The sequence below is a fragment of the Phascolarctos cinereus genome, unplaced genomic scaffold (genome assembly GCF_003287225.1).
Source record: "Phascolarctos cinereus isolate Bilbo 61053 unplaced genomic scaffold, phaCin_HiC Scaffold_9;HRSCAF=440, whole genome shotgun sequence".
NCBI classification, from domain to species: domain Eukaryota; kingdom Metazoa; phylum Chordata; class Mammalia; order Diprotodontia; family Phascolarctidae; genus Phascolarctos; species Phascolarctos cinereus.
This window is the reverse complement of record NW_027556402.1, coordinates 6,593,905-6,882,262: the sequence shown is the minus strand read 5'-3', so window position 1 is coordinate 6,882,262 and position 288,358 is coordinate 6,593,905. Positions and strand designations below refer to the sequence as shown.

The window sequence follows — 288,358 nt, the reverse complement described above, 5'->3', positions numbered from 1 at the left end:
GCATACAAAAGTCCTCTTCTCTTTCACTCTCACCAATTCTGCTTCCCCACCGCAGGGAACACAGGGCATGCATTTCAACCAGTGAGAAAGAAGTCCCACACCAATGGGACTGGGGCCTAAACACCTTTGTTAACAAGCCTTTAGTCCCTCTCCCTCCCACTTATTACCCCCAATTAGACAAAAAGAAGGAAAAACCTCAACAGATGTGCACAGGCAGGTGTAACAAATTCCCTATTTGGCCATGATCAAAAATGTGATCCTCATCCTACAGTCTGAGCTCCCCGCCTCTATTTTTTCTCTTCAGCTGAGACATCTCACAATGAGGAATCTTCAAGTGATTGTTTCTTCAATGATTTTATAAACAGCAAGGGCGCTTTCCCCCGAAAATTAGCAATCTTATTTTACTTGCTTCCAAGCAAATTTGGGCCTTATCCTGACTCTTAATTTTTGACAGTTGTCCCATGAGCGTTAGTTTTTCTCAGAGCCAAGTGGTAATTACCCTTTTGAAGGTATTCAATATGTATATATAACCAGGTAACCTATAGATATGATAAACAATAGTTCTAGCTGTGTTCACGGTCCAAAAAATGTCCATCTCCAGATGCATTTCCATTTCTCCAAGTCAGCTTTTTTAGAATGTAGCTTCTCATATACCAAAACTGCATTCTTTTTTCCCATTATTTACATCATTTTTATGCCCATCTAAATCACAGTTTTAACAATTTATGCTCAAGTCAAGACAGCATCCTTGTTGTGTCATTGGTCCTCTTCAAGAATGAAGGATGAACAACAATCTGAGAGGAGTAGGAGCCGCCCTCGGGAGCCAACCTGCCTGTTCACGTTGGGCAATGCTGCTTGTTGTTGTTTTTTCTTTCTTCTTTCTTCTTCTTCTTCTTCTTCTTCTTCTTCTTCTTCTTCTTCTTCTTCTTCATCACATGTAGTCCCTCTATCCATGTAGGGAGTCATACCCTTACATATGGGTGCTGTATCCAAAGAAATATAATTTTAGGTCATTTATATTTTGTAAGCTATCTTACGGTTTGGGGGTTATATTGTTTTTAATTTCCTATTTATTTATTTTATAATTTTTTTTAAAAAAAACTAGGACAGTTAACTCTTTGTCATGTGCAATTTTCATTTATGATTTCTTGAAATATAACTGAAAAAAACAGGCTTTGAAAAAGCCCTTTGAGATTCAAATGGAGCTACTTGACTAAGCCTTTAAACTTGAATCATTCTGGCTTTCATTGAATGGACAATAATCGATCTCAACCCAAGCCTTTCTTGCTCACTATTTGGGTTTTGATGGCTCAAAGTGAATGCAAATAGAAACTGGTTTCTGTCCTGGCCAGAAACGCTGAGGGTCTTCTCTTCCCAGATTGATTCTTTTGTGATAGCAAATCAGGCATCTTTTATATCAATTTTTACCTAGCCCTTAATTAGTAAATGGTCATTGCCTCAGAGACATTGAGAACTGGAAAAGACCTTAGTTTAAAAAGGCCAAGGTCACCCACTGCATCCTGGGCCACTGCCAGTAGTCTTAACTTCTGTTTTTTCCACTGGACTCTGGTGACTCTGGAGGAAAGAGTGAGGCTGATGATGACTTTCGGCAGCTCTGCCTCACTTACATCTGACTCATGAACAATTCAGGACATCAGGTATCATTGCTCCTCCTTCAAAATGAAGGGTTGGCAACAACAATAACAACACCAAACAGGTAGAACAGGCTATAGCTTTCAAACTATGAGACTAAGACGCTCACTTTGCTTTCTCAAGGCCTCCAGAAAGGGGGAAGATCTTGTTCACCCAGAGCATGGGTGCTATTAACTGATCTGATGAGGGGGGAAGGACTACCTCCTTTTGATAGTCCCTTTTTCCCTGTGGCCCCCAAAAATGTGCTGGGGGTGGGGGTTGTTTTGATCTGTTCCATTTTCCTTTCCATTTCTAGGCCAGGTAGTGGATTACCCACTGGACTCAAAATTAAGCCTTGGCAAACTTGGAGCCAGGATTCCTGGATGGATGTACAACTATCCCAACAAGGAAGCCCTGAGAAACCAGGTGCTGGGACTTGAGCCCAACATGGGCTTTGGACTTGGAATTTAGCCATTCATTAAGTGAAATGTCAAGCAGAACGGCCCACTTTTATTTAAATTTTTCTTACCTCTGTCTCTCTGTGCCTTTCTGCCTCTATCACTCTCTCTGTCTCTCTTAGCAGAGACTTTTTTTTTTCTGGCCTTTGCAGCATCTGTTCTTTGTCTGGTTCATAGCAATTAGTGGGTGCTTGATAAATGCTTGATGAAATAAATTCTAGTTCCTAAAGAACACTCACCACTCTCTCGGGGTTGTTGTGAGTATAGTATAAAATACTAATTTTCAGTGCTTAGCAGTGCCTGATACATGTAAGTGCTATATAAATGTTAGCTATTGTTGTCGTTATAATGATTGCCAATTTGCTGCTGTGCCCCTCTCTCTCTGAGCCAGGCCATTCCTCAGAGGACAGAAATATCATTAATCACTTGGCTTCGTATCAAAGCCTTGCTAGGCCCTGCCAGCACTGTCCTGAGGATTATTTTTAGCTATTCAGAAATATCCTTGAGGAAAGGTTGTCACCTTTAAGGGAGAAAAGGCAAGTAAAATACCTTTGAGAATGAGACAGGATGAATTTCTGTCCCTTTGGGTTTTCCCTCTCTCGCCAAGTAAAGATGTTATCTCTGGAAGACTTGTGCCAATTTTAAGAATTCCTCCCCACACTACAGTGAGTTATCAGAGGAGAACTTTAGGGGAGAAGCAAAGTCCTCCTGAAGCTAGCAGGGGCACAAGTAGGTAGCATGAGGATGTAAAGTACAACAGGTGTGACAGGTGTGTCTGAATCCTTCACTTCCTCCCTCTGCTGCTGTGTAGCTTCTTTCGTGTCTCTTAGGGTTTCTTTTCTCACTTGTAAAATTGGCAAGAATAAAAAGTTTGCTTTCTGTGATCCATGTTAAGGGAGGGAAGCTACTATGCATTAACTCAACTTGTTGAATGATGGTGAGGATAAGTTATTATTAATTAAATGACACTTCTTGAATATATGGTAATCAATGATGGAATGTGTGGTAGGGAAGCCAATAATCCAGTCCTATGATGAGTGGCATTGCCCATGTATTAATTGAACACCAATGAACAAATTTGTCTTCTTCATCCTACCAGACAGGGTTTTAATTTAAAAAAAAAAGGTTGTAAAAGGGAATAGTGAATCATTAATTAGAGGAGAAATTTGTGAAAAATAGAAGGGGAAACATGATGCAATGGATAGAGGGATAGCCTTAGAATTGAGGAAGATCTAGGTTACAATTCTTCCTCTAATGTAATGGTTTCTACAAATATGGTCCAGGGATTCCCTAGAGATTCTCAAGACCCTTACATCAAAACAATTTTTTGCAATAATACTAAGACATTTTGATATTATAATAGTAGTAATAATAGCTAACTTTTCTATATCACTTACTATGTTTCAGGCACTGTGCTAACTACCTTAAAATTATCTCTTTTGATTCTTGAAACAACCCTGGAAGTTAGGTATCATCATCATCCTTATTTTACAGATGAGGAACCTGAGACAAATGGGTTAAATGACTTACCCAGGGTCACACAGCTAGTAATTATCTAAGAGTGTAAAAAGGTGAACGGTAGTGTCAAAATGGCATTGTGACAGGAAACATTTTTGCTTAGCTTTGCATGTCTCTTCCATGACAACCTAGAAAATGCATCAGACTGAATTCTGTTTGCAAAATCCAAGAATGCATTGTAGTAAGTGAAAGTTCCAGCCCATGGAAGCTTAGGGAAACAACTTCCTTGGGAAATGGATCAAAGGGAAATAATTTAAGAATCACTGGACTATCTGAAAGCCATGAACAACAAAAAAGAGCCTAGATATCATTCAAAAGAAAGTAGTCCAGATATCTTTGAATCAGGGCAAAGTAGAAATTAAAAGAATTCACCATATTGATAGACTTAACCCTTCTCAACAAGGCAAGGATCTAAGACATCTCCAAAGGCCTCATGATGGAAAATGCTATCTACATCCAAAGAAAGAACTATGGAGTTTGAATGCAAATCAAAGCATACTATTTGCTATTTTTTTCTTATGTTGTTTTTTTTTCCTTTTTCTGGTAGTTCCTCCTATTGGTTATAATTCTTACTTACATCACTAATGTGAAAATATGTTTAATAGGAAAGTATATATATAGCCTATATCAGATTGCACACCATTTTGGGGAGGGAGCTGGGGAGGGAGGGGGAGAAAAATTTAAAACTCAAAAGCTTATGGAGGTGATTGTTGATAAATCAAAATAAATTAATAAAGTTAAAAAAATTCACCAGTCACCTTCTGAAAGAAACCCTAATATGAAAACTACCAGGAATATTATAGCCAAAGTCTAGAGCACCTCTGTCAATGAGAAAATACTAAAAGCAGCCAGAAAGAAACCAATCAAATACCAAAGAGCCATAGTGAGGAAAAAATAAAAACCACAAGATTTAGCACCTACCACCATAAAGAAAAAGAGGGCTTTGGATATTATATTCCAGAAGGCAACCAAGAATAATCTAACTCAGAAAAAAAAATAAGTATAATCTTAGAAGAGGGAAAATGGATATTTAATTAAATAGACAACTTTCAAACATTCTTGATGAAAAGACCAAAGGTGAATATAAAATTTGACATGCAATTTGTCATTCAAATGCAGGACTCAAGAGAAGCATGAAAAGGTGACCATGAGTCAGAAGTCATAAGGAACTAAACAAAAATAAACTGTTTACGTTCGTATATGGGAAAGATGATGTATGTAACCCCTCCAAATGCTAACATCGCCAGGAGTCTTAGAGAAACTTTAATTGGACAGAGAGTCTCAGTTTGACTCCATTATGTTCAGCTGTTATGTTCTATTATGTTCTCAAAAGAATAGTGGACGAGTAGGGGGGAGGAATGCATTTGGAGAAGGACAAAGGGAGAGGAAGAATGAGAAAACTTATCACGTATAAATGGGGCACACAGGGAAGAGTTGACACAATTTGTTTCGGACTGCGGAACAACACTTGAACCTTACTCTCATCTGAACTGGTTCAAAAGAGGAAGCCGACACATACAAATGCAGTTGGGTACAGAAATTCATCTTATCCACCAAGGAAGTAAGAGGAAAAGGGGTTAAGACAAAGGTGGGATGATAAAAGGAGAGTAATTGAAGAGAAACAGAAGCAAAACATACTCTTAAAGAGAGGACAATGTTGAGAGAGGGAGGGAGAGAGAGAAAGAGACAGAGAGAGGCCAAGAGAGAAGGATAAGTATAAGAGAATAAGATGCCCATCAATTGGGGAATGACCAAATAAATAAATAGCCAAATATGAATGTATACCAGCACTTAGCACAGTGCCACATAGTAGGCCATTTAATAAACATTTACTGACTGACTAAATTAATAGAATGCTATTGTGCTCTAAGAAATGACAAAAGGAATGGGTCTCAAAAAACCTGGGAAAATCTGTTTAAATTGATGCAAAGTGAAGTGATTAAAACCAAGAAAACAAGTTATACAATAGCAATAATATTGTAAAGACAAACAACTTTGAAAAATTTAAGAATTCTGATCAATGCAATGATCAGTCACAATCCCAAAGGACTCATGATGAAAACATCCTATCCATCTCCATAGAGAGAACTGATGGACTCAGAGTGCATACTGAAGTATATTTTCTACTCTTTTGTTCTCTCTGTCTCTGTCTCTGTTTCTCTCTTTCTCTTTCCTTTCCATTTCTTTTTTTTTTTTTGCAATATGGCTAATGCAGGAATTTATTTTGCAAGACTGTATTTGTAATGGGTTTTGTTTTTCTTGCCTTCTCAATGAATGAGGAGGAAAAGAAAGGAAGAAGTTAATTCAGAAATGAAAATAAAATTAAATATAAATTTTTTAAAAGAAGGTAAAAGGGTCTTGAAACCAAAACTTTTCAGAATCATTGCTCTAACAAACACTGGATATGTAGCCATAGGCAAATTATCTTATTTAGCAGGTCTTTTTTTTCACATTTAATTTTTATTTTGTTCCATATTTTCTCTCTCCCTCCATCCTTTTCCCCACTCATTGAGAAGGCAAGAAATATGATGCCTTGTGTGTGTGTTTACATACATGTATACACACATATATAATGAAAAACTTTTCCACATTAACCATGTTCCCCTCCTCCCCTCTCCCCCCTCCAAAAATAAACCCAAGAAAAATAAAGAAAAGGAAAAAATATATGCTTCAGTCTGCACTCTGAGTCCATCAGTTCCCTTATCTGGAGGTGGATAGCATTTTAAATCATGAATCTTTTGATTTATAGTGGATCATTGTATTGATGACTAAGTCCTTCACGGTTGATTTTCCTTACAATATTGCCATTACTGTATAAATTGTTGTCCTGGTTCTGATCACTTCTTTGCATCAGTTATATAAATCTCAGGTTTTTCTGAAATCACTACCTTCGTAATTTCTTACAGCACAATAGAATTCCATCACATTCATATACCACAATTTGTTCAACTATTCCACAATTGATGGGCATCCCCTCAATTTCCAATTCTTTGCTACCATAAAAAGAGCTGCCATAAATATTTTTTACATATGGGGCCCCTTCCTTTTTCTTTGATCTCCTTAATAACTTAATAACAGCATTGCTGGATCAAAGAGCATGCACAGTTTTATAGCCCTTTGGGTATAGTTCCAAGTGGTGTTCCAAAATGGTTGGACTAGTTCACAACTCCACCAACAGAAAATTAGTATATGTATCTGTTTTTCCACATTCTCGCTAACATTTGTCATTTTCTTTTTCTGTCATCTTAATCAATTTGATGGGTGTAAGGCAGTACCTCAGAGTTGTTTTAATTTGCATTTCTCTAAGTATTATTGATTTAGAGCATTATTTCATATGGTTATTGATGGCTTTGATTTCTTCCTCTGAAAACTGGCTGTTCATGTACTTTGACCATTTAGTAATTGGAGAATGACTCCTAATTTTATAAATTTAGTGTAGATCTCTATATCTTTGAAAAATGAGTCTTTTGTCAGAGAAGCTTGCTGCAAAATATTCCCATTTCCTACTTTTCTTCTAATTTTGATGCATTGGTTGTTTGTGCAAAAACTTAATTTGTGCAAAAATTTAATGTGATTAAAATTATCAGTTTTACCTCCTGTGAACCTCTCTAACTATCCATAGATCTGAGAGTTTTAGGCAGGTCTTAAGATCATCAGTTACAGAGTCACCAAACTGCTCCTATGGAGGGATTCTTTTCATTGGGAATTCTCCATATTGATGACCTTGTAGGTCTGGACCTCTCCTCCCACCCCAATCCACTCTCTCACTCCTAATTTTTTTTAAACATACAGAGTAATATTTAAATAGGCATTGGACCTGTTATTTATAGAGAATTCCCAGAATAGAGAACTCCCTTTACTGATGCAAGTTAGTTGTTTTCCTTTGTGCTCCAAGGGGACCAAAATGATGTCACTATGTTGGGGTCAAGGTACATTGTGTCTGACTGCGGTTGATCAGAACAATGCAAGCTCATAAGACTCTTCCACAGGCGGGGCACAAATAGTCCATATGAACATTCGGAATATAGATTTTTGCATCTCACATTTCTTTTGTGTTACTGCAACCAATGAAGGTAGGCACCTTCTCTGTGACTTGTAAAATACACACACACAAATAAGGAAAGTAAAAAATGGTACCCTTTGATCTGCATTCAGACTCCATTAGTTCTTTCTCTTCAGGTGGATAGCATTTTTCATCGAAAGTCTTTTAGAATTGTCTTGGATCTTTGTATTGCTCAGGATAGCCAAGTCATTCACAACTAATCACCATATAATACTATTTTTACTGCATATGGTGTTCTCCTGGTTCTGCTCTCTTCACTTTGCATCATTCATGTAAGTCTTTCCAGGTTTTTCTGAAAGCATCTTGTTCACCACTTCTTCTAATAGCACCATAGTATTCCATCACAATTATGTACCGCAGCTTGTTCAGCCATTCTCCAATTGATGGGCATCCCTTCAATTTCTGAATCTTTGTTACCACAAAAAGAACTGCTATAAATATTTTTGTACATATAGATCCTTTTCCTTTATGCACAAAGGCCTTTGGGCATAGTTCCAAGAGGATATTTGGACATAGGTTGTCTGAATTCAAATCCAGTCCTCTTGGAACTTCATCACACTGCCACCTGTCTTCCCTGATGTTTGACAAGAAACAGGTCATTGTTCTCTGTTGTTACAGGACTATGTGAGAGCCCTGTCAGGTGGCATTTTGCCCATTCTGTGACTAGAGAACTTCTTCCCTGGTACATCTGTCTTCTGAAATGAAATCACTTCTTCACTGCAATCACTCTATGACCTCCCAAACCTATCTTCCTGAGACCTATCTCTCTCTAACACCTCTGCCCTCTTTTTCTGCTTTGGAACCCCTGTTCTGCTGTCAGTATGGTTCCCTTCATGCTAGATCACTTCCTCTTATACCAATTGTGTCTTTGTCCTGGTGTCCTCCACGAGACACTGCATTCCTGATCAGCCTTGCCAATACCAGATGCCCCTTCTCTCACACCCTCAGTTTACTGACTTTGGGTGGGGTCCCCACATTCCTTGCTCCTCATTACCAAATTTTCAATTTCCCCCGAAGTTCCACTCCCTCCTTATCTCCCTGTACTCCCAATCCTTTCTTTTTGTTCTGGGCCCACTTCCCTCCCCTCATAGTCTTCACTCTACCGTTGACCCTTTCAACTATGGTATTCTTTAGCCTTGAATCCCTTGCTGTTGTATCCCACCAAGACTCATGTCTTTTTTTTTTACTTAGGTGATCGGGGTTGTTTAATTGACTTGCCCAGGGTCACACAGCTAGAAAGTGTCAAGTGTCTGAGACTAGATTTGAACTCAGGTCCTCCTGACTCCAAGGCTGGAACTCTATCCACTGTGCCACCTAGCTGCCCCTAAGGCTCATGTCTTGCTAAATCTCCACCATCCTCTTTCTCCAGTCCTGCTCCTTGTCATTAGATAAAGTCACACAAACACACCAACTGGGTCCACTACAAATTTATGTCATCTGATCTCAGTTGTCTCTAACTGCCATGTGAGCACCTTGTATGAAATGCTTTGATTCTTCTGTGATTGGCTCTGTCATCTGTTTCCTTCAAATTGTTTCAGATCTACTTTCTCCTCAATCTCTTGTAGTACCATGTATATCTCTCTACCACTCTCCCCTTCCCCCCAACTTTGACACATGCTAATGTGGACAAGTTGTTTAACCTTTTAGCATCCTAGGCTATCCACCTCCAGACAAAGAACTGATGGAATCTGAATGCAGATCAAAGAATATTATTTTTACTTTCTTTATTTTTATGTATTTTTTGGTTGGTGTTTTCTTTTACAACATGACTAATGTGGAAATATGTTTTGCATTACTGCACATGTATAACCTATGTCAAATTGCCTGCTTTCTCCATGAAGGGGGGAAGGGAGGAGAAGAATTTGGAACTTAAAATTTTAAAAAGATAAAATGTTAAAAATTGTTTTTACTTGTAATTGGAAAAAAATTATTACTAATTTTTAAAAATTCTCTCTCAGTATTTGTGTGATCTCAGGCAAGTACAACCTCTTTGGACCTCACTGCTCCACTGTAAAATGAGAGGTTTGACCAGATGGCCTCTGGGGTTCCATCTGTCTCCAGATCTATGTATGACCCTTGTAATCCTATGCTTTGAAGAGGTTGGTTCAACATAGCAATCGGGTTAGGCATCTGAGTAAGTGAATACCTGGTGTTTAGGCCAATTTTTTTTCTTTATTCCAATATGGTAAAGGATGACACACACCTAGAAGGTACCTTGTTTGTGGCCCCTGAACACAAATCCTGCCATGCTCCTGGTAACTGAAACCATGTTTCTGGAAGTCTTGGTAGAGAGGGACCTGCTATCTGAGGCCCTGGTCCTAGACCGAGTCTAGTGTTAAGAGGCATGGTACTGGATGGTTATCCTTCATTTCTCATTCAAAATTCAGTCTTTGAAGAGTGACCAAATCATTTTCACTACAGTTTTCATCAAAGAGAAGCATTGAAAAAACTCCAAGAGCTACAAAAATGGATGGGATTCAGTAACAAGAGTAACTTTGACCCAAGTGCTACCCTTGAAGGCTTCCCTTGATGCCCTGCCAGTTGCTCACTTTCAGACCCTCTACCTCTCCCATACCCAACAATCCTTTTTCTGTCATGCGGGAGGTGTTATGTGGAAGTATATAATTGTAATTCACCCAGCCTCTCCAACTTACCTTCCCAACTTGGTACTCACGGTTTTGTAGGTTGGCTGTCTAGTGGGCGACTGTTCTCACAGGCTTCAAGGGAAGTCTGTGCTTCAGAGCTCTTACCACTCTATGTTACGAGCCTGAGTGGTGAGCTTCCCATTAAAAGCAGCCAGTAGACAAAAGTGTTGTCATGCAGCCGTGCAGTTGTGGCTAACTCTTCATGACCTCATGGACCTCTGTCCATGAGATTTTCTTGGCAAAGATACTGAATTGGTTTGGCATTTCCTTCTCCAGTGAATCACCTTTTGTCAGAACTCTCCACTATGACCTGTCCATCTTGGATAACCCTACATGACATAAGTCATAGTTTCATTGAGCTATGCAAACACCTCTGCCATGACAAGGAAGTTATCCAGGAGGGGAGTAGACACAATTAGGTCATAACAAAAACATGTACACAGATGGAATGATAACAATAGTAGTCATGAAGCATTACCCCCTAGAAACCTGGGGCATATTATCCTACAAATACACAGAGAAGAGTTGAGATAGAGTGCAATAATAATTTATATAACTAGAAAAAAATAATGAAATTCATCTGGGGGAATGAAAATTCAGAAATCTCAAGAAATATTAGGAAATAAAATAGGGAGAAAGAGGGCCTAGCAGTATAATCTCAAATTATACTACAAAGCAGTAATCCTCAAAACTATCGAGTACCATTTAAAAAATTTAGAAAGTTGATCAGTGGAGCAAATTACGTACACAACATGCAGAAGCAAGCAAACATAGTAATATAGAGTTTAAATATTGGGGAAAGGACTCACTATCCAACCAAAACTACTGGGAAAACTATAAAATAGCTTGGTAGAAATTAGTTAGAGACTAAGACTTTACACCATATAATAAGTTACAAATAGACACCTGATTTAGAGATAAAAGGTTACATCATAAATAAATTGGAGAATCAAAGCATGAAATGCCTTTTAAAATGATGGGTAAGGGAAGAGTTCAAGATGAAATAAAAGGTAGACAGGATCACAGTAGAAAAATGGACAATTTTATCTACGTGAAAGTACAGAATTTTTGCACAAAGAAAATCAATGCAGTTAAAATTAGAAGGTTAATAGTTAAGGGTATCTTTACAGCAAGTTTCTCTGCTTTCTAAGATATATAAGGAACTGATTAAAATATAAAAGAACAAAAGCTAATCCCCAGCAGATAAATGGTCAAAGGATACGAACAGACAGTTCTAGAAAGAAGATAAGCTATGAATAGTCATATGAGAAAATGTTCCAAATCACTAACTAAAGAAATATAAATTATGACTTTGAGGTTCCAACTCACACCCATCATGTGATCATAGGATCATAAATTCAGGGCTAGAAAGGACCTTAAAGTCCTCATTTGCAGATTATGAAACTGAAACAAAGATATGACTTAGCCAGAATCACACAGAGAATAAACATCTGAGGTAGGATTTGCAATCTGGATTCCCTGACTTAAAATCAATTCCCTATCCACCCTACCTTGCTGCAGACTGGCAAGAGAATGAAATGGAAGACTGGCCAATGGGAGGCAAGACTTTATGAGCATGTTCAGTGAGCAACGACTCATCCTGCCACTTGCAAGTATGTGCAGGTATTCTGTGACTGTTTCCAGTCTGCTTAACGCACATTGAAGAAAGCCTTTCCAGTTGGTTTCTAAGCTTGAACTGAAGCAAGACCACAATAACTTGACCTTGCTGCCTTTCCTGCCTGGCTGTGTTCAACTGAGGAGGCAAGAATACTGTAAGTCTGAAGGTGGAGACAGAGGGAAAGCAAGCTACTGCCAGCTACCTACCCTCTCCGTTCAGGTTGACATGAAGTCATGAATGCTTGGCTCTGATGTTGCTTCTGTCCAAGTTCTGGCTATTTTTATTTCCTTTGGGTGAAGGAATATTGGAAATAGAATGGACCAGGTTACAACTTCATGAGCTTTCTAAGGTCAAAACAATGAGTTTTCAAAGGTCCTTTATCAGGAGTCCATGACAGGGTTTTCGGCCAAAAGTAATAACTTGTTTATCAGCTGTACCACATTTAGAAATGAACTTGGTGGAAATGAATGTTTTGTAGCAACTTTTCATTTTGAGCCCATTTCCCCAAAAACTACAGTTGTAGAGGAGAGTGCCCCTAGGTGTTGGGGAAAATATTATATGTATGTTCTCTCTACTGCTACTCAGGAAATATCCCTTGATAAAAACTATTTTATGTTAATTGTTTAAACGACATTAACACACTAATTATTGATGAGATATTGGACCAAAACACAGGGGAATGGAGACTGGAGCTGATATTATTAGAAAGATACTCCCACTGGTAGATGCTCTCTGGGGACCCAACTCATCAGTTTGAATGAGAGTGAGGATAAGGAACTCCAGGGTGTAAGTGGACTCTGGTGGCAATAAAGGGAAAGGGGTTATGACAAAACAGGCACTCTAATGTCCTATTGAAAAAACATCAATACAATGACCAGCTACCATTCCAAAGGACCAGTGATATGCCATTGACTCACCTCCTGACAAAGAGACGATGGATTCATGGTGCAGAATAAGACATATACTTTTGAACCTGAGCAATTTGATAATTTGTTTTTCTTGACTATGTATGTGTGTTTTGATTTTCAATTAGGAGGGCTCAAGGAGGGAAAGTGGAGATAGAAATAATGTTGTGCCCCTCCCCCCTAAAAAAAGGAAGAGAAGGACAAAAGGAAACAGAGACAAGAATGATAACTTTGAAAGTTACATTTAGAGTTTATTATATATTTGAAAACAAAAGCAAGCAATATGTATTAGAGATTCACAAATTCATATACAGCCCTCTTTTATGTTCTACTTTGTACATGGAAATCCTCACTTTCTCTCCTGTGTATTAAGTTCAGAATAAAAGATATATAGGTATAAACCAGAAATTTGAATTGTTATTCCTAGAGGAGAAAAAAAGCAGCCTGACCTTTTCTTCCTAGTAATTGGGTCTCCTTAAGATGATCTGTTTTCATTTCTGCTCTACCACCAATATGCTATGTCATCTTTCCTGCACTCACATCAGGCAAGTCTATGTTTATTTATGTTCATGAATTTTAATCTGTGCACTGTCCTTCCCCTGAATTGCAGGCTCTTCATGTGCAGAAATAAGATCATCTCCAGCTTTCATTTTGCACTGGACTCAGCAAAAGGCAAGTTATTTACTTGAGAATTTCTATGTTTCTTTTGGTCCCAGTCAAGGAGAATGGCTGGATTTGGCATCAGAGAATTTGGGTTCAAATCCTGGACCTCTTATTTCCTATTGACTGTGTGATCTTCAGCAACATCCTTACGTCCTCTAGCCCTTGCTGTTTTCCTGGACTAGTTGACCTTTTAAGGGGCCTTCTATCTCTAAAAGCTGTGATCTCATTTGAGCTTCATAATAGCCCATTGAGATAAGGTTCTATTATTATACCCATTTTACAAAGAGGAAAGCAAGAGCTCAGAAAAATTAAGTGACCAGATCGAACAGCTATTACATGCCTGAGATAGCATGTGAACCCAGGGCCTTCTGACTACAACTCTAGCATTCTAGCCAACATACCATGAGGGAGAGTAACTTTAGGTCAGCGTGCATACAAATGGTCACAAATTTCAAAGAATGAGCTAAATTATCAGAGAATTATGGCAAATCACTTCCCTTCACAATTTCTAATTACTTACTGGCATTTTTCCTCTGCATAAGGCAATTCCAGACACTAGCTCATAAGCATTTTCAATTGGTTAAAAACCCAGGCAGCCCAGACTCACATCCACTCAAAAAGGAGCAGATATTAAGTAACACGCATCAAATGCAATTTTTTCCAGGGTTGGGATTCAGAACTTCCCAGAATCTCTTTTCTATTCCCAAGTGGAATAAGAATTTATCCTTCAACCATAAAAACAAGAAGAGACAGGAAGAGACAGTTTTGGGCATTTAGTGACCAAGGATTTAAGGTCTGAGGAATCAGTAACCTGCCTTCCTTGCTGCCTCTTTTCTGGTATGACGCAGTCTTTTTGTCTTCCCTCTTGGGTCCTCGGACTGTATGACTCAACTGTTATCTTCCAAAGCCTATAGAAAAGCGGCGTCACTGTGAAAATTATCTGGTGGGTTGCTCACCAGATGGCGCTCTACTGAAGTCACCAGCCCAGTGGCCTTGTCCATTCTCTCTGGTGCATGTATGGAATAGCCTTCCTAAAAGACATTAAATGAACCACAAGGAAGTCTCCAGCTGTTTAGTTGTATACTCTATATTGGACCTCAGGAAGGAAAAGAAAGACATTTGCACAGAAAGAGAATAATGATAGGATTTCGATCTGCTCTGATGGAAAAAAACCACTCACTTTGATCTCATGATCACCAATCCATCTAAGTAGATAAATGGATAAGTAGGCTTTTTACTGGCCTAAAATGGACACTTTTCCAGGTAGTACATGTAATCTGTAAAAATGAGTTGAAACATTTTATAGATTTTAAAGTATCAATAAATGTTGATTATAATTATTATCTCATTTTCATCTTTTTTTAATGACATTCAGATAGAAACATACCTGGACAAGTCACTATCCTTCAATTATTTTAGTGTATTTTGTGTTCCACGGACACGAATGGATAAATAACTTTTTGTGATTAAATAAATGCATGAGAATGTAACATCCTATGTAGGGTCACTGAAAGAGTCCTCGATACATCTCCAGTACCACATCCAGTCCTGGATGGGAACCTCTTCCTGTTCCTGCATGGGCTTGATTTTCTCTCCTAGGTCTCCATATTTTGAAGCCATTTTTTTCCATATAGATTGGAGATTATAAGTATTTGAATGGCAGCAGCTATTAGAAGCATCGTTCCCAAGTTGGATAAGTCAATGTGCATGCCAGATGACAGTTCAGTCTGTGATAATGTCTAGCTGGCATATTGTTGGCTGAGCTCACACAGATGTTGACCATGGGAAGGCTTTTGATTCCACTCTTGGACCTCAGCCATTTCATGGGCTCCATCCAGAGGTAAATTACTTCTGGTTACATTTGACAATCCAAGATTATGTGATTGTGATCAGCCTTGAATATCACTTGGTGCAGTGATGTCTGCTTGTTCTAAAAGTATTTCTTTAGGTGTTTTTTTTAACCCAGCTATTAAATAGACACAATAAAAATATATGATATAATGAAATATTTATTTTACTATTATTGTTATCAAGATTTCCCTGGTACTGTTTGGTGTGGAGGAGGAGATGGAAGGATTTAAATAAATGGTACAAAGAGCTGAAATGTCCTTTAGGGTACACGTGGGGAACTTGTGGCCATGAAGCCACATGTGACTTTCTATGTCCTTGGATGTGGCCTTTGACTGAATCCAAGTTTTACGCAACAAATTATTTTATTAAGGTTATTCTGTGAAGTTTGGATTCAGTCAAAGAGCCACACGTGGGGACCTGGAGGGCCACACATGACCTCAAGGCCACAGGTTCCCCAACTCTGCTTTGGGGGCTTAAAACTTTTCAGGGTTAGAAAAGCCATAATTCTATATATATGAGGAATCCCCAGGGTAACAATTCCCTTCCCCAGTGGCTGATTGGTAGATCTATAATTTCTACAGCTTTCCAGAGTTGCTGTGGGCACTGAAGGATTGTTCACTCTTCCCCAGTTGATAGAAGCCAGAAGTGGGATTGAATTAAGGTCTTCCTCTCTTTCCTCTATTGACTACTAATGCTGCTACCCAGGGGAAAACTAATGCTGCTACCCAGGGGAAATAAACTGCATACAATAAGATATTTTCTACCGGTGTTTTAGAAGCATCATTTACTTTTAAAAATGTGTATTTTCTAATTACACAGCATTCTTATTCTTTATTAAACCAACTCTGCTAAGGGCCTTTTCTAGAAAATATTTCATTAGTTCATTTCAACAAATATATATTAAGGGTTTACTAGGTGAAACGTTTGTGCCTTAGCCTGCAGATAAAAATAGGAACAGTGGTGCAGTCCCTGGCCTCAGGGAGGTAATGGTAAATCCAAAAAAGTATAATCCAAGTTAGGTATAATGAGGCCAAGGAGACAGTTAGACCAAGTAGAAGAGGGAAATAACTTTTATCCAAGGGAATCAGAAAAGGTTTCATGGAAGAGGAGGAAACCACCAAAACTGAGGCGTTGAAGGAAGAGAATTTCGATGGATGTGAGTGAAGAGGAATTTTATTTCAATCATAAAGAATAGTGTATGCATGCGGGGTGTCCCAGCTCTGTGGATGGAATACTGGACTTGGAATAAGGCGATGCCAATTTAAATCCTGATTCAGATGCTTCCTAGGTTTGTGATCACGGACAAGTCATTTAATCTCATGGTACCTCTGTTTTTGCATCTGTGTAATGGGATTAATCATCTTTGTGCCACCTACCTTCCAGAGTTACTCCACTACTTGGCAGCTCCTCTGCCAAGTCATTGAAGAAGATTCCCAGCTCTCCATTTTATCAAGTCAGGTCAACAGGCTGATAACTATTTATTCAGCACCAACTGAAAAAAAGCAGGAAGAGTCCCTGCTCTCAAGAAGCTCACCATCTAATAGGGGAGACAATTTGTGGGCAGCTCCGCACAAACAAGATCTGTGCCAGATAAAATGGAAGTAATCTCAGAGGGGAGGCCCTCACAATGAGGGGGCCTGGGAAAGGCTTTTTGCGGAAGGTGGAATTTTAGCTGACATTTGAAGGAAGCCAGGGAAGCCAGGAGGAGGAGATAAGGAGGGAGAGCATTCCAGGCCTGGGGACAGCCAGTGAAAATACCCAGAGCTGAGAGATGGACAGTCTTGTTCGAGGAACAGCAAGGAGGACAGTATCCCTAGATCGTAAACTACATGGAAGAGAGTAAGATATAAAAAGATTGAGAATGTAGGAAAGGGCTCTTCAAAGACCCTTCAAAGGACTCTAAAAGCCAAACAGAAGATTTTATAGTTGAGATGGGGGGGGACTATCGGAGTTTGTTGAGTAGGGGGGAGGGGCATTGACATGGTCAGAATTTCACAAGATCAGTTTGACAACTGAGAGGAGGAAGGACTGGAGTGGGGAGAAACTTGAGGCACAGAGATAAAGCAACCACCTATGGCAATAGTCCAGGTAGGAAGTGATGAGGACCTGAACCATGGTGGTGGCAGTGTCAGGAGAAGAGATGGGGCACGTGCAATCACTTTTTTTAAGGTAGAAGCAACAGGACTTAGCAGCATATTGGATATGGGAGTGGATGAGAGAGAGTGAGGATGACACCTCAGGCTTGAGTTCAGGTGACAGATAAGATAGTGATGCTCTCTAAAGAATAGGGAATTTAGCAATAAGGGAAGTTTGATGGGGGTGGGGTGGGATAAAGAGATAAGTTTTGCACATGTTAAGATGTCTATGAGACATCCAGTTCAAGATGTCTAGTAGACAGTTAGAGACGTAAGACTGGTCAGGAGGTCAGAAGAATGATTTGGGCTGAATTGATCTGAGAATCATCAGCATAGAGATGATAACTGGATCCAAAAGAACTATTGAGATGACCAAGTGAAATAATATAAAGGAAAAGTAGAGGCCAGGACAATGCCTTGGGGGACAACCACGTTATTGGGCACAACCTGGAAAAGGATATAGCAAAGGAGACTGAGAAATAACTGTAGGGTGGAAGGAGAGATAGCATGAAAACCTAAAAAAGGGGAGAGTGGCAAGATTAGCAACAGTTGCAAAGGCTGCAGAGAAGTCAAGAGGGAGGATTGGGATCATTAAGTTTGTCAATTAAGAGATCACTGATAATTTTGGAGAGACCAAGTCTGGTTAAATGATGAGTGGTGTGTGTGTGTGTGTGTGTGTATGTGTGTGTGTGTGTGTGTGTGTGTGTGTATGTGTGTGCGTGTGTGTGTATGTGTGTGCGTGTGTGTGTGTGTGTGTGTGTGTGTGAGAGAGAGAGAGAGAGAGAGAGAGAGAGAGAGAGAGAGAGAGAGAAAAGAGGAAGTGGGGGCAGCTAGGTGGCGCAGTGGGTAGAACACTGGCCCTGGATTCAGAAGGACCTGAGTTCAAATCTGGCCTCAGACACATAACACTTACTAGCTGTGTGACCCTTACCCCCATTGCCTAGCCAAAAAGTAAATGAATAAATAAATAAATAAAAAGAAGAGGAAGTGAAAGTTCCTATTGTAGCTCGCCTTCTCAAGGAGGTTAGCCACAAAAGGAAGGACAGATATGGGATGATATCTACTGGGATGGATGGATCAAGGGAGCCCATTTTGAGGATGGGAGAGACAAAGGCATGCTTATAGACAGTAGGGAAGCAGCCAGTAGGCAGGGAGAAATTGAAGCTAAGTGAGAGAGTACAGATGATAGAAGGAGCAGTCTGCTGAAGTAAGTAGGATGGAGTGGGATCACCTGTGCATGCAGGGGGATTTTTCTTGGCCAGAAGAAGAGCAATCTCATTATGTTAGACAGAGATGAAGGTGGAGTAGTTGTAAAAGGCATGTAAGTCATGGGAAATGAGGAGGAGAGGGAACTGTCTGAAAATGACCTCTGTTTTGTTCAGTGCAATGCAAGGCAATGTTCTCAGCTGAGAAAGTGGGAGGGGGAGCCCTGGGAGGTTTTTAAGAAAGATGAAAAGTTCTGGAAAAATTGCTATGGTAAGTGGACACCAAAGGACAGAAGTGGACAGAAAGAGGATTGCCCTTGCCACAGTGAAGGCCCAGGTGAGATTACATAAAAAAATGTAGGGTGAACGCAGTCACCATGGATTCGTGGTTTTCTTTAGCTTCATTCAGCAGCATATGAAAAGGAGAAAAAGCAGTGGATGATGGGAGTAATCCAAGGATAGGGTTTGGCAGGGCAAGATGTGATAGGATAAGCGGGCAAGAAACTCAAGAGAAGTGTAGAGCTGAGCTGGTTACTCAATGGGGCAAGATGGGGAAGTGAGGAGAAAGCCAGTGCAAAGTGATAGCCTGGAAAAGAACTGAAAGGTAGAGAGATTGGAGGTCATGGTGAAGATGGAGAACAGGGAAAGGGGTTACAAAGCAGAGATAGAGGTGAAATGAAAACATTAGGATCAGATAAAGGAATTTCATAGTTCGTGAACATGGAAGTGGAAAACTTGTGAGTGGCTCCACTCCATTCCTGACTCTCTGGACTTCACCATTGTGTCCCAGCAAACTTTTCACCCTCCAGTATCCCTATGACTCTGTGGCTCCCTCCTCCCATTGGTGAGATCTTCCCAGAACTTCCAGTTTGGCAAGGGTCTGATCATCTCTGGGTGCAGCCAAGGCTGAACTAAATAGCTTGAGAGTCTGTGCTCTGCCTGCACAGGTGGTTAGTTAGGCGTGGTGTTTGGTGACCTATCACGGGAATTCAGATTTGAGAGCAGCATCTGAGGCCAACTACTCCTAACCCTACCTAGTGCAATGTCCTTTTCCTTTAAGCCTTGTTGCTGAGTCAAGGCTGCTCCAAGTTCTAAGAGAAACAGCCAATCTAAGAGACTGTTGCTGGGGCTGAGGCTGACTCAGAGTTCTGAGACAAGGAGCTGCTGAATGTTTAATGTGATAGAATGTTCTCTACTAGAGAGATACGGATATCAGAACTGTGGTCTGGTGGTGGCACAAGTATAATTTATCTAATTATTGTCAGAACACTGATAGGGAAAGAAAGAGGGGAGCGGGGCACAAGGACAGACTTCAGAACTTCAGCAGCTTAGTTTAACAGTGGAATTGATACAATCTACCTACCACTGCTATTGAAAAGTAAATCCAAGTGATCAGAGGATCTGCTTGGAAATTAAAAAAACAGAGAAATCAGTCACTTAATCACCTAGATTGGATGAAATGGAGTGTCCAGTGAGGTGTTAGCCAAATGCAATATAAATGAACTCAGCTTAGCAGCAGAAATATTGATTCAACATGGAGGTTATGTGCCTTTAGCAACCTTTATGGACAGTTCCTGAGACACACAGAGGATGGTGAGATGGAGAGTTTCAGAGTTGCAGGGTGCCCTGAACACGTGGATTTTACTCCCTCATCTATCTCCTTGGCAGTTTCCTGTGCTTCCTCTCTCCCCCACAAGATAGAGTGCATTGGTAGGATCATGTGATCTAGATTTACGTGTGAATTGTGAAGTATTTTATTATTCATGTACTTGCTTTAATATGTAAGGACTAGTGATATTTTTATTATTTCTTTTGCATTACTGCTAAGTAAATGTTTATGTTTAAAATCTGAAAGTGTCGTTGTAAACAGCTGATTGTGTAAAAAGAAATACGTCAATGGTGGCTTCAGAACTGAGGTGGTGAATTGGCAGACTATATTCCCCTCAACAGGGTTACCCCAATGATTCTCAGAGAATGTGTGTAATTAAGGTGGTGACCCTTCTCTGGGAAACTAGACCTGCCACCATGAGAGCAGATTGGAGCCAGCCAGCCACCCTAGGGAGTAAATAGGTGTCCATGTGGCCGGGTGAAAGATGTGAAGCAAGCTTCCAATCCATCGAACTACTGTCACAGACTTAGAGTGAGAAGGGCGTTCAGCCCACCTCCTAATCTTCCATGTCAGGGAGTGGTTGGAGAATAAGATGCGTGCCATTTATCTGACTTGGATGACAGCTCCACAGGTAATACAAAGAAAAGATAAGAAGGGGAAAACATCTGATGAGATCCTGAATGAGCACAGTGAGCAGGGCCAGCTTTACTTGGAGGTAGAAGAGCGATGACGGTCTTAGATCACCTCAAATCAGTTAAGATGTTCTTAATTCAGGAGGCCCAGGATTTACTCCATAAACACCATAAGATTTAGAGGTAGAAGGGACTGCAAAGACCACCTCATGCACTTGTCTCATTTTACAGATGATGAAACTGAGGCCCAGAGAAAGGTGAAGTCATTTATCCGAGGTCATAGGATTAGTAAATAGCAGGGCCAGCTGAGAGGCAGGCAATATAGTAGCCTAGGGGTGTCAGAAGACCTGGGTTCAAATCCCATCTTTGTCAGCTGTGTGATCTTGGATAAATCAGTTCTCTCTGTGCCTCAACTTCTTCAAATAACCCAAACCCCAACTCTACCCCTAATATGTATTCCAATGGCCATCATACTTAATCTTGAGGGAGCTAGTTAAAATTGAGTTGTGTTGTCTTGAAAGGTTTTAAATTGGGAGTTCATTCAATTCTGGAGGATAGTCCCATTTGTTTTACTCTGTACAATTAGACATCCCTTTTGTATTGAATTCATCTATAAAATAAAGATGTGTGATTATATTATCTCCATTATTCATTGTAACTGTAATTACTATGAATCTCCTGGAGCACATCCCTACCCTTCCCCCAATACACATACACAGTATCATGATCTGATCAATTAATAAACATTTATCAAGTGCCTACTGTATGCCAGGCACTGTGCTAAGCACTGGGTCACAGAACCATTGTGAGGGATTCCCTGGAATATAAAAGATAACAGGAGAGGTTGCAGAAGATGAAACAGACAAACATCCTGATCCTTTTTGAAAATGGAAAATAATGAGTTTGGGAAATAATGAGTTTCTGGAAACTAAATAGGAATGCACTTGATGTGGGGCCTGGGCAAAATTCTCGCCTGAATTTTTAAATCATTGGTTTGTAAGGGACATGGCACTCACTGGACCCGCTGTGGGATCGCCAAGATAAACTGGACCAAACTCACAGGAAATGTCGCCATCCTCTAAAGAAATGTTTTAAACGGATTCCTGAGAATTGGCCCAAACTCAGACCTTCCTCGTGTCTTCATTTCTTCACTCCTTCACAATTATTTCATCCTGCCTATGAGACGGCCTGATGGGCCCAGCCTCTAGACATGGAATTCCTAAATACCACATCAATTGGGGCTAATGATGCATATATAACTTGGAAGTTACCGATTTCCAAAGAGAATTTGATTTTCTTGGGCTCACTTTAGGAACCTTTCTCCACCCAAGAAGTTTTATAGCTGTCCTGCCCTTCCTATTTGACGACACATATGTGTTTTTATATAATTTTTATTTTTCAGAAAGAAAATGGAGAGGCAGTGGTGAATAATGGATAGAAAACTGGCCTCAAACCCTGGGTTCAAGTGCCGCCTCTGAACCTCGGTGGCTGTGTGACCTTGGGAAAGTCACCTAACTTCCTTAGGACCCTAAGTTGCAGAGAACTGACTTGTCTTGGTGGAGGGAATATTCTCACTTGGGAGTTCCCTATGCCAGTGAAATCAGACATCGAGTCTTTACCTCTGACAACCCATGATAGAAAAGGAAATGTTTGCTTATTGAAAACAAATAAATGAGCTGACGCAGCTAATAGATAGAGTACTGGACCTAGAGTCAGGAGGACCTGAATTTAAGTCTGACTTCAGACCCTGACTAGGTGTGTGACCCTGGACAAGTCACTGCATCTCTGTTTATCTTAGTTTATCAACTGTAAAAGGAGAGATAATATCAGCAGTTACCTCCTGGGGTTGTCATGAGGATCAAATGAGAGATTGGCAAAGCACTTAGTAGGGTGCCTAGCACATAGTAGATGCCATATAAATGTTTATTACTCTGCCCCTCCCTTGTTTCATTTGAATTCAGTCAAAAAAAGTATGAAAATATTGCATGAAAGCTGTCCACTCTATCCTCAGTGCCTGGAATTATTTTCTTCCCTGCCAGAAATCCTCTTGTAAAGTAATTTCAGGGACAGCTAGGTGGTGCAGTGGATAGAGTATCGGCCCTGAAGTCAGGAAGGACCTGAGTTCAAATCCAACGTCAGACCAAACACTTGATACTTCCCAGCTGTGTGACCTGGGCAAGTCACTTAACCCCAATGGCCAAAAAAAAAAAAGTAATTTTAGTAGAAAGCTTAAAGGGATATCAGTCAATTACCTCATTGTAAAATAAGGATAGAGCTTGGACCTGTGATTTCACAGGTATACAGTACTCTTAGATGAGAAAACTCTGTCAATGAAGATTGTCATCTTCTCAACAGCTTTGAGTCATAAGTAACGGCCCAAGACATTGAGAAGTCTGGTGAGGGACTTGCACAGAGTCTATGTGAGAGGCAGGACTTTAATCCAGGTCTTCCTGGCTCCCAGATGGGCTGGCTATCCATTACTCTGTGCTGCCTCTAACTCAGCATTAATTTGCTTCATCAGATTGACTTCCTCCAAACACCCTTGACAGAATGTGTCAGAGATGGGGAAGGATGAATTCTTTTGGCTAGTGGAGGAGATGAGATCATCTGAAGGGGGAGCCAGGTATTGGGTGAATCCCTAGGGACAGGTATGGCAGAATCAGCTGGGGCTGCTGGGAGATATCTGACTTGACATCCCCAAGGGTCACCTGGGAGAAACGGGAGGCAAGAAGCCAAAGTTTGAGATTGGCAGGAAGACTGAAACGTGAAATGCTCACACATGGCATCGCAGATGTAGAACTGGAAGTGATCATGAAACTCAACTCTCATCTTACAGAGGAGGAAACAGATGAAATGCCTCTCCCAGGATCATCCCACAGCTAGTAAGTATTTGAACTCAGGCAGGATTTGAACTGGGGTTTTCTTGACTCCAAGACCAGCCCCTTGGCCACGTACCACGTGTCTGCCTCAGCTGTCACTGAGAAAGGGGGGATCCAAGTAAACTGTCATCAGAAAAGCCAAGCCAAACCTAATACTGGCTGGGCAGTGTGGATACGTGAAGCAGGACTCAGGTAATACTTGACAATGTCAGTTCCTGTTCACCATTATTCAAACACAGCCAAGTCCTTGTAGAGGGAGCTATCTTTAAAGTGAGGTGAGACTCTGATGCCATCCCTTCAGAAGTCTCCCAGCATCACTCAGGGAGAAGACTTGCTGAGGTATTGACAATGGGATTTTCCAGGGAATTCCTCACAATGGTTCTGTGGTCCAGTGCTCCTTGAGGGTTAAATGACTTGCCCAGTGTCATACAGCTAAGTAAGTGTCAGAGGCCAGAGTTGAACTCAGGTCTTCCTGACTCCAGGCCCTGCCCTCTGTCCACTGTAGCACCTAGCTGCCCCTGTGGCACCTAGGGGAATTTATGAAACAGGGAAACCGTAGTCAGGATCCAAGTGCAATAGAGGACCAGTGAGAGTCATTAATGAGAAGGGGAAAATGTGAATCCAAAGGCATCTCTGAGCTCACAGCCTAGCTGATGAGGAAGGAACTGATCCAATGGGCTTCTCGTGTCCAAGACAACTGGTTAAAGCCAGTGAGAATGGCCATTTATTACGTTCTAACCTTCTATCAAGCGGGAATAGAAAAAAGACAGATTCTCTGCCCTCAGGGCGCTTCCATTCTAATGGAGGAGACAAACATGTGTATAAAGTGGTTCCTACCAGATACAGCAGATGGAAGGCAAGCTTAGCAAGGGGCAGCTAGGTGGCGCCATAGTGCATAGAGTGCTGGGCCTGGAGTCAAGCCTGACCTCAGATACTTCCTAGCTGTGTGACCCTGGCCAAGTCACTTATCCCTGTTTGCCTCAGTTTCCTCATCTGTCAAATGAGCTGGAGAAGGAAATGGCAAACCACTGTAGTATCTCTGCCAAGAAAACCCCAATGGGCCCACAGAGAGTGGGATACAACTGAAATGAAAGGCTCTGTTTCCCCCTTCCCCTGCCCTCCCCCCAACATATGGTAATTGAGTAGAATCTTGAAGGAAGTCAGAAAGAAAAAGCAGAGGTAAAGAGGGAGAGTGCTCTGATCACGGGGAATAGCCAGTTCAAAGGGGTGGAATGCTTGGGGGGGGTGGAGAGGTGACCAGTGTAACTGGGTTATCAAGTATATAATGGGGTACAGACGGTCAAAATATTAGAAAAGATAGCAAGGGCCAGGTTGTGGAAAAGTTTAAATGCCAAGCAGAGAGGTCTTGAATTTGGTCTTAAGAGTAATAGGGAGCCACAGAAGATTTCTGAGAGAGGGAATGATGTGGTCAAATCTGTGCTTCACCTTGACAGATGACTGGAAGGTGGATCAGCAAAGGGAGAGACATGAAGCAGGGAGGTCAGTTAGAAGGCCATTGCCACCAGGCGCCATGATGAGTGCTTTTGGTAGAGAAGAGAAGGGGACACACGGCAGAGATGTCATGAAGATAATGGCTAGACCGTGAGTTCTGATTGGCTGCTGAATGAGATCATGGCACTCTTACAGATGGTAGCTTACAGGAGAGGGAAAAGGAAGGGAGATCTCTTGGGGGAGTATGTAAGGGACAGAAAGGAAAGATTGGGGGGCAGGGAGGCTTCCATAGAGGAGAGTTTGGAGTAGCCTGGGGGTGTTGAGTAGGGAGAGGGTGGAGAAAGACTGAAGGAACAGGAGAGTATTTAACAGTTGGCATACATAGAAAAAGGATTGGACTTGCCCTGCTTGATCTCGGAAGGCAGGAACAATGGATGGAAGTGAGAGAGAAGCAGATTTAGGTTTGCTGTCAGGCAAAATCTGCCAAGATTTAATGCTGTTCCAGAGGGCAGTGTGTTGACCCGGGACTCCCCCGCCCTGAAAGTTTTCGGGCAGAGGATGGATGACCACTTGCTGCCAATATTCTAAGGGAGATTTGTGGCCAGGAATTCACTGGACTAAATGGACTGTCTAAGAGAGGCAGTGTCAAAGCCAGGAAGACCAGGGTTCAAGTCCCTCTTCCAATGGATACTGGCTGCGAGACCCTGGGCAAATCACAACCTCTGCCTCTGTTTCCTCAAATGTAAAATGGGGATGATAATAGCATCTACCTCCCTGAGCTGTTGTGAGGATCAAATGAGACAGCATGTATAAAGCATTTTACAAAGCTTAAAGTGCTATACAGATATTATTATTATTATTATTATCCATATTACTTGTGATTCACATGATGTTAGATTGTGCCTCTGAGCATTACGTAAAATATCGTAAAAACTTCAACAGGATTTGAACATTAAGTTTCTAGAGATTCTTTGATGACAAAGATAACTGGTAATCCTCTAATTGTTATTATTTTGTTGTCACTGTTGTTGTTCAGTTGTTCAGTCATGTCTGACTTTTCATGACCACATTTGGGGTTTTCTTGGCAAAGATACTGGAGTGATTTTACCATTTCCTTCTCCAGATCATTTTACAGATGAAGAAACTGATGCAAATAGGGTGAAGTGACTTGCCCAAGATCACACAGCTAATAAATATCTGAGGCTAGATTTGAACTCAGGTCTTCTTGACTCCAGGCCCAGCACTCTGTGTGCTATGGTGCCACCTAACTGATTATTATAATCAAGTACAAAAGGTACAGGAAGACCTACCCTCCCTAGAGGTGTTCATCATTATTATGGAGAGTCTTTCTCATGGTATCCAAATGGAAGAGTGACTCCCAAGAGATGTGTCATCTTTCAGATGCTTCCTCTTATGGATGATGCTATGCAGACTACATCTTGCTCCTGAACATGTCAGACCCTGCTGACTGAGAAGAGATCAACTTAAGGGGCCACATCTAGATGGATGGATGACAAATACTTAGTTTGTCATGAAATTCGCTTGGATGCATGAGCCCTTGGCCTGGCCCAACAGTGTACATATCTTGGACAGACATTCTAGTAGATGATGATCTAGGCCTAGAACTGATTAGAATGAAGATGATGAACTGGAATACATTTCCTAGATTGTGGAGCGATTTCAATGACCTCAACCTTCTCCTTGAAAGAAAGTCTCATCATTTTAATCCCCACATTCTTCCAGGAATTCTATTTGGCTGTGAATCACAGAATGCCATGGAGTAAAAATGGACTAAATCCCAAGGAAGGGCAGAGATGGATGATGCCTATAAATAGGCCCACCATATTATGCATAATGAGTCTTGAATATGAAAGGGTCTGAAAGTCATCTTCCAAAAGATTTATGACTGGAAGAAGAGAAGGACTGGTCGTGTGGTGAGAGCGAGGGATTCCAGATGGACAGCCTGGGTGATGCACAGTTCCCACACACTGAGCCAAGAGATCTAGAGGAAGGTGCCAAGCATATTGGGTGGAGCTCAATTTTCACCAGACACCAACTTTACAATTCAACCCACCAGTGGTGACCAGGGGAACTAATGTGGTTAACAAGGAGCAAGGACTTTCATTTAGAATCAAGAGACAGACAGTCATTGTAGGATTTCATTGTGGATTTAGGGGAGAACATGGATGAGACTGGAAGGCATGGGGGGGATGTAGGGGCTTTTCAAATATGGAAGGACCATCCGTATTGATAAGGTCATGACTACATTGAAGTACCAGACCCCCCCCCCACTTCACAATTGTGAGGAGGAATGTAGCTTGGCAGCTTGAAATAATCTAAGAAATGAAGGTGGCCTTCCTGTGATGCGTATGATGCGAGATTGTGGACATGATATGAATGTGTAAAATAACCTTGTAAAGATGGCACAGACTGAAAACAGTCAGGGTTAGAACTGTGGGGCGGTGTGGTAATGATAACAATGAAAGGATAAACAATTCCAGATATGCCACTCTAGGCATCTAATAGGAATGTTGCTGTGCCTGCTGAAGCCATGTGATCAAAAGCCTTGCAATCCAAGCGGGAAAGGCACAAACTCAGTTCTAATAGTAGGTAGCATTTGTACAGTGATCTGAAAATTTACAAAATGCTTTACATATTTTAACTCATTTCAGCCTTACAACTCAATGAGGTCAGTGCTAAAATTAACCCCACTTTGCAGATGAGGAAACTGAGACACAGAGAGATTAAATGACTTGTCTAGGGTCTCACAATTAGTAAGTATTCCAGGCAGGATTTGAACTCAGGTCTTCCTGACTGAGTCTCATGTGAACCACTTAGCTGCCTATGTGACTCTAAGACATAAAAAAGAATGAGAGATTTTTGTGATAACTAAGTAAATAAGCATCTGTGGTTGTGTTAGCTATTTCTAAGCATAAATGTGAGTTCAAATCTGTTCTACTGTTTCCCCAATTTCAGTTCATCTTGCTATATACCACTGTCAGATTAGGGACAGGGAAAAGACCTATGATTTCTTTGGCACAGGGAACTCCCCAGCCATGACAATCAGCATCTTCTCTGAAAGCTATAGTCTTACTGAGAGGTAAAGTGACTGAACCAAGGTAACACCTCCAGTACATGTCAGAAGCAGGATTTAAATTTAATTCTTTCTGGATCAAAGGCCATTCCATCCACTAGACTATTTTGCCTCTCTGTGTGTCATATTAATCTCAAAACATCATAACATCCCCAAACATCTTGATGTCCTGATCAAAAACATGAAATGCCTCCTATTGTCTGCAGCACGAAATCTAAACCTAGAGCACTAGAAGTGAGTAGACCCAGATTCTCATGGACTAGGTCCAATTGTGTTACCTAGATCAACTCTGGGCCTCGATTTCCTCACCTGTAAAATAAAGAATTAAATTAGATCAGGAATTGTTAACCTGGGGTTCATGGATTTGTTTTTTTAACATTTTGATAGCTATATATTTTTTGGTAGTTGTATTTCAATATAATTGGATTCCTTTGTAATTTCATGCATTATATTTTATATATTTAAAAACATGATTCAGGGAAGGAGTCTATAACTCCAGACCAGACTGCCAAAGAGGTCTGCAACACTCATAAAAGGTAAAAACGCCTGGATTATGTGATCTCTAGAGTCCTTCCCAAATCTAAAATTCTAAAAACTCTAACAACTTCTACTGGCTCCTGTCTATCTCTCTTCCCTCGTAAGAGACAATGTGGAAAGAGGCCCTAAATGGGGTTCAAATCCCACTTCCAACATGTATTGCCTGAGTTACCTTGGCTAGCTCACTTAACCTCTTTAGACCCTAATGAGAAGGTTGAATTAGATGTCCTTGGAAATGATTAAATCATGTCCAGAAACTCATTCCTTCAAGCTGTTAAACCATGATGTTAAAATGAGAACAAAAACATTTATTGACAATCCTCTAGGAATGCAAAGACAAAAAATGAAATCGTCCAGGGGCTTATATTCTACTTGGAAATACAAATGTAAATAAAACTCGAGATACTTTGATATAGGAGAGAGCTCTCACTGTAGTGTTGAAAAAGAACTTCACAGAAGATGTGAAACCCGAAGGCAGACAATAAGATGAGGATTCTGAAAGGGGGATAGAAAGAGGGAGTGCATGCCAGGCATAGGAGACAACTTCTGCTCATGCTAGGAGGTGGGGGATGTGGTAAGTTCAAGAAAGGAGTAAATAGGTTGATTTGGCTGGAAAATAGGGTGCAAGATTGGGCAGAATGTAGGGATAAAGGCTGGAAAATCAGATGATACTCATTTGGGGAGAAAAGTGTCTTAGGAGAGGCTGAGGGATTTGTAATTTGTTCTAGAGGAAATAGAAAGCCACTGGAAATTCCATTCCTTAGGAAAGTGATTTTGGCAGCTGTGTGGAGGATGTGTGAGAGGGGAGAGAGTGAAGGCAGCAGGCCAATCAGAAGGCATTTAAAATAGTCCAGGTGAGAAGTGATGAGGTGACCTAAGTTTGAGAGGAAATAAGGTAACAGATGTGAGAGATGTACTGTGGAATTATAATCAACAAAAATTTGGCACCCAATTTGATATGGAGGATGTGGAAGAAGAAAAAGTGTAAGTGGACTACAATCATATTAATATGTGACTTGGAGAAAAGTGATGCTTCCAATAGAAATAGGGAATTTTAGCACAATGAATTGTTTTATCAGAAAGATGGTGATGAGTTCCATTTTGGATTTCATGAGTTTGAGATCCTAAAGAAGACATTCAAGTGAAATGCCCAGTAGACATTTGTGGATTTGGTTTGTGTGATCTAGCATTCAGGAGAAAAATAAAAGCTGGATGGATACATTCGGTGTCATCTGGGTAGAAATTAGCATTGAACCCATGAGAGTATGTAAGCTCAGCAAGGGACAGAGTAGAGAGGAAGAGAGTATGTGGATGGAAACGTGGAGAATGTCCAAAGGTAGAGGGTCAAAGATGGAAGACAATCCAATAAAGGAAACTAAGAAAAAGTAGTCAGACAGACACAAGAACCCAGAGAAAACATCATCACAAACATAGCGACCCAAAGAAGAGGGATGATGAACTGTGTCAAAAGCTTCAGCAGTCAAGGAAGGGGGAACATGCTGTCCAATTTGGCAATTAAGACATCCCCATTCATTCTTAACCAAACAAGGTCTACAGGTTATCACAAAGGATAAAAGGAATAATTTTTAGTACAGAAAATGTTTCAAGGTTTTATTTTTCTGCATGAACAAAAGCAGCTAGGAGAAGAAGGAAAATCATCATTTGAGAGAGAAAAAAAGCTTCACATCCAATATCTGTGGCAAGGGTCTGATATCCAAGATACCTAGAGAATTAACACAAATATAGGAGTTCATGAGTCTTTCTCCAGTGGCTAAGTGGTCAGATGGGTATGAACAAATGATTTTCTAAAGCAGAATTACAAACTGTTAATATTAAAGTGATGCGTGTATTCTATACAAACCAAAATGACTGCCCTTGAAGACAGGATGCACAAAAGGAACTTAAGGATCAGTAATCTCCCAAAATAATGACCAATCATTGTCTAAATTGTTCTCTTCTGCTAATTTTTCCTCCTTTTCATATTTTTGTGACTATGTTCCAAATTTGTTCATCTCTTTTGCTTCTTTAGAGTGATTCTTTATTATGGATTTAGACTTTCCAAATCTGCTAATTGTGTTTTTATAAGTCTACACAGAAAATGCTGATTTCTGATTCATTCCTAATTTCTCCTTTCACAGACTTAATTTTTCTTTTGAATCACTCCAGAGTTTCTTGTTATTGCCCCATACTTTCTGGGAAATCTTTATGATTCTGTCTTTTACCAGACACTGTTGATTCACTTTATGCTGTATTATAATATTTGTGAAGGAGACTCTGCCAGGTGTCTGTTGCCTCAGTCCTTCTAACAGCTTAGCTCACAGTTGGATTTCTTTACTCCTAGAGTCCAGGGAGAGTCAATGCTACAAGGGGGAGAGGCATTGAGGCCTTCTCCCCATTGAGGTCATATGGCCCAAGAAATGTGCCTCAGTCCTCGACCTCTGCACATGATCTTTTCCATTCTTTTTTTTTAAATTTTATTAATTTATTTTGATTTATCAACAATCACTTCCATATACTTTGAGTTGAAAATTTTTCTCCCCTTTCTTTACCCCCCACCCTCCCCAAGACGGTGCATAATCTGATATAGACTTTACATTTACATACCCATTAAACATATTTTCACATTAGTGAACTTGTAAGTAAAAATTAAAACCAATAGGAGGAACCATCAGAAAGATGAAACAAAACTCAACAGAAGGTAAAAATAAGTGATAGCTATTCGACTTCCATAGTTCTTTCTTTGAATGTGAACAGCATTATCCATCCCGAGGCCTCTGGAAATGTCTTAGATCCTCATAATGCCGAGAAAGGTTCAGTTTAACAATCTTAGTCATTGCATAACATGGCTGTTATTGTGTACAAAGTCCTCTTGGTTCGGCTCATTTCACTCAGCATCAGACCGTATAAGTCTTTCCAGGTTTTTCTGAAGTCAGCCTGTTCATCATTTCTTATAGCACAATAGTATTCCATTACATTCATATACCACAGCTTGCTGAGCCATTCCCCCAATTGATGGGCATCCTCTCAATTTCCAATTCTCTGCCACCACAAAAAGAGCTGCTATGAATATTTTTGTACATGTGCGTTCTTTTCCCATTTGTTTGATCTCTTTGGGATATAGCCCTAGAAGTGCTATTGCTGGATCAAAGGGTATGTACATTTTTGTAGCCCTTTGGGCATAGTTCCAAATTGTTCTCCAAAATGGTTGGATCATCTCAGAACTCCACCAACAATGCATTAGTGTTCCAATTTTCCCACATCTTCTCCAACATTTATCATTTTCCTCTTTTGTCATTTTGGCCAATCTGATAGGTGTGATGTGGTACCTCAGAGTTGTTTTGATTTGCATTTCTCTAATCAACAACGATTTGTAGCATTTTTTCATATGACTATAGATGGCTTTAATTTCTTCATCTGAGAACTGTTTGTTCATATACTTTGACCATTTATCAATTGGGGAATGGCTTGTGTTCTTATAAATTTGTCTTAATTCTCTATATATTTTAGAAATGAGTCCTTTATCAGAGAGACTGGTTGTAAAAAGTCTTTCCCAATTTTCTACCTTCCCTCTAATCTTAGTTTCATTGGCTTTGTGCAAAAACTTTTCAATTTAAAACAATCAAAATGATCCATTTTGCTTTTCATAATGTTCTCTATCTCCTGTTTGGTCATGAATTCTTCTGTTCTCCATAGATCTGATAGGTAAACTATTCCTTGTTCTCCCAGTTTACTTATAATATCAGCCTTTGTATCTAAGTCATGAAACCATTTTGACTTTATTTTGGTATATGGTGTGATATTTGGGTCTATGCCTAGTTTCTGCCATACTCTTTTCCAGTTTTCCCAGCAGTTTTTTTCAAAGAGTGGGTTCTTATCCCAGAAGCTGGGGTCTTTGGGTTTATCAAATAATAGATTATTATAGTCATTGACTATGGTGTCTTTCAGATTTAACCTATTCCACTGATCCACCTCCCTATTTCTTAGTCAGTACCAAACAGTTTTGATGATTGCTGCTCTGTAATACAATTTAAGATCTGGAATTGCTAGGCCACCTTCCCCTGCATTTCTTTTCATTAGTTCCTTTGATATTCTGGACCTTTTGTTTTTCCAAACGAATCTTGTTATTATTTTTTCTAACTCTATAAAATAATTTCTTGGTAGGTTGATTGGTATGGCACTGAATAAGTAAATTAACTTAGGGTCAACTTCCGCTTCCAGGAGCCAAGATGGTGGAATGAAAAGGTAGTTGCTCTCACTCTCCCCTATCAACCTCTGAAAACCCAGAAAATATCACCCCAGAAAAAAAAAACCTGGAACACCTGAACTAGAAGAAAGACGGGGAGCAGCAGTGCAGCAGCCCAGCAAATGGGTCTCCCAGTGCCTCAGCAAAAATGATGGAGGCAGAACTGCAAGGGCCCCAGGTGGATAAGTACCCTGCAGCATTCATCTGAAAGGAGGTGAAGAAAACAACCTAAAGGCTTCCTAAAGCCCCAGCCTTGCTGATTCCAACCCAACACCAGGTGAGCTGTCAGAGCCCTGAAGCCTCCAATTGTGAAGAAATCCTAAAGCCCAGGTGGTAGAGCAGGCAAACACCAACACCTGGACCTTTGAGTGCCTGTGGGGGGGGGAAGAGGGGAGGAACTGGTGGAAACCAGCTCAGAAAACCACCAGGTGCCTCGGCACTCGATATCTCCTAGTGCATTAGCAGAAACGAGGGAGACAACCCCAGGCAGATGAACACCCTGCAGCACCCATCTGAAAGGAGCTGAAGAAAGCTGAAGGAAAGGAAAAGCAGGCAACCTAGAATTGCCTGAAAGTTCCAGCCTTGCTGATTCCAGCCCAACACAAGGTAAGCTGCCAGAAACCTACAGCCTCCAATTGCCAGCATAAGAGGCCCCAGCACACAAAGCCAGTGACCAAGACCTAGGCTCCCAACACAAGAAGCTTGGGTCAGTACCCTCTGTTCCCCAGCAGGAGAGCTCAATCTCTTTAAAGGCCAGGGAATAAAGAAACACCATGAGTAAAAAGAAACGTACCATGGATTCATATTATGAGAAGAGTGAAGATCAAGACAGAAATTCTGAAGAGGACAACATTGTCAACAAACCCACATCTGCAACAACAAAAGGGAATATGAACTGGTCTGAAGCCCAAAAAGCCTTCTTAGAAGAGCTCAAGAAGGATTTTAATAGTCAAATGAGAGAGGTAGAAGAGTCCTTCAAAAATACAATTGGCCAATTGGAAAAAAAATACACTGAAGAAAACAAGTCCCTAAAAAACACAATTGGCCAATTGAAGAAGGAAGCACAAAAACTAACAGAAGAAAACAATCTGTTAAAAACTAGAATTGGACAAATGGAAACTAATGTCTCTATGAGAGAGCAAGAATCAGTCAAACAGAAACAAAAAATGAAAAAATAGATAAAATGTAAAATACCTCATCGGTAAAACAACCGACCTGGAAAATCGACTCAGGAGAGACAATTTAAAAATTATTGGACTACCTGAAAATCATGATGAAAAAAAGAGCCTGGACAGTATCTTTCAGGAAATCATAAAGGAAAACTCCCCAGAAGTCCTAGAACCAGAAGGGAAAATAACCATAGAAAGAATCCACGATCACCACCTGAAAGAGATCCCAAATTGACAACGCCAAGGAATATAATAGCAAAATTCCAAAATTACCAGATGAAAGAGAAGGTGCTGCAAGCAGCCAGAAAGAAACAATTTAAATATCATGGAACCACAGTCAGGATTACACAGGACCTTGCAGCTTCTACAAAAAGACGCAGGGCATGGAACATGATATTCCATAAGGCAAAGGAGCTTGGAATGCAGCCAAGGATCAATTACCCAGCAAAAATGAGCATCATTTTTCAAGGGAGGAGATGGATATTCAAAAATAGGAGACTTCCAAACTTTCCTGATAAAAAGACCAGAGCTCAACAAAAAATTTGATCTTCAAGTACAGGACTCAAGAAGGATAAAAAGGTAAATGGGACAGAAGATACAATATGTTGTTAATGGGGGGGCTGTTTAAACCCCTACAAGGGAATATGACTTGCAACCCTTGAGAACTGTATTGTTATTACACCTTGTTAAAGGAGTATACATAAAGAGGGTGGATATTAGTTGACTTTGATGTAATGATAAAAAAAATCTAATCAAGTGGGTTAAATGGATCCAAATAAGTGGATCAATCTGATCTTAGAAAATGTACTGAGAAAGGAGGAGGCAGACAAGGGTAAATTACATTACAGGAAAAGACACAAAATCCTATTACAGCAGAGGGAAAGAAGGGAGGGGGGAGCATTGTTTGAACCTTACTCTCATCAGATTTGGCTCAAGAAGGGCATAATATAATCAGTTAGGTATAGAAATCTAACTTGCCCTATAGGCAGTAGGAGGGAAAAGGGGAAAGAAAAGGGAGGGGGGAAAGAAGGGAGGGAAGAAGCAGTAAGACTAAAGGGGAAGAAAAGGGAAAGGGATAATAAAAGGGGGAAGGGACTGAAGGAGGGTGGTCAAAAGCAAAACGCTAGTGAAGGGGGAAAGGAAAAAGGAGAAAGAAAAGCATAAATGGGGGGGAAAAGGATGGAGAAAAAGACACAGATAGTAATCATAACTGTGAATGTGAATGGGATGAACTCTCCCATAAAACGGAAACGGATTGCAGAATGGATTAAAAACCATAATCCTACAATGTTGTTTACAGGAACACATTTGAAAAGAGTGCACATACAGGGTAAAGGAAAAGGCTGGAGCAGAATATATTATGCTCAGCTGAAGTAAAAAAAGCAGGGGTAGCAATCCTGATCTCAGACAAAGCAAAAGCAAAAATAGATCTAATCAAAAGAGATAAGGAAGGAAACTACATCCTGCTAAAAGGCACCATAGACAATGAAGTAATATCATTACTAAACATATATGCACCAAATGGTATAGCATCCAAATTCTTACAGGAGAAGTTCAGGGAGTTACAGGAAGAAATAGACAGCAAAACTATACTAGTGGGGGACCTGAACCTCCCCCTCTCTGCACTAGATAAGTCTAACCACAAAATAAACAAGAAAGAAGTTAAGGAGGTGAATAGAACATTAGAAAAGTTAGGTATGATAGACCTCTGGAGAAAACTGAATGGGGATAGAAAGGAATATACTTTTTTCTGCAGTACATGGCACATACACAAAAATTGACCATGTACTAGGGCATAAAAACCTCACAATCCAATGCAGAAAGGCAGAAATATTAAATGCATCCTTTTCAGATCATGATGCAATAAAAATTATATGTAATAAAGGGCCATGGAAAGATAGACTAAAAAATAATTGGAAACTAAATAATCTAATCCTAAAAAATGATTGGGTCAAACAACAAATCATAGAAACAATCAATAATTTCATTTAAGAGAATGACGATAATGAGACAACATACCAAAACTTATGGGATGCAGTGAAAGTAGTTCTTAGGGGAAGTTTTATATCTCTAAATGCTTACATAAATAAAATAGAAAAAGAGGAGATTAATGAATTGGGCATACAACTAAAAAAACTAGAAAAAGAACAAATTAAAAATCCTCAACTAAACACCAAATTAGAAATATTGAAAACCAAAGGAAAAATTAATAAAATTGAAATTAAGAAAACTATTGAACTAATAAATAAAACTAAGAGCTGGTTTTATGAAAAAACCAATAAAATAGATAAACCTTTGGTTAATTTAATTAAAAAAAAGAAAGAAGAAAACCAAATTACTAGTATCAAGAATGAAAAGGGAAGCTACCACCAAGGAAGAGGAAATTAAAACAATAATTAGGAATTATTTTGCCCAACTATATGCCAACAAATTTGACAATCTTAGTGAAATGGATACATATTTACAAAAATATAAATTGCCCAGATTAACGAAGAGGAAGTAAAATACTTAAATAACCCCATCTCAGAAAAAGAAATTGAACAAGCCATTGATGAACTCCCTAGGAAAAAATCTCCAGGGCCAGATGGATTTACATGCAATTCTATCAAACATTTAAAGAACAATTAATTCCAATACTATATAGACTATTTGGGAAAATAGGTGAAGAAGGAGTCTTACCAAATTCTTTTTATGATACAAATATGGTGTTGATACCTAAACCAGGAAGAGTCAAAATAGAGAAAGAAAATTATAGACCAATTTCTCTAATGAATATAGATGCAAAAATTTTAAACAAAATACTAGCAAGTAGATTGCAGCAACTTATCACAAGAATAATACACTATGACCAGGTAGGATTTATACCAGGAATGCAGGGTTGGTTCAATATTAGGAAAACTATCAGCATCATTGAGCATATCAACACAAAACCAACAGAAACCACATGATCATCTCAATAGATGCAGAAAAAGCTTTTGATAAAATACAACACCCATTCCTATTAAAAACACTAGAAAGCATAGGTATAAATGGAGTCTTCCTTAAAATAATAAATAGCATTATCTAAAACCTTCAGCAAGCATTATATGTAATGGGGACAGGCTAGAAGCATTTCCAATAAGATCGGGGTGAAACAAGGATGTCCATTATCACCACTGTTATTCAATATTGTACTGGAAACCTTAGCTTTAGCAATAAGAGAAGAAAAAGAAATTGAAGGCATTAGAATAGGCAAAGAAGAAACAAACCTATCACTCTTTGCAGATAACATGATGATATACTTAGAGAATCCCAGAGAATCAAGTGAAAAGCTACTTGAAATAATAAACAACTTTAGCAAAGTTGCAGGCTATAAAATAAACCCACATAAATCATCCGCATTTCTGTATATTACCAACAAAGTCCAACAGCGAGAGATAGAAAGAGAAATCCCGTTTAAACTTACTGTAGACATTATAAAATATTTAGGAGTCTACCTCCCGAAACAAACCCAGGAACTCTATGAACACAATTACAAAACACTTTTCACACAAATAAAATCAGATCTAAATAATTGGAAAAACATCAGTGGCTCATGGGTAGGCCGAGCTAATGTGATAAAAATGACAATCCTGCCTACGATCTTTTCCATTCTAAGTGAAGGGAATGGACCTTTTAAGTTTCAAAAGATTGGAAGAGCAAACCACAGGAATCCCAAACTTGGAACGTAGGCCAGGTTTTCTAGCCAGTCCAACTCTGATAGAAGGAACAGTGGTCTTCAGGAGGAATCTTCTCTGGCCCAGAGTGACAGAGGCTGGGATGAGAATTAATTGGGCAGTTGTGCCACGAATGGATGGGAATGTGGAGGGCCCAGGGCTATGTAGGAACTAAGCTAAGTTTTGAGCCCACTTTCCCCAAAGGCAGGTAGTGCAAAGAAGAGTACGTGCCCAGATGCTGAAGAGGAATGTTTTTACATTTGTTCTTGCTGTGGTTTTGAAGTCAATATCCCTTTATAAAATCCGATTGACATTGAATGGTTAAATGGAGCAAGACACCAGTAACTGGCCCCTCACAAAGAGGAAGAACACAGCCAATGGGGGCTCTATGTGATGGGAGTAGAAGAAAAACGCCCTAAAACTTCTCAGAGTACGGTAGGGCCCCGAGGGGCAGAGGTCACCGGCCAAAGCACCCTTGCTACTGGGACGACACTCACTACAGTAACTACGATAACAGTGTTAAGTGGAAAGAACAAACAAACGCAAATCCTAAGCACTCTTTTTCTCCAGGGCAAGAGATGAGTACAGAAGTTGATCGACTATGGGTCGATCTGACTTTGTTGAGCTACTTCTTGGGGTGTTTCTTTGTTAGTCTTTCTTTCCAGCTATGGCTTGCTGAGTAGAGAAGGGGGAGAGATGTATTCAAAGATGAATATAATGTAAAAACGAAAGATAGCAAAAACATTTTGATCAAATTTTTTATTCATTTTAAACTTAAAGACAAAACAAGGAGAGAAAAAAAAAACATTTCCCATACACAGCAGAACATAAGAGAGGATTCAATATAAAACAAAAAATTCCCATTTCACAAAAACCTATATACCCTACACATTGTTTTCATAGCATCCCAAATTTTCTGTGCTTCCTTCTAGGTTTTCTTTTTCTCTCTGCTGTGCACTTTTTTCTTCCTCTCCCACCCTCCACCCCATATCTACACACACACACACACACACACACACATACATATACACATATACATATATATTAGACCATACTATGTATATTTCTATTTGTCATTTCTTTCTCTGGAAGTGGGTAGCATCTTCCTTCATAAGTCCAAGTCTTTCCATGTTTTTTTCTAAATCAACCAACTCATCATTTCTTCTGTCACAGCAGTATTCCATCATAATAATATACCATGGCTTGTTGAGCCATTCTTCAATTGAAGCACATTTATCATTTAGCTAATCTGAAAGATATAAGATATCTCAAAGTTATTTTAATTTGCATTTCTCTAATCAATAATAATTTAGAGCATTTTCTCATATGATTATATATAGTCTTGATTTCTTCATCAAAAACATGCCTGTTCATATCCTTTGACCATTCACCAATTAAAGTATGACTTGTATTCTTATAAATTTGACAAAATTCTCCATACATTCAATTTTTACCAAATAAAGAATTCTTATACCTAAAACTTAAATCTTTGCATTTGTCAAACACTAAGTTACTATAGTCCTTTACTACTGTGCATTGTTTCTCTACTCTGTTCCACTAATCTACCTCTCCATTTCTTAGCCAGTACCAGATAGTTTTGATATTTACTGCCTTATAATATAATCAATATTTTTTTTAGTCAATGAAAACCCATCTTCTTTCCCTCCTGATCCCTTTCAGTCCTATAATGAGAAAGAAAAAAAAATAAAACCTCTATTACAAATACGTATGGCCAAGTAAGAGAAATTCCTTTATTGGCCTTATCCAAAAGAATATGTCTCAATCTGCACTCTGAGCCCTTCGCCACTCTTAAAGGAGGTAGGTAGCATGTTTCAACATGAGTTCTCTGGAATCACGGGTGGTCATTGCATTGATTGCATTGCATTGAATTATTAAGTCTTTCAAATTTCCAAAGTCTCTGCAATATTGCTGTTACTGCATGAACTGTTCTCTTGGTTATGCTCACTTCACTCTGCAACTCTTTCCATGACCCTTTGAAATCATCTCTTTCCTTTTTTCTTATAGCACAATTGTATTCCACCATATTCAAAGACCATAACTTGTTGAGACATTCCGTACTGGAAAGGCAAGACATATTTTAAAGACCATTTTTTTTGGAAAGAGCAGTGGATTTGAAGGATAAGGATCTGGATTCATATCTCACTTCTGACACCTACTATGTGCAACTCAGATACTAAAAATTGGAAGAGAGATCGTCTTGTCCATTCTCTTATTTTACAGATGAGGAAACTGAGGCTCATGTAGATTAAGTAACTTGCCTCTGCTCACACAAGCAGCAGAGGCAGCCTTTAAGCCTAAGCCCCCTGATTTCCACTATTCCTCAATGAGTGACCTTGAGCATGTCCCCTCCCACTTTGGGCCTCAGTTCTGTCCTAAATAAAAGGAAGAGCTTAAGCAAGATAACCCAGCTATAGGTCACATGATGATGTTTTAACATAGGCCTTGTACTTGAAGACATGTTTTGTTTGCTCTCCTAAAACTCTGTTTACTTCTGTTGGACCAGAATGACTAATATCCCTGAGACACAGTATTTGGAAATGAATGAGTAGTTCCAAAGCATCAATAATGAAGAAAACACACCCATGTTCAGGAAGTTGAGGAAAGCCATATCGATGCATGGAGTTGTCAGCAAGAGGGATGTGAGGATCTGGTTTTCCTGCTTTCTTTTGCAGTGAATCCTATCCCCCCTGAACTTTGTTGTCTTTGGATGGGAGAAGGTTAGAGCAAATATCCCTATTGATTGCTTCCTGTTTGATGTCAGGCTAGTCAGCTAGTCCAAAATACCTTCCAGCTGTATGAAAGGCTGTTTTCTGAAGGTCGCCAGTACAAATGCATTCAGAGGACTTGGTCAAACACTGACTTCCTTTCCTACCCAAACTCTGCGAACGGGGTTTTATGCTCTTAAGAGAAGCAGTGTGCTGTGTGGCTTGTGCACTGGGCTTGGAGTCAGAAGGACCTGCATTCAAATCCCATCTCCAACACTTCCAAGCTGTGGGTCTCTGCAAGCACCTCTCTGAGGCACCTCTCTGAATCTCAGTCGGTCATTCAGAAATGGGAAGAAGAATACTTGTAGTGCTGACTTCTCAAAGGAGCTGATGTGTGTGTATATATATATATACACACATATATACACATTATATGTAATAAGATTTAATATTATATATAAATGCAAGGCAGCTAGGTGACAGCGGATAGAGTGCAGGGCTAACTGGCTTCAGACACTAGCTGTGACCCTGGGCAAGTCACTTAACCCTGTTTGCCTCAGTTTCCTCATCTGTAAAATGAGCTGGGGAGGGAAATAGCAAACCACTCCAGTAAGTTTGCCATGAAAATTCCAAATGGGGTCTGACAACTAATATATATGTATATATTTGTGAGTTTTTTATATTTATATCCAAAACAGACTGACTGCTTTATGAAGAACTAGAAAATGGCAAGGCTACTTCCAGAAGTTTGGGATAAATACATATTTCATTACTTCATGGAGACAATTAAGTCAGTCAGTAAACAAACATTTATTAAACATTTACTGTGTACTGTATACTGTATGTATATGTATACTGTCCTAAGCCCTGGGAAAACAAATATAAGCGGAAAGTAAAATAGCCCCTGCCCTCAAAGATCTTAAAATCTTTTTCTTTATTATTTTTTATTTTTGAAATTATTTTTATTTATTATTTGTTGATTTCCCAATTACATGTAAAAATTTTAACAATCATTTTTTTAAAATTTTAGTTCCAAATTATTTCCTTCTTTTCTGCCCCTCCTCCCTCTTTAAGAAGGCAAGTGCTTTGACTTTGATTATACATGTAAGAACATTCTATACATATGTCTGTATTAGCCATGTTGCAAAATAAAACAACAAAAATGAAGCTTTAAAAAGTATGATTCAATCTGCATTCAGACTTCATCAGTTCTCTCTCTGGAGGTGCATAGCATTGGTTATCATGGGTCCTTTGGAATTGTCTTGGATCATTGTCCTGATTGGAGTAGCTAAATCTTTCACAGCAGATCATTGTTACAACCTTGCTGTTACTGTGTACAGTGTTCTCCTAGTTCTGCTCCCTTCACTTTGCATCAGTTCTTACAAGTCTTCACAGGTTTCAAGGATTTCAAGGTTCATACTAGTCTTCCCAGGTTACATTTTAATGGGGGGGGGGAAGACAACACAAAAGGGGTGAAAGAGGCAATCAACTAGAGGACATGGTACAGAAGGTCCAGAGGGCAGGCAGGAAAGGAAGGAGACATGGCTGGCTTGGATGACCTTCTTAAAGTGGAGTCTCTGGGTGGGGCGGCCAATTAGAGGAGGAGGCCAAAGACAGAACTTTCAATGTGTGAATTCCAGGTCACACCTTCCACTAGAACTCAGGGCCATGTGTGAAACTCTCCTAGAAACATTTTGTTTGGAGTACCTAATATTACCCCTAATATTACCTCTATTACCTCAAAATATAGCTAGTTAAGAGACATATTAAACAACTTGGATCAAGTTGGTCTATTTACAACAGAGATCACTGATTTCCTCATTGCTACTTAGCTTACTACCATAGTAATACTAGGACCCGGCTGCTAAGCATCTTGTATTCTGGCTACTTGCATCCAAGCAACATGAAAAGGACCTCTCTCTATACAATATCAGGTTCTAACTGTGTGAACTCTTCACAAATTAAAGAAACAACAAGCCACTCTTTCAAGGGAAAATCCTTGATATTTGTTTTATGACCACAATGAGACTCAAACAGCCTCCCCCTTGACTATATTACACAACACATTAGTGTGAAAAATTGCTCAATCCTTCAGTGAATGACTTAAGCAGACCCTGTTAAAAACCACTTCAATTTCCACACAAAGACACTGTTAATTCTAAATAATGCCTTGTCCCAAGTGACTCAAGAGGCTACAAACTTAGGAAATGTCATTCAAATCAAGATAGATTCCACACTGCCTACAATTTTCTTCTCTATAACTATTTCATTCAGAAAAGAATATCAAATAATGGAAGAAGTTTTTGACCCAAAGAAAAGCTGTCCCATGGATTTTCCCTCTTGGTCTATGAACAAAAGGAGTCTCTAAAGAAGTATCGTCAAAGAGGTGGACGTAAGCTAGAACAGCAATTTCGTGTTATGAGACTACTCTATCATATTCACTCCCCCAATTCTTAGAGAATCACTATTTTTTCTAATTCTAGAATGAAGATAAAAATAGTATCCCTCTTTGGAAAGTTGTCATAAGAAGTAATTAGTAAACATATGTGATATTTTTGCTTTGCTGTTGTTCAGTCATGTCTGAAAAGAAATGGGAAGAGCATCTAAGTCACTAGGGCAAGTCATTCCTTTCTTGGGCTCAGTTGTCCCATCTGTAAAATGAGAATAATTATTCTTGTCTGACCTAGGTTCCATGGTTTTGGGTGGAAAATGCTTATAAACCTTGAAATATGATGGAAGGAAGGAAGGAAGGAAGGAAGGAAGGAAGGAAGGAAGGAAGGAAGGAAGGAAGGAAGGAAGGAAAGAAGGAAGGAAGGAAGGAAGGAAGGAAAGAGGGAGGGAGAGAAGGAAGGAAGGAAGGAAGGAAGGAAGGAAGGAAGGAAGGAAGGAAGGAAGGAAGGAAGGAAGGAAGGAAGGAAGGAAGGAAGGAAGGAAGGAAGGAAGGAAGGAAGGAAGGAAGGAAGGAAGGAAGGAAGGAAGGAAGGAAGGAAGGAAGGAAGGAAGGAAGGAAAGAAAGAGGGAGGGAGAGAAGGAAGAAGGGAGAGAAGAAGGGAGAGAGAAAAGTCTGTTTGTCTCTATTTCCTGTAGCACTTACCTCCCAGGGTTATTGTGAGGATCAAATAATATTTGCAAAGCATTTCACACAGTGCCTGGCACATAATAGGCAGTTTGTAAACGCTCACTATCATCACTATTGTTATTACTCTAAAAAACCCACTTGACCACTCCCCCTGTCCATATATTGTAATTAGGGAGGCTGTCTTTTGTTCCTTAACTGTTCCAATTTGTATTTCCCAAGGCAGATGCTATCTATAATCATGTTTATGAGTCTCATACATACAATACCATTAGTTTTAAATGCCCCAAGTGGTTTGTCTGAGGCTCTTATTCGCCAGTACTTCAACAGCTACCTCTGCAGCATCGCTGGAAAGTGTATCAAGTACATTTCTCCTGGCCAATAATAAATTCAATTCAATTCAATAAATAGAAACTACATTTTTCTTATGTGCAAGGCACTACTGAGGGATTCCTGACTCATCCAGTCATAGCAGTGGTGATCCAGTGTGACAAGAACACTGGGTTTGGCCTGGAACGACTTACATGAAATGAGCAGGACCAGGAAAACGTTGTACACAGTATCAGCAACACTGTGTGATGATCAACTATGAACAACTCAGCTCTTCTCAGCAACACAAGTACAAATCTAAGACAAGTACAAAGGACTCGGGAAGGAAAATGCTACCCACATCCAGATAAAGAACTGATGGACACTGAATGCGGATCGAAGCGTATTTTTTTCACTTACTTTATTTTTTCATATTTTTTTTTCTTTTGATCTTTTCTTCTTTCACAAGTATGACTTAAAATATAGAAATGTGTTTTACATGATAACACATGTATAACCTAAATCAAGTTGCCTACCATTTTTTGAAGAGGGGAGGGAGGGAAGGAGAAAAAGTTGGAACTCAAAATCTTATAAAAATGAATGCTAAAAATTGTCTTGTCATGTAATTGGGGAAAAATAAAATACTATTTAAAACATCCCCCCAAAAAAAAGAACACTGGGCTTGGGAATCAGAATGCCTAGGTTCTAGTGCCCATTTCCAAATCCCTTCATAACTCGATCTCAGCTCCCTTCTCTACAAAAGAGAAAGAAAGAAGAATCCTATGCTGCCTCCCTCACCCAGTTGATGTTAAGGACCAAATAAGATTGTGTGTGTGTAGATCATGTATATATAGATTATATTTGTGTAGATTACCTAATACACAGATATATGGCACGCTAAACTATTCATTTTCAGAGAAGAATGTGCTTTATAAACCTCCAAGCATTATGTAAGTGTGCGATGTTACTGTTATTTTTAGAAATAGCAGCATCCCACTGTAATTAGCATCATCTTAACATTAGATGAGGCAGCAGGGTGCGGGGGATAGAGCAGGCTCAAGGCCAGCCAGACCTTGTTTCTGACACATACAGGCCTGAGGCTTAGCCTACCACTACTTGAGTCAACTGGGTGCTGAGTTGTACTGATGGAGGGACTTTCTTCCCCTGGGAGTTTCCTATTTCAGTGAATCGCAGCTCCTGTTCCTCTCCCTGTCTTAATGTTAATAGATATTTCGCAGGTTGCCCAGGTCATCTAAGTAGTATGCTTAAGCTGTGGCTTATGAAACCCATGATGCATGAGTTTCACACCCTAGATGTGAGGTTTATAACAGGCCCAAATTTTGTAACACTACAGAACGTTAGACTAATTAGAGAGTCCCCCCAAAATTTCATAGGCTCTGTATGTATATGAGTCCCAGCTCTCACTCTTACTACCTGTTGCAGGTCCAGCATGAGTGTAGGTAACTCACTTTATTTCCCTGAGGCTGTTGCCTTTTCAGAAGGAGGGCATTGGATTAGGGAGCTCAGAGGTCCTTTCCGGCTCAAGATCTAGGACCCCAGGATTTTATGATAGTCTGTTGACGTCCATTGATGGGGACAGGAGGACAAAAAGCTACTTTGAATTAGCAGCTTTTTAAAACTTATAGTATTGTTATTGTTGTGTCATTTCAGTTGTGTCTGACCCTTCGTGACCCCATTTGGGGTTTTCTTGGCAGAGACAGTGGAGTGGTTTGCCATTCCTTCTCCAATTCATTTTACAGATAAAGAAACTGAGGCAAATGGGGTTAAGTGACAAGTCACAGAGCTAGTAAATGTCTGAGGCCAGATTTAAACTCAGGTCGTCCTGACTCCAGGCCAGGGGTTCTATCCACTGTACCACCCAGCTGCTTCTATTTTACTGTACTCATCGTAATTAACAGTGATCACCTTGGCACCCATTTCCTGAAGGCCAGGAATGTTACCATTCACCCCTCCTCCAGGGTTCTCCAGTACCCTTGAAGGAGCCCAGGGAGTCCTGTGCCAAAAGCTCCAGCCCCCACTGACTGTGTTCTCCCAATTTCAGGGGCCCTGAGCTCCTCTTCCATTTAGGCACTAGTGGTTGCATTAGCTTTTACTAAGAAACATCTACTTCAAAGGCATAATAACAACTATGCAAATAACTTGGCTCAATTCCTATAAAGCCCAATCGTATGTTCCAAGTCCAAAACCTCCTTCAGGCTCCAGTCCCAGGCACCCTGGCTTTTTAGGGCTTCCCTGCCAGGCTGACCAGCTGCACAGTCCTGCCTGGAAGCCTGTCTCCTAGATTACCATGGTTCCAACTTCCAGTCTGGTGGGTGGGGATCATTCCTTCACCTGCAACTCAGAGAGGCAAATGAAAGCCAACAAGACAAATATCCAAGGCATGGGGTAAAAAGGAGACCTGGGAGAGAGAAGGAATCTGACTGGCTTCACAGGGGGTCATGGCCCATAAGTTAGGAACCAACTTGTAAGTGATAATTAAAATAGTTTTCTGCTAACATAGTCAGAGACACGCTGGAAGCAGGAAGGCCGCAGCAGCTGCCACTAGCCCTAATAAGGGTGTCCCCCCTCCCCCTCTGAGGCTGCCTGCAGGAAGGAGATAGAACTAGAGACACTCAAAACTATTGGACTGGTCTGATGGGCTGTTAAACAGTGGTTGCAGGGTTAACTGTGGAGACAAGAAGAACAACAGTTATGGATAACCACTTCTTGGCAAAATTGGGCAGTGCCCCAGGACGGTTCCCCTGTGTGTTGGGCATCACGTCCCCCTGTGCTATTCTCATCCCTGGGGAGTCTTCAATACTTCACAGTGCCACAGGTTCCCTAAGGTTTCAGAAGCCTCACAGAGAGCACCAGAAGGGGCATTAAATGAAATTCAGTTGCCAGGAGAATTCACCACCATTGGAGGCCTTCTACAAAGAGGGGGACAATCATGTGATCTCCAGCTGGGCCTTAGAGATCATCTGGAAATTCATTCATTTTAAAGAGGAGGAAAATATGGACACCAAGGCAGAGAATGGACTCAGTTAAGGTCACAGAGCTAGTAAACAGCAGAAGTAACATTTGAACACATGGCCTCGGACTCCAGATCTCCTGTACCTCTCCTAATCTGGTTGGGGATTCTTGTTCAGGTTAGATAAGATGACTTTTGAGGGCCCATGTAACTTTGAGAATCTGATTTTGAGCCATGGAAAAGACCCAACAGAAAGAGTAGGGAGAGAATTAAGACCGTGCAAGTAGGTCTTCCAAACTTTTTCATCCCTCCTCAAACCTTCCATGGCTCCCCTTTTCTCCACTCCCTTGTCTGGGAACCTTGCCCCATATTTTACTGAAAAAATTGAAGTCATTTGCCAAGGGCTCCCTGCCACCATGTCAACCTTTACCTCTGTCTCACATGAAAAAGTAGTCTTTCTCCTTGCCAAGGCAAACCTCTCTACATGAACAAGTGGTTCCATTCCATCCTATAAGCTTCAGCAGATTGCCCCCTCTATCACCCCCACCCTCTCACCTATCTTCAATTTTTCTTAGTCTACAGGCTGCTTCCTTACTGCCTATGAACATGCCCATGTCTGCCCCATCATCAAAAACCTTCATTTGATCTGTCCATCCTACCCAGTTATCACCCCACATCTCTTCTCCCTCAACTCTGAGAAAGCCATCTACAATAGACGTCTCCACTTTCTTTCCTCTCTTTTTAAGTCTGTATTCTGACTTCTGATCTCATCATTCAACTGAAATTGCTTTATCCAAAGTTACCAGTGATCTCTTAATTAGTAAATCTAATGGCCTTTTCTTCATCCTCATCCTTCATGACCTTTCTGCAGCCCTTGATACCCTTGATCATCTTCTCCTGGACATCTTCTTCTCTCTAGGTTTCCATGAAACTAATCCATTCTGGTTCTCCTCCTGCCTATCTGACCACTCCTTCTCAGTCTCCTTTGCTGAACCTTCATCCAGGTCCTACCGATTCAAGGTCATCCATGGCTCTGCCCTGAGTCCTCATCTCTTCTCCCTCTGTACTAGTTCACTTCATGATCTCATCAGTCCCCATGTTTTCAATTATCATCTCTATACTGATGGTTCTCAGGTCTATTTATCCAACCCTAAGCTCTTTTTCTAACATCCAGACTCACATCTCTAATTGCCTGTTAAGTACTTTAACCTGTATGTCCCAAAGACATCTTAAGCTCAACATTTCTAAAACTGAACTCATCTTTCCCCCTAAATATTCCACTTCTGCAAACTTCCCTGTTGATATCAAGGGCATTACCATCATCCTAGTTCCCCCGGCTAACAACCTAGGGGTCAACCCCTGCCCATCACTATCTCTCATCCCCCTTACCTAATGTGTAGTCAAGTCAGGACGTTTCTAGCATAGACAACAACCTAAGCAAAGACATGGAGGTAGAAAAGAAAGCACGGGGCCTATTCAGAAGATGGAAAATCACCTAGTTTGGCTAGCTTGTACAGTAGATGAGTAGGAGATAAGGAGTCAGAAGAAGAAGAAGGAATATGGAGAAAAAAATCAGTTTTGACATGAAAATTGTGAGATGCCAATGGAGCATCTCAGTAGGAAGTTGGAGATGCAGGTATGAAGAAGCTCAAAAAGAGAGGTCGGCTTCCTGAACCAGATTAAAATGTAATAGAGAAGTCCTGGCCAGGACTGGAGGCATCTCTGTAAGAGGTCATATTTGAAGCCCTGGAAGTTCATGAGACTGCCAAGAAAGAGAGATCACAGAGAGTAGAGAGCCAAGGGCAGAAGCTTGAGCAGGACCAGCTTGTGGGACCAGAGAGGAGGAGGAGCTGGCAGAGCATTACCAGCCTCTAGCTGGGAATGGGCCTTCTCTATGTGCCTCTGCCTTTGAAGACAGCCTCAGTCATAATAATTCTGCAGCATTCAATTTCAATTGTTTTGTTGGGGCTATTCTTACCAAGCATCTATTAAGTACCCACTATGGCCAAGAGCAATGGGTAGAAAGCTGACCTCAGACACTTGCTAACTGTGTGACCTCAGGCAAGTCACTTAACCTCTTACCCTCAGTTCCCTTATCAGAAAAATGGGAGTAATAAAAGCACATCCCTTTCACGGTTGTTGCAAGGATTAAATAAATGAATATTTGTAAAGAGCTTTGCAACCTTAAAGTGCTGCATAAATGTTAGTTATTAATAGTGCAAAGATCTGTGCTTAAAGGCAAAATTTTAAACAAAATAGTCCCTGCCCATTCTGTTTGGGAAGTAGATATGACACATACTCAGAAAAGCAAGCATGAAATAATTTGCAGAGGGAGAGAGTACTGACCCTATGAGTATCTTGTAGGGGCTGGCCCTTAAGCCCAAAGGGAAGAAAGATAAGGATTCTAAGAGGTAAGGGAGGAGAGCATCCCAGGCACAAAGGCGAGTGCCCGGAAAGATGAGAAGGCAAGAGATGGCATGTGCAGCCCATCGGCACTTCATCAAATGGACCGAGCACTATCTTTCCTGTTGCTAATTTGAGCTACTGTTTCATAAGAAGGAGAAAGGTGAGATTGGCCCTGGATTTAAAACACTCCACTGAGCTATGAATACAATTCCTTTTCTCTATTGATATACAGGTCCCTCTAGTCCAAGCACTGCTATTTAAAGGTCACCAGTGCTGGGAAATGCAGCAACAAATTCACAGGGTGGCAAAGGAGTGAGGAAGCCATTCATTCACCCTCCAACCGAGCCTCATTTGGCCCCTTATGCCTGTGTCCCCACAATGTTTCTGGAGCATTTGAGTTCACCTGTATCTCTTGCTGGATTTTTCAAGTGCACTATGTTCCCTCGAAAATCAGTGCATCTTGAGCCTTATCTGCTGAGGAAGTCAGATGAGCTGGAATCCTCTTTGTTAATGTAAGGTTACTTTTTTAAGTGCTCACAAAACTCAGAGTGAATCTGCAAAAAGCAAACAAACTTATTCAAACGACGACCCTCCTCAAAAAAATAACCCAAAGGACAAAAAATGAAGAGCTTTCAACTCAATTCAATGAAACCAATCAAAAGTGAGGTCCAGTGCAAGGACTTAGATTTAGTCACCTGTGTGACTAGGCAAGTCACTCAACCTGCCAGAGACTCAGTTTCCTCTTCTGTCAGGTGAGAAGGCTGGACTAGAGGGCCCTGAGGTCTCTTCCAGACGGTTTGTGATCCCATGTCTTTTACCTAGGCATTTACCAAGGAGATGCTGAAAGAGAAATGTACCCTCTGAATAAATCTACATAAACCAGACTCTCGATTTTTAAAGGTGAAGTTTATGGTTCTACTATTTTCCCCAATTTTAAGATAATTCTATTTAAAATGACCTAATTTTAAACTAGAACTTTCAGTTAAGTGTGTCACACCTTGATGCCATTATCTGGAAAATGATTATCTTTGATTTTTCTCCTTGTAATTTCTTCCCCAACTAATTAGTTTATTTTTGGTCATTGTGAGCTGCGCTCATTATTTGCTCTAGAGACTGAGAAAGAGGAGGTACTTCATTTTAGAACTGGGGACAATGAGTAGCTTTCTCTTCCTCTCTCTCTTCCTGTGTGTGTGTGTGTGTGTGTGTGTGTGTGTGTGTCTGTCTGTCTGTCTGTATCTATCTGTCTCTCTCTCTCTCTGACTCTGTCTCTCTCCATGTCCTTGCCATCTCTGTCTCTCTCTCTCTCCATCTCTTTCTCTCCTCCCACTCTCTCCCCTCCCTTTCTCCCTATCTCTCGCTGTTTTTTTTTTTTAGTTAACAACAATCTATTTTCTTTCACTCCTACCTCCCCTTCCCCATTGGTGAAGGAAAAAGAAAACCCTTGTCACAAATATGCACAGATGGGGAGGGAAACAAACACCCTCCCTGGCCACATTTTACACACATCAAGAGCATCATTCACCAAGTCCTCAGGAATTGTAGTGGGTCATTGTGTTGATCAGAGTTCTCAAGTCTTTCCAAGTTCTTTTTTTTTTGTCTTTACAATGTGGTGGTTACTGTCGGGATCAGAGGTATCAACCACACGGCTAAAGCTGCAGAGAGGCTGCAGCTCTCCAGAGTGCTTCCTGAACCAGATTAAAATGTAAGGGAGAAGTATTTAACAAAATAAATAAAAATGCAATAAAACAGATGATACTAATATGCCATTTTGTAAGTCAATATGTTGCCAAAGGGATTCTCGTGTATGGTTTGTGGGCCCATTTCCATTTAAGTTTGACACCAGCAGTACTGATTGCTCCCCTGGCTCTGCTCGCTTTTCTCTGTAACAGCCTCTTTGATCCTAGTGTTGCTGGTGTCTTACAGAGTTTTAGGTTTCTGTGGGCAGTGGTTATTTAATGATGAAAAATCACACTACTTAACCTTCTCTTCCATCCAATTTCCATCACAGGAGAAAGGGCACAATGTGACTGGGAAAGGTCATTTGGTTGGATCATCATCAGCTAGTTCAGTGTTTAAAGTATGCCAAAGAGAAGGTTGTTTACTCTCTTCTTAGGGTTGTAGGAAGAATCCACACTAGTTCCCACTAACTATTCCATCCTTTTCAGTCAAGTTTTCATTGTCTCCTCCCAAGCTCCCTCCTATTTCAACGTAAATTCATTTCCTCTTGTTTTGACCTTGGGTGGGAAGTCACTTAACCATCCTGGGCCTTGGTTTCTTCATCTCTAAAATGTTACAGTTTTGTATCTATCATCACAATGAAGAAGAGCTATCCCCTATCTTTTATAGGAAATATCTTCCAGTTGTTCAGTTTCTGTTAACTTAAATTCTTGATCAAGTCCTCTGGGGAATTTCCTTAGCTGGGAAGATCCATTTATCATTTTGGAAAGATAGCAATTATCTTCAGATCAGCAAGCGTTTATTAAATGTTTACTGTGTGCCAGACACTGTGCCAAGCAATGGGGATACTAAGACCAAAATAAAATAGTCCTTGCCCCTTAGGGAGTTTTTGTTCTACTGAGCCATGCACATACTAATAAATCTGTGATTTCATCAATGTGGGCATCTCTCCCATAAAGCAAATGGAAGCCCATCCATACCTGCCCATTCTATTCAATCCATGTCCATATCCCTCACATAATCTGTCCAAGGGCCTAGAAGGCTTCCATGCTTTCTCTTGACATTTCAAAGACACCAGTGAAGCACATAGGTCACCCTTAGTTATCTCTTGCTTTTTTTTTGTATGTCCAGCCCTTCTTTTTCATTCACCTGTTCCTTTGATGACATCTTTTACTCAACTTCATAATTCTTCATCTGCAATACAGTGCAGTCTGTTCTCACTGATGAGGTGTTTCTCTCTTGCCCTTAAGGTGATATTCATTTTCAATTCTTCAGATCTTGCACATAAGATTATTATAAAAGTTTAAAAATTAAATTGTGTCCTGATGAGCCACCATCTTACTCTCTAATACTCTCATGGATCTGTGGTTTTATTGATTAAATGTATGCAGATTGCAATCTACCCAGGACCGCGCATCCTACGCAACTGTTGTTCGTGTCCATCTCATAAGGGGTCCACACAATATAGTGGATGCTTTTAAAATTTTCTCCTAATATCTTTAGGATACCAATGGAGCACTCAGGTTGATGTCCATCACCCTTGTGGCATATTCAGACTGTTCTCTCTTCCTATCATACACTTTTAATAATATAGTGCTTGTAGAGCTTATTAGCAGGCAGAGAAGCTTTCAGTTAATGACACATGACCCACTTTTGCGGGACCAGGCTATTCCCTTTTGGTTATGACTTCTTTGTCAGCCCATTCCTTTGTCTTGTCAATTTTTGGGACTCGTCTTTCCTAGCAAACCAGGACCACAAAAAATGAGGGCAAATAGTGGCTGCCCACTTCAATGATAGCTCAGGCAGTTAACTAATCACAGTCACCACTTTCAACCCGTTTGCCTAGAAAAAGTCTAGTAAAAATATTCTGTTTGCCTTGGGAAATTGTACAAATAAATGAATAAGCCCTTTTATAGCTCTGAGCCCCCAGCTAGAAATTGTGCTTTGGCAAAGTACTACAAATCTTTTTTCTCCCCTATCCCAGTTACCTTCTCTCAAAAACTTTATTTTAACAATAAAACATAATGTAGCCAGTAATGACCTTATCACATTTTGCTGATTTTGCAGAGATTTAAATACTAAAGGGTAAACAAACTTTTTAAGGAACAAATGTTAACTTTCCCCAACCACCAAAGCATTAGCTTTAAGTCCTCTAGGATGAGAGAGGAGAGGAGAAAGGTGAAAAATTAAAGATACACACACACACACACACACACACACCCCAGGTATAATTTGCAGTGGTATCTCTTCTTCATTCCATCTGTGTTTACTTTATGAGACTCCTACACACCCTGCCTTTCCTGCTCTCCTCTGTAGTGTCTGTGCAGCATCCTCCCTTGTGGATTCTGTTTCTCTTTTTCCTATAATCCCTTAGAATTTTAGAAATTAGCTCATGAGTCACATCAACATCTTCCCACAATTGCAAGAAGGTAAAAATGCCTGAGGAAATTAAGAGAACTCGGAGGTACCACATCCCACCTCTCAGATTGGCCAATGTGACAAAACAGGAAAATAATGAATGTTGGAGAAGATGTGGGAAAATTGGGGCATTAATGCATTGTTGGTGGAGTTGTGAACTGATCTCCATTCAGGAGAGCAATTTGGAACTATGCCCAAAAGGCTAAAAATTGTGCATACCCTTCAATCCGGCAATACCACTATTAGGTTTGTATTACAAAGAGATCATAAGAAAAGAAATAGGACCCACATGTACAAAAATATTTATAGCAGCTCTTTTTGTGGTGGCAAAGAATTGGAAATTGAGGGAATGTTCATCAGTTGAAGAATGGCCTAACAAGTTGTGGTATATGAATGCAATGGGATGCTATCGTCCTATAATAAATGATAAGCAGGCAGACTTCAGAAAAACCTGGAAAGACTTACATGAACTGATGTAAAAAACTGATGGAACTGATGTTAAAAGAGCAGAACTTGAAGAACATTGTACAAGCAATGACTGACTTTGATAGAGTTAGCTCTTCTTAGCAATGCAAGGATCTAAGACAATTCCAAAAGATTGATGATGGAAAATGGTAGCCACATCCAGACAAAGAACTATGGAATCTGAATGCATATCAACGCATAGTATTTTCACTTTGTTGTTGTTTTTGTTTGTTTGTTTTTGTTTTCCTTTCTTGTGGTTTTTCCCTTTTGCTTTGATTCCTCTTTCACAACATGACTAATGTGGAAATATGTTTATCATGTTGTACATGTATAACCTATATCAGATTGCTTGCTGCTGTCAGCAGTGCTCTTCAAACCCAAGAATATAAGATGTGACATTGGTTCCATTTCTTCTCCATTTACCAGGAAGTGATGGGACCAGTTACTATGATCTTAAGTTGTTGTTGTTGTTGTTGTTGTTTTGGGGGGTTATGTTAAGCTTCAGGCCAGCTTTTATACTTTCCTCTTTCACCCTCATCAAAAGGGTTCTTGATTCTTCTTCACCTTCTGCCATCAGAGTGGTATCATTTGTATATCTAAGATGGTTGATATTTCTCCTAGCAACCTTAATTCCAGCTTTTGATTCATCCAGCCTGGCATTTTGCATGATGTACTCTGTGTATGTTAAGTTAATAAGGTGACAATATACAGACTTGTCATACTCCTTTCCCAATCTTAAACCATTCAGTTATTCCGTGTTCATTTCTCACTGTTGCTTCTTGATCCACATACAGGTTCCTCAGGAGACAAGTAAGATGATCTGGTCCTCCTGTCTCTTTGAGGACTTGCCACATTTTGTTGTGATCCACACAGTGAAAGGCTTTAGTGTAGTCAATGAAGCAGAAGTAGATGTTTTGGTTTTTGTTGTTTTTTTCTGGATCTCCCTTGATTTCTCCATAATCCAGAGGATGTTAATAATTTGTTCTCCAGTTCTTCTGCTTCTTCAAAAACCAGCCTCCTGGTAAGTCTGAATTCACATATTGCTGAGGCCTAGCCTGCAGAATCTTAAGAATAATCTTGCTGGCATGTAAAATGAGCACAAATGTTCATAACTTGAACATTCCTTGGCATTACCCTTCTTTAGGATTGGGATGTAAACTGATCTTTTCTAATCCAGTGGTTACTATTAAGTTTTCCAAATTTGCTAGCACATTGAGTGCATCATCTTTTAGGATCTTAAATAGCTCAGCTGGAATTCCAATGCCTTCACTAGCCTTATTGTTATTAGTGTTTCCTAAGGTCCACTCAACTTCATTCTCTAGGGCGTCTGGCTCTAGATCAGTATCCATATCATAGTGGTTATCAGTGATGTTAACATCTTTCTTGCTTATTTCTTCTATATACTCTTGCAGCCTTTCCTTAATTGCTTCTACTTCTATTAAGTCTCTACCATTTTTGTCTTTTATTATGCCCATTTTTGCATAAACATTCTTTAGATATCTCTAATTTTCTTTAAGAGATTTCCTGTCTTTTCCATCCTATTGTTTTCTTGTATTTCTTTGCATTGCTCATTTAAGAAAACCTTATCTCTTCTTGCTATTCTCTGGAATTCTGCATTCAGTTGTGTATATCTTTTACTTTCTCCTTTGCCTTTTACTTTCCTTCTTTCCTCAGACCACCATTTTGCTTTCTTGTTCTTTTTCTTTGGGATGTTTTCTGTTCCTGACTCCTGTACAGTATTTTGAACCTCTGTCCATAGTTCTTCAGTCACTCTACCACATCTAATCCTTTAAATATATTCATCACTTCTACTTTGCATTCATAAGGGATGATATTTGGGTTATACTGATATAGTCTGATGGTTTTCCCTACTTTCTCCAATTTAAGTCTGAATTTTTCAATAAGAGGCTCATGATCTGAGCCACAGTCAGCTCCAGGTCTTGTTCTAACTGACTGTATAGAGTTTCTCCACCTTTGGCTGCAAAGTATATAATCAGCCTAACAATCTGGTACTGGATGAGAAATGAAGTAGTTGATCAATGGAATAGATTAGGTACACAATACTCAGAAGTAAATGATCACAGTAACCTTGTGTTCAAGAAACCCAAATATTAAGCAAGAACTCAGTATTTGACAAAAACTAACTGGGAAAACTAGAAATCAATATGGCAGAAACCAGTCATAGATAAACATCTCACACCATATGCCAAGATAAGCTCAGAATGAATGCATAAGTTAGACCTAAAGGATGACATCATAAGCAAATTAGGGGAGCATGGACAAAAATACTTACCAGATCTGTGGACATGGGAAGAGTTCATGACCGAACAAATGGTGGAGAGAATCACAAGAGATAGAGATAATTTTAATTATATTAAACTTTTTAAAATTTTGCACAAACAAAAACAATGCATCCAAAATTAAAAGAAAAACAGGAAACTGGCAGAAGGGGAATTTTACAGCAAGTTTCTCAAATAAAGTTCTCATTTCCCAAATATATAGGGAACTGAGTCAAATTTATAAAAATAAGAGCCATCTTCCAACTGAGAAATCATCCAAGTATTTGAACAGACCATTTTCAGAGGAAGAAATCAAAGCTATCAATAGTCATAGGGAAAAGCTCTAAATCCTTAATAATTAAACAAATGCAAATTTAAACAACTCTGAGGTACCATCTCACATGCATCAGATTGACTGGGGTAGCAGAAAAGAAATTGGCAAATGCTAGGGGAGAGAGAAAGGGGGAAGTAGATAACACTAATACACCATTGATGCTGCTGTGAACTGGTCCAACGATTCTGGAGAACAATTTGGAACTATGCCAAAAGGGCTATAAACTGTATACTCTTTGACCCAGGTCTGTAGCCCGAAGATATGAAAGCAAAAAGAAAGCAACTCTTTTTTGTGGTGGCAAAGAATTGGAAACTGAGGGGATCAGTTGGGGAATGGCTGAACAAGTTGAGGAATCTAGGTGGTACAGTGGTTAGGGTCACAGGCCTAGAGTCAGGAAGACCAGAGTTCAAATCTGACTTCAGATGCTCATTAGCTGTGTAATCCTGGGCAAATCGCTTAACCACTCTCAGCCTCAGTTTCCTCATGTGTAAAATAAGGATAATAATTGCACCTACCTCCCAGAGTTATTGTAAAGATCAAATGAGATAATGTCAAAAAGTATTTAGCACAATGGTCATTATGTAGTAGGTACTGTACAAATATTTTTATCATTATTATTATATGATTGTGATAAAATAATATTTGCTGTAAGAAATAGTGATGGGAATAGTTTCAGAGACAATAGGAAAGACATATAAACTAATGCAAAGTGAAGTGAGTAGAACCAGGAGAATGATAACCAACTGTGAGAGATTTAGCTGTTCTGATTGACACAATAATCCAAGATAATTCCAAAGGTCCCATGATGAAAAATGCTATCCATCTCTAGGGAGAGAACTGATGGACTCAGAATGCAAATTGAAATATAACTTTCTAGGTGGTGCACTAGATAGAGCACTGGCCCTGGAATCAGGAGGACCTGAGTTCAGATCTGACCTTAGACACATGACACTTACTAGCTCTGTGACTCTGGGCAAGTCACTTAACCCCAACTTCCTCATGCCCTCCCCACCTCAAAAAATATAGCTTTTTCTTTTTTCTTTTTGCTTTTCTTGCTTTCTGTCCCATGACATGGCTAATGTTCTATGTGGTTGGGGTTGATTGTTATCCTGGATTCTAGAAGAGGACCAAAACGACGTCATTATGTTGGAGTGCAGGTAGAGTGTGTCCAGCTGCGGCTGATCAGGCCAATGCGAGCTCAGAGTGCTCTCCCACAGCCTGGCACACGTAGTCCCTATGAACATTTGGAGTGGAGATGCCTCTAAATTTGTGCATCTCATGTCTCTTTGGAGCTACCGTAATTCTGTTTCACTCCTAGAGCACAGTGCCTTCCTTGATGCAGTCACACCATGCTGGACAGCCCTTTGCCAGCATCTCCCACATCATACAGTGGATTCCAAAGTTCTTCAGAGACACCTTGAAAGTGTCCTTGTATCACTTCTTCTGACCACCATATGAGCACCTTCCTTACGTGAGTTCTGTGTAAAATAGTCTTCTAGGCAAACATAGCTTTGGCACTCCAACAATGTGGCTAGCCCATTGGAGTTGCTCTCTCTGCAGCAGAATTTGAATCATTGGCAATTTAGCTGGAAAAAGGACCTCAGTGTCCAGTACCTTATCTTGCCAGGTGATCTTCAGAATCTTCCTAAGACTCTTCAGGACGAGATTCAGTTTCCCAGCATGGTGCTGGTGGACTGTCCAGGTTTCACAGGCATACAACAATGAGGTCAGCACAATGACTCTGTATGAACAATGGGTATCATATTTCTTGCCTTCTCATTGAGTGGGGGAGGGACTACATGGAAGGAGAGAATTTGGAACTGAAAATTAAAAAAAAGTTAAAGGTATATATTTTAAAATTAAAACTTAATACAAGCCTGTTCTAAAATATTGAGGGAGGACTCTCGGAGCTTATTCAAGTAAAACTTAGAGGCTGAGCATGACATTTTATCAACAAATTTTGTTTTAGCCAAGTGCTATAATGGAAATAACACTGAGCTTGGAGGAAAGAGCTGAATGACTGTGGGCTTAAGTAATTTTACTTATCCTCTCTGAGCTGTTTTCTAATTTTGTAAAATCGGGGCAGCTAGGTGGTGCAGTAGAGTGCCAGGACTGAAGTCAGGAAGACTCATTTTGCAAAGTTCAAATCTGGCCTCAGATACTTACTAGCTGTGTGACCCTGGACAGGTCACTTAACCCTGTTTGTCTCAGTTTCCTCATCTGTCAAATGAGTTGGAGAAGGAAAGTCAAACCACTCCAAAGTCTTTACCAATAAAACCCCAAATGGGACCATGAAGAGTTAGACGCGACTGAAAATGACTGAACAACAACAACAAAATTGGGATAATAGTACCAGTAGAACCTACTTCATAGGACTCAATGGATGCAAAAGCATTTATTAAATACCTCCTATGTGCCACACACAGGGCTCAGCTCTGAGTATAGAAACACAAAAGTGAAGATTAAACTCTGCCTTGCAGACTGCACTTTAATAGTGGGGGATGACACTTATAGGGGAATGAGAGCCGGTGAGCGGCATTTTGGTTTGGAAGGTTACCAGAATGGTGAGTGGAGCCATGAGGGATCTGAATGATATTCCCTTTCTACTGTGGCAGTATTGATTTGAATGTGGTTCCAGAAATGGAAGGTGGGCAGGGTACCATGGAAGGCACACATCCACAGCATGGTGGCCAGTGAAAAGATAGCAGAGAGCAATCATGGCTGGAGAGCCGAGACCAGACAGAGCTGGCCACCTGAGGAAGCTGACAGTCAGGATGCAATGACTCCAGGTGGGAGTTATGTGATCCAAAATGGTCAAGTCCTCCAGGGCTTGTCATCTGACCCAGGCGGCAAGGTGGCTGGCTAGAAGGTGGTAGAGGAGTAAAGAATAACAAAAAAATGGCTGAAAAACATTTTGCAAACCTTAAATTAGTAAATGAATATCATAGGATCATAGATTACAACTGGAAAATAAAGGTCATCAAATCCAACCTCTTCATTTTATAGCTAAGGAAACTGAGGCACATGGTCATCCAGGTGGACTCTTAGATTGGACTTGAACCCCACTCTTCCTGACTCCAGGCTCAAAACTCAATGGAGCTCATTCTGCTGCCTCTGCCATAAGCACCATCATTTTGGGGATAGATACTGTCTACACACACAGTCTATACATTTGTATAGACCTTTTTTTACAATACACACCCACAACAGGATTCATGAAACACTGGGGAAGGTTAAACTTACTATAAAACAGAAACATATAATTAGAATATACTCTGAAACTCCCAACATGTAGGCTTCCTTTCAGAAAATGCATAAGACATACAAGTTGTGGGAGCAGATGATAGCAACCTCTTAGCCATACCCCAGGTTGTTGATGTGATGAGTAGTGCTGGGATTTATTGCAAAGTCATGGCTTTTTCTTGCTAAGCTTCTTGGTTTTTCTCTCCCTTCATACAACTGGACTAAAACTGAGTATTCCTTTGTGCCAAAGAAGGTATAATTAACACACATTTCCTATCACTTCAGTGAAGGAATCAGGGCACAGCCTTAAGAAGTTGTGCTAGTGTGTAACCTTCAGTGGGCCAACCATGAGCAAGTGTGGTAGGGGACGTAACAGAGAAACTCAGTGTCTGGCACTGTGCTAGGTACCTTGGATAAAAAGATGAAAGAAGAAAACAACACTCCAAGTCTTCTTTTATTCTGTAGTGTTTTCTTTTTCTCAAACACAAGACACATTACCTCTTGTGTTCCTCACAACTGTGTGCTGTTACTGTTGTTCATCCTTCATTTTGGAAGGAGATCAATGGCACCTTGCTATTGAAGTGGTGGATAAAGGAGTGGATTGTAAGTGGTGTGTTGACTTGCATGTAAGTTGGATTTAAGTGAGGCAGAGCTTCACAAGGTCATCAGCCTCACTCCTTCCAGAGGCATCGAAGTCCAGTGGCAAGATAAAAGTCAGGATGACTATCGATGGCCCAGGATGAAGTGGATGACTGGCATCTTTGAGGTCTTGCCAAGCTCTATCACAGTGCCAGCTTCATGGCCATTGGAATAAAGTGTTCTCATCTGCCCTTTCCACCAGAGCAATTTTTTACATGCTTGGGGTTGACATCCCCCCACAACTCACCAATAGGTTCAAAGAATGTCAGCTATTCTCAGTCTGATTCAGCCCATCTGCTGAGATGATTTATCAGGGTATGGCCTCCATGCATGCTGTAGCTTCTTGGAGCCACAGATGAGAGTTGCACTGTGATATAGCTGCTATTAATGTCCCTCTTAACAGGTGTGAAAACTAAGGCTTAAGGAGGTTGAGTGACTTGCCCCACGGTCACATAGCTAGTCAGTTTTAAGGTAAGATTTGAACCTCAAGTTGTCTCGATCCCATGTCCAGCTCTCTGTGCCCCAGTGAATTTACTTCCACTTGTACACAGATAAAAATAAATACAATCTCATCTGAAATGTTCTAAAATCTTGAGAGCTTTCATATTGACAGAGGGCTTGCAGAGCCTCTTCAAGGAAGACTTGGAGACTGAGCACAATATTTTATCAACAGATTTTGTACTAACTAGCATCATTCTGGAACTGCCATATGGAGGAATCACAGAAACTTGCATTGAATTGAGCACAGAAGGAACATAATGATTCTAGAAAGAGACAGTGAAGAAAGAGTCATGGGGTTGATAAGGAGAGAGTCATGGGGTTCACAGGATTCTAACTCTAGATCCAGATGGGACCTTTGAGGCCATCTATTCCAATCCCTTCATTTAACAGATGATAAAAACTAAGAGACCAAAGGTGAAGTGACTTGGCCCTGGTCACATAAGTAGTGTCAGAGGTTGGATTTGAATCCATGTACTTTGACTCCAAAGCTATGTACTTTCTTTTGCACTGCATGCCTCAAAGAACACTCAGGTGGAGCAATTCAGTGGGTGATGGGTAATGCCCACCTGGAGTTCAAGGAAGAGATGAAGGCTCCCTGTGTAGACTTGGAAGTCTTCTTTGATGAAGTCATGACCTCACTTCTGGGAGCTGGTGAGACCTTCAAGAGTGAATATATAGAAGGAAGAAAAGAGGACCCAGGACAGAGCCTTAGGATATATGCACAGTAAGGGCATGATGTGGCTGATGAGCCAGCAAAATGCCAGAGGAGAAGCGTTCAGAGAGGTGGGAGCAGAACCAGAGAAGAGCAGACTCACAGAAGTCAAGGGAGGACAGAGTGTGGTGAGGATGGCTCTCAGTGTCAAAAGCTCCAGACGCCAAGAAGGGCAAAATCCCAAGCAGTGGCCTGCCGTCAGCCAAATGTTAGGAGGGCCAAGGAAGGCCTCCTGCCCATTGGACAGTCCTCTTAGAGGATATATGGGAGGACTCGGAGAAGAATTGCAAGGGATAAGAACCAACTAACCAAGCAATCACAAAGTAGTCATTAAGTACAGGGCCCAACTTAGGTTAGTTTACTTTTATATACATATATACATACATACATATATATATACACACACACACACACACACATGCATGTGTATCATACGCATGTATATATACATGCATGATGTATATGCTCCATGAATATACATGTAAGTATATATACATATACCTGCATATATACATATATACGTGCATGTATAAGTACATACACACACAGTCAGTTAGTTACTCGATATAGTTAGGTAGTTTATGTTTGGTACTGGAATGAAAAGAGACACTTGTAGGTCATTCATCAGCTAACCAAAGATTTACTTAGACATAGCAGGGGAAGGATGTTCCACAAAGATGTGCCCTGAGCTCACCAGGAGTTGATTCAGCCAAGTAAAGCCCCTGCTTCTGCTCTCTCTGCTCCACTGCCAGGAAGCACCTGGAGCTGTTTGTGGCTGTTTTGTATGGCTGTGGCCCAGAAGTGATGCCAGTGACCCAAATCTTTAGTCTCTGAGCCAATCAAGTCTTGATCGGGTTGAGAAATTTGGGAATGGTTTCAATGCCTTTCATGTACAAACTAGTCAACCTTGCATAGAGGCTGTGGGTTAGGATACTGCTCCTACCACAGCACTGAAATACATTGGTAGGCCCAAGATATTAGAGAGAATAGATGGGAGGTAATCTCAGAGGGGAAGGCCTTTATAACTGGGAGTACTCAGAAGGCCTCTGCAGAAAGTAGGCTTGACTGGTAGAGAGAATACCCAAACCGATGAGATCAAATAGGCAACAAATTATTAAACTGTAGAAATTGTATTCTCTGAAGCTCAATGTATATGTTGGGGGTATATTACTACAAAGCTAAAATGTGAGGATTAGAAATTTGCAATTTATCCTATCAATTATAATCACTTTGAGGAGGCTAATAGCCTGATCAAAGTGGTATTATAAGAAAAGTATTCTGTAGAGTGAAAGATTTTTTCTGATTTGCCATTTATTTATTTAAAATGTATTTCTTGATCATATTTCTAAAAGCATAAATTTGTAGGGAATTGGTACATTGAGTGAATAAATTAAATTACCTTGCAAAAAAAATGTATCTTCTCCAGTTCTTAGTTGTAACAAATTTCATGAGCTCTACAATATTGTCCTTTGTCCAAACTGCTCCCTGGTCATCCCTTACCTCAGGACAGGAGAGACAAACAGTAGGGCACATGGCACAAAATGAAGATTAGGAATCTAATTCATTTAACCAGTGGAGACAACCAAGCCAAGAGGAAAAATGCTTCTCTCCACACTCAACGTGGCACCACCTGATACCTTCTTGGCATGACAGACTCCATGTGCCAGCCTGTCAGGGACTCCTTCGCAGGACATAGCTGTTGGATCCTGAGAAGCCCTTTCTTTACAATTGCCTCACTGGTAAAGAATCAAGAAGACTTATTGGGAAGAATCAGAGGATCCCAGATATAGAGTTAAGGGCAGCTAGGTGGCACAGCAAACAGGGTGTTGGGCCTGGAGTCAAGAAGACCTAAGTTCAAATATGGCCTTAGACATTACTAGCTGTGTAACCCTGAGTGAGTCACTTAACCCTGTTTACCTCAGTTTCCCCATCTGTCAAATTAGCTGGAGAAGGAAATGACCAACTACTGCATTATCTTTGCCAAGAAAACTCCAAATGGGGTCACAAAGAGTCCAACATGACTAAAATGAATGACCAAAGATGTAGACTTGGAAGGGTCCTCAGAGGCCATCTAGCCCAACCCCTTTACTTTTTGCAGTTGAGGAAACTAAGCCCCAGAAAAGTGAAGTCCCAACACCACAGAGCCTAAACATCAGAAGTGGGTTTTGAATCCAGGTCCCCTGTCTGAGAACTAGGGCTCTTTTCACCATTCTACACTAGCTCCAACTTATTATTTCACTCAGATTAATTACTTTAATTTCTTTCCACCATATAAAACAAAAATCAAATGGAAAAGGATTAGGGTAAATTCTTTTAATATAATTCATGAAAATTTTTGGTTACTGAAGAGGAAGAAGACTAGAAAAGATTGTACCTATTTCAGGGGCAGGGAACATTGAGCATGATGTAAATAGAAGACACCCTTAAAATGCCTGAAGGGATTTCTCCGAGGGCTGGGTTCCTAAGTGAGCTGCTCAGGCCACTGGAGGTAGGTCAAGTGAATTATTGATCTCTTGAATCATCTGGAGTATGCTCAAACAGAGGCAGCTGGTGAAATCACACTAAGTGTGTCACAACCAATACTGTCAGACACCTTTTGGAGCATACAACTTCCAGACTTAACGAGCCAGAAAAAAAAAATGAATTGCTGAAAAATGCGGTTGGAGTGGATGTGCCCAGGCATGCTTTGGAGCAGCCGGCTAAGGCCAGCTGCCTTACTGTGTTTCTTGGAAAATGCATAAATTCAGGGCAGCTTGGTGGCTCAGTGGATAGAGCACTGGCCTGGAGTCGGGAGGACCTGAGTTCAAATCCAATCTCAGACTAGAGACTCAACACTTACTAGCTATGTGACCCGGGGCAAGCCACTTAACACCAATTGCCTCTAGCAAAAAAAAAAAATGCATAAATTCTTCAACCAGGCTCAGTCCTAGTCATCCTGGCTGCTGAAGCAACAGAAGTCTCTGGGTTAAGTGTAGTTCCCTCATTTGAATTGGCCTTTTGCCTTGGGAACACATCTACAAACCTAAGCTTGGTAACATCAGTTAGCCTTAATGGTTTCAATCAAAACTTTCAAAATAGTTTTAAAACATTAAGATTGGGAAAATAGAGAGTAAGGTCTATCCACAAAACTCAAGTTCCTTGGAATCAGGGAATCACCAATACTGAGGGGATAACCCCTGATAGAAGCAAAGATTGATGGGAAACCAGAGACCAAGCACAGGCTAAGATCTGGAGGGAGACCAGTGTGGCACCTCCCCCTCTCAAGGAAAAGAGAAACCAGCACCTGATGGAGACAGAGAAACACAAAGGAAGAGAAGACAGATAGGAAGGAGACAGGAATACAAAGGAGAAAGAGGGATGGCCCGGTAGAGAGCTGCGAGGGAGAAGAGCGACTCCTGCCTGTTTCTTGAGTCATGAGAACTGTGTAAATCCTAGTGGAAGATGGTGTGAGTTCACAATCCCAGCTCCTCGTGAAGGCCCTCCTCCAAGGAGTATTAGAAATCTCAGGGCCTGTCTGTAGAAGCTTTGTTCCTGCATTTTTATAAAGAAGAGGAGGGAAACTATAAAGGGCCCTGAGAAAGGCAGGGATCAGCATTAGGATGCAGTGGAATCCTAGCTGCTTAATGTTCTCAGGCACCAATCCTTTGCTTTTCTATCAGATTGAAAAACACATTCTATATTATGTATTTCATTGGCCTAATTAATCAATCAGTGAATACTTATTGAGGGTCTACTTTATGCTAGGTGCTAGTTGTGCAAATTTAAAAAAAAAAAGTCCTACCTTCAAGGAGCTTACATTCTGATAGGAAGAGACAACCCACATAGGGCAGTAGTGTCCAGGGAAGGGATTGAGTCTGGGAAGTCACTGGGATGAGAAGTGGAGCAATGTTACAATCCATTGAAATGCCCTTTCTGAAGCAATGATAGGTGGATTTGAGTGTAATTCTCAGACCAAAATGGAGAAGGTAATGGAGTACAAAAAAAGTCAGCTGGGTAGAAAATGGTTGAGACCACAAGGCTACATCATTGTGAGGAGTCCAGAGCTGAGTAACTCAGCTCCTTCTGGGCATGGACTGTGGAGGTCTAGTATAAAGGGCAGAAAAGCAACATCTGGCATGACCATGGGAAAGATGAGAAAGCAAAGTCCCAGGAATTCCAGGTGAATTCATTTAGCTAGTCTCAGATATGGTCTGTAGAAACAGCTGGAGTTTCTCTTAGAATCCAAGGAGAGTCACTGTAGCATCTAGAATATGGTCAGATTGGATTTAGAATATCAGTTTGGCAGCCATGTGGAGAATGAGATTGGAGTGAGGAGAAACTGGAGGTCAGGGGACCAATTAGGAGGGTGTCACAAGAATCCAACTGAAAGGAGATGAGGGCCTGAACCAGAGTGGCAACTATGGGAGTGAAGAGGACAGAAGTGGAGACCGAATTTGGCAAAACTAAGTAACTGATTGGACGAGAGTAGTGAGGAAGAGGGAAGATTTCAGGTTGATGGGATTCAAACCCAGGTAGCTAGAATGATGGTGCCCTCAGCAGAAATAGAGAAGTTAAAAACAGAGGCTTAAGGGGAAAACAAATTAGTTCTGTTTTGAACATGTTGAGTTTGAGACACCTATGAGGTGTCCAGTTGTATATGCCCAATATGTAGCTGATAATGCAGGGCTGGAGTTTAAGAGACAGAATAGGGTTGGATATATAATACCTAGAAGGCACCTGAGAAGAGGTGACAGCTGAATCCACGGGAGCTAGTTAGACCAATAGAGACCTGGGGCTCACCAACACATAGATGATCCAGCCAAGAAGACCGGAAAGCAGTCAGAGAGGTTGGGGGGTGGGGGAGAAGCAAGAGAAGAGCAGTACCGTGAAAACCCGGGGAAGAGGAGGTGGTTACCCCCTCTAGGAGGAGGGGGTGGTTACCAGTGTCACATACTTCAGAGGTGAAGAAGGATGAGGATTAACAAATGGCATCAGATTAAGCTTTTCAGAGATCTCACCTCAGAAAAAGCAGCTACAGTTGAGTGGCGAGTCAGATTGCAAGAGGCAAAGTAGGGTAAAGAAGGAGAGTGGAGACAGAGACAAGTAGATTTCCTTATTTACTCCAGCGTTAGGTTGAAACCATCAGCGTAACTTATAACCAGTCACACTTTGAGAGACTGGAAGAGATGAAAAAGACTTGAGGCCCATAGAGGGAAATTCATTTGTCCGAGGTTTTGCGAGTAGTATATAGCAGAGCAATTAATGAATATTCATTAACTAGGCAAAATAAGAAAACGTGTGATCCTTAGGTACAGATAGAAACTAGGAGGTTATGAGACATTCCTAAGTAATGAATTTAGTGCTGTAAAGGAACTTGGTTCTCAAATTTGGGGATGAGAAGAGAAAAAAAAATGTCTTGTCCTCAGTGGTCATCAGGAGAAATAGACGCAGGTCCCAGAATAGTTAATAGTCAGTAAACATTTATTGCGAGCACACTATGTGACAAGCGCCGAGCTAATAATGGACTGCGCGCGATCGCTGCATTCTGCCGGGCTGCTGCGGCGGACAGATCCCTGGCCCTCAGGGGCGGTCACAGTTCTGGAGTAAGGAGAGTCTTATTGTTCTTCCCAGTCCACCAAGGGAAAGTGGCCCAGGATCCTCTAGTTCTTTCTCCCCCGCCAGGTGTGAAGCCTAGCAAATCCCACCCTCCCTTCTAGGGTTGGTCGCGAACGGCCCCCAGTCAGCAGACTTTGCCACTTTCTCCGATTCCACCAAGGCACAGAAACCTGCCCCCTCCCCCCGCCCCCGCAACCCCAACAGCCCCGCGCTCTGTCCTCTCCTGGTTCCACTTGGCTCGCAGCGCACCCCGGTGGCCAAGCCTGCCCGCGTCTGAGCACCCACGCCCCGGGGACACAGGGCAGAGAGGGAGGCACCCCTCCCCAAAGTGCCCTGTGCCTCAGCCTCCGTGTCAGTTTCAGTCTAGCGCAGCTTCTGCCGGAGCCTGCCACACCTGGAGAGCCGGTGGGGCGCCTGGGGAGGGGCGGGGGAGGCCAGCGCTGCGCTCCCGCCTTCCGTCCCTCTGCCCGGCGGAGCCGGGGAGGAGGGTCTGGAGCGCTCCGGCTCCAGATTCCGCAAGGGCGGGCCCCCGTGGGGGGGAAGGGAGGAGGGCCCCGAGCGCCTCCGGCGAGTAGCGGCCCCTGGGCGGGGGCAGCACCGCGGGACCATGGAGCCCGGCTGCCCGAGTCCGAGCCCACGGGGGCGGCGCCGGCGCCGGCGGCAGCGGCAGCGGCAACAGCAGCAGCAGCAGCAGCAGCAGCAGCAGCAGCAGCAGCGGCAGCCCGGGCAGCCCGGGGAGCCCCGGGACACCGCCTGGGTGGAAGCGTGGCTGGACGACCACTGGGACTTTACTTCCTCCTACTTTGTTCGGAAAGCCACAAGGTAAGCAGAGTGCCCGCAAGCCTCGCACTGGGGAGCCTGGGGAGTGGGGGGGCCGCCGCTCTTTTCCTCCCCTTTCCCCCACTCTTGCCCCTGCTTCTGGCCCAGGAGTCACCCCAGCACCGCTCCTAGGGCTTGGAGAACAAAAGCCCACAAAACAGGGGGCTGGACCAGATGACCTGTAAGATCCCTTCCCACCTCTAACTCTCCGAGCCTTGGATCGCAGGAGGGAGTGGGGTCTTGGAGATCTCTGGTAGCCCTTCCCGAGCTCCGGCCCCGCCAGAAGCACAGTCCGGCTGCCGATCCAGTCGGGGCGCAGACACTAAGTCTGCAGCCGGGCCGGGGCTTCACCGGAGCAAAGATTTTTTTTTTCTGCTTTCCGGGTCCACGCTGCAGCCTCGCTTCTGCCCTCCTGCTTTGCCCTCAACCCCAGAACGAACCCCAACAGTTTTTCCTCCTTGGAGCCCGGAAGAAAGGGCCGGTTTAGTCCGAGTTCTTTCCACAGGGGAAACCGGAGGAATAGGCGTGTGTGTGTTTTTGTGTGTGCTTGGAATTGGATAGGGGGCTGGAGCCTGGAATCTTCCTGGGCGCAGTCTCACCCTGGCCCTCTGACCAGGACCCCACTGCTACCCACTTTATTGATCTTCTAGCTTTTTTACTCCTTTGGGAGTTTTTAGGAGATGCACAGAAAGGCCGCTGAGCCTTGCCCCGGGGTTCCGGCCTGGCCTGGGTCAGCGCTGGGCTCTCTAGGAGGCCCCCGCCGCCTGGCACACCAGAGGGACAGAGGAGAGGGAGAAGAACGGCGGGGGCGGGGCCGGGGGCAGAGGCGGAGCTGGGCTGGGCTGGGAGGAGACCCCGAGCAAATGGCGGGTCTGGAGCTGCCCTGGCTAACTGAGCGCTCCAGGCCCAGTCCGGTCCGGCTGTCCTGGACGGGAGGCAGCCAGCCAGGCCTGGGAGCACCAGCCGCAGTCTGGGAAGGGAGGAGAAAGAGACCACGAAGAAAGAGCAAGGCTGGGCGTGCTGTCCATCTTCACTAGTCTTGTTCAGCTTTGCCCAGCCTAGCCCAGCAGGGGTGGAGCTTGAGCGTGAGTGAGTGTATATGTGTGTGTGTGTGTGTGTGTGTGTGTGTGTGTGTCTGTGTCTGTGTCTGTGTGTGTGCGCCGTCTAACTGAGAGGAATAGCCACAGCTGCAGGAGGAGGGGACGCGGTGGGGGGGGGGCGGCGCTGTTTCCCCAAGGGCCCCTACAGTTAGTTGTTCCTGCCTGTCCGGGGTGGGACGGAGGAAGGCTTAGGCAGCAGCAGCAGCAGCAGCATCTAGGGCACCGGGGCTTTGAGCCTCGCTCTTCGTCGCAGGAGCGTGCAGTCCAGACTCCTGGATAAGGTTGGCCGTCGGTTGGCCTGCCGTCTAAAGCACTGAAGGCCGCAGCACAAGGGGCTAGGAGAGGCAGGAAACAGTGGGCCGGGTCAGAGACGCCTGAGTTTGCCAGGACTCGGAGCCGGCCACGGACTTGGGGAGCAGTGGGGGAGATCGACAGCCTTCCCAGTGGGGTGCTGCTGTGCCAAGCGCTCCCTGCTAGGGGGCAGCGTCCTACCTGCGCGGTGTGGGAGCTTCAGGAGTTCAAGGGCGTGTCCCAGCATCATCACCTGGCGGGGCAGCCGCTCCGCGTCTCACCTTGTCTCACCTCGCCCGGCAGCCCTGTCAGGGACCGGCTCAGGTTCAGGAGGGAGCTCCAGGCTGTTGGAACGAGGCTGCATGGTCTCCCCTCCGAGCCTCGGCTATGTTGCCTTTCGGAGACAAAACGAGGTATTGTCATCCTTCCGGCTCGGTGGCCCCAACCAGAGGGGGAGGGGGGGTGGAGAGCACAGGCACCCGCGTCAGACTGGGAAAGCGGCGGGAGGCAACTGACCTGCTGAAGTCCAGATGAAGCAGGGCATGACTTTTATTGTGTTTATGTGCCGGTCTTATGAAAGAGCCTAGACTCAGCGTTAGAGACTGTCCCCGGAGCAAGGGAGCAAGAGATGTGAGCAGGAGCGCTCCCAGTTACGGGTTTGAAGATCACGATGGGGGTGGTTCCCGTCCCGGGATGAATGTTTGCAGACCCCGATGTGCGAGAAGGGGCTTGTTCCAGAGAAGGAGATTTAGGCTTGATGTAAGGAAGAACTTTCTATCATTAAGAGATGTCCAAATTATAATGGCTTCTCGGAGACGTAGCGAGCTCCCCATCACTAGACAGGTCTTCAAATACGGGATAGGTCAATGTCTTGCTGGGGATGTTGTTGAGAGGTTTCTTTTGGTCTTGTAAGGGTCGGACAGAATCAGAGGTTTGCCCTTTCAGGTCTATGAATTTGATTTTTCAGTATTTTGATAAATATACATCAATACATTGCTTTCTTCTGTAATCCTGTATATTTTATTTTATTAATTTAACAACATTATTCCGAGACAGGGGTCCATATGCTTTACCAGACTGCCCGAGGGGTCTGTCACTCACGTTAAGAAGTCCTAGAATAGATGTGGTCCCCAAGGTGTCTTCCAATTTTTAAATTTGGGAGAACTTCAGTAATATCTTTTTGTTCATTTGTTTTCCCAAATTTCTATCCTGTTGCTCCCACATCTCACTGCCTACAAACCAGAGACCTGAGAACCGCTACTCCATTGGCTCCCAAGCAGGGAGGGCATTTTAAAGAGAGGGGGCTTTGCAGCTCTAAAGGGGCGGTGGCATTGGCAGGGTTAAGTCTTCACATGCTGCCTTTTGCCAAGTCTGTGTGGCTCTGCCACCCTCCCCCCTCCCCATACACCTTGTTCTAATACAAGGATTGTATTAGAAGGATGCTCATTTCCTGTAACATTAGATTTCTCACTTTGTCAAATAGTTTCCCTGGTAGTGTTTTTGTTTGTTTGTTTGTTTTCTGGCAGCCCCCGTAAACGAAGCTCTTGCTGCGCTTGAAAACCCAAATACCTCGGCTTGCTGTAATAATGGGAATATCTCATTAGCCCCCTGGGTTCTGCTGCTGGTAGTTTGGCGCCCCCTCCCTTCACAGACTCTCCATCCCGGGAAGTGATTTAGGGGTCATTTTGACTAGACATTTCACTTTCAGAGCTCACCAGGAATCTTCTGAAACCCAGTAACTGTAGCAAAACATGGGAAACGATGGAGTCCTAATCCTCTTCGCAATGTCATTTTCTAATTTTCTCTGGCTCTTGTCAGGATTCTCAGGGTTTGTGCTGTGCTCAGCCCCCCCCCCAAATTAGAGGGGAGTCAGAGCCCAAAGAATCTCTTTCCTCGAAGACAACCTTAACATAATTCCTGACTCCAAGGGGATGACAGAGCCTAGTTATCTCACTTTTCAGAAGGATGTGAATTTCTGCCTTATGAGAACCGGAAATTGGTCCCATGTTTAGTCAGAGGATAGCAGGCCTTTAATCTCTGAAGTGGCCAAGAAATACAAGCTCTCCCATTTGGGATTGTACATTGTCCAGCTGGTTGGGAGCGGCCTGCAAAGGCTTCCAAACCGGTTTGGATAGGAAGTTGAGTCTTTTCACTTGGTGGGAGGGTGAGTGGGAGGCAATGTAAAAAGCGATTACAACTGGGTGATTCCAGATGGGACCTCAGACACCAACTGGGAAATCTCAGAAACACCCGAAATCAAAATCTAGGCCACAGAAATCACTGCAGCAAAGTTCTTGATACTTTGATTATGATTTTAGCTTACCTGCTGTCTAAATCTTGGATCACCTTCTCTTGGAAATGTTATTCTTTCCCCTTCCATGTTTTCTTCAAATAGAAAAAGATGGTATGAATGAACATGCTTTAGCTTGGAAATTAAAAAAACAAAGTACAAGTTATTCAGGTAGTGAATCTGCCCCAGGAATCAAACCTGTTGATGGATCTAGCTTCTTACGGATTTCATTGTGCTGGATACTCCCTCTACTAATACAGCTCAGCATCTCTCTGCTAAGTTTCTTTCTAATTTTGTTTTAGAGATTCACCTGAGGCTTTGAAGTTAAGCCTCTTTAGGTCTTCCTGACTCCCAGACCTGGTCTTCTATCAGCTAAACCACATGACTCTCATTGTTTTATCTTAAGTTACTGGTTCTAGGTTTGGGAAGAACCTTAAAGTTCATCTAGGCAGCTCAACTCCTTCATTTTACATATAAGGAAACCAAGGTTTGTTTAGTCGTGAGCTGCTCTGACCCTCCAAAAGGGGGGAGATTGTGGCAAAGATACTAGAATGGTTTAGCTATCTCTTTCTCATTTTACAGATGAGGAAATTGAGGCAAACAGAGTCAAGTGACTTGTCCAGGGGTCAGCTGGTAAGTGTCTAAGGTGGGATTTACACCTATGAAGATGAGTGTTCCGACTCCAAGCCCAGCGCTCTATCCACTGCACCACTTAGCTGCTCCAAAATCAACCCTTAAAAAGGTGAATTGACATTCCTGGAGGTGCATGGAGTGCTAAGTAATAGAGTCAGGATTTGAACTCAGGTTCTACACATCTGAGTTCAGCCCTCTTTCCTCCATACTGTAGCGCTTCTCAGTCTTTAACTGTTGAGTTTCAACAAGTGTTTTGGTATCTCATTCTGCTGGACAGCCTGAGACTTGGTTTAAATTCAGCCACATGCAGTGGACAATTATTAGTAGTGAATGAGGCAATAGTCCTCCTCCTAAAGATGGATGGCAAGCTGTCAGTATTCTTTGTGACTCATTGAAAGGTAGCATTTGATTGAAGAGGTACTGGCTCTTAGCTTCCCTAGGACCTAACTTTAATTAAGAAGAAAACAATGCCAGCGCCTCTTCAGCATTGAAAAGAGATTGGGGGTGGGGAGGTGGGTCAGGAAAGGATTGGTGGCAGCCAGTCCTTAGCCACCTTATTGTGCATTTGATTGCATCAGTTAAGTTAATAATGTGAATGACCAGTATTTTGGCAATTAATTTTCAACAAATCAACTGGATTATGTGGAGAGCTATTTTGATGCCCTCTGCACCATCCCAGGAATCAGACTGCCCAGATCCTTTGAAGGAGAAGGGTCATTTTTTCCAATGTGTGTTTGCATTCTCAATGAAACCTTCTTGATTCTAAGACCTAGGAAATGTGTCTGTTGTGTTCAGCACATGTTAAAATAATGTTAATGTTTGACCTTTGAGGTTAAGTACATCTGGGATGCAAATGTCATGTTTTTTCTAGTTTTCTAACAATTGCAGGTTGTCTCTCTGATCCTTAAAAGTTGCTTTGTTTTGTACCAGGCCAAAAGCCCAAATGCCTCTTTGCATAGAGTCAAATCGACTGACGTGAAGTTTTTGTGGTGGCTTGGATCAAAGTCTGGGAACAACAGGCCCTTTGTTGCTCCCAAGTAGCTTTCCATAATTAACTTTACACTGAGCATCATGGGAGCATAGATGGGAAGCTGGAAGGGCCCTTTGAGACCAGCTAACCCAAGCCCCTCATTTTACAAATGAGGAAACTTGCACCCTGAGAAATGAAGTGACCCGCCCAAAGTTGTACAGGCAATAGGGTGTGTTTCCCCCACTCCCCAGGACCTGGGCTCCCCAGGTTCTCTGTGATTTTGCCACTGAACAATATGGTGTCTATTTAACATCACAGAGACAGCCTGAATTAGTTGGATAAAAGCAGAAGGGGAGGGAGGTCTTAGGTCCCACATGTACTTTGAAAAAATTTTCTTTTCGTCACTTTTCTCCCTTCTATTATCTCTTATTATTGTCATTGTTGAGTTGTTTCAGGCATGTCTGATTCTTCATGACCCCACTGGGGGTTTTCTTGACAAAGATATTGGAGTGGTTTACCATTTCCTTCTCCAACTCATTTGGCAGATGAGGAAATTGAGGCACAGTCAAGAGACTTGCCCAAAGTCACACAGCTAATACGCCTCTGAGGCTGGATTTGTGCTCATGAAGATGGGTCTTTCTGACTCCAGGCCGAGCACTCTATCCACTGAACCACCTCACTGCCCCCAAGATAGTACTTTAGAAACCAGTTGATATGGATATAAAACAGGTGGCAAGTGCTATTCACTCTGAATTTTTGTTAGTTTCCTATAAATTGAAGAGACCACTTCATAAAAGTAATTTCCCTATGAATTATTTGTAAAGTACATTTTACTAATGCATTTACTAGAGAGCCCTAAATTTGAAGTCCCAAGACCTGGATTCAAAATTCAGCTGTGCTACTTACCCTCTTGGTTCCCTTAATTCTCCTCTTAATTTCCTCCTTTGTAAACTGAGGAGATTGAACCTAATAATCTCGAAGGTCCCTTCACACTCTAAATCCTGTGGGTCATAGAAAACAAAATCCACTGGCCATGGACCAAGCACTACCGTTTCTGTTCCAGTTTCACATTGTTTCTCAGTTTATTGCCATTCTGAAATAATGGCTATCTTATTCAAGGGTGTGTGTGTGTGTGTGTGTGTGTGTGTGTGTGTGTGTGTGTGTGTGTGTGTGATGTTTACCTGTATATAACTGGACAGTATCTACCTGCCCTTCTGTACTTTTGAATCAAAGAACTTGGAGCCAATTCCCTCTCCCTGGACTTTTGTACCTATAGCAGCTGCTATAAATTAGCTCCAATTTATTCTATCTGTGGCCTATTTGGAAGGCATTGTTGGCATGTTGTCTTTCCGGTTAGACCATGAGATCCTTGAGAACGGGGCTATTTTTTTCTTTTCTTTTAACCTTTAGCACTTAGCATAGTGCCCAGCATACAGTAGGTATTTAGTAAATGCGTGTTGACTTGATCGACTAAGAATTTGTTTTTGTTTTTGTTTTTTTCTCTTTGAGAGGCAATGTGGTACAGTGGGAAAATTCTGAGGTTAGAGTCAGGAGAACCTAACTTTGAATCCACTGTCTGATATTTGTTAGCTACGTGATCCTGAGCCAGTCGCTTAACCTCTCTGATCCTCAGTATACTTATCTGTAAAATGAGAATTAATAATAACACCCACCTCACAGAGTTTTTGTAATGATTAAATGAGACAACATAATTAAAATGCTTCCCAGACCTTAAAGTGCTATATAACTATCAGCTATGAGGTGTTTTTTTTTAATTAGTAGTGGTAGCAGCCCATTGGCAACTTAAATATTTAGTGTTTCAACTTGAGATTAGTTTTAGATTGATTTTCTATATGAGTATGTCTGAAAAACATTCTTATAATAACAGAAATCTTTATAGCACTCTCAGGTTTGCAAAGTACTTTATATAACAGCCCTCACAACAACAGTGTAAGGTAGGTACTATATCTCTTATTAACCTTATCTTACAAACAAGAAAAATGAGCCCCGGGGTGAGGGGGGAGATCGAGCCACCTGTCCACAGTTACACAGCTAGTAAATAGCAGAAGTGGGATTTGACCCCTGGTTTCCCAGTTTCCAAACTCAGCACCCTATCCATTCAGTCATACTAACTCCAGTTAGACTGGCAAATGCCTCACTGAATCAAAACAATGCCCACCAAATCCAGATAGAAGATACTTTATTATTATGCAACCACCTAAATAATTATCTGACATAAAGGGTTACCTAAAGGATAATAGTGACCTGGACTGAAAATTTGTGGGACTGCAATTATGTTCATAAGGTCCTCCAGCTAATGTTTGGCAGAAAAGTTCTTTGGGGGTGATGGAGACAGATATTTGTATTTTTCCCTTAGGTACTCCCAAGTAATTGACTAGATTGTCTCTACTCTTTCCCAGAACTGGATATAGTTCTTTGTGAGATGGCACTTCCTGCCTCCTCGGGCCCTCGTTGCTGCAGTCTGCCCAATGGTCAATCTTTGAAGCTGGTCTTCATTACAGAAAGGCTGACCTCCTCTCTAATGGAGTGACCACTTCCTCCAGTTTGTACAGCTATTCCTTTGCTCTATTTCCCCCAGGACCTTTCTTTAACTATCTGGTATTTTTTTTGGTGATAATGTGGGAAAAATGTTTTGTGATTGGTATTTTGTAACCGAGTTCAAGGCAATGTATAATCATGATGTGGCTGTTGTCCTTCGTGTCTGAAGGGTACCCAATGAACATATGGAGTGGAGATGTCCATCAATTTACACATCCCACTTTTCTTTTGAGCTACTGCAATTCTGCTTTGCTCACAGAGCCTTCTTTGATGCAGGCATGCCATGCTGGGCACTCCTGTGCCATGTTTCCCTTGTCTCACTATTGATCATGATGTTTTATAGGCACCCGTAGGCATCAGAAGGATCTCTGGGTCTTGCCGTCTACCCTGCAGCTTAACCATCCTACATGGGTTGTCTTCTCTTAGACTGTGAGAGCAGGGACTGTTTTTTTTTTCTAAGTGTATCCACAGCAGTTGCTTAGCATAAGCCTTGGCATATAGTAGGTAGGGCTTAAAATATGCTTTTTCATTTATTCATCTGGTATACAGCTGGTCAGGGCACTCCTACTTTAAGATCTTCAGTGATCTCCTCTTACACACTCAATAAAGTTCAGTTGCTTTTGTTTGGAAACCAATATGATTTAGAAGTTGATGTCTCTCGTCCCCTACTTCCACCATCCTAGAACCCACTCCTGAGGGCACCCTTCCCTGTCCCCCTGGCAGGGACCACCTACAGCCCTTTGGGCCTACTTGACTGTTCACATAGTTTATAGAGATGGAAGTCACCAACTCCATTCCTTGCGGTGAAATCGAGGACTACTCTGCCTTACCATCTGCCCTGCTTTTATGTTCTTCAGACCTCTAGAACTGTCATCTAATCTACCGATGAATTTAGAGGGGCCCTTGGGCCTTTCCTTTGGCACCAGTGATATGCGCAGAGGACTATGGGTTTTCCATTCCAGCCTTGTAGCTATGATTCCTTTATGTCTTATTCCCCTTCCCACCCCTACCCTTTAATTAGGGTGTGAGTTCCTTGAGAGCTTTCTGTTTCTAACTCTCACACTCAGAATGGTCCTTGGCAAATGGTTAATACTTAATAAATGTATATTCATTCCTTCATTCTCAGTAAGAGCCAGAGCCGTAACTAACATGAGGTACCTGGAGCTTTGACCTAAGGCACTGACGTTCCTTCCTCCCTGTAGCAGTTTCAGAACCTACATTTGGCCTTATAACTTTTCCCTGGGCCGTGCCATCCTGCAGTGCAGCCATACTCGGGATAACATCTCCAGGCTGTCATTGCAATGACCCTCTTCCTGGTGCCTACCTCTTAAGTACTCTTGAGGAGCATAGACCAGATGCCTTCGCAGTAAGATTGACCCAGGGCCATGGATCATAGATCTGGAGCTGGCAGGGCCTCAGAGACCATCTGGTCCAACCTGCTTCATTTTACACATGAAAAATAGATATTAACTAATCTGGCCAAGGTCACACAGATAGTAAGCATCAGAGGAAGCATTTGAATCCAGGTCCTTTGACTCGAAAGCCAGAGCTTCTTGCATCAGGTTTCCAATCTCCCCTTTCTCCCAAGGTACAAGAATTCCTCATTTTGACTCTTCCCACTGGGATCTTTGCCCCTAACATTCCCTGGGTTCTCTAGTTCTTTGGTTCAGCCTATGACATTCTCTACAGCTGTAATTGGCCATCCTCCCCACACCACCCCTTTTGCTCCTGAATACCCATCAGCTTTTAGCATCCTAAATTGAAAGCTGTGAAGGAACTTTGAAAGATCAGCTCACCTGCCACCTTTTTCAGGAAGCCCCCAGACTCTCTGTGTGGTCACTAACATCCTCCCCAACTAAGTATGTTATAAGTTCATAGACTGGGAGCGGAGAGGGTAGTGGGGGAATAGAGCAACCCATCCAGGGTCCTACAGATAGTAGCAGGCAACATTTGAACCCAGGGATTTTTGACACAAGTCCTGTGTTCTGGTCTCTTATGCCCTGGATTTTATTCGCTTGTAATGTTGTGTCTCCTCCTCCCTAAAAGTGAGGGCTGGGATTAAGGCATGTAAATGTTGGATCTCTTCCAGGACCTAGCACAGTGCTTGGCCCACCCAAAGCATTGAGCTTTAGGTTCTTGACCCTCATCTTCCCCTCACTTACCTTCTGATGTTGGGCAAGGAAGGCATTTAACCTCTCAGGGCCTATTTACTCTTGTGTGACTGAGGTTCTCTCATGTTCCTGAGGTCTCTTTCAGCTCTATGCCCTGTGATCTTTATGGTAGTGGTGATGGTGGTGTTTAGTCATTTTTCAGTCATGTCTGACTCTCCCTGACCCCATTTTTGGTTTTCTTGGCAAAGATACTGGCGTGGTTTGTTGTTTCCTTCTATAGCTCATTTTACAGATGAGGAAACTGAGGCAAACAGGGTGAAGTGACTTGCCCAGGGTCACACAGGTGGTAAGAATAGAAATAGGGAGCCATTAAACTATATATAAGAATCCCAGTAGGCTTCATTTGACTTAGAAAACCACATATTAATACTGTCTATATTTTAGTGCATCTTTATTTTATTAAATATTTCCCAATTATGTTTTCATCTGGTTCCAGCTGTGTAGTTGTTCAGTCATGTCCAACTTTTCATGACCCCATGGACCATAGCACACCAGACCCTTCTGTCCTCCACTATCTCCTGAAGTCTGTCCAGGTTCACATTTGTTAATTCCATGACACCATCCACCCATCTCACCCTCTGCCCTCCCCTTCTCCTTTTGCCTTCAGTCTTTCCCAACATCAGGCTCTTTTCCACCAAATCTCATCTTCTCATTAGGTGGCCAAAGTACTTAAGCCTCCCCTTCAGCATTTGGCCTTCAAGGGCTCTGGCTGTACTCAGCAGTATTGAGGGCCATGTTGGACACCTCTGCTCTAGGCAAATGTCTAAGACTATACATTGAAAAGAAGGTGCTAGCCTGTATTACTAGAGGAAATCTTTCACTGGGAGCTCCCCAAATCAATGAAATCCTGGGTTCAGTCTCTATTATATCTTGTTTACTTAATACATTTATTAAGTAAATTATTACATATGATATAATTATGTTATAATTATTATTAGTAATTTACTTATATGTTGTTTATTAACATGTTATTTACTTTAAACCCTACTAATTGTAGTGGTGAAAATCATTCCTTGGATGTGGTCATTAGGGGCTTATTAACATGGCAGATACAGAATCATCAAAGCTGGATTGCTAGATCTAGAATCAAATATATATATATATATATGTGTGGCTAGACAACAATTCATATGAAAAATATCTGGGGAATTTTGCAACAGTATGGTGTGTGTCAGGGGTGACCCAAACCACCCAAATCCAGTGTAATCTGAGGACTAGAGAAGAGTTGGTGGGAGTCCCCTGTCACTGCTCTGTTCTAGCAGCTTCCTCCTGTTTCTAGGCTAAAATACAAACGTTTCCTTGGGGACCTTTCAAAGCCAACCCAGTCTCTCCTTTATGTACTCTGCATTCCTGCCAGACTGATAGCTTACTCTCCCCTCCACGTAATAATCCATCTCCAACACTGTGCGTTCACGCACGATGCTCAGACTGTCTTCTCTCCTCACTCCTACCTCAAAGAATCCTTTGCTTCCTTTAAAGCTCAGCCCTCCTGCAGAGAGCTCATCCACATCCCCCTAGCTGCTCATAACCTTCCCCCAGAAAATGTTCTGCATTTCATTTTCTGTGCACGCATTGTTTGCTCCTAAGCTCCTTGAGGGCAGAGAGCGGCTTCATTTTTGTCTTTGTGGTCCTACTGCCTATTCTCAGCGCCTGGCACGTAGTAGGCCCTTAATGAATTCTTGTTGAATGAGTAGGTGGGTGCCTGGTCAGGCCACATAACAAGTATTGTGTTCGTGTCTAAGTGCCATATTTTGGGAAGGAGGAGAATATCTACAGGAAGGTAACCAGGAATTTCAGGGTTCTTGAAACCATTTGCTGAAGGAATTGCAGGTATCTCTTAACCTCCCTGACCCTCAGTTTCTTTATCTTTAAAATGAGGAAGCTTGGATGAGGTGACCTGAGGCCTCTTCTTGCTTTAGATCTCGCTAATAGTTGGCATATCAGAATGGGGGGAGGGCAGGAAATAGATTCTTCTATTGATCCCAGAGGGTGGGAGCCAGGATCAACTAGTGGAAATCAAAGGGTCGTCTTAACTTGGGTGTAAAGAAAGACTTCTTCACAGTCAGAACCATTCCCAAAGTGGAAGGAGCAGAGGAGCAGCAGATTCTTCCTTACTGGAGGGCTTTCAGCGGATGCTGCATGATCACATGACTGTATACACACATGCACGCACACGTATCCATACATGTATGTGTATACACATGTGTGCTTATAACAAACACATATATGCATGCATGTTATAAACCTGGATCTCGTCCAAGGATGGGATAGAACTGAGGGCTTCTGATCTCCTTTCCAACTCTGAGCTTCTACAGGGAAAAATTGTTCGAGTCAGTGGCTGTTGATATGATCTGGCTGTCGATTTTGTTCAGCGTTGCATGGAGTAGCCTAGAAGCAGAGGCACCACCGATGTGTTTTGTAGTTCACCATCACTACAGCAGAGAGATGCAGCTTCGAGCACGTCAGCTGTCAGCTTCAACGTCCTAATCGAAAAGGAGGCTCAGAGGTGGACTTAGGGTGGGAGAAACAGGCTTCCATCCCCTACTGCACTGGATAGTGAGCTTTGCCCAAATGATCTCCTGGCCAGCCTTTTCCGTTCCTTTTGGCTGGATTGCTCTGTGTGATCCACGGGCCGCCATCCTTTCTTCTTTTGCTGGAACGTCTCTTTGGTGTCTCAGCTGTTATGGCAGTCGAAACAAGCTGAATTTCAGGCATGCATGTCGAAGAAATCCTGTGCTAAACGTCCTGGCATACTTTGCATGTAGCAGTGACCTTGAAAGGATACCAGCACTTAAAACCCCACCAAATTTCCTTTTTTGCTTTGTGTTTGTGAAGTGATCAAGTTCTTCGAAAGTCCCTGTTTGTTACTCTTGGTGTTCCTCAAAAACTTAAAATTCTTCCCTCGACTTCGTGAGCTGAAATGACGTGTTCACTGTGTCTCTGTGCAGTTTAACTTTTGTCTGCTCCTCTTTGAAACCTGCTTCAGACACTTAATAGCTCTGTGAACTTGGACAGTGAAGTCACTTCCCACTCTGTGCCTCAGTTTCCTCATCTCTAAAATGGAAATTATAGCACCTGTGAGGGAAAAATGTGGTAATATACGTAAAGTGCTTGGCAAACCTTAGAGACCTACGTACGTTAGCTGTTATCATTGTAATGATGAAGCATGTCAGAAACAGTGTGGCAGTTGTGTGTAGGGAGCTGGCCTCGAAGCCAGGAAGACCTGAGTTCAATCTCCCATCTGCTCTGCAGTCCCCATATGCTAAATGGTTTGTAACCCTGGGCACAGTGGTTAAGAGTGCTGGGCCTGGAATCTGGAAGGCACAAGTTCAAATCCAGCCTCAGACCCTTCTTGGCTGTGTGACCCTGGGCTGGTTGCTTAACCTCCACCTGCCTCACTGTCCTCAGCTGTAAAATAGGAATAAGAAGAGAGCCAGGATTGTTGTGAAGATCAATGAGCTGATGTATGTACAGTGCTATTCAAACATCCAAGAGTCTTGTAAATGCTAGCCAGGCTTCTTCCAGGCACCTTTTTAAGACTCAGAAGTGAAGAGCTGCCTTGGTAGAAGGGCCTTCCTCACTTGGGAGTTGTCCAGACCAAATTCAGTTGTCACTCTGTTTAAGCAGGCACCTAATGCAGTGAATCTTACCTGGAGGTCAGCGCAGTTCATTCTTTATTTCTCAATATTATAGTAACTAGTTGGAAACAACTGTTTTTCTTTGTAATCTTTTCACTTTATTTAATGTATTTATAGCCTTTATTTTGAGGAGTCCATGGATTTTACCAGACTGCCAGAGGGGTCCATCACACACACACACACACACACACACACACACACACACACACACACACACACACACACACGAGTTAGGACTCCTTTCCCTAATCACTGGGATGAGGTAAATAGAAATAAGACAGAGGTCCTGCCTAACAGGATTGATTTCCATGGGAACTGGTGAAATATGTGTGGTTATATAACTACTACTTTACTATTGAGATGTTATCACCTGGTGCTTTTCTTTATTTTTTTTAGGCAATTGAGGTTAAGTGACTTGCCCAGGGTCACACAGCCAGTAAGTGTCAAGTGTTTGGTCTGAGGCCAGATTTGAACTCAGGTACTCCTGACTTTGGGGCCGGTGCTCTATCCACTGCGCCACCTAGCTGCCCCCTGGTGCTTTTCTTTAAAGAACCCCTTGTTCTGTGCTGCAGGATACACGGGCCACTCTGCCCTCCTGACTAGTCTTATTTTAGACACAAGACAGGGGTCACCTTTTCTAATGAAAAGAACAATGGATTTGGAAGTAGAAAACCTGCTTACTACCTGTGAGACCTTAGGTAAGTCACTTTCTGACTCTGATCCTCAGTTTCTTCACCTGCCAAATGAAGATTAGGTTGGTCTAAGTAATTCAATTCAGTTCAATTCAATAAATGTGTATTAAGAACCTACTATGTGCCAGGCACTGTGCTAAAGAAACTTCTAAGGTTTTTTTTTTTAGTTCTGAAGTAATAATAGCTATTATTTAAATACTTCTTTAAGGTTTGCAAAGTCAATAATCTATATTCTTCATGCAAATCACCTTCTCAGTTGTCATAAATTTGATGTTTTTTCCAATTGGAAGGCTTGGAAATACTGGCTAAATATAGTCTGAATAGCTGAATTCTTGTTCTGGGTCAGACCCAGTGTGCCTCTGACAGTGGGACAGGGGGCCTGTGAAGGAACGCTTGAAAGTGCCAGCTAAATATAGGCGGACTAGCGAGTGTCTGTTCTGGGTCAGGCCCACTGTGCTGCCCAACAGTGGTACTGAGGGGCCTGTGAAGGAAGGCTGTTACTAACCTTGGCATCTAGTTCCTGAGCATCCTAGTTTCTTCCCTCCGGAGATAATTACAGAGCTGGACTCAATGGACTCATCCAGACCTGTGTGAAGCTATTTCTGTTTTCAGCCTCTAGCTACCCCCACCCCTTTACAATAATGAATTCTGTAGTTTGCTTCTTCATTCTCAGATATATAGGTTTGCTTTGTGGTGCCCAAGCCTTCCCTTTTAAGTTTCCATGAGTGCTCCCTGGTTTTGTTCTAGGATGTGATGAGCAACTCTCTGTCCACACCTGTTGAATCTGTGGAGTTCTAGATCTTGTGCTGGGTGTTGGGGGTGACCAAAATGATATGTGGCAAAGCTCTCCTCCCTAACAGAGCTTACTGGGAAGACAGGATCTGGACACAGACGAGCCAACACAAGGCAATTTGAGAAGGGACAGAACACGAACATCTGGGGGAATCAGGAAAGGATTTCTATCGAAGGTGTCCTGAAGCTGAGCTTTGTTGGAAGATTAGGATATTGAGAGGTGGAGAGAGCAAAAAGAGTATCTTCAGGCATGTGGAAATAATTTATGGAAGCTTAGAGAAAGGGATAAGAAAGGACAAGTTTGGGGAACAGCTGATCATCCAGTTTGGCTGGAAATTTCAGTGGGTAAAAAGAAATACTATGAATTGAACTTGGGAAGGTAAGTTGGAGTTAGATTTTGGAGGACCTTAAACGCCAGGTGCAGGAGTGAGTTTTTAATTCCATAGGCAGTAGGAAGCCCTGATGATTTTTTTTTTTAGCAAGGGATTCACATGGTTACTTTTTTTCCTTGGGAAAATTTTTTTGGCAGCTATGGTAAGTATAGATTCAAACAAGAAGAGACTGAAGGGGACCAGATGAGAGTTTATTGCCAAATTCTAGGTGAGAGGAAATACGGGGAACTAGATTCCACTGGATTGAAAGAGAAGGATGTGGTGTCAAAAACCACATACTAATCAATTAGCCTTTCACAACTCATTGGATCTGCTGAGGTTTTTAACTTGGAAGAGTCAAGTCTGATTCTGAGGCTTTAAACCTGGGTGAGTAGGAGAATAAAAATGGGAATGTTTATATGGGTAGCAGATTAGGACGGGTTGGGGAGATGATGGGGTCCATTTCAGACATACTATGTTTGAAATGCTGGTGTCATAGGTTTATAGCTACATTTGGAATTGGGAAGATGGCCTTAAATCTCATTTCAGACACTGGAGTAATTCATTTATTTCTCTGGGTCTCTCTTTCTTCATCTGTAAAATGATATTGGTCTCAATGGCTTCTAAGGTTCTTTTCAGCTCTAATTCTGTGAAAAGGTAGAGAAGTCTAGCAAGTATTGGAATATGAGACTGGGGCTCCAGAGAGAGTCTGGGGCTAGATATATCCATTCACATGTTATCTGCTTAGAGGTGATAAATGAACCCATGGGAGTAAGAGAAATCACTGAGAGAGCATGGAGAGAAAATGGGCCCAGGAGAGAGCCTTGGAGGAATACTCATGCTCCCAGGGGCAAGATCAGACAGAGGGGAGCAGAACTTGGGGAATGTAAAGTCAGGGAAACCAAAGAAGGAAGCATTATCCATTTTCATATCCTTGATCGGCTGGTTGGGTCATTCCATCGAATTTAACAAAGGTCTTTTTGGAATCCCAATCTAAGTATGTCAACCTCTTTTTCAACATCATTTGAGGCTTTTAATGCTGTTTGAGGCATCTGTATCTTTGATCGAATTTCTGGGAGTTTACATTGAATGAAGACTTCCTATGAATTTAGGTCCAGTGTTTTCCTCTTCACATTTTATTAGCTTCACAATTTCACAGTATTTCATATCATCTCACCTTAGGGGTAGGTTGTTTTTGTTTTTGTTTTTTTTTGTTTTTGTTTGTTTTAATAAGTAAGTTGACTACCCTGCACTGGTCAGTAATGTGTATAGTGTGACTTAACAGCTAAGAGTACCATTGAAAAAGCATTGTGAAGTCCTTGACTAAAGTAATAACAGCTTTGGTGCTGTTGTAATCATTGCTATTATCTCATTCTTTTCATTCTTCTTGATGGCAATCAGATAGAAATAGTCCTAGGACAAGTCACTGTCATTTTGTGCTTCCTATATAGTTAATGTTCTGCCTACTGCTCTGCAGGTGGATGAATTAACTGCCTTCCATAGTTGAAGCAAAGTATTAGGGTGTAAATTCATCTTTTATAGGCTAACAGCAGTCTATAGCAATCACCTTGTACAAGATCGACTCCAGGAACAGAAAGCAGGACAACTGGGATGGCATGCATCTCATACTGTTCCCACATGATTTTTTTTTTTAGCTAAATCTTCATATTTTGAAAGTTTTCATTCCAGGCATCTCAGACACACTATGAATATTTGGTAAGGTGAAATCTATTGAAAATGTTTTTCTTAAGTTTTTTTATGGATCAGTGTTATGCCCTATGCCTGGGCAATTGTGGGCAACAGTTCAGGCTGTGATTGTATTTCCATCCCAGTACGGTTTATTACTTGAGTTCTCCAGGATCCTAGGACACTCAAATGTCAGGAGTTCTATGTTCTGAGGACTGTATGTATGGTACAGAGATTTGTTACCTGTCAGTCTGTGAAAGAAATAGTGAATTTGTGACATATAATTTTACCTACCACCAAGTTTTGACTTGCTTAGTGTTTGGTGTGGGCTAAATGTTTATAGGTTGTAGTGATTTGTTACAGTTTCTATCTTATACTGCCTTTTTATATTCTGCATTGATCACTAAATGTGGGCTGTTTGAATATAAACTTTTTTATAATTTGTGTTGGTCACGACCCGGCCCTGAATTACCATCCCAAAATTCCTTTGTTTCCATTAAAAAATCCATGACTCAGACATTAGTTTGATACTTCTTTAAACATTTTTGTTGTTATTGACGTAGTTGGCCGAATTCATGTGGCTGTCACCCATGGAGCGCCTTTTGATTCCACTATTGATAGTAGCTGCTTTCTAGACTGTATCCAGAGACAACCTGGTTTTGGTTACATTTGACAAATCCAATGATGTGTGCCTGTTTTCAGATTTCACTCTTGTTCGTTCCAAAAGTATTTCCCTAGGTTTTTAACTTGTTTATTCTACCAATCCTTTTCTTCCTTTTAGGGGACAGGTGTTAATTTTTCTATTACTGATTGTGAGTGATTATCCCTATGCTTCATTAATATTTTTGTTGCAATACTTTGTAAAATTAATGTTATTATTTTAATTAACTGTCTTTCCCCCCTAGAGATGAGTGGTAAATTCAAATCAAATCCCACTAATGATGTCAGTCACCCCAGCTTATCTACCATGCTTCTTGGAGTCAAGATTACTGCCTCATGGCTATGTTCATGCAGAGTACCTAATTCTGGAACCTCCCCCCCCCATTAAAAACCATTTCCTTTTTCTTTATAAATGATCCTCTTCTCCTTTTTCAGAAAAGGCAATTTGGTGTCAGGTCTGGTCTGGGGTTAATTATTAAGTCACATGACTGATGAACAAGAACAATAGATTAAATAAAAGCAAAATAACATTTTGCAGAGTTGGAAACATAGGAGATGTGATTATGTCTTTGGCTGATTCAATGCCTGTATCTTTTCATTATCCCTCCCACAATATTAGTAGTTTGTGTCTACCTAGGGATTAAAGTTTACAAAGTACTTTCCACCCATTATCTCATTTAGCCTTCACAGCAGCTGATGAGATGAGTACTCTGGATATTATCATCCCCATTTTATAGACAGGACATTGAGACTCAGGTTCAATGACTTGCTCATGATCTCTCAACTGGTGACAGGCAGGATTTGAATCCAGGGTTCTCTGACTCCAAGCCTGATGATTCCTCTTCTACTTCAGGCAGCCAGACAAAAGTGAAGTTCCCTAATGTAGGGGTTCTTAGTTTGGGTCCTGCAACCTGTGGGGAGATTTCAGGGGGTCTATAGACTTTGATAGAAATTTTATTTTCAGTAATCTCTAACTGAAGTCTATTGTTGCCTTTGATTATTTAAATGCACTCTTCTGAGAAGGGGCCCATAGGCTTCACCAGACTTCCAAAAGGGTCCATTACTCAAAAGAGGTAAAAAGAACCCTTCTTAATAGAGCTTCTGAGTCTTGGGGCATGCTCTCTTCTTCCTCCCTGCTCCCTTTCCTTCCCCCTTTCCATCACTCTTTCCTTCACGTCTTCCTTCCTTCCATCATCTTTCCTTCTCATTTCTAGATATACTTCTCCTTTTCCATCTCCCTTACCCAGTGAACCTGCCCTCCCACACCCACTGTCCATCTGCTTATCCAGTGAAAGGCGGCGGAGGGGGGGGGGCATTGAGACAGCTAGGTGGGTCACTGCATTGGGGGATGAACCTGGATCCACTAATCACACAGACCCTGGACAAGTCACTTAACTGGTCTCAGCCTCAGTTTCCCCACCTGTAAGCTAGAGATAATAATAGCACCCACTTCACAGAGTTGTTGTGAGAATCCAATGAGACAATGTGTGTAAAGCATCATATACATACTAATTACTATTGTATTATTATTGTTGTTGTTATTGTTTCTTCTCTTGTCTAAAGCCAGGATTGGTCATTACCTTACACGGCTTTCAGTTGAATTTTCTTGTTCTTTTCATATACATTGAAGGGTGATGTAATGGGTAGAGAGTTAGCCTTGTCACCAGGAAGATCTGGGTTCAGGTCCTACCCCTGACACATGCAGGTTGTATGACCCTGAGCAAGTCACTTAACTTCTAAGTACTCTCAGCAGTTCCTTAAAGCAGCCTCATAGTATAAGGTGCCAGCCTCATTGATGGAGGGAGTTTCCTTATCCAGGCATTCTCTATCCCAAGGAAATCCCAGGACCTATAATAATCCCTTCAATTTACATCATTGTGCTTATGGTTTTATACTGTATCAGTCTATGTACATTTCCCCATGTTTCTCTGTATTACAATTAAAGTTTGTTCAGCTCTCCACAACCAATGGACAAATATTTTTTAGAGTTCATTTCTATCACAAAAATATTCTTGTACATATGGGACCTTCGCTGGTTTTCATTTTTAACCTGAGATATACGCCAGTAATAAAATCTCCGAATCAAAGAGTATGGACAGTTCAGTGACTTTTTATACACTCATGTTTCTTAATGCTTCAGTCCAACATTGCTTAGATGTTTATTATGTATCAGGCACTGTGTTAGCTACTGTATAGATATAATGGTAAATGCATGAGGTGCTTACAACCAAGACGTCAGCCTCTGAACAACTGCAATTACCTCCCAAACAATACCTCCTCTCCTCTCTTCTCTTACCACTTCAATGCATCGTGCACACTACTGCCATAATCATTTGTTTTACCCACTGACCAGGTCAGTTTACTCTGCTAAAAAACCTTTGGCAGATCCCTATCACCTCCCAAGTAAAGATGATAAAGCATTTGGAAAATTGGGGATGAAAGGCATTCTGGAAGGACCAAAGCTAAGTGCTTAAATTTCATTGAAAAGTTCTATTGCTAGATTGAATTTCGTTTGTATGATTTAATACTTGTTGACATAATTAAATCCATTTCAGGTAGTTTCAAGGGTGTCCTTCCCATTTCATTTTAAGAACAAAAACATGCACACGCTCTCTATAATTGTGTGTGTGTGTTTGTGTAAGGTACTACTCCTTTTGTATATGAACAGTTTGGTGCTGAGAGGGGCAGACAAAGAACATTTGTGAAAGGAGAACTGAACAAAAATCCACCTGTAAATATATAGCCCTTCAGATCAAATGTTGAGCGGAAGTACCCAGACTTGTTCTGAGGACTAGAGGGAGAACCATCTCTCCCTCAGATGAACGCAATGTGAGCTCTGAGAGTAGCCCCAGGGCATTGTGGTCCAGCCACTCAAGTGCTTGTTTTTAGAGTTCTGAAATTTATAATTGGCAATCATGAATCAAATAACTGCAGAGTTTGTATAAATACTGTTGGGTACATACATAACAGGAACATGGATTTCTGGAGGTAAAGATGTATCACTGAGGCTCCTATTTGAGACATTCGAAGCTTTGTTCAGAACTGCTATTGCTTTTTGGTGCATCTAAGGCCTGAGAAAGGGCAAACATCTCAGGGTTGCCTCTTTTGCCCTCTACTGACCTCTCTGACTTAATAAGGAGAAACAGAGCAGGAAGATAAGCTTTGCATTTGTTTTGCTGTGAGAAGAGGCTTGGAGCTAATTGGACAAAGCAGGATCCCTTGCTGTTTGTGCATATGAAGAGCTTGGAATTTCTTTGCCTCATGGGAACTAGTCATCATGGAAAGAGCAAACCACTTTTTCTTCAAAACACTCTGTTGAGGGTGGCCGTGAATGAAGAGAGCTTGACCGGAGAGCAGTGCAGGTGAGGCTTTGGCCAGTAGAAGAGCAGGAAAGAGCAGGTAGCAGACGAGCAGCTTTAAGTAGTACGGATCATTTGTAAATGGATCAAGGATATCAAGGCCCGAAGCCCAGAGTTTTGAGTTGCCCCAAGCACAAAGATTCGCCATTCATGCGCTTCTCTGATAGATTTCTCTAAGTGTGTATCCACTCTTTCCAATAGACACCGCATACACTGATGGGCCACTGTGACCCAAGTTTATAGGTTAGCTGTGATGCTTGATTATTCCTGCTTTTTCCTTCTGTTGAGCAAATGTTATGATTAATCCTGCTTTTGTCATTGGATGAGTAGGTTTTAAGATTATTCCTACTTTTGCAATAAATGTTAAGAAAATGTTTTATGTTTAAGAGTTGGCAGTGTTATGGCAGTTGATTTCATATAAATAGGAAGCACACTGGTAGGGGCTCACGAGCTATAGTAGTGAGTAGTAATAACGATAACTTCCACACAAGCGTTATTCCTAGGACCATGAGAGAGACAGAGAATATTGAGTTGTAGTAACATGCTGATGGCTCCTCTCTGGGAACCCCAGACCTGCTAGCTTGCAAACCAAGAGTCTATGTCACACACAGGCTATATCTTCAAAATATAGAAGCTGCTCATTTCTTGAGTGCATGACTTTTTTAAGTGTACGGCTATCGAAAGTGGCTGCTACTTGTTTAGTGAGTGATTTTTCTGTGAGGATTCCATTGCTTCATTCTGCTTCACTTACTCACAAATTTTACGCTCATTTTCCTACTGTTAAAGGCCTGAAGGGTTCCTGATACTGCAAATGTTGCTGCTTACTCAGTCGTGGGTTTGGCCAGCTTCATGTTCCTCCCAGCTCATGAAGCCTCTTCTTTGTGGCATGTGCTGCCGATGGTCTAACATTATCCCAGGGGCTCAGCCTCTGGAGGGCTGTCAAGATGTCTTGTGGAATCAGAGTAGGCTAAATATTACTCCTAACGATGCTGTTGTCATTGGCTTTGCTACTCAAGCCATAACATCTGGAATCCCATCCAGTGTTGGATAAAAGACAATAAATATGCTTCTCATGGAATTCGCTGTTAAATTTAAATCTTGCTTACAGTAAGGCATTTTGTTGTTTGTGTTTGGTTACGTCTGACTTTTTGCGACCCCATTTTGGGGATTTTCTTGGCAAAGATAATGGAGTTGTTTACCATTTTATTCTCCCCATTTTGGAGGTTTTCTTGGCAAGGATACAGGAGTAGTTTACCATTTTCTTCTCCAGCTCATTTGGTAGATGAGGAAGTAAGGCAAACAAGGTTAAGTGACTTGTCCAGGCTCACACAGCTAGTATGACTTAGAGGAAGGACACAATCCAAAGTCTTCCTGACTCCAAGGCCAACGTTCTGTCTGTCTCTTGCCTTTCATTACCAATCATAGAATCAGAGATTTGGAGCTGGGAGGGGCTTCAGAGGACAGGAAGGCCAGCTGCCACATTTTACAGATGAGGAAACTGAATCTCAGAGATGTCATGTGACTTGTCCAGCGTTACACAGCTAGTAAGTGTCTCAGGCAGGATTTGAACCCAGGTCTTCTTGACTCCTGCATCCAGAAGGGGATGGGAGGTGGGAAATCCATGCCGCAGTGGATATATGACTGAATTCAGACTCAGAATTTAGAATCAAGCCCAGGATCCAACATTTCTTAGCTGTAGAATGGTAGACAAATCAAACTCTCAGAACCTTAGTTTTCCTACCTAAAAAATAGGTACCACATTTTTTAGTTTATCAGTCAGTTCCATAAAAAGTGCCTGTAGACATTCAAAAGCCTGTAAAGATGTGAGCTCTTATATCTGGTTTTCAAGAAGACTTGCTGTGCCTTCTAAGTGCCCAAGCCATTAAAGTCTTTAGATTAAAATGGAAGTTTTCTAATTGACTGTTGGTGGAGGAGATGGCCAAGCTTCCCTGTGTGTCGCTAGTTTCCATCCTGGTTTAGTTTTGTTCAGACAGATGCTTTTCATGAAACTCACGACAGAAACAAACTCTTGAACAGAAAGCATTGGGAACTAAAGACTTTGTGACTTGGAAGGGCTTTGAGGCCAGAGTGCGACCCTAAACTTGCCTTTGCCCTTCAGCCTCTCTCTGCCCATGGCCTGGCTCCACTGGAATGGAACAATAAGGTTGCTTCTAGCTGGCTTATGAATCTATTCTTTGTTCCATTTGTCAGCACTGTACCCTGGGAGATGCGCATTCCCATCAAAGAGCAGTAGGGATAAAGAATGAAATGGGAAGGAGAGAAAGATGGGCCCTTTTTATCAGCCTCGTTCAACCTGATACCATGAATTGCTCATTGGATATGGCTGTTCAACAAAGTTCTTGAGCCATGGATTCAATGAAGTAGTAATCTAGAAGTCACAGGATTTTAGGCCTGGAAGGAACCACTGAGCTCATTTAACAGGGTTGGACTGCTCTGATATGATAAACAAGGAACCCTGAGTGACTTATACTGAAAGTCATACAACTAATTAAGGACACTGTTATATTTTCTCATTTTCATTTTCTTCATTTTGTGCATTTTTTTTTTTGCCATTGAGAGACTGTAGAAGCCCTGTGAGGTCAGTGGATGGTGGCATACCCATTTTACAGAAGTGGCAGGTGAGGCTCAGAGGCACTCTGATTTAACATCCTTTATGTGGCTAGCTATTAAGAAAACTGGTTGGAGAACCCTGACACCTAACTCCTAAACCTTGCTGTTTTCTCTTTCTTCTCTTGTGTAATAAAGAAATGAGATTCTTGGAGTAGGTCAATCGGTCCCTACCCTATGTGATCATAAGACTCCTCTGTTACTTTGTATACTTTACAATCTTTGCCTTAGCAGGAGGTGTAAATGTCACTGAGTCCTACCCTTACCTGAACTATAGGATGATGACTCCTGTCTATGAAAACTGCCGCATGCTTGTTTAGACTGCTTGAATACTGGTAGTGAAGAAGAGGTTAGGTGTGGGAAGAAAAATAAAATATTATTAACTGAAAAAATATTTTTTAAAAGGAAGCAACCCATTGTTTTTGACCACTTCCAGTTAGAGAGGTAGCCTTGTAAAGTGGATAGGGAGCTGGCCCCAAATCAGGAAGACCTGGGTTCAAGTCTGGCCTCTGACACATATTAGCTGTGTGATCCTGGCCCAGTCACTTAACCTTTCAGTGTTCTAGGCCACTCTCTGAGATATAAAACAGAAGAGAAGATGTTGAAGATATGCATTGGTAAAGGAAGTTTCCTCCCTCTACTAATAAAATCCCAGGCTCTATCCCCTGTCCCTATCTAGTTCTTAGGAAGTTCTTACATTTATTCTTAGGACATTGACACCCCCCTCCCCAACCCCCAGCTTCCATTCTCCTTCTGTCTTCCTTGGGAGAAGGTTGTAGGTAAAGGACCAAGAGAAGGATGAGATTAAAAGAAGGGAAAGGAGAAGAAGATTGAGAGGGGGATTTGTGTGGAAGACCCAGCAATGAATTTGTGGAAGGGAAGTATATTTCCTTGAATACAGAAAGTTTGAATTTGATTTAATGAAGGACTGATGGTAATAATGGTTTAGAAAATCAAGTAAATTCTGTCACTAAAATGGCATTAAGAATTCCCAGGCCATCCAGAGGGTCTTGCAAGGTAGTCCTATATGAGAATTTACATACACTGAAATTTAGATTAACAAAAATCGAAGCAGGAATATTGCTAAATACCGGGGGCACAGTGGCCAAATGCCAACAATGCTTGCCCCCAGAAAGATTACATTGTACTGGGGAGAAACAGCATGTACTCAGACAAATGAGTACTAATTGGTGATTTTGAGCACTGGAAGAAATTATCTGGTCAGGGGAGGTCTTACATAGTAGAAAGAGTGATGGACTTAGAGTCCAGAGATTTGAATTTGATTTTAGGCCTTTGTATGTATCAGCTGTAGTCATGGGTAAGGTTTTTGGAGCCTCAGTTTTCCTAGTCTCTAAAATGGGAATAATAATAAAACTAATACCCAGAGTCATAATGAACTAGCATGAGACAAAGTGCCATCATTGAGGGGTTCTGGGTGTCATTTCTGCCACAACTGCTGTCCCTGGGCTTCACCTCAAGGTCTTGCTGAAATATGGCTTTCCCTCCAGGACTGTCTTGGGTAAAGGCCACCCTCAGTGGGATTATCTTCCCATACCAATGCCACTTCACCCCCAGATGAATGTGCCTCAGGTGCCGCTCTGGCTTGCTTGGGCTCTTAAGAATACCTGTACGGTCAGCCTCACAAGTTGTCTTGAGAAAAGGGCTTTGGAATGAGACCTCCAATAAGTGAACATTTCCTCCATTGTTGGTCAACGGTGAATGGGAGAGGTAAGAGAAGCAGGGTGAGCCATTGGAAAGAGCACTGGACTGGAGGGCATCAGAAAAACACCTTCTGAAACTTACTAGCTGTATGAACTGGACAAGTGCCTTAATGGCTTCATCTATAAAATCAGATGGAAGGACCACGGTTTGATAAATGGTCACCAAGATCCTTACCATCTCAAGATCTATGAGCCCGTGAATAAATGGCTCATACCTAGTCTGTGTTACTTTCATTACAGTATTCTGAACTTTTTGTAAAAGTAGATGACTGCAGGTAAGGCTTCAGACAGGATGGGAGGGATAGCGCATAAGTAGCTGCCAAAGCTTCTTGGTTTCTGTGACCCTCTTTCTGGTTGTTTTCTTTTTCAGAATATACTTTCTAATACAAAGTGAATTTTTGGACCCTCAGAACTGGCTTCTCCTACATGCTCCATGTTGTGGTTGAAAGGAATTCAAATTAGAGACCTACCATATGGAGTGGGCATATTTGTGGAGGGCGAGGGATTTGGGTCGACCTTGTTGTTCATTCCGCGGGCTGGATGCTGGGCTGCGTGGATGTGGTTTCAAGTCCAATTTCTCAAGTTTGCCGTTTTCATTTGGTAACCTCTCTCTTAGCCATCACCCCCATAATGATGACAGGAATGTTTTATGGTCAGTGCTTTCTTTTCTGTCTTTGGAAATATTTTTGGTCTTCACGGGAAAATAGTAGCATAGGTTTAGACTTGGAAGGGATTTTAGAGGTCATCTGCTCTAGTACCCTCATTTTATAGATAGGGCAGATGAGGCCTGGAGTATCTGTCTCAGTAATTAACTATAGGACACCGTACAAAGGAATGGACTGTCTACTCAAAATGGCTTATGAATGTGAAGCATATTTTGGTGGACTCATTATCATTTTCCTTCCTCTGTTTTGCCTAATTCTGTTACTTAGCTATATCTAAGGCTCCTGGAGGCTCAATTATCATTTCTACAAAGATGACTCTCAAATCTAGACATCTAGCTCTTGTTTCTCTTGCAAGATAAATTCCAGCATTAGCCCTGTCCAAAAAAGGAAGGAAGAAGGAAAGAAGGAAGGAAGAAGGAAGGAAGGGAGAAAGAAAGAAAGAAAGAAAGAAAAAAAGAAAGAAAGAAAAAAGAAAGAAAGAAAGAAAGAAAGAAAGAAAGAAAGAAAGAAAGAAAGAAGAAAGAAAGAAAAGAAAACAAGCATCAGTCTTCCTGGAGGCGGATAGCATGTTTCATTATGAGTCCTCTGGAATTGTGTGGATCATTGTGTTGATCAGAGTTGCTAATTCTCTCAAAGTTTATCATTACAATTTTGCTGTTACTATATACATGATTCTGCTTCCACCCTCTTCATTTGTATATATTTCAAATATTTATTTATTTGTGTGATTATTTTTCTTGTGTTAGAATGCAAGTTTCATGAGGTCAGGCACTTTCATATTTTTTATTTATGTTTCTTTTTTAATTATTAATTTATTTTAGTTTTCAACATTCACTTCCAGAAGATTTTGAGTTCCAAATTTTCTCCTCATCTCATTCCTCCCTCTACCCCAAGATGGCATACATTTTGAATACCCCTTCCCCTACTCTGCCCTCCCTTCTATCTCCCCGCCTCTTCTCTTATCCCTTTCCCCTTTTATTTTCTTGTAGGGCAAGATAGATTTCTATACCCCATTGCCTGTATATCTTATTTCCCAGTTGCATGTGAAAACAATTTTAACATTTGTTTTTAAAATTTTGGGTTCCAAATTTTCTCCCTTCCTCCCTCTCCACCCACCCTTATTGAGAAGGCAAGCAACTCAATACAGGTTATACACATGTAGTCATGCAAAACACTTCCATAATAGTCATGTTGCGGTAAACTAACTATATTTCTCTTCATCCTATCCTGCTCCCCATTTCTTCTATTCTTTCTTTTGACCCTGTCCCTCCTCAGTGTTTGCTTCTGATTACCCCCTTCCCCAATCTGACCCCTCCTCTATCATCCCCCTGCTCTCTTATTCCCTTCCCCCTCTATTTTCCTATTGGATAAGATAGCTTTCCATGCCCAATTGATTGTGTGTATTATTCCTTCCTTAAGCCAAATCTAATGAAAATAAGATTCACTCATTTCCTCTCACCTTCCCCCACTTCCCCTCTGATGTAAAAGCCGTTAATTTTATTCTTCAGATATCACCCATTCATCTTCAACTCACCCTGTGCCCTCTGTCTGTCTATCTATCTATCTATCTATCTATCTATCTATCTATCTGTCTGTCTGTCTGTCTATCTATCTATCTATCTATCTACACATATCATTTTTTTCCCTCCAACTACCTTAATACTGACAAAGGTCTTGTGAGTTACAAATATCATCTTTCCATGTAGGAATGTAAACAGTTCAACCTTAGTAAGTCCCTTATGATTTCTCTTTTCCCTTTACCTCTCCATGCTTCTCTTGAGTCTTGTATTTGAAAGTCAAATTTTCTATTCAGCTCTGTTCTTTTCATAAAAAATGCTTGAAAGTCCTCTATTTCACTGAATGTCCATTTTTCCCCTGAAGGCTTACACTCAGTTTTGCTGGGTGGGTGATTTTGGGCTGTAATCCTATCTCCTTTGCCCACCAGAATATCATATTCCAAGCCCTCTGGTCCCTTAATATAGAAGCTGCTAAATCTTGTGTTATCCTGATTGTGTTTCCATAATACTTGAATTGTTTCTTTCTGACAGCTTGCAATATTTTCTCCTTGACCTGAGAACTCTGGAATTTGGCTGAAATATTCCTAGGAATATTTTCCTTTAGGGATCTCTTTCAGGAGGTGATCAGTGGATTCTTTCAATTTCTATTTTATCCTCCGGTTCTAGAATATCAGGTGAATTTTCCTTGATAATTTCTTGAAAGATGATGTCTAGGCTCTTTTCTTGATCATGGTTTTCAGGTAGTGCAATAATTTTTAAATTTATTCTTCTGGATCAATTTTCCAGGTCAGTTGTTTTTCCAATGAGATATTTCACATTATCTTCTATTTTTTTCATTCTTTTGGTTTTGCTTTACAATGTCTTGATTTCTCATAAAGTCACTAGCTTCCAATTGCTCCATTCTAATTTTTAAGGAAGTATTTTCTTCAGTGAGCTTTTGGACTTCCTTTTCCATTTGGCCAATTCTGCTTTTTAAGGCATTTTTCTCCTCAGTGGCTTTTTGGACCTCTTTTGCCATTTGGGTTAGGCTATTTTTTTAAGGTGTTATTTTCTTCAGTATTTTTTTGGGTCTCCTTTAGCATATTGTTGACTTATTTTTCACATGATTTTCTTGCATCACTCTCATTTCTCTTCCCAGTTTTTCCTCTGCTTTTCTTACTTGCTTCTCAAAATCCTTTTTCAGCTCTTCCATGGCCTGGGACTGATTCATATTTTTCTTGGACGCTTTGGATGTAGAAGCTTTGACTTTGTTGTCTTCTTCTCATTGTATATTTTGATCTTCTTTTTCACCAAAGAAAGATTCTATGGTCTGACTTTTTAGCCAATTACTTGAGTTTTAAATGCTTTGATAAGGTAGGGGTCTGCTTCCAGTGTGGAGAATGTACTAACTCAAGATTTGGGGGTTTTGTGCAGCTGTTTTCAGAGATACTTCTAGGGACCTATAACTTTTCAGTTCTTCCAAGGTGGTACAATCAAGGGCAAGGTGTTTACTCCTTTCCTGGCTTGTGCTCTGGTCTATGAGTGACCACAAGCATTCTTTTCTGCCTTTGAACTGTGAGGAGGATTTTCTCTTCATGATCACTACAAGCTCCACCATGCCAGTGCTTCTCATCCCACGATTGCCACCTAGAACTGCGACCCAGTTTCAAGCATGGGCAAAACAAGAGAATCCTGCCTCAGTTCCAGCAAAGAGATCCCTGCAATCCCCTCTGATCAGCCACTCAATTCCCCCTTAGTCAGTGAGCCAAGAGCTCCAGAAACAGCTGCTGCCTCAGGGCCATGCCATGAGTGGAGCTGGGACTGAGTTTCTCTTTCACCATAGTCACAGACCTTTCCTACTGACCTAAGTTGTCTTTGGCATTTGTGGGTTGAGAAGACTGGAAACTGCCACAGCTGCCCATGATTCAGTCCCCTGAGGCCTACTCCACGTTCTCTGAGGCCTCGTCTTTGCGTGCATGCCCATGCTGAACTGCATTCCTCTCCCAGCGTGGCGTGATAGACCTTTCCAATCAACCATTCAGGTTGTCTTGGGCTAGAAATTTCTTTTACTCTGTCTTTTGTGGATTCTGCTGCTCCAGAATTTATTTAGAGCCATTTTTTACAGGTATTTGGAAGGGTTTGGGGGAAAGCTCAAGCAAGTCTCTGCTTTTACTCCACCATCTTGTTTCTGCCCCCATATATTTTTTTCAATCTTTATCTTCTAACACCATCTGGAACAAATTAGCCATGGCATTAGAAATGCTTTGTTGTTGTTCAGTTGTTTCACTCATGTTTGACTCTTTATGACCCCATTTAGGGTTTTGGCAGAGATACTGCAATGGTTTGCCATTTCCTTCTCCAGCTCATTTGATAGATGAGGAAATTAAGGCAAACAGGGTTAAATGCTTTGCCCAGACTCACAAAAGCTAGTAAGTGTCTGAGGCCACATTTAAACTCAGAAAGAAGAGTCTTCCTGACCCCATAACCAACACTCTATCCATTGCCCCACCATGCTAGTTGATTAATTGACTGGTCCTTATTCTGCCCTCTGGTGCTATAAAATGTAGATAATCTTTCTTCTACATGACAAGCATCCCAGTTAGTGATTATGCCTGCTCCACCTCTTGCCCTTGATTAACATCCTCCATTCTGTCAACCTTTCATTATGTGGAATGGCTTTGCATTCCTTTGCCATCCTCTGTTGCCTGCTCCTGCATGCATGGCTCTAATGTGGGTCCCACTTTGCCAAGACTCCTTTGAAATACGGTTTCCACAAGTTATCTCAGTGCTGCAGGTGCTATCTGACCTAAGCACAGTGCCCTGGGGCTCTTCTTTTCTGTCTCCTGTAGGCCCTCCTATTAATACAGCCTAGGACTGGGCATGGTAGCCTTGGCATATTGTTGATTCATGTTAGGGGTGTAGTTGTCTCAAATCCCTAAGTCATCTTCTCAGCAACTGCAATTTTGCCTGTTCTATATCTGTACTTAAGTAAAAGGCTTTATTCTTTCTTGCTTTAAAAAATTAAATCTTTGTATTCATTTAAAAAACTTTAGTTCCAAATTCTTTCCCTCCCTCCAGCCCTTCCACTGCCCATTGGAAAGCAAGCAGTATAATATCTATTATGCATATTAAGACATGCAAATATTTTTGATGTTATTCAGGCATTTCAGTTGTATCTGACTCTTCCTGACCCCATTTGGGATTTTCTTGACAAAAATACTGGATTGGTTTGCCATTTCCTTCTCTAACTTGTTTGACAGGTGAAGAAACTGAGGCAAACAGAGTTTTTTTCCCTTTCCTTCCTTTTTTCCCTTCCTTCCTTTTTTCTTTTTTCCCTTCCTTCCTTTTTTCTTTTTTTTCTTCCTTCCTTCCTTCCTTCCTTCTTTCCTCCTGGCCTTCCTCCCTCCGTTCCTCAAATTTTCACATATCCTTGCATCATCCCTCTCCTTTTCTAAGTTCTGAACTGATAAACAATGATGAAATCAGCTCTGTCATTGCTCCTTGTAAAGGTATATCAGTCCACTTCCCTCAGGCTTCACTTACCATCCCTGTAACTTGCCAAACCAAAATACTTTCCTAAGCCATCACTCTACTTCCCTAAAAATGATATTTCCCCCATTACATTATAGCTCCTTGAGGGCAGGCACAGTTTTACTTTTGTATTCATATCCCCAGGGCTTAGCACAATGCTTGCCAGATACTAAGACATTCTTGGAAAAATACATTAATTCATTCATTTCCATGTACACGAGTCTTTTCTTGATGCACTGTATTCCACCACCCTTCAATTAAATTTCTTTCAGATGTTCTAGCTCAAGCTCTTTTCATGGGGGCAAAAAGTTGGAAACTGTCGAGAAGCCCCTCAATTATGGAATGGCTGAACAAGTTGTGGTGTATGAATGTAATGGAATACTATTGTACTGTAAGATAGGATGAAGTTGATGGTTTCAAAAACACCTGGGAAGAGCTGTATGATCTGATGCAAAGTGAAGCGATCAAAAGCAGGAGAACAATTTATACAATAATGGCAATATTGTAAAGATAAGCAGTTGTGAAAGACTTAGTAACTCTCATCAACACAGTGGTATCAACCACAATTCCAGCAGACTCGGGATGCAACATGCTAGCCACTTCCAGATAAAGAGCTGATGAATTTAGTGTCGATTGAAGCATGTGTGTTTAAACAAACATACATACATGTATATACAGACATGGCTAGTGCAGGAAATTGTGTTGACCATACGTATTTGTGATGGGCTTTGTCTTGCTTTCTCAATGGATAAGGTAGGGGGAGGTAGAAAGAGAATTTGGAACTAAAAATAAAATTGAATTTTTTAAAAAATCTGACACATTCCCTGGAATATCTCTGGTGGGGGCATTCCCCTTTGCTCTTTTGAGGCAAGATTTGATTTTTGGAAAAGAACAAAAGGCATTCTCAGCAGAGGTGGATGATCGAGCCAGGTGAAAAATGAGCTGTGACTATTCACTAATAAAAATGTTCTTTTATGTCTTATAAATTGGGTCTGATGGAAGCAAGAAAACAGGAGGGGGGAGGGGCTGAGCAATGGCAGTTTTAGTGGGATATGTGTCCATAGCTACTTGGAGGGGTCGCAACTGACAAGGTCTAGTTAGTTAAGAAATCGACCTTGATTCATATCCACACTTATTATGTCTGATTGTTTGACAGAAGGGTATATTAGAAACATGTGTAGTTATTGCATGTGCATTTTTCCTCATTTGCAGTTTAAGGGTGTTCTGTTTCCTTACAATGGTCTTACCTTCCCCGACCCCACATTATATGCCCAAACAGATAATTTAAAACAGCAGACATCTTTTAGAAAAGTCATTGAAATTTCATTTTGGAATAAATCCTTAGGCTTAACCCAACTGGATTTGCTTGTTAATCAAATTCTCCTTAGGTTAATATTAAAATTCCATCTTTACTCTGTGAGCAAAAACCAAATGATTGTAGAAGAGGCAGCTGAGATGCATTCGAAGTTATAATTAAATAATCTTTGTATGGGTAATTGAGAGTTAATATCACTGAAATGTTAATTGAAGCAAATATACACTCCTTTCTGCATTTGAGAAATCCCCTGAGTTATACTGTGGCTCTGTTTCCCTTTCTTTATAGCCCTGGCTCTCTGCTTGGTGCCTGGCATATAGTCAGTATTTAATAAATGCTTGTGGATTGATTGGATATTTCCTGGTAAATCAAACACTTAATTGTCTGTTCTCTGATCAGTTTTCCTAGATGTGACCTAAGTTCTCCCTCCTCTCTTTGAACTATTGAATTATTATTTTTTTTCTACTATTTCATTCTGCAGAGAAATGGTCAATGCATGGTTTGCTGAGAGAATTCATCCTATCCCAGTCTGTAAGGAAGGAGTCAGAGGTCACACAGAGTCCTGCTCTTGTCCTACTCAACAGAGTCCCCGTTCTGAGACCACTGCCCCTGGGACCCCCACCAGGAAGATCTCAGCCTCGGAGTTTGACAGGCCACTCCGGCCCATTGTGGTCAAGGACGCTGAAGGAACTGTGAGCTTCCTCTGTGACTCGGAGAAGAAGGAACAGATGCCTCTGCAGCCCCCCAGGTTTGGTACTGACACAGGAGATCAGTGCTCAGGGCTCTTGGAGCTTGTGAAAGATATTTCTAGTCATTTGGACGTCACAGCGCTTTGTCACAAAATCTTCTTACACATCCATGGGCTGATCTCTGCCGATCGCTATTCCCTTTTCCTGGTTTGTGAGGACAGCTCCAATGATAAATTCCTCATCAGTCGCCTGTTTGATGTCGCAGAAGGCTCCACTCTGGAAGAAGCTTCCAATAGCTGTATTCGCTTAGAATGGAACAAGGGAATTGTGGGTCATGTGGCGGCTCTGGGGCAGCCCTTGAACATCAAAGATGCTTATGAGGTAATGAGGGTCTGCCCAGGATGGGGGAGGGGAAATGGGGACATTGTCCTGGATTCCATTTCATTCAACACATATTATTCAGTACCTACTCTGTGGAAGGCTGTCCTGGCATCAGCATGACAAAGACACCAACTTTGCATCACACTAGGGGGGCATGATATGTGTGCAAATAAACACAGTGCATGAAAAATTGAGGAGGGAGGAAGTCCTAAGGACTGGGGTAATCAGGGAAGGCTTTGTGAGGAGTTGGCACTTGGATTGAGCTTTGAAGGAAGACAAGGACTCTGAGAGGCAGCACGTTCCAAGCTTGGGGAATGGCTTCTGCAAATGCACACAGGTGGGAAATTGAGGATTGAGCTCATGAAACAGCTAGGCTGATAGGACCATTTAAAGATGAAAAGGAAGAATAAGCAGCTCAGATCCAATAATGAGAGTATTCTTACTTCAGATCTTGCTTGATTTCCACCATATACTTCCTTCTTCACTAGGGTTAATGATCAATGAACAAAAGCCTTCATTTTTTTCATAGGATTTTATCCTCTAACTCAGCTTGACACCAAGGGGTGGGGCTTGTGATCAACCAATCAGAAGGTAGGAAGATGAGTCACATCCCACTCTACCTCAGAATGGCCAGTTGAAGAGTTTGTCTTCAGCACAACCACACCTCCCCTTAACACCTATAGCCCCCAGGTCACTTCACTGCAGGAAGACCAGTTCTGTGCCCCGGTACAGTGAACAACTGAGTAATAGTCTCACTCCCTTCATGCATTATGAGAGAGAGAGAGAGAGAGAGAGAGAGAGAGAGAGAGAGAGAGAGAGAGAGAGAGAGAGAGAGAGAGAGAGAGAGTCAGAGTCACTCATAATGAATAAGTACAGATGGCTTGTGATTTACAGGGCTGATCTCATTACATATTATCTTGTTCCCCAAACACTGTCCTATTCCAAATCTGTTTATTACTGTTAGTACCTCTTCACTTCAGGCAACCCAGGTTCCTATCCCTTCCTCTTCTAGATATCCAGTGCCAAATCTTAGTATTTCAAGACCTCCCCAGTATCTCTCACTTCTGTCCCCTTCTCTCTACTCACCCAGCCCTCACCCTAGTTCAGGTCCTTGTGAGCTATTACCTAGAATATTTAAGTAGCCTCCTAATAGGGCTCCTTGCCACCAGTCTCCTCCATCTCAGATCCATCCTACACATAATTGCCAAAGTGATTTTTCCAAAGCACGGGTCTGACACTGCCACTCCCCTACTCAATAAACTCTCATGGCTTCTTGTTGACTGTTTCATCTTTTTTTGTTTGTTTGTTTTCTGGTGAGGCAGTTGGAGGTAAGTGACCTGCCCAGGGTCACACAACTAGTAAGTGTTAAGTGTGAGGCTGGATTTGAATTCAGGTCCTCCTGACTCCAGGGCCAGAGCTCTATTTACTGAGCCACCTAGCTGCCCCCTTGACTGTTTCATCTTTATCTCATCTTTTTAAATTTCCATTTTTGTCTAACTTTTATGATATATGCAATTATTAGCATAACAGTCAATGCATATAATTGCAAGTAAGTCAATATACACATATTGAGTTGTATCCTCATTTTTTTTTTAAATGATAGGGGTGTGCTATTGGAAGAAGTTTGGAGAGCACTGGTGTGGCGATCATTCAATTAAGTGTTAGTGTCTGTGGGACATGGAACAGCCATGCTGGTGGTCACGATATTCTTAATTAGGAAAGACGCAGAGAGAGAACTAGAAGCATTTCAAGAGCAGTTTGTTGGGAAGGGAGCCATGATGGTGGACCCCGAATTGTCCTTCATTGGCCTCATGGGTTCTTGTCTGCTCTCTGGTGCCTCAGCTCCCATCACCTTGCTTTGTAGCAAAGACCTTGGGCTGGAGTTGTGATGAGGCTTTAAGGAATTGGGGTAAGAACCCTGACTTTGGAGTCAAAAGACCTGGGTTTGAATCTTGGCCCTGTCACTTAACCACCTCTTTCACCTTGGCCAAGTCTCTTCAGTGACCCAGGCCTCAGTTTCTTCACCAGTAAAATCATGAGGTTGGCAAAAAGTTACTAAATTGTGCATACCTAACCCAGATGTGCACATTCTGATCCAGGGATACAACTACTAGATACATACCCCAAAATGTACCAAATAAAGAGGAAAATGGCCCACATGTAAAAAATATACGTGTGTATGGAGACATACATGCAAATAATATAATATATACGTATACATGTGCATACACACAGAAATATTGTGTGTATGCCTATATACACACACATATGTATATATATGCATATATGTGTCTGTGTGTATACGCACACATACACACCCACTCTTTTCATAGCAGCTAAAAGTGAGAAACTAAGGAACTGTCTTCCTATTGGGTAATTGCTAAGCAGATTGCAGTGTATGAATGTAATGAAATATTGTTGTGTGGTAAGAAGTGATGAAGGGGATGGTTCCAGAGAAACCTGGCAAGACTTGCGTGAACTGATGCAAAGTGAAGTGAACAGAACTTGGGGAACAGTGTATACAGTAACAGCAATGTTGTAACAGCAATCAGCTGGGAAAGACTTAAGAACCCTGATCATGCAATGATGAACCATGAGTCCAAAAGACTGAGGAAAAAGCGTGTCCCTCATCTCCTGCGGAGCAGGAATGAACTCATGATGCAGAGAGAAACCAACCTTTTTGCTCCTGGCCACCATGGGTTTTGTTTTGCTGGACTCCAAATGTTTATGATAAGTACTTTCTTTTTCTTTTTCTTTCTTTTTTGGTTCAATGGGAGAGGTTACAGATTACAAGTGAATGCATAAACCAATGCAAGTTTAAACATAACAAGGTTGGCTTGCATGATTTCTGTGGTCCTCCCAGCTCTAAATTCTATGATTCTCTGATTTGCTTTTCACATAAGTCCAGCCTAACAGAGACAGATGGCAGCAAGCAGAGGATCAGGGCCAGAGGATCAAGGGGCCAAAAGATCATAGATCTATAACTGGAAGGGACGTTAGATGCCATCAAGGCCAACCTCCTTCATTTTACAGATGAAGATACCGAAGCCCAGAGATGTGAATCCACTTGCCAGGTGTCACAGTAAATGTCTGAGGCAGGATTTGAATCCAGGTCTTCCTGACTTTAGGCCCAGGGCTCTATCAACTACACCAGGGGTTCTGGACATCTTTGGTGGTCTGATAAAGCCCGTGGTCCCCTTTCCAGAATGTCTTCAAATAATAGCTTTATTTTATTTACATAGCACTTTAAGTTTTGCAAGGTGTTTTACAAATATTATCTCATTTAATCCCCACAACAACCCTGAGTGGTATCTGCTGTTATGATCCACATTTTACAGATGAGGAAACTGAGGGAGAGATTAAGTCACACAGCTATGTGTGCCTCAGGTATGCCTGACTACAAGTTCAGTACTCTACTCACTGAGCCACTTCACTTCCTTTAAATTTTAAAATGTGTGAAATAAAATACATAAGACTACCCCCCCAAAATGGCTTCCCCCATTAGAATATAAGCTCCTTGTTGGCAAAAACTGTCTACTCATAATTGCATTACTACCAGTGGCTAGCACAGTACCTGGCACATAGTAAACACAAGAAATCCTTGTTGATTAACTAAGGAAAGGAATTATATTGAAATACAGGTTTAGATATATTGAGGAAGAAAAAGAAGTTCATGGAAGCCCAGTTAAGAACCCCTGTGGCCATGACAATTGTATCAGTGAGACCATTCATCATGGGACCTTGAACACAGTGAGCTTGCATTCGTGACATTATGGATACATTATGGGATGTGAGATGGGCCTTCCTACCAGGGCATCATCTGGAAGTGCTTTTTGCTCTGTGGATGCCTGCACGCCACTGACGTTGTGATTTGCCGACTAGACTTGGCAAAGGGGTTCTGGCTTTGTTATCCTCATTCTTTATCTGTTTGCATGTAATCAGTATATTGTTTACATTATAGAATTAGATAATGGCTTTTTACTCTGCCTTCAGAGGAAAATATTCAGCTGCACAAAGGGCTTCTAGCCTTGACATAGGTTTCTGAATACGTCTAATTACCTTGGAATTGGTCGTTTGTAAGAGTAATTTTCAAGTTTCTGAAGCATGACCACTTCACACCTCCCAGCCAAGATTGTTAGCGTCAACTTTAAAAATGTCATAATAGAAAGTATGCCCCTTCCTCATGTAGGAATAATAATAGCAACGATAGCAATTAATAATGATAACAGTGAGAGCTAGCATTTATGTAGCACTTGGAGGTTTGCTAGGCACTAAGGAAGCACTTTACAAATACTGCCTCATTTGAGCTTCACAACAGCCCTGGAAGGTAAATCTGTCCTATATTTATCCTCATTTTACAACCGAGGAAAATGAGTCTCAGAGATGTTATATGACTTGCCCAGGGTCACCCAGTTAGTGTCTGAGGCTGGATTTGAACACACATCCATCTGAATCCAAGTCCAGTGTTCTATGCACCGAACCAATGAGCTCGAACACTGATGGGATACAATAGCGGGAGGTCCTTTGGACCATGCAGGAACCACTCACGATACAATGCCCATGGCTGTGGTGTTTCTCTCTTTGGGAAGATGATGAGAACACTGTATATTGAGTACACGCTATGTGTAAAGCACTGGGCTCCGAGAACAATACCAAGATTTATGTGACATGGGCCCTACCCTCAAAGAGCTTACAGTCTAGTAGTGGAAAATAAGATAGGGATTAGACTTCAGAGTTTTGGAAGCTCAGTCTCCCAAGATAAGTCAGCATGCCTGCATCTTGTCTTCTTGTAGAGTAGCTTAGGGAACAAGGAGGTTAAGTGACTTGTCCAGGGTCACCTAGCCAGGATATGCTGGAGATGGAACTCAAACTCAGGTCTTCCCGCTTTCAAGGCTGGCTCACTATAGTATTCACCATACTACCTCCCCAAGATATCCATACAAATAAACATAATGCACACTTGGCTAAGAGATGCCAGATGCTCCAACAGCTCACAGGCTTGAGAGGGCACTTCTGGTTGGCTCCAGGAAGAAGGGCTGTTTGATCTGGGTTTTAAGGGTGGGTAGAATTTACAGTAGTTGAAGTGGAGAAGGGAAAGGATAGTCAAGGCAGAGGCTACACAAATGACGTGGAGGATGGTTGCAATAACGGAGAATTAAGGAGACCCGTCTTTCTGGAACAAAATGGAGTAGTATTGGGTGAGTCTGGAAACCTAAGCTGGGACCAAGGTGTTGCATGTCAGCCTTAGGAGTTGGGTTTTTTCAGTTGGTTTTCTAAGGTTTTTGAGTTGGTCAGAGGATGTAACCAGCCTGCTCTGGTTAGGAAAGTCAATGTGTCAGCCATGTGAAGGATGATTTAGGGATGGGGAAACCAGCTAAGAGACTATGACAATAGTCTAAGTGAGAAGTAATGAAGATTGGAAGGAGGGTGAGGGCTAAGGGAATGCGGATGGAGGGAGTAAACTTTGGAGGCAGAAGAGAAAGTACTAAGACATTAATGAAATGAAGGAATAAAGGTGACCTTTGAAAGCCACAGAATGGGTCCAGCTCAGATTGAATGTGGTGAGCTCTCTGTCAGGAGTGCAGGGTCTGAGGCTGGAGCGCGGTATTGTGGCATTGAGGCGGTTTTTTGTAAGACACAGAACATGAATGAGTAAAAAAAATTACTAAATGTTTATTGTGTGCTGAGTCTGTGGCATTAAGCTCTAAGGATATGAATACAAGAATAAGGCCAGTCCCTGACCTCAAGGATCTTACATTCTCACGGGGGAAACAGCACATATAAGGCATTGGTAGCCATGAAGAGGCACTTTGGTCTGGTCAGTGAGGCAATAAAGATTTACTTAGTACCTACTGTGTGCCAAGTGCCACGCTAAGCACTGGGTATACCAAAGGAGGCCAAGGACAGGCCCTGCCCTCAGGGAGCTCACCATCTAATTGGGGATACAACAAGCAAACAGATCTGTGCAAATAAGCTATATACACACCATGAACAGGAAATATTAAGAGAGTGAGGGCGCTAGAATTAAGAGGGCTTGGGAAGACTTTTGGTAGAAGGTGGGATTTTAGTTGAGACTTGAAAGAAGCCAGGGAAGATAGGTGGGAGTAGAATCAGGAGAGAAGGGTGGCTGTCCTAAAAAGCAAGGGAGAAGAGAGTCTCAAAGAGGAGAGAGCGATCACCAGTGTCAAAGGCAGCAGAGAGATCAAGGAGACCCAAGGCTTGAGAAAGGGCTGTTGGATTTGGCGATGAAGAAGTTGCTGGTAACTTTGGAGAGAGGCGTTTGGGTGGAAGCATGAGGTGGGGAGCCAGATCCTAAGAGCCTGAGAAGAGAGGGAGAGGAAAGTCACGGGATGGTGAGGTTATAGGAATAGTGAGGAGAGCCGTCAAAAGGCAGATTTACACGCTCCATCCAGGAACAGTGGCAGGGTTCATTTGGTCCCTGGTGCAGAAGTGAGGGAGGAGAGGTGAAGGAGAGACGCAGAAAGGAAAGCACAGGAGAAGGGGGCAAGGAGAGCTGTTGGGAGTGCAGGGAGTGAGGTGAAGCATGGTGGGGCCTTTCCTGAAACTGTCATTGGGGTGGGAAGGCACCAAGCAGGACAGCAGGTAGCCCAGAGCTGAAGTTTCCCCAAAGGTAGCACGACAGTGGGTAAAGACATGATCAGAAAGTAGGGGGTGATGGAGAGCTTCGATTTCGGTAGGCCTTTAAGGTTTGCCTTTTACCTGCTCTAGTGCTCACAGCAACCTTGTGAGGTAGCTATTATTATCATTAGTATTATTAGTAGTAGTGGTAGTAGTATCAGTATCATTATTAGCATTATTGTTCTGGTCCTTATATCATCATTGTCATTATTAGTATTATGTCTCCTTTTGTTTGGAGAGGGAGTATGAGTACATAATGCTGCAGATGCTTTCAATGGCCCCCCTTGAACCGACAGCTACTTTTTTTGTTACAGGAGAGGGTTCATTTGGTGGGTGGTGGGACAGAGGGAGTTACATCTTAAAAAATGATGTCAATTAAAGCTTTGAAAGTTTTTAAGCTAGCTTAAAAACCATATTAAGACTTTTGGGAGAGTGTGTGTGTGTGTGCATGCACGTGTGTCTGTGTGTGTTTTGTGTGTGGTGTGTGTGTGGTGTGTGTGTGTGTCTGGGTGGATGTGGGTATGTATACAGCCAATAAACATTTGTTAAACACCTACTGTGTATCAGCCATTATACCAAGTGCTGGGGATACAAGTGAGAAAAAGAAACATAGCCCCTGCCCTTGAGGAGCTTACAATCTAATAGGGGAAGAGAGGTCAGGCTATGTTGTTGTTTAGCCATGTCTGAGTCTTTGTGACCCCATCTGGGGTTTTCTTGGCAGAGATATTGGAAGGGTTGGCCATTTCCTTTTCCAGCTCATTTGACAGATGAGGAAACTGAGGCAAACAGGGTTAAATGACTTGCCCAGGGTCACAGAGCTACTAAGTGTCATAGGCCAGATTTGAACTCAGCAGGAGTCTGGTCTGGCACTCTTATCCACTGGGCCACCCAGCTGCTGCCAGGGAAAGACAAGACACAAACAAAAGCTGAAGAGAGATAAGGGGAGAAAGCTACCTGTCACTGAGGGGCGTGGTGGAGTCCAGTCCAAGGAGTGCAGCAGCTCATGTGAAATGAACAGTTTGTTGGCCTGGGAGCCCTCTTTAACATAGGCTTTGAGTGCACACACACACACACCACACCATGCGCGCACACACACACACACACACACACACACACACACACACACACACACACACACAGACTGTGAGCTCTTTGAGATTAGGGACTTTTTGCCCGTTTGTTTTCCTGTGCATTTTGCTGTTGTTTATCTCCAGCACTTAGCACAGCCTTGTTCAATGATCCCTCTATATGTACACTTACATATCTATACATACGTACATACATACATATCTATGTGAATACACATACACATGCTTGAACATAAAATAAATATCCAAGCTTGGAGGAAAACACACAGACTCCTAGCTCAGTAGAGGACGGCTGATACTATACCGCGGACACATTGCACAGCCTGGCAATGATTGGAAACCCAGCTGGATGGCTTCCATCCACTTGCAGTGTTAAGAAGGAATGTGGAAATGATTCATTAGTGTTGTTTTGAGTAGTTTATATGAACAGCTTCTAAGCAAATCCTGAGTTGACCTAAACAGTGCCTGTCCTCAAGCAAAGAGAAACACAGTCATAAACAGCCTCTCCACCCTGCCCCAACCCCTCCTAGAATTTCAAACTAGAAATCCCGGCCGGTTCCTCATTACCAATTTGACCTTGAGAGAGACACCACCTCCCTGGGCCTCTGCTGGCTCTTGGGTAAAGTGGGGGGGTTGGATAACCCGACATCGGAGTTCCTTTCCAGCTCTGAAAAAGTTTTGATCTCATGATCCTACAAACATTTATCTTTTGTGCTTGGAACTTAAACACAAATACATGTCTTTGGGGGTTTGGGAACCAGGAAGTGGCAGACACCATAAATTGTCTGATGGGAAAATCTAAATGATTAACATAACAAACCCTTGAATGTTGAGGTCTAGCTCTTGGCCTTAAAAAGCCAAATCTGGTAAAAACTGGAAGGTAGTTGTTCACATGATAGATTGAAAAATACCCATAATAATGTTAATTAGTGACTTTCTCGAACACTGTGGCTTGAGGTTGAGCTGAATTGGAACAAAAATTCAGATATCTTTACTTGAGAATTTTATTCAAAAGGTATCTTAAAAAAATTGGGATGTGCTGGTGCCTGGAACAGCTTGAGTCCATGGAGCTAGTATAAGGTTTAGAATTTTTTCCTGAAAAAGTCACCCCTCCAGATTCACACCTTCTATGAGATTTGACAATTATCATTCCAGGGAGGGTATATAGGTGTGAATCATGGGAAAGCATGGACAGAGGAATGTGTGGTTTGGTATGCAGGGACAGTGCTCAAGTGGACTCTCTTTATTAAGAATTCTCTCTTACTCTGCAAATGTGTTCATACCTATAGATCTGGAAGGGACCTTAGAGGTCATTGTATCCAGCCCCTTCATTATACAGATGAGGAAACTGAGAGACAGAAAGGTGAAGTCAGTCAGTCAACAAACATTTTATTAAGTGCCAGGGTCATCCAGTTAGTAAGTGTCTGAGGTGGAATTTGAATCCACAGTCTGGTACCTTATCCATGGTACCATGCTTTCTCTTCCAAGGACTCTTGAAAATCTCATCTATTTAAATAAAGCCTTTCTAGATGTCTAGAGGTGACATGTCGTAGTAAATAGAGTGCTGGCCAGAGGAAGCTGGGTTCAAATCGTGATTCTGTTACTTACAAGCTACGAGACCCTCTGCAAGGTGCTTCCTCCCAGCTTCAGGTCCCTCATCTGTGAAACGAGGCTAAAGAGAACCTACCTCCTGGCTGCTGTTAGGCTAAGAGGAGGCATGTGAGTGTTATGGAAATGTCAGCCATTGCTAGCATTATTATCAAATTTGCCCCCATTTCCCCCCGAATTTGCAGTATGAGAATCATTTAATACTGGGTCAGAAACCTCAGTCTGATGTTCACCCTTACTGCATTTCCATCCTTAAAGAGCTCTTGAGTTTTGAGTATGGTCCTTCCCTGCTCAAAGGGCCTTCACCCCATGTAGGGAATGCTCCTTTTGTCAATGAAGATCCCTGTCCTTCTAGGACGTAGTAACTAGTGAACGGTTCACCACCTAGCAACCACCTGGGGATGGCCCTTCCAGATTAGCTCTTATGATTCTGGGGTGAAAGATAGTCCATCGCTGGGCTCTTCAATGGCCTCTGACAGCCTAGGGAGGACCCACTGAATTTATGAAGGGGGAGACAGTGACTTTGATTATCTGTTCATATGTTGTATCTTCCTAGTTTAGGAGTTCTTAATCTTTTCTATGTCCTGGATCCCTTGAGCAGGCTGGTGAAGCCTGTGGACTCCTCAGAATCATGTTTGTAAGTATATAAAATGCAATTCATAGGATTCCAAAGGAAACTAGTTATTATAATGAAATTGCTTGGAAAATATTAAACAACTGCACAGACCCCAGCTTTAAATCTCCTGTCCTTCTGAACATTAGTTCCTTGGGGAAAGGGAGTGTTTCTCTTTTGACTTGGTATCTCCATATCTTACCCTTAATAGGCACTTAGTGAATACCTGTTGAATGAATGAATGAATGAATTCTCACTTGATCTTAGTACAGACCTGCCTTCTCTGCTCTGGTCCATTCTGTCAGCAGTCTCACAAGAATTCACCATGTTCTTTGCGTCTTCCAAAGCTCTTTGGGAAAGGAGGACAGGAATTAGGAGACAAAATCTCTGCCCTCAGTTAGTTCCTAGTCATGTGTGAAGAGAAAGGCTTAAATGTTTAGTGAGCCAAACTGAAGCTACAAAGAGATGTATGCACATGTGCTTAATTGTGGAGAGCTCTGAAAGGGTCCTCAGAGACCATCCAGTCCAAGCCCTTTATTTTCTTGATGAGGAAACTGAGATCCACAGAGAGGAAGTGGCATGTACAAAGTCCCTATATATAGTCTACAGGCAATGAGAAGCAGAAGTGGAATTTGAATCCAGGTCCTCAGACTTTCTAGTGCTTTCTAGTACCCCATGCTGCCTCTCTCCTGAGTGTTCACCAAAGCATTAAAGGTGGGGAAGGATAATTGAAGATGGGGATTGGGAAGGCTAGCAGCTGGGAACTGCCAGATTTTGAATGAAACTCAAAGCAGTCCTTGTGCCTGGGGCCAGCTGGGTGAGTGGATTCAGGCTTTTCCAAACCATATTCATCAGCATTTGTTTCTGTGACTGCTTATATTTCCCAAAACTTTGACAAATAAATTCTTAAGTTTCTTCCTGTCAAAGAGATCAATGATTGATTTTGATGCATTTTTCCAGTGCCAGAGTCATTCCTTATGTTAATGAGATAAGGAGGAGGTTAGATTCTTCTAATCTTGTAAACCCCAGAAGACGAAATCCATCTTTGTACCAGCAGGTTATTTAATTCAATTCATTTCTTCTTCATAGGATCCAAGGTTCAATGCGGAAGTGGACCAAATCACAGGCTACAGGACCCAGAGCATTCTCTGCATGCCAATCAAGAACCACAGGGATGAGGTGAGCTGGTGTGCTGCCCGGCACCGTCGGCTTTCCAGCTTTGCTCTGCTTCCTGAAGCACAGGATATGTTTTCTTACTTTGTCAAAATACACGAAAGTAACCATAAGAAATTAATGAAGCAGGGACATTGTGAGTCTTCTTTCGAATTAGGCCGAGTGTCATTTTGTGTCTTTATTCTTGGTATTGTTATCACCTTGGCTCAGTAAATGATTTGAGGCTGTTATTTCCCCCAGCCAACCTGATTTCAACCACACCCATCTAACTGTAGTGACTTAGAAGAGAATCCTTTCATATTCTATAGATCCTTAGTAAAGTCTGTTCTGTGGACATCCCTCTGACTTCTCAGCTGGTTTCAATGGATTTTAAATGAAAAGGAAAATAGACCAGATAGGCCTTTTTTTTTCCCCAAAGGTTGAAATTGTTGCTAAGTTTAGGCATACAGTTGTGGCATGTTGGGAATAGGGTGGGTGAGTGTGCGTCCATATGGGTGTGTGAGACAGAAAAAGAGAGACAGAGAATGTAGCTAGGTTGATCCAGCATAGTTATCCATGGCCACCCAACAAGCATTAATTAAGGGCCTATTGTGTATAAGAAGCTGTGAGGTAGGTGTTGGTAATGCGATGTGATCCTGGAATGAATGAATGAATGAATGAAAAAGCATTTATTAAGTTATTTCTTTGTGCCACGCTTTGTGCTAAGTGCTTGGTGTATAAATAGGAAGTCTATACCATCAAGGAGTTCATACTCTAGTCAAGACAAAATGAAATAAAGCTTCTGCCCTCAAGGAGCTTACCTTCTAAGGGGAGAAACAAATCCCCAAAGGGGAGAGGTAGCCAGGGAGGGGCACTTTGGCTCAGAAAGATCAGACTGTTAGTAGGACCATAAGGGAGTAGAGGGATGCACCCTAATAAGGGATTTTATTATGTTTTGTAGTAGGGAGGGAAGAAGGGTGGTGAAGGATATTTGATCAAGGGGTAAATACTTCTACATGACAGACATGTAGCCATCACTGGATCAGTACCTGAAAGCTTCCTACATTGGTCAGCTTAGTATAGATGGGGAAACTGAGGTCCCAAGAGGTTAAATGACTTCCATGAAGTCATACAATTCATATGTGGCAGAGCCACAATTTTAACCAGGTTCTCTGACTCTAAAATTAATGTCCTTTCCACTATCCCACAACTCAAGGCATATGTCACTTTTTTAAACTATTAATTGTGATGATGACGAAGTGATTTCAGAGATGCGGATAGCAAGGCCAGTTACTACCTTGAAATCAGTACTTGTTTTCTGCTGTTCAGTACGTAAATCCTTCTATGTTTTCTTGGTAATGGATCACAATAAAAGAAAGAAGATTCTTTCCCTCACCCTCTCTCAAAAAGAGGGAGAACCAATTGCATAGGTTGAGAGGTTGTTTGACTTAATCCATCTTCAACCACTCTGTCATCATAGCAGGGTGGCAGAGGAGGCAGAACTTTGAATTTGATGTCAGAGTTTCCATCATCCCAATCACCATCTGTATGACCTTTACAAGTCACTTTCCTTCCCTGGGCTCCAATGTCTTCATCTGTGAAATGAGGGGGTTGGACCAGATAACTTGTAAGGTGCCATCCTGCGCCAACATTCGACAGTCCTTGGTTATAACATGGGATGAGGACAGAATCAGTCAACTTAGCCTGCACCGACTTGTCATCTGTGGTAGAAACAGGTTTTCCATCCCTCTAGGGGTCTTCAAGTTAGATTACTGTTGTGGAAATTGTGTTGGATTTAAAGTCAGAGGACAGGGTTCAAATCCCACTTTTACCCACTACCTATGATGTTCAGTCATTTTCAGTTGTGTCTGACTCTTTGTATCCCTATTTGGAGATTTCTTGGCAAAGACACTCAAGTGGTTTGTCATTTCCTTCTCCAGCTCATTTTACAGATAAGGAAACTGAGGCAGGCAGTGTGAAGTGACCTGCCCAAGGTCATATAGCTAATGTGTCTGAGGCCAGATTTGAACTCAGGAAGATGAGTCTTGCTGACTCCAGACCTGTCACTCTATCCATTGCAGCTCCACCTAGCTGCCTGTGGTCTCATGTAACTCATCTGTAAAATGAGAGGCTTGGATTAGATGACTTCTGAGATCCCTTGCAATCTATGAGACTCTGATCCTAAATGTCTTAATGCCAGCTATGTCCGCTTCAGAGCAGAGCCAGCTATCACAGCACGCAGTTATTTAATAAAGTTTTTCCATTGTTTGTGAAGCTAAGCAGTCCAAGCCATATCTCAGAGGGACCTAAAAATTCAGAGAAACATAGATTTTTGTGGATGTAACATTAAAGGAAGTTGCAAACTTCAAAATTACCAATAGATGCATTCTCTTTGCTCTATTTTTATGAAAAAAAATTACTTTTTAATAAACAACAATTTATTTTCTCTCCTGCCTTCTTCTCCCTAGTGTGTGTGTGTGTCTGTGTGTGTATGGAGAGAGAGAGAAAAGAGAGAGAGAGAGAGAGAGAGAGAGAGAGAGAGAGAGAGAGACAGAGACAGAGAGAGAGAGAGACAGAGAGAGAGACAGAGAGAGAGACAGACAGAGAGAGAGAGAGAGAGAGAGAGAGAGAGAGAGAGAGAGAGAGAGAGAACCTCTTTGTGTAGTCAAGCAAAAGAAATTCTTGCATTGGCCACGTCCCAAAATATCTGTGTCTCATTCTGCCTCCTGAATCCATCACCTCTCTGTCTGGAGGTAGGTAGTATGCTTCATCACTGGGGCCCCTGAAATAATGGTTATTCATTGTATTGATCAGAGTACTTAAGTCTTTCAAAGTTGTTTGTCTTTACAATGTGTTTGTTATTGTGTAAATCGTTCTCCTGGTTCTGCTCATTCACTTTGCATCAGTTCATACAAGTCTTCCCAAGTTTCTCTGAAAACCATCCCTTCATCATTTCTTACAGCACACTAGTATTCCATTACATTAACATGCCATTACTTGCTCTGACATGCTTCAGCTAATGGGCAGGCACCCCCCAGTTTCCAGATCTTTGTCACCGCAGAAGGAGCTGCCACTTTTGTACATATGGATCCTTTTTTTTGTTCTTTGATCTTTTTGGATATGGGCCAAACTGTAGTGTTATTGCTGACTCAGAGGGTATGCACAGTGAGCGGCTTGGGTGGCCCCTAGTTCCAAATTGTTGCTCTGAGGAATCTTTTCTACTTAGTTGTGAGAATGCCTGCTGTTCCTGTGATGAATGTTGTGACCCAATGTCTGCTGGACAGCAGAGATTTTCCAGGACCAAGGGGATTCACCTCTGCCTAATCTTCCATTTAAAATAGCAACAACAACAGTAATCATAATGATCAGCGTTAAGAAGTCCTCAGCTGCTCTAGGTTTCTTCTCTCTCTAGCATATTGTGACTTTCTTTGATTTTTTAAAGATTTGCTTTAACGTCAAATCTTCTTCCTGGTGTTATTCTTCCGTAGGAGGATTCCACTGAGTATTTATGAGGAAGGAAGGAAGGAAGGAAGGAAGGAAGGAAGGAAGGAAGGAAGGAAGGAAGGAAGGAAGGAAGGAAGGAAGGAAGAAGGAAGGAAGGAAAGAAGGAAGGAAGGAAGAAAGGAAAAGGAAGGAAGGAAGAAAGGAAGGAAAGAAAGAAGGATGGAAGGAAGGAAAGAAAGAAGGAAGGAAGGAGGGAAGGAAAGAAGAAAGGAAGCAAAGAAAGAAGGATGGAAGGAAGGAAAGAAAGAAGGAAGGAAGGAGGGAAGGAAGGAAGAAAGAAAAAGGAAGGAAGGAGGGAAGGAAGGAAGAAAGGAAGGAAAGAAAGAAGGATGGAAGGAAAGAAGGAAGGAAGGAAGAGAAGGAAAGGAAGGAAGGAAGGAAGGAAGGAAGGAGGGAAAGAAGGAAGGAAATATTTACTACCGCACTTACCATGTGCTAGGTACATATATGCAGGTGACATGTACTATGTGCTAGATAGAGCTAAGAGCTGGAGACACAAAGAAGATGGCCCCTGCCAGCAGGGAGCTTATGTTCTAATGGGGAAGGCTACATATATAGGGAAGGGGTGGTCATGGAGAGGAGGTTTGGTATCATAAGGGACTGGGAAGGAGATTAGAGCTTCCGTGGAAGTGCCTAAGATGTCTTTTCTGGGTATAGCAGTGATAATTTGATTCTTGCTCTCAGAGTAAGAGGGGGAATGTATTGACAAGGGCTGGGTAAGGGAGGGAGATTTGGTACAAAGATGCCCAGAAAATAGGGTGGTGGAGATCTGGGTACCATTGCATATCTGGTGATGTGGGTCACTCAGAACCCAAGGGTTCAAACAAACAGACCATTCTCTCAAAACATATTCAAATACCCCCCAAAATGGTTCCCAAGATAACAAAAAGGATAAAAAGAAGGGAAAAGCAGATAAATGCTGCTCTCAAGGAGGGGGTCCTAGGAGTTCCCCACCAAAATCAAAAATACTATTTTCGTATTTTTCCTGACCAAAGGGCCCACAGCTGGATCCCAGACCAATCCACTTGGGGGTGAACTTAACAGCAACTGCCCCAGGTGAACACTATGGCTTCCTTGTTCCCAAGAATCCCAACTGGTGGGGTAAGAGTGTTTCCCCAGTCTACCAACTCACAAAAGATGGGGGTGGGTACAGACAGTTCAGGTTAGGAATGGTGAGCTGTCACCACTCAGGTGTGTGGGCCCTGAGGCCGGAGCTACATGCAGTTGCAGGTCAGAGACCAGAACAATGATACGGCATGAAGGTAACAGAATGAATATTAAGTACTTCTTATGTGCTAAGCTCCATGCCCATTTCTGGGAATACAGTTACCTCCCCCTATAGAGCTCACATTCTAATTAAGAAATTGACATCCAGAGGGCAGTGGTACTCAGGAAGGGGCACTTGGTTCAGGGGCATAGAGCAAGCCCCCACCGCCATTCAGAAACACTGGCAAAGTTGGTTGGACCATGTCATGGTTCGAGAACTGTTTAAAAAATGCAGGAGGCCCAGGTGATGAAGGGAAATTCTTCGGGGATGGGTTTTCTTCATCCTGGCTTTTGTTTGCTACCCACATGGAAACGTTTAAAGCAAGACCGTGATGGTTTCCTTGGCCCACTGTTCAAGAGCAGAACTCAGACAAGTGGGCAGATGGCGTGGGTAGCCAGGTGGACATTAAAAAAGAATCCCAACAATTAGAACTTTCCCAGCAGGAAATGGGCTTCCTCAAATCCTCACCCCCCCCCCCGAGACCTTTCAGTTCAGGCTGAATAAATGACTGCTTGTTCTGGGGAGGCATACAAGGGGATTCCTGTTCATGAACTGGTTGGACCAGATGGCCCCCCAATTCTGAGATTCCGTAACTGCCTCATTTTGAATTAAACCAAGCGATTGATTCCTTCTAGAACTTGGGCGGAGGGGCGATTTCTTCTTTTCAAAGCTGGGCTATTTTTCTTGACAGATTAGATTCATATTTTGGGAAGGAAATGCCTGGATTTTCAGTTCTCTCCCTGTGGGTTCAGGTGACCTATTTCTGAAATGCTGGCTTCCCCTAACATAGAGCTTAATTTGTGAAAATGTCAGAGATGAATGCTTGGATGTTTTGGTTTTTTCTTTAATAATTATTCTTCACGGAGACTCTTCGGCAGTGACCCTGAAAACATTCATTCTTGTTCAGGGCCCTTCATTGTCCCTCCAAGAGAGGCAATCTTGTGATAGTCCTTTTTGGAGAAGGAGGAGGGAGGGCTTGGAGAAACAATGAGGTCTCTGTGCACATTCCCCACCACGCAGAGCTGGGACACCCGGCCGGAGGCTAGGATGACTGAAAACACCTGTTTTCTGTTGGCTGGATGTAAATTACAGTTATTACGGAGAAGCTCAGCTTGGAACTGTGGCACACATAGGAAAGCAATGGTACGCTTTCACACACTGTTGGCTTTGGGTGGGGGCTGGGAGGGAGGCAGAAGGGAGAACAGGCTTTTAACACTTCTACTCTTGTGGATCCCGTGACCTCCCCTGGTGTAGCTGCCCCTCCCCCCCAGAGAGGCAAATCGCCACCCATCCATACCTGTCCATAGAGTGCCACCCTTGTTTGTGTTTTTCCCATAGGAGCATAGATTTCCAACTGGAAGGGACTTTCAAGGTCATCACGTTAAATCCCCTCATTTTACAGATGAGGAAACTGAGGCCTACAGAGGCTGAGTGACTCAGCTCAATCAGTTCAGTTTGGAGGTGTCTAAGACAAGATTTGACTCCAGGTCTTCCTGACTCCAAGTTAAACATTCTATCCACTCTGGCCACACTGACACTTACTAGCTGTATGTCCCTGGGCAAGTCACTTCAAAGCTGTCTGCCTCAGTTTCCTCAATTGTAAAATGAGGATTATAATGGAGTCTAACTCTCAGGGTTGTTATGAAGATCAGATGAGATGATATCTGTAAAGCGCTTAGCACAGTAGCCGGCACGCAGTAGGTGCTTAATAAATGCTTGCTCCCTTTCTTTCTCCCTTCCCCCTCTACCCAACATCTTGATATCTGGAGGCTTTTTTCCTTGGTGTGTTCACTTTTGGAGGACACTGCTGCAGCAGTCTCACCTCCTGGCCAGCCCACCAACCCACCTTCTTTATTATCATACAAGTCCTGGTTGTTGTTGCTGATGATGAAGATGATGACGATGAGTCGTTTCTGTCTTATCTCACTCCTCATGACCCCACTTGGGGTTTTCTTGGTGGAAGATCCTGGAGCAGTTTGCCATTTCCTTCTCCAGATCGTTTAACAAATGAGGAAACTGAGGCAAACATGTTTAAGTGACTTGCCCAGGGTCACATAGCTAGTCTGAGGCCAGATTTGAACTCAGGAAGATGAGTCTTCCTGACTGCAGGCCCAGCATTCTATCCACTGTACTCAGAGATAGTTTTTAAGGCTTAGCCCATGTGGAACGTCAGCCTCCCAAGAACAGAGATAGGGGCAGGTGTTACTAGCTGGCAGTTCACTGAAGAAGGAGGATTTAGTGGACCCCCAATTCAAGACGAGTGAGCAATGTGATGTTAAACAAGGTCAGGAGAAGCAGCATGGTCAGGACCAGAGAGAAAAGAGTCCTACTTAATTCTGTTGTTTAGGAAAGGACTTTAATAAGCTGAGAGAAATGTAATCAGAATGGAAACCTATGCTGTAGATTTAAATCAGAGAGTTTGAACTAGAAGAGACCACAGAAGCCACCTCTTCTAACCCCTCTACTGTATTGCTGAGAACTGAGTCTCCTCGGCAACTGGGTGGCATGGCTGATAGAGCCCTGGACTTGGGACTCAGAAAGACCTGCATTCAAATCCTGCTTCAGATTTGTATGTGACTGTGGATGAGTCACTTCATTTGACCCCCAACTGTGTCCTCATCTATAAAGTGGAGAATTAGTAGTAGCTACCTGAGTTGTTATGAGGATCTGTTGACCTTAAATTATTATATACATGCTAGGCATCATCATCATCATCATCATCATCATCATTATTATTATTATTATTATTATTATTATTATTATTATTATTATTATAGTGACTTGCCTAGACTGAATTGCAAAGCCAAGATTCAAACCCAGGTCTTCTGACTCCAAATTAAGCCCATTTCTCCCTGACTATCTCAGAGTTTGAAGGAACCTCAGAGATCATTTAGTTGAGTCAAAACTAGCCCTCTATGAGGCTTGGTTGAAGGAAAGGGAGATTTAGGGGCAACTATGATGGCTGTCCCCAAATATTTGAAGGACTCTGGTGGGGAAGAGGAATCACCATTGTTCCAATGGGTCCCCAAATTGGGATTAGCAGTAATACCAATAATTAGTAGTACTCCTGATAACCATAACTAACCTTTGTATGTCTAATATTTGAAGATTAGTGAAGAAGGACTTTGGATATATTATTTTACTTAATCTTCATAAGAACCCCTGAAGTAGGCTGTTATCCCCATTTTACAGATGAGGAATCTGAGGTTCAGAGGGTTTTAGTGATTTGCCCAAGGAGGAGAAAGGAATAGCATTTATTAAGCACCTACAATGTGCGAGGCACTGTGCTCAGCACTTTACAAACACCTCATCTGAACCTCACCACAACCCTGTGAGGCAGGTTATGATATAGTTTGGGGAAACTGAGGCAGACAGAGGTAGAGTGACTTGCCCTGGGGTCATACAGCTGGTGAGTGTCTCCAAGACCAGCAGTTCTACTCAGATGTCCTACTTCCTTTCATTATTACAGTCCTGAGACACTTCACTGTGGGATGTGACCCCATCTATCTCAAGTCTGCTGCTGGCCAGGCTTGGAGAGATAGCAGGATTTCTGAGACTGGAGCAGGGCTAGCTGATGGCTCCCTTGGTGAGGAACCCACCTTCTGTGTTACAATCGGAACTTGTGGCCCAGTTTATAGCAAGTCTCGGCACGAAAACAGACCAGCATGTGTGAAAATGGACTTTACGCCCCTGAGAAGTTGGCCATGTGCATGCAGTGTGAATGGCCTGGGATGAGGGTCAGAGGGTACAGGGGCTGGCTTTGAGTCCTGGCTCTGCCCCTGACTCTCAAGTGACCTCTCTGTGTCTGGGGAGGGCTCTTCCAAAGCCCAGGCTGTTATCTGACTTGCAGCTGAAACCTCTTCTTCAGGTTGCCTCCTCCTCTTACAATGAAGGAAGGAGGGGAATAAACATTTATTAAGCACCTACTGTGAGCCAGGCACAGTGCTGAACACTTTACAAATATTATCCCATTTGATCTTCACAGAGGTTTGTGCTATTATCCTGTTTTACAAATGAGAACACTGAGGCCTGTAGAGATTATGTGACTTGCCCAGGGTCACAAAGCTAGCAAGCTTCTGAAGCTGGATTAGAATTCAAATCTTCCTGACTCCAGGCCCAGGGATCTATCCACTGCAGTACCTTAAAAAAAAATGTCTTAATGATTCTCTTTTTTCCCTAGCTACCCTATCGCTGTCCCCTCTCACCTTCCAGCTCCTTGCTCCACTGTGGGGAGGGGGGAGTCAAAGTCTGTGTAACAAACACAGGTAGTCAAGCCAAACAAACTCCCCTGCTGATTGTTTCTGAACAGGTGTCTTCCTTCCTCCACCTGGCGGTCAAGAAATAGGCAATGCCCACGCTCCCCCATCGCTACTTTGGAATGAGAGTTGGACGTAGTCATGCTTCTTTTTAGAGACTGGCGGCCCAGCTCCGATTTTCCTTCTAACGGCTCATTTTAGACTGAGCTGGTGACACACCGAATTTTTTAAAAGGCCAAATTACAGTAAAAAATGCTCCATGGCCTAAAGACCATAATAAACCTTTTGTCATCCCCTTGTGTTAGTCTCCTAACAGGCATCATTTTGCAGCCATTTCATATGACAATGTTTTAAGCAAACACTTATTTATTTTGAAGGGGGATTGGATAGCAAACCTGGCCTGCTGTAAATCCCTCGGGGAAGGTGATTTCAGGGAAATGTATTGTTATTTTTTAAAACCTGAAAAGTCGAAGTCCAAGTTACCAGTGTGTGCCATCGAATCAGAAGGCGCTCTCTCCCTACCCTCACTATTTCTTCTTTGGTTCCCACATTCTCTTCATTCCCACAGATGACATTTTCTCTCAGGACAGCCTGCTTCCCCATTTGAAGAGCACCATCTCTGGGCCCCAGGATATGGATACCAGCCGATTGTCCACCAGTGGGCAAATCCCACATGGCAGGGTCCTCCAAGCCTTCCCTTCCCTAAGTGTTCTGCTCCTAAGACGGCAGGAACGTGGGAGAGAAAGTTAGTCATTACACATTGATTAAGCATTTACTATGTTCTAGGCATTGTTCTAAGCACTAGGGTTAAAAAGACAGGGAAAAGACAGCCCCTTCTCTCAAGAACAGTCTGACAGGAGAGACAGCCTGTAAATGACTCTGTGCAGATGAGTTACATCCAGGAAAAATTGAAAATAACCAGCAGAAGGAAGCCACTAGAATTAAGAGGGCTTGGGAAAGGCAGCCTGGAGACAGTGACATTTTAGTTGGGACTTAAAGGAAGGCAAGAGGCAGAAAGGAGGGAGAATGTTCTGGTGTGAGGGGACAGCCAGGGAAAATACCCAGTCAGTAGTTGGAGCATCTTGTGTGAGGAGACACAAAGAGGCCAGTGTCATGGGATTGCAGAGAACAGGAAGGAGAAGGGTGTAAGATGAAAGAAGACTGGAAAGGTAGAAAGGGGAAAGAATTGGTGAACAATGGCCCAAAGAAAAGAGGAAGCATGAGATCTCAGAATGTTAGCTTTGGAAAGAATCTTTGAGAACCTCTAATCCAACTTACACATGGCCCTTCCCCATCCTGGTTACCTTCATCTTTCTCAAAGACCAGTCACATGGGTGAAGACATTATCCTTGGAAAGGGAGAAGAGGCCATTTCTTCTGAGACCAAAGGCCAGGGGGAGATAGATGATGGTGAAAATACAAAGACAACCTGGGTTTGTGTCTTTGGAGATGTTTCCCACCTCACCCATTAAGTAGGAAGTAAAGTCAGCTACTGAGAATGAGGGGTTAGGGGAAGGATTCGGGGGAAAGGGAAACAGGCAAATAAAAGAATCATGCAACCAGAGTTATGGCACCAATAAAGAGCCTGAATTTGCAGTGGGTCCAGTCACTGAGGATTCCATCCAACAGGCTTTGGGGAGTTGATGTAGAAATTATCCAACCTAGCCACCTCATTTTACAGATGAGGAAACTGAGACCTAGACAGCAGAAGTGACTTGCCCAAAATCACAAACATACATAGCAAGGCCAGGATATGAATCCATATTCTCTCATGCTGTTCCCTCTTCTCTGCAGTATGCTGGTGGGGGAAGAGGGGGAAGGGAAATTGTCAAAATTCTAAGCTAAAAATAAGTAGGAAATATAACTCTTTAACAAAATATGTGGAATGCATTTCAAAGGTACATATAAGTGATTTCAGGTTATTTACTATTGAGATTATTTCCTTTTGTCTTAATTTAAATTTTAGATTAACAAGCATTTATTTTCTCTCCCTCCCACTCCTCTCCCATTTGAAAAAGAACAAAAACCCTTTAACAAATATGTATTATTAAAAACGTTGTGTTGACCATGCCAAAGACTTAATATCTCTTTCTTCATCTTAAGTCCATCTCCCCTCTGTCGGGAGCCAGTTTCTTCATGGCTCCTCTGGAATGGCGGATCCTCATTGTGCTCATCCCAATTCCAAAGTCTTTCAAAGTTGTTTTTCTTGTCAATGTTGTGCAGAGGTCTTTGAAGGTGTGTTGACCTAGAACTGTTGTCCCGGAGCCCTTAAGCACATTGGGATGTTCCTATTCCTAGTAAATAAACTATTCAGATCTAGGTTAGTCATGTGGCCAGTGTGGGATTTCTTTGGTAGCATTTGCATATTACAGGGCATGCTCTGACTCCCTTCCTAGATGGTGAGAACCCCATCCAATAAGCAATTATTGAAAGCCTATAGTGTAGAAGGAGCTTGGGGTAGAAAGACAAAAGGAAAAGATAGCTTTCCTTTCAAAGAACTTGCATTGTACTGGAAAAGAAAAGCATGTCGGATGGAAGGAAGGAAGGAAGGAAGGAAGGAAGGAAGGAAGGAAGGAAGGAAGGAAGGAAGGAAGGAAGGAAGGAAAGGATTTATTAGGCAAAGTTAAGAGCTTTACATATATGATCTCCTTTGAACCTGACAAACAAACCTAGGAGGTAGGTGCCATTATCATCTCCATTTTATAGTTGAGAACACTGAAGCAAACAGTGACTGGTCCCAGCTGGTCAATGCCTGAGGTTACAGATAAGTATTTCCACAGTAATCTGAAGAGAGAGTCCATAAACAATTAGAGAGATGAGGAAAAGTCTTTCCTTGGCATTGGCCCCTGAGTGGAGCTAAGCTGTGAGAGGATGCGTCACACAGTGGGTGAATTGTTGAGCTTGAAGTCAGGAAGAAGGCCTCAAATTCTGCTTCCAGCACTTACTAGGTAACCATGTGCCCTGTATAAGCCCCATAGATTGTCTGATTCAGTTTTCTCACCTGTAAAATGGAATGATCATACCTCCTTGAGACCAGGGACTGTGTTTTTTCCTTTCTTTGCATCCCCAGGACAATGCCTGGCATATATACACACACACACACATATATATATACACACATAAATATATAGATATAGATAGATATATACATATACAGATATATAGATATAGGTATAGATATAGATACATAGATATACAGTAAGTGCTTAATAAATGCTTGTTGACTAAGTGAGGTTATTACTTGTATCCTCTTCATAAGGCTTTTGTGAAGTCACAATGAGATTATGTATGTAAAGTGCTTGGCAACTTTCGAAGCAGTGTAAGTATAAGCTAAAGGCAGTGTGGTATAGTGGATAGAGACGCACAGCCTTGGAAACAGGGATGGCCAGGATTTAAGTCCCTTGTCTGTCATGTGCTCAGCCTGTGGGGCCCTGGGCTAATCACTGGACTATCCAGGGCCTCTTGAAGAACAGAGGTTGCAGAGATGGTACCAAAGCACATTGGCAGAGGGAGTTTCTTCATTTAGGAATTCTGGATACCGATGACAACACAGGCCTACTCCCTGACAGCTCTCGTAACTATTCTCATCCCTGGCAGCAGTTAAGGAGGAAGTGAAGAAGGGCGCCATCGCAGACAAGGGAAAGGCTGGTGCAAAACCTCATGCATTTGGCAATAGAAAATTAGCTGTTAAGAGCGACAAGTGGAACAGATGGAGGGGAAGGATGCAAAATCATTTGGGAGAGGTAGGTTGGAGACAGACGGAAGGCTTCTAAGTGCCATGGAGAGGCATTTGTATTGTAACCTGGAGGCAATAGGGAGTTACTGAAGATGTTTGAGTGTGCAGTGACATGGTCAGGCCTGTGCTTTAGGAAGATAAATTTGGCAGCTGCTGGTGGATAGAAGAGGGGGAGGGAGGGAAGGACAGGGCAGGGGAGATAGAGAGAGACAGAGAGAAGGAGAGAGCAAGGGACAGAGACAGAAAGAAAGAGAGGCAGGGAGAGGGGATAGACAGAAGGAGAAAGAGAGAGAACAAGACAGAGACAGGAAGACAGACAGAAATAGAGGGGAGATAGACTGAGACAGAGAGAGAGGCAGAGAGAGGGGGAGACAGAGATAGGGATATAGATAGAGACAGAAAGGAAAGGAGACAGAGACAGAAAGAGAGATAGAGAAAGTCTAGAGGCAGTAGGACCAGTGAGGAAGTCATTACTGGTCCAGCTAAGAAGCATTAAGGCTTGTACTAGGATGTTGGTTTGGCTTTGTGAGTGGAAAGAAGGGGCTGAATCCCCAGGGACTTGTTCTGGAAGTAGGATCATTCAGATGTGGTAACCAATTGGCTGTGGTGGCTGATGGAGATTGAAGAGTCCACAATGACTTGGATAACAAGATGCATTGTGATGCCCTCAACAGAGATAGGGAAGTGTGGAGGAGCTTAAGGTGGGGTGGTTTAGAGGAGGAAGGGAGTGATTTCATAATGACCATGATGACTTCCATTGAAGCACCTTCAAAGCATCCAGGTGGAAATCCAGGGGTGTGCTGGAAAGCTGATTGTTAAATTTTCAGTAAGCCTTTCACACCTCAGAAATCAGCAAATGCTACAGACCAAGGCCTGATTTATGTTTTGTTGATTGTGTAGACTTAAGAAAGTGGCAGAGAAAAGGTTAAAAATGCAGGTTAGATTTAAAAATATGTCAAGTATTTGTGTGTTTGCATTTTCAGAGTCGCTGTTCAGTCATTTCCGTTGTATCCAATTCTCCAGATCCCATTTGGGGTTTTCTTGTCAGAAATACTGGAATGGTTTGCCAGTTCATTCTCCAGCTTATTTTTCAGATGAGGAAACTGAGGTGAATAGAGGTTAAGTGACTTGGTCAGGGTCATACAGTAAGTCTCTGAGGTTGGATCTGAACACAGGTCTTCATGACTCCAGGCCCGCTACTCTATCTACTGTGCCACCTAGCTGTCCCTTTTTTCCAGAGAGCTGATTGTTAACACATTTGCCAGCATGCCCCTGTGAATCTCATATTTGTTTTCCCGGCTACAACTTCACCCAGGATCTTTGTCAAACAGCTCTCTGGCCTGGGTGAGGAGGGCTTGACCTTGGACAGCGTCCAGTGATTCTAGATAGAGGGACACACATGAGCCATGTTGTTGAGCACAGTGTATATAGACAATCAAGTCCTTCTGTCCTCGTATCTGTGCCCTCGTTCCGGGTGTGGAGAATCTAGCACTGATGTGAGATATCTTTAGGTATCTGGGGCAGCTGTGGAGATGGGGGGTGGGGTGAGGATAACTCACTGCAGCCAGCTGTGATGAGGACCAGCTGCAGTATCCTGTACCCATCAGCAAGTAACCTGGCATGCGAATGGCTCCTGTGCCTGCCTAAAAATGCCACACCCCTATGGGGAAGTGAGTCATGTGGGTTGGAGAAGAAGAGGGCAGAACCCACTTTATCTGTGTCACACGTACACATGTGCATTCAGTTGTTTGCTTTTTGTCTAGCAGGGAGGGGAGGACAACACCTCCTGCCACGTATGCCAGCAGACAGCTTGGCCAAAGAGAAATGGGTTTTGGTGTGACTGGTGTGGTGGAGCGTAACATCACATTGATGGAACTTTACTTTCTGAGTGTCAAGGATGGCTTATCCCTTTTTCTAAAAGTGTAAATACCTGAAAAATGGACATTTTAGACTCTTAGAGTCAGTGTGGTGAAGAGAATAAAGGATGAGCCTCAGAGCCTAGGAGATCTGGGTTCAAGTCCTCTCTGGTATTTTCTGGCTAACTTGTGGACTCTCTAGGCAGCTCTCTGAGGTTGTAAAAGTTACAGAAAAGGTGCCAGCCAGCCTGCACTGATAGAGTTTCCTCATCTGGAAGATCTCTGTACCAATGAAATCACAAGTCAAGTTCCTATTTCTGTCCCTACTGTTACTCTACTAACAGTAGTTTGCAAAACACTTTATAGATATTATCTCATTTTATCTTCACAACACTGTGCAGTAATATTATTATCCCCATTTTACTGATGAGGAAATTGAGGCTGAGATGATATGACTTGCCCAGGGTCACACAGCTAGTAAGTGTTGGAGGCAAGATTTGAACTCAAGTCCTCCTGACCCCAGGTCCAGTGCTTTATGCACTGTGCCACCTAGCTGCCTCTATTATTATGGGCCAGAGCAAGAATGATAGACCTACACAGGGAAGAACTTGGTATCTTTTCCAGTTGAGATCATGAGTAGTTTATTTCTGTCTGGAACACACACTATACAAAGTCCCTACATTCTAGCATCCCAAGGCAGAGTCCTCCAGCCACTTAGTGGGTGCTTCAGAAATATGATTTGATTCATTGATCAGACTTCCCAAGACCTGAGGCAATGAGATAGTGGCATGTGGAAGTCTGTGTCCTCAAACAGCCCCAATGTGAGGGCAGCAAAGGAATGAAGGGAGAAGAAAGGAAGAAGAGAGAAGTCAATTCAGCAAAATTGGGAAACCCATTGGAAAATATCTGACTATGTGTAGTGTTCTACTCCTGTCCTTTCTCTGGGACCAAGCATATTCTTTCTTATTTCAAAATATTCATTTTCAATTATTTTGTCATTGTTCTTTCCTTTCCCGTTGTTGTAATCACTGTGTATATTGTTTTGTTGGCTCAGCTCACATTATTTTGCATCAGTTCATGTACGTCTTTCCATGTTTCTCTGTGTTCATCATAGTCACCAGTAATACTCCATTACGTTCCTATACCACAATATCTTAAGCTATCTACTTTGCTTCTAGTTCTTAGCTACTATAAAAAAAAAAGGAACTATGAATACTGATGTATATGGAGCCTTTCTTTTTGTCAATGATCTCCTTGGGATATGTGCCTGGTGGTAGAACTTCTGTGTCAAAGGGTATAGACATTTTAGTTACTTTTTTTGCATAACTCCAAATTGTTTTCCCGAATGGGAAGGAACCAGTTCACAGCTTTGCCAATGACACGTTCATTAGTGTATCTGTCTTTCCCCAACCCTTCCAACGTTGGCTCTTTTCATCTTTATCTGTTTGGTACAAAGAGAAACCTTGGGGTTGTTTTTGCTTACATTTCTTTTCTTTGGTAATGTCAGGCAGAACAGTGTATATTAGATTCTAAAGATAATAACAGCCACTGGAGTGGATTGAATGGGATGAGGGTTGGTATTGGCATGGTCAGTCCTGGATTTTAGGAAAATCACTTTGGCAGCCATGTGAAGGACAGATTGTAAGGGCAAGAATTGAGGCAAAAGATTAAATGGGGGGCAGCTAGGTGGCACAATAGATAGAGTACCGGCCCTGAAGTCAGGAAGACCTGAGTTCAAATCTGACTTCAGACCAAACACTTTACACTTACTAGCTGTGTGACCCTGGGCAAGTCACTTAACTCCAATTGCCTAAGAAGAAAAGAAAAAGAATAAAAGATTAAATAGGGGACTCTTATGATAATATAGGCAAGAGATGATAAAAGCCTGAACTGCTATTAAGAATCAATGTGAGCACAGAGATGTTGTGGACACAGAAATGGCAAGATTTGGCAACTGATTATATAGATAGAGATGATGTATAAAATATAATATAATATATATATATATATATATAATGTATGTGTGTATATACATGTTTATATACAGATGATAGCTAGCTAGATAGCTGGATGGATGGATGGATAGACAGATAGCTAGATAGATGATGTATGGATGTATGGTTAGATAGATAGATATTTCAGGTAAATGAGAGTGAGAAGTCAAGGATGGCACCAAGGTGTCAAACTTAGGTGACTATGAGGATAATAGTGCCCTTAATGGTAAGAGGTAAGTTCTGAAGAGGTTGACTTTGGTGATGGAAGATGGGTAATGAGTCTGCTTTGAATGTGTCGAGTTTGAGATGGCTCTGGGACATCCAGTTTGAACTGTCCAATAGGCAGTTGGCAATTTGGGACTGAAGCTCAGGAGGTCTGGGGATAGATAGATCTAGAAATCATTGGTAAAATTATCAAAACTGAACTCATGGGAACTGATGAGAGAGAGGAGTGCCTAGAACAGAACCTTGTAGGATACCCACGGAGGTGCTGAGCCTAGAGAGTGTAGCCAGAGTGGCAGCAGTGATGGTCTGGAAAAATATTGGGGCAAAAGAATAGGAAGTCATCATCAGGTTGAATAATAGGTGTAAGGAGGGGTAGAATATAGGAAGAGATGGAATGATAGGAAAGGATGAACAGGCAAAAGCACAGTCACCCAGTGCTCCTAATCCCTGGGTTATTTTGTGCCCCATTGCACAGCATCAGCAAAGGGCCTGGTGCTTTCACTTTGCCCATGGATGATTCAGTAACAGCCTAAGTACACCTTAGTATCAGGTAGCCATCCATTCTGTGGAGGGCTTGGGGGAAAATGTGGACAAGAATGGCACTGGGTTAGAAGGCAAGAAACAGAAGTGGGAGAGATAAGAAAAGATGGGAAGAATGCACAGAAGAAATATACAAGAAAAATCTTAATATCACCAATAGCCATGATGGTGTGGTTACTGATCTAGAGCCAGACATCCTGAAGAATGAAGTCAAGCCTTAGGAAGGAAGCATTGATAACAATAGGCTAGTGGAGGTGATGGAATTCCAACTGAGCTATTTAAAACCCTAAAATACAGTGCCATGAAAAGTGCTGCACACAATATGCCTGCAAATTTGGAAAACCCAACAGTGGCCCCTGGATTGGAAAACATCAGTTTATGTCCTGATCCTAAAGAAGGGCAGTGCCAAGGAATGTTCAAATTACTGAACAATTGTGCTCATTTCACACTCCAGCAAGGTTATGCTTAAGATTCTGCAAGCTAGATTTCAGCAATCTGTGAACCAAGAATTACCAGAAGTGCAGTCTGGTTTTCAAAGAGGCAGAGGAACTAGAGGCCAAATTATCAATGTTCACTAGAATACGGAGAAAGCAACAGAGTTCCAGAAAAAACATCTGCTTCTGCTTCATTGACTACACCAAAGCCTTTGACTGTGTGGGTCACAACAAAATGTGGCAAGTGCTCAAAGAAATGGGAGGACCAGATCATCTTACTTGTCTCCCAAGGAACCTGTATGTGGGTCAAGAAGCAACAGTTAGAAATGAACATGGAATAACTGAATGGTTTAAGATTGGGAAAGGAGTATGACAAGGCTATATATTGTCACCTTATTTAACTTAATGCAGAATAGATCATGTGAAATACCAGCCAAGACAAATACAAAGCCTGAATTAAAGTTGCCAGTACAAATATGAACAATCTCCAATATGCAGAAGATACCACTCTGATGGCAAGAAAGTGAAGAAGAATTATAAAGCTTTTTAATGAGGGTGAAAGAGGAGAGTGTAAAAGCTGGCTTGAAGCTTAACATAAAAAAACAAGATCTTGGCAACTGGTCCCATCACTTTGTGTCAAATAGGAGAAAAAAGGAAAGCAGTGTCAGATTTTATGTTCTTGGGTCTAAGATCACTGCAGACAGTGACTACAGCCATGAAATTAAAAGATGCTTGGAAGGAAAGCTATAGCAAACCTGGACAGCATGCTAAAAAACCGAGACATCACCTTGCTGACAAAAGATCTGTGTAGTCAGAGCTAAGGCTTTTACGGTAGGAATGTATGGCTGAGAGGCGGACTATAAGGAAAACTGAGCATTGCAGAATCAATGCTTTTAAATTGTGGTGCTGGAGAAGACTTTGAAGAGTCCTTTGGATAGCAAGGAGATCAAATCAGCCAATACTTAGAGAAATTAATTTTGGCTATTCACTGGAAGGTCCAATACTGCAGCTGAAGCTTAAATCCTTTGGCCACATAATGAGAAGACAAGGACTCATTGGGAAAAAAAAGACCCTAATGCCGGAAAAGTTTAAAGGCAAAAGGAGAAGGGGATGGCAGAGGATGAAATGGATATAGAGTGTTATGTAATTGGACAAACTTCAGGAGACAGTGAAGGAAAGAAGGGCCTGGCATGCTGTGGTCCATGGGGTCACAAAGAGTCAGACACAAAGGAACAAGTGAATAATAATAATAACAGAAGGCAGGAGGAGTTCCCATGTGCATTAGTGGAAAGAATCCATATGGCTCTTTCACAATCTCCAAGTATCAGATCTCAGGTCCATTTAGGAGGAAGTCACAGCTAATTTTCTTCTCTTGCAAATGACGTGGAGATGGGGGCAGTAGGAATCAGAGATCACAAAAGAGGGACAATAGGAATCAATGTGGGAAGCAGATTAGCAAAGTTGCTACATAAACCCACATAAATCATTGGCATTTCCATGTATTACTAATAAAGCTCAACATCAAGAGATAGAAAGTCTATTTAAAGTTACTGTAAACATTATAGAATATTTGGGAGTCTACCTGTCAAAACAACTCAGGAACTATAGGAACACAATTATAAAACACTTTTCACACAAATGAAGTCAGATCTAAATAATTGGAAAAACATGTCAGTCACACTCATGGGTAGGCCAAGCTAATATAATAAAAATGACAACTCTACCTAAATTAGTTTGCTTATTCAGTGCCATACCAATCAAACTACCAAAAATTATTTTATAGAGCTAGGAAAAACAATAACAAAATTCATTTGGAAGAACAAAAAGTCCAGAACATCAAGAGAACTCATGAAAAGTAATGCAGGGGAAGGTGGCCCAGCTGTACTAGATCTTAAATTGTATTATAAAGCAGCAATGATCAAAATTACATGGTACTGGCTAAGAAGCAGAGTGGTGGATCAGTGGAATAGCTCAGGTATGTAAGACACAGCAGTCAATGACTACAGTAACCTACTATTTGATCAATCCAAAGACCCCAGCTTCTGGGATAAGAACCTACTATCTGACAAAACTGCTGGGAAAACTGGAAAAGAGTATGGCAGAAACTAGACATAGACCAACATCTTATACCTTATACCAAGATAAAGTCAAAATGGGTACATGATGTAGATATAAAGATTGGTACTATAAGCAAACTGTGAAAGCAAGGAAAAGTTTACCTGTAAGATCTATGGAGAAGGGAAGAATTTTTTTGACCAAACAGGAGATAGAGAACATTATGAAAAGCAAAATGGGTAACTTTGATTATGTTAAATTGAAAAGTTTTTGCACAAGACAAGCCAATGCAACTAAGATTAGAAGGAAGGTAGAAAATTGGGAAAGAATTTTTACAACCAGTGTTTCTGTTAAGGGCCTCATTTCTAAAATATATAGAGAATTAAGTCAAATCTATAAGAATACAAGTCATTCCCCAATTGATAAATGGCCAAAGGATATGAACAGAGTTCTCAGATAAAGAAATTAAAGCCATCTAGTCAAATGAAAAAATGCTTAAAATCACTATTGATTAGAGAAATGCAAATCAAAACAACTCTGAGGTACCACATCACACCTATCAGATTGGCCAACACGACGAAACAGGAAAATGATAAATGTTGGAGAAGATGTGGGAAAATTGGAACACTAATGCATTGTTGGTGGAGTTGTGAAATGATCCAACCATTTTGGAGAGCAATTTGGAAGTATGCCCAAAGGGATATAAAAATGTGCATACCCTTTGACCCACAATAGCACTTCTAGGGCTATATCCCAAAGAGATCACTCAAATGGGAAACGGACCCACATGTACACAAATATTCATAGCAGCTCTTTTTGTGTTGGCAAAGAATTGGAAAATGAGGGGATGCCCATCAATTGTGGAATGGCTGAGCAAGTGGTATATGAATGTAATGGAATACTATTGTGCCATAAGAAATGATGAACAGGCTGACTTCAGAAAAACCTGGAAAGACTTGTATGGTCTGATGCTGAGTGAAGTGAACAGAACCAAGAGAATGTTGTACACGATAACAGCCACGTTGTGCGATGACTAATATTGATAAACTTAATCCTTCCCAGCAATACAAGGATCTAAGACATCTCTAGAGGCCTCATGATGGAAAATGCTATCCACATCCAAAGAACTATGGAAGTTGAATTGCTATTTTTTTCTCCTCTGTTGAGTTTTGTTTCCTCTTTCTGATGGTTCTTCCTATTGGTTCTAATTTTTACTTACCATATCACTAATGTGAAAATATGTTTAATAGGAATGCACATGTATAGCCTATATCAGATTGTGTGCCATCTTGGGGAGGGTGGTGGGGAGGAAGGGGGAGAAAAATTTTAAACTCAAAAGTATATGGAAGTGATTGTTGATAAGTCAAAATAAATTAATAAAAAAATATAAAAAAGAAAGTTCTGCTTTCTCAATAATGGGGATGAAAATACTGCTACTATCTAATTGATATAGGGATCAAAGGAAATGATAGATGTAAAATGCTTCCTGTAAAGTTTTCTGGGAATAAGAGGAGGAGGAGGAGGAGGAGGAGGAGATGCAATACAAAATAAAAACAGCCACATTTCTAAAGCACTTTCAGGTTTGCCAAGTGCTTTATATTTCATTTGATCCTCACGGCTACTCTCGGACATAGGTGCTGCTATTATCCCCATTTTACAGATGAGGAAACTGATTCTGAGAGAGAATGACTTTCCTAGGTTCACACAGTGCTAAGTGCTTGGGGCGTAATTTGAACTCAGGTCTTGGTGGTGAAATGGATAGAGCAGTGGGCTTGGAATCAGGAAGATTCATTCTTGTGAGTTCCAATTGGGCCTCAGGCACTTATTAGCTGTGTGACCCTGAGCAAGCCACTTATCCCTGTTTGCCTCAGTATCTTTATCTGTAAAATGAGCTGGAGAAGGAAATGGCAAGCCACTCCCATACCCTTGCCAAGAAAACCCCAAATGGGATCGAACACAGCTCAACAACAACGACGACTGACTCCCAATACAGTGCTCTATGCTCTGCTAATGATGATCCTAGTCATTAAAATATGGCTTAGAGATAGCGGTAGTGAGGGTTCCTCGTTTGCTGACCCCCCACCCTCCTTTCTATAGACGTTAAGACAGTTTTGCATGACTTCACATGTGTACTGAGTATCTCGTATTTCTTGCCTTCTCAGTGGGAGAGAGAAGGAGGGAGATAATTTGGAACCAAACATAAACATTTTAAAAACTAAAACCAATTTTTAAAAAAGACAATAAGAAATGTCTGTTGTCCAGTCTAGACTGAACTTCTCCCCAGTGTAGTAACTGAGAAGCAGCTGGTAGCTTTTGCTTGATTTTCAGTTCAGGACAGTTTACCTCTTTTTGAGTGCTATCTTTAAAATCCAACGTGAAATGTCTATTTTATGTCTTGTGTAGTTTCACTTTTTAATATAAGAGAAAAATCATCCATTCGTCCTTTTGAGTCATTGTTAAGAAAAGCCCTTTCAGTTAGCATCAGATTGCTTGGCATCTCCTCCTTGCCCTCTACTCTAGGTCACTTGTCATGTTGTGGAGGGGCCTTAAGGCTCTGGAAGACCATGCCAGCAATATAAACCAATGCAAACTAAGGCTGATCCTGCCAAATTAGTCATTGCAGCCAAGACAACCAAGGATGAATGTAGCTGAGTCAGAAAGACTCAGTACGTGGAGGCTAACTCCTGGGGAATTCCTTGTGGAGCAGACAGAAGTTGGTTTTAGCATCTCAAAATGACCAGCCGGTAGTCTAGTAATAGGTAAAAGGGCTGCGTTATGTGTTGGTCATGGGCGTGCAATACAGATGACATCACAGACTTTTGATGTCATTGAAGTCAACAGATTTGTAATCATGGTAAAGGAAATGCATTCTATCTGGACCTCAAGGCTTCGGATCAAAATTTAGATGGACAGTTCTGAATTTAAATGTTGCAAAAAGTCCTAAGAAATTAATTCAAAAGTTATTTTAAAAAGAAGAGCCAGTAAAGCTCTCATCACTGATTCCTCTGGCTAAGGTTTGAAAGATAAGATGAAATCACTGAGAAAAGTGGCCATTATATCTTTCCTTTTCTCCCATCAGGTTGTTGGTGTGGCCCAGGCCATCAACAAGAAATCTGAAAATGGCAGCACATTCACAGAAAAAGATGAAAAGGTATGAACATGGGCATGTGTTTTCAAGCCATTTATGGATGAGTTTTCTTTTCATTGGAGGCAATCAGATGCTAGAGACAGTGCTAGACTTGGAATTGATGGGGCTAGAGGGAGGGGGGGTTAAAGTTGATGGATGGTTTGCCTTTCTTTGGGTTGTGGACATTAGAAGACCTGAATGGACAGGATCTGTGTTATTGCTTGGGCACTGGTACACCATTAGGATTACAAAAAGTTCCTTATTTGAGGTCACATTAGGTCACACTTTCAAGACTATCAAAATGGTGGCCCCTATAAGTGCTAAGACTACACAAAGGACTGCTTATGGTCTTTTAACGATGTTATTTAGCTTTCATCACTGGTGAAAAGAAATTAGGCCTCTGAATAAAAATCCCTGTAAGATCCACTCCAAATTTAGGACTCTGGGAAGAAAGTTTGGAATTGCCTCAATGGTGAAGCAACTTTAAGACTGTTTTATAAACTTTTTCCACAGACATTGGGGCGCCAAGGTGGGAATTCAGGCTCAGTATTTGGAAGGTCTGGTGGAAAGAACAGCAGTCAAGTTCTTTCTTATGGCTCATTTCCTCCAAATGTAGAATCAGCTCAGAACACCCTTTCTGCCTATCTGAGAAGACACACACCCAAGAACCATTCTGAGTCACAGGAATGGCTCAGCTAGCCCTAAACTTTGTCTAACAATGATCTTCAGGGCATTTTAGCAAAGCACGTTTTGACTGCTATCCATGATGACACCCTCAGAAGATTCAAGAAGCCCAGAATATGAGCTAATCTTCCCTGAATCTAATAGTTTATCTGTGGACAGGGATGGAGATGGGGTTTGTGATTTCAGTGATACTAGGAACTCCTGGAAGAGGAAGCTTCTTCTATGCTGAGTAGCACCTTCTCTGCAGCTTAGAATATTGCCTGGGGGCCCTCAGAAGTAACATAACTTGGCTAGGGTCCTACTACAAATTTGTGTTGGAGATGGGACTCCAATCCAGGTCTTTCTGGACTCGAGACCAGCTCACTCTCCACTATGCCATGACTACCTCTCCATATATCTGATATTCTCAAGCCTATGCATATATTTTTTTTGCCTACAACAGCTCTGGTAATGAGTTCATGCTCCCTTATGTAAAATTCTATATCCCTTTTCACTTAATCAGTGATAAAATGGAATAATGAAGATGGTATCTTCACCATGGTATCCAATGACATTAGTAAAGTCATGTAAGTACTTAGGTCTTCAAATGAGTCTTTTGTATATGACTGTGGATTCTATGTTGAAGAAGTCCATAGGCTCAAACAATCGTGGGGATATCCTGTGCATCTTTAAGTTCTTAATGGTACTGTTAGATTCTACTAGTGCTGCTGTTTTATTTTGCATGTGTTTCTGACAGGAAGTGATTGAAAGCGAACTCCTCTCCGTAATGGCTCCCTAATGTACTCAAGAGTGATGAAAGAACTCAGTAGCTATTTCAGTACCCTTGCGTTATTGTCTTCTGTCTCTCCAGGATTTTGCTGCTTACCTGGCATTCTGTGGGATTGTTCTCCACAATGCCCAACTGTATGAGACTTCACTCTTGGAGAACAAACGGAACCAGGTAAGCCCAGCATGTATAATTAAAAGGTTGGAGGCATTTAGATGTGGTTATGGAATGTGATGTTTTGGCTAATTCAGCCAAATATGTGCACTGGCACACCGTATGCCAATATATTGGTATGTGCTGGTATACACAGTATGCCGATAGGGCATAGAACTAGACAGGAACTTAGAGATGTGGTGTCGCTGGATAAATCACCAGACTCAGGGTCAAGAAGACCTGGGTTCAAATCCTGCCTCTGATCTCTCTGAGCCTCTTTTTCCTCAACTATAGAATGAAGAGTTTGGAATAGATGGCCAATGAGGTCTCTTCTAGCTGTAAATTTATAATACAACCAGTAATATCCAGCACAGCTGAAAGTACTTCCATTTTTCCACAGCCCTTCTGACCTTATGTTGGAGCCAGGTTGAGTAGGACTTTTGAAACCAAACAGAAGAGTTTGTATTTTATCCCAGAGGAGATGGGAAGTAGGGGGAGTTGGTTCAGAAGAGCGACATAGTTCTAAGCCTATGGAAAATCTCTTCGGCAGCTGCATGGAAAGGATGGTCTGAAGTGGTGAAAGAAGACACACGGAGGCTAATTAGGGGTGACAAGGTCTTGAAATAAGATGACAGCTATGTGAATGCAGAGAAGGGATTGGAGGTGAGAGGTGCAATGAATTAGAAACTGCAAAATTTGCCAGCTTACTGAATATATGGGGTGAGGGAGCAGGAAAGTGAAGAGTTAAGAATAATGCCAAGGTTACAAACCCAGGAGATTAGAAGGATGGTTGTGCCTTCAACAGAAGTAGGGAAGTTTGGAAGACAGAAGGATTTAGAGGGGGGGAAGATAATGACTTCCGTTTCGGACATGTTGGGTTTAAGACGTCTCTAGGAGATCCACTTTGAAATGTCCCAATAGGCCATTGGTTATGTAGGACTGATGCTGCTCAGGGAAGCAACTGAGGAGAGGGAGGGAAGGAGGGAGTGAGGGAGAGAGAGAGAGAGAGAGAGAGAGAGAGAGAGAGAGAGAGAGAGAGAGAGAGAGAGAGATGATATAGACAGACAGAAGAGTTAGATAAATGATATATACAGCCACATAGACAGACAGACAGACAGACAGAAAGAGATAGACCTGTGAGTCATCTAAATACACAGCATCTAATGAGATTAGAAAGAGGGGAAAGAGAAGAAAGCCTAGGAGAGAACCTTGGAGAACACCCACAGTTAGGAAGCATGACAAGTGATGATCTAGCAAAGGAGACTGAGAAGGCATGGTCAGATAGGTAGGAGGAGAACCAAGAGAGAGCCATGTCATGAAAACCAAAAAGTGAGACTATTCAGAGTGGTCCAGAGTATCAAATGCAGTTCAAGAAGGATGAGCCCTTTCTTTGGATGATTGATCTGCTGGCATATTTCTTTTAGAGGGATCTCTGGGATATGGACATTTTGGTTGCTTTGCTTTCTAGAATGAGTTGACCCACCCACAATTTCTACAGTGCATTAGTGTGCCTATCTTTCCACAATCCTTCCAATATTTTGTTACCAATGATCTTGTAATGGCTAAATCCATTGACCTTTAAAAGTCCTTGAATTCTCTGGTGCTTTTGGACACTGTTGCCTACCCCCTCCTCCCTGAGAGTCTCTTTTCCCTCAATAAAGACCTCTTTCCTAGTTTCAAACTCTCAGTTTTATTCCTCCTCCTGTTCCTTTGCTGAATACTAATTACCCCCTTCCCAATAATATGGAACCCCCAAGACTCTGTCCTGGTCTCAGTAATTCCCTGACTCTTCCTTTACCCAACTTCACCTCCCTCTCTGTCTCTTTGTCTATTTCTCTGTCTCTCTCTGTCTCTTTCTGTCTGTCTGTCTCTCTCTCTCTGTCTCTTTGTCTATTTCTCTGTCTCTCTCTGTCTCTTTCTGTCTGTCTCTCTCTCTCTGTCTCTTTGTCTATTTCTCTGTCTCTCTCTGTCTCTGTCTCTGTCTCTGTCTCTCTCTCTCTCTCACACACTCTGTCTCTCTCTCTCTCTGTCTCTTTGTCTATTTCTCTGCCTCTCTCTGTCTCTGTCTCTGTCTCTCTCTCTCTCTCTCTCACTCTCACACTCTCTCTCTCTCTCTCTCTCTCTCTCTCTCTCTCTCTCACTCTCTCTCTCACACTCTGTCTCTCTCTCTCTGTCTCTCTCTCCCTCTCCCTCTCTCCATTCCCCTTCCTCTTTGTGATCCATTCCTATGGTTTCAATTACCCTGTCCATGCACATGACTCCCAAATGCAATAATCTTCTCTCTCTTGAACTCCAGTCCTTCATCATATACTCCCTGATAGTCATTTCCTGCCAGATGCCCTTTCTACATCTCAAACTCAGAATGTTCAATATTTTGTATGTTCCTAAACCCATCCCTCCTTTGAACTTTCGTATTTCTGTATATTTTATATTTCTGAATTTTTATGTTCCTTTTTAACTTGGATATTTCTGTTGAAGGCAGTACCACAGCTAAAAAGGCATCCTCCTTTTCTTAACTGTCCATTGTGCATCTTACTGCTCTTGGTTTTCTGGGGTATAGTCCCTCCCCTATCCCTTACCCAACCTGATCCCCATTAGATTATAAGCTCCATGAGGGCAGGGACTGTCTTTCTATCACCAGTGCTTAGAACAGTTCCTGACACGTAGTAGGAGCCTAACAAATGTTTATCGAATGAATGAGTCAATGCATGATCCCCTGAAAATCCAACTACACCCTAAGCCAGGAGCTCTCCCTCCCTATTAAGAGAACATTTATATACAATCAGATTCTAGGCTACAATAAATATTAACACCCACTTGATGTTTTATCCTTAATGTAACCAGAAGAATTGAAAGAGAATCAATGGATAAATTTTATAAAGAAACAGGTTGCTATACTACACATTTAGTGTTGGGAACAAATGATGGGTTTTTGTATTCATGGAAACACAGCCTGGCATGGCAAATGAAGCCAGCCCTGGAGTAAGGAAGACATGGATTCAAATCCCACCTCCAGCACTTACTAATTGTGTCACCCTGGGTCAGTCGCTTAATCTCCCTAGGTCTCACTTTCTTTATCTGTAAAATGGAGATTGGAATTTCTGTGGCACGTAACTCATATAGTTGCTGGGAAGATCAAGTGAGTCAGTACATCTGAAACACTTTGCCAAATTAAAGAAGTAGAAAGAAGCAAGTGAATGATGACGCTCTCGTCTAGGGTTTCTGAAGATGATGACTGAACAGCCATCTTTTATGAGACAGGGTGATTCATTTGAGATATTTTTTTCATTTCCTCTCATGAGTATAAGAGAGAAGGAGTCCTTGGAGATTCTGGAGCAGGAGAGACTTTTAATCAGATCTATACTTTGGAAGTATCAAACCATAGTCAGCAGAACCATGAACGCAGTAGACACAGTGTGACTGCAGCTGTGGAAAGAGAAAAGAAAACCACATGAAAACAATCAGAACTGAGTGTGGCCAAATGATAATGGCTGAGCCTGGCCCCAGAAAAGGCAGATGGGACAACTCTCCTTGCTCCTTTGCAGAAGTGGGGGCCTCCAGATGTGGAACACTGTATATAATAATGTCAAGCTTGGTCAATCTTTTAGTTTTGCAGAAGTTTTTTTTTCTCTTTTTTGTTCTTTATTATAAAGGATGACTCATTTGGAAAGAGGAAGAATGTAGGGGACATGCAGGTGCTGTAAAAAAAAGATAACAATAAAAAAAAGTATACTGAGAATACCAGGTTGGCAGCAAATGTGTTATAGAGGCAGGGAGGTCAATCAGGAGGCACTTGTCTCCATGCAAGAAGTGACGATGAAAAGCTTTAGTATCTGAAGAGAAGATAGATGCAAAATATGTCATGGAGGTGCCATTGACCACATGACAACTGATTAGTGTGAGGAATGAAGGAGAATGAAGTCTTGGCTTCTGGGTTTTGAAGTTGAGTAACTGGAAGCATAGTGAGATGGCAAAAATAGAGAAGTGTAGAAGAAGAGTAGGTTTTGTGAAAAAGATAATGAGTTCATTTTAGACGTAGTGAATGTGGAACATCTATAAGTCGCCCGATTTGAAATAGCCAAAAGGTAGTTGCTTGGAGCCCTGGCTCCAAGCAAGATGAGGCCAAAACTCACTTAGTAGAACTGGACAACCCAAGGGCAGTGGGTCTGGAGCTCAAGAAAGAGAGACTAAGGTTGATTACATGGATGTTAGATTCTTCTGCATGGAGATGATAATTGAACCCATGAGAGGTGATGAGATAAGACATATTCTAGAGAAAGAAGAGAAGAAGATCCCAGAAAGGCCATGGAGGCTATACCCACCCTTTGGTGGGTAGATAAATGAAGTATTTCTTATACACTTAACTATATGCCAGGTGCTGTGCTAAACTTGGGTCATACAAGTGTAAGCAAGCAAGATAGAGCCTGCCCTGAAAGGCTGAAGATAACATATAAAGGGAAACCGGTAAGGGGGAGAGGCACATGCTGTGCTGTGGTGTGGATGAGAAATAACATGGAGCCCTGGCTCCAAGCAAGATGAGGCCAAAACTCACTTAGTAGAACTGGACAACCCAAGGGCAGAGTACTTCCACTGGGGGCAGGGGGTGGGGAATGAAGGTGATGGCTGGAGTATAAACAGCATGGTGGCCAGGAAGTCACATGGATGTCTGATTCTGGGCAGTATAAAAGCTCACCAACAGAAACTAGGAGACCCAAGGGCAGACCCAATAGCCATAGTATAGGTAACATATTGAGAAAATGACTGTGCAAGTTAAGTATAATGATGATAATCCTGCAAAGGAGACCAAGAAAGAATGACCAGACAAATAGGAGGAAAAACAGAAAATAACAGTGTCAAAAACCAAGGGAGGAGAAGCTCTCTAAGAAGAAGGGAGATAGCCAATAGTATCACATAATACGCAGAGTTAAAGGGATGGATGAATGGATGGATGGGCATATAGATGTGTGGATGGATGGATGGATGGATGAATGAATGGATGGATGGGTAGATAGATGAATGGATAGATGGATGGATGGATGAATGGATTTAAAGTTTACCATGTGCCAAGTACTATGCTAAACCCTGCAGATACAAATATAAGCAATCAAGAGAATTCTGGCTCTCAAAGAGCTTACATTCTAGTAAAGGAAAACAACATACAGGGGAATGGTAGCCAAGGAGGAGTGTTGATTGATGGCCATAGCTTTTCCAATTTCTTCCAGCTCTAAATCTACAATCCTGTAATCTTCTGATTGACAGCTAGGTGACACAGTGGGTAGAGCACTGGGTTTGGAATAAGAAAGACTTATCTTCATGAGTTCAAATCTGGCCTCAGATATTTACTAGCTATGTGACCCTGTTTACCCCAGTTCCTCATCTATATGGGCTGGAGAAATAAATGGCAAACCACTATAGTATCTTTGCCAAGAAAACCCCAAATGGAGTCATGAAGAGGCAGATACAATTGAAATGACTCAATAACAAAAAAAAATCTTCTGATAGACCAATAGACTAACTGGTCTCTCTTGGGTCAAGACTTTGAAGGAAGAAAAATCAGATAAGAGTAGAAGTAATGGTCTAGGAAAACAAAGAGGGAGGGAGTGACTGGAGCTCCTGCTGACAGTGGAGACTAAGTCTTAGAAGGGTGAGACAAAGGGAGAGAGATGAAAGAAAGGAAGTTATGGTCAGATAGAAGAAATATCATACTATATGTATCCTGTTTTATTGCCAAAAAAGCTCTGTAATTAAGTAAATTAAGTAAAAAAGTAAAAAAAAAAGCCTTGAAGGCTTTCCCCTGACAAGAAGTCTTTAATACACATTGTAAGATATAACAAATGTCATTATAAATACAACCATAGAGCAAATTTTCTTGACTACTTTTTGATTATTGAAGTCAATTGAAAAAGAAAATAAGAGATACATACTCAGCAAGAGATTGGCCATAGTCACGTAGGATGTCCTATACAGGGTAAAGAGGTAAAAAGAATTTCCTCCAAATGGAGAGGTCTTGGAGATGCTTCTGTTGACATATGGCATGTTGGTAATTTCATGAAGTTCCAGAACATTTTAAGTCTTCCTTGGTGAGATCTGGAATTACTCAAAAGAGATTGGCTATCCATACAAGAAAAACCAAATGGATGCTGCATCCATTTGACATGCAGTTAGATGGCCAATCTACATTGGTTAGTGTAAGAGTGCATGATTCATTTAGTAGATGGTAAGCTATATCCAGAATCAAATAGGAAAAGGGATTAGGCTGGATTGCATTTTGGAAATATCTTAGTGCTTTCAGTAATCCCAACCTGATTCCTGAAACAAAACCCCATTTTTTAATACCAATGTCTTCCTAGTGATGCTGTCTGATTATACACTTTGGAAAACCATGGTGTCTCTAAAGTCGCAAGTGACCCAAAGGGCAAAGGAGAGAATATTTGCAGGTATGAGTAGCTCACAGTATATTTCCAATGATGACCTACATATAAAAATGCTATAAAGGTTACCAGCCATGAAATATGTATTTGGAAAAGGAGACGTACTGCTAATGGTGCAAGTGAGGAAGTATAAGATGCACACCATGATGTTATCCACAAAATGGAAGAAAACCTAAAGGTTGGACTCCAGAGCATTGGCAAACCCTCTGGGATGACATGGACAGGCATTGCCCAGCATGTGGAGATGGGGATGGGTGTTGCTCTTTACAAAATCCCAACAATGAGTTCATGCCGCTGAAGTGGCATACCCTGATCTAGAATCATAAACAATATTTTTTGCACTTAATAGCATTTTTTCCAGTTACATGTAAAGATAGTTTTCAACATTCATTCTTGTAAGATTTTGAGTTCCAAATTTTGCTCCCTCCTTCCCTTCTCTCCCTCCCTCCACAAGATAGCAAGCAATCTGATTTAGGTTATACATGTACAATCATGTTAAACATATTTCCACATTAGTCATGTTGTGAAAGAAGAGTCAGAACAGAAAGGAAAAACCATGAGAAAGAAGAAACACAAAGTGAAAACAGTCTGCTTTGATCTGCATTCAGACTCCATAGTTCTTTCTCTGGAAGTGGATAGCATTTTCCATCATGAGACCTTTGGAGATGTCTTAGGTCATTGTATTGCTGAGAAGAGCTAAGTTTATCAGAGTTGATCATCATACAATGTTGCTGTTAATGTTTACAATGTTCTCCTGATTCTGCTCACTTCACTCAGCATCAGTTCATGTAAGTCTTTCCAGCTTTTTCTGAAATCTGCCTGCTCATTACATAAACAGTATTTAAAAGGGGAATGTTTAAAAGATAATTGCTTCTGCCTTTGTGCATTTCAGATGAATGTCTTTGTTTTATGAGAAACTTGTTAAACACCTTTCTTTGACTTCCACCTGGAAATAAGTTCTCCCTTCTCTACATTCCTAGGGTGCTCTGATTTAGACTTAACCCTGATCTACTTTTGCTTTCTATCTTAGTTTGCAGTTATGCATATGCATGCATGCATGTGTGTATGTATGTATGTACACATGCATATATGCATGCAAGCATGTATGTTTTCTCTCCCCTACTATACTGAAAGTGCTCCATGGAAGTAGGATCTTTGTCTAGTGCTTCTTTGTTCTTTCCTGCAGAGAGTAGGGCCCATTAAATATTTGTTGACTTAATACAGGAATATGGATTCTAGAAACATTCTGTTGTTTCCTAGCTTGTCTCTCCTAATATTCCTAAGCAGATATCTTGAGCATGTCCTTATTGAGTTACCTTGAAAGGAATGAATAGCTTCTTTGGCCTTGCTTGTCCTTTTATGACTAGAAACCTTGAGCTTTCTTGACCTATCACAATTAGGTTTATATTAACTAGATTCTTGAATTGGCAAAGAAAACACAAAAGGACCCTTTGAAAGTCATTGGCTGGTGAGCAATCTCCAGTAAAGTTATAGACTGTAGAACTGTAAGTCCCTTTAGCACCACCTAATACAAACCCCTCATCCCCCAGTGGGGGAAACTAAGACTTAGAGAAGGGTAAGATCTTGTCCAAGGCCATGTAGCTTGTAAATATTACAACTGGAATTCTGAAGTAGGTTTCCTGGCTTGAAATCCTGTGCTCGACCCATAGTAAGTACTTAACAACTGCTACTTAACTGACTTCTTGCTTCACCACATTGAGTAGCGGTGAAATCATTTTATTTGCATGATGATTCCCCACATTTCCAAATATCCAACAATGTCTCTACCATTTGGCAAACATGCACTACTGCCATTGTCTTTTGGGGATAAGAATAGAGACCAAAGCTGGGATTTCATTGGTATTGGGAGCTTCCAGGAAGGTTCTACAAATGCAGGATGGCACCTTTCTGCAATTTATAATCTGAAAGATTTGCCCTGAGTGCAAACAGGTTAAGTGACTTGTCTAGGGTCACAGAGTAATTATATATCAGAGACAGGACTTGAACTCAGATCTTCCCAGCTCCAAGTGCAGCTGTTTATCCACTATGCCATGCTGTCTCTTTCCCACTCTCCACCCCCTGCATTTCAAATATCTCTACAGCAGTTGCAGACACAACTCTTATTGAGGGTTGTGGTGTAAACAAATGGTCATCCTCAGTATAGGATGCAGTGCTCATACCTACCTGTGGGGATGCTGGGGTCATCCTCTGATCCCAGGTCTGTGCCTGATCTCTGCCCAGGTGCTGCTCGATCTTGCCAGCTTGATCTTTGAAGAGCAGCAGTCCTTGGAAGTGATTCTAAAGAAGATCGCAGCTACCATCATTGCCTTCATGCAGGTGCAGAAATGCACAATCTTTATAGTGGATGAAGACTGCTCAGTAAGTACCAGCCTAGGTTTTGTTTTTGTTCTTCCTCTCTACCTTTCCCACCTCCAAGTCACCCCTTGCAATAGGCCCTAATGTGGAATCCATATGGAAAGCATGGTGGACTGGAGCAGAATCAAAGATTTGACTATCTTGGTAAGTAAAAGTGGACTTTTTAATGTAAATTTGGGGGGGGGAAGGAGAGAGAAAGAAAGAGAGAGAAGGAAGGAGAGAGGAGAAGAAAGAAAGAAGAGAGGAGAGAGAGAAGGAAAGAGAGATGGAAAGAAAGAAGGAGGGAGAGAGGAGAAGAGAAAGAAGAGAGAGAGAGAGAGAGAAAGAGAGAGAGAGAGAGAGAGAGAGAGAGAGAGAGAGAGAGAGAGAGAGAGAGAGAGAGAGAGAGAGAGAGAGAGAGGTCATAGAGAGGAAACCTTCAAAAATCATGGGCAGGTCGTGTGCCCCCAAAAAATGGTTTGGGATCTTAGTTATCTTGTAAGTCAGTTGTCTGGAACTAAAATAAACATTTTCCTATAGAAACAATGATAATGGTGATTCAATTACCAAACCAGTCCATAAAAGCCTATTTAACTAGTGATGGATGGTGTGGTTTGGTCAGGAAGGAAGAAGAAAGGAGAAGAGTTTCCTATCCCTCTCTTGAATACTAAGCAAAATTTCCAGAGGGCCAAAGGTGTTTTGGGGCACCTTCCCACCATCCTTTTTCTGTCTTTGCCCTTGGCTATCACCACCCACTTGCTCCCATAATCTCCTGACATAGACCCGCACTAACTCCTAGATTCCCAGAATCCTGGAATATTTATATCTGGAAGCCGTCTTAAATACTGGAGTCAGACTGCTTCATTTTATAGCAAAGGAAACTGAGACCCATGGAGAGAAGGGGAAGACTTTCAGATTTTGTGCTCAGTTAGTGACCCACCTCAGTCTAGGGCCTTTCCCGTCATATTACTTAAGTGCTAGTCTAATGCCAGGAAAACGTGCAAAGAAGGAAAAAAGGGGGGATCATAGTAGTCACCCTCTACTTTGAATATTGCTAAAAATTATTTAGTAATTTATATTTGAAAATAGGTAAGAGCTGTACCTTGGGAGTGCCTTCTCAGTTTGACACAGAAACTCCTCCTGTCAACAGCACAACATAAGGAAAGCAGACACTGCAGAACACTCCTGCTGCTGCTGCTGCTGTTGTCTTGGGCATTTTAGAACATGTGTCTCAGCATATTTGGATGGGTAGAGGCCGAATCTATGCCTCCACTTTGCTGCTGAAATTCCATTTATTAGACTTAATTTCATAAAGTTTTTAGCACATTTTTCACACCTTGGGTTCAGAATGGCACGTCTCTGCAGCAATTTAAGTGCCTGATACAAAGTCCAAAGTGTAAAATCCTCTTTTTTTTCCCTCTTGCTGCTGCTACTGCTATTGGCTATTCTTTTTTTTTCTTTTTTCTTTTTTTAAACAAAGCTGCAAAATTATTGCCCAATAATCAAAATTCCCATTCCCTGTAAAGGACTGGTGGCACTACAATATGCCCCATTGTAGCATCTTCTCTGTCTCCAGGAGGGTTTTGTTTTTGAAGGGAGAATGCTTGTTAATGCCAATGTAACAATAACTTGTGGCCTCTCAAGTTCTGGTACAGGCTGAAGAAAAGCTTCAGGCTTTTAGGGGGCGAGATGTTTGGGGTCCATCACATAAAACCACAGATGCGGAGCAGCCCACGTTACAGAAGGATGAAACATTGGAGAGGACAGTGAACCTGGAATCAGGAAATTGTTGCTATTGTCTGACTTTTCACCACCCTATTTGGGGTTTTCTTGGCAGAGATACTACAGCAGTTTGCCATTTCCTTGTGCAACTCATTTTACAGATGAGGAAACTGAGTCAAATGACTTGCCTAAGGTCACATAGCTAGTAAGTGTCTAAATCCAGATTTGAACTCAGGAAGATGAGTCTTCCTGATTCCAGGGGCAGCATGCTAGACACTGTTCCACCCAGCTTTCTGGAATCAGGCAGACCTAACTTCAAAACCAGCCTCAAATACTTACTAGCTGCATGACCCTGGGCAAGTCACTTCCCCTCCCTGTTTCCTAATGTGTAAAATGAAGGAATTGCACTCAATGATCCCTAAGGTCCCTTCCAGCTGTAAATCTCAGATCCCTGCCTGGGCATCTTCTTTCAGGGTCTGTCCCTCCACATTGTTCCAGTACTTGACATCATGTTCCTGTTTCTGAACCTATGGATTCTTTAACACCTCTGGGTATTTTCCTGCAGTGGAAGGATAAGGGGAGAGGGGAGGGAAAAGGGAGTGGCCATTTCTAATCACCTTCCCCTGCCATTTGTCAGCTGGGAGTTTTTGTAAATTGAGGACTATTTATATGGGGACTGTTCTATGATTAGAGTATAATAAAAAGTCATTCTTAAAATGCATTTAGCATATACGTGCACATTTTCTTTAATGATTCAGAAAGTATTACCATGGAATTAAATGAAGAAAAGAAAAAAAAGAAAAAAAATATCACCATGCCTCAGAATCAATATCACAGACTTCCATTTACCATGTGAGAGGCAGTGTTGCATGGTGGATAGAAAGCTAGCCTTGCAGTCAGGAAGCCCTGGCTTGGAGCTCCCATGTCTTGACACATGCTACCTGTGTGACCCTGAGAAAGTCTCTGAACCTTTCAGTGATCCAGGCAGCTCTCTAAGACATAAAGTTGCAGAGACATCAACCTTCAGTGGTTGAAGGAGTTTGCTCATGCAGGAATTCCCTAATACCGATGAAATCAGGTCATTAAGATATCAGGGATACGTCTCGTCCCTATTTTCCCTTCACTGGCAGAGTGCTGGAGATGAAAGAATTGACATTGGTGGAATGAAATCCATGTTCAGCAGATGGGATTATACAAGAAAACTTGGCCATACCACTCTTCCTATGAAATCATTTTCTATTTTCCAACAGTTTTGAAACTCTCTGTGTGCTTGAATGAGGGATAATTATAGTGCTGTATGCTTCCAAAGCATCCATCAGAATCCACCAATGGCCTATGGCCAATGGGTCACCCTCTCCGCATCCATGCTTATTATGCTTCATCACACTTCTAGAATATCTCAATACGTTTTCGTCCACCGTAGTGATTTCTTGACTCACTGATCGCTATCATGATAACATGCTCTTGTCTAAGGTCTCTTGGGGAGATACCACTGGAATGTTCCTTCCCTCATATGTTGCTATGTCTCACTTCATTTTGCTTGGTTTTGAAAAGTGAGGCCTAGTGCCACGATCAACCACAAAATTCTAGTTGGAACAATTTCCCATTTCTGAAGTGACAAAGAAATGGCAAATCAAAATTAAGGATTGTCTAAAACAAGCATATGTTGGACACCCTGAGACACAACCAAAAAAAAAAAACTTCAATTGCTATACCAAAGGAGAGGGAAAAAGACTAGTAAATGTTGAATTGAAATTCTAAAGTGGAAGGGATTGGGTAATAATGGTAGAAATTTCAGGGATCTCTGGTCTACCTGTTGGCCTGTGTCATCCATATGAATTCCAGCCTTTAGCAATGGGAGGTAAACTGGAAATGTGCCAGGGAAGTGAATGCCCAGTCAAATTAGTCTGAAGGAAATGGAAAGTAAAGTCACTGCCCATGATATATTCTGAGGCAGAAGTGACTCGTATGTTTTACCAGTTTGGTTTTCATCATAGTAGAAGATACACCAACCATCCATGATGCATTTTTGTGTTTTCAGGATTCATTTTCTAGAGTGTTTCACATGGAGTTTGAGGATTTGGAAAAATCAGCGGATGCTGTAACAAGGTAAAAAAAATTCTGAATTTCTATTGATCACGTGCAAAAATACTGGTTAATATTACATTTGTTTATTTGGTGAACAATTTCATTTGAAGGCCTATCTCTATTTGAAGTTGTGTGCCCTGCTTTTATCTTTTTGTCCCACACTGCAATCTTTCAAATCACTGGTTTTAGGGTCATTGTGGTGTAAGGCTGTGGAACAAAAGATCAAAGAGGGAGCACGGAATGCCTAATGTACTTGGAAGCAGGAAAGCCTCAGTCTGGATTCCTCCTCAGACCCTTAGAAGTGGTTTGACCCGGATAAATCACTTTCCCTCCTTAAGCCTCCATTTCCTCATCTCTAAAATGGAGATAATTGTAACACCAACCCTATCTCATAGGCTTATTATCAGGCTCAAATGAGATACTGTATGTAAAATATTAAACCTGGAAATATGAGATCATAGGAACAAAAGAAACATCGAAAAAGAATGGGACAAATGAGTGCATTGTGTGGATTTCTTTGTGGAAATGGAGGTGCTTATGATAGGAATTCAGGACCAAGTTATTGTCACTAGAAATTACAGGATGGTTATCCTGAAGGAGCTTTGACTTAATGATCAATGCAAATTATGTGAGGAGATTGTAGCAAGTGTGCAACACCCCCGGCAGCCTCCCCAGCAGAATATAATCTTTCCTATATCCTTAGTACTCAGCACAGTGTCTGGCACTTAGTAGATATTTGATAAATGCTTGTTGATTGCTTATAAAAATTTGTTGTGGTTCAGGTGTGTTCCAGTCATGTCTGATTTTTCATGACCCCATTTAGGCTTTTCTTGGATATTGGATTGGTTTGCCATTTCCTTCTCCAACTCATTTTACAGATAAGGAAACTGAGGCAAACAGGGTCAAGTCACTTGCCCAGGGTCACACATGCCACCTAGCTGCTATAAAAATTTAGAAGCTACTAAATACCAGCAAGTCATGACTTGATCATGTAACTTTCATGGGCTGACAGATGATGTAGTCCCTCAAATACAGACATCACTATATCCAAGACTTGTCACCAGCTCGATTATCACAGACTGGACAGGACAGCAGGACCACAGACACAACATTAGTTTATGGAAATTTGAGAATGTCTTAAATAGATGTCACCATCCCAAATACTCACAATCTCCTGCCTATATGGATTTAAAGGCATTAGAAGGTAGTCAGCCAGACAAGGCCAAGGAGAGATCAAAACCTCTTTACAGGTTTCAAGAACAAGGCAAAGTATGTAGACATTGCCATGACCCTGTCTGCTCCTCTCATTGTACCAAGGATGCTTTTCAGGAGCCTACAGACGATGAGTTTACATATTTTTTAGTATTATATTTTCCCCCCAATTACATGTAAAACATTTTTTTTAATATTCACATTAGTCATGTTGTAAGGAAGAATTAGAACCAATAGGAGGAACCACAAGAAAGAGAAAACAAAACAAAACAGAAGAAAAAAAATAGCAAGTAGTCTGCTTCGATCTACATTCAAACTCTATAGTTCTTTCTTTGAATGTGGATGGCACTTTCCATCCTGAGACTTTTGGAGATGTCTTAGATCCTTGCATTGCCAAGAAGGTCTAAATCTATCCAAGTTAGTCATCACATAACATGGCTGTTACCGTGTACAGCGTTCGCCTGGTTCTGCTTACTTCACTCAGCTTCAGTCCATACAAGTCTTTCCGAAGTCAGCCTGTTCATCATTTCTTATAGCACAATAGTATTCCATTACATTCATATACCACAACTCATTCAGCCATTCTCCAATTGATGGGCATCCCCTTAATTTCCAATTCTTTGCCACCACAAAAAGAACTGCTATAAATGTTTTTATACGTGTGGGTCCTTTTCCCATTTTTATGATCTCTTTGGGATACAGCCCTAGAAGTGCTATTCCTAAGTCAAAGGGTATGCACACTTTTATAGCTCTTTGGGCATAGTCATGTAAAACAATTTTGGCATTCATTTTTAAAACTTTGAGTTCCAAATTCTCTCCCTTCCTCCCTCTCCACCCCTGAGAAGGCAAGCGTTCAATATAGATTACATATGTGTAGCCATGGAAAACATATCTCCATATTAGTCATGTTGTGAAAGAAAACAGACAAAAAACTCAAGAAAAATAAAGTAAAGGAAGTATGCTTCAATCAGTATTCTGGCACCGTCAGTTCTTTTTCTGGGGATAGATAGCGTTTTTCATCATAAGTCCTTCAGAGTTGTCTTGGATCATTGTGTTGCTGAGAATAGCTAAGTCATTCACAGCTGATATCTAACAATATCGCTGTTACTTTGCACACAGTACATTTCACTTTTCATCAGCTCATGTAAGTATTTCCAGGTTTTTCTGAGAGCATCCTGCTCATCATTTCTTATAGTACAATAATATTCCATTACAATCACATAGCACAGTTCGTTCAGCTATTCCCCAGTTGATGGGCATCCCCTTAATTTCCAATTCTTTGCCCCTAGCAAAGAGCTGCTATAAATATTTTTGTACATATAAGTCCTTTTCATTTTTGTTTTTATCTCTTTTTGGATACAGACTTAGTAGTGGTATTTCTAGGTCAAAGGGTATGCATGGTTTTATGGTCCTTTGGGCCTAGTTCCAAATTAAATGTGCTTACATCTTAATGCATTTATTTGACTGCAAAAAAAAATGTTTTATCCACCTGTGCAATAGTCTTATATTAAATATTAAAGAAAAGAGAGGAAAGCTACTTGTCCCAGAATCCTCTCTTGAAAAAGATAAGAACAAGATGCTAGTGATTTAAAGTAAGTACAACAAAGAACAAATTGGGTCAAACACAAAACAGTAAGCCCTGTGATCCATTAACATAATGAATGATGTGGGGAGATGGTAGGGAGAACTGAAACTCTTCTCTGAAAACTTGGAAAGCAGCAAATGTGGAGAAAATCTGTAATTACTGGTTCAAGCTTCTCACAGAAGTGATTGAATTAGTAGCAAAACACTTTGCCAGCCTCTCTTCTGATACGAGCCTGAGCTTATCCTTCTGAACAGAAGGCATCATATCTTTATTACCAAAAGATTAGGACACCAGGGACCCCTCCAGGTACAGGCTTGTCTTGCTCCAATTATGTGTTTGTGCATTTAACTACAAGGCCTTCCTAACTTGTATTTTTCAAAAGACAATCTATACACACACAGCAAAATTCTATTAGCTGAGGAGTGAAAAGAGTGTACCCCAAAGTCCTAGGTGCATAAGAAGCAAATTATTATCATTCAGTGATTATTGACCAAGCCACCCCAAAGTGCTATAGCACATTATCATTGGACCTTTAACTCGGTTCCCCACTCATTCCTCAGTCACATACCGCAGATGTGTACAATAGATCCCAGTACAGTGAGAACATGAGAGTATGTGACACCCACGTGGACTAGACTGTTTTTTCTATTTAAAATATGCTACCAGCATATTGAGGTGAAGAACAATTAAGTTTGCCATGATTGTTCCTGTCACAAAATCCTTTCTTATCTGTCTTGAATAGAACTGAGTACGACTTTCAAGTCTGAGAGGGACTCGTGCCAAGACACTGTATTCATCATGTAATATATAAAAATGACATCGAGTTATAGGGTGCCCCGGAAAAGCATATTGAAAGAGCAATTTCATCTGATGGAAGTTTTCTCTCTCAGGAGAAAGACAGGGGTTAGATTTATAAATGTAGCATTATCTGCCTAGAGGTGAGGCAACTAGGAGGCACAGAGGACAGAGTATGGGCCTTGGAGTCAGGTCTCAAGTTCAAATCTGGCCTCTGATGCTTACATTTTGATATCACAATATCATTCGGATTCCTTATTGTGAAGTTCTAAATGCGGGCCAAGAAAACATAGAAATTGAATGTTCTGAAGGTCAATTTGAACCAATGAATGAAAGGGATACATAACAGAAACCTTGGTCTTCTCCATTCAAGACACATTGATTATAAGCCCATCACAGAGAAACCCCAGGCTGAGTATAAGGGACTGACTGACTGACTGACACCCTAAAGCCAAAGCTTAATGGAAGCAACACATTTAGAACAATTAATACTTATGCAACATGAGTCTTAATACGTACTTTTTGCATAACAAAATGGAAAGCAATGGATCTGTAAGCGTCCAGGCAATTAAACCAGGCACTGAGTCAACACCAAAGGTACAGCAATGGCCAAAAACAAAACAAAAAATCCCAGCCCCCGCTCTCAAAGAAAACAAATTCTAATTGGGGAGATAACATGTAAGTAACTAGCAACATACAAAATATATACAGAGCAGATGAAAGATAGTTCCCAAGGGATAGGCACCAGCAGTGAGGAAGACCAGGAAAGGACTTCTGCAGAAAGGGGGATTGGAGCCAAATCTTGAAGAAAGTCAAAGACGCTCAAAGGCAGAGTAGAGAGAGCAGAGCCTGCCAGGCATGAGGAACAGATAGTGCAAAGGCTTGGTGGTAGGAGAGAGCGTCACTTTTCATTCTTAAAGCAAATTAGCCATTTTTAGCTGGACCATTGGGTGGGTGGAAGGGAGGAAAGTCTAAGATGACTGGAAAGATAGGAATGGACTAGGTTTCAGAGAACTTTAAGTACCAAACAGAGAAGTTTCCATTTGGCACCCCTGGGGCTCATTGAGTAGATGGGTCCAGAATCAACCAGGATGATGATAGTGACCTGGTCAGATGTATGCCTTTGAAAAAAAATCACCTTCACAGCTGAATGGAGGATGAGTTGTAGCGTGGCAAGATATGCACTGGGGAGACCATTTAAAAGGTTGTAATGCAATAATCCAGGTAAGAGGTGACGGGGCTTGAACTAGGCTGTAGTAATGGGGAGTTGCAGACACCAAAGAGGGATTTTGTGAAGGAGGAAGGTAGAAAAAAAGATTAGGCAACAAATTGGTTATGAGGTAGGAGAGTGAGGAATCAAGGATGACATCAGAGTTGTAGGTGGTGGTAACAGGGAGGAGGATGGGGGCAAAGAGCTGAGCAATGAGCCCATTATCATAATGTCATTGTGGATATGTTGATGTTGAAAGGCCTATGGCACATCGAGTGGGATACCTTCCAAAAAGACAGTGGACCATCCATGACTAGCTCTCAGGAGAGAGACTGGAGCTTGGGGAATAAATATGGGAATTGTCTAGAGATGGTAGTTTGAACCCTCGGGAACTGATGAGATCATCAGACAAGAACAGTGCAGTATGAATGTGATGCAGGGCTCATCACTCCAACGCAGCTAGGAAAAAATGAATACTTCCTCCTCATGAAGGAGGAAGAGGATTGATGGGTGTTTTGAGAGCACAAGATAAACAGGTAAAACATTTACAGAAATACTCTTGGAGCCAATATGCCTCCCTAGAAAGCAATATTAAAGGCAGACAACAGATATATGGCACCAAATTTGTCCAGGGTGGCCAAAAGTGGTTTGCTCTCTGGGTGGGGCCTGTGAAATGGTGGAGAGCCAAGGCTGGAATCAAAGGGTTCCTACGTCAGTGATATCCAAGGACCCAGCCAACATATGACAACAAGGTTGTGACAAACGAAAGCCGAGTCACTGAAATCTATTTGTAAAAACAAAGGGATTGAGGATGCTGATTCAAATTCTGGTCACTGCCCCCAAGAAGTTACAGAAAGATCATCTCTAAAGAACTTTTGGCTTATCGGTTGAGGTTGTAGGTTATACATTGTGGCAATAGAAGCTGTCTGATATGCCAAGTGCAAATTTGAGACCTGGTGATAATCATCATAGTTTTCATAAATTAATAGAGGACCAGCTCCTGTACCACCAATGAAAATCCCAAACCATCCTTACGATTTCAAGAAATAAACCATTCTGGAGCCAGGCCATCGTCACAAACAGCAACAGCCCACAATTGCTATACTTAACGTTGATCCCTAAAAATATAAAACCAATGTATATGCTACATGCCACCATATCAACTACTAGTAATCTCCCAATATGTGGAATGAAAAGTTTTCAAAATACAGACTTAGCAGAAGTTAAAACCGTGGGGGAACAGGAAGGTACATATTCCCATCAGTCCACCTCCTCTTAGAATTTTCTCAAATAAGCTTTTGGTGAGACTACAGAAGATGACCTCACATCCAAGGCCTTTGGCCAAGTTGCAAAATACAGGTGTCTTGTCCATGTCAGCCTCATGTTTTTCACACATAAAATGATGATGCTCAACCAGTCCAATCTAATTAAAATTAAAGACTAGCTAGGGATATTAAAGATGCTAGGGATGAGAGGTAGGGTTGGAGATATTTCCTTCCTAGTGTTAGAGATAATAGCAGCTCCTACCTCTCAGAGTTGTTTCGAAGATGAGCTAATATGTGTAAAGCATTTTAAAATTTTAAAGTGATGTGTAAGTGCTATTATTATTATATATAATGTAATAATATTATATTATATATAATGTGTAGTATAATATATAATATGATATAATAATTCCTAAAGGCATTAGTGTCATATGCTTTATCGTTTAGTTATTTCCATTTAGTTTAGTTGTGTCCTTTTGGGGTTTTCTTGACAAAAGTACTAGAGTGGTTTGCCATTTCCCTCTCCAGCTCATTTTACAGATGAGGAAACTAAGGCAAACAGGGTTCACTGACTGGCCCAGGGTCACACAGCCAGTTAAGTGCCTGAGGCCAGATTTGAACTCAGGGAGATGAGTCTTCCTGACCCCAGGCCCAATGCCCTATGCATTATGTTGCCACATAGCTTGCCCCTACGTGGTGCACAGTGGGCACGTAAGAAATGCTTTTTGATTACTTGGTTGGCTTATAGGAGACTGAGGAAGAAAAAGATGCACAGTCTGAGGCTTAATGCTGTTGGCCTGATGCTGCTGATAATGTGGGTTCATGAGAACGGGAAAATGAAACAGCACGAAGGTCCTGTCAGCTCAGGGCTTCAGGGGACAGCATGAGATGAGAAATAAAGCCCAAAATGTCACAGGCTGCTTTCTGCCTCAGGTCCTGCTTCTAAAGCTCATATGCTCAAGATTCGAAGGTAGTCTGTGATCTCTTAGGAAGCACCTACTGGCAATACTGTGTGTTTTATGTGGTGTTTTTTAGTAAACTCCATAAAATGAATTTCTTTTCCCTCTCTCAAAACATCTAAGAAGACAGCTATTCACTAGCCAAGTCAAGGTCAATATATATTAAAAGCCTCATTGGGTAAGCTAGAGTTCTTAACATGAGAGTCATGAACTGGGTTCAAATCCTGCTTTAGACACCATCTGCGTGTCCCTGATCTAATCATTTAACTGTCCTCAGCCTCGTTTTCCTTATACACAGAAAGGGGATGGTGGTGTGAGATCATTATATAACGTGTTTTATAAACCTATGTTATTATTCTTTTCCTATTCATTCAGACAGCAAAGTATTTACTTGGGGAGTAGAGAGTCTCTAAATTAATCATATTTGGATTAGCCAGTATTTTTGGAAATAATAATAGTTATAATGTTTATAGAGAAACATGCAATTTTCCAAAGTATTTTCCATTTCATCTCTGAATCTCACAACAGTAGGGAGTTATAAGTACCCCATTGTACAGATGGGGCAGCAGTGGCCCAGAGAAGGGAAGAATTTGCTCAGGGTCACACAGCTAATAATTGTGAGAGCCAAGCCTCACACTGCTGGCTCCCATTTTGGAATTCTTCCTAACTTCCTGTACCTCCCACCAGCAGCTTTTTAATTAGATCTATGGTCTGTTGTCCAAGCACACAGCTGTAAAACTACCCCCAGGTACTTCACTATTCTTCTGATATTCTTCTGAGCTCCTCTTTCAGATCACTGACATTTTATGACCATCTGGTTCAACACCATGGATAGAGCATTGGGCTTGAAGCCAGAAGGAGCTGAGTTCAAGTCCCACCTTAGACATGGCTATGTGATCTGGGGCAGGTCATCTGACCTCTCAGTGTCCCAAGCATTCTCTGACTATAAATTAAAGAGAGTTGGAGGAGGGAGTTTTTAATACTAGTAGTTCCCTATACATATAAATTCATAGGTCAGACCCCTCATATGTCAGGAGTAGCACGTGTCTTTTGAAGTCTGGGCTAATCCTTTGAGGGTGCTGGAAGACCACCAGAAGAAATCCATCCTTGCTCAGGATGAGGTAGGCGAACAACCCCTTCCTTGGATCTCCGGTGTGGTGATTGATAAGAGAGATGAGTATTGTGAGTTCTTGGGTATTAGTACTTACATGGGTGCTTATGGCGGCTTCTAAACTGGTTATTGTGAATAAATCTCACAAAGAGAATTCCTTGGGGGAAGCTGAATCAATCTGGCTGGTTAATATTAAAGAATAACAGGTCCTAGGAATAAGAGGTGGGGATGGAGGTATTTCCTCTCTAGTTTAGAGGTGGGTGCCTCCTATTGCTTACAGTTTTATATAAAAACTGTAAAATCTTACCAAATCTTTTGTTCTGTGAAGCTTGGATTCAGTCAAAGGGGTGCACTTGAGGACCCACAGCCTCCCTACCCCTGCTGGCCATCCACGTATCACGTGTGATCTAAATTTGGTATTCTTCTGGTACCCAGCTCACACTTTGAACAAGGTTCTTAGCGAATAATAGTGGTTAGGCTAGCATTAACACTGGGTCAGAAAAGCAAATCATATGTGTGGCTGTTTGGAAACATGGACTACTTGAACGTGTGCTTCCAATGTCAGACAGTTGTGTTTTGTGTGTTAGTACCTTGTTTTTGCACTGGCATGTAGGGCTAGATCCTGGTGCTGAGAGTGACCACAGAAAGACCATGAGGCTCTGTGTAACAGTGCCCTCTGCTGGCAAAGATTTGTCTTGGAACCAATTCACTTCAAAGCCATAGACACTTATTAAGTGCCTACTGTGTGCAAAGCACTGGAGATAGAAAACATTTGAAAACCACAAACTCTCTTCCCTTAAAGGACTTATATTCAACTGGGTGGAGGGGAGAGGTAACATCCAGAGAGATAAGGAATTAGGAAGTAATTTTACATGGGAGAGACACCTGGGTAATGTTTTGAAGGGAGCTAGGGATTCCAAGAGAGGCAGGTGAAGAGGGGGTGCATTCCTGGCATGGGGAATGGCCTGTGCAAAGAATTGGAAGCGGGAGATGTACATGGGGGCCACTATCAAAAGAACCCAAAGTCCAATCTCATAAGAAATCATCATGATGATGGTGGTGCTCTCAGCAGCTCCCTCCTCTCCCGTATTTTAATGGGTCACAAATGCTTTCCCCCTGTAATGCCATTGACCATTGCAAAATCTCCCTGGGTTGTAGCTGTGGCCTTGGCCAAAAAAAATGGAGTCATTGCTTCTTCACTGTAGGCAAGCCCATGGCATCTTTTCATTTCATTGGTTGATTCTGTCACAAGAGGCATGGTGGTATATAAGTGTAAAAGAAACTGACTAGATACATGAAGAACATGACCATCCTTCACTGGGCCAGTGAAAAGGTGTCTACTTTTTAGCCCTAAGAGTGGAATTCAGAACTAATTGTATAAAATCAAAATGAAGACTTGGGTTCAAATTCCTAGTTGGATAATTACTGTGATAAGATGATCCTTTTTTACTTCCCCAGTGGATCCTCTATTCTGCTTCCCACAGGAGCATTTCCTCACCTCTTCTCTGGCCAAGGTTTCTATACCTCCACTTCCCACACCCTATCACCTCAGGATGTGGGGCCAGAGTCTATGGCCCCTTCTCCCTTTCTCCATCTCATATCACCTTGTTATCACCATCCACTCTCCCCTCTCTTCCGTCTATCTCTGAGAGCGGGGTGGTCCTTCTTGCCAAGATCAGTGCCCTCTCCTTGTGCCCTTGATCCCATTCCTTCTTGGCTTTTCCAGTAGATCTTCCCTTTAAACATCTCCTTCTCTCTAATCTAATCTCTATTGGTTCCTTACCCAGTGTCTTCAAACATGCTGAGCTTCCTCCATCTACAAAAAAATCCCTCCCTAGACCCTACCATCACCTCCAACTTTCATCGTCCCATAGTTCTCTTCCATTTGTCAGCCAGACTTCTATAAAAAGCTGTTTATGCTCATTTCCTTCCATTCCTCTCCCCTCCCTCAAACCTTTGCAGTATGCCTCCCAGGACACAATCCCACCAGGCTTTGCTCATATTGTGCTGTGAAGCCAATCTTCTGGATATCCCTGAGACACAGGAAAACCACTTGTTACAGGTTTGGAAAATTTTGAGAGCTGGCCTGAGAGCTCAAGGTCTTGGGCTGAGGGGAGACCTTAAACCTTCTAATCATCCATCTTCATCCCTGGTGGTCCTTCCATTCACTGATCCCCTGCCTGGATTCCTTCTTTAATACTTAGAATACCCCCGTCCCTTCCAACTCTCCTCATTGAAGTGAGAGCCCCCAGTTGAAGATCACGGCACCCTTCCCAGCTCCACTATCCATTCTGTCATTCCTTTGCACCTCAACCCCACCTCTCCACTGAATGATCTTTGTGTCTCTTCTACTGTGCCCTCTGACACTCAGTCTATAATTAACCAGCTTCTTTGCTTCCGGCTTCTGCCATCTTCTGACTCTTGTGGCATCGTCACAGGACACCAATGCCCCAGTTCACTTTTCCTAGGCTAATTATATTTTCTCTCCTACTTCTCAGCTTCCTGGTCTCAGTGGGGGAGTCTGAATTCTTCTTGTATCCCATGGACACTTTCAGATTCTGCTCTACCACCATCTTAGCCAGGTGGCTCAGTAATTAGAATACTGGGCCTAGAGACAGGAAGACTTGAATTCACATTTAGCCTCATACATTTACTAGCTGTGTGACCTTGGGCAAGTCATTTCATCCCTGTTTGCCTCAGTTTCCTCATCTGTAAAATGAGGATAACAATACCACCTTTCTTCGCAGGGTTGTCATGAGGCTCAAATAAGATAATACTTGTAGCATGTTTAGCACAGTTGCCTGATACATAGTAGGCTCTATATAAATGGTAGCTATTATTATCATCATCACTCAGGAATAATACCTAATAATAATGATAACATCTATAGATAATATATGCACATACATACATACATTCAAAGTTTGATCCTCATAGTAACCCTGTGAGGTAGGTTCTAGTATTCCCATTTTACAGATTTTACAGGAAACTAGACAGAGAGTTGATTGACTTGCCCAATCATGCAGCTAGTAGATTGTGAGGCAGAATTTGAACTTGGGTCTTTTGACTCAGTCCAGCACTCTATACACTATACCATTCAGCTGCCTCTCCTCTTTTGAAACTTCCTTTATGCAGCTCACCCTCCCTGGATCCTAGTGGTCATCATCTGCTGACCCATAAGACATTCGCCCTCCTGTCTCAGTGAATTCTGGTCCTGTCTCCATCTCTACCCCAGTTCTTGACTTCATGTTCATAGACTTCACTACCTGATGTTTCCTCAAAGACTTCTTCAATTTATTCTGCTCCTGTTATCTACCTCTTCACCTCACCTCAGCTCTAGACAGAGACATCCATACACTTGATCTTTTCGCCACTCAGAAATGTCCCACTTCAGTGTTCAAGGACTTGGCAATGTCTTTATCTGATCAGAACCTACCCTTCTGTCCTTTTCCTGCATGTTACTCTTCCTAAACCTATTCTTCTTCTCCATGATGGCCTGCAGTCTCTCTATCCATCAGAACTTCCCCAAGCCATCACTCTTGCTTTGGCTGTGCTCTCCTCCCCTCCCTTAGTATCCCAAACTCTTTCTCCTATGTCCTGAGGTCAATCATGCCTTACTAAACCCCAACCCTGGATTACCCCTATGGCCCACCTACTCCATTCCTACTCATGAGCTGCTAAACAGAGCTGGAGGATGTCATTCAACTCTGCTAACTGGATCCACTACAAATTTAGGTTATCTAATTTCAACTGGGCTCTCACTGCAGCAAGGCAATCCTTTTATGCCACCTAATAAATTCTCTTATTCAAATCATGCACTTAGTAGCTGTGTACCTTTGAGCAAGTCATTTAACTGTTCTGTGCCTCAGTTTCCTCATGTGTAAAATTAAAGGGTTACACTCAATGTAATCTGACTTGATCTGGCCTCTACAGTCCTTCCATCTCTAAATATGTGATCCTGTTGACTATAAAATACAGTCCCAAAATGTGTAATTATAAGGAGCAATATTGGCCCCAGAGAAGCAATGAGGACATTTTCTTTACTGTTTTTGTTAGAGAAGTGGCTGACCATGGGTATGAGATGTTGCATTCACTGTTAGATGTGGTTGTTACTTCACTTGGCTTTGTTAGTATTTTTGTTAGAAGGAATGCTTCATAGACCTGGAAATAATTTAACAGAAAAATGAATTAGAGATTTGTCTTAAATGTAGTGGGCTGGCTTTGTTCAGGTAGTGAGTTCATCATTGCTGGTGGTCTTCAAGAGAATGCTAGATTGCTTCTTGTCAGTGGCCCTGTGGAAGAGATTTCAGCTCAAGGCTTGTACCGGTTGATCTCTGGGGTCTGTTTCTGCTCTCTGATTCCATGAATTATGTTCCTTCATGGTCACCACAACCCCAGGAAAGAGTCCAAGTAGATCTTGCCCCCATTTTACAGGTGAATAAACTGTGGTTCAGACTGTGGGTGAGTTTGCAGCCCAAACTCACTTGGCTGCAAATTGTCCGAATGACTAGAGCCCAGGTTTCTTGACTTCTAATCCAGTATTCTTACCATGATGCCACATTACCTCATGATGTCTAATTAGTAAGATATTTTTCTTATGTGGTTCACCATGATCTCTCACTATCTTATCATATTGGGCACAAAATAGATTCTTTTTTTGTTTTTTTGTTTTGTTTTGGGGTTTTTTGGCTAGGCAGTGGGGTTAAGTGACTTGCCCAGGGTCACACAGCTAGTAAGTGTTATGTGTCTGGGGTGGGATTTGAACTCAGGTCCTCCTGACTTCAGGGCCAGTTCTTTATCTACTGTGCCACCTAGCTGCCCCTATATAATAGATTCTTGATGAACTCAAGCAGACTTGGGCCAACATGTGTCCACTGAAAGATCCAGGGAGAACAGAGGGGAAGATACACAAATGACCCCTGGCCAGAGTTTGGAAACAGAGGTAGAAGCAGATTGAGTATTGCAAGTTGTTGGCCAACTATAGGTATGTGGAAATATATTTATTTACTTTTAAATTTCCCTCCCACTCGTTCTCATGCCTCGAGAGTCAGCATTCCCAAGGTTTAACCATCACAGCTGCCCCTTCTCTTTCCCAGTCATGTTTGTAAAGTCTGAGTAACTTTCCATGAGCAGATCCAGATCTGGGCCAGTCCCCCTCCTCACTTCAACTCTGGCCATCACCAGGGAACATTGGATCTTTCTGTCCAGAAGGCCTGCATCCCATTCTGTTCCCCTTTAGACTAAAGCCCTCATGCTTAAGAGTTGGCTGACATCAGATTATGGGATGAAGAATTTGCTGACAACAGATTAAGAATAAAGCAATGAAAAAGATTGAGACATTAAAGATTTTTTAATCTGAGCTTAAGATGAAAGCTAAATTAATTTTTAAAAATTTCAAAGCAATATATCCCAGCTGTTGTTCAGTTGTGTCTGACTTTTTGTGCCACCACTTGGGGTTTTCTTGGCAGAGACTGACCATTTCCTTCTTCAGTTCATTTTACAGATGAGGAAACTGAGGCAAAGAAGGTGAAGTGACTTGCCAAGGGTCACACAACTAGTAATGTCTGGGGCCAGATTTTTGAATTCAGGTCTTCTTAACTCCGGGCCTGATGCTCTATCCCCTGAGCCACTTAGCTGCCTCAAAAGCAGAGGCAAAAATTGAAGTCAGAGAGAGAAAAAGAAAGCCAAGGAAGTAAAGGGACACAAGTAGACCTTACTGAAGAAGGGAAGAGCTTCAGTACTGGTAAAATGCTTCTAGCTCTGCTCTCTGATTTTCCCCAGTCTTCATGTAGAAAACTGATTTCTGTTTTTTAGAATTCAGAGAATCAAGCTACGTAGGTTGAGCACGTAATCTGAGGAATGGCCCTTGGTCATTCTTGTATCTGATTAAAGAACGGTCATGAAATGTGAAGTCTAGAACAAGGAGGGACCTTAGGCATCCTCTAGTTCAACCCCCTCATTTTACAGTTGGGGAAACTGAGGCCCAGAGGAACTAAGTGGTCCAAGATCACACAGCTAGTAAGTCTTGGAGAAGCTAAGTAGAATAGTACATAGGACACCAAACTTGGAGTCAAGAATGAGTTCTCATCCCCTTTAGCTTCTAGGCCCTATTTTCTTCAACTATAAAAGAAAGGGCCTAGAATCATGGCCCCTAAGGGTTCTTCTGGCAATTCTTGGTTCACATACTGCTGATCTAAGGGTCCTACCAGTTCTTAACCTAGGACTTGTGATCCTATGGGTCCAGGTCGTCTGGTTCCATAGCTAGTGCTTCCAGCACACCCATCAGCACACATAAAAAGAAAACTCATCCATAAAGATTGTGTGTGTGTGTGTGTGTGTGTGTGTGTGTGTGTGTGTGTGTAAAAAGGAATGGAAGGGAACTTGGCACTCCCAGCAAGAATGCAGAATTCTCTCCAGCATTCTGTACCCAGAGGACATGGCTTCAGATCCTGGCTCTGCCACTTATATTCTGAGTGTCTTTGGGCAATCACTTAACCTCTCTGGGCCTCAGTTTCCTTATCTTGAAAATGCAGGAGCTGGATTACATGACCTCTAAAGTTCCTTCCTGCTCTAAATCTGTGATCCTGAACTAGCCTATAATTGTGATTGTGAAATCATTCATGATATTTTAAGATATTTTTGACTTTACCAGGATGCATAAGATATGGTACTTTCCAAATTTATAAGACATCATTAAGAGTGCAGTTATTCTGAATGTGTATGCAGTCTACCAACTCACTGATATATGACTTTTCCAGGGCCAAGACAATGGTTTAATTTCTTAAAATACATTTTTATTAGTGTTTTTTGTCTTCCCAATATATTTCCTATATACCCCTTCCTCTGCCCCATCCTAGAGAGCGCTCATCATCTATAACAAAGAACAAAAAATAGAAGAAAAAAATACGGTTCAACAAAACCACCTCATTGAACAAATCTGACATTAGAGATGGTTTTCCACACCCTCTGAAAAATGGCTGGGGAGTGGGGAACTGCTTCTCATATCCCTTCTTTGGGGCCAAGTTTATTCATTATAATTTGGTTTGGGTTGCCTAGTTGTTGCTGTTTTTTAATGTTTCCATTTACACTGTTGTCATTCCACATGTTGTTTCCCTAGGTGCACTTACTGCATTTTGCATCAGTTCATATAAAACTTCCCATGCTTCCTCTTCACTGTCTCTTACATCCCAGTTGTGATCCGTTACTTTTGTGTAATGCAGTTTCTTTAGCCATTCCCCAGTCTGGGGGTATCAGTATTGTATGCAGTTCCTTGCTGCCACAAAAGTGCTGCTTGAGGTAGATTGGTATGTGCCAATCAATCAACAAGTCGTGATTTAAGTACCTACTGCGTGCCAAGAGACCCCAGGGATGCGAGGGATACAAGGACAAAGAATGAAACCACTCCCTCTCCCAAGTAACTTACGTTCTAATGGCAGAAAAAGAATTAGATAGACAGATAGATAAGACAGATAAGATAGATTAGATAGATAGATAGATTAGATAGATAGATAGATAGATTAGATAGATAGATAGATAGATAGATACATAGATAGATAGATACATAGATAGATAGATAGATAGATGGATGGATGGATGGATGGATGAATGGATAGATAAGTGGATGGATGGACGGATAGACAGACAGACAGATAGATAGATAGATAGATAGATAGATAGATAGATAGATAGATAGATAGATAGATAGATAGATAGATAAGATAGATAGATAGATAGATAGATAGATAGATAGATAGATAGATAGATAGATACATAGATAGATAGATAGATAGATAGATAGATAGATAGATAGATAGATAGATAGATAGATAGATAGATAGATAGATATAGATAGATAGATACATAGATAGATAGATAGATAGATAGATAGATAGATAGATAGATAGATAGATAGATAGATAGATAGATACATAGATAGATACATAGATAGATAGATAGATAGATAAGATAGATAAGATAGATAGATAAGATAGATGATAGATAGATACATAGATAGATACATAGATAGATACATAGAAAGATAGATACATAGATACATAGATAGATAGATAGATAGATAGATTAGATAGATAGATACATAGATAGATTAGATAGATAGATAAGATAGATGGATAGATAAGATAGATAAGATAGATAGATTAGATAGATAGATTAGATAGATAGATAAGATAGATAGATAAGATAGATAGATAGATAGATAGAAAGATAGATAGATAGATAGATAGATAGATAATGCATTACATATGTATGTACATACAGCAGAAGTGTAAAGTGAATCAATACAAATATATACAAATTAGTTAAATACATGGAAGTTTGGGAGGGTGGGGATCAGGAAAGGATTCCTGCAGGAGCGGATACCTTAGCTGCCTCTTCAAGGAAGAAAAGCACTTTGTGAGGCAGAAGTCAAGAGGGAGTGCATTCTAGACACATGGGATAGCCAGTACTAAGGCATGAGGTCATGTAGTGTAGGATGGAGGATAATGTCCATTGAGATTGAGTCCAAGTTACAAAGGACTTTACAAGCTAAACAGAAGAGTTTATATTTTATCCTAGGGGCAATAGGAGGCTAGTGAAGCTTAATGAGTAGGGGAGTTACACGGTGAGATCTTCACTGAAGGAAAATTGCTGTGTGGAAGTTGTTCTAGAGTGGTGATAGACTGGAGGCAGGGAGACCCATTAGGAGACCACTGAAATACTCTACGCAAAAAGCAATGAGGACCCAAACAGTGATGACAGTTGCGTGAATGGAGAGAAGCAGACAGATGTTGGAGAGATATTTCTTGGGAAGGTAGAAACAGCTGGATTTGGCAATGGGTAGGGTATGTGGGGCGAGGGAGAGTGGGGTATTTGGGGTAATAATGAAGTTAGGGACCTGGGGAATTGGGAGGATAGAAGTGCTTTGGACAGAAATAAGGGAGGTCAGAAAAGGGGAGAGTTTGTGGGGCAAGATAATGAGTTCCATTCTAGATCTGTTGAGTTCAAATGCCTTTGGAGGCATCCAGTTTGAAATGTCAGATAGGCAATTGGTGATACTGGACCAAAGTTCAAGGGGAAGACTCTGGGCTGGATATTTCAATCTTTTTGCATAGAGATGACAGCTAAACCCATATGAGCTGACCAAGTTATCAAGATAGAGTGTAGGGTATGTGGGATGATGAACCAGTGAAGAAGGCTGACTGATAAGGAGATGTCTGACAGGTAGTAGGTGAACCAGAAGAGATTAGGTTCATGAAAACCCAGAGAGACTATCTAGGAGGGTGGTCAACAGGGTTAAATACAGCAGAAATGTCAAAGAATGAGGCTTTTCTTTAGATACCTGACCTCCTTGAGGTATATTCCTTGAACAAGGTTCACTGAGTCAAAGGATCTAGACATTTTAGTCATTTGGTTAAACCAACTTACAGCTTCCCATGCAGTGCCTCAGGGTGTCCATCTTCCCACAGCCCCTCCAGCATTGATTATTTCCACTCTTTGTTGTCTTGGTCCATTTGCTAGGTGTGAGGGCAGAGCTCAGGGGTGCTTTCATGTGTATTATCATCATCATCATCATCATCATCATCATCATCATCATCATCATCATTATTATTATTATTATTATTATTATTATTATTATCATCATTATTATTGTCTTGGCGCATTCTTTCATATTCTTCTTAGCCTTCAATTGACAGTGGTTTAACTTTATTTTTCTAACATTTCATCATGGTAAAGGACAATTTTTGTCTTTTAGTAGGGATGGAGACATGAATAAAATCAATTACATGTATGCTCGCTATGTCAGAGACACCATGGAACCTCTTAATATCCCCGATGTCTATAAGGACAAGAGATTTCCCTGGACAGTAAGTAAATGGAATTTAGTCTTGAAGTGAGATGAGATTGTTTCCTACATAGCCCATATTTCTGTGTGTATTGTTGTATCGAATTGGCTGCCATGGAAAGATTCTAGGGTGAGACATGTGGTCAGTGGATTCCCTGCCCCAAGCTAGGAGGGGAATGCTTCCCTGCCTAGAACCTGTCAGCTGATTTTACGGTATCCTCCAACCCTAGGATTTGTACTTTTTAAGAATTTGTCCAAAGGGCAGCTAGATGGCGCAGTGGATTGAGCTCCAGCCTTGAAGTCAGGAGGACCTGAGTTCAAACCTGGCCTCATATACTTGACGCTTACTAGCTGTGTGACCCTTGGCAAGTCACTTGACCCCGATTGCCTCACAAAAAAAAAAGTGTGCCCAGTGCCAATCTCACCTTAGTTTAGCTTTTGGCACTAAAGGAAATAGAAATAAGGGGGAATGTGAGAAAAACATTCAGAAGAAGAAAGAAGGAAGCATTTATTAAGCACCTGCGAGGTACTGTGCTAGGCATTTTACAGTTGACCATTACAACAGCCCTGTGAGTTAGGTACTTATTATTATCCCTGTTGTTGCATTCTATGCAGCTTGAGGAAACTGAGCCAGACAGTGAAGCAACTTACCTATGATCACACAGCTAGTAATTGTCTGAAGCTGGATTGGAACTCATCTTCCTGTCTCTAGGCCCACTGCTGTCTATGAGCTGTCCCTATCCAGATTTCCACACCAGGCCTCAAACTGTTAGTTCACAAAATTATTTGTCTGATATTCTTCTCACCTTGGCCCCACACTAGCAGTTCTGCTTTTGGTATATTTGTGCGTATCTTCACTACCTTTAAAGACTGAGTTCATTACATGTGTTATTAGACCCCACAGCAAGAATACACCCCAGCAGAGCATGGGGACTCCCACGATCCACCACCTAGGAGCCACAGATATTTGTTCCATTGAGAATGGAAGTGGGCTGACTGCTGCTTTATCAAGCCAGGGCAACCACAGTGGTCTAGGTCAGCTATGTCATCTGTAAACTAGGTGAATGCTAAGGAAACCTTAAACCACCCCTGTGGTGTGGCCAGATAGTGGAATGCAGGCCTCCCTGGGCTTCCTTCTCTCTCTGGCAGTGTATAATGTCTCCAAGCACCACTCGTGGGGCTAAGCCAGTAGTAAATAGTGCACGTGGGTAGGTGCTATTAACAATTAATTACTCAGAACTGGTTTAAAATGCAGCAATGAAATGGACCAGCAGATATTCATTCTGCTATAGAAGCTCAGCGTGATATGATTTCTCAGCACATATTTATCAGTGGGCCCTTCAGTCATTTGTATATTATGTCCTGATGAGAGCCCTAGGTGATAACAGGAAAATATTGGGGGACATAATCACTTTTACAGACACTAATCATTGACTTGATTTCTCTGGTCTATTGCCATCTTGTCTGTGTATGTGTATGTGTATGTGTGTTTTTTCAATAGAGTGAAAACACAGACAGCTTTCACCAGCCCATTAGAAGTTTGCTTTGCACACCTATAAAAAATGGAAAGAAGAACAAAGTGATAGGTAATGGCTTTTGTTTTCCCTTTGGTCCTTCCCTTACAGCGTAAATCCCCAAATCTTGCTTGTTCTGATCCATGTCAGACTCCACTGACCCCCCTCCCCAATCAGGCCAAGTATTGACCCAAGCAGATCCTCCCGAGGCAGGCCTGTGACTCCCATCTGGGTGCCTGGCTGAGAATGAGCTTAGCTGACTTCAGAGACGTTCCTTCCTCACCATGCTGGTCTCCCAGCAGGGAGTTTTTCAGCCACATCCACTCAGGGTTGGTTCATGGGAGGAGGAGCGGTCCCATCTCCCAAATCTCACATGGCTCCTTGAACTAGTGAGGTGCTGGTGCCAGGAAAAGCTGCTTTCCTGCGTCTTAGTGTGTCCCACCAGAGCTGGTGTGGCATGCCTGCGCTCAGTGTCCGTGATGTTACAAGCAGTGCTGCATAGTGGATAGAGCATGGGGCAGAGTGTCCAAAAATCTAGGTTCAAATCCCTACTCTCATGAATGAATAAGCATTTAGGTGCTAACTATGTAAAAATCAACAAACAAATAAATAAGACAGTCTTTGCCCTCAGGGAGCTTACATTCTAATAGAGAAAGAAAGGGGACCTAGAGTTGGGGGTGGGGGGAGAGACAGACAGACAGACCCAGAGAGAGAGATACAGAGAGAGAGAGAGAGAAAGAGACAGAAAGAGAGATACAGAGACAGAGAGACAGAGAGGAGGAGATGGCTGGAAAGTCAGGTAGTAACCAGTTTTTTTCACATAATCTTGTTTCTGTATTTATCCCTACACAGTGAGCCATCACATATAACCCAAAATAAGAAGAGGAAAAAAAAAAAGAATTCCACAGAAGTAACTGGCCCAGTCACTGAGCCTGTCAGGGATCCAGTCTTCTACACCTACAGTCTGCCAGCCTTCACCGAGAAGGGAGGGAGATGCGTTTTCTTGTCTCTTCCTCAGGGCCAAGCTTGGAGGCTGAGAGGTTTCCAGACCATGCGACCTGCACTCTGTATTTCCTCTCCTGCCCACCCCAGAACTCAGTCTCTGCCCCAGGATCTGTCTCCCTCCCAGAATTGCTGAATTTTTTTTTCTTCGCTTATTTTGGGTTATGAGTGATGGCTCATTGGGTAGGAATAAATGCAGAAATGAAGGTCTTATAAAAAGAAAATATATTTTAAAATGTATAAACAATTGAAAAGATACCTACTAAGGTATAGATGGGTTGTGGATTAGTCCTTTTGTGAAAAAACACTTTCAGAGGCAGACTGAGCATCACAGAGAGAGACAGAGAGAGATTTCATGACTGTCCTAGGAACACTCGTTTTTTCTCTTCCATAGTAATTTTGTCAGAGCCTCCTCTGTAACTTCTACCGGTTTTTCTGAGTTCTTGCCCTCTGGGACCAAATAGAGGAGTTCTCCCTACAGCTCATTTCTATTATGAGCATAGCTAAACCCCATTTAACAAGTAGAGAAACCAAGTCCAGTGTGAGTTATGTAACACTGGAAAGTCCCTAATACTCTTTGTGTCTCAGTTTCCTCTTCTATAAAGTGAGTAGGACTAGATAGTGCTTCCAGTTCTAAACCACTGATTCTATGTGTTGGGTTTCCTACAGTCTCAATCCTGCTCTTTCAGCATCGGAAAGATGTCGTACTGTCTTTCACAGGCTTTTTCCATTGGTGTGGTGAACTCTCCTACATGAAGAAATGCCCTCCATGAACACTGATAGGCATCTTCTCTGTAAGCCTTTTCTTTTAAGCAAAGGGACTCAGAGTCAGTGAAAATAAGGAGTTAAAGGGTATATTAGCCTCATGGCATGATCTTCATGTGGGGAGAGAGATAGGGGACAAGACCTAGAATTTCCCTGGTGAGGACTTTCCACTTGCCTCTGCAGGGCAGCACTGTCTATAATGTTAGGGTTAGCTGGAGCACCTGGAGGTCAAGTGACTTATCCAGGATCATACACCCAGTGCTTGTCAGAGGAAGAACCTAAACCCAGATTCCTGGTTACAAAGCCAGCTCTCTATCTACTACAATTGTACTACCTCTCCAGCTCTCGTGTGTTTTCATGAATTAAATTACTAGGGATTTTTAATCTTCTTTTAAGGAAAAAAAATGCAGTATGAAAATGTCCTTTGAATGTAAACTTTGTTGTTCAGTAGTTTCAGTCATATCTGATTCTTTGTGACCCCATTTGGCTGTTTTTTTGGCAAGGATGCTGGAGTGATTTGCCATTTCCTTCTCCAGCTCATTTTACTGATGAGGAAACTGAGGCAAACAGGGTTAAGTGACTTGCCTAGGGTCACGCAAATAGTAAGTGTCTGAAACCAGATTTGAACTCAAAAAGATGGGTCTTCCTGACTCCAGGCCCAGCACTCTATCTGCTGTGCCACCTAGCTGCCCTGAATATAAACTAATACTTCTAATTTGATAGTTGGCAGTCTTCCAAAACAAAGTTTGGGATTATTTTTAAAGGCATTCATTCCATATGAATACCATGCTAATTCACTTAGGGAAGCCTCTTGCATGAAAGAATATAGTCCCAGAGAGAGAAACCTCTGCAAATTAGTGAATAAGTAAGACCTGCTTCAGTTTAAGTGCCTTTTCTATTTCCACACAGTAAATGTCAGACGTAGGAGTCAAACATCTTCCTAATTCCACATCCAGCACTTTGCCCATTGCTTGTTGGTACCTCTTGGCATGTGCCAAGTGGGCATTAGCATAGAATTGTAACATGGGGTCTCCATGGAATTGCTGGCAGAAACACTGGGTGACTGGGGTTTTCTGTACCTCTCTCTCTTCCCCTGGTTCTTTTCACTCCTGACAGATATAACAACAACATCAATCTGGCATTTATATAGAGCATTAAGACTTACAAAGTGCTTTATAAATATCGCATTTTGTCCTCATAATGACCCAGAGAGGTAGTTGCTATTATTATCCCCATTTTACAGTTGAGGAAATTGAGGCAAACAGCCGTTAAGTGGGTCCCACAGTTAATAAGTGTCTGAGGCTAGATTTGATCACAGATCTTCCTAAGTCTAGGCATAGCACTCTACGGAATGATAGTGAAGGCGTCCATCAGGCTAGCTAGTTCATGTTCTCACGTGTTGGTTCATTAGTGCTCCGCCTGAGTGGAATTGTAATTGGCCTTCCCCTTGTCTTGATCAATCCATAAGAATGCATTAGGTTCCTGCTGTGTGCACTATGCTAGGTGCTGAGATGCGGAGTGCTGCAGGAAATCTCTGTCCTGTTTCACATTCTCTTCTTCTGCTTGTGTCATGCTCTGCTTTCCCTCCTTCCTTAACTTCTTTTCTCCATTTCCCAAATGCTACTTTTCCCTATGTTGTAGTTACAAAACTTGAAGATGAAAGAAAATAGTTAGAATTGGCTCACTTCCTTGATGACCTCTGTGAGGACCGTTCACTATAGAAGCCACATTTTTCTAGTCCTCATTCACTCCCTCCTAAGATGCCTGGCCCAAAAATCTGGTACTCCCCAGTTAATACCTGAGAACATCGACCCTTTAATTAGCTGTGCCTGTAGCTCACTGGTAAGGAATAAATCCAATTTGCAGTTGAGTGCTGTACCTGGAATTTAGTTAAACTGAGGAGCAGGTCAATGGCAACAGAACATTTAGAGCTGGGATAGATGAAGCAAGAGGTCCTATCACCCAATGTGACTGAGGCCCAGAAAAGGGAGGTAACTTGTCTAAGGACACACAGTAGATGGCAGAGCCAGATATTAATTAAACCAAAGTCCTCGGACTCTGAATCTCATGCTCTTTTACATGACCCTTTGCTGCCTACTCCAAGACAGAGCACAAGAAGCTTATAAACCAGCTGCCATTATTCCTCAATTCTGTGTTAGAACTGGGTTCTTGGCCCCGTTTTCCCATTATACTTCAGGAATGTTTGCATTCCATTTTATACATTCTTATCCCATACAAATGTTAATTGCCTACTTCTGATAACTTGGTTCAGTCGTGTCCAACTCTTCGTGACCCCATGGGCCATGGCAGCTTTAACCATCACTTATTAAATGTCAATTCCATACGATGCCTTGCTAACCTCCAAGGATAGAGAATCCATGATCTCTTAAGGAAATCCATTGCACTCAAGGACAGCTCTGTTAGTTTGGAAGGTTTTTCAAGGGTAACTTCCACCCATTGGTTCGGTCTGCCTTCAGAAGCCAGGCAGAACCAGGCTAATCTCTCTTCCACATAACACTACTCTTCAGTTACTTTGAAAGAATTATTTTCACCTAGTTAAACAACTCTTTCCTTCAACTGATTCTCCTGTGGTAAGAAATTAGGACCATTCAGCAACCTGATTCCCTCCAGCCGATTCTATCCAGCTTCACAACATTAGGAAGTTTTCCCTGATTGTTAGGAAGCTTTATCTTTACCCTAGCTGACACTTTCCTCTCTAAAAGCCCCATTGCTTCTGGTTTCATCCTTGACCAGTGGACCCAAGGGAAAATGAAATATTCTTACTTTTAGTATTTATTAGTGAATACCATGTGTCTTCTTGGGAGACCAAAGGCCCAGCTCTTTAAAAACTGTGCTATAATTTCCTCTCAGCATTGGTCAGATTCACATTCTGTTTATTTCCTATAATGGGCTAAAGTGCATGAATACCCAATGGATTGAGTCCTTCTATAAAATTATTTAACAGGAGAAGGAACTGACCTCATTGCAATTAAAAGTGAAAAAAAGCCAAATGATGTCACAAAATTCTGGAGCTGGAGGTAACCTAAGGCAACTGAATATTTTAACAACAAATTATTATTATCATTGTCTTAAAATGGAAGATTCCACAGAACTGAATCCCCTTGGCCCTGGAAAATCTCTGCCCATCTGACCCTGAATCATCACATTCATCAAAAGAGGCTCTGAGCACTCTTACAATGAGCCAAAAAAGACTTCTTGGGGAAAAAAAGAGCAGAAATGTCATATCTGGCAGTGACTTTGAAGCTCTGGACCTCTCTAAATGTTCAACCCAGAAAACTGACTTTTCTATGATTTTTCACTTCCTCTTAAGTGGTATAGCTGAACCTGCTGAACTCAGTACACATGTGAGTAAACTTTATTAAAGAGGCTTTATGAGGAAGACAGGCACTCCTCTAAGGCGTAATGTGAGGCATTTGAGCCACTGCGTGGCCCCTGGGGAAGAGGGATGGATAGCCTAATTCTACTGGAGCTGCTAGGTTAAAGAATGCTGAATTCCCTGAATCACGTTTCATTCCTCGTGATGACGTTGAATTGTTGAATTTAAGAGCTGGAAAGATGCTGAGAAATGCTCTAGTCCACCCTACTCATTTCACAGATGAGGAATCTGAGGTCCATGGAGATCAAATGACATTTTCAAAGTGACAGGGATTTGGGTTAGTCATTTTTTTTTCAGTTGCGTCTGACTGTTTATAACCCCATTTGGGGTTTTCTTGGCAAAGATACTAGAATGGTTTGCCATTTCCTTCTCCAGATCATTTTACAGATGAGGAAACTGAGGCAAACAGGGTGATGTGACTTGCCCAAGGTCACACAGCTAATAAGTGTCTGAGGCCAGATTTGAACTCAGGAAGATAAGTCTCCCTAACTTCCAGTATGGCACTCTATGCACTATGGCACCCCCTAGCCACCTAACAGAGATAGCAAATAAGAAGGCTTGGAACTTGAGTCCCTTACCTCTAACTTTGGTGTTCTATCCAGTGCAACATTCTTACTCCTGTGATTAGAAAGTAATTTGATTAAGCCAAACCACAGTGAGTCAATAAAGTTTTATTCATATGTCTTTTTTTTTGCATCACCCATATTTCCTACTGTATTAATCTCCCTTCACTCTCTCCCTGAGAGCCATCCCTTAAACAATAAACAAGAGTGAGAAGGGGGACCCAGAAGTTCAGCAAAACTAACATATTGAAAAAGTATGACATCATGCCAATGTTACATACTCCTCTATGTGCGGAGAAACTGAGGGATTGGGAGAGAGGATGGCAAGGGATCTCTGAGCTTTTGACATTGTGATTTTGCAGCATTCAGCGTCAACTGCCTTGTTGTTCTTTCCATTTCCCCTCTTGTAGTCATCGTATATATTTTTTCCTGTTTCTGCTCACTTTATCGGCATTAGCTCTTCCATTGCTTCTCTATAATTACCACATTTATCATTTCTTACAGCATAGTAACATTCCATTGCATTCAGCCACTTGTTTAGCCATTCTTCCTGGGTGTCTGTTTTACTTCTGGTTCATTGTTACTGCAAAAACTGCTGCGATGATTATTTATTATTTTGATAAAGATGAGGCCATTCTTTTTAACCTTGTCCATGCTGCGGTATGAGTCTAACAATCGAATTTCTGGCTCAGAGAGTACTGCTATTTTCCAGAATGGTTGGACCAATTCACAGTTCCATCAACAATGCGTTCCTGTGCCTGCCTTTGTCCAGTCTCTCCAACAACTATTTCAATGTTTGTCCTCTGCCAATTTGCAGGTGTGAGCTGAAAACTCAGACGTGCACTGATTTGCATTTCGCTTTCTGTTATTGATCTGGAGCATTCTTTCATATGGTTTAATAGTTTGCAATTGTTCTGCAAAATGTTTATTCATCTCCTTGGACCATTTATCTATTGGGAAGTGGTTTTCGGTCTTAAGGATTTTTGTCAGTTGTCTATATATCTCTAATATCAGATCTTTATTTGACATACTTGACGCAAAGATGTTTTCCCAGTTGACCACTTCCCTTCATATCCTCTTATTCAGGCAAAACCTTTTCAATTTCATGTCATCAAAAATATTTTATCTTTAGTAATTGCTTCTGTTTCCTGTTTGATTAAAAATTCACTTCCTAAGTGTAGTTGTGAAAGTTTTATCATCTGCTTCTCCTCCAATATTTTAATGGCCTGATCTTTTATGTTCAAGTCACATATCCATTTTGGATGTGTTGTGGTACATAGTATAAGATGCTGGTTTAAATCTCATTTCTACCAGTTTGCATAGTGATTCTTGTCAGAAAGGGAGTTCTTTCATAAATAATGTGTATTTTTTGCTTTATTGAGCACTGGGTTGTTGAGTTCAATTATTTCTGATTTTTCCTGTCTAGTCTTCTCCAATAGTTGACTCTTTTCCCCTTTTTAACCAATAACAAACAGTTTTGGTGATTACTATTTTATTTTATACTTTATAGTCTAGATGTAATATTCCCCTTTCATTCTCGCATTTATTACCTTTTTTTGCTTTAATATTCCAGATCTTATATTCCTCCAAGCGAATTTTATGTTATGACTTTATCTGGATTTGTTAAATATTCCTTTGCTACCTTCACTCGAGTAGCTCTAAATCTGCAAGTTAAGTCTTATAGTATTGTCCTCTTTATTTTGTTGATACAACCTAGCCATGAGCATGGAGTATCCCTCCAGTTATTTACAGTGTTCTTTGTTCCTTTCAGGTTCATTTTGTAGTTATATCTGTAAGGACACTGAGTATCTTTGGTCCAAATAATTCCCTGATTTTAATACACTTTGTAGTTCTTTTGAGTGAGAATCCTTTCTATTATTGCTTCCTGTATTTTGTTACTGATGTATAATTCTGCATCCTTTTGAGAAAAAGTTATATAAGGAATATTCTTTCTTTAATCATGCCTTATTACCAAGAAAATACAAGGATTGCATTTGGAGGATTTTCCATTACCTAAAGAATGAGGAAAAGAAACAGGTACCAAAAAGAACTAAGGGCGGATTTTAGGGCATTGCTTGGCCTTGCTGTCTGCTTCTCTAAAGCTGCTCTCTCAACATCTCAATGGGCAAAATTTAGCAGCAAAATAAAATCTAGTACATTTCTTGGGGGATTCAGCGTACTGGACTAAAAATATCATTGAATTTGCATCAATAAGTCCTGGGTTCAAATCCCAGCTCTGCTGTTTCATATTTGTGTGACTTAACTTTTCTTGGCCTTTCTTTCATCACCTGGAAGATGAGGTTTTCTACATGTGCTATGAGCTTTCTTCAAGCTCTAAGCCTTAGGATAGCCAGCTTAGGGTATGTGGCTTTATGCACAGCATCAAAATCATCTCTCTCTCTCTCTCTCTCTCTCTCTCTCTCTCTCTCTCTCTCTCTCTCTCTCTCTCTCTCTTGGTGAGGATAGTGGTGTGCTATACACAGGACATAGGTAAAAGGACAGAGTTTCTATCACTGTCTTACTAGATAGGTTTTGTAAGGACAGTGGTTGCACAGTGGGCCAGCTTAGCCTGGATTCAGGAAGATCTGAGTTCAAATCTGGCCTCAGAAATTTACTAACTGTGTGACCCTGGGCAAGTCACTTAACCCCTATTTACCACAGTTTTCCCTTAAATAGGGATTATAACTGGATCAATCTCCCAGGAGTCTCCCAGGATTGTTGTGAAGATCAAAAAAGACAGTATTTGGGGTTTTCTTTCAAAGGGTACTTAACATAGTGCCCGGCATATAGTAGGCACTATATAAATTCTTATTTTCTCCCTCCCTCCCTTCTTTTTGACCTCCCCTCTCCCTGCTAGCAACTTAAAATAAGGAATAAAAGGTGGAAATGCACAAGTTCTCAATTTTTTACTGGCCAAACACTGAATGTTTTTTCACTAATCAATAGTTTTCAGGTTTGGCATCTTAAGTTTCAAGACAGTTATAGAGAAAGGGAATATTCATGAGATATCACAACATTGAGTTCTGTTTCAATGTATTCAATACAATTGGTTTCCTTTGTTATCCTGTGTATTTACATCTGCTAAGAAGGGTGTCCGTAGGTATCCCTGACAGAAAAAAAGAGAGAAAGATTGCTTGGAAGAGCAGAATAGACTGTGTTAAAGGAATTCAGGTCAAAGCTGGATGACCCTTTATTGGGACTGATGTTGAAGGGAGGTGTGTTCATGTACCGGCTGGCCGTGATGACTTCTTGAGTCCCCTCCAGCTCGGACCTTCTGGGCTCATGGGAAAAAGCTGGTGGTGGATAATAGTTATTGTAAAGATGCCGACTGAGGCCCTGAGGACTTTGATGGCTTGCATTTGAGACCCTTGGAGTCTTATGTTCTTTTTTCATAGATAAGAAAATTCTCTCAGAAGAGAGAATTATTTCTCCATTGTTCTGGGTTATTGTACAGCCCCTAATCCCTGGGAAATTTAAACCAGGAATGGATAAGCATTCTTCTCTCTTTGCAGTGGACTGTATTTGCCCTGTGACCTTCTTTCTAGACTAAAGCTGTCACTTAAACGATGTTTCTTGTTGTTGTTCAGTCCTGTCCAACTCTTTGTGACCTCTTCTGGGTTTTTCTTGGCACAGATACCAGAGTGGTTTGCCATTTCCTTCTTCAGCTCATTTTACACATGAGGAAACTGAGGCAAACAAGATTAAGTGACTTGCCCAAGGTCACCACAGCTAGTAAGTGTTTGAGGCCAGATTTGAACTCCCCAAAACTGAGTCTTCCAGCCCAGCACTCTATCCGCTGCACCACCTAGCTGTCCTATCTTCAGTGTTACATGTTGGTAACAACCAAAATCACGTGTGCTTGGCATGTTTCTGTGGCACTCTGAGGTCTAGCTTGGAATGGTGAGGTTGGCTGCGTGAAGAATGCCACACTGGCCTATGGTGTGTGTGATTTTCTGTTTAATGAAGGCTCTAAGTAGGGAAAGGTGAACTTCATGTCCCCCTGTTCTGACACACTTCAGAAATGTTCTCTTGGAAAATAGACAAAAATTTAATTAGCCTTGAAAGGACAAATTATCTTTGGAGACTAGTGGTCTAGAATTCATTTCTACATCAAGGAGAAAAGTATACTCTAGGATTTTCCAAAGGACCAGACAGCAGTGACTTAGGGCTAGGTGAGAACAGTTCTGCTCTACATTCTATGCTGTGATTCTGTTTATTTTTATATAGCATATCCCTGGGTTCTTTAGTTGCTCATTAAGAGACTTCAAGTCTTAATAAGGCAAAAATATAGTACTTCATGATAACGACAATAGTTAACAGCCTGTTTTAGAGCATCAGGGGCCTGACTTGGGCTGTGTTTGAACTCCCCGGGTGAAAACTACTTCCATTTATCAAAGAAAGAGGAAACAGACCCATATGTACAAAAATATTTATAGCAGTTCCTTTCATGGTGGCAAAGAATTGGAAACCAAAGGGTGCCCATCAGTTGTGGAATGGCTGAACTAGGGAATGGCATATGAATGTAATGGAATCCTATTGTACTGTAAGAAATGATGAAGGAGATGGCTTCAAAGAAACCTGGGAAGATTTGTATGAGCTGATGCAGAGAGAAGTGAATAGAGCCAGGAGAACAATTTGTACAGTAATAGCAATATTGTAAAGACAGACAACTTTGAAAGACTTGTGAATTCTGTTCCACACAGTGACCAACCACAATTTCAAAGGTCTCATGATGAAACATACTCTCCACTGCTAGACAGAGAGGTGGAAGACTCAGACTGCAGATGGAGGCATCTTTTCTCTCTTCTCTTCTCCTGTCCTCCCTTTTCCCTTCCCTCTCCTCTCTTCCTTCTTCCCTCTTCTCTTCCCCTCCTCTCTTCTCTGCTTCTGTCTCTTCTCTTCTCCTGTCCTCCCTTTTCCCTTCCCTCTCCTCTCTTCCTTCTTTCCTTCCTTCTTCTCTCTTCTCTTCCCCTCCTCTCTTCTCTGCTTCGGTCTCTCTGTCTCTTCTCTTGCAGTAATTTGTTTTACTTCACTATATACACTTGTAATTGGTCTTGTTTTTCTTGCCTTCTCAATGGGGAGTGGAGGGAAGGTGGGAGGGAGCCAATTTACCAAACCCTCCCTCCACCTGCTCAGATTGCAGCCCATGTGCAACCCATTATCTTTGAGGGCTTCACGAAGCTCAGAAAGGTTAAGTGACTCACCCATCATCATGCAGCTGAGAAGTTTGCAAGGCTCCATCTTCCTGAAGCCAAATCGAACACTCCCTCCACTATTCAATGCTGCCTCTTATTCACTGACTGAATATTAACAGTAACATTCGCCCAATTTCTCTGACTTCCGTAGGGGTTTGCCAGCTCGTTAATAAGATGGAAGAGAATTCCAGCAAATTCAAACCTTTCAACAGAAATGATGAGCAGTTTCTGGAGGCTTTTGTCATCTTTTGTGGACTGGGAATCCAGAACACCCAGATGTATGAAGCAGTGGAGAGGGCCATGGCCAAGCAGATGGTAACTCTGGAGGTAAGCCTGCAAACAGTGGGGCTCCCTCGCCTCATCTCTGGGTGGTCTGCTTGGGTTTCCTCAGGGTTTCACGGCTAGGACTTAGAATATTTGAAGAGCTGATGATTTTGTCAGCAAGGGGCACTCCCTCCATGGGAACCCCTTCTACTGGTGCAGGTAGCAGACCCTCTAGGACTGAGGAGATATGACCCCCCACTGAGGCATGCAGAGGTTAAATGACTTGGCCAAGGTCTAGCCTTTAGCCATTGCACCTTCAGTACTAACACTACTAATACATTAATAATGGATTCTTGTGTGACCTCAGTCAATCCTTATGGTGGGTGGGCCAGAGAGGTCAGCCTCAGTTCATCCTTCAGGATCATTGGACTTAGGACTGGAAAAGGCTTTAGAGATCATTAGGTTCTGATCCCTTATTTACAAAGGTGGAAACTGAGTCCCAGTAAATGCGGTGATTTGCCAAGGCCACTGGAAGAGTAAGGAGCAGAGCCTCTGGTTCTCACTCTAGTCCTCTTTCCACTGAGGCACACTGCCTCACCAGGAGACAAAGACTGCCCTTCAGTGCTGTCCTTCTGGGATGCCATTTATGTGGGACACTGGAGTTTAGTCACAGCCAGTCTTCATTTGAGTCTCAAGCCAACCTCATGATGTGGGCAGGATGCTTAATGCTTACTTTACAAATTAGAAAACTGAGCTCCATTGAGGGAGAATGTCTTGGTTTGGCGGAGCTGAGATTCAAACCCAAGTCCTCTGACTCCAGGCCCAGTGCTGTATCCACTGGGCCACCTAGCAGCCCAATGTCACAGAATCATAGTGTTAGAGCTGAAAGCAACCCGAGGGGATGACTAGTCCAACCGTCTTCCTTTTACAGATTAGGAAACTGAGGTCCAGTGAGGGGAAGTGACTTGTCACACAAGGTTTAATTGGAAGAGGCAGACAATATGAACCTAGGCTTTCCTGACTCCATGGCTAGGACTCTATCCTCTATCCCACTGTTACTATGTGGATCCCAAGGATGCCAAATTCCACTCTCAGGAAGGGCTAAGAATAGTGTTTGTTCTTTTATTTTGTTGTTTCAGTATTATCTGACTTTTTGTGACCCCATTTGGGGTTTTCTTGACAGAAGTATTGGAGGGATTTGCCATTTCCTTCTCCAGCTCATTTTACAAGTAAGGAAACTAAGGCAAACAGGTTAAATGACTTGCCTAGAGTCACACAGCTAGTAATTGTCCGAGGCTGGATTTGAACTCAGGAAGAGGAGTCTTCCTGATGCCAGGCCAGGCACTGTATCCCACTGTGCCATCTAGCTGTCTGCATTTACTTTGTATTAACTGTTCAATTGTCTCTCATTTATCTGAATATATTGTATAAAAATGATACTTCTCTTTTTAAAATGAGTCATAATTAAGAATCTAATCCAATGGCGATATTTAGATTGATGTAATTTTTTTTGATAACTAAGAGTTCTTAGTTTTTTTCAAACACCTCTTACCATATCTGTAGGTAGGCAGTTTGCAAAAGGCCTATAGAATGAAGTGGGTGGGAAGTCAAAAGCCCTCAGCTACCACCTTACATGGGTTAGGAATGAGCTGAACATTGAGGCCGATTTGCTCTCCCAATATGAAAAGTTGCGGTGAATATTGCTTCGTTGTGATGTCAACATGACTACTCTTGAAGTGAAAATCTTCACAGAGGGACCGATGCTGGAATAGAATATCAAGCCCAGACCCAAGAGAAATAAATGGGGAGACAGATCGTCGAGGGCAGTTGTTTCGGGAGCAGGATGGAGGTGACGTTGAAAAACTTTTGTCTTTCCTTATCAAGTCATTGGAAAACAGTCAAGACTCAAAATCTCTTAAATAGGCATTGAGAAATTTAATCACACAAATATGATTTTAGTTTTATTTTAGGAATTGAGACAAGATCTTTGATTTCATTGGAATAGGCAACTCTCAGATGAGGAAAGCCTGTTTCCCCAGGCAGGTCACACTTTCTGTTCAAGCTCTAGTCTTGAAAGTTGCCTAGAGCCTGAGAACTCAAGTGACTTCCCTAGGATCACACAGCCGGTAAGAGTCAGAGATGTGACCTGAATGCAGGTCTCCTTCCTGATGGCAAAATCAGCCCTCTACCCAGTAAGCCTCACTGCTTTTTGATTTTACTCATATTTTTATTATTTGCTCGATAGCTGACCCTTTGGAGCATAAGATTGGTAGAGTAGAAGGGAGCATTCACACAGTTAATTTGCATTAGGAGAGGTACAGTGTCTAGAATACCAAAGAGTGAGCTTCCTGCTGTGCGCTTCGTTGGTCTGAACATTGCTAGACTTTGTTCTGTGCACCACCTTTTAGGAAATCACCTCAACAAGCATTTGTTAAACATCTCCTCTATACCAGGCACTGGACCAATGGCTAGGGATACAAAGAAAGGCAAACACAGTCCATATCCTCAAGGAGCTCGCGTTCCAAAGGGGGAGGTAACATGGAAACCATTATTTACAAACAAGATATATACAGGGGATACTGAAGTAATCTGAGAAGGAAGATACTAGCCTTAAGGGGGGCCAGGAAAGGCATCTTGCAGAAGGTGGGATTTAGTTGAGATTTGAAGGAACCTGGGAAAATAAGGTGGAGGAACTTTCAGGAATGGGGGCCAGTCACTGTAAAATACTTGGAGTTAGGAGGTGGAATGTCCTATGTGATAAATAGGTCTCAGAGTGTGTGAAGGGGACAAGAAGCCTGGAAAGGCAGGAGAGGGCTAGGTTCTGAAGGGACTTTAAAGCCAGACAAACAGAGAATGATCCATTTGGTGCTAGAGGTAATAGAAGGCTGCTAGAGTTTATTGGATGGGGGGAAGGGAGGTATCATGATACGGTCAGATCTGAACTTTACGAAGATCATTTTCCTAGCTAAGTAAAGGACAGGCCAGAGAGGAGAGAGACAAGACATAGAGACCAACCTGAAGGCTATTGCAATAGTTCAGGCAGGTGTTAATGAGGGCCCGGACCTGCAGTGTCTGCTGTGTCAGAGGAGAGAAGGGAGGAAACACAAGAGATATCATGAAGGTAGAAACTACAAGACTTGGAAACTGATTGGCTATTGGGAATGACAACAGATGATAAGATGAGGGGAACACTTGAGTTGCCAGATAAATGAATGGGAAGGTATAGTACCCATGATGGTAATAGCGAAGATAGGAAGAGGGGAGGTTTTTTTAGTGAAAGATGGATTCTGTTTTAGACATGTACAAGAAATTCCTGTGAGATAGCCAATCTTAGACATCCAACAGGCATCTGATGGGGATTTGAGAGTGGACATCAGGAGAAAGCTTAGCCATGGATAAATAGATCTGAGAATCCACCGTATAGATGTGATCATTAAATCCTTGGGAGCTGATGTGATCACCAAGTGAAGTAGTGTAGAAGGAGAAGAGAATACCACCCAAGAGGGCCTTGGGGGAATATCCATGGTTATTAGGCATGATCAGGATGAAGATCCAGCAGAAGGGATGGATAAAAAACAGTCAGGTAGGAGGAGAACCAGGAGAGAACTGCACCAAGAAACCCTACAAGAGCTCCAAGAACAGGGAGAAGAAGAGGCTGCGAAAAGGTCAAGAAGGAGAGGTCTGGAGAAAAGGCTATTTAATTTGGCAGCTAGATCGTTGGTGACTTTGGAGAGAACAGTTGAGGTAGAATGATACAGTCGGAAGCTGAATTGTAGAGGATTTATAAGAGTGAACAGAGGAAGTAGAAGCACGTTATAGGTCTCTTTTCCAAGGAGTTTAGCCAAAAAAGGACAGATATGGGAAAATAGCTCACGGGGATGGCTAGATCAAGGGAGGTATTGTTGAGGATGGTGCAGACACAGATATGTTTGTAAGAAGGAAGGAAGGGCTCGGAGACAGGGAGAGGTCCAAGATTAGTAAGAGAGTGTGGATTATGGAGGGGGCAGTCCACTAGAGGAGGATGTATGTAATAGGCTCATTTCTGCATGTTTGCCTTGGCAAGGAGAAGGGCCACTTCAACATGAGAAATGGGGGTGAAGGAGATAGTGGGGGGATACATTTGAGTGATAAAATAAGGAAGAGAAGACGGAGCTCTCGGTGAATGCCATTTTTTTTTCAATGATATATAGCAAAATTCTCAGCTAAGAGGGTAGAGGGAATCATGAGAGAATTGAGGAGGGATGAAAAGTTTGGAAAAGCCATGGTAATGATCGGGATAGCCACCTGATTGGGGAGGTAGAAAGGGATGGTCTCACTGCTGTGGTAACACCTTGAAATTACATAACACAAAGTTATAGTGGACCCCAGAAGCATGGCTTCATGCTTTGCTTAGCAGCATATGAGTGGGAAGAAAGGCAGTGTATCCAAGGCTGAAGGTCAGCAGTGTAAGTCTGGGAATGGGATAAGGGACTGGAGAAAAGCACAGCAGAGAACTGGACTGCTTTACTGAGCGGTGGAGATGGGGAAGAGAGGAGAGGATGGCCAGTGTAGGGGTGTGTGTGTGTGTGTGTGTGTGTGTGTGTGTGTGCGCGCACGTGCATGTGCACGTGCATGTGTATGTGTGTGTGTGTGTGTATATATATACAACAAACCCCCTTGTATGAGGTCAGGATTTGTAGAGGAGAGAAAAAAGAGTATATTGTGGATTGGTAGATAACAGGTACCAGGATCTTGATTGAGTGATAAGCACAAAGTGACTGAATCTCAGAGGAGTAGAGGCCATTGTCTGATGGTAGAGGGAGAGTATGGAATTGACAGTGGGGAGCAAGGAGTATTCCAATTCCTCTATTACATTGTGGGGGGAGTCTGAGTTAAAGTGGAACCAGTGCTGGAGGTGGCCAAGGAAGATGTGTGATGAGGAGTAAGCTAGAAGATGGAGGGAGTGAGAAAGGAGAGTTAGATGAAATCCTAAGATGAAGGCAAGATTCACTTTGCAATAGGAATTGCAGAGACTACAATGGAAGAATAGGCAGAACAGACTGGAACATTAATATTAGTAAGGTAATTCTTTCACTGGGATGTTGTGAGGCTCAAAGGAGATACTGTGGATAAGAAGCCCTGAAAGCCCTAAGGTGTTTGCTATTAGCACCAAGAGTAATGGGTCTGACTCACTCGACAAACATTTACTGAGCATTTACTCTGTACAAGCCAGTACTCCAGAGGCGGAGCAGAGAATTAGGTGAGTTGTGATCCCTGCCTTCTTACTACTTGGTCTAATAGGAATGTGAACACAAACATGTAAGTAGAAAACTCTAACACACAGTACGGGCAGTAGGTGAAGCAGTGGATAGAACACTGTGCTTGGAATCAGGAAGACTCATTTTCATGAGTTCAAATCCAGTCTCAAACACTTACTAGCTGTGTGACCCAGGGCAAGTCACTTAATTCTGTTTGCTGCCTCTGTTTCCCCATCTATAAAATGAGTGTGAGAAGGAAATGGCAAACCACTCCACTATCTTTGCCAAGAAAACCCCAAATGAGGTCACAAAGAGTCAGACATGACTGAAACGACTCAACAGCGAAGCACAGTCTATTCCGAGGTGGAGAACAATATGCCTTGTGAGCTTCAAGGATGTTCCTGATGTACTGACGAGAGGTCCAGAAAGGATTCATGGGGAGGGCAGCACTTCAGCCTGACTTAAAAAGATGTATGCAAATCCAACTGGGCATGGCCACTGTCAGAATTTGAGTCCTCTGGCTTGTTGTGCAGGGCACTCATTATTAGTTCATATTGTTGGTTTTGATTTGAAATTAACTTCAAAGGAAATCCCTTTTTTTCTCAACTTGTCCAGTGGATGATGATGATGTCAGTGATGATGGTGGTGATGATGGTGATGGTGATGATGGTGGTGATGGTGATGGTGGTGATGGTGATGGTTGTGATAGTGATGTGATGGTAATGGTGATGATGTGATGGTGATGATGGTGGTGATGGTGATAATGGTGATGATGGTGGTGGTGGTGGTGGTGATGGTGATGGCGATGATGGTGATGGTGATATGATGGTGATAATGGTGATGGTGATAATGGTGATGGTGGTGGTGGTGATGGTGATGTGATGTGATGGTGGTGATGGTGGTGGTGGTGGTGATGATGGTGGTGGTGATGTGCTGGTGATGGTGGTGGTGGTGATGTGATGGTGATGGTGATAATGGTGATGGTGATGGTGATGATGGTGATGTGATGGTGATAATGGTGATGGTGGTGGTGGTGATGTGATGGTGATGGTGGTGATGGTGATGATGGTGGTGATGGTGATAATGGTGATGGTGATGATGGTGGTGATGGTGATGGTGATGGTGGTGGTATGGTGATGGTGATGGTGATGTGATGTGGTGATGGTAATAGTGATGTGACGGTGGTGATGGTGGTGATGGTGATGTGACGGTGGTGATGGTGATGATGGTGGTGATGGTGATAATGGTGATGGTGGTGGTGGTGATGATTACATTGTGATTGTTCTTTATATCCCTTTTTATATTGGAATGAGAGGCAGCTGACAGTGGATCCACACAGTGGATGAGATCAGGAGCCCCCTCAGACTGGCTGTATGCCCTCAGACAAATCACATACCTTTTCAGTGTTCTGGGCAGTTGTCTAAGATTTGAAGCTGCAGAGTTGGTGTTGCCCTACCCTGACAGAGGAGGTTTTCTCATCCAGGAGTTCCCTGTATCAATGAAATCACAGGTCTAGACAGCTTTTGAGACCCCTATGTCATCCCCACTCCACAATGATCTACCTCCACTTTGACTAATGGGAGATTAAAGTCCCTGACAACTCCATAGGGGTCTGTTGAAAAAAATTACCTAGCATTTACGTCTATTATATATTGGGAGCAGCTAGATGGTTCAGTGTATAGAGTACTGGGCCTGGAGTCAGGAGGACCTGAGTTCAAATCTGGCCTCAGAGACTTACTAACTGTGTGACCCTGGGCAAGTCACTTAACCTCTGTTGGCCTCATTTTCTTCATCTGTAAAATGGGGATAATAATAGCACCTACCTCCCAGGGTTGTTGTGAGAATCAAGTGCTTAGCATAGTCCTGGCACATATTAAGCACCATATAAATGTTAGCTATTGTTACATACCCCTTTAAGGTTTACAAAGAACTTTACAAGTATTATCCCATTTTATCTTCATGACAACTTTGGGAGGTAGGTACTCTTATTATCTCTATTTTACAGATGGGGAATTGAAGCAGATAGAGGCTAAGTGGCTTACCCAGAGTCACACAGTTTAACCAAGGCAGGATGTGACTTCAGGCCTTCCTAATTCCAGGTGCAACACTCCATCCATTGCACCTACTAGCCACCCATGACACAGAATCTTGAGACCACTATCATTTAGCCTGATAAACACCAGTGTGAGCTGTTACTTTGAGGAGTCTCTGAATTCACATCTCAGTAAGTTCTGAGTTTCCACAAAAGGCCTTTCAGTAATTCAAAGGTTCATAGGGTCACAGATTAGAGTGTCAGAGGCCATCTGGTCTGGCCACTTCATTGTACAGACGAAGAAACGAAGCCTAGGGAGATGAAGAAATGGAGCAGAATAGAGGAGCCAGATATGTACAAAAATCACTCATTTAATCAAAATTAAGCCAATACTTTCCCCCTTTTCTGTTTTTCTTACAATTTCCAGCTAAAAATGACTAAGGAATAGATATGTGAATGTTTACATTTTGTGCTTTGTATTAGAAAAATGAACAAAAAAAATTAGCCAAGTTTTAGCCAATAAGTGCTTTCTTCTTGTCTCATGTCTAAACACTGTAGCTGTTATGTCAACAATATCAAAACTGAAAGTTTCAGGGAGAGTTTTCTTTAAACATGAAAGAAATAAACTTTTCCATTTCTGGGAGAAATGGAATTTGATGTCTGGGATTCTTTTTTTCTTACCTGAAGAAGCCAGCTAAACTTACATGTACATTGAAAAATCCCTGGGACTGCCTATTTAACTGTCCAGTGATATTTGATGGGGTTCAAGTTTAGAACCGGATTTTATAATCTGTAAATACATAAGTATCTCATTTATGAAGTATGTACTTTTTACCTTTTTTTTTCCCCATATTGTATAGGTTCTATCATATCATGCTTCTGCAGCAGAAGAGGAAACCAGAGAGCTTCAGTCATTAACAGTAAGTTAACTTTGCAAAATGCTGAAATTTATACTTCCAATTTATAAATTAACATACTGTTCTAAATAAGAAGTCTCAAAGGCAATAGGCACCCTTCCCCCATAAAAATATAGCAGCTTTAGAAAATATTTAAGTAGTGGGCTAGCAAGAAAAGTTAATCAAAGGAACAGTGGTATCCACAGTGATTTCTTTTAGCTTTGGAATTCATTAAGTGGAAAGAGGACTGAAATCAGGATCAATCATTCATTTTGACTACAAGCATCTTTTAAGTACTCAGTCACTATGCTAAGCACTGGGGATACAGAGAGGCAAAAACCAGTCCTGCCTTTGAAGAACTTAATAATAATAGCTAAGATTTACATAGCACTTTGGGTTTGTAAAGCATTTTGTGGGTGTATGAATATGTATGGGTGTATAAATGTGTGTATAAAGTCTCATTTGATTCTCACAACCCTGGGAAATAGGTGCTATTATTATCCCCATTTTACAGATGAGGAAACTGAGGCTGAGAGAGTTTAAGTGAGTTACACAGGGTCATACAGCTAATAAATATCTGAGGCTGGATTTGAACTTGAGTCTTCATGACTCCAAGTCCAGCATTCTGTGACACCTAGCTTGTATTCTAATGGGGAAGACAATTTGCAATTAACTAGGTACATACAAGAGAAATACAGAGTAAATGGGTTTGCTGTTGTTTAGTTGTTTCAATCGTGTCCAACTGTTCATGATCCCCCTTTGCAGTTTTCTTGGCAAAGATGCTGGAGCGGTTTGCCATTTCCTTCTCCAGTTCATTTTACAGATGAGGAAACTGAGACAAACAGGGTAAAGTGACCAGGGTCACCACAGCCAGTAGGTGTCTGAGGCCAGATCTGAACTCAAGAAGATGAGTCTTCCTGATTCCAAGTCTGGCACTCTATCCACTGTGCTACCTAGCCACTCACAGAGAAAGTGGGAGGTAATCTCAAAGAGGAAGGCATTAGCAGGTAGGTAGAATGGGAAAGGCCTTTTACAAAAGATGGGGTTGGACTTGAGTCTTGAAGGAAGCCATGGAAGTGAAGAGGCGGGGAAGGAGGGAGAAGAGTATTCCAGATTTGGGAGAGAGCCCATGCAAATACATGGAGACTAGAGACGGGGTGTTGTGTGTGTGAGGAACAGCAAACCAGCCAGGGTAGCTGGAAAGGTTGGAAGTAGATGGGATATGAAGAGCCTTAAATACCAAGCAGAGGAGCATGTATTTGATCTTTGGGATAATCCGGAGCTATTGGAGCTTACTGAGTAAGAGTGTGACATGGTCAAATCTATGCTTTAGAAAACTGGCTTTGGGAAGTGAATAGAATATGAATATGAATTGGAGTGACGAGAGAGAGAGAGAGAGAGAGAGAGAGAGAGAGAGAGAGAGAGAGAGAGAGAGAGAGAGAGAGAGAGAGAGAGAGAGAGAGAGGGAGAGAAAGAGAAAGTCACAGAGAGAGAGAGAGAGAGAGAGAGAGAGAGAGAGAGAGAAAGTCACAGAGAGAGAGAGAGAGAGAGAGAGAAAGTCACAGAGAGAGAGAGAGAGAGAGAGAGAGAGAGAGAGAGAGAGAGAGAGAGAGAGAAAGTCACGGAGAGAGAATGACTTAAGCTAAAGTTAGACCAGTCAGAAATCAGAGGGCCTGAGTCTGAGCTCTGCTTTTCTTATTTAATACCAGTATAAGTCACTTCAACTCCTTGGGTTGAAGCTTCTGCTGTTAAATGAGAGGAAGAAACCAAAAGAAAGTCCAATTCGCTATGATTATCTCAAAAACAGCAGCAAATAGGACAAAGGCAAATGATGAGCTAAAAAATCCTCATGGAAAACAAAAATCACCTCTCAATAAAAGAAAAAGATGGGCAGACAAAAACAAAAGGCTCCAATGTAGTTAATTATTATGCATGGTGAAAACTGAAGAGAAAGTACAAAGAGAAAAAATATAAGAAAATAATATTATCAAGGTCTCCGGAAAGGCAAATGCATTTATGACATTTAAGCACTAGCACCAAGCTTACTAAAAGAATTAAAGGAGCTCTGGAATAGACGGAGATGAAATCTATAAGACAAGAAGGCAAAAGGACAGCTCAGAGACTCGGCAGTTTGAATTGTTCATTAGCGGATCATAATAAAATAGTTAAGTCTCTGAGGAATAGAATTGTGTTCATGGAAGACAAAAAGACAGGTAGCAAGAGAAGCAATAAAAATCAATCCTAACATCATCTTAAAATCAACACAACTGTAAGGTTCAACAAGTATAGAAACAAAGAAAATAGAGACTACCTTAGATAGAAAACCTGAAGATTATTTTGCCCTAGAAAATTCTGAAGGAAAACTGCTCTGATTTACTTATTTCCCAAAACCATCCATGAGATTTCTCCAAAGTATCCAGAACATGTTGTATGGTACAAATCCATGCAGTTCACAGGCCGCTGACAGAGATGAATCCTAAGTTTAATTCACATGGTTGTTCTGTTATTAGACTCCAAAATATCAGCAACAGAGAGAGGATATTGCAAGCTGCCAGGAAGAAAGACGTAATGTATTAAAAATAAAAACTCAACAACTCAAAGTCCCACATAATTTCTTATCTATGACAAAAAAAAAAAGAATCCATAACGTTATATACTAAGGAATCTAGGGAGACCAATTTAAAAATTACCCATCCAGTAAAACTAAGCATATTTTTCTGGGAGAAATAATTTTTCAACTGAAGAATCCCAGGAATTACTACAGGAGATAAGACTGGCACTTGTCTGTAGTAGACAAATCAACCACAAAGCAAAAGGTTAACACACAGAAAAACAACTGTAAAGCAATGACTACATGGCCAGGTTTAGTGAGGACTACCCCAGGTATAGCTGTCCATGTATTATGGTAGTAACTGAACTCCCACCCCTCAGCCTGCTGCTCGATTCATATTAATTTTTAACTCTAAAGTTTCAAGACAATCAAGAGATATGTTCTGATATTTCCTCATAAATTAGTAGAAAGGCACACTCTTCCCCACCCCAGTTTGAAAAATAAAATAGGAAAACCTCTTTTCCCATAAGCTTTTTCTCTTTTCTCTCTTTCTCAAAATCCCTTGCCTAGTAGGTTTAAACATCAATAGTGTTGGCTATACAATTTATTTATAAATAAATTGTGACAAACAATACGAAGACATATTTCAGTATTTCCACAATGTGTTGCAGTGAAAAAGCTGATAGCCTGAGTTACCTCTAACCATCAGTTACAACTGTTGACTTCTCCTCAACTCTGAAAACAACAGCGCTACTTTTCTGCTCTCTCTGTACGTCAGTCAGAATCTCACAAGAACGGTCTTTAGGTCACCTCCACAGCATAAGAGTTAAACCCAGTTTTGTCAGAGAACATTTCTTTAATCTTCCTCAAAGATAAATTGACTTCCTCAGTCTCAAAGTTTCCTTAGTCTTTTTATCTTTGTATCTCACCCAGTCTTTCTCCAGCCAGATCAGTTAACATTCCAGAGGACAATTAGATTGTTTCTTTCTCAAGATTCTATTTCCTCTTAAAGCTGTAGCAACAGTATCCATAGAGGGGCTACATATAAATCTTGGGTTAAGAATGAATGTCTCGAGTCTATAGCCTACTATGGATAGACAGACAGTTTTCAGAATTGAAGTGGAAAAATTATTGCAAATTGTACAACACATGCCTCAGAGTTTCCTAGAAGGAGAAACAAGGAAATGTGACCTTGAGGGGAGAAAGGAAGTAGATTACCTTACGAATGAATGAGCATCATAGATGAATAAGCAAAAGAGGGAGGAAGGGCTTGGAAACACTGGAGTGTGGATTCTCAAAATGCTATTACTGCTGGGCTTTTGAAAATTTCATAGCCTTAAAAGTAGTCAGTGGAGAAGCTGTGTTTATTGTCAGTAGGGTATATAGAAATTGCTGCTGATCCCCCCCCCCCACTGCCAGCATCTGGGTGGTGCCCCTCCTGTGTTTCTACGTTAGGACCTTGTAGAGACTTAGCAGAATCCCCCTAATTTCCATCTCCCAGTAGTTTATTGGACCAATGCAGCTTCCTTGAGCTAACAAGGTAGAGTTATTTCGAGTTATTTCAATTATCTGGGGATGCTTCCCAGGACATCATAGGTAAGGGAGTGGTCCTGGGGGGGTCATTTGCTTTGGAAGATACAGTTTTACTGTCCCCATTACTAGAGAATCACAACATCTCAGAGTTCCTGGACTAATTTGGCTACATTTGAAATAGCAGTGAATCAAATTAGTCTAGTTTCTGTGGTTAATTTTTAAGGTTTGAATTTAAACATTGTTTCCACTTCATTCTTTGAAAAAAAAAATTTATGTCTTCTCAGTATAAAGCTCTCAAGTGCCCCCTGGTGGTTTGGAGATGTTCTCAAAGGTGTTTCCGACGATGCAGAGTTTGGGTAAATGTTCGCATTCTGGAAAGGCTACAGCTATGGGCCTGACAATGGTCTTTGTGTCTGCGACCCAAAGACTAGTTTGGTTTCTTTGAGGGGGCTTATTTTTAGGGAAATGGCCACCTGGTGATGGATCGTTTTCCCCTATAACTCATGATGGTCTCTTAAAGCATGGTGACATTGAGATCTGCCTTGGCAAAGCCCTGACCTCCCTGGCAGTATCCCAGCTCTCTTGCTAACTGTTCGAAAGGCTATGCTAGGCCCAAGTGAGGCAAGGGAGTTTGTCATTCCTTCTTGCTTCAAGGGAAAGCTGGATGACAACTTGTCTATGATTCTGGAGAAGGCATTCCCATTTGGATGTGGGTTGGATCACATGGCTCCTGAGTGCCTTCTCCTAAGGTCCTGATGGAGACACACCCCTGGCCCTGTTTGAGCATCCTCCCCTCCTCCAGCTATCATTAAGGAAAGCAATCCTTTTGGAGAAGGGTCTACACTGCCAGCAGTACTGCCAATGCTCTTGACCCAACTTGACTGACACCAATGGTCAAGGAAGCCCAGGAATGATAACAGTCCCCAGATCACTCGCCCTGCTGCCATCCTGGCCCTAGCAGCCACCATCCAGGAAAGCAGTCCTTGCAAAGATGCCAGTAACAATTACCTGCACAGGTACTGAGGCCTCTGCCTACTCAGCCTCTGCAGTTCTCACCAGCATAGTCATCGGCACTGTCAAATAACTTAAAACATAATGGTTTAATCAACAGAAATGGCACCAGCAAAGATGACCGTCTGCTTTGCCAGTGTCCTTAGGGACCACTGGGCCTTTCCGACTGACCTCAACTAAAACCTCCTGTGTGTCTTGTCTGCCCCTGTTAGAACAGGGGCTTCTAGAATCACAGAAGGGTCTCTCTTACTTTTGTGTCTCTGTCTCCAGATCTTAGTTCACTGCTTGCCATTAATAAGTATTTAATAAATAATTTTTTATTCCTTCACTCACTCTGGTGCAAGATTTCCCTTTGTGTCAATGAAATCTGTGATTAGTGTTAGGATGATAATTCATAGATCCATAGCTTTAAAGCTGTAAGGTACCTCAGAAGTTAAGTCCAACTGCCTCATTTTACAGAGAAAGAAACTGAGGCTCAGAGAATTTAAATGACTTGCCCAGGGTCACACATCTAGTGTATATCTGAGGTGGGATTGGAACACAAGGTTTCCTGGCTCCAATTCCACCACCACTCTGTGTTTATAGTGAGGAAGGAATTGAAATCCACACTTGGAATGCATACTTACCCCGTGGAAATCCATACTTGGAACACATACGTACCCCATGGACAGATGCATCTGAAGTATTCAGGATGCACAAAAAGCTTTGTGCTTTTTAGCTTTCTTCCAGGGTGAGAGTGAGGTTAAAGAATGTTGCACGTTCTTTTAAGGTAATCATAACTAATAAGTAGAGTGAATTCTACTTCCAAGGGCTCACTTAAACCATTAGATCATGTTCCTTTGGAAATAGTAAAGTCCTTTTTTAAAAAATATCTGAAGATTATGCTTTCATTCCTCCTTGTAGTTTTTAAGAAGAAGAAGAAGAAGAAAAGATACCAGCAGTATGCCTTTTCTAAGCTTCAGTTTCCCCATTGTAAAATGAGGGTGATAACTCTAGTCCTACTTACCTCAAAGGGTTTTGGGGGATAAGGAGCTTTGGAAAAAGGACTTAGCTATATGCAGGGTATCCCAAAAGTCTTCTTAAGTGCAGTTAAAAGCTATTACAACTAAGACCTTTGGGACACCCTGCATAAAGGCAAACTCTTGCTTCTGCTCTTGTCGAGAAAGCCAGCAGACGCCGTGGATTGAGTGCTGGGAGTGGATGCAGAAGGGTCAGGGTTCATGTCCCACCTTTAACCACAGGCAAAAGCTGGGTCACCATGAGCAGGTCACTCCGCCTCCAGTGACAGACCTCTGCATTGTGTTTCAGTGTATCCAGGGATGGAGGATCTCACTGATGGCCATGGCTTCTCATAAGTTCACACTATTTTCAGCTGGGTATTCAATAAGCATGCATTTATTAAGCACCTACTGTGTGTCAAGCACCACACTAAGTGCTGGGAATACAAAGAAAGGCACAAAAAAAGCCCCTTCTCTCAAGGAGTTCTCAGTCTAGTAGGGGAAATTTCCGTCATTCAATGCCAAAGAAAGAACACTGATGCTAGAGACAGGAACTGGGTTCAAATCTTGCCTCTAGTGTTTGCTATCCATACAACCTTGGTCAAATCACTTAACGTTTGTGGGCCTCGGTTTCCTTATCTGTAAAATGAGCAGGTTAAACCAAATCTGCTTCTATGATTATGTGAACCCAAGGTCTTTTGAGGCTGAGGGGTGTCATACACTTTTTTTAAAGATTTCCTTTGCCCTGCTCCTAAATATTGACATTATTATTATTATTATTATTTTGAATGACTTTGATAATTAGACTAATCAAAAACAAATCTATGAAACAACTTGATGACTAATGAAATAGAAGACTCATTAATTGAATTACGGTTTTCCTTTTCATATTTACATCGACTGGGCACCGAGTTTTGGTATAATGTGCTTCCTGATAAAAATGCCAATGGGCAAGTGGAAGAATTTGACATTTCACACAGGACAAAGTTCAGGAGCTGCCATTCTTTATTAATTCAATTTACTTGCCTGGATAACTTTGTGAGTCAGGGGCCTTCTCCTAATCACATTTCTTGGGGCCCTCAGGGAGTTTCTTCCAGGTTTCCATAGCCTTTGTTATGGTTGCTAGGACTCAAGCCACCAGGCTGAAGGCGAGCTAAACCACACTGTTAACAAGATGGATTTTGCTTGTATAAAGACTGGAGGGTTGGACCAATGGAATAACCCTGTAGTCACATTTCTCTATTTCCTCCTGAGATTACCAGAGATCAGCTACTAAATATAGACTTTATGTGAACCACACGCCCAAAATAAGAGACTCAGGAATTTTAAATGACCAAATGGAATGAGTCTCTTTCTTTTATTTACCTAACCACAGTGTTGCATTATTTTCCATTAAGGTCAGACCTTCTAAGGTCGATTGCAGTTCTTGGAGGCCATGAGTATGGAAGGGATGCTATTTTCTGCAAGGTGATTCTGCATCATTAGCAAATGTCCCCTCATACTTATGCGAAATGGAGAATAATACCTCTAAGAGAGAGTTCTCATGGTTCTGTAGAAAGACTCGTGGGCCTGAAGTCAGAGGATCTGTATTCAAATCCTAGCTCTGTGACTGACTACCCGTAAGACTTTGGGCAAGTCCCACCAGCTCTCTAGGCCTCTATTTCCTTCATGTTCAAATGAGGGAGTTGACTTTGATGACCTCAGAGGTTCCTTTCAGTTCTAAATCCATGTTCCTAACAGCAAATGGCCGTCCTAACCAGAAGCCATCAGAAGGCAGACTAACAATATTTCTCATGGTAGGAAGGAGAAGAATTGATGGAGCTCAGAAAAGATTTCGTGGGGCCCCAGGAAGACGGGTAATTACATAGCTACGACTGCTTTTAACACTCATCTGCTCCAGCCCTTGCCCTGGAGAGGGGCAGGTCTGGGTACCAGTTGGGGTATGGGGAGATTGCCATAGGTGACAAGGCAGAGAAAGAAGGAAGACTTAAGCCATATGTGCCACCACTAGGGCTAGAAAAAGCTTTCTAGATCACCAGGCTCTTCCCCTTACTTGAAAGAGGAAGAATCCGAGGCATATAGAAGTTAATCACTTGGTTGAGGTCACAGATGATGACCAAGTCGATGACAGAGCAAGGATTTGAATCCAAATTTCTAGTCATGGAAGGTCTGAAGGTCTGGGTTCAAATCCTTGCTCTAACAGTCTGGCATATCTCTCTGTGCCTCAGTTTCTTCATCTGTAAAATGAGTAGATAACCTCCAAGTTCCCTTCCTGGCTGCTGAGTGGCCATGGATAGAGTGCTTGACTTGGAATCTGGAAGACCTGAGTCTGAATCCTGATTTAGACACTTTCCAACTGTATGGCCCTGTTCGAATCACTTAACTGCTATCTGCCTCAGTTTCCTCATTTGTAAAATGAAGACAATACCTACCTCCCAGGATTTTGAGGGTCAAATGAGATAACATATATAAAGTGTTATTCAAACTTCAAAGTTTGCTATATGAATGCTAGGAATTCTTATTATTTGAACCTTTGACCTCATGACTGCCTTTGTCACCCTGCCTCTCTTCCCCTATAAACTCTTCCTCTCATGCCCATCTCCCCAACTCAATCCCAGTGCGGGGGCGACCCAGGTCTTGGCCACTTTTTCTAAGCCAACTACAAGTCAGGGCATGGACGATCAGCTGACTCCCCAGGAGGACACCAGTTTTCACTAAAAACGACACATTTCTGACCTCTGTGTCCTCAGGAAAGGCAAGAACCACTTGAGAGCTTTGGGCTATAGATTTCACTCCCAAAGATACCTGTACGCTCCGAGCAAGGGACTGAGGGAGCGGCTGAGTGCAAGGTACAGCGTGGAAAGTCGCCTGGACGGCCAGGCAGGGCAGGGCGGGGCAGCCCTCCGAGCCTGGACATGAGAAACTTTTTGGAATAGAAACTGCTTTAGGCCACGGGGTGTTTGTGTGAATAATTTAGTATGCCGAATCTGGCATGGTGCCTCACATGTAGTAGACACTTACTGTTTCTCTGATTAACTGGAGAAAGCTGGTTTTATTCACCAAAGTTTCACTGGAGGAATATAGAAGATGATGAAAAAAATCACAAAATGTGGCACTGAATGGTGGAAAGAACACAGAGGCTTGGGTTCAGATCCCACTTCTGCCTCTCATTCCCTGGGTCAGCTTGGCTAAATCACTTCCCTTCCTTAAGCCTCACCAGTAAATGGAGGGAATTGGACTAGAGCGGGGGTAGGGAACCTGCGGCCTCGAGGCCACATGTGGCCCTCTAGGTCCTCAAGTACAGTCCTTGCCTTCTGTGAAGTTTGGATTCAAAGGGCTGCACTTGAGGGCCTAGAGGGCCACATGTTGCTGCGAGGCTGCAGGCTCCCCAGCCCTGGGCTAGAGGGCCTCTGATTTGTGCTCCAGGATTCCACGTTAAATATATCTTCCCAACAGAACGTAAGCTTCTTGAGGGCAGGGTTTTTCTTTTAATTCTTATAGCCTCAGTGCCTAGCTCTTGAGTTTTCCCAGGTATTGGGGGTGACTTTCTGACTCCAATGTACTTTGTGTTTCTAATCCCTCTCTGTAAGCACATTAGCTCTGAAGTCAGAGGAGCTGAGTTCAAATCTTGCCTCTCCTACTTACTACCTGTGTGACCTTGGGGAAGTCACTTAACTTCTCTGGACCTCAGTTTCCTCATCTGTAAAATGAGGAGATGATGATGGTGGTGGTAGTGGTGGTGAACATTTATATAGCACTTAAGTGTCAGGCACTGAGCTAAATGCTTTACAAATATTGGCCTCTTTTATCCTCCTGACAATCCTGGGAAGTCAGGGCTATTATTATCTCCATTTTACAGATAAGAAAGCAGAGGCAAACACAGGGTAAGTGACTTTGCCAGGGTCACTCATCTAGTAAGTTTCTGGGGCCGGAACTCAGGCCTCCCTAACTCCAAGCCTGGTGTTCTTGCCACTTTGCCACCAGATTGCCCCAGTAAGCAGAAGTCTTGTGAGGGCCCTTGCTGTCCTAAATATGACCCCATCACCTATGATAAGCAACAGAGAGTCTCAAACTTACCCCTAGTGGCCTTTGAATGACTGGAATATTTTGGTGTAAGATGAGAATGTAGAAGGACCCGTGTTCTAAATGTCAGCGTGTGATCTGAACACTTCTCTAGGGAGCTTGCACTGAATGAGAGGACGAGGCAAAGCACATGGGAGTCCAAGAGGAGGTGCCGCCCAAGTAGGGCTTAGGTGGGTCCCAGGGAAAAGAATGATAATCTCCTCAGCGAAAAGCCAAGCCCTGGACTCTGATGCACACCCTCTGGCCCAGCTGTTTATCGTAGGCCTTCGGAGAATGATTCATGCAGCAGGAAGTAAATGGTGGGCCCCAGCTCTGAATCTGGGTCTCCGGGAGCAAGTCCAATGCTCCTTCCAAACATATCACTCTTCTACCTGGAAAATGTAAGCAATCCTTCCACGTGACACCAGGGATGTTTAGCTTAGGGGGAGACAGGGTATGATTTATCTTCCAGTATTTTAATGACTCCTGGGTTATAAGCTCAGAGATTTAAGCCTGGAAGAGATCTTAGATGTCCCCGAGTCACCCCCTCACCTCCGCTTCACAGCCCCTTCCTTTCTGGTGCCAGCTTCCCCATGAAGCCTTTCTCCCAAGTTCTGGGGCCCTCCCTCACTGACTGCCCTCTTTTTGAGTACCCGGTGTTTATTCTTTGCATGAGTCTGTGTGTGTAGCTGTGTGTGTGCATGTGTGTGTGTGTGTGTGTGTGTGTGTGTGTCTCTGTCTGTGTCCGTGACTATATGGATGAGTTTTCTTCCAATAGAATAAGCTCCTGGAGCCAGGGTCCCCAGGGGAAGCCATCTGTTGCTTTATAGACTGTGGCTGTCATCTACTGCAAGGGGTTATGAAGGTGGTCTCACTCCGCTCTCTCAGTAATTTGCTTCCTCACTTTACTCGTGCTGTCTCTGGGATTTCTAGCTGGGATAAACAACCAAGATGTTTATCCAAACAGTTTAAATCTTCCTCTGTTCCCCAGCCTCTCAGCCCTTAGATCATCCTGTGGAAAGAGTTATAACATGTATTTCACTTGTAATGTAAATTTATAACGTGCTTATTTTCTTGTGAATTCTAGTCTTGGGACCAGAATGGATTCTTCCTAGGGTCATAAATATTAGAGTTGGAAGGGACCTTAGAGGCCTTTGAGTCCTGTCCCCTTGTTCTACAAGTGAAAAAACCTGAAGCCCAGAGTTGTTCAGTGTTCTCCCAGGGTTACACAGCTAGGAAGTGTCCAAAGTAGATTTGAGACCCAGGTCCTTCCTGATTCTCAGTCTACCGCTCTTCTTCCATTAAACCTTTGTTTGTGCCTGAGGAAAATGGTGGTCTTGCTTGAGGAACTACAGAAGCCTGACCTGGTTTAGTGAAGGCAAAAGGCGGAGATCAGCAGGAGAATGTGACAAGCCCTTGGGCTTGGCTGAGATTACTTCCAGGGTGGGGGTGGGATGGAAGGACATCAATAAAAAGAAGGAAGAAGAAGGAGGAGGAGGAAGAAGAAGATGATGGTGATGGTGGTGATGATGATGATGATGATGATGATAATAATGACAGAAGAGTATGACAACAAAGAAGAAGACAACAGACTGAGTGGAGAGACCTAAGTGCAGGAAGGTTAAAGGAGGCTCAGAGAAGGGCAGGAGTCTGACCTATCTCCTTTCCTCCTTTCTTTCTCTCCCTATTTCCTTTTAGTCTTATCCTCCCTCCACCACTGCCATCCCTCAGTCTCATCTAAGACCATCTCTTAGCAGCTTGCCCAGATGAGAGCCATTGGCCTCAGTGTGAATGACCAATCCGCTCACTCCACCCAGGAGGCATCGACTGCCACCAGCTGAGTTTAATTGACCCTGGTGAGCCTGATGGCATCAGGCTGTGAAGTGACCATTTCTCCTTCTAGGGCTCCATGGTCACTCCAGGCGGCAGTGCCAGAGAGCTGAGGCAGTGTGGTTCAGTAGAAGGGGATTGATCTAGTATTAAAGGACCTAGGTTTGAATCCCAGCTCCTTTATCATCTTTGTAACCTTAAGCAAGTCATTTCCCTTGCTTGGGCCTCAGGTTTGGACTAGAGAATTGTTCCAGGTCCCTCCCAGTTCTAAACCTTTTCATTTTTGCCTCCTTACATACACTCACCCAAAAGGCAGCATGAGCTAGTGGCTAGAATGCTGGACTTGGGATCAGGAGACCCTGAGGAGAATCAGGTCTCAGATTCACATAAGCTGTGCAATCATGGGGGTGGGGGTGGGGGCACACAATGGATAGAGCGCCCGGCCTCGAGTCAGGAAGACTCATCTTCCTGAGTTCAAATCCAGCCTCAGACACTTACTAGCTGTGTGACCCTGGGCAAGTCACTTATCCCTGTTTGCTTCAGTTTCCTCATGTGTCAAATGAACTGGAGAAGGAAATGGCAAACCACTCCAGTATCTTTGCCAAGAAAACCTCGGAATGGGGTCACAGAAAGTTGGACATGACTGAAATTTAACTCAACAACAACGATGCAGTCATGGGCAGATCACAAACTCTGAGCCTCAGTGTCTTCATCTGCAAAATGAGAATAGTAATAATTATGCTACCTACCTCACAGGGTTGTTATAAGGAAAATGCATTGGAAACTTTTTTCTTAACTGGGCTTGTGATCTCATCAGAACAAGGAAATTCCCACGTGATGACTTCCTCCAATAACGTAGATTAGTAACTTCTTCAAAGTTTGCAACTTAGAGAACCGTCCTGGGGCAGTGGGAGGTGAATTCACCAAGCCATGTGTCACAGGCAGGATTTGAACCCAGATCTTTAACGCTCCAAGGCCGGGCTTCAACCTGCGTATTGCCTCTCAAAGCTCTAGGGAAATGTGGATTAGTGTGATAGTGACCATCTGGCAAGAAGAGGAGGATGATTAGGCCAGAGATTTAGAGCCGGAAGGGATGTTCAAGTCTGAAACCTCCATTTTACAGATGAGGTAACTGACCCAGAAAGGCTAGGGAACTATCCTGGGATCACACAGCTAGTTATTGGATGAAGTGCAATCTGAACACAGGGTCTTTCCAACTCCAAGTTTAGCATCCAGTAGGATGCTACCATAAAATAAGATACTGGAGTGGTTTGCCATTTCATTCTTTAGCATATTTTACAAATGAGGAAATGGAGGCAAACAGAGTTAAGTGACTTGCCCAGGGTCACACAGTTAGTAGGTATCAGAGGCCAGATTTGAATTCAAGTCCTCCTGACTCATCCACTGCACCATTTAGCTGGAGTTTATTTTATTCAGTAACGTGTCATCAGGCATCCATCCTCCCTCATCTTTGTAAGAGGCTTCGTTTCCACAGGAATGAGGGGAGAGCAGATGTTTGGGGGCACAAATGGAGGAGGAGAATTCTTTACTAAGCAACTTGAAACCACTTAAAATATTCTAGAGGGGTGGACCGACAGCGTTGGCTTTGCCAACAGAGCAGGGAACCTTTCTGAAAGGTGACAGCTGCGATTGCTGACTGCTACGTTTTGCTGGTTTGTTTTTTTTTTTTTGCCTTCCTCCTCCCACCCTTTCCCATTAAGGCAGCCATGATACCATCCGCCCAAACCCTCAGGATAATGGACTTCTCCTTCAGTGACTTCGAGCTCTCTGATCTGGACACAGCACTCTGCACAATTCGAATGTTCACTGACCTCAACCTCGTGCAGAATTTCCAGATGAAACACGAGGTAAGAGGAAGGGGAGGTGCTGGGATAAAAGAAATTATTCAACGTGAATGATTCAGAGGCTATTTTTGTCCTGTGTAAAACTGAATTTGTGAAAACAAAGATGATTTGGATCGCATGATGCCCTGGCTTCACCAACCCCCGTGCTCAGCTTTGCTACCTCGTCAGAAGGTAATCAGGTGGTAAACCAGTGCCACCCAATGCCTGTTTGGGGAACTTGGTGAAATGTGAAACTTAGGCTAGACGTAGGTCCGTAGATGGCTACCATGGGTAGGAACCTTCCTGGACAGAACAATCTGTCCTTCGAGCAAGGCCTACATGAATCCTTCCACTCAGCTGCAAATTCCTCAGTGAAGAGGCTTTACAAATTCTGTGCAGTTTCAACACTAACGGCCCACTCTAGGTAATACTTCAATTTAGCCTCATTTTTTTTTCTCTTCTGTGAGTGATCTAATGGAAAGCAAATTGGCCATAAAGTCAGAGGATACCAGACATTAGAGCACACATATGCGGTCCCTGCTCTGGGGGAAGCTGAGACTGGCAGATCTCTTGAGCTCGGGGGTTCTGAGCAATAGGGGGCTGCAGTGCTCAGGTGCCCACACCAAGTCCAACACTAATACGGTAAATGCCCAAGAGTAGGGGGCAGTAAGCTGCTAAGGAGGAGCAAATTAGCCTAGGCTGGAAAGGGGGTGGGTCAGGGCTTTTGTACTGATCACTAGAGGCATCGAGCCTACGCGAGACCGCCGCACCTCCAACCTGGTAGAAACACAGAGACCCAGCCTTCAAACAAATGAGTAAAGTCAGAGGTTTGGATTCACATCTCCCGTTTGCAGCTTCCCTGGGCCTGAGTTTCCTCATCTCCAAAGCGAGGAAATTGGACCAGATGGTCACTGAGATTTCTTCCAGCTCTGTATTTATGATTCTGGGATTTTTTTGTTTAAACTTTGAATTTTATTTTATTTTGAATTAACAAGTATTTTTATCCCTTTCCTGCTCCCTCTCAGAAAAAAAAGAAGAAACATGAAACCTCTGTAACAAATATGTGTAATCAAGTGAAACAAATTCCTTCATTGGCCATGTCCAAAAATGGATATGTTCTTCTGCCCCATAAGTCACTCACCTCTCTGCGAGGAAGTAGTAGAATGCTTCATCAGTGGTCCTCTGCAATCATGGTGGATCATTGCATTGTATGAGCTTATTAACCCAAGCTATCCATTCCAAACTTGGAATCTTTCCATACCCACCTATTTTAACCACTTCCAAAATGCCATGGTTTAAACATTTTTTATATTGTCTCATGGACCCTCATCCTACATGCTCCAAGCATCTGTAGTTCCATTGGTGGGTGCATTCTCTTCTCTGATGCAGGTTGCAACCTTTTCCTGCCTCAGTAGAAGGCATATGTGAGTTGCTGTAGCCTAAAACATGTCACACCGCAGCCACGTGATGAACCTTCCCATGGGCACACAGTCTATCCCCAGCCCTGGACTCTTGCCTTGGCAACTTGTTAGGATGAGCCAGAGCTTGGCCTCCATAAGCCTTTGAGAGCCCAGGGTCATGACCATTGGCCATTATGAGACACCAAAGAAAGACTGTCGAGGAGAAATGTCTTCACACTTCATCCTGAGACAGGTCATTGACTCTGTGACAGGAGAGGAGCAAGCAGTGGGCTGAGTGCCAGAAAACCCAGATTCTGGTCCTGTCTCTGCTAAATACTTGCTGAATATTTGCTAATAAGTTATCGAACCTATCTGGGCCTTTTTCCTCAACTATAAGATGAGGCACTTGGGACAAAGTAATATCTAAGGTCATTTCTAATTCCAAAATTTTAGAAGTCTTCACCAACATGAGAAGCGGAGGGAAGAAGGAGCTCATGGCTCTTAGTTGATATATTTATATCCAAAGCATTAATTTCACTTCTTACCATCACAACATATACCAGAGGCAAAGGAAGGGTGCCATATTAGGTATCAGAGGTCCTAGGTTCAAGCCTTGTCTCTTTTATTGACTGCCTGTATGAACACAGGCAAATCGTGTTACCCTTCCAGGCCTCAGTTTTCTTATCTGCAAATTGAAGGGTTTGGATGAGCTCAACATTGAGATTCTTCCCAGCTCTCAATCTTTGTGATCCCCAGGACCATGCTTTGCTAATTCCTGTAATACCATTTCACACTTTTATGTTTGGGCAATTTTCGATGTGTTTTGGAATCAATATCATTCTGATTTCTGCTTTAGTCAAATTTTCCTCCATAATATCAAAATCATTGACCTTTCTTTTCTGTTTATATAAACACCAAGATGGCCCTTGCACTCACCATCTCCAGTCTGAACTATCGTAACTGTCCTAAGCTAATGTTTTTCTATCCCACCAGTTTTCCTCTTATCTCTCTTCTCTCTAGGCTATTCCTCATGCTGTTGCCAATATCAATATAGAGTAAAATGAATGAAAAACCCGAGACACAGAGTTTCTGGATAATTAATCAACTTATTAATTAGACAAGCCAGAAATCATTAAGTTGATAGTCAGTGGTTTCTCTCAGTAATTAAAGATGCCCAGTGGAGACCCTGAAAGCTGCAAAGAACCCTTTGGAAAGGGAATTCCCTTGACAAAGAAAATCAACCATGTTTGGTGGCCATTTAATGAGGAAGTGGGCTAAAAGTCTTCCGCTCCTCCTGTTGAGAACATAGCTTGATCATGACACTCAGCCACTTCCAGCAACCTGGACAGGGAAATCCATCTCCACTCAGACCACTCTGGTTGGTTTTCTACTCCCTGAACTGGTTCGCCCTTAACTCTACTGGAGGGGTATGAGGACAGGGGCTCCGTTCTCAGGGTAAGGATTGCCCAGACTGGATTCCACTGATACTCTAAACAGATGATAGGGCTCCCAGTTGGGTGGGGTCCTTCCTAAGATTGAAGAGCATGTTCCTTGAGGGATAAGTCCTTCAGAGACTGACTTTAACAAGAGATGGGCCTTAATGAGGAAATTGAGGAGAAAAACTTGGATCCCAACTTAATAATTGGTTGTTAATAGAATCACAATTATTTCTCTCCTTCATTAGATTCTAGAATTTTAGCTTGGTCCTACCCCAGAGCTTGCTGTGCTTTACTATTGGCTATTTTTTCGGGGCCAAATTCTTCTGCTTGGTCCTTAGACTCCTTTGAAGCTTCTTTCTCTTACCTTCCACCTCAACAACTTCCCACCTTGTCCATCCTCTCTACAACAACTGAGTCAATACAAACAGAATTCACTCTTTCCCATTTTCTCTGTTCATATGTAGGGTCTTGCCTATTTAGTATCTTCTCTCGTCCCTCTGGCCACCATGTTTTTAAAAGGTCACCCCACACTCACCTCCTGAAGGAGATCTCTTGGACTCACTCAAGAGGTGGTGAGCCATTAATACTCCATAGTGTGTATCTTTGAGCTCACCATTTCACAGGTGATTCTTCTCCCTGTGTATATATTAATCCTGGCATGTAATAAGCTCCTAATAAATAGGTGTTGATTGATTGAGAATAGCAGGCGTGGCCATGGAAAAAGAGTACTTGAGAAAAGGACTGTCATTCATGGGAGACAGTAGCTAAGGAAAGAGCTGGAAAGGTCACGTGGCCTTTTGATACCCCATCATGGCCTGGCTCTAATTGAGATTCTCCCTCTGCCCCTGAGCTCAGGTCTGGTGAACCATGTGGCCTGTAAAGGCTCAGCATATGAGACTAGCAAAGGCTTCATTCTGTGTTTTCCTGTATCCAATTCAGTAATATATGGAGAGGCCCTTGACCATGACTTGCCTTCAGTTGATTAATTTGGGCCATAGCAACTCACGAAGACCACCTCCTTCCTAAGGAAGGTGTAGATGGGACACGATCGGAGCGGCAGCGCCCCGTACCAGCAACATAAGTATCTTGGGAGCACCAAAGTAAGCCTATTGTGAACCATGCCGTCCCGGCCCTTCCAGATCCGCAGCTGCATGTCCTCTGTCTCCTGTCTTTCCCCCATAGCAACAATACATCACCTGGTATTCTCTTATCAAAATCAGAAAGCATGGATTTAGCACTGGAAAGGAGCTGAGTGGTCATCAAGTCCAAACTCATTGCTTACAGGTGGGGCAGCTGAGGCCCGGAGAGGAAGTGATCCAGCCAGGTCCTCCTGACTCCAAACTTAGTGCCCTAACCGCCACAGCACCCAGCCTCTCGGGCTGTTACTGCTGCTTGGTCATTTCAGTTGGGTCTGACCCTCTGTGCCCCGGCTTGGGGTTTTCTTGGCAGTGATTTACCATGTCCTTCTCTAGCTCCTTTTACAGCTGAGGAAACTGAGACAAGCAGGATTAAGTGACTTGCCCTGGGTCATACAGCTAGTGAGTGTCCTAGGCTGGATTTGAACTCAGACCAGTGCTCTGTGCACTGTGGCACACCTAGCTGCCCGGTATAAATGCTAGGTATTATGTTACTATTCTTATTTTAGATTGCTGATTGTTAGAAAGAATGTTTGTCTTCTCCTCAAGATCAATCCTAAACCCACTCCTCAGCACCTCCAATCCTTAGTTCCTGGTCCAGCCCTCTAGAACCAAAGAGAACCAGTCCAATGACTTTCCACGTGGGGCCCCTTCAAAAACTAGAAGATGGTTATAATGCTGCCCTCCCCTCCACATGCCATCCCATGATATCCCAGGTGATGTTTGACCAAGACAGAGTAGGGAGATGGATTAGCTGTTATAATAGGTGCTTAATAAATGCTTAGTGATTTCATTCTGCATAAACCAGCACCTCATGGCATCTAGGAGGGCATCTTCTGTTGGGCTCTTCTCCATAGTCATTCTTCCACCCATCCTGAACCACAGCTTTGTCTGTCCTTTCCTCTTTTCCTTATCCTAACACAGTTGTCATTGTTGCCACTACTGCTGCTGTTTTAAAGTTAGCCTCATTGCCAGCCTCAGCTCACTCCAGGCTTCCCTTTCCTTTCTTTATTCTTCCGGACCCATGTCACCCTGTGATATTCATCTTCCACTACCTGACCTCTTCCATCTTCTGTATGTGAATCTCTTTAAAAATCTGAGCTGGTCAGGGGTAGCCGCATCAGTGTCTCTTTAAAAGTTCCCCTCCCCCTTTCTTTTCTCCTTATCCAAACCATTACTGTACCTGTCAGAGTTTTGGATTCTTCTTGAGCCAACTTCCCCTGAACAATGTTGAGCCATGGAATCCTGCCTCTTTTTCCTCTGAACCCTTTTGAAATCTGTTCTTCCACCTAGGGTCCATGGCCAGCAGTAGTTAGCTTTTATCATCTTTATCATGGACTCTGGGTGAAGGGCTTTAAATGCCAATTTCTGTTGGGTCCTAGAGGTAATGGGATGCCTCGCCTGTCTAGACTGGAATTTCTTGAGTAGGGCAGCTGGGTGAAGGTTACATTGGAGTGGGCAACAGACAAGTCAGGAAGAGTAATTAGGAGCTAATTCTCCAGATTAGAGGTGATGAAGGCCTGCACAAGCATGGGGTCTATGTAAGTAGAGAGGAAGTTTATGAGAAATATTATGGAGGTCAAAACAATAAGATTTGGGAAACTGATAGGATCTAGGGGGTGGCATGGAGTTGGGAATGAAATGAGGTTGTGAACCTCAGTGACTGTAAGGATGGTGATGCCTTCAACAAGGCCGTATTCTCTATGATATTTGACTTTGTGAATGTATACGAGCTAATTTCATCACCCCTTCAACTTCAGCTTAGATTTGCGGGTCTCCAACTAAAACAATTTTTACCAGCCTTTGTTAAGTATACTCTGTCTCCATCCAAGAACCCATCATTCTTATATTTCTGGCTGTGGTCCTGAAATCAGAGTCTTTTCCTTAGATTCCATCTTTTTAGCCTTATGCCTACTGTTCAAATCTGCCTTTCTTTTCCATTGGTAGTAAAAAAAAAAAAATCTTGTGATCCTGAAGACATTTTCTCCCTGATGTTTGTGTGGAATATCCCCATAACTCTGCTTTTTAGTCCGAGTTGTCTTCTGATGCTGTCTCTGGGGAATAGTTGTAAAGTCTGAGAAGTCTCCTAGGCTGTCCATCCATTCCAAGACAGATGGGCCTCTCTACTTACCAGCCTGACCAATCTGATGGGCAGAGCTGCACGGCCCCTCTTCGTGGTGCCTTCTATCATCACTGCTGACTTCTGTCATCTCATGGCTTACCACCACCAGCTAATGGCACCTGTGGAGTCACCTCATCATTCCTTGGAAGACAAGCTGATTCTGCCCCCAGGGTTGGCCAATGACCCACTCCACACAAGGAGCCTCATGGCTCTTCCCTTCTCCTTCTCACCCTTCTCTGGGTAATGTTCTTCTAACCTTCAGCCTCCTGATCCAGGCTACCGTTCCCCTTGGCTTTTACACATCATTTTCCTTCTTTTTTTCCTCCTCAAGGCACTGCTTACGTTCTTCTAGGAATGCTTCATTCTGCTTTCGACCTCTCGGCTGACCAGCCCCATCTCTTTGATGCTCTTTGAGAAGTCGTGACAACATTCCCTCTTTGTTCCACCTCCCAGAACAAAGCTCCCTTCCCTGGACATCGCTCCCCTAAGGGTTTTTTTTTTGTGGTACCTTTAGAGTTTAGCACAATACCTACAGCTAGATTATGGAGCCAAAAGTCAGACTTATTAGCTATGTGATCTTGGGTAAGTCACGTAACTGCTGGCTGCCTCAGTTTCCTCAACTGTAAAATGGAAATAGTAACAACACCTCTCTCCCAGGGTTGTTGTGAGAATCAAATGAGATAATGTTTGTAAAATGCTTTGGCTCATAGTAGGGGCTAAATAAATCTTTGTTTCTTTCTTTCCTGGCATGTAATAAGTTCCTTTTCACTTTTCCTCTTATCTGTCACCTATCAATCTCCTTGACTGGATAATTACCCATGTCATGTCCCCTAACCCTGGATGTGCCTAAAAGCTCTGTTCTGAGCCCTCTTCTCCTCTCTCTCTAGGCAATATCATTCTCTCCAGTGGATTTAATCATCATGTCTAACCAAATCACACACACACACACACACACACACACACACACAGAGTACTAGTCTTTCCCCTAACCTCTGGTTGCATGGGCAGCTAGGTGATGCAGTGGATAGAGTGCCTAGAGTCAGTAAGACTCATCTTTCTGAGTTCAAATCTGACTTCAGACACTTACTGAGCAAATCATGTAACCTTGTTTGCCTTAGTTTCCTCATCTGTAAAATGAGCTGCAGAAGAAAATAGCAAACCTTTACAATATCTTTGTGAAGAAAAACCCCAAATAGGATCATAAATAATTGGATATGACTAAAACAATTGAACAACAACTGCCTACTGGGCATTTCCACTGGGATTTTCCTATGGGCATCTTTAACTCACTATGACCAAAACAAAGCTTGTTCATTATCATTATCATTATCAAAACCATTCCTCTTCTTAACTTCTCTACTTCTACAAAGCCTGCCACTAGCCTTCCAGTCACCCAGGTTGACAACCTGAGTCATCCTCAGTTCCTCGCCGACCCTCACCCCCAACATCTGATCCATTCCCACGTGTCTACCTCCACCATATCAGTCATATCTGTCCCCTTTTCTCCACTGACGCCCATCACCTTTACTCAGGCCTTCATCACCTAGCACCTGCCTGAAGCCTCTGGCTTCTCAGCCAATCTTCCACATAGGTACCAAAAGGATTTTCCTAAAGCACATGTCTGTGTAAACTCCTCCCCCACCCCAGACACACACACAGATAAACTCCAGCATCTTCCTGGTACCACCAGGATCAACTATAAAGTTCTCTGGCATTCAAAGCCCTTGACCACCTCACATCTTCCTATTTTTTCAATCTTCTTACACTTTTCTCTCCACCCACATACTCTATGATCCAGCATCACCTGTCTTCTTGCTGTTCTTTGCAAAAGTCCCTTCATTTCCTCATTTTTTGCCTACTCAAAACCTGTCTCCCACACTTGGACATTGATTCCCTTCTCCCTCCTTCCCTTCTTTCCCAAGCTGTTGGCCACAACTCTTCCCAGCTTTATTCTGCATCCCTTGCTGCTGTCCATCATTTATTCTAACTGGCCTGGATTGGGTGTTCCCATACACGACAGCCCATCTCTCATCTCTGAGCTTCTGTGTGATCTCTTGGAGCTCTACATCTGTGGCACTAATCTCAATCAGGCATCCTAAGCTTCACTTTGTTTTGGGGGGAGTACAGTGTCTCGCATAAAGCAGGCACTTTCAAAGTGTTTGTTGACTTGAAACACTGTTGAGTCACAAGCTGGCCATTTTCTGCCTATATCCCCTCACACACCCTCCATGGAGAATCTACCCAATTTGCTGGATGGCTTCTGCTAATTCTTATAGCGAGCTAGATATTAGGGAGACTCAAACAAAATTCCTTCCTTCTTTCCTTTCTTCCTTCTTCCCTTCCTCCCTCCTTCCCTCTCTTCCTTCTTAACGCTGCAAGTCTGTCTCACTTAAATCCAGTTCATGCGTAAGTCATCCCCATGATGTCATTGGTCCTCTTCAAAAATGAAGGTTCAACAGCAGCAGCATTGTGGGCTGCATTGGCTTTTCTATGGCACCTGGCTGAGTTCTCCATCATATTTCCTCCTCTTCTTCCTTCTCTTAGATGATGTTGGTGCAGCTATTTGATACACCATTATCTTTATGACACTATTTTTGCCTGTCATTCACACTTTAAAGCAAAATGACTATTGGCCCATGAAATGATGTTTCTTGGTGACTTGGATGAAGTCACTCTACCACCTCCTTTATTTGCTTCTCTACAGAGAATCTGTGAGTCTCCTTCCACTGAGCCATAACTTTCTTCATATTCTGTTTCATTCATAGTGAAAATACCAATACTGATATTTTGAGTTCCTCCCTCAATAGGTGAGCTCATTGGTCATTGGCTGAAGAGCTTGCATTGAGGGCTCTACCCGTAAAATTCAATGGTTGTTGGATTATAGGTCTAGAGCAGGCCTGCACACCCACGCGGCCATTGGGCTGCTTGCAGTACACCAAAGGATTTAGGGCAGCCTGCAAAAAATGTAAGGAAGACATCCTGTACACTTTTCGAGGCTGCCCAAAATCTTTTGGCATTCCTGTGGGTCACTTAAAACCCACAGGCTGCAGGTTGTGCAGGCCTGGTCTACAGCTTCATGGGACCTCAGAGTCCATCTGTCCAGCCCCCTCATTTTTCATACAAATGTGGAACCTCATACCTTCCAAACCTGAGACCCAAAGAGGCTAAGAGACTTACCCAGGGTTACCAGCTAACGAGTCTGAGTCAGGATTTGAGCCCAAGTCTTGCTGACTCCAAACCCAGCACTCTAGCTGCTAAGTCATGCTGCCTTCTCACTGGGGTGGAAAAACTGATTCTTAGCACCTACCGGCCCCTGTGCTCTGCTACCACCACTGCAACAGGTGGAAGGGGCTGACCAGAACTGAGGGTCATTGCGCATTTATCTTTATTTTTTCAGTTGCCATGCCAAAAATTCTCTTATAGAAGGAAAAGAAGAAAGTCTAAGAGACCTTTGGCTTCTGCATGTCATTTGGGCTCCCTCCAATATCACATGTACTTCAAGGTGTTTGTAGATTGCTGTAAATGTTTGAGTCCATAAATCAATCTCCAGGTCTTCATGTTTATTTCCCATGCTTCTTTCTTTTGGAACAAGAAGTTTCTAGAACACCACACAGTGTGCTGCCCTAGGCTATTTTTTCTCCTCCAAACCTTTCAAACAAAGTTCCCAGTCCTAGCTTAAAGTCTTCCCAAGGAGATTGATCTTACCTTTCTTGTCCTCAGAGACCCCTTTTCTCCCAGGGATTCTTTCTTCTGGACTACTATTGCCATGATCAAGTTATGCAAAGTAGAATTAGTAACCCAGCTCACAAAGTGCTACCCAAGATACAGGGGTTCTTAGCTTGGGGTGTATGAACTTATATATCTATATCTATATCTATCTATCTATCTAGACACATGCATTTAAATAGAATTGGTTTTCTTTGTAATCCTACATATTTTACTTTATGCATTTAAAATATTATTCTGAGAAGGGGCCCCTGAGCTTTACCAAATTGCCCAAGACATCCAGCATACACACACACACACACACACACACACACATAGGTTAAGGACCTCTGATCTAGGACCTAGCCCACTTCACCAACCCCTTCGCAGGGTAGGTTTGAAGGTTCTTCTTGAGCTGCATCTTCAGCCTGGCAGTCTTTAAAGGATCAAGGGCCCATGGGGTCTTGTTGCCTGTCTTCTCATCAGCAGAGGTGGTGGAATGATCTCGGTGGGGCAATGATGCCAATGGGACCTAATGGGAGCAGGGAATCTTGGGCCTTAATGAGCATGTGGCGTCCCGTGCCACTGACATACGGAGAGCTGCTCAGTGGGCCTCCATCTGCCATCATCCTCACTGGGCTGAATATTGTTCAAGGGGTAGATAAGATAGATTCTTTCTCATAATAGGCCCCAAACTTTAAAATATAGCTATAAGTTCACTAATCTGCTTTAAAGTTTACTGGCATAACCACTAGAATGCTGACCAGAGGACCTCAGCCTTTTGGCCTGTAGGACCAAGGCCAATGTAGGTGAGAGGATGGTAGGACTCCAGACCTCTGCCCACTTTTGTTTCATCACCCTGACCAAATCCAGCATGGGTAGGATGTCTTGACATGGTATGGAAAGTTTCTCAACTTATTTTTTGCCCCCAGACCACTTTCTCTTGCCCAACAATGATGAGGTGCCCATCTTATGCACTTAGTCAGCAGACATGACCCTTGCTTGACCATCCTGTGACCACCCATGCTGATGCATCATTTCAGGCTCTCCTGAAGGGTCAAGAGCTAGGTCTATCAACCGATGAGATTCTGTATTTTACTTTGCCTTTTCTGTGTCTCTGGGTATCAAGCACTATAAAATTAAGGCCCTGGAGAGAGGGGAAATCTCCAGTTGTGAAGATCTGGCACAGAAGCTTTGCTCCTGGGTGTTTGGGGTCATCCCCTTCCCCGGCAGCCTTTTCTGGTGGGACTCTCCCTGTTGGCTCATCGGTCCTGCCTCCTTCCCATCGGACCTTAGGCTAAGGCCAGGCTCACCAGACACGTGACTCTACCACTGCTGAGGTTCACTTTATTGGAGGGGGCCATGGACCTTATAATAAAGTGCTATTGGCCCACGTATCTGCCTTAGTTTCTTTTATTGTAGATTGAACAATTTTAAACACCACAGTGGTGGTGGCATTCTACCTACCATTATCCTTCCCCCCTCTCTGATCTCTTCACCAAACTTTGTGTATAAACACCTTCTCAATGGTATCAAGTGGGCAGGATGGGTGGGCAGAGCTTTGAGGACTTCTCTTCTTGGGAACTGCTGAGGGCTTCTGGACGTACCTTAATATTGGGATCCTGTAATGATGTGAGCACATAATCTCCAGTTCAAAGGGGAGGAGAGAAGAGAGACAGACCCAGAGGGACACAAAGAGAGAGTCAGACAGAATGTGTAACTATGAATCTGAGTTTGATGTGTAACCAAATTATACTTTGTTTCCTTTCAAGGTTCTTTGCAGGTGGATTCTAAGCATCAAAAGAATTATCGGAAGAACGTAGCCTACCACAATTGGCGGCACGCCTTTAACACGGCCCAGTGCATGTTTGCTGCATTAAAGTCGGGCAGAATTCAGGTAGGTGCCCACTCCCTTCTCACACTGTTCAAGGTCATGCCTCTGCCTTTGTTTCATTTTTAATGCCAACTCTGAAAATGCGGTTTAGTCCATTCCGCTTATATTCTGAGATTGAGAAAGCCCTCACATTTATGCCTGAGGAGTCTCCGTTAAAGGAACTGCTCAGACCTGACAAGACTGGGGGGAGGGGCGGGGATGTGATCATCTCCTTCAAAGGTTGGAAAGGCTGATGTTCGAAGGACAGTTTAGACTCCTTCTGTTTGGTGCCAGAGGTCAGAACCAGGAGCAAGGATATTTTGAGAGGCAAATGTAGACTTGGTGTCCAGAAAACTTCCTAACAGTTGTTCAATCATTTCAATCATGTCTGACTCTTCAGGACTCCATTTGGGGTTTTCTTGGCAAAGATACTGAGTGGTTTGCCATTTTTTTCTCCAGCTCATTTTACAGATGAGGAAACTGAGGCAAACAGGGTTAAGTGACTCGTCCAGGGTCACACAGCTAGTAAGTGTCTGAAGCCAGATTTGCACTCAGGTCTTCCTGACTGGAGGCCAAGCATATATCACTGGGCCATGTCGTTGTTCTAACAATTAGAGCTCCCCAAAACTGGAATTGGAGAAGATGGGTTTCTGTTCCATGGATGTCTTTAAGCAGAAGCTGGTCATTCGCCCACTGAGTAAGCTGTAAAAGTGGCTATTTGTCACGCCTGGGAGGTCCCTCCAAACTGGAGGGCCTGTGACTCTTTAGTTCTACAGATTTCCTTGTTGCAGAAGGAAGAACAAAGCCACAGCATTTCACCTCATTGCAGCTGTCCTTCAGAGTGTCTTTATTTCTGCCTGATTTCACCCATTTGGGTGCACTCTCCCCCCGTGTGCATCGCAGGCCATTGACTGAAATGATCCGTCAAAAAAGAGACTGGTTTCATGGAACCCCATCATGTACCCCGCAGGATGAGAACTGACCATTGTCATTATTTAGTTATTTGTAGTCGTGTCTGACTCTCGTGGGTTTCCTTGGCAGAGACACTCGAGTGGTTTGCCATTTCCTTCTCAGCTCATTTTATAGATAAGGAAACTGAAGAAAAGGGTGCAGTGACTTGTCCAGGGTCACACAGCTAGTGAAGGTTTGAGGTCAAATTTGAATTCAGGTCTTTCTGACTCCAGGGCTGGAAGTGTATCTGCTGCACCACCTAGCTGACCCAATTGGCAATAGAAAGCAGTACTAATGGTATTAATAAGAAAAAAGTGAGATATCTCCCCTCCTTTATTCTCAACCTGTGAGAGGTCAGGGACCACAGCCTGGAAATTGAGAGGCTTGGATTCAAGATTGGCCCCAGACCACTGAGATGTGTAACTTCGGACAAGGCCCTTCACCTTCTGAGCTTCAGTCTCCTCAGGGATAAAATGAGGGCACTGGGAGGTGATTGATCCTGGTTCTATCACTTAATAACTGTGTGACACTGGATGAGTTCAGTCCTCTGAACTGAAAACAAACCACACTTTGACTTTATCACAGCTCTAATTAAAAGCTTAAGTTTTAAAAGTCAGATTTTGTATTCTAGAGACAGTTTTATACAGGTAGATATTGTTACAGAACATAGTTATCTTAAGGAAATGGCAATTATCACTGTATTGTTCAGGCTCTTTAAAAATATATATAAAGAAATAAATGTGCCTCAGTTTCCTCATCTGTAAAGTGAGAGGGTTAGACTGGATGATTTCCAAGGTCTCTTCCAACTCTACATAAGGGAAATTGTCCCTTTAAGGCTAACAGTATCTCTGTGTAAAGGAGAAGATTTGAATCAACCATTGAAGGATTTAAGATATTGCTGCCATTATATATGAATATTTAGATGCAGAGGGCCTCCAGGCCACCAAAGGACAGTCAAACTGGCCAGAGCAAGTCAGAGCTTCCATGTCAACCAGCCATGGGCTCAGCCTGTGACAGAAATGCCAAGTCTCAAAAAAAAAAAGAAAAGAAAAGAAAGTTCTCAGGATTGTGAGTGGCTGGTTGTATAATATCACATACCAGGTGGACACATTATATTTTAAGTGGCTGGTTGTATAATATCACATACCAGGTGGACACATTATATTTTAAGCAGCTGGTTCTATAATATCACATACCAGGTAGACATATTTTAAGTGGTTGGTTGAATTCATGGGAAATCCATAAGTGGGACTCAAGAGCTAGAGAATGAGTAGGGGGAGGGATTCCCCAGTGGGATTCTCAATGGGATTACCCTTTGGACTCCATGAGAGTTTGATTGTAACCATCTGGGGGAGTTTGCATGTGACCGTGTGGTGGTGGTCTATCTCTGGAATCTAGACCTACCAGGGCAAGGGCACAAGGGAGTGAGTAAGCCAACCCAGAGAATAGCAGGTGTTCACACTTCCATGCGAGGGGAATAAATAATACTGCACTGATAGCACCACTCCCCCACTGATGCCCAAGTGTGGCGTTCTCATAGTGAGTAGCATGCCATATACAGGGGACCTCATTACCTGTCTTCACAAACATCCCCTTGAGCTCCAAATTCCATGCTCTCTGATTCCCAAAGACAATACCTGCTTGGTTTCCTGCAGGAAACCTGTTGGATTAAAAAAAATTTAACATTACTAATACTATTGAATAGAATGAGGTTGAGGGTCACACTGATTGGCCAAAGGGGCAGATAAAGATAACTGATCAGAAGCCTTTACAAAAGCCACAGCCACAGCAGGGGTGTTTCCAGACTGAAATCCGAATGGTCCTCTGGTCTCTTCTTGCTAACTTCAGGGGAATTGAGTAGCCTGGGGGGGGGCCACATGTGGCCTGGAGGTCCCAGGTTCCCCACTTCTGGAGTAGCCCAACTAAATAGGATCTGATTCCATAATGTGGCAGAAGAATTTGACCTTTTTTAGAGTTGTACCAGACACTGTTTAAATAGATTTTACAGAGGAAAAATAATAGAAATATGGAAATCCCTCACTTTTTCATGTGTATATATGCACATACACACACACATATACATATATATACTTATGTGTATACATTTATACACAAGCATTTATATGTATATACTTATGTGCATATACATACCTACACACATACATATATGGATGAATATATATGTGTGTTCCATATATACATAAATATGCGTGTGTGTTTTCTTAAAAGTCTAAAAAGTTGCCCCCGTCTCTGGTTTCATGGGTTTCTGGTTTTCACTGGCTAGTTTTTATCACAGGGATTGTTTTCCAAACACTCAAATAAGGTGGCTCAGCAATAGTTTTCCTTTTCTAGCTTCTGACCAAAGTTCTACAAAGTGTCCCAAACATCTTAGTACATTTTTAAGCCATTCAAGGTTATTAAAGGGGGAGCTGTTAAAGCTTATTATGGGGTAATATTCCAAAAAAATCAAAGTTGGATTCCTCCCCCCGCCCTGGAAATAGAGAGTGCATGTGATACCCTCTAGCTTTCAATCCAAGAGTTTATGTTGTTCTTTTTCCTGTGTAAAACCTCCTTAGTGCTAGCTAGATCTCTGAAAAGTTGAGGGTAGCCAACTCCCTTTCATCCTTCCTAATAGAAAATCTAGAAAACAAATTTCACAAACTGCTTTCCTTCCTTTTATACCTTTTGGCAATGACTTGTTCAGGTTAATGTTCAGATGAGTCTGTGGTCCTCACAGTCTAGCTCAGCTGTGTTCACTGGAATTGGAGGCAGGGTGTCTGAGCAGCGAAGCAAAGCCTGGTCATTTCAAGTGTTCTAGGTATGTCTAACCCACAGCTGGTTAGAGGAGACCAGGGTGATTACCTAAAATGCCAGCATTGCGGTGTTCTGAAGGAACTGGACAGCTGTTCCTAGGGATTCTAGTTACATCTTTCAATAAAGGCCATTTGTGACCAGAGCCACACCATGAGGCTGAATTGTGTCCAGTTCATTTCAGCCTGAAGTGTGTTTTATGGGGTTCCAGCCATACCGAGGTGCTCTGGGGCCAAAATGAGGGGCATGTAGCTCAGATATTGGATGCATGTCATCAAAAATGTATCTGCACCTACCCACCAAACCCAATGAGATCCCATCGGATTCTCTGCCCGATGTGCCCAGCATTCATGCCTCATCCCCTCTCTGTGTCTCTTTGTATGCAAAGAACCAGCTGACTGACCTGGAGATCCTGGCCCTGCTGATCGCGGCCCTGAGTCATGACCTGGATCATAGAGGGGTGAACAACTCTTACATACAGAGGTAAGCACATCTGCAGAGGGCAGAGGGCAGAGGGCAGAGCTGATGCTTTGGGGGCTAAATGATAGAGGGGCCTTCTTCTTCAAAGCCATAGAAAACATTTGGCATTTGTTTTCCATCCATCCAATAAACATTTATTAAGCCCCTACTATGTGCCAGGCACTGTGCTTGGGGATATAATGAATAAAAAGACAGTCCCTGCCTTCAAGGAGCTTACAGTCTAATGGGTACTTGCTTTACCTGAAATATCAAGAGGGGTCTCTTTCCCAGCCTTGGAGTCATTTAAAGACCATGGAGGCTAACTCCCTCATTTTACAGATGAAGAAACTTAGGGCACAGCTGGGATCTGAGCCTAAGTCTTTGCTCTGATGAGGCAGCAGGTTGTAGCAGAGAGAGTGTGGCCTTGGAGTCATAAAGGCTTGGGTTCAAATCCTGCCTCTGACATTTACTATCTGCATGATAATGGACAAGTTACCCTCTCTGCCTCAGTTTCTTTATCTGTAAGATGGGAATCATAGCAGCACTTCTCTTACTGGGCAAAGAGCCTTGGCAATCTTGTTATGCTATCTAAATGTTGGCTATTATTCTATTACTTAGGAATGGTAATGATAATAATGATAATAATAATAATAATAATAACCACATCAAATAGAGACGAATGAGCTCATCAGGACTGATGTTTACACGGCACTAGAAAGCTTGCAGGGCGCTTTCATCACTTCGTTTAATTGGAGAGCAAGAACAACCCCATCAAGTAGGTACCACAGGTGGTATTACTCCCATTTTACAGATGAGAAGACTGAGGCTCAGCCAAGCCAGCCGACTTTCCTAGAGATTGTTTTATTTTGGGGTGTTTGTATCACAGAGTAGACACTTAATAAATGCCTGTTGACTGATTACTTTCTCCCCCTGCTAGGAACAATAAGATTAACACAACCTAACAGCTAATATCACTTTAGTGTAATATTTGCAAAATGCTTTCCATGTGTTAGCTCCTCTGGTCCTCTCAACAGTCCTGTTCTACTAGTAGGTGTTATTGTTATCTCCATTTTACAGATGAGGAAACTGAGTCTCAGAAGTTCAGTGATTTGCCCAGAGTCACCCAGCTAGGCAGTTTCAGGGGCAGGATTGGAATCAAGCCCAGCACATGTATTCCCTCTCCCGCCTTCTACTTTAGAGTGTAAATAAGCTCCTCGAGGACAGGAACTGGCTTGCCTGCTTTTTTTGAGCATGTGTCCTGTGTCTGGCACTCTGTCTGGCATATAGTAAGCATTTAATAAATGCTTACTTTATCTATGTATGCCACGCTGCTCTACCAGCCCCAAAGAAATGGAATGATGACTTAAAACTCTGTTTTTCCCCTGCAGAAATAACTAACGAATTGTCTAAGGGGCACTGTGTGTAGTAGATCGAATGTTAGGCTGGAGGCTCAAGGAGAAGCAGGTTCAAATCCTTCCTCGATCTCCTACAAGCTCTCCTCTGGCCATGGGCAACCTACCCCGAGCCTTGGTTTGCTCATCTGCAAAATGGAAATGAGCTTCACACCTTGGGCTTGTAAGGCTCCCATGTGACATTTAATGGACTGTGCCGAGTAAACTTTAAAGTGCTTTAAAATCAGCAGAGAGTGCTACTCCCCCATAGCTTTAAGACAGGTCAGGAGAAAAGAGGATTTTCACCTGGGACATACTCAGAAGGCTTCTTCTTATGACAGCCCAATGGTGCCCACCAAAGGAAGGCCTTCATGGACAAGTGAGGAATCGGTCTTCCTTATCCTCCACCACCATCATCATTTCTTTTTCTTGGCCTGAGGTCAATAACGTGGCGATTTTGTTACATCTCCGATTTTAAAGCATCTAAATTTTAGCTATCAAATTTTACATCTTAGAACAGTTCTATATAGACAGATAGATAAGACCATATAAGATTGCTATCTTAAGGAAATGACAGCTATTACTGTGTGTCCAGGCTTGTTATCTAAACAGTTGTATACATGTGTAAATAAATAAACGTCCCAACAGCTAAATAAATTATAAACAGTGTCCTATGCTGACCTGGTCATGAGAAAAAGCATCACGCTATTAGCCAAGTGGAAGAGACTGAGATTTTGCTGCTTAGAAGGCTGTTGTTTTGTCCAAGCAGCCTTCTGATGCTTCTCTGGCCCCAGGTGCATCCTCAGGTGCAGTCAGGGTCTGTGGCATCACATTCAGTAAGAAAGAAACTAGGAGGTACCTGCAAAGGGGTGGGGGGGAGGGGAGGAGATGAGAAATCTATAGAATAAAAGCATATGCTTGGAGGTCACTGCTATCATTATTTTGATCGACCTGGCAAATATCTGTGACCGTGCCAGATTCTGAGACCTAACAAAAAGAGGCATACCCCCCAAAGATATCCAATAGCATTAAATGGGGGATTGTCAGATAGCTCTCCCCCTCTGCCACCACCAAAGGTCATTCAATTGGCCATAGACTCGAATCATTCAGTTATTTTTTTTTCTTCTGTTTATTTAAAATACATGTCTCAGAAAACATCTGGAGAGACGTCATCTCCACTTCAGAAAATGTCCTGGGAAAAAGGACAGTAATGCAGAATTCTGGAGCCACGTCCACTGGAAAGCAGGCAGTTTTAGCTCTGTTGTGACCTTTTTCTTTCCTTTTTTTTTAATCCTCGAGCATTTCCAGGGTTTTCTTCTTTCTAAATCCCTGTGGTTAGACAAGTCATGGGGTGAGAGGGAGGGACTCAAAATTTTCCAGGGATGGTTCTCATTTTGGTGTTCTCAGCACATGAGGGCAGCTGGGTGGCACAGTGGATAGAGCGTTGGGCCTGGAGTCAGGAAGACCTGAATTCAATCCTTCCTCTCATACTTAACTAGCTGTGTGACCCTGGGCAAGTCACCTAACCACTGACTGCCTCAGTTTCCTCAATTGTAAAATAGGGATGAAAATATCACTTACTTCCCAAGACTGTTGTGAAGATCAAATGAAATAATATTTATAAAGTATTGGCATAGTGCCTGGCCCATAGTAGGCACTTAATAGGTACTTGTTTTCTTCTTTCCATCTCCTAGCCCTGGGCATTTTTACTGGCTGTTCTTCATGCCTGGAATGGGCAGGCTGGTGCTCTCTCTTTCTCTCTCTCTCTCTCTCTCTCTCTCTCTCTCTCTCTCTCTCTCTCTCTCTCTCTCTCTCTCTCTCTTTCTCCCACTCTGTCTCTCTCTGTCTCTGTGTGTGTGCGTCTGTCTCTGTCTCTTCTCTTTCTCTCTGTCTGTTTATCTCTCTTTCTGTGTCTGTCTGTCTGTCTGTCTGTCTGTCTCTCTCTCCCGCTCTCCTTCTCCATCTGTCTCTCCATCCTTCTCGCCCTCCTCGGCTTCCTAGGCTCTTTTTAAATCTCAGCTCCAATGCCATCTTCTACAGGAAGTCTTTCCCAATCAATGCTCCTAATGCTAGCTCCTTACTTCTAATGTCATCTTCAATTTATTCTGTATGTATCTTGTTTGTACATAGAGTCTGCATGTTGTCTCCTCCCAATGGATAAGATCTCCTTGAGGGCAGGGACTGTGGGCCTCTCTTTGTGTCTGTTGTGCTTAGCACAGTGGCTGGCACATAGTATGCATTTTAAAAATGCTTATTGATTTCACTTGGTGATAAAGGAATACTACAGAGAGCAGGATTTTCTGTATCAGTAGGCTTCTAGGGAAAAGCTCTCTTGTAACTCTGAGAAGTAGCATGAGCAGCAGCCACACCCTGGTAAAACCCTTTTGGCCTATGAGCTAAACCAGGTTGAGTGTAACTACCAGGCCTCAAACCCGACTGTGAGTTAAGGAGCCATCTACCCCATGCATACCCCCGGGGGAATGGGCAGATGAACACAATTTGTTCCGATGGCCATGAAGGTGGCTGAAGCAGGTGCTATGGAGCGCTTAGAGCTTGGTCAGACATTGAAGATGCCAAGGTCACCCCTGCATCCTTTCACTGGTCATCTGGACTTTTTTAGCACCTACTTTGTGCAAGGCACTGTAGAAACAAAGCCAAGAATGAAGATGGGCCTGCTCTCAAAGATTTTCCATGCCACTGAGGGATCTAGAAAGGCTCCCCAGAAGAGTGGCACCTGAGCATATCCTTGAAAGAAGCTAAGGATTCTAAAAGGCAGAGATGGAGGTGATGAGGAGAAGCCTCTCCAGGTATTCTGCACAGCCTGTGCAAAATCGTGGAGGCTGGCAATTGAATGAGAAGCTTGATGTGAAATAAATGTGGAAAAATCTGGACTGAAGGACTTTTCTTCTAAGATACAAGGTTTATTTGATCCTAGAGGCAATGGGAATCCACTGAAGATTCTTAAACAGGGGGATGACATGGCTAGAGCTGTACTTAAGATTATTTTGGCAACAGTTTCAAAGGATGAATGAGAAAGGGGAAATGCCCATTGGAAGACTGTTGCTGTGGTCTAGATGAGAGATAATGGCCCAAATTGGGGCTTGCTACAGTGAGTTGATAAGGTGAGGGGAGGTGTCGAAGACGGCTCTACAGTTATGGACCTGAGGGCCTGGAAGGATGGCAGCGGTCTCAACAGAAAGAGGGAAATGTGGAGGCAGGGTGCTCTTCGAAGGACAGATGAATTTCATTTCATTTCATTTTCAGTCTCTGACCTGATGATATACTAAAGAGTCAAGTTCAGTTTCAGATATACTCAAGAAGTATTTTTAAATTTTACTTTCTTTGTTAACAAAAATCTTTTTTGTCTCACCTACTCCTCTCCCCCATTTAAAAAAAAAAAGTCAGGCAAGAGCAAATTACCACATTGGCCATGTCCAAAGCTGTCTGCCTCAGTCCTGCACTCTGGCTCCATCACCCCTCTGTAGGGAGATGGTTAGCCTGCTTCGTCTCCATTCCCTCAGAGTCAGACTTGGTCAGCGTATCGGTCAGAGTTCTCACGTCTTTCAAAAGTGATTGCTTTATGATGTTGCTGTTATTGTATAAGCCATTCAGGAAATATTAAGCCTCCTAGTACAGTTGGCATCAGACTTGAGAGAGAAGTTATTCTATCATCCATCATAATGTAATGTTTGGGGGGGAGGGTTCCTTTCTAACAGTAACACGTGTTGGAGACACTCTCTTCCCCACCATCTTTTTTTTTCCCTAATGGGGGAAGGAGATAGTTTACAAGTGCTTACCTTGATTTTAAGGGGGTATTGATTTCTTAAGAACAGGAGACTCTGTGGGCAAAAGGGTGAAGGATAAATCTCCATTAGGAAAAAGCTAGCAAGGTCTTAGTGACCCCAAAGAAAAGTTTCCATGTCACTTAGATGCCTGCCTTCCATGCAGTCTGGAGCTTCTGGTTCTTCTCAAACTTCCAAGTCTTAATGTCTTAGGTTAGAATCAGAAGCATCGTGACATAGGGGATGAGAAGCAGGCTCAGGGGTGGGACAACCTCTACTGTATACTGCCTGGGTAGCCGTGGGAAAATCACTTACTGTCTCAGTGCTCTAGGCCAGGGGTGCCATCCTCAAGTAATGGACCCCATACTGACTTAGAAAACCCCAAATTGGCACTGTCTGGGTTGTCGTTTTTTAAATTTTATTTTGTTAAACATTCCCAATTACATTTTAATCTAATGGTGGCCCCACTTTGACTTGGTGACTTCAAAGAAAACACCTGCTCTAGGTGACTCTCTGAAGCTCTAAGATGCAGAGAAGGCGCTGACCTGCACTGGTTAGAGGGAATTTCTTCACTGGAAGTTGACTCAAGCAGCGGGATCCCTGTCTCCCCCTATTAGAAGGCAGAGAAGCAGTCTCATGTTTCAGCCTCTGACTCAGGTCTTTCAGTCTTGGACTGTGCGAGGGTGGACAAGGTCTCTTCCCCAAAAAGGTTCAGTCTAGTTGGAGAGATGGCGATGATGAAAAGGATGAAGGCAACAAAAGGGACGAAGATGATGATGGTGACAGCTGACCTGTGCATACAGCTTTAAGATTTGCAAAGCCTTTTCTCCGCATTATTTCATGCGTGAAGTGGGAAGAGTCCCAGAGTCCTTAGGAGCCAGAAGCTCTGGCATCTCATCCTGCCTTAACTTCCTGATTAGCTGTGTGACCCTGGGCAAGTCACTTAACCCATCTGAGCATCAGTTTCCTCATCTGTAAAATGGGAATAATAATACTACGGTCACAGGGTTGGTTGTGAGGATCGGCACTTAGCAAACCTTCAAGCATTGCAAAAATGCGAGCTAGCAGTTTTTCATTTGATCCTATCATCCCCGTTTAGCAGAGGGTAAGATTGGACTTCAAAAGAATCAGTTGACTTTCCCACGTCATACAGCTAGTAAGTGTCAGAGCTGGGACTGGAACCCAGGACTTTCTGACTCCAAGGCCATTGCTTTCCCCACCTAAGCATGCTGCTTCTGGTATGCTAGATAGGATTAGCATACATGAAACAAGAGGGACAGAACAAGAATGAGTGTGTGTGGGGGGGTATACATGAATATAACATGCACATATTGAAGTGTAGAGTTCTGCGGCATAGTAATTAACTGCTGTAGGAGTTAGGAAAGAGAATGGGATCAAAGGAAGAATGTCTCTCTTGCAGTCAAAAAACATCTGAATTTGAATCCTCCTTCTGACATGTAACAGTGTAACCCTGAACAACTCATTTAACCTCTCTGAACCTCAGTTTCTCCAGCTTTAAAATGGGAATAATAATTCTACCTCTTGGCTCACAGAGCTCCTTAAAGACCCATAGAAATGTGATCTCTCTTTGGGGGCAAAAAGGAGGATAAAGAGGAGTCTGCCACAGTGGAAAAGGAATCCTATGGGGCACGGTAGAAGATAGTGAAGGAGGAGAGGAAGCTAGGAAAGAGTGGGCCTGGATGGACTGAGGCTCCAGGGCACAACTATAAGGGTTTACACAGAGGGGGGAGGAGAAAGGCTTGTAGTCAGAGCAGTGTTCTTAGAGAGCACAAATAAAAGACATGTTGGGATGGGAAGAAGAACAGAGCTGCATTGTGAAGATTTGGCAGGAGGACAGACGGCAAGATGTAGATTTGGCTTCCTGCTTTAAATAAGAGCTTATTAGGGGGCAGCTAGGTGGTGCAGTGGATAGAACACCGGCCCTGAAGTCAGGAGGACCTGAGTTCAAATCTGGCCTCAGACCAAACACTAGACACTTACTAGCTGTATGACCCTGGGCAAGTCACTTAACCCCAATTGCCTAAAAATAAAAAAAATAAGAGCTTATTTATTTTTACAAGCATTTATTATATGTCTCTCTCACTGTCCCTCTCCCAGAACAATGTTTTAAAAAGAAAGAAAAGCCTAGTAATAAATATGCATAGTTCAGCAAAACAAAATCCAGCATTGGTCACGTCTGATAATCAGTGTCTCTTTCTGCATTTCAAGTTCGGAGGAGATGGGTGGGATGTTTCACCTTCAGTCCTCTGGACGCATGGTTTATCAATGCGTTGATGAGAGGCCTGACATTTTTGGAAGGTGACTTTCTTTACAATGCTGTCAAAATGTAAATTGCGCTTCCATTTCTGCGCACTTCACTCTGCATCAGTTCATAGAGTTCTTCTCAATGTCCCCCGCACTTGGCCGCTCCATCATCTCTTATGGCCCAATAATATTCCATTGCATTCAGAAACCATTCTTGTTTAGCCCTTCCCTGACCGATGCTTCCTTGCCCCACCCCCGTGTCCTTTGCACTTTTTGGCTGCTACAAAAAGAGGCACTATAAATGTTTGTGTACGCTGGGGTTTTTTTCCTCTTTCTTTCATCTACTCGGGGTATAGGCCTAGCAGTGGTTTAATTGGGTCAAATATAATGCATCGACTCTTCTCATCTGTCATCGTCTTTATCAGTTTTCATGGTACACGATGAAACCTCACAGTTATCTTGTAACAGTGTCCAATTCTTCTTCTTTTTCTTAATGGTGTACCCTTTAATATTCAGGTCTTATGCAGATAGGACTTTTATTTCACCCCTAATTTCCTTGTTTTCCCTAATATCTATGTTGTACTGATGCTCTTTAATACCACCATCACTTTCAATGACTCTTCCCTCCACATCCCGGCCTTCATAAGCTAGTATAGTTATGGAAAACAAATCAGCCCATGTCTTTGCCTGCCCATTCGATATCTGTGATCCACAATAGAGGCCATGTGCAGCAGTAAAAAGAGCACTGGATTTTAGAGTCAAAGAACCTGGCATCTAGGCTAACATGGCCACTTGTGTGACCTTGGGTGAGTCACTTAACTTCACTGCGCCTCTCTTGACTCGCCTATAAAATTAGATGGCTGAACTCAAGGAGCTATGGGCCCTTCCAGCCCTAAATCTCTGGTCTTACCTGCTCAGAGAAAGGTAAATCATTTTTATACTCAGTTCTCTAAAGTTAGCTGATCGTGGATTGATTAGAATTTCATCTGGCCCCTGATGTCTTCCATAATGTTTCTAAATGAACCTGCTAATGTAAAGACTGTTTATACAAATGCTACACATGAGATGAGGAAAGGCCTCTGAGGCGGTGACAGGACCCCCTCCTTCCTCTCCCTGTGCCTGGGCAAGCCAGCATTTTTGGCTGGCAATGCCCCACAAGCATGGTTCCCCACTGCCCAAGGTGGGGGCTGCCCAGAGCAGATATTGGGGGGGGCGGATCTCGTTCCTAGAGATCCGATTTACTCCAGATGCCTCTGAGCAAAGAGGGAGAAGAGGCCCAGCTGCGAGGGCACATACTTTTGCTAAGTAGTTTTGTAAAGAGGAAATTCGCGGCATTTCTCAGCCTCTGATTTGCCTCATAAATCAGTACTCTTAGAAGGTAAGAGGTTCAGGGCATCATTTGCCCTCATTTGCTGTGTCACACAGACTGGCTTTTGCTTAATGAGAAACAGCCCTGGGTGTGACTTGTAAAAAGTCACACTTGGGTGCTAGCCTGAGGTGCTGAAACCCACCCCACCCCCAGTGAGTTCCTAGCTCCCAGCCATCCTTTTGCCTTTTCTTTTTAATTCCCTGTGAGGATCTAAATCACCTGTTTTGGGGGAGAAGGAAAGAAGGAAGAAAGTCAAGTATTTATTAAACACCTACTATGTCCCAGCCACTATGTGAAGAATTTAACAAAAATTATCTTATTCTATCTTCACAACAGCCCTGGGAGGTAAGTACTAGTGAACTCCCGATATTACAGTTGAGGAGGCTGAGACAGACAGGTTAAATGACTTGCCCAGGGCCACATAGCTATTGTGTGTCAGAGGCTGGATTTGAACTGAGGTCTTCCTGCTTCTAGACCGAATGCTCTCAGACAGATTTGGATGGCTTCCCTCTCCCTGAGACCCCGTAAGTCATCTCTGTGACCCCAGCTGCTAACCCAAGGTTCTGCACGTCATGAATATTCTCTGAATGTTCTTCAGATTAAATCTGTTGATTTAAAACAAGATGGAAATACACCTCTTGACATGAATAATAAAGCCAGCGTGCCAACCACATGCCTGCAGGATGGAGGAGTAGTGGGTTCTGTTCTGGGCACCATTTTGTAGGAAGGATGTTTATAAAGTTGAGCATGGCTGGGGGCAGAGGTCTCTAGTTTATGCCAAATGAGGAGCAGTTGAAGAAATGGAGGCTGATGGACCTGCAGATGAGAAGACTAAGAAACAGAGAGCCATTTTCAAATACTTGAATGGAGGTCATTTGGAGGAGAAATTAGTCTTTCTGCTTTGCCCCAGAGGGCAGAACTGGGAGGAGCAGGAGGGAGCTACAAATACCTAAGGGTTGGCTTAGTGTTGGGAAAACTTCTCAGCAGTAAGAGCTAGTCTAACATGGAATGGCCTGCCCTGAGAGACGGTGCCTTCTCCCCTCACCAGATGTCTCTAACTGGCTTCCTGGACACTTGATAGGTGAGGTCGAAAGGACTGGGTTAGACCAGTTCAGTTGTGGGTTAGACCAAATGGTCTCTCAAGTCCATTCCCACTCTGAGAATCTGTGATTTATGTAACACAGAGAAATGTTTGGAAACCTTTCTTCTCCTCAAAGAAGAGACAAGCTCTTTGCTGGGGATTCACTTCTCCTGAGGCCTGAAGGAATTGAGTAAAGAGAATGGGCATATAGGTCTCCCACGTGGTGTTGGTTAGCATGTCATTTGTAAATCATAGGCCACTCCTCTAAGCTACAAAAAGTCTGCTCTGGAAAGTCCTAAGGTGGGGGAGCTAAGGCAGCCTGGTGTCACAGACTTAGAGTCAGGAAGACCCGAGCTCCAATCCAGCCTCAGAAACCTAGTAGCTGTGTGACCCTGGGCAAATCACCAGCCCTCTGCCTTAGTTTCCTCATCTGTAAAATGGAGATGATAATAACATCCACCTCCCAGGGTTGTTATGAGGGTTAAATGAGATAATATTTGTAAAGCACTTTGAAAACCTTAAAGCTCTATAGAAATGCATGCTGCATCACTACCATCATCACTGTTATAGAATTCCTCGTCTTAAAGCCAGAAGGTTGAGGTTGAAGCCTTGTCCCATTACTTACTAGCTGTGGGACTTTGGACAAGTCACTTCCCTTTTCAGAGCCTCAGTCACTCCACCTTTGAAATGGAGATAATAATAGTGGTCCTGCCTTATAGAATCATTGAATTTTAGAGCAGGAAAAACCTCAGAGGCTGTCTACTCCAAACCATACCTGAACAGGAATGAATATGGGGTGGGGGGGAGGGGGGGAGGCACACACACATGCTCTCCATTTCCAGCAAGCAGTAATTCAGTCTCTACTTGAATACCCTTAGTGATGGGGACCTCACTGCCTGATGAGGCATTTCACTTTGAGATAGCACCAATTGTTATTTAGTTCCTTTGTTTTAAACATCAAGCCAAATCCACCCTTCTGCAGTTTCTGCTATCTCTCTTAATTATCCTATCTAGAACTAAACAGAAAAAAGGCTAATTCACAGAGCAAATTAACCACATACGATATTGTGTTGCACTGAAGGGAACTTGGGGGCCATTGGGTCCAATCCCTTCTTTTTACAGATATGAAAACTGAGGCACAGATCATTTGGCTTATCAAAGATCACAGAGCTAGTAAATGTGTGAGGTGGGATTCAAACCCAGGGCTTCCTGATTCCAAGTCAAGCCTTCCATCCATTAGAATAAAATTGTAATTCATCAGCATTGAAAGAGCGGACCTCCCAAATGCCTAGGAAGTTGTGTTTTCTTAAAAATTGCTTATTTAGTGGTCCCTTGTTTCCTGTAACTGTATATGGAATTGAACTCATTGTTCACCCTTGAGTGCTTGGTTGTATCTGTGGCCCCAGCAGTATGTAAGCTGCCATGAGTGGCATGTATCCCTATGGAACTAGGCTTTCTCTTCATAAGTAAAACATGGCAGCAGAGCGTGGTGGAAAGAACATTGGCTTTAGAGGCATAGGACCTGAGTTCAAATTCTACCTCTGTCACATGCCTTTGTATTCTTGACCATGCTATTTAGCTCTTCTAGGCCTTGGTTTCCTTATCTATCTTATAGGCATTGGACTAACTAACTTTTGAGAGGCCTGATGTATAAAGAAAGGATAGAGCTCTGGACTTGGAGTTCAAATCCAGCTTCACCACTTACTAGCTGTGGGACCCTGAACAAGTCACTTAACCAATCTGTGTATCAGTTTCCTCATCTGTAAAATGAAGGAGTTGGACTCCAAGGGCCCTGTAAGCTCAAAGTATGATCTATGGTTCCTGGGAATGAGAGCTGCCCCAAAGTGGAAGGGTCTCCTTTGGGAGGTAGAGGTCTTTAGGATGGAGAAGTCAAAGAGACCACTTTGGGGGCGCGATGGAGAGGGGATCATTGTCCAAGTACGGGCCGGACTGGCTGACTTCTGAGGCCCCTTACAGCTCCTGCACAGTCTGTGATTTCATAATTTGTTCAGAGAGACCCTTTTTCTTTACCTTTGATTCACAGAGATCTTCACTGTTCTTTGTCCCCTGCTTGTCACGCTGTGGCAAATTCTTCCTGTATAGGCTATTTTTAATCACAAAAGAAACCAATCAAATGGTCCATCTTGGAGCAAAGTAGTTGGCCCAGTTAGGGCAGCCTTTCACCCTTCCCCTTGTCAGATGTAATCATTTGGTTTATTCAGGCAGGCAGGCTCCCTCTCCTTTCTTCCCCAGGGAAAATGAGAGACAATGGCTCAAAAAAACAGGCAAGTCATCTCTCTTTAGAAGAACACCGGTGTCCCTTGGGGGACTACATGTTTTTATCGACATTCCACTATCCCCATATCCCCAGTGCCTAGAACAGTGCTTGGCATAGAGTAAGCACGAGGCAGATGCTACTTGACTGACTAACTGACCTTTCTCTTCCTTCATCCACTGGAACGTGGCGCAGAAGTGATCATCCCCTCGCTCAGCTTTACTGCCACTCCATAATGGAGCACCATCACTTTGACCAATGCCTCATGATCCTTAACAGCCCAGTAAGTATCTAGCTTGTAGTTGCTTGATTCAAAAATAATACTTGGTTGTTGGAGTCTTATTTTTAGATTTTGGAATGATTCCCAGCATCATAAATTCTTAAGCAGACTTTATTCCTTTTTGGGTAAGGAAGGAAAATCCAAGCTGTTTGAAAGCTTCCGAGTGTGGCTGACTTCTGGGTGCTCCCAAGCCTGCCTAAACAGAGCCCCTGAGGGAAGCTGAAGTGGTCGTCTGGACCATCTCACGTAAAGGCCACCCCGAACAAAGCAGGGCTGGGCTGCTCAGGGATGGAGACTCCCAGCTCAGAATCCTGGGGCCTCTGGACTGCATTACCTAGCAGCCCCTGGCTTTGTTCTTGGCAGCTGGCTGCCCATCAACCTGTTCATTCCTTTCTAGACAAAGACGTTGTCTTCAAAAATCAAACAATTACAACTCCTACCCATTGAAATGCTTTATCCCTTTTTTGGTTATAGATTGAAGTTAATAAGTGAGGGAAAAGGGGTGGGGGAGTTGTTGTTTTAATATAAGAAGAAGCAGGGCATAGTGGATAGAGAGCAGGCCTCAGAGCCAGGAAGACCTGGGTTCAAATCTCCCTCTTGACCTGACACATACCAGCCAGCTGACCTGGGCAAGTCACTTAATCTCTTAGTGCCTTAGGTGACCTTTTTAAGAGTCTATGTTGCAGACAAAGTGTAGACCTGCATTGGTGGACGGAGTTTTCTCATCTGGGAGTTCCCTACATCAGTGCGATCATGGATCCAATCCCCATTCCTACCCTAAGAAAAGCACAGGGTAGATTCCATCCCTTCCCTCCACTCTCAATCCCTGCTGTCCCACGGCTCCTCCTTCAATGGATCAGGACCTGTGGAGACACTGGGCTGCCTCACAAAGACTCTGAGGACTTCACTTCAAATACCAACCTTGCCGCGTTTTCCCTGTGTGATTTGGGGCCAGTCACTAGTTATCCGGGGTTGTTCTTCACAGGCAAGGGGACCCCTTGCATATCTACATATTTGATCCTATGACCTTATGTCGCAGAGCAAATCACCCCCTAGAAAACCTCATCAGGGCCCACAGAGGAAGTCCAGTCTACCCTCTTCTGGGTGGTCTCCCTCCAGCCCTCCCAGGGGTCCCACCATAGCACCAGCTACTTGGTTCAGTCTCGGTGTTGGACATGGGGACAGGGAGGAAAGGCCAAAAGAAGGCGTCCGCAGCCCACTGGCTATTTGTTTATTTTGGTGCAACACTTACCCGAGTGCCCAGCTTCTAGTAGAAGCTTAATGAATACCTCTTGATTGACTGGTTAATGCTAACAAAAAAAAATAAGAGGTCATTTTCCTGACATTTTTCTTTTTAAGCAAGAATTTAAATTTCTATCACCTTTTAACAACAGTTCAATTCTTCAGAACCTGTGGTATTCCGTGCTAATGTATATAATCAGAGCGATGTGTGTTTGTGGCTAGGGAAAAAAAAAGTGAGCCAGTCCCTCAAGAAAGTGAGGAATGATCACTGGGAGGCCCGCATGGCCCCATGATACGCTCACAATTAAAGGATGACACTGAGCGCATTAAGTAGAGTGTCCCGCCCGACCATGGACCAGGGCCACAGAATGGGCTGCAATCAGTGTTAATAGTGACAGTGCCAACATCAGTGAGATGACAGATCCTGCGCAAGCAGATTTTGGTTTTGCTTTGCTTTTTTCCAGCATGAACTGTGGGTTTCCCTGACATAGGAAACTCCCTCTGCCAATGTTAGTGTGCAGTCATTCTGACTTTATAAAGAGAGCTGCCTGGGGCCACTGAGAGGTTGAGGGACTTAACCAGGATCACGCAACTCCTGTGTATCAGAGAGAGAACTTGGGCTAGTTAATGTCTTCTTGAGTCTGAATCCAGTGCTTTAGCAAGTTTAGGTCAGAGACTTCCATCAGAGTTTAATTGCAGGGAAAATTACATTTCAAGAGCCTTTGATTTCATCAGCGTGGATTCCCCTTTCATTCATGCAGATTTCAGCCTCTCTTTAACCTAGGGGAGAGAGAGACAGACAGACAGACAGAGAATGAGAATGAGAATATGGGTGGACAGATGATAGATACATAGGTAGATACAAAAATATATAGATACATACAGAGATACATAGATAAATACCTAGATACATACAGAGATATATAGAGATACATAGAGAGAGAAGAATGGATTAACAAGGAAATGTGGCTAGAGAGGTGGATGGATGGATAGATACATAGAATATAGAGTGAGTGAACATTTGGTTATACATGCCAGGGACTGTGCTTCATGCTGTTTTACAAATCCAAGCAAGACAGTCCCTGTCCCTGAGACGTTTGCAGTTCTGATGGAAGAAGACAGCTGGAGTGGACGACTGGGGGAAAGGACGGGTAGTAGAATAGGAGCAGAGAAGACCACCAGAGAGAGGTGAGGCAAGAGTGAGGTGAAGCTGGGGTCCTTCCTAAAATGGCAGTCCCAGGCGAGGAGTCACCAGTCACCAGAAACAGGGGGTCTTAGAGCACAGGCCTTAAAAAGGGACTGTCCAAATGTCTCTCAATGTCTCTCTCTGCAGGCATCCTGGTGACTTATAGGATCAAAGCTTTAGAGGTAGAAAGGTTCTAAGGGGTCAGAATTCAACCCTTCATTTTGCAGAGTAGGAAACTGAGTCTGGGAAGTTAAGTGACTTGTCCAGGGTCACAGAGGTAGTTAGTGTCTAAGACAGGATTTGAAGCCAGGTCCTCCTGACTCCAAATCCAGTGCCCTATCTTCTAAACCACACTGTGATGAGCCAGTCCATGGACAAGAGATGATGGCCAATAGCCTATAAGGCCTATACTGAGAGGCTGCTGGGTTTTTTGACAAGGTAAGACCTGCAGAGCTTACACACTGCCAAGACAGCCCCAAGAATGCCGGGTGGCTCACCTGCCCTGCCTCTGTGAGGCACCCAAGAGGCCCATGCCACAAGTGAAGCATTTCACTGGCCTTTTCTTTTTTAACCCTGAGCCCACTTGCTCCATAGATCTCATGGCACTGTCCCTGTAGCTGATCCCCAGACCCTGTTTCTAAGTCCCTCTACCCCTGGAGTCTAAATTCTTAGGTAGTAAACAATAGAAATAGAAATAGAGAAATTATTTTAATTACTTCCAATTTTAAATCCTTTCAATGAATCAACAAGCATATATTAAGCACTTAACTGTATGCCAGGTACTGTGCGAAGTATTAGGGATATGAAGAGAAGGAAAAATGGTCTCTACCCTCAGATAGCTTACAGTCTAACCAACATGCCCATAGATAGGCATATACAAGAGACATATGGAGCTGGGGGAATGTATCCTTAAAAGCACCGGGTCTAGTAGGTGAGGGGCAGGGGCCAGGAAAGGCCTTCTGGATGCTCCAGCACTGATGACAAATTAGAAGTGTTTTCCTTGCCCTCACTTAAAGTAGTAACCTGAAGGTGAAAATAAGAGGTGACTATAGATTTCAGGGCTAGAGTACCTACAGAGGTTAGAGAAAGGGTACAGAGGCAAACCACAGAGATGACAGAGTAGTCAGACTCCACCGTGGATCATTTCATTTCAAAATGGTCCCAGAGTAGGGCACCATTGGTGGGGGAAGTCACCCAGCATTTCAGCGCTGAAATAAATGATTGCCTTCAGCCGGCCATGTGGGCTCAGAAGAAGGGACGTTTTGGGGTGCAGTTCTGTCTTCACACATTGTCCTTTTCCTTTCCATTTCTTGTCACACAGCTGGTACCCAATAAATGTAACTAGCTGACTGGCTGACGACTATTAACGTTCCTTCACTATGACTCCAGGTCAAGTCTTAACACTGTGTTTTTCTTTGTCAAGGGCAACCAGATCCTCAGTGGCTTGTCCATTGATGAATACAAGGCCACGCTGAAAATGATCAAGCAGGCAATTTTAGCCACTGACTTGGCACTGTACATCAAGTAAGTGAAAAGCCTCCTTGGGACTAACAGCATTCTCTTGGGAATGTCTGGAACTGGGTAAAGTTGTTTAGAAACTCATCTTGGGAACTTTTTTAAAAACAGAATTTTAGAAGAAGTATTTAAGAGCATAGTCTAATATAGAAAAACAATAAAATTTCTTTCTTTGGCTTTATTTGAAACTAAAAATGACAGCACATCCTTCGTGTATTTTGGACATATATCCATTATGAGAGACAGCGTGGCATATGGCCTAGAGAACTGGTTTCACACTCTGGCCTACACTGCTGTACAAGTAAGTTAACCCTTAGTGCACCCAAACAACTCCCTAAGACTACAGGTTGCACAGATGCTGCGCTGCATTGGTAGAGGAAGTGTCCTATCCTGGGATTTCCTTATACCTATGAATCACAGGTCTAATCCCTAGTGCATTCCCTGTCCTATCCATTATTACATATCCAGGCCTAAGTATAAAGTAAATAGTCAGTTTCTCACTTTTGCATACAATAGAAAGAGTCTCGGGCTTGGAATCAGAGACCTAGGTAGGTTCAAGGAGTCTTTCTCAGAATCTGATGATTTTACTACTTATTGAAACCCTCTCTCAAACCTATCTGGAAAACAATGGCTTCTGGTCATGAGCCCTGGGAAATGTTGGGAAGGGAAAACAGCGGAAGCTGCTACAAAAAAGGAGGGGCCGTGATGACACATGGGTTTTATCTATCACCCTCATTCATCTCTGATGGCAGTAAAAGACTGGAGTTCCAGAATTCTTTGTCTGTTAAGATTTATGCCTGTGCCTTTGGGCAGAGGGGAGGGTGACAAACTTCAATGGCTTTTTAGTTTGTGCGGTGTTTACTGGGAATTTGTGGTTGCTGGGTCATTTTTCAGTCGCTTCTGACTCCTCATGACCCCATTTTGGGTTTTCTTGGCAAAGACACTGGAGTGGTTTGCCATTTCCTTCTCCAACTCATTTGACAGATGGGGAAACCGAGGCAAACAGGGTTATGTGACTTGCCCAGGGTCACACAGCTAGTAATGTCTGAGGCCAGATTTGAACTCATGAGGATGTCTTCCTGATTCCAAGCCAGTGCTCTATCTACTGCAGCCCCACCTAGCCGCCCATTACAGGGAATGGCACCCATTATGTTGGCGTTTACTTCTGTAGGAAATAAAAAGGGTGCTTTATTCTGGTATTTCTTGTAAAATAGGAAGCTTTGTGTAGTAGATAGAGAGCAGGTTTTGAGACCAGGCTGACCTGGGTTCAAGTCCCAGTTCTGGCACCTAGTGGCTGTATGACCTTGAGCATTGCCTACCTGCTCAGTGCTCGGGGCAGCTCTCTAAGACAAGGCCCCAGAGAAGGATCAATGCAGTGCAGAAGGAGTTTTCTCTTCTCAGGATTCCCTGGGCCAGTGAAATCGCAGGTCCCATCTGTACGCCCTATTTTTTGTGAATCAAGATGTTTCTTTACGGCCGCTGTCCACTGTCTCATACCAGAAAGCAGCTGCCCAACTGTGGGTCTTAGAGCACATCTGTGCTTACTCAGGAAGCATTCCTGTTTATCTCAAACACTGGATAATGGGGTCTTCTGAATATTCTGATTTACTAAGAAATACCATCTAGAATATTTTTGTATTTTTTCCACTATTTTACTTAAGTTACAACAATAAAACCCTCTCCATAAAACTGCCCCAAACTACTGTTACCCACTTTGGTCCCCTCTCTTAGGCTAATAGGATTTAGAGCAAAAAGACATCTTAAGGGTCATAACAAAATGGACATTAGAGATCACTTTACCCAATCCTTTCTTTTTTACAGATGAGGAAACTGAGGCCCAGAGAGATGAAGGGTTTTATTCATGGTCACACAGGCAATAAGTAGCAGAGTCGAGATTTGCACTCAGGGCCTCTGTCTGTAGACCTCCCGTTCTTTCTAGTCTTACCCCCCTTCCCCCACCTTAACGCTTATGGAATCCTGCCATTTGCTCATATAAGTGAAATGTACACTTTTCATAGCTGGGAATGAAGACATAAATGTTATAAAGTTTGGCTCTTAATTATGTGGGGTCTTGTATATTATTTTAACACCAGACCACAGGGATTAACAGCTCTGTCCCTGGAGTCAGAGGACCTGAAATTGAATTCTGCCTCTTGGCAGCTAACTGCCTGCCTGACCTGGGATTTCATGTTCCTCATCCATAAAGGGAGGGGTGTGAACTGGGCAGCCTCTGAAAGCCCTTCCAGTTCCAGAGCAACGGTCCTATAAAGCCAGGTGTATGACAAGGTCTGGAGATGCTGTCTTGGCTGGCTCCAGAGAGGCCTGCATGTGTTTAGAGGACTTCTGGTCCTTTCCTGCCCTAATATATGAGCCTATGACACTATGAATGTAGGCCCCTTGGGAAACATTCTCCTTGAAAATATTCATATTTTCATATCTCCAGTTACTTCCCTAACTTAAGATGCGTACTTAATGATACATTAATTGCAACTGGTTTCAAGAACATGAGGTTTCAATGACCAGCTTTCCCTATTTTATTAAATTTCATTTATTTGTTTATTTTATCAAATTTTATTTATTTTATTAAATAAATTTTATTTTATTAAATAAATTTTATTTATTTAATTAAATAACTTTTATGTATTTTATTAAATAAATTTTATGTATTTTATTAAATAAATCTAAGCAAAATGGAGTACTAGCTGGGAAATTGTCATAACCAGTCAAACATGTTCATTTATTTTGTAGGAGAAGAGGAGAATTTTTTGAACTTATAAGAAAGAAACAATTCAACTTTGAAGATCCCCAGCACAAAGAGTTATTTTTGTAAGTCTTTGTATCGTTCTTGAAGGTATGAGGTTGGCCCACTGATTACTATCTGCTGTCTCACATCATTGATATGATGTCTAGTGCAGCTCAGTGACTATAGCCCTACAGTCTGGTCAGAAGTCAAAAGTTAGCCAATAGGTCTGTGAGAGGGCTTCAAGAGCTCCCATCAACACACTGCTTTTTCATTTTGGAAGTGCCGTTAAAATGTGGAGAAGTGGTGCCCTGGGCCTGTCTGAATGCCCCATCTCCTCCTCCTTAGGAAAAGAAGTACTGAAAATCCCCATCTAAAATTTCAGATACAAAGAGGCAGAGTGGTGGATTTCAGTTTTCCATACAATAAAACTTCCTAATATATATAATAATAGCTTCCTCGAAGTACAGTGTATTTATGGGGGATGGGAGGTGGGATAATTTAAACTACTTGAGTTCTACAAGCCTGAGATTTACTGAGATTGCAAATCTGGGAGACTGGAAGGTCAATCAGTCAGTCAGAAAACATAACCATTTACTTTAGGAGAGGCACAGTGCTAATCGTGATGATACAAAAGCAAAAATACAGTCCCAGACCAAAAGGAGCTCAATTCTAACAAGACAGACAACATGCAAAATAAAGTACGTATGAGAGAGAGAGAGAGAGAGAGAGAGAGAGAGAGAGAGAGAGAGAGAGATGGATAGACAGATAGACAGACAGACATATCTACACACACACATATACATGTGTATATATGTATATAATATATTATAAATACTGAAATTTAATTTCTAAAAGTGCTCAAATTCTAACAAGGCAAACAACATTTCCAAAAAAGTACATATGAGATATATATGTATTTTATATCATATATTATAAATACTGAAAATTCCAATCTAAATTTTTAGATACAAAGAGGCAGAGAAGAGGATTTCTGTTTATATACAACAAAACTTTGGGGCAGAAAGGCCCAAGACACCAGACACCACTTTTCCAAATTTTAAAGGCACTTTTACGTGATGTACAATACACTTTCTTTCTCTCTCTCCATATATATACATATAATACATATATAGTATGTATCATGATATATATATAACATACGTTATATACATGCATATGATATACATGTAATAATGTATTGCACATGTACATTTATAATATAATACACACTATGCAGTGTTTGTATACGTATAATATACATATATAATGCCTTCAGAGAGACTCAGAGATAGAGACATTAGGAGGTAGTGGGTATAATGGAAGTTAAATAGAGTAACTGAGGACAGCCATAGAGTTAGGTCTTCTTGATGTGGATGGTAAGCCACCAAAGGCAGCTGAGGTTCTGTCACCAAACAAAGCGGCATCACAACAACCTGAAGAAGAGAGAGGATCCAGGAGGAGACAGAAGTCAGCTGTCCCAAGTGCTACAGAGAATCAATGGAGGGGACCCATTCAAGAAGGGAGAGGTTGGAGAAAAGACCATCAGATCTGTCCAGGAGGGGCCAGCTCTGAAGACGACGGTTTCAGGAGAATGATGGGTGAAGTCAAGAGCCAGTCAGACCTCAAAAGTGATAAGTGAGACATCTGTCTTCCAGGAACCATTCTCCAATGACCAAATAACCTGTGGTAACCAGAATGGCTTCATCACTCGAGCTGACAGTCTAAAGAAGCCCAGACTCAATTTTAGCTTAGAACTGAAAAGTGTTTTCTTCCCTTGGCAGGTAAGCACTGAGTCAGATTCTTGATAAAAAAAAAAAAAGATCGAATGGACTTTACTCTTAAAAGACTTTCTTCATAATAATACTTGTAAAATGCTTTGCAAACTTCCAGCGCTCTGTGAAGCTGGCTATTATTTTGAGTCTCTGAATTCTTGTTGCCTCCATTTGAAGAGTGTTAACAGAAGCTGCTCATGGGCCCAGAGGTGGAAGGGGGTTTGGGAGATCATCGAACCCAAGTCCCTCTTTTTACAGATGAGGAAACAAAGGCCCAGAGTATGTAGTTGACTCACCTGGGATCACACGGCTAGTAGATGTCTGAGGCAGGATCCCAACTCGGGTCTCTCTGACTCCAAGGTCAATATGCTAGCCATTTATGTCTGTTATTTTATGGGGAGAAGAAAAGGGCAAGGGGGACTGACTTTTGATCCAATTGAAGATGACCTTTCCTGTCTGGCCATGGCACTCACATTTAGTGTCTGAGGCAAGATTTGAACCCAGGTCTTCTTAACTTCAAGAGCAGCACTTTAACCACCACCCTCTGCACTCCCTCTCAGGCTTGATTCTCTTGATATTGGTAAATGTCAGTCAGTCTGTAAATGTTTACTAAGCATGTACTAGGTATCAAACATTGTACTAAACCCCAGTCTATGACAGATCTACTTTCATCCCCTTAATCCTTCTAACGCTATGGCTGCTAGGGCCCATTCAATCCAGAAGAACCCCACACACACTCTGTAAGCGCTGGCCCAGCTAAGTTTAAAGAGATTGATACTTAGAAAGTTGGCCCCCAGGCCCAGGAGTTCTTCAGACCGTGTGCATCAATGGAGGTTATGCCTACCCTGAAGAAAAAAAATTCACATGGAATTGAAGTAGAGGAAGACACAGTATGAGGGTGTTACCTTCCATGGGCAAAGACCAGAATCCTTCAATGACTTGGTAGAGTCTTTGACCATTGCTGGGGTTGAAAAATCCATTATGCCATGGCCAACCCAACCATGAGCCTCCCTAACCTTGGCTAGCCTGGCATCAAATAAAGTCCATGCAGGGCCTACAATTGAAGCCAGAGGATCATAGCTCTAAAGCTAGAAGGGATCTCAGAAGCCACTTAATCCTACAGCTGAGGCCCAGTTAGCATCTTCCCAAGTTATGACTTGCCCACAGTCTCTCAGGTAGCAAGCAAATGCAGGAATTGAACCCAGGTCCTCTGACTCTGACTCAGTGGCACAGCAGGCCTTTCCAGCATGATGGGGATCCACACTTTGCCAGCAGAGTCTTCTCCATGCCAAGATGAGAGGTCAGAGGAAGACTTTAGTGAACACCGCCTTCCTTGAAGACTAACCAAAAGGAATTTGGTGTTTGTCTTTCTGCCCTCTCTAGAGCGATGCTGATGACAGCCTGTGATCTCTCTGCAATAACCAAGCCTTGGCCTGTTCAGCAGCGGGTATGTCACCAATTTGTATAACCGTGACGGATTAGACAGCCATCCTAACAATACGTTCTATTTCAGAGCCAGCTGAGGTCTTTGCGGAAGATCTGGCTGGCTATTTATAGCAGTATTTACAAAGAATCATTGGCTGGGTGCCATATTTCCCATCTTAAAATTCCTGTGCACCTAATGCTAAATTCCATGGAGAGCCTATGTAAGGGGACAGACTCTCCTGCCCACTGTGCCAAATGTGAGGGGGCAGATCTGTTCTGCCCTGATTATGCCAGTTATCGGGTGGCAGACCCTCTGAGAATACTGAGATACCAGAGAAAGAGGGGTTCACACCAGATTGGTTATTGATAGATTTTATTAGGGTCAATGGGGTTAATTGGGAGAGTTTGCTTACAAGAGGCCACTCGACGTGGGTCACAGCAGGACAAAGGAACATGGTGGATCCCCGCACCAAGCCCAGGCCAGGTCAGCTGTTGCATAGAAACAGAACGAAGAAGGCAGAGTGCCACTGTGGCCCAGGGTGACGTGCAAGTTTTCCCGTGGGATAGTTGGGGCTTCTTTTGCTGTTTACATTTAGTTAAGGTAGTTTACATTCTACATAGAGACTCAAGGTCATGTTGCCACTCTGGCCTGTGAAAGCAAAGAAGCCCATGTCTCCCTGATCTCCAGTGCTCCTCATGGCTCTTCGCCCTTCTGATTAGTTGGGGAAGTTCACTCCCACACTAGTGTGGCTGCTTTGATGTTAATAATATGCATAGATAACCCTTATAGACCACCTGCTATAGATTCTCTCCCTTTGTCCTCACAACAAGCCTGGTGGGTACTATTATCATTCTCATTTTACCGACGAGGAAACTGAGGCACAGAGTGGTTAAGTGACTTGTCCAGGGTCACATAGCTAGCAAATACCTGAGATAGGATTTGAACTAGTGTATTCCTTGCTCCAAATCCAGCACTCTATCCACTACACCACACTGCCTGTCTTGATAAATAAGTAGATGTCATTTTATTGGTCATTACTGCTTGGTTTGCATTTTACCATTGCAATTGGGAAACTCAAATGGACTGAATGTTGAATGATTCTTGAAAATGAATTCTAGCCCAGTAAATCTCTTCGGGATCTCTGCTCTATTTCAGATAGCAGAATTGGTAGCCGCAGAATTTTTTGACCAAGGAGACAGAGAACGAAAGGAGTTAAACATTGAGCCTACAGTAAGTAGGGAGGCCTCCACTGGGTTACAGGGTCCCAAGCCTGGCCTTCACCTGTATGTATCCTTTGGAATTAGACTTCAGGGGTGTGGAACCACATGTGGCCTTTTGTGAAGGGGATTTGTTCTGTGAAGTTTGGATTCAGTGAAAGGGCCTCACTTGAGGACCTAGAGGGTCACATGTGGCCTCAAGGCTGCAGGTTCCCCATCCCTGGGGAACTAAATTGGCATCATCATTTTCTACCCCATTAGAATGTAAGCAACTTGAGGGCAGGGACCATCTTGCTTTTTGCATTTGTATCCCTGACACTTAGCACACAGCAAGTGCTTAATAAATGCTTTCCATTCATTCATCATTCCTAGTGTTCCTGGACCGCCCTATTTGTCAGGTACAGAACATTGGTCAGTTCTCTGTGGGATTAGACAGAAAGGAAGGCTGGCTTTGATTCCTTGTATGGCTGGGGCTGGCCCTCCTCAGCTAGCCCACTCAGCTTCCACAATCTCCTCTCATACTGTCCCTTAAGTAAAGGCAGATTTGTCTTGGTTTGCTTCCAGGATCTGATGAACAGAGAGAAGAAAAACAAAATCCCAAGTATGCAAGTTGGATTCATAGATGCCATATGCTTGCAACTCTATGAGGTACATGTGGGAAAGCAGGGCAATTCTCATCATGCTCTCATTCTTATTTAATATTATAATAAGTATGTGTTGCTATGCATTGTATTATATAGCATATTGTATGTACTATTATTATGTTAATATTATAAGTTATAATAATTGTTGATATTATTGTTATGCCTGACAAATTATATTTTGTCACAAAGTACCATATATGTTTATATATATATATATATGTATGTATGTTTATGTTTGTATATACATACATGTACATATACATATAATCTCATTTGAGCCCACCATTTGGAATTCTGTGAGGTCAGTGCTATAGGTGATAGAACTAACTTCCCATTTTACAGATATGAAAATGGAAGCCTAGAAAGCTTAAGTGATTCACCCTGGGTCACCCTATCAGCAGGTGTAGGAGGCAGGATTCAATCCCAGCACTGTGTCCACTAGGACACCGTCATGTTAAGAATGCTGCCCCTAGGACAGACATTGTTAACCTCTTCATTAACCTGAGGCAGCTAGCGGTGCAGTAGATAGGGTATTGGACCTGAAATTAGGGGATACCTGAGTTCAAATCCTACCTTAGGCACTTATTGGTTGTGTGACCTTGGGTAAGTCATTTAACCTTTGTGTGACGCAGTTTTTTCATCTGTAAGATGGATGTCATAATAGCACCTACCTTTCAGGGTAGTGAGAATCAGATGGGCTCATATTTGTAAAGCACTTAACACAGCGCCTGGCACATAGTAGAGGCTTCATAAGCACTTGTTTCCTTCCCATTTTACTGATGAGGAAACTAAGGCTGAGAGAGCCTGAGTTAGCATGCCTAGCGTCAGACTCTTTCTGGCCCTAGCCTCTCTTCCACATGCCTCAGAGAGACAATCACCAAGGAACACAGTGACACTGAGGGCCCTTGATACACTCCCATGTAGCTCTGGGGCTCAGCTCTGACATAGAACCAGCATGGCCTTCTTCCAGTTTTGCCTCTAGATACAGAGCTGGGCGTTCCTTGGACCCCATGCCCCTTCCTTTCCATCCTCATGATGACTGGTACTGCTTGCTCCTCCCCAAATATCAGTCATCGTCTCACGTCTTACTTAATACCTTAATACCTTCAGCGTTACCTTTTAATACCTTAGTTATTGTTTAATCTCATTCTGTAGTCATTATCCTGCATCCGTTTGACTCCCGCCCTTCTCACTGGGCAGAAGTTGGTTTCCTAGAGACATCATTAATTCTTTTTTTTCTTTTTTTTGTGAGGCAATTGGGGTTAAGTGACGTGCCCAGGGTCACACAGCTAGTAAGTGTTAAGTCTGAGACCAGATTTGAACACAGGTCCTCCTGACTCCAGGGTTGGTGCTCTATCCACTGCGCCACCTAGTGGCCCCGACATCATTAATTCTTGAGAAGCCCGGTTCCTTTTGTCCTTTATTCCTTGCAGGTGGCTAGAAGTCTTCCTTACCATCTTTTCCTTCCTAATTCCCAGCCATCGAATCTTTAATCTTTAGAATGTGGCCACACCTCTAACCCAGCCCAAGGGTTGGACAAGAAACTGAACTCAGCTTTCACTGCTTCCCATGGGCCTCCAGGAGTATTGTCCTACTTTGTCCTTGGACCTACACTGGTTTGGACCCAGGCTGACTTAGCTCACTAGTGCTTTAACCAATTGGCCACTGGAACAACATCTATTCATCAAATGAGGATCCAGTAAGATGGTGATATGCCAAGCATTTTGAAAACCTTCAGGTGCTTTGTGAATATTGGCCATGATGATGGTGGTGTTGACAGCAATGGTGATAATGATGGTGGGGGTGGGGGTGATGATGATGAAGATGATTATGGTGGTGATAATCACATGGTGATGATGATGGTGGGGGTAGTGATGATGATGATGGTAGTGGTGGTGATAATCATATGGTGATAATGATGATTTTGTGATGTGATGGGGATGATGGTGGGGGTGGTGATGATGATTTTGGTGATGTGATGAGGATGATGGTGGTGCTGCTGCTGCTGATGACATATCAGATCTGGGATTCAAAACCAGATCTCTAACTCGGTGAGGTACACGTCTCATCAACCCCATTTAACAGAGAGGAAGCTGAGTTTTAGAGAGGTCAGGTGATTTTTCCAGAGTGAAACGGTTCGTTAATGCAATGTTCAATGATGCATACCGCATGAAGGATTCTAAGTTTGGCTAATTTTGAGTCGTTCTTCTGGCACATTATTGAACTCAAGATGTCCAAGTGTGAAGTAAGCATTGCTACTACATTTTCAAGTGTGAGGCCTGGGATTCGAGTTCCTGGTCCCAAATGCAGGGTGCTTTCCATCTTACAGTCTGTCATACTTGTTAGTCTGGGAATTAGAAATGGAGTTAATTTCTAGGACTAAGGCTACATGCTCCCTTCTATGCTTAATTAATTCAGTCATAAGACAGGCTTCTTTGCCTTTTACTCATTACTGCTGTTAATTTTGATGGTGTGTATGTGTGCATACACATATATACACATGCATCTATGTATAAACACATATGTACACATATATGTGTGCATGTACATGCATGTATATATGCATGAATACATATACACAAATCCTTTTCCCATCGTCGTTAGTCAGAAGGGCTCAGGGTATCTTCTTTTTTGATCAAGACTTGCGATTTCTTCCATGGAAGGACCTCCTAGTGTTAAATACTCCCTGTACCATACATACACATGCATACACAAATTCACATGCACATATATTCATGTAAAAGTAGAAATTAGTAAAAACATAGAATGTGTGTACATATTCATGTGTATGTTATATGTGTTCATATGAGTATGAGTGTGCTTGTGGGTACCTTGTGTGTGCACATGTGAACACATACAAAAGTGTTTATACACAAACGTGTCTGTATAAACTCATTTTGGCAATTCTTGGGTAGAGCGTGTTACAAGTGGAGTGTCTTTGAGCTTAGCCCCGGCAACAACCCAAATGAAACAAGCTCTGTGTGTATTGAGAAAGACAGATTTCTCATTGTTAGAATTCTTAATTTGCTAAAGCTCGAGGGGAGGCCAAGACCGCCTGGCTTAACTCTCTCTTTTTGCAGATAAGGAGATTGAGAACCAGGGAGAAAGATGGACGTGCCCTAAATGTCCCACATCAGCTACCCCAACCACCTCACTTTACAAATGGGAAAACCAAGGCCAAGAGGGCAAAGAACTTGTCTAAGGTCGTAGAGTGAACACTGGGACCCAATCCCTTGCCTTTCCCAGGCCGGTGGCCTTTTCCAACCATGGCTGTTGGTGTTTGACCAAAAAGCCAGCACACAAACAGAGAAAAGAAGGTGGCATAATAAAGGAGCCAAAGCAGAAAGGGCTCCCCACATTGGAAGAGCCCTTCAGCATTCATTTATTCCCCACCACCGCCATGTTACAGAGAAGGCTCAGCCAGGTCACTAGCCCAAGGCCAGAGAGGCAGGAAGGAACAGAGTGAAGACCTCATCCCTCTTTCTCGCCCTTCCTCCCTGCCCCCTTGCTGCCGAGTTCTCCACCAGAAGTATGGCCAAAGACATCCCAACATTCTTGATCCTTCTCCCATGCCAGTCTCACCTCTAATCCCAATGACTGACTCTACAGCTCCCCCTGGTGGATGTGTTTGTACCTCTTCCCTTTCCTGATCTCCATCCCAATGACTGATAGGCAGGCCCCCCCACCCGGGACGTCTCCCCGTGCCATGAGTCGATGAGCATCATGAGAAGCTTGTATTTAATCTGTAGAATTCCCATTTCACCTATTTTTAATTCTCTGGTGAAGAAAAAAGACAGTACTAAATGTGGTAAAGGGGGAGAAAGGAGTTACTGACCACCATAGTCATCGTAGCCTCAGACTAAAGAAAACAGTGAATTTTCACAACGGAAGCTTCGTTGTCACAGAATATTCAGTGGTGCAAAGAGCACTGCTTTTGGAGCCAGGAGTCCCGGGTTCGAATTCCACCTCCTGGACCATGTTAGCTCAGCTATTTCTTCTGATCTGACCTTCCGTCTTTGGGTGCCGAGGCTTGAGCATTCACGCCTTGCAAGTGGCCGCTGGTCGGTCGCAGCATGGCATAGTGAGCAGGCGACTAGACTCATATTCGGGAAGCCCTGGGTTCTAACTCTGCCTCAAGCACTTACTAGGTCTGTGACACTGGGCAAATCACTTCCCCCCCTCGGCTCCTCAGTTTCCTCATCTGTAAAATGAGGCGGTTGCATGTCATGACTCCCAAGATTTCTTCTGCCTCTAAATCTGTGATCCCATGGTCCTCCTGTTAGGGCAGCCCCTGCCCCCATGCATCCTGCGCCTTTCCCTGGACCCAGAAAACCTCTTTACAAAGCAGAAATGAGGAGGTCCTCTGAAGCCCATCGGCCAGACAGGGCAGCAGCTGATCCTACCAGCTTCTCATCAATCCCACCACCCAGCTTATCTATTCTGTGTAAGAGAAGAAGGTGGAGGGATGGCTTCTCTCCTGCCCAGTGCCTCTGCATATCCAGGGGCTCCCATGCTTGACAGTCATACACATACTCCCTACTTCTCCCTCTCTCTCTCTCTTCTCTCTCCCTCCTGTCTCCCTCTGTCTTCTCCTCTCCTCTCCCCTCTTTCTCCTCTTTCTCTCTTCCACCACCTCTCTCCCTCCCTCTTTCTCTCTCTCCTCTCTCTCCTTCCTTCCCCATCTCGCTTTCCGGTCCCCCTCTCTCCCCTCTTCTTCACCCTCTCCCCCTTACTCCCGCTTTCTCCACATCTCTCTGCACTCCTCTCTCTGTTTCTTCTCTCTCCCCCTCAAATCCCACCTACAACCATGAAACCTCCCTCAGTTCACACTTTCTTCTCAAATGCAGCCCCTCTCTGCAGCTTGGGCCAGGCCACCCTCTCGCTGGAATTGCTCACTCCTCCTCCTAGTTCTCAAGCTCACTTCTCCACCTACAAAGCAAGCAGCAGGCATCTAAATATCCCCCATCCTGGAACTGCAGGCCCCTGTTTCCCTGGGGCCTCCCTGGGACCAGCTGGACAGAAGAGCCCTGGTCAACCCCCTACCCTCGAGGCCTTTTAGCAGGACCTGCTAAAATTTATGCTCAGCTGGACCCCACTGCCATGAGGCCTCACAGCAGGGCCCAGACAGAGCAGAGTTACCATTTCTCTTGCAAGATCATTGTGTGTGTGTGTGTTGTGTGTGTGTACGCGTGTATGCATGTGTGTATGTGTATACACGCACATGCATGAATGCATAGAGAGAGAGAGAAGACACTCTTCATGTTTTTCTCAATAAAAAAGGTTTTGTCCTTTTGTCCTAGGATCATACATTTGTAACTAGAAAGGACCTTAGAGGACATTGAGCACTCTTGATGACAGATCAGGAGAGGTTAAATTACTTGTCCAGGGTCCCACAGCTCGTAAGCCTCTGCGGCAGTGTGTCGGCTCTTCCTGACTCAAAGTCCAGTTTCCCATCCACGATGCAGGCCACTTCCTAGGCTGTCACCAAGCTTGGCAGTGTCCATATGTGTCCACAGAACTTCTGATAAGTCCATCAGGAGTCCTCCTCCCAAATCACCGAGTGGGGGCTATAGCCCTTGACCTGAGGCTTGGGGGCAAGGGCTGGCCGGCTCCTTCCGCTCGTCTGATCTGTGCTTCTCTTCTCAGGCTCTGGTCCACATCTCAGAGGCCTGCTTCCCGCTGCTCGATGGCTGTAGAAAGAACAGGCAGAAATGGCAGGCCCTGGCGGAGCAGCAGGAGAAGAGCCTGCTCAATGGGGAGAGCGGCCAGCCCAAACTGAACTGAGGGCCTCTGGCAGACGAGCACGCAGAGTTTACGTTTACACAGATGTCCTATTTTGTGATACGGACTTTTCCTAGACACTGTAGGAGTTGGGTATATCCTTTGCCACTGCTGTATTTTTTTTAACGTTTGGTTTTATTTTTGCACAACTTTGAAGGGCATAGTGTGACGTGTTTTGGGGGGCCTGGTGTATATCGTCTGGATGGGTCTTTATACCACTGAAGGGAGGTGGCCCGCTCTGCCCGCCATGGCCACAGTTGGCAGAAGACCAGTCTCGATGCTGAGGTTCAGCCACAGAGGTCTGGGAAGGCTCTGGGAAACCTTTGGCCCTGGGCTGGTCCATCTGTGTCCCTGGTTGTTTTGCTGTGGCTGAATGAGCAGTTCTTCAAGAATGCTTGGCAGCTTCCCTCCCTTCCTATGGGAGCCAGGATCAACAGTCCATTCCTCAGTGTTTGAAAATACAGAGGAGAGGAGGCTGTTGTTCAGGCCTGACTTTGGACAGGGCTGGACTGCAGGGATTTGGGAGGCACGTTTATCAGCAATCGCAAGCACATCGACTCCACAGCTTTCAGAGTTCTAGACTATTGGGAAGGCTGTGACATACCGTGCAATCTATAGTGAAGGGAAGCACAGAAGACACACATTATGGTCGGCTGGGATCTCACAGGCCATCTGATCCAACCCTCTCGTTTCAAAGCTATGGCCATGGGCCCGCAAAGCTGAATGACTTGTCCAAGGTCACACAAGTAATACGCATCAGAGGCAAGATTTGAACCTGCATCCGTAGGGCCATAGTTCTAGAGAATGAAGGGGCTTCAGAAGCCTCCTACTCTGACTCTCCTATTTTACAGATAAGGCAGGTGGAGCCCAAGAAATCTAAGTGACTCTCCCAAGGTCATGCAGGTAGTGAGCATCAGAAGAGGAATTTGAACCTGAGTCTGTAGATCCAGAGTTAGAGGGGCCCGTAGAGGGCAGCCAACCCTTTCATTTTACAGATAAAGAAATCAAGGTGTGCAGCAGGTGACTTGCCCAGGGTCACATAGCTGGTCGGGTTTTTGATGAGAAAGGCTACATTGCAAATGTCTGAGGGAGAAGGAATCTTTGAATAAGCTTCCAGACGTCCCCTCCTTCCATGGGGCACTGCAAAATCACCTTCTTCTCTTCAAAAATAGTCTTACAGCTTGTATCTTGAAAATTTGAATTTCAATCATGTAAATCTCAAAAGAAAAGAGTGAATTCAAGGTAATAGCAATTCAACATTGTCCTGAGTGAAGGTGGCCACAGGTAGGGTAGAAAGGCAACCATTTCTTCCCCTTTCACTTAGAAAAGAGAGCCAGGAGGCTGCTGGAAGAAGGACTTTCATCATTAGTGCAGCTCAGAGAACACAGCCAATCCTTGTACTTTGATAAGTATTAGGGTCATCATGATCTCCTTTTGCTACCCATATTGTGATGCTGTTGGGGGTCAAAGGGAAATAGCAGAATGGACCGTCCAAGTCCCCTGCCATAAAAGGAACCCTGAGTCATATGGAAGTGAGTTGTTTCAGTCTATGGGATCAGTGGACCTGGAGGAATCGCTTCAGGGCCAGGCCAAGCCTTGCCCCCCCAGCGATGACCCAGTTCCCATACTTCTCCTGGCTGCCGCCTTTCTCCCACAATACTTCACATGTATAAATAAACTTCCTTGGTGGGGTCAGAGGCAGTTCCCATTCCATATGTGTGCCCTTGAGCCCCTCTCAATGAGCTCACAAGTGCCTTGGGAAAGCAGGCATGCACAATAGGAAAGAAGGAGGCCTGGAGCTTCCCAACCAACAATTTCAATGTGTTTGCTCACAGTTCCCATCACCCCATAGTCATAAAGGCTTGGGAAAGCTGGGTTGTTTTTTCCTAGTCCAGACCTTCCATATAGAGAATTTCCAGTGACCAAGGCAGATTGCTAATTCATCTATAACTTACACTGTTAGGCAGTTGCCTGGGAGTGCTTTGAAGTTAAGTGACTTGTCCACAGTCACACAACCAGTAAGTGTCAGAGGCAGGACTCTTCCTGACTTCACGTCTGGCCCTTGGCACCCACCTTGCCACACCAGCATCATAATGACGAAGTACAAGAAGACTATTTCCTACAAACACGTCTTATGGCTATTTCACACAGGCATTTACATAAAGTTCAAGATGGAACTTAATTTTGGAAATACTTTGGGTACCGTGATCTTATACATAAATGATACATATATATAAATTTCTTGTGATTTTGGCCAAAGTTAACATTCCCTTAGGTACCCCCTCGATAATCATAGCTGGCTCTGTGTCAGACTGTAAAATACTTTGGCAAGCTCCCAGCTGCTCACCAGTGGGCTTGCTGGGGCTGGAGTACAGTGGGGTTTGGTTTATCTTTATGACATTTTGCAGAGATGAGAGTTGTGACCCTTGCCCCTTAATGACAGAACTTGTAAATGCCTTGGATTGCCACTCGGAGCTCGTTAGCTAGGTCTGCTGGCACATCTCTCCAGAAGTGGCCATCATTTCTGACACTTTTTATCTCCGTGACCTTGGGTCCTGAACCTCAGTTTCCTTCTCTATAGAATAGGAAAGTTTTCTAAGATCATATGATCTTATCCACATCGTATACCCTGTAATAGGACGGACTTCAGAATTTCATCCACACCCAAGTCTGCACTGAGGAAATCAGAATAACATGAGTTACTCTCATTTTCCATCAGTTTAGACCTTTCCCACCTAAACAAAGATGATTTTTCAGAAGATACCTTGTAGGCAACTATTATTGGAATGAAGATGGGTTTAGCTTGTATGTGGATACTGTCTAATGCTGTTTTCACACTTTTGAGTCCCAGAAATTAGGAGACACTCTTCCTAGATGATGTTTCTCCATTGGAGAACATGGTTCAAACGGAAGTTGAAAGTCCTCCCTCACTCCTTTCCATTTAAGTAGTTCATTTTGAAGCTAACAAGCTTTATTGTTGCCCAAAATAGGGACCCTCTAGCTGAGCTATTTAGTGTCCCAGAATAGAACTGGAAGGGACCTCATAGATTTTTCAGTCCAACTCCTCACTTTACAGATAAGGAAATTGAGACCCAGCTAGTGTGTGTGTCTGAGGCAGAATTCTAACCCAGGTCTTGTTATTCCATGGGCCGTGCTGTTTCCACTCCACCATACTTCAATACATTAAATAGCTCTGATTTCCACAGTGCAGACAAGCCCAGCCCTAAAGCAGAGCTCAACATGTTTATAATTGAGGGAATGCCAGAACCCAAAATTTTGCCCCCCACAGCCAGCCTTGTGTTGACCTTAGCTAAGTTGACCCCTTAAACAACATCTATCAGCAGACTCCCACAATCTGTGAGAAGTGGGCACAAATCAGCAGAATTTTAGCTGCTAATGCAAACGTCCATTTCCTATTCTTTTCCCAGTGCAGACAGCAAAAGTTCATTTTTGTTTTTTCCTACTTTGATCCTTAAAGCTCTGTGATTTCATCATCTTGTGTGCTCCTGCTCCCCTGTGGGCCACAGCCTCTCCTGCCTTCTCAACCTCTACAATTCTTGTCCAGGTTTTGTCTTGCACCTTCTACAGAGCCTTGACCTCAATGTTTTTCCTAAAAACCAAATAAAGCACACATTTTAAATGTTTCTGCTATGTGATAGCAGGAATAACAGATATGAAAGCTGAGAGTAACGTGCCGTTACTATCTGGTAAAATGGCCTGGCTTTTTCATAGGATTTTTTTTCCATGGAATTTTAGTAGTTTCATAGAATTGGTGTTTTCCTTCTTGTGGGGATTTGTGCAGATTACTGAATCATTCTGTGCCTGAGGGAACTAGGGAACTTTTGTAAATGGAACTAGGGATGCTTAGGACCTATACACTTGATTTCTTTGATGACAGCAGCATGGTGGGCAGCTGCCATATTCTCCCTCAAAACTGCCAATGTCAAAAACTGGATACAGGACATTGGTCTAATGCAACTTTTCTTATGTCCTTGTAGATTGCCCAGTCTTTGCAAAGGTGAGAATACTTTTCCCATACTTCACTTGTAGATATTTGGTAAGGAAGAAATTTTTACAAACTCTTAAGGATGTGGTCACCACCAATTGATCTCCCCTTTGAAGTGAGACAAAAGCAAGTACAGAAAATATTAAATATTGTGCAAGGAGGGAGTAGGGTGGGAGGGAGAGTAGGAAATTACTATAACCATATGCTCTCTGCTCCACTGCTCACTTGAAGCGTGTAATGCAGGAGCTGGAGGGCTTGGATTTCTCGATTTGTTCACAGCTCAATGTTTTTCACCAGATTTGATTTCTCCATCTTTAACATGACCCACCCCCATTTCTGCTAGATCTTGCAAGTGATATATGAACTACTGTAATATTTGTCAGCAATGTCGTGTTTGGGGTTTTTTTTTCCTGGATGGCTGAAATAGAATGCTGAAGCCATGGGATAGCTGCCCTCTTCTGCAATTGATCAAATCCTCTGAATGGGTAGCAGGGAGGGAGGATGGAAGGGAGCATCTTCTGGGGGACAAAGGACCCCTCTGGAGACTTATCTGTTCCTAACTTTAATGACTTGCAATGGAAATTAGGACAGATAATGTTCTTTCTGTTTCCCCACCACCATTCTCAGGCATTTATTGAGTGCTATGAAGTTTCATGAGACCTTTCTTAGGACAAGCCTGGAAATTGGACACTGATTCACCATCCCCATCATTCTCTAGGGTCAAAGGCTGCTGAGGCAGGCATGCCTGTCCAACATCCCACTACATAGAGTTGTTTGTTTGGGTTTTTCCCCCATGCAAACCAGATTGTGGCTCTTCAGAGCCATACACTTGGAAGTCAAAATCACTGTCCCAGGATGTTAAATATTTGTTGGTATTAAGTAAGCACCTTCCCAGACCCCTTTTGCTCTGCCATATAAAGGAAGAAAGCGCTGGACTCACCTTCCCCCTCCCTACACCTACCAAAAGCCTGTGTATACATGTTTTAATGAATGTAGCTGAAAGTGTAAATACTTTTTAAAAATAAATTACATGATAGTTTAATTTTTTAAAATCACAAAGAACCATCACTAGCCACTGTTAGTATTTCTTTGTATTCTTATACTTTTTCGAAGTATTGGAACAAATATATAGTTTCTGGACACTATTTTTGTACTAGAATGGGGAGGGGAGGGTACTGTGTATATTATGCTGAACTTTCAAGTGGTTTGAAAGGCTTTTGAATGTCAATGTCTTTTTCCCACCCCCTCTGTCATCTCTCACCCCCTGTTTCAGACAATCTTCTTACATGACAGACCTAAGTGTAAGGACCAGTTGGGTTGGACTGTCCTCCAACCAACTGGTGGAAGAAAGAAAAAACCCTCGGGGTGTTTTCCACAGAAGTACAGACTGTTCACTTGCCACTTACCTCCTCATGGTATTCTTTGTACTGTTTTTCATTCTTTGAAAAATAAAAAAGGATGAGGAACAATTAAATTTCACTCTTGTGTGATCATTATGACCCCTAGAACTGACTTGGCAGTGGGGAAGGGCAAATGGACTTACCTCCCTCAGAGAATCTGATGGTTCAGGACACTGGCATTACTGTTAAGAAGGATTCTAGGCTTTCAAGCTAGGAGGAGCCTGAGGAATCATCTAGTCCCAAAGAACCCATTTCACAGAAGATCAAGAGACCATTGCACAAATTCAAGCAATGACTAGTAGTTATGATGGCTAACGTATAACACATGAACGTTTGCAAAGACTTTCCACACATTATCTCATCTGATCCTCACAACAAGCTTGGAGGGGAGGTGCTGTTATCAACCCTGTTTTATAGGGGCAGAAATGAGGCTAAGAGGGGTGAGGTGAATTGCCTAGGGTCCATCCCACAGTGATGAGGCTGAGGTGAAATTCGAGCTCAGCTCTTCCTGCCTCCCAAGGCCAATGCTTTATCACCTCCAACTCAATCCTCATAGCAGAGCCAGCATTCATTCTAAGGCCTTGTGACTCCAAATTCAGCAGTCTTACCTTGATATCAGGTCGAAAATGTAGTGATTTTCATACCTTTAATGAACATCTTTCCACTCTCAGATGGGGCCAGTGCTCCTTTTCATCCCAATCTCAACCCATAAGCTTTAACACCCAATGTGTTCCAACATACTCATATGTGTGTGCACATGCATGATATCAGAGTCCATTCATATTAGGACAATCAGAGAGGAAACTCAAATTATATATACTTGGAAGACATTTCAGAAACTAGAGTTGGCCAGCCTGGCAGACTTAGCTGAATATCCTCTGACTCAATGATGCCACAGGAAACAGCAATGATCATTCACTTCCCTTTATTACTTTAAGATTTTAAAAGTCCTATCCTCTCAACACGACTGTGAAATAGGTCATGCAAGCATCATGCCCATTTCTTAGATTAGGAAACTGATACTCTTAAATGTTTTAAGTGACTTGATCAAGCCCTTCACATAAGACTCAAGAGCCATACATTTGAATGCTACCAATTCTGCCAAAGGGTAGAATTCAGGTTGGAAACTTAGATCTTAGCTGTGCTACTTTCACAATCTTGGGCAAGGACCAGGTCATGAAGAGGCAGCCATAGTATACTGGGAGGAGTCCTGCCCTTAGAGTCAAAAGACCCGAGTGCAACTCTCACCTTCATCATGGGGAATCCTTAGTAAGCACTTCTAGACTTTGGTTTCCTCATTTGTAAAGTACAGAACTGGATTTAGATGACCCCTAAGGTCTCATCCAATTTGAAATCTCAACATCCTGAGATCTTCAAGGTCTTTTTCTGTTCTCTTATTCTACTCTATAAGTCCACAATGGGTTTCCATATTAAAAAAAAAAAAACAATAGAGATATCCCTGCTGAAGAGCTAAGATTGCCTGCTAGAGCCTTAACCAGATAAAAACAACTTGCCTACTTGCCAGTTGCACAAATACATAATATTCATTGCAAAAACAAAACAATACAAAAACTTTTGCAACAAATATTTCTGACTTGCAAATTACATTTGAAAATGGCATAAATACATAAGACCCAAGAGCCAACAGACGAGTAGTCAAGGATGAAGGAAAGAAGGAAGGAAGGAAGGAAGGAAGGAAGGAAGGAAGGAAGGAAGGAAGGAAGGAAGGAAGGAAGGAAGGAAGGAAGGAAGGAAGGAAGGAAGAAGGAGGAGGAGGGAGGGAGGGAGGAGGAGGGAAGGAAGGAAGGAAGGAAGGAAGAAGAAGGAAGGAAGGAAGGAAGGAAGGAAGGGAAGGAAGAAGGGAGGGAGGAGGGAGGAAGGAAGGAAGGAAGGAAGGAAGGAAGGAAGGAAGGAAGAAGGAAGGAAGAGGAGGGAGGAGGGAGGAGGGGAAGGAGGGAAGAAAGGAAGGAGGGAAGGAAGGAAGGAAGGAAGAAAGGGAAGGAGGGAGGGAGGGAGGAGGGAGGGAGGGAGGGAAGAAGGAAGGAAGGGAAGGAAGGAAGGAAGGAAGAAGGAAGGAAGGAAGAAGGAAGAAGGAAGGAAAGAAGAAGGAAGGAAGGAAGGAAGGAAGGAAGGAAGAAAGGAAGGAAGGAAGGAAGGAAGGAAGGAAGGAAGGAAGAAGGAAGGAAGAAGGAAGGAAGGAGGAGGGAAGGAAGGGAGGAAGGAAGGGAGGAGGGAGGGAGGAAGGAGGGAGGGAGGGAAGGAAGGAAGGAGGGAAGGGAAAACTATCAAAACATCATATGAAAAGTGATCTAAAATCTTTAAGGGATGCAAATTAATAAAACTTTAGAGCTTTGCCTTCTCTATCAGACTGACAAAGATGATAAATGCCCATTGCTGGTGGGGCTTTGAGAAGATATTAAAAAACCTTGTTGTTGAAGATGTGAATTGTTCTAACTCCTCTGGAGAGCAATCTGGAGTTATTCAAGAAAATTTGCTAAATTGTTCATACCCTTTGACCCAGAACATATACTTCAAGTAGACCAAAAACAAAACGGCCCAAGGATGCCCCAATAGTAATAGCAATACTTCCCATGATAGCTAAAAACTGGAAACAAAGTGGGTGTCTATCAACTGGGGAATGACTGAGCAAAGTGTGGGAACACATATATGAGGTTAAAATAAAAGAGAAATCAATAGAAAATGTCAATCAAAGCAGAGCATGAGAAATAAATCCAGACCTCAGGATTTAGAGCTAGAAGGGCCTTAGAAGTTATCTAATTCAAAACCTTTGTTTTGCGGATGAGAACAGTGAGGCCCAGAGCAGATAAGTGAGAGATTCTCCAATTCTTCCCTTGCCGTTTTAGGCTGTGTTCAGTGATATTTACCTCGTGGTTTCACAAATGAAGCAAAGCTTTTTCAAGCACATCTGCAATTCCCCTACAGTCAATCAACAAGCTTTGATCAAGTTCCTACTGTGTGCAAGGCGCTGTCCTAGGTTCCGGGAATACCAAGACACAAGTCAGCCCATCAATCAACACTAAGTGCTTAGCTGGGTATCCAATGAAGGGCTGGGAGTGCAAAGAAAGTCAGAAGGAGCCCTTGCCCTAAGAACTTCATGTTCCAATGGACTACACAACACATAAATAAGAACACACGTATAAAATAACGTGTGTACATGCAGAGAAGATGAAAGATAATTGCAAAGGGAAGGACTGGGGAAGAAAGGAGACACGAGCAGGTGTGGGGAATTGAAATTTTAGTTTTATAAGCAAGTGAAGGGAGAAAAACAAGTACATACAGTGGCATGTACAATAGAAACAAAGGAATCTGGGGGAGAGGCACTAGCAGCTGGGGGAATCCAAGGCTTTGCGTCAGAGATATTTGAGCAGTCTTGCAAGAAACTAGAGATTCTAAAATAAAATAAAAATAAATAATATTAAATAAAATATTATCAATAATACAATTATATATATGATATATGATAATATATTGCTTAAGGATTATAATATGTTGTATTAATTATATAATATGATTATATAGTTTGGCCCTAGGATAGTCTGGAACTCCTGAGCTCAAGCTATCCACCAGCTTCAGCCTTCCCCAAGAGGAAGGATTACAGGTGTGTACCATCACACCTGAATATAAAGTAACATTTGGTAGTTTGATTGTTGTAGCGCTAAATCTCTTAATTAATTTCAGCAATGTTGTCCTTTTATTACGTAACAACATAAGCCATTAATATTTCACCAATTATTTGCTTTCCATTATTTCTATAAAGAGCATTTTGAAGTTGAATTGTGAAGGTGTCTTGGTAGGTGGACTCTCAGATACTTTATACACTGTAGTTGAATAGGATTTCTTTTTCTGTCTCTTCTGATGTGTTCCCTAAGTAAATCATCATATCATTTACAAAAGTAATAATATTGTTCCTTCTTTGCCTATGTTTATGCAAAGTCTTTATCTTGTGTTATTGCAATAGCTAGCATTTCTGGGACTGCAACAAATAATAATGGTGATAATGTACCTCCTTGCTTTATCCCTGATCCTATTGGACGGGTCTGTTACATCTTTCTATCTCTCAGACAATATTAGTGCTTTGTTTCAGATATTTGTTGTTTATCATTTTAAAGAAATGTCCATTTACTCTTTTGCTTTTCAGTGTTAGTAACATATATGGGTATTGTATTTTGTCAAAATACTTTTCTGCATCTCTTACTATAATCTTATGGTATATATTGTTTTCCTTATTCATATGGTAGGTTACGCTGAATTGACATGAATCTTTATATCTTTCTTAACTCTGTAAATGAGGCATTCGGGAAGAACTAGCACCTTTGGTGTGAGGGCTTGCCAAGCCCTTTCCAGGGCTGCTCATCCACCTTTGGTGTCCATCTGATTCACCCAACTCTCACCTGTGGCTCCAAGAAGCTGTACATGTACAGTGGTCACAACCCAGTAAAATCATCTTGGCAGGTGGGCTAAACCAGGTTTAATGTCAGGCTTAAGCGACAGGCCACAAACCCATGTGTGAGTTAGGGGTGTCTACCCCAAGCATGGGAAGACTTCCCCCAAGGGGAATAGGTGGATGAGAACAATTTGTTCCAACAACCATGGAGGTGGCTAATGCAGGTGCTATGGAGCACTTAGAGTTTGGTCAGACAAATAAGACGCTAAGGTCATCCACTGCATCCTGAGCCATCGCCAGTCGTCCTGACTCTTGTCTTGCTGCTGGACTTTGATGACTCTGGAAGAGAGAGTGAGGCTGACTACTTAGTACAACTCTCCCTCACTTAAATCCAATCCACACTAGAGTCCAGACATCACCCCGTGATGTCATTGGTCCTCTTCAAAACAACGACAATATAACCCCTAAAACATTGGGATTCTGAAGCAACACTGCTCTCTTTCCCCTGTTGGATGTAAACATGTGATTATTACTTAGCCTCTTCCAGATATATATTCCTTTCTAGCTTTCTCTTGTCTTCCATCTATGTTTGTGCCTCAAAGACTCTATTCAGCTCTCATCTTTTCATCAGGAATGCCTCCAATTCTGACTCTAACCCTAATCCTAACCCTAACTGCCTCTGACTCTAACCCTGAACGATTCCTTTTTACCCTGTAGGATCATCCTTAGTTTTACAGAAAAAGTTACTTGTGATTGTTCATCGATTTATTTTGGGTATTGGTCTGTTACTGTATTGGAGAAAAAAAATGGCCAACCGCTTCAGTATCATTTCCAAGAAAACCTCATGGATAGTTGATCCACCAGAGGCAGCTGAATGACTAGACATCACGTTATTGTAACCAGCAGGTGTCACTGTGGAGCAAAGTTGACTCGCCCTTGTACGTTTGTGCGAAGTTTATTCCCTGATCCTTGAATTCTGTCTTTATGGCTACTTATGTTTTGTTTTTTTTTTTTCCTTTGACCTAGAAACTCTGGATTTTGATTATGATATTCCTAGGTCATTCTGACTTTGGATTTTCATACAAGTGGTGACTGGCTAATTCTTTCTCCTCCCACTTTGTCCTCTTTTTCCAATAGATCTAGGCTATTTTCTTTTATGATTTCCAAGTTTTTGCTTTGGCCTTGGTTTTCTAGAAATTTAATGATTCTTAAATTGTTTCTATTCATCCTGTTTTCCAGGTCAGTTTTTTTATAGTAAATATCTCACTTGTCCCTTCGCTTTTCAATCTTTTGCCCGTTCTTGTATTTCTTCTTATTACTCCATTGAATTATTGAATTTGTTAGCTCCAGAATATTATATTTTTCTCACGGTGCTTTCCTTCTCAGAGCATCGTTTGAGTAAGGTTGTCTACTTTGTGATCTAAGCTGTTAATTTTCTGGTGATTGGAATGTTTCTGAGTCTAATGATTCTAAACTGACCTCTGTGGAAGGCTTTAAGTGAAAAGCTCAAGATGTATCTTCTCCCAGAGACAATAGGAAGTTATGGAAGAGTTTTGAATAGAGGAGTAGCAGTTCTATGGTACAGTAGATAGAGCATCAGGCCTGGAGTCAGGAAGACCTGAGTTCAAATCAGGCCTCAGACACTTAATTGATGTGTGACTCTGGGCAAGTCACTGAACTCTATTTGCCTCAGTTTCCTCATCTATAAAATGAACTGGAGAAGGAAATGGTAAAGTCCTTAAGTATTTTTGCCAAGAAAACCCCAAATGAGGCCACGAAGAGTTGGGCACAGCTGAACAACAACAAATTTGTGTTTTAGGAATGTCAATTTGGCAGCTTTGCAAGGGCTAGGGGAAGGGGGAAAGAATGACTCAAAACAGGAGGTGCATTCGAAGGGGAAAGAGACTGAAACAGGGAGGTCAGCTAAGAGGTCATTGTCCAGATAGTCCAGGTAAGAGGCACTGAGGCTGTGTCTGTGACTAAATGGCTGGATAAATTTAGAATTAAAGAGTGTTTATTTAGATTGTATTTTGTCATCTACTAGTAGAAAGATGATGACTCTCTTATGGCTAGTTTGTTTCTCTCTCAATTTCTCTTTTTTATATGGGAGGACATGAGCAGATTCAAGAGCCATCAACTTTTATATTCATCTTTGCTGTCAGTTCAGCCCATCCCAGGAGGTCAGTGGCCTGTAGAAAGAAGCAAGTGTTGGCAGCAGTTGAAAAAAGGCAAACTGAATGACTGCAGTGTGGGCTAACAAGGGCAAAGGGGAGGCATTAGGCTGACTCATCATCTCTGAAGTGTTTTCTATTTGCTAATAACCACCCAAGTTAATGGTAGATGCAGGGCAGGGCAGGATGAGAAAGGGCTTGGTGCCTGTTTTCACTACGGATCCTGATGTGCCCAGCTATAATTACAGGGATGCTGGAGCCAGATCATGCCTAGAGACTATTGTTAAATTTTTAGTGTGAGCATCTATACCCCAGAAATCAGCAAACTATAAATCAGGGTTTGATGTACAGTTTTGTTGACTGTCCAGAGTTAAGAAAGTGATAGAGAAAAATGTTCATAATATACATCAACCCTAGCTGTGCCAGCTTCCTTGTTGCTCTCCCTGACTCTACCTTCTCCTCTAAGGCTGTAACCTCTTTCCCAGTAGAAACAACATGGAGGGGTAGACAGAGTGCTGGTCTTGGAGTCTGGAAGACTTGGGTTGAAATACTACCTCAGACACTTACTGGCTATGTGACCCTGGGCTAATCACTTAACCTCTCTTGGCTTCAGTTCCTCATCTGTAAAATAAGGAGTTGGCCCGATGACTTCTCATTCTTTCCCCACCCTAAACCTATGATTCTATGACCATCTGACACCCCTTAGAAAGGGTAGGGTCTAAGCTTCCCCAACACCATGGGGTCTCGCTTCCAATAAGAAAAAGGGGATAGAAGCTCTGACTTAGCCTCAAGGATACAAAGCATGGTAAAAGACAGTCCCTGCTCTCAAGGAGCTCACATTTTAATGGGGGAGATGCATGAAAAGAATCAGATACAAACGACATAATAGGAAACATTGGAAATAATCAACCAAGGAAAAACTCTAGTATTAAGGAGGATTGGGAAAGACTTGTTACAGAAAGTGGGATATTAGATGGAATTTTAAGGAAACCAGGAGGCAGAAGTGAGGATGAAGAGAATTCCAAGCACAATGGACAGCCAGTGGAAATGCCCAAAGCCAGGAGATTGAGTGTCTTATTTTGGATTGACATTTTCCCCTTTTGGCCACTCTGCTTCAGAATATGTTGGGAAGGAGGTGTAAGGTAGAAGGGGAAAGGTTATGAAGATCTTTGAATGTCAGAGGGTTTCGTAGTTGATTTTGAAAGTAGTAGGGAGCTATTGAAATTTATTGAATGGAGGGATTGTAGAGGTGAGCTGGTCAGAACCTGAGCTTTAGGAACAGCAATTGGACAGTTGAATGGAAGATAGCCTAGATTAAAGACTGGAGTCAGGGAGACCAATCAGAAGGCTACTGCAATAGTCCAGTCATGAGGTGATGGGGACCTGCACTAGTGTGGTGGTAATTTCAGAAAAGAGAAAGGAAGTGGAATCAATAGGAGTTGGTGACAGATTGGATATGGGAGAGAGGGGTGAGAGAGAGGAAGAAGTAAAACAATCTAGGTTGCAAGCCTAGGTAACTGAGGATAATCCTACAGGGGAAAAATTAACTTTTAATAGAATAGAGGACTTTCAAGTATTCCTGATGAAAAGACTAAATCTGAGTAGAGTCTTTGAGACAGAGGCATTGGAGACAAGAGAAACCTAGAAAAGAATGTACATCTGAAATGGATTAAGTAATAAGTACATGCTTCCACCCTGTTGGGGGAAAGAGACAAGTTTTGCTTCAGAATCCCAATGTTTTAGGGGTCGTGTTATTGTTGTGCATCCTTTGTTTTGAAGAGGACCAATGACATCACATCATGAAGTGGACTGTAGTGAGGCAGAGCTGCACAAAGTCACCAGCCTCACACTCTCTTCCAGAGTCATTAAAGTCCAGTGGCAAGGCAAAAGTCAGGATGACTGGCTACTGATAAGAATAATAACAGTAAATAGGAGTAACAATAGGAAAGCTAGGAAGAGGAGAGATTTTTGAGGAAACAATAATGAGTCCACTTTAAGATGTCTATGGGACATCCAGTGGAAGATGTCCAACGGGCAGTTGGAGATGCCAGCATGGAGGTCAGTAGAGAAGTTAGGCTTGGATAAGGATATTTGAGAATCATCAGCATGGAGATGATAACTGAATTTATAAAAGCTGATGACATTCCCAAGTGATATAGTATAGAGGGAGAAGAGAATGAGACCCAGGACAGAGCCCTATGGGACATCCAATATTAGCAGGCATATCCTGAATGAAATTCCATCACAAGAGACTGAGAAGAAGGGGTCAGACAGGTGAGCAGAGAACAAGGAGAGGGTGGTGTCATGAAAACCTAGAGACAAGAGAGTATTAAGGAAAGGGTGATCAATAGCGTCAAAGACCTCAGGGAGATCAAGAAGGATGACGATGGAGAAAAGATCATTTCATTTGGCAATTAAGAAATCACTGATAACTTTTAAGGGAGCAGTTTTGGTGAAATAGTGTGATATGATCAGCAATGTGTATTCCCTGATGCAACTTTTCTCTCACTCAAAACCTGGAGATGCTTCACCTAAAAGAAAACAAAGTTGTACCCAGGGCTTGACTGGTGAAACTTCCTAGACACCTAGGAGGCATAAAAGCCTTAGCCATGTGGTCTGGGCATCTGAGACTTGGTGAGTGCCTAAGGCCACATGAGTCACCATACCCTGATATGGGCCCTGGCATATGTGTCTAGATCCCTCCTTGCTTGCAAGCTATTTCCCTCACTTTGAAATTAAACTTCTGTTTTGTTCCTGACTCTCCTGTCTCTAGCTTGCTCTGTACAGCCCCAGTAATCCACAGGTTAGAGGCTTTCAGTCTGGTTGACAAAAGTGGGATTGGACACAGAACCAGGCCATTGGACTCCCCAGTATCAACAGGAATGGACCAGGCACCACTAGAGATTTATTTCTCTGGAGTCTGACCCCACCCCTCATCTTGTGAGTCCTCTGCCATTGTCCCTGCTCCAATCCTCCGACACCCCACCTTGATTCAGCTCACTATTCTTTGTGTGGAAAACTCCAGGGCTCCTCCAGTGACCCAGCTCATCTTGTGTCACTCTGCTAAGGATATCCTTTCTTAAACTGCATACCTGTTATTGGCCTGTGTGCATGCCTCTGCTGTTTTCCAATTTTAAACGTTACCTCTGTGAAATTGCAGCTGTGTGCCTCTGACGTTTTTAAGCTGCATGCCTGGTACCTGTGTGCCTCTGTAAAACCAGAATTGTAATGCACACTTTGTTAAAACTGTCTGTGTCTCTTTGTATCTGTCTCATCATTTTGTCTGTCTGTAAAATGTAAAATGTCTGTGTCATGTTTGTGTTATGAGCTAGATTCCGTTACCTTAATAGATTTAAAATGCAGCCAGCAAGAAAAACTTCTCAGGGCTGGAGCCAAAGAGTTTAGAGTACTGGGAAAGATGAAGGAACTTTCATACATGAAGCAATTGTCCCAGTAAACAGCACTGACTCCCATTTTAGGTTTTCCCCAGGATATTAAGGTATAAGGGAAAAAAAACCTGCAAGACATTTTTTTTTCCCTGTCATTTCAGCTTTGGTTATGCTGGAATTACAAAAATAAAAAGTCAAATAATCAAAATTTGTAGCATTGATAAAAAAAAATTAGCATATTTTGGAGGTTTGAAGATTCGTAATTTTTAAGACTGCAGGGGAGAACTGAGACTTTGGGTAATTCCAGAAAAATCACTCCCTCTGAAATATCTTAATAAGTTTTGGGGTACACTTTATAAAATTTTTTAGGTAAAAATAAGGATTAGATCTTATAAAAGTTTCAAAAGTAAATGGCAAGATTAGTGGCCTTTGTGTTCTAGGGCAATGAAAGAAGGCAACTAATTTAGAAGTAATTCCAAAGTGAAGAAAAAAAAATAGGCAAAAAGTTTGTACCTTATAGTTACCTCTTGTCTTGGTCAGAGACCCTCTGCCTCTTATTCTTTTAACCACATTTAGCCCATATCAAATGCCCAGATATAGGTGTTGAAAAAAATGCTGGAAAAATGTAGGGAAACTTGAATTGTTCTGGTTATAGAAATTTATTAGCTCTGTAATCTTAAGCAAGTTATCTTGTCTCTTTTTGCCCCAGTTTCCTGATCTATGAAGAGAAAGATAATAATGGTACCCACCTCCAAGGATTATTGTGAAGATCCAAATAACATAATGATTATAAAGTGCTTAACACAATGACTGGCATATGCTAAGTGCTGCATTATTATTATTATTTATTTAATTGAATGTAATTGTTCCATACGTGATAACTCTAAAGTGGATTTAAAATATCAAAGGTAATAAAATCAATTATCTTTACATGTGATAATTTGGAAATGCAATTGACATCATCTGAAGTTTATTGTTTGCGCTATTATTGCATTTCTAGATTCTCTTATATTTTGAAATTTGAGAGACCATTATAATTAATGAGATGGCTAGGCTTGTTTATTTTTACATGAAGAATTAAATCTTGGTGGAATATTCGATACTATAGAACATAGAGCATCTTCAATGTTTTTTGGAGTTGATCAATATTTTAATTTTGTAATTAATGCTGAGAAGGCCACTTCACATAAATATGCAGTACAAAATGGCAGAAGTATGTTTAGGGCCATTTCAGAAATTGTTGGGAATTCCGTCCTAATCCCATGCCAAAATGTATTTAACAGTTTTGTATGACACAATAGTCTTGAATCTGAGCCAAGGTGCTTCTAACAGCCTTCACTGGTGTTGCATGGTGTGACAGCACGTGTAGTGCAAAGTATGCACATTGTGTGTTCAGAACCAAGGCTGCAGGGAAGTTGCTCGATGCAACATGGGGCAAGCACTGCCAGAAATACCTCGGATTCATTATGCATTTGATTTTGAATTAATTGTTGTCATTGTGCGTTCAGAAACCTTTTAGTTGCCAAATTTTTCACGACCCCCACATCCAGTTACATGGCCCCATATGAGGTCATGACCCACAGTTTAAGAAGCACTGATCTAGTACAGACCCAGAAGCAGCTGACAGCCAAGGTCCTGGACAAGGGCTGAGGACACTGTCCTAGCTTTTTGTCCTCTTCCTTTTGTTGTGTACCCAAGCACCAAGGCCCAGATTCAAGGGTATGTTGATGGTTTCTCCCTCTACATCCTTGGCCCCCTTCTCTTTTCTGCTTGCAAGCAAATAATGGTTAGCAATGATACCTGGGACATACTTCCCAATAGGTCCCCTCAGGGAACTAACCCTCTGCCCAACATCTCGTCCTGGCCCCACTGGCCTCTGGGCTTATTATACCTGCCTCTCCTTTATTGGCCAGAAGGGGAGGGGCTCATTCAGACCCCCTCCCTTTAGCCAAAAGGGGAAAATGTCAAGATATTAGAAGACATCCGATTTTCCAGAGCTAAGGCCCAATGAGCAAGCTGTGCCCTGAGTTTGGCGTAACAATAGTCCTTTGTACTCACCCTCTGGAAGATCTCAACCGCAGCAACATCCCAGAGCTGTTTCATATAATTATTGTATCACTTTGACCAGAACCAGGTGTTCTCTGAGCTTGGATGAGCACCTGCTGTATTCATGTTCTGGCTGTGAAGCCCGACCGTGAATCAGACTTGTCACATCATTGGTGTTGCCTCCCATTTTCAGGGCTGCAGCTCACTGCACAGCCATTGACATAAATACTGAGACCTCCCCACACTGAAGCGGGTCCCTCCCATGAGGGGCAGGGCCCCAGCACATGTGTCTAATCTCCCCCGCTGCTTGCAGGCTATTTCCCTCACTTTGAATTAGATTTCTGTTTGACTCCTGACTCTCCTGTCTCTAGCCAGCTCTGTTTGGCACCAGCCCTCCACAGGTCAGAAGCCAGTTCGGTGCAGCTGATACGTGCTACCATGTAAGGGGAGCCCTAAGAACCGAAGTGTCCGAAGAAGGCTACCAGCATGGCCTCGAGGTCATGACATCTGGGGATCAGTGGAAGGGAAGGAGCACATTTGGCCTGGAGAAGAGAAGCCTCAGTATACATGTGTGTACATATACACATACACATACACATACACATACATATACATATACACATGCATATACACATATATACATATACCTATAAAATATACACATACATATAGACATACTCATACACATATACACACATATACACATACACAATGCACACATCTACATGTATGCATGCACATATATACACACATACATGTACATGTACATATACACATATACATATAGATATGCACATATACACATACACACATGTGCATATACTTATGCATATACACCTACACATATATACATATACATGCATACATACATGTATGTCTGTAGCATAACTATCTGAAAATACCTGAAGGATTGTCTCCTGGAGGAGAGTTAGGCTTGTTCTGTTCGGCCCCAACAGGCAGAACCCGGAGCAATGCATGAAGGCTGTCAAGGCTCCAGTTTAGGCTTGATATCAAGAAACCTTCCCAACAATTACAGTTATCCCAAAGTGCCAGGGGCTGCCTTGAGAAGCAGTGACTTCTCCCTTACTGGAAGTCTCCAAGCAGTGGCTGGAGGATGAGTTGTTAGGTGTGTTAGAGCTCAGAGATTCCTTATTGTATAGATTGGACCAAATGGCTGATGAGATCACTTCTCAAATCCTGTGATTCATTCTAGCAGTGCCCGACTCATCGTATGTGTTTAGCTAATATTGGCTGAATTGAATTGAATTGAATTGAATTGAATTGAGTTGAGATGCAAGCCTTCAGAAGCTTTTCTGGGATGACCAGAATTATGACATTTTTGGTGGATATAGACAGGTGTACACTGGAAAACATTTAACAATCGACTTGGGGGGAGGAGGAATGTGGGTATGGCACACCTTTAAATTTGATCTGGGTTATCAACATCATTCCATGAAAGTCTCAAGTCCAGACAGCCAATAATACAATAAATCAAACAAATCTGTAATGGTGGTTGATTTCCAAGGTGTAAATGCTCACACTGAAAAATTAACAACTGGCCTTCATGGCACGGTTCAGCTGGCTTCAGCGCTTTCCTGGATTTGAGAGTTTTAACTGCTGTGGGTGAGAATATCCCAGCATCTTCCTGATCAAAAATGCTGTTGATCTCGACCTTCGTTTCCTACTTTCCATGCATACCTGATCAAAGCTACTCTAAATTTGGAGCCAGAAGACTTCAAAAAATAAATAAATAAAATAAAATAAGGTTCAAAGCTCAGATGAAGCACTTTTAACCTGAGTGACCTCAAGTAAGCAACTGACCTTCTCTTGGTCTCTATTTCTCCAGCTGTAAAATCAGAGAGGGGACTAGCCTGGCCTCTGAGGTCCCTTCACAGTTCCTTCTTCCATGATCCCATGATGAGAGACAGGAAGAAGTTACCCGAAGGGGTTCATAAATGTTGACCACCTCCCAGAGCCAGAAGACCACTGGAGACAGATGCCTGAGCCCATCCTCAGTCTGGTTCCAAATCTCCAGGGCTGACCTAGAAGCAAATTCCCCTCTGATGTATGTGGCCAGAGGCAAGATCAGCTTTCAGAGTGGAGGAAGGTGTGATATGAGAATAGGTAGGGACGCCTCCCAAAATGTCTTCTGCACTGAGGGGGAGAATCACTGCCCAGAAGTCAGGAGGCCAGAGTTCTTGGCCGGCATCTGCCACTAATCAGCTATGCCAATCCCCCCTTCTGCAAGAAGCCAATGCCCTCTGCACTCCAGCCAATCCTCTGAGAACACCTTCCATTCAACCTGCGTCTATCTCTTTTGTACATAGTCATTTGCATGTTGTCTCCTCCATTAGACAGCAAGCTCTCTGAGGTCTGAGACTATCTTTTACCTCTCTCTGTATCCCCAGAACTTAGCACAGTGCCTGGCACATGATAGGTGCTTAATGCTTATTGACTGACTGTATGATCTTGGGAAGCAAGTCTTTTGATTTCCTGACACCATTGTCCCCACCCTGGTACAGGCCTAGGTGTCCTCAACACCTCACGCTTGGACTGTTACCCTCGTTACCAATGGGTCTACCTGCCTCAAGTCTCTCCCTACTCCAATCCATTCAGCCATCAAAGTGATTTTCCCAAAATGCAGGTCTTACCATGTCATCTCCCAACTCAATAAACTCCCATGGCTCCCTATTACCTCCAAGATCCAATACAAAATTCTCTGTTTGGCATTCAAAGTCCCACATAACCAGCCCCCCCCACCTTTCCAGACTTCTTACACCTTGCTCCCCAACATGTCCTCTTCCATCTATGCCACTCACCCCCTGGCTGCTCCATGAACAAGACCCTCCATCTCTCAGCTCCAGGTGTTTTCTCTGGCTCTCCACCGTGCCTAGAATATTCTCCATCCTCATCTGCCTACTGGCTTCTCTGACTTCCTTTAAGTCCCAGATAAAACCCCACCTTCTACAGGAAGCCTTCCCCAATCCCTCTTAGTTCCAGTGCTTTCTTTCGGCTGATTGTCTCCTAGTTCTCCTGTATGTAGCTTGCTTTGGGTATATTTTTTTTGCATATCATTCCCTCTATTAGACTTTAAATTCTGGGAGGGTAGAGAATGAATTTTGCCCCTTTTTGTATCCACAGCACTTTTGGCACAGTGCCTGGAACATAGTAGGTGCTTAATAAATGTTTATTGACTGACTTCCCCTGACAGAGTGTTTATGTGTCTGTGAATCTGTGTTACCAGAAACAGAAGTTTCTGTTTTTAGCAATTCATTCCTTTGTTTCAAGCCATCTCAAAACAGCTAGAGGGAGTGGCCTGGGAAAGACTCTGAGACAGGGAAAGGACACTGACTGGATTCAGAGGAGATGGCTCATAGCCTGCCTCTGAAATCTAGCCTCCCTGAGACTCAGTTTCCTCATCTGTAAAAAGAGGAGGTTGGACTTGTCCTTTCAAGCTCTAGGGCTATGACCTAAAGGCAAAAGCTGAGAGCCGTGGACGGAGGGCAAAGAGCCCGGAGCCCAGACCACCTGAGTTACCTTGATGCTGACTGCCCTTTCTTCACCTGGGCCTCATTGTTGCCCTCTGTAAAATGAAGGGTAGGACCACATGGTTTCTGGGGTCCTATCCAGTTCTTGATCCTGTTCTGTGTGTATATTATGTGGATTCTGGAAACCAACACCAATTTCACAGTTTTGTCTAGAGCCCTCTGCTGTCCCAAACCGGATTTCCCCCCTCAGAATTGTTGTGTAGGAGTGCCATCTCCTGGCTAAACAACCTAATTTCTATCGGAAGTGCTTTGCAAAGTTTGCCAGGTCAATGAATCTACATTTATTAAGTGCCTACTGTGTGTCAGGCAGTGTGCTAAGCGATGGGGATAGAAAAAGAGACAAAAGGCAGCTTGTACCCTCAAGGAGCTGGCAGTCTAATGGGGGAGGCAACATGTAAACCAAAATACACAAAGCAAACTAGATACAGACTAGAAAAGAATTAACCGAAGGAAGGCACTGGAATTAAAAGAGGTTGGGGCAGGCCTCCTGTAGAAGGTGGGATTTTGGTTGGAACTTCAAGAAAGTCAGAAAGGTCAGTATCTGGAGCACAAGAGGAAGAGCATTCCAGGCATGGGGGCAAGCCAGAAAGCACGCCCAGAGCCGAGATGGAGGGTCTTATTTGTGGAACAGTTAGGAAGCCAGTGCCACTAGATAAAAGAATACATGTTGGGGGGTAAGTCATAAGAAGATTGTAAGAGAGGATGAGGTCAGATTATGAAGGGCTTTGAATGGCAAACAGAGCGTGTTGTATTGTATCCTGGAGGTATCCAGGAGGGGAGCCACTGAGTTTATTGATTAGGGGCTGGGGAGAGGGGTGACGTGATTGAACTTGCATCCTAGGAAAGTTACTTTGGTGGCTAATGGAGGATGGACTGGAGTGGGGAGAGACCTAAGACAGGCAGTCCCCTGCCCCAGCAGTCCAGGCATAAAGTGTTGAGGGCCTGCACCAGACTAAAGGTGATATCACAGAACAGGAGGGGGAGTTTGGGGGAGATGTTGTGAATGTAAAAATCAATAGGTCTTGACCACAGATTAGATATGGCGAGTAAGAGACAGCAAAGAATCCAGGAGTGGGTACTGCTAGGCAAAGAGGCACACTCACACATTGTTGCTGGTGCTATGAATTGGATCGCCATTTGGAATAATGCAAGAAAAAGAATTGATCTGGAATGCTACTGTGCTATAAAAAATGATGAGCTGGTTGATTTTAGAAAAAGACTTGCAGGAAAGAATGAAAAATGAAATGAGCAGAACCAAGAGAACATAGCTATACGTAGTAACAGAAATATTGTCCTAAGAACAACTTTGAATGACTAATTCATCTTGAGTATCTATAACTATAAAGGACTTATGAAGGAAGATGCTATCCACTTCCAGAGAAAGAACTGATAAATAGAAGTATGTATGGTATAGTTTTATACACACACACACACACACACACACACACACACACACACACACATTTTTGTTTAATTGTGGCCTTCTCTAGGGGGGATGGGGAAGGAGGGAGACAAAATAAAAAGTGGCACAGCAGAGCACAAAAGAAAACTTAGAAGGAAGCACAGAAAAAGAGGGTAGCTTTGAAAACAATGTGTAGTGTTTACTACCTAGTTTTTTAAAAAAAGTAAACAGTACAGAAATGGAAATTTGTGGTTTTATATTGAGCCCTTTCTGTGTTGTGCTGTGTGCATGGAAATAGTCCCTTTTTTGTCTCTTTTGTATTTAAGTTCAAATTGAATTAAAAACATTTTTTAAAGAAAGGTAATTAATCCATTCTGACAGCTGGGTGGCTGGCTGTAATACCCCAAGGAGGTCAAAGTCAGAAACAGAAGTCCCATAAATTATAAAAACATTCAGAAGATCATAACTCTAGAACCACAAAGGCCAGTGAGTCCAAGTGCCTCATTTTTCAGATGAGGAAACCAAGATCCAAAGTTGGCTAGGTGACTTCTGCAATGTCACCAAAGGCAGGATGTGAAGCCACTCCTCTGGATCTGGAGTTAGTGCCCGAGTGACTACACTGGGGACTAGAAGGTATTAAGGGAACTTGCGCAGGGTCATTTCATTAGGAAGGTCCTGGGTAAGGACATGAATCCCAGCTTTCCCTACTAGAAAGACCGATGCTATACTCACATTGTGTAATAGCAAAGAACTAGAAACAAAGTGGGTGCCCATCAACTGGGGAATGGGACACAACTTTGAACATGTTGGATCTCCCTTAGTACACTATAAACTTCCTGAGGGTAAAGATTTTGCCATTTTTTTCCATCATAGTAGGCACCTAACTTTTTCAATTGAAGTGAATCTTGCTGGACAAACTATGGTATACGAATGTGATGATATAAATGATGAATTCAAGGGATTCAGAGAAACATAGTATGATAGGATCAATATCTACCAAGCTCTCCACCATCACTATCAGTTAGGTTAGGCTGGCTCTTTCCCTAAAAGGCAAGTAAGCTTGCTTCCTTGGACTTTCTTGGCCCAAGGGGCTAAAGCATGATGCAACTTTCTGGTGGACTGAGTCACCTAGTCACCTAAGATCATCAAAAGGCCCAGCTTCATGAAGTGGTGGCCATTCACACTTGGAGGATGCCCCAAGACCACTAGAATTACCACACCCTCTTGTAAAGCTCACATTCTGGTAGAGGAGATAACACATGGAAAGTTTCACCTCCAAGTCACATGCAAAGGTCCCATGGTCTTAGGAGGCAGCAGTAAAGCAGATAGTCATGCCTCTCCTTTCGTATCATTTCCACTGATAAAATCTTATCAGTTTCTGATGTTTAACCATTGGACAGAGCCAAGGACTTGAGTGACAAGAATGTTCTTCCCTGGGTCTTTGGGAGCAGTAGCCAGGCTCCATCTTCCCAGAATGGGAATGAGGTCATTGATCTAGAAGCATTGGATTCCCCAAGGCTCTTGGGTTCTGGGGCCTGGGCTGTCTCCATTAGGATCTGAGGGAAGAGGGAAAAGGGTCGAGGTGGGTGGTGGTTAGATTCACCAGGACATCCTGCCTCTCCTTCAGGGTGCCTTGCTGCTTCAGCTAGCTTGGCTTTCCTGCTTTGTGGATGGGAATTGGTTGGCAGGTGATAATTGCGTATTTTCCTCCATCTTATTCTCTTAGATTTTCCCTTCTTTTTGTTTCCCATGCCTTCTTTGTAAACAAGATGGTGAGACAAAGAGTGGCCTCACCTTCAGTGCTCAGTTACGTTTACTCTGCTTTTGTTACTCTGCTCCGCTTGTTTCCTTCACCCAGGGCTTCTTATTCCTTCTTTTCTTTTAATTCACTTTCAAACTCCACTCTTTTTATTTATTTTGCATAAGACTCACGTCTTCCTCATCTGCCCTTTCTCTAATTCCTTTTTTTCCACTTCTCCCATTTCCCTCCTGTCTCCTTGTTGAGTGAAATGTATTTTTGTACCCGTGTGTCTATACATGTATTCTTCCCCCCTTTGAGCAGTTCAAACGAGAGAGAGGTACGAATGTCACCTGCTTCTCCCACTCATTCCTTGTTTGTGTAGACTTCTATGTGAACATCCCAATCATGTGAGATCATTTTTCCATTCTCCCTCTCCCATCCCCCCCCATACAGTCCACTTCCCCTCTCTTTCCGTGCTTCATCAAAACATAACAAAACTACTCCAAGGCCTTCTGTCTAATCAGACTTATAATGATAACTCCTGGTGATGATAATATTGCAGGGATACATATATTCTCTCTTTATATTAGAATGTAAACGGTTTATCCTTATTGAGCTTCTTATGATTCCTTGCTTCTGTTTATTTTTTTATATTTCTCTTGATTCCTGTGTTTGTATTTCTGAGTGTATGTGTAGATCTACTTTTGTTTTTCATAAGAAATCCTTGGATGTGCACTACTTCATTAAAGATTCATTTTTCCCCCTGTAGGATCATATTCAGTCTTGTTTGGTAAATTGTTATTGGTTGTAAGCCTAGATCTTTTGCCTTCTAGAATGTTGTATTCTTCTCCTCTCTTTAAAATGGTGTCCCTAAATTGTGTGTGATCCTGACTGTGACTCCTTGGTATTTGGATTCTTTCTTTCTGGATGCTTGTGGTAATTTTTTTTAAATTAGCAGCCTGGATTTTCACTATAGTACTCCTGGGAGTTTTCTTTTTGAGATTCCCTTCAGGAGCTAGCTGTTAGATTCTCCCATTTCTGCTTGGCTCACTGGCTCGAAGACATCTGAGCCGTCTTATGATGTTCTGAAGTATTTCCCCCAAGCTCTTTCGTGGGCCGCGCCTGTCAGGTGCTCGTGACTCTTAAGTCCCCTCCCCTCGATCTCTTTCACTTGCCTTTTTCTATCTCTCCTTGATTTGTTTTCTTGATCGATGGTTTTTGCTAGGAGATATCCTATATTTTCTTCTACTTTTTTGTCCTTTGTTTGATTTTAAAGAAAAAATAAAAAAAATGTCTTGTCTCATGGAGTCATTAGCTACTATTTAGTCAATTCTAATTTTAGAGTTTTTCTTTCTTGGGTCAAGCTTTGTCCCTCTTGCTCCAGGCTAATTCTCTTTCCAAATAACACTTCCACAACTCTCATTTATTTGTGCTTTCCCCCTAGTGCTCTCATTTGGTTTTTCAAATATGTTTTAGCTTTGTAAAAAACTCTGATCTTTATCTCTTCCAGAAATTCTGATTAGACTTGTGCCCCAGCTGTGTTTTTTTTCCTTTGAGGCTTTGCTTGTAGAGTTAGTCTCCTCTTCCATGTTTGTGTCCTGAACGCTCCCATCACCATAATAGCTTTTTATGGTGAGATTCCTTTTTTTTTAACTTATTCTTCAAGCCTGTTTCCTGACTTCACACTTGACGTTAGGGCTGGGCTTTCTGGGAAGAATGTCTGAGCCAGCTTTTTTCTCTTCCTGAGTCCTTCTGCTGCATTCTTGAGGGTAATCAGAATCTCACAAACAGCTTGGGCTGGGGACCTCTCTATCTTGGAAACTTACTCCAGCCCTGGATTTTATACAATAGAAGTCATCTTCACCCCTATTGCCACTCCATCTGATTGTCTGGTTCTTCTCATAACTTCCATTTTAAGGAAGAGGCCCCGGCCACCCATGCTTTCATTCCTTCTCCAGAATCTTCTCCACCCTTGGAAGTTCATTCCAGATGTGGGTTTCACCAAATGGAAGTACCTTGTCCTCTTCCTCTCCTTGATTTGTTCCTCCAAGAATCTTTATTTTAAGGAAGACATCATGTCTTTGTTTCTTTCCACCTTGTTCCTGACTTTTCTTCCAGACTTTCTCTTTGCCCTCATGCTCAGTGCTTCCTCTCTCACCCCATAATCCCATTTCCAGATTTCCAGGTTTTTTTGTGTGTTGCCTTCTGCATTAGACTATAAACTTCTTAAGGGCGAGGACTGTCTCTCTTCCTGCTTGTTTTTGTATTCACTCTGTTTAGTGCAGTTCCTGGAACACAGTAAGTGTTTAATAAATGCTTGTCGATTTGTTTACTGACCTACGAGCTTTCAGTGCTCCCAGTGGGGTCTGATGTAGGCCACCAAACCCATAGTGATATAGACCACTTTCATCCTGGTCTGACCTCTGCAAGCTCCAAATCTGGATTTGGGTCTGTGCAACATTCCTATCACCTTGACCTGGTTAGAAGTTCCAGTAGACTGTTGCTGGGCTTAGACATTATTAGTCAGGTGGAAAGTTCTGATGTTCCAGAGTGATAGAACTGCAGGCTCCTCTTTGATCTGGCATTCATGCCCTGGTTATGTTGCTACAGGCTTCAGACTGGGATGGAGGGTGGAAGTGAGACCCTGCTCTGCTCTTGGAGTTAGAGCCACACAGCTACTGTTTTCTCCTCAACTTGTTCCTATCTCAGTGCACAGCCCATGATAGTGCCTAACCTAGGAACTAGAGGAGTCCTCACCCTGGAACCTCACGCCTAGAGCTCCCCACCCCTGTAACTCCTCCTTAGTCTGCACTAGATCTGTGACACAAAGTGAGCCACAGTGAAGGACAGAGCTGCCAGTTGGCAGATGTTTACACATCCTGTGTAAGGTCAGGGTCTTCCTGAGTGGGTCTGGGACCTCTTCTTGCCCTCATACAGAGCCTGTCTTCTTTCAGTTCCTGTGTGCCCCCAGTGTCTACAGACCTCTTTGTCTGTGTTCCTGTGTTGACCTGGGATGGAAACATGACCCATAATCATTTTTTTCCCCTTGGATTTCCTGATCAGTGCTCAGTCTAGTATGTTTTCTGGATCTTTTGGAGGAAATTTGTCAGAAGGAGTTTGGCTCTACTTTCCCCTGTTTCTCCACCACCTTGGCTCTGCCTCGGAGGCAGATTTTTCAAAGGCCCCAAGGTCACAGTAATCCTGTCCTTGGCAGGGTAGTTATAAAACACAAGTGGTTTGGGATGATGTCCCCAGTTAGGGAACAAAAACTCTATAATTGGCTCAGCAGTTGGGATCCCAGCCCCTCTGCCAGGAGAGGTCTCTCTCCTGAGTACTCCTGTAACCTCATGCCACTATTAATGAGACAAAAGGAAATGCAAGAACAGTGTCAACTACAGATGTTGATTTAGCCAGAGATGTTCGTGGGAAATAATATCAGATCAGTCAGATGCTGTCTTTAATAGAATAAAAAGACATGCTTAGGAATGCTTCCTGTCCCATACAACTGAACTGACTGGGATTAGAACCATCAGCTCTTCCTGTCTCTTGTTTCCCTCAGTGCTCCAGCCCTCTGAATGTCTACAATAACAGAGTCCACAGTCTTATGCCCCACAGTTGCCTCTCTGCCTTTCACCTTGCAGGATCTTACTTAGAAGCTTTTTTTAGATGAAGGGGACCCTAATATTGCTACCACCAGTCACTGCTGTTGTGTTGCCACTCCATGTGTTGGGAGAAAGACCCCACCACCTCCCTCTTTTCATCTCCTCCTCCCAAAATGGCATCTTTTAAAAACTGGCCTCTACTGAGATTTTCTCAAAATTCCAAGCAGCTGCAGGGAGAGAAGAAACCCACATTCCAGTCTTATCTCTTATTAGTCTCATCTCTTCCCAGGCTGGGAAGAAACACAACTCCCAGGCTTTTCGCAGCTCCATAGCCTTGCTATGAAGACTGTTACATCAGGAACACACTCATCTCATTTCTGCCAGTTCCTTCTCAGTTCAGCTCAGGAATCACCTACTCAAAGACTTTCTTGACATTTAAATCTCTGCCCAGTTTGGGCTCCTACCAGCCTTGCTAGACTTGCAGCATATTTCACCCCTTCACACCTTTTTTTCAGTCATGATGACCTGCTAAGTGTTCCATGGATAGGACATGCCACCTCCTGCTTCCATAATTACACAGATGGCCTGCCTCTGTGTGACTGCCATGCCTCTCTCCCTTCTAAAAATAACTTTGTATTGGCTTCATGTATACTTTTTATCTACTTATCTGTGTGCATAACTTCCAGTCCAGGAGTATCTAAGTTTCTTGAGGGTAAGGACTGTTTTGTTTTTGCATTCTCAGCACCTAGGACAGTGCCCTAAACAGAATACTGTTTAATAAGTATTTGAGAAATCACAATAATTGACTTAAGCCAAAATCAATTGTTAATATTCTCTCTCTCCCCTCACCCTTACATTCTCCCAAAATGCTTTGGATCTCTTCTTTGTTCTCATCACACCCTCCTTTGCAGACATATTTGTGTTTAGGTAAGATCAGATCTGACCTGCTTGTAAACTCCCTGAGGGCAGAGACAATGTCTTTTTTTTTTAATCTCTGAATCCTCATTTTGAATGCAGAGCCTTGAACAAAATAAATTCTTAACACTTTCTCTCTCTCTCTCTCTCTCTCTCTCTCTCTCTCTCTCTCTCTCTCTCTCGATATCAATAGATATCTATCTCCATCTGTGTATGTATATGTGTATCTATCAGTGGGTGTACTTATTATACATGTATCTAAAAGAGTGCTGGATTTGGAAACAGAGGAACTGGATTCAAATCCTGTCTCTACCACTTAATACTTGTATGACCTTGGGTAAATCACTTAGCTTACATGGACTTCACTTTCCTCATCTGTAAAATGATGGCGTTTGGGGCAGCTAGGTGGCACAGTGGATAGAGCATTGGACTTGGAGTCGGGAGGACCTGACTTCAAATCCAGCCTCAGATACTTACTAGCTATGTGACCCTGGGCAAGTCACTCAACCCCGATTGCCTCACCCAAAAAAAAAAATGAGGAGGTTAGGTTAGATGGCCAAGCTGGCTCCTTCCAGCCCTAACACCATGACCTTGTTTGTTTCCAATCCTTTGGAATTAAAGAAAAAGAATGACAGGAAGCTAGAGGAGGAAGAGTGTGGGGGTTATTCACATGCCATCAGCCCAGATTCATGGCCACTTGCTCTTAACTGTAGACAATGTAACTTGTTATTTTCAAATAATTTGTCCAGAGACAAAGGAAAACTTTCCCCATAGTTGTTAAAATGGAACCCACTGTTATCTAATAAGGCTTCCTGAAGACCAAACACTTAAACTAACATGAGAAAGGAAATTGAGAATGGATACAAAGAGTAACTATAGAAGAAGATGAACATAGGTAATGCTTGTATTCTTTTTTTCTTTTAGGTTATACATGTGTAATCACGCAGAACATTTCCATATTAGTCATGTTGTGAAAGAAAACATAGACAAAAAAACTCAAGAAAAATAAAGAAAGTTTAAAAAAGAAAAGTCTGCTTCAATCTGTATCCAGACACTATCAGTTCTTTCTCTGGGGATAGATAGCATTTTTCATCCTAAGTCCTTCACAGTTGTCTTGGATCATTGTATTGCTGAGAATGACTGTCAATCACAGTTGATCATCTTACAATATTGCTGTTACTTTGTATACAGTACATTTTACTTTGCATCAGCTCATATATCTTTCCACGTTTTACTGAGAGTATCCTGCTCATCATTTCTCATACAACAAAAGTATTCCATCACAATCACATACCACAATTTGTTCAGCCATTCCCCAATTGATGGCATCCCCTCAATTTCTAATTCCTTGCCATAAGAAAAGAGCTGTTATAAATATTTTTTGTACATATAGGTCCTTTTCTTTTTTTTAATCTCTTTTGGGATACAGATCTAATGTTGGTATTGCTAGGTCAAAGGATATGCAGGCTTTTATAGCCCTTTGGGAACAGTTCCAAATTGCTCTACAGAATGGTTGAATCAATTCACAACTCCACCAATGGAGCATTAATGTATCATTTTTCCCACTTCCCCTCCAACATTTGTCATTTTCCTTTTCTGTCCTATTAGCCAATCTAATAGGTATAAGGTAGTATCTCAGAATTGTTTTAATTTGCATTTCTCCAATCAATAGGGATTTGGAGCATTTTTTTCATATGGCTATAGATAGCTTTGATTACTTCATCTGAAAACTGTTTATATCTTTTGATCATTTATAAATTGGGGAATGGCTTTTATTGTTATGAATTTGACTCAGCTCCCTAGATGTTTGAGAAATGAGGCCTTTATCAGAAAAACTTGCTTCAAAAATTTTTTCACACTTACTATGTTAACTGTATTTCCCTCCATCCTATGTTCCCTGCCCCCATTTATTCTATTCTGTCTCTCATTTCACCCTATCCAACCTCAAAGATATTTTGTTTATGACTACCCCTCCCCTGATCTGCTCTCCTTTCTATCACTCTCTCCCCTTCTCTTATCCCTTTTACCTCCTATTTTCCTATAGGGTAAGATAGATTTCCATTATTCCCTCTTTGAGCCAATTCTAATGAGAGTAAGGTTCACTCACTCCCTCTCATCTCCCCCATCTTTCCCTCTACTGTAAATGGAAATAATGTAAATGTAAATGTAAACCTCTTTTATGTGACATCATTTACCCCTTTCTACCTCTCCTTTTCCCTTTCTCCCAGTGCATTCCTCTCTCACCCCTTAATTTTATTTTTTTAGATATCATCCCTTTGTATTCAATCCACACCTGTGCCCTCTGTCTATATATACTCCTTCTAACTGCCCTAATAATGAGAAAGTTCTTAGGAGTTACAAGTATCACCTTCCCATGCAGGAATGTAAACAGTTTAACCTTATGAGGACCCTTATGATTTCCCTTTCCTGTTTACCTTTTTATGCTTCTATTGAGTCTTGTATTTGAAGGTCAAATTTTTCTATTCATCTCTGGTCTTTTCATCAAGAATGCTTGAAAACCCTGTATTTAACTGAATGTTCATTTTCCCCCCTGAAGGATTATACTCAGTTTTTGCTGGGTAGGTGATTCTTGGTTGTAATTCCAGTTCCTTTACCCTCCGGAATATCATATTCCAAACTCTCCCATCCTTTAATGGAAAAGCTGCTAAATCTTGAGTTGTGCTGACTGTGGCTCCATGATACTTGAATTGTTTCTTTCTAGTTACTTGCAATATTCTCTCCTTGACCTGAGAGCCTTGGAATTTGGCTATAATATTCTTGGGAGTTTTCATTTTGATATCTCTTTCAGGAGTTGATCAGTGCATTCTTTGAATTTTTATTTTACCCTGATATGGTATGATCTAAGGAGAGGTATATTTACTATCATGGCCTGTCCTCTGATCTGTGAGTAACCACAAGCACATTTTTTTCTGCCCTAGAACAATGATGAGAGCCCCTGCTCCACTGTAGCTGCAAAGAGTCCCTTGTTATCTCCTTTTGACCAGTTGTTCAACCCTCTTACTGTCTGTGGGCTGAGATCTCCAGAAGCAGCTGCTGCTGATTCAGCGGCTCCCAAGCCCTGCTCCTGGTTTGCTGAGGTCTGATCTGTGCTGGCACTGACTTTGAGGCACAAGCATAGAAGACAAGACAAATGTCGAAAAGGATACACATCTGGAAGGGGTTATATAGGGGTAAGAACCCCTGTGCAACAGACCTTTCCTGCCAACCTTCTATGTTGTCTTTGGCTGGAAAATTCACCATCCTTTTGTGTTTTCTGTCACTCCAGGAATTGTTTTATGGCATTATTTTAATGGTGTTCAGAAGGCTTTGGGCAAGAGATCGGGTGAGTTGCTGCCTTTTCTCCACCATCTTGGCTCTGCATCTACATTTAATGATTCTTAAATTATCTCTACTCATTTTGTTTTCCGGGTCAGTTTTTTTTTTGTAGTAAATATCTCACTTGTCCCTTTTATTTTTCAGTCATTTGGCTGTTCTTATATTTCTTCTTATTACTCTGTTGAATTAATGGGCTTTGTTAGTTCCATTAAGGTTACATTTTTTCAGGGTGCTTTCTCCATCAAAGCCTCATTTAAGTAAGGTTGTCTACTTTATGATCTAAGCTATTAATTTTCTGATGATTAGAATGTTTTTGAGTCTAATGATTCTTAACTGACCTCTGTGGAGGGCTTTAAGTGAAAGGCTGAAGATGTATTTTCTCCCAGAGTCAATAGGGAGCCACAGAAGAGGTTTAAATAGGGGAATAGCAAAATCATGGCACAATGGATAGAGTGCCAGTCCTGGAGTCAGGAAGACTCATCTTCCTGAGTTCAAATCCAGCCTCAGACGTTTACTTGATATGTGACCCTGGGCAAGTCACTTAACCCTATTTGCCTCAGTTTCCTCATCTATAAAATAAGCTGGAGAAGGAAATGGCAAACCACTCCAGGATCTTTGCTGAGAAAACCCCAAATGAGGTCATGAAGAGTTGGGCGCAACTGAACAACAATAAATTTGTGCTTAAGGAACGCCAATTTAGCAGCATTGTCAGGGGGGTTGGAGGGAAGACTGAAGACAAAAGGATGCATTAGAAGAGGGAAGGAGACTCAAACAGGGAGGCCAGCTAAGAGGTCATTGTCCAGACAGTCCAGGTAAGAGGCACTGAGGCTGTGTTTGAAGGTGAATAAATGGCTGGATAAACTTAGAATTAAAGAGAGTTTATTTAGATTGCACTTTGTATCTGCTAGCAGAAGGATGATACCTATCTAGTCTCATGGATGGTTTGTTTCTCTTTCTTATATGGGAGGACATGAGCAGATTCAAGAGCCATCAACTTTTATATTCATCTTTGCTGTCAGTTCCAGCCCATCCCAGGAGGTCAGTGGCCTGTAGAAAGAAGCAAGTGTTGGCAGCAGTTGAAAAAAGGCAAACTGAATGACTGCAGTGTGGGCTAACAAGGGCAAAGGGGAGGCATTAGGCTGACTCATCATCTCTGAAGTGTTTTCTATTTGCTAATAACCACCCAAGTTAATGGTAGATGCAGGGCAGGGCAGGATGAGAAAGGGCTTGGTGCCTGTTTTCACTATGTATCCTGATGTGCCCAGCTATAATTACAGGGATGCTGGAGCCAGATCATGCCTAGAGACTATTGTTAAATTTTTAGTGTGAGCATCTATACCTCAGAAATCAGTAAACTACAAATCAAGGTTTGATGTATAATTTTGTTGACTATCTAGGGTTAAGAAAGTGATAGAGAAAAATATTCATAATGCAAATCAAACCTAGTTGATAGACTAGATTTGACAGAGTTAGCTCTTCTCAGCAATACAAGAATCTAAGACGACTCCAAAAGACTCATGATGGAAAATGTCATCCACATCCACAGAAAGAACTTTGGCGTCTGACCGCAGATGGAAGCAGACTATTTGCTTTCTTTCTTTTGTTTGTTTGTTCGTTTCTTCTTTCTCATGGTTCCTCCCATTGGTTCTACCTCCTCTTTACAACATGGCTAATGTGAAAATGTTTAATATGAACATATATGTATAGCCTATATCAGAGTGCATGCCATCTTGGGGAGGGGCGAGGAGAGGAAAGGGGAGAAAATTTAGAACTCAAAATCTTACAGAAGTGAATGTTAAAAACTAAAAATGAATTAATTTTTTCTAAATACTATTTTTAAAAAAAGAAAAGAAATCGTGCTGGGAGAGGATTTTGGGAAGATGGTGGAGTAGATTAGAAAACTCTCTGCTCTCCAAATTTCCTCCACAGAAAAAGACAGAACGTTGCCTCAGAGGGAATGTAAAGCAGCAAAAATAAACAAAAGTCAGGGTAAAGCAGCTCAAGAAGATCCAGGAAGAGACCTGACCTCCAGGGACAGAGGTTCAGCCCAAGCGAAAAGCAAACACCTCTAGGCCAACTCTGCAGAATCAACAAACAGCAAGCCCTTCGGCAGCTGGGGCACTGCGGGAGCCTCAGCCTGAGAAACTTTCATCTCTTGGACTGCATGGGGGTCTGCTGGCTGAATAGAAGACTGAAAGACCTTCCACTGCGGAGGGATGCAAGTACAGCTGTGCTGACCAGACTAGCCCCGGGCTGTGGCTGCGGGGAGAAGGAGCTAGCACACACCTGGTGAGTGCAGTAGGAGAGGGGACGGAACCCTAGTGGCAATGGGTGCCTGCAGGAGCGCAGAGACCCTGGTTTTAGTTCCAGGGAAGAGAGGACAGCTATAGTTTGCAGCCACTGGAGGGAGCATAGGGAGTGAGATCATTTGCAAGATAGCACGATTCGGGGCTCGAACAGTGGCTTAGGAGAGGAGCGGAGAGCCCAAGGTTGAGCCCTGGGGCAGACCTCAGAACCAGCAATAAGAAGGACCTGAGGCGTGGGGTGTTGTTGCCCAGACCTCGGGGCTAGAACTTGATCACACTAATAGTTACTAAGAACACACGAACAAACAAATAAATACAAAAGCAAAGGAGAAAGAACCCAAACATCGGTAACTGCTATGGGAATAGAGAAGATCTGGGTTCATATTCGGAGGAAGAGAATGGCACTAAAAATACCACTCCTTTTTCAATAAGAAACATCCAGTGGTCCCAAGCACCAAAAAATTTCTTAGAAGACCTTAAAAACAATTTAAACATCAAATAAGAGAGATTGAGGAAAAATTAGGGGAAAAAAGGCACTCCAAGAAAAGCAAGAAAATTATGAAAAGCAAGTCAACCAACTTGAAATAGAGAATCAAAAATTCGAGGAAGAAAATAATTTCTTGAAAACTAGAATTGGGCAAAGGGAAGCTAATGACATTCTAAGACACAAAGAAATAATAAAAACAAAATTGAAAGGATGAAAAAGAAGATGAAAATGTGAAACAACTCATCAGAAAAATGATTGATCTGGAGAAGAGATTGAGGAGAAATAATATAAGAATAGTCAGACTTCCTGAAAGCTATGATTTAAAAAATAGAATCTTGATACAATATTATAAGAAATTATTAAGGAAAATTGCTCTGAAGTTCTAGAACAAGATGATAAAACAGAAATAGAAAAAATCCACCAATCACCACCTGAAAGAGCTCCGAGGAGGAAAACTTACAGAAATATCATAGCCAAGTTTCAAAGTCCACAGGTTAAGGAGAAAACATTGGAAGCAACAAAAAAAAATTGAAATATTGTGGAGCTACAATAAGGTTTATACAAGGCCTAGCAGCTGTTACACTGAAGGACAGTAGATTTTGGAACGCTATATTTTGTAGAGAAAGAAAGTTGGAGTTATGACCAAGGGTAACTTATCCAGTGAAGTTAAATGGGAAAAAAAAATGGACATTCAATGAACTGAAAGACTTTCAGGTGTTTGTGACAAAAACAGCAGAACTTAAAGGAATATTTGACTTATAACATCCAGGAAAAATATGAAGTAAACATTAATGACCAATTACATGGGACTCAATATGGTCAAATTGTATATTTCTTATACATGAAAACATTATCAGTTCTTTCATGACTGCCATTTTTATTTTGGTTGTTTGAAAGAAAGGCTTGGGCTGAACTGTATGTGCTGGGGTGATTTTTTTTTTATTTTTAATTAATTTATTTTGAATTATCAACAATCACTTCCATAAGCTTTTGAGTTTAAATTTTTCTCCCCCTCCCTCCCCACCTCTCTCCCCAAGACTGTGTGCAATCTGATAAAGGCTGTACTTATATATTCCTATTAAGCACATTTGATGTTGTAAGTAAGAATTAGAACCAATAGGTGGAACCACCAGAAAGAGGAAACAAAATACAACAGAAGAAAAAAATGGCAAATGGTATGCTTCAATCTGCATTCCAACTCCTTAGTTCTTTCTTCTTTGTGAATAGCATTTTCCATCATGAGACTTTTGGAGATGTCTTAGATCCTTGTATGGCTGAGAATGGTTAAATCTATAAACATTAGTCATTGCACAACGTGGTTATTACTGTGTATGACATTCTCCTGGTTCTGCTCATTTCACTCAGCATCAGAGCCTTTCCAGGTTTTTCTGAAGTCAGCCTGTCCATCATTTCTTATAGCACAATAGTATTCCATTACATTCATATACCACAACTTGTTCAGCCATTCCCCAGTTGATGGATGTCCCCTCAATTTCCAATTCTTTGCCACCACAAAAAGAGCTGCTATAAATATTTTTGTACATGTGGGTCCTTTTCCCATTTATATGATCTCTCTGGAATATGGCCCTAGAAATGCCATTGCTGGGTCAAAGGGTATGCACATTTTTATAGCCCTTTGGGCATAGTTTGCTGGGATGATTCTTAAAAAAAAAGTGTGTCGGGAGAGATAAAAAGGACAAATTATCTCATAAAAATGAGGCAAAAAAGGAAAAAGTGGTACAGAAGAAGCTAGTAGAGGGAGGAGAGGTAGTAATGAAACCTTACTCTCATCAAAAATAGGTTAAAGAGGGAACAACATATATATCTACTCTTCTAAATTTAGAAAGAAATGAGAGCAAGGGTATAGGGTAGGGGGAGAGGATAAGGGAGGGACTCTTACAGGGGTGAGTAGGTTAAGGAATGGGAGGCCTAAATAGCAGATAGAAGTAAAGCAGAAGAGTAAGGAGGGATAGAGTAAATTGGGTGAGAAGGATAGTGAGGTAAAATAGGAAAGTGGAAAATACACAACCACTAATGGTAGATGAGAATATGAATGGGATAAATTTGCCCATAAAACAGAAATGGATAGCAGATTGAAAATTTGAATCCAACAAGATGTTGCTTTCAGGAAACATTATAAAAATGAGAGATATACTCAAAGATAAAATAAAAGTCAGCAATAGAATTTAGTATATAAAAAAAAGTAGGAATAGTAATCATGATCTCAGAAAAAAGTTAGTAGTTAAAATAGATTTAATCAAAAGTGAAAAATAAAGGAACTGCACTATGTGTTGGCAATATTATTCAATGTTGTTTTAGACCATGTAAAATACCTAGACAGTATGAAATACCCTGAGTATATACCTGGAAAAGCAAACACAGGAACTATACGAACATAGCCATAAAACACTTTTTTTTTACATAATTAACTCAGATCTAAGTAATTGAAATAATATTTATTAGACATGGGTAGGTAAAGCCAACATAATTTTAAAAATGATAAATTTACCTAACTAATCTATTCAATGTTCTCCCAATTAAATTACTAAAAAATTATTTTACTGAGTTGGAAAAAATAATAACAAAGTTCTCTTAGAAGAACAAAAGAGCAGGAACTTCAAAGAAGCCGAGGGGAAAACGATGTAAAAGAAGTAGATTCAGCAGTATCAGATCTTAAACTATATTATAAAGTGAGAGCATTGTTGAAGTATAAAAAGGATAATTTTTATTATTTTAAATTAAAACTTTCTTGTATAAATACAACATATGTAACCAAGAATAGAAAGAGTGCCGAAAACTAGGAAAACACTCTCATTGACAATCTCTCAGACAGGATGTGATGGGGCTGGAACATTGCTGTGGTGTAGGAAATGAGGAGCTGGTTGGTAAAAAAAAAAAAAACATGGAAAGACTTGGACTTATGAAGGAAGATGCTATAAATATTATGGTCTTCTGTATGAGTGCATACATGCATACATGTATAAGTTTATAGATATCTACGTATATGTATATATCCACACTGAATTGTAGCCTTCTTTAGCATGGTGGAGGGAAGGAGAGGGAAAAAGCAAAATAAAAAATTCACAGCAGAGAACAAAAGAAAACCAATAAATAAACAAAGAAAAGCTGGGCAGCTTGGAAAACAACGTGTAGTATTTATCATATAGGTTTTCTTGAAACAAAACTTCGTTGTTCTGTACAAAATCCTCTTTTATGACTTAATGTGTACATGGCAATGTTTCTTTCTTTTTTTATTTTGTATTTCATTTTAAAATAAAAAATACCAAAAAAAAAAAAAAGAACTTTTTCTACTCATGAAAAAAAGAAAGAAAGAAATCATGCTTACCTGGGTTCCTCTGGTGTTAATGCCCTTCACTAAGAGGTGGCAACTCTGCCAGAGATTGAAGCCTTCATTCCATACCCGTAAACTTGCCTCCCTCCACTGGCCTAGTGGGTCCCATCCTGGCTCTAAGGACCTGGCTGCTGAGGAATACCATTCTGCCTGCTTAGCCAATGGCTCCATCTACTACGAGAGCAGAGCAAGCAACAGGACTTCAGCAGCAACAGGACAGAATCTAGGGTGTAGAAGTCCTGGCAAATCTCTCCAGTGGGCTGAGCTCTAACATGCATGGCTGGTATGTGGGAAGCCTTAGGGCACAGAGCAGAGAAGATCATCATCTCTTCTATTCCTGGGCAGTGGCCAAGTGGCCCAGAGCCTGGAGAGCCCAGAAGAGGTCAGTCAAAGGCCTTTCCTTCTGAGGTCAGTACCAATAGAAGAATTTTGCCAGGGCCTCCCACAGTTGTTTGTGGGGTTTGTCAGCACCCATCCAAGACATCAGATACTAAATGAACAGATTGGAGTTGCTATAAGATCAGTAGAGGTCGGGGAATGGGCTATGTCAGTTTAGACATTTGGATGGTGATATTCCATTGCCATGGGCCTCAAAGGCCTTGTTAGCTCAGAGGCTCCATATACCCTGGAGAAATAGCTCAGTTCCCCCTCAGTTGGAAAACTTCCTTCTTCTTCCATGGTTTGGTCAAACTGTTTCCAGAAAGGGCTTGGGGGACCAGGAGGTGATATTGTTAGGAGGTGTCCTGCTTTCTAATAACATGAGGGAGGTGAAACTGGCACTCTATAATTATGATGGGTGGGTATTTACCTGGAAGAAAGGGGATCTCATAGTCTATTTGGTGGAAATTGTGAGTCCCTAGAAGAGGGTGAGGAAGAGGCTTTATTTAGCCAGTGTGGAGGAAGGGGGAGGAGGGAGAAAACAGGAGGAAATGAAGGTCACCCAAAGTGGTTATGCAACTTGACTAAGATCACCCAAGTAGTAAAGGGCAGAGACAGAATTTGAAATCAGATTTTCTGATTCCCAATCACATACCATGCTGCCTCCATTGATGTTGCCTTCACATGTCTTAAGCCCCATTCACAGCAAACTGCTTGCTATGCAACACACGATGTAAAAGTCATCCTGCATCCCTGAATTGCACGCTTTCCTCATCTCTGTTCTTCAGAAGTCTTGTTTCAGTTGTCATCCCCTCCAGAACATCTTCCAAAAGGTGGGCACTGCCCATGGAGGTCTGCCTTTCCTGCTAGAATGCTGGGCTATGGGACTGTCCTTTCTCTCCAAGAGGTAGATCTTCACAGAGATCTCTAAGAGGGCAATGATTTTCTAATTCCCCTGATGTAGCTTTCAGGGAGGGGATACTTTGGGCAGGTAGGCCAGAGAATACTGTGGTGGGAGTACAGGGAGAGTCTGAGGATCCCATTAGATCCTGGGACAGGTGGCATGCAAGAGGCTTATAACCTTTTAGCCTCTTTACTCCAGAAGACCCTGATTCGTGAAGTATTGACTGCACCAGAAGTGGCATTCCCGTGGCCCTGATGTTCCTGGAGTTGCTCTGACAAATCATCATGGCTTTGCATTAGGGGACCCACGGTGAACTGCAAAGAGTTGACA

At 42.3% G+C, this 288,358-nt stretch overlaps 1 protein-coding gene across 1 annotated transcript; it reads left to right on the top strand.

Annotated features, from left to right (window-relative positions):
- The first annotated feature begins 67,872 nt into the window (after nt 1–67,872).
- PDE5A (phosphodiesterase 5A) lies at nt 67,873–254,120 on the top strand. The gene is given in 22 exon segments (XM_021008285.2): nt 67,873–68,176; nt 101,223–101,811; nt 112,849–112,938; nt 135,857–135,928; nt 137,439–137,528; nt 146,180–146,317; nt 150,057–150,124; nt 167,995–168,103; nt 169,583–169,667; nt 180,669–180,844; nt 188,911–188,970; nt 202,653–202,799; nt 214,350–214,374; nt 214,377–214,474; nt 218,601–218,695; nt 231,030–231,117; nt 234,966–235,066; nt 237,806–237,883; nt 240,956–241,019; nt 242,154–242,228; nt 242,780–242,863; nt 248,506–254,120. Coding segments are annotated over 22 exon segments (2,685 nt in total). The 5' UTR covers nt 67,873–67,961; the 3' UTR covers nt 248,644–254,120.
- Nucleotides 254,121–288,358: the final 34,238 nt, after the last annotated feature.